This window comes from Patella vulgata, chromosome 2 (genome assembly GCF_932274485.2).
Source record: "Patella vulgata chromosome 2, xgPatVulg1.2, whole genome shotgun sequence".
Taxonomy (NCBI): domain Eukaryota; kingdom Metazoa; phylum Mollusca; class Gastropoda; family Patellidae; genus Patella; species Patella vulgata.
Genome location: NC_065880.2, coordinates 86,130,450 through 86,418,807, shown reverse-complemented (window position 1 = coordinate 86,418,807; position 288,358 = coordinate 86,130,450). Strand labels below are relative to the sequence as shown.

The window sequence follows — 288,358 nt, the reverse complement described above, 5'->3', positions numbered from 1 at the left end:
TTTTAAATTATAATCATAAATTATATACAGAGATTTAAGACCATATCAAATCAGACAGCTTGTATAAAATGAAATGGGGTACAACGTGCTACTATTTTGCTCAGACTCGACCACACAGTTTGTGCGCCAGAAGACATCTTTAATTTTTACAAAAACGACATATCATGAAATGTTTTAGACTGTATAATTTATTTGTTATCATATAATACCGACAAGGCCGCTTCATTTAATTGAAATATCTATGAATTATTAACCTCGCCTTACAAATAAACAACGTCTTGGGTAGTTAGGAACTGTCTCTGGGCGGACGATGTCCACTGACAGTTCCTGTCGAAACCTTATATAGCTGCAATATGAAAATACGGTAAAATACCGCTCTTCCCCACCTGTGTTCTCAGGCTGTTTTAGAACACTAACCTTCCGTTTTTCACCGTGATTCTTTATTTTCCACCAAAAGGAATCATTTATCAATATATTTGACACACATTTTTAATTATTCAACACAGTTTTCAAGTAGAATTTAGCGATGAAATAAACATGCGGTTTGCGCATGTCCGGGTCTCGTAATGGCCGTCAGATCAAACGTCTTTTGTGTATGTTTTTAATCGCAGAATTCTACTTGAAAATAGTGTTGAATCATTATAAATGTGTGTCGGCTGTGGCAAGAAATGATTCCTTTGGCGAATAAAGGTGAAAAATAGTAGGTAAGGATTCCAAAATAGCTTTAGAACAGAGGAGGGGAAGAGCGGTATTTTCATTTTGCGGCTATATAGGGCCCGATAGGAACTGTCAGTGGACATCGTCCGCTTATAGACAGTTCCTAAAGGAACTAGTCCCAAGAGGACAAGCCGGCCGTCTTAACTAAACGGGGATGTAGTTCCAATAGCAAAACAATATCGTATTAACTGAACGGCGTCGTAGTGCCGATAGGCATAGTTTAGTACAACATACTGAATGATATAGTCAGATTGGGGAGAACAGATAAACTGACCATATGAACTGTTTTATGTTCATGTGTAGGCAATTGGCCTGTTATTATCATACACTGGTTACCTATAATAAAAACAGCAGTGCATTGCCGCAGTTTTGTATTGTTTCTGAATATCCCCTACTTTTTTTGAAAAGTATATTAAATAGTAGTAACTGGATGATTTTGCCCGCTATTGTGCTTTCTGGTAAAACAAAACAAAAATGACATCAAGAATACTTGTTTCGGGTTGGGTCATCCGTAGAAGAGCTAGTGGACTGCGCACTTAATGACTCGGGATGTAATTATGGTTGGAACACATGCACCCTGATCTCCGAATAAAATCGTCTGGATTGGGAACGAAAGCAGGAATATTAATGGGCGGAACACAAACACTTCGAAATTGAAAAAAAAAATTCCTGGTACAGCTGTATACGTGCACACCATCCCTTTTAACTATTCACAACCCTCCTCTGAATACATGTACACTGCACCTTTTAGCTATTCACAACCGTTCAAAACAATTGGTTTATAATTAATCTCACCGATCGACACACGCTCCTGGTCCAAGCTGGTTAATTAATCTCAAAGTGCATTTGGTATGGGAACACCAAAAAAGCTAAACTGTTCTTACGGGACACGGGTCAGCTGATTTAAAAAACTAAACAGCCATTACCAATCTATTAAACTCAGGTGGTTCTTATCCAAAATGTGAAATGAAAATATTTTCCCTCGGACATCCTGGATATATTAATGTCCGACAGTAGAAATCAGCATTTTACACCGCAGCAACAGGTTTCATTTAACTTGGTGATCTTAGAAACAACCTAGCTAGTTAATTACAAAACTGTACACTGGAAATATGACTAGCTATTTAATTACGATTAACCCAGTTGGAACAGAACAGTAGGACGTTAAACCCCATTTCATTTTAGCTCATTTCAAGCAAATGTCTGTTTTCGACCTAAAATGTCCTCGAGACTGCCTTTATCTTTCATTATCTTGTACACATTTATAACTCTGTGGTCTGATCTTTCAAACTTGTATACGTGTTGTTGTCCACATTCGGTGGCCTCATCTGTAGTCGGTCATAGTTATTTCTGCAGGAAGCACATTCTTCACCATGTTCATTGCTAGCATGAGCACTAGATACAGTGCGGGCTGCACTACGGGTATTACCGGTTAGTAGTATTTCCAGGGCCGATGTCAAATGATCTGGGCCAGTCATCACTGTTGATATATCATTCAGTTCATTGACCCCATCGCTGTCATGAGATATCGGGGTGGCGACTTGATCATCAGGAAGAGACAAATTACTGGTCAGTACGTCTGTGTTTATAATGACATTACTATTTAGACTTAATTCCTGACCCATCACAACTGTTGAAGTGTCATCTGCATTATGTGTTGCACTGTTCTCTACTCTACCATGTACAGATGAATTTATACTTACATAGCTATGAGCAACCATTCCTAAAACAAACCCAATTACTTACAAAACAATACATAAAATGTGTTGTTTTTTTGGATTGATTTGTCAACACGGTCTTTATGTAGCCGCGGTCACATCTTACGGTCACGCACGTAGATGACATCAGTAGACCTTAGTTAAACGTAGTTAAAAACGTAATTAACGAAATCCATGATTTGACCGTGGTTAGCCCAAAATTTGTCAACATGTTCAAAATATCCGTATGGTGATCTTGGATGCGAAGACTGTACTGTGACCGTCGGTTGAACATAGTTGACCATAATAACAACCTAGTTTCACTACGGGGAACTACGTGCGTGACCGTAAGATATGACCGCAGCTTGAAGTAAAATATTGACACCTATGCTATGACTCAATATCTAGCCTAAAAAGTAAAGATGGGCTGGAGTTTTTTTTATTTCATAGGTCTAAATTACTATACAAAGAAACAATTTCCGCTGAAACTCCGATGAAAAGAAAACTAATGAGGTTTGTCTATGATATTTTAAATGTTTTCTGGATTTATCTAATAGACTCACGTATTTGTGATCAAAATAAAGTATTGATCTTGTGTATTGTTCCATTTAAGAAAACGCATTTGTTTCGAAAAATGCGAGAGAGAGAGAGAGAGAGAGGGGGGGAGGGTTTAACGTCCTCTCGACATAAACTAGGTCATTTCGGGACTAACATATGGTTCAATTTTATTTTCATAATTCGCTTGCGCGTAGGGTCTTTGGCAGTGGGAGGAAACCGAAGGACCCGGAGAAAACCCACACGGTTGGACAGGCGATCCTACTCCGGGGAATTTCGAAAAATGCAATTCAGAATATTTGTTTATGTTAGTTTCGATCTTGGCATACACACAATGGTGGGTCCGATAGCTTAAATGTAGACAAATACTCATTTCGCTAAATCAGCACATCAACTTTAATTAATTCGACAATGCAAGTGTATTTGTGTTACTCAAATCAAATGTATTGAATCCTTTCAATTATCTAAGCCTGGCTGAAGTAATACTTACCGATACTGTCCACTCGTTCTCCACGAATGAGCTTTCTTCTAAAATACAACGTATTTGCTGCGAGGAGGATAAAAAATAGTACCATCAATCCGATCACTACCATAACGATTAATTCGACACGACCAGAACCTACTAACAGAATTAAGGTATTATTTGAGCAGAAAGTTGATTCATTTTGTAACTAACATCTTGTACTTATATATCTATTCTTGTACGTAAAATTCCAGATGACGAGACACAATTTCCATAGCTAAGCCTTTTCTTGGACAGTACCTCGATGCGAACCAGGAACATTTTGGTGGCGAGTCACAACCGCACAATGCCGGTATCAGGCAAGAGGGTTTATACACGTATATTAATAGCAGGTCAAGGTGCGTATAGCTACGGTCATTAGGGAGCATTGGACTAGTCGCTTAAATGGAATAATTAATTGGCTGTACCTTCATCACCTGGCCACAGGGTATCAGTTTTATCGTCCAGCGGTATGGAGGAAGATGGAACAGTTCCAGTGATATCAACAGTGCTACCCTTCTCCAACGCTAGAAACAATAAACAATTACGGTAGAAAACAGGCGCCAAAATTTCAAAAATTAAAGGTATGGTGTATGGTCAAAGTTCTTCAAGGTTTTATCACAGATAGAACAACTAAAACATTAGCTAGTCGATATGCCACATATGATTCTAGAAATTAATGAAACAGTCTCAAAGGTCAATTTTACTTAAATTGCAATTTTACTTGCACAGGTATCGCCATTAGGAAATATTTAATTAGTCTTATATATGGAATATTTAAATGGTTATACCTTCATCACCTGGCCACGGGGTATAAGTTTTATCGTTCATTCGTATGGAGGTAGATGGAACAGTTCCCGGGACATCAACAGCGCTACCCTTCTCCAACGCTAGAAACAATTAACAATTACTATTATACTAGGTTATGCCACAGATAAAATAACAAAAACATCAGCTAGTAGTTATGCCATATATAATACTAGAAATTACTCATATTGTACATTTGACATCTTAAAACAAAATAAATAAAATTTCGTTTTAATTTGGTTGTCTAATATATATTAGTGCCCACCTAAGACCTAAGCCTATCGAAATACTCCTCCCCAAATCAACTTTTATACTGACAACTATTTGTGATAATATAATGAGCCATACATGTAACTTGTTTAAATGTATAGCAATATCTACACCATTTGTTAATAGTAGTGGAGCACGAATAACTCACCAGAAACAATGAGCTGTACATCTTTAGTTTCTTGTGCTATGTTTATTAAACACGTGTAAATTCCAGCATCGTCATAGCGTACTTTGGTTATAGTTAAAGTTATTTTTGAATCTCTGATTATTATGGATAGTCGATCATCCGGGATTATTAGTTTATCTGGCCTACCGTCGGCAATGTTAACCTGTAAAATAACAAAACGAATCAAACTAAATGTAATCATTACTAAAGTAGTGCAATTGTTAATTTGCAAGGGTGGTTGGGCGACCAAATGGTTTAATGCATGCGCGTTAGATCATAAGGGTTGTCACTAAATCAAGTGGGTTCGATTCCCCGTTTATATATGGCAAGGGTCGGGGTTGCCTGTCCGACATCGTGGGTTTTCTCCAAGTACTGGACGTTACCCCCCCCCCCCCTCCTCTCTCAAATTGCCAGTTATGTTGCCGAGATAACATACAGTTCGTCTGTTTAGAGATCCCCATGCCCTTATTGACCGTGAATCGATGAAAAATGTTTGAATTGACATTTTCTGACAATGGACCAAGCTAAGGGGAGGAAAGTACATAACTGATGGACTAAGGCTATTAATTATCTCCTCATTAACGTAGACCCCATGGCATTTTTGGGCCTATTTCTTTTTCTGAACTTTCCGATGATCTTAATTTTTATAACACGTCACACGTGTAATAGGATATTCACCTACTAAATCACCCACTTATAATTCCTATGGCCGACCTAGAAAAAGAATCGTTATTGTCAACTTCTGTTATCAGATTATTTTGACATGTTATAAAAATTAAGATCATCGGAATTAACAAAAAAAGGAATAGGCCCCAAAATGTCATGGATTTAATATAGACGTTAATGAGGAGATAACTAATAGCCTTAGTCCATCAGGTATGTACTTTCCTCACCTTAGCTTGGTCCATTATACAAATCTTAAAAACACATCTTTTATTATAAACAATACTAGGTTAACTGTCTTAACTACTGCACTATCATCTTCTTCAAAAACATTACATAACATACGATTACATTTAATCAAGCAAAGAAAGCAAAGGACATCAACGTATGCCCTATGGCAGATCACAGTAAAGATCACAGACAAAAACGTCACCAAACCCTCCGTCGTGACCAGAGAGGAGACCACGATGAACAATCTCGAGTTACTTTCTCGGCCAACTCATGGATTGAACCAGTGACCTAGCGGTTTGTGAACCACCCTCTGACTCAGACAGTCGATAATCAGTTATAAATTAGCTAAACTCATTTGTAGGAACCCTAAATTAGCCCTTACCTTGTAAACGCGTTTTATTGCCTTCCGCTGTTCGGAGATTACATTCCAGCACTATTAGAATGTGTTTTATAAAATAATTCATCTGTCCGTCACATCTCAGTCAATATAAATGCTCGGGTCAAATAATTTCGCAGTTTTACAAAGGGCATGCCATTCTGAGGGAGTGTACCCGACATGAAACGATCTTATAGTAATCCTTCTTCTAATTAAAGTAGGATGTTCAATCTCAGGGAGCAAAGCTACACTTCACATCGTTTTGATTGTCAAGACGTCCTGGTGCCGAGACAACTTCTGGTTAGTTTATATGGGAGTAGGTAACGTGTGTATGTGGGAGTGGGCTTTGTCTTAGTTAAACACAACCTAACAAAGTGGTCAAAGGTCTCACAATGAGATAAGATAATAAAAAAAACTAACAACTCACCAAATTTACATTGTAACTTCAAAATGGAAATCGTCTTTATTGTCATGGCCCATTCTTTTTAAAAATCTTCAAACGTTAAAAAATGTTTGAGAAGCATATCTAATTGAGATAACGTTCGGTCAACAACTATATAGGCGATCTATGTTCTCCCGCTCACTGTTATTGTATGCGTTGTATTATCTATTTTATTGTGGTCCTACCCCCATTGATTCAAAAGCTTCTAAATCCCCTACTGATTGTACATAATGGATAAAGCTAATGTTAAGATACGTCGATTTTCTCTTCATGTTTCGACAAAGTATTCCAAAAGGGAAGTTAAAATATTTATTAAATAACCCGATGTAAGTGTCGCTGCTATTGTACGATAATCTCGTGTAAACCGTGCAAGATTCTGAGTAGCAGTATTTGCATGTCCCTTTTTTCCAGACTAAAATTCAGATAATCGATATAATTCTAAATGAAATAAATAAATTACCGTGTTATTGTTATGTTTTATTACTATGAAGTGTATATTGGTTGACTTCATTGACCAGTGAATATGGGCTGTTCCATTTACACTAACGGTTTGAATTGGAATTGTTCGGGAACCTAAAATGTATTTATTTACAAATTCAGAAAATTAATATCTAATTAATCAGGACTGTTTAACTCTTATTTCAGTGGGAACAAAATAATTGTCAGTTAGTTTATGAAAGTCAATCGTTATGGTACGAAAAGACATATCGTGGCTTTTAATGCCCCTTGTCGTCATTTGCATTTTGTAGACATTATCGAAAGTTTGATGGTTAATCCAAGCTAAGATGTAGCCATGTAATTAGAAAGAAAATGTAGGTAATCCCTCGGCTTGGTTTCAGTCGGAATAAGAAAAGATTTTTGCGAAGATTATCGTAGGTTCAAGCTTCTTTTGACCATATCCCGTCTATATCTTCTGCCTGATGTTGACAAATTTTCAGTTCATCATATCTTTGAAAAATTGAAAGCAAGGTGCATGCATTTAAAACAATAATTATAATACTATTTGAAACTATAAGACATTAAACTCGGTGATAACGATTAAGATAGCTCGAAGCAATTTAAAGGTGTTTTCATCTGAGGTTTTCCCCTTTAAACCCGTCCATTTCAGTAATGTTTTGATATCCATGATTCATGTACATTTATGTTCAACATAATACTGTGATTTTTTTTATTTAGTTGCTGAATGTATCAAAATAGAATACACATATATTAGTTTTTAAAAATCCCTAATATATTTTAATCAGTTTAATCATATAGTAAAATGAATGACTTTAATCATACCTGAACAGCTTGTATCAACAAGAAGGCCTATTATAAAAAAAAATAAATGTATGGATCATTTTATTTGTAAATACTTTGGGCACTGAATATCTTTGGAATGTAACAAGTTGCCACTTGGGCGTATACAATTGAACAAGCCCCTGGCGAGGCTGGTGTCCCTAGCCCCAATCCCAAAATAAAGAAATGAAATGAAATGGTGTTTAACGTCCTACTTCTCCGAACTGGGCGAATGAAGACGGTCGTAAGCTATACAGTGTGCTATGAGGGAAATCTTACCCAGACAGCGCCACTACGTCCTACTCTTATATCGAATTCCAACTGTCAAGGGATCTTTTACGTGCACGCCATTGTGTGCACGGGACCTCGGTTTTTCGTCCCATCCGAACGACTAGACAGCTGTACTTGTCAGGCCCTCCGTCATGCATCACTGACAAGGGGAACCACGCCGGAAAATCTGGATGAACTTTCTCGGCCAATGCAGGGATCGAACAATCGACCTCCAGGCTAGCTAGCCAGCGTCTTACCCACTTAGCCACCTTGACACACACCCCCCCCCCCCCCCAAAAAAAAAAAATATAAAAAATAGAGAGATGACACCTGACATATTGATTAATTGCACATTTATCTTTTTGAAAAGTATTGAGCAATCAAACTGATTATCTATTCTTTGTAAAACATAAATATTTACGATCGAACTCGGTCATGGTTTTGAAATACCTGGTAGTGAAACTATACACTAGGTTTCATCACACTCCGTCAATTAGAATCAAAGTTATCTTATCAAAAAGCACCAACTAATGAAATTGCTTATGTCTGCTTAGCTTTAGCTCGAAATGTTAATCATAGAACTCAGTCAAGACATTCACCTAATGAATATCTACATCAAGTTTAAACATTCTTCCTCAATTAAAAGCAGAGTTGTTATGTTCCAGTGTCTTGCAATTGACCAATAAATTTGCTTATCACTTCTTCGCCTGAGCAGAAAATTATCGAACTTAGTCAAGGTATTGAAATAATGAAACTATAAGTTGAGTTATATCGCTCCACCCAATATGTCCCAAAGTTATCGTGTTCCAATATCTCGATCAACCAACCAAGGCATTCACCTAATAAAGAACTAAACCAACTTTCAACATTCTACCTCAATTAGAAGGAGTGTTATTGTGTTAGTAAGTCTCGACCTATCCGGTTGAAGTCTCCACCGAGTCGAAGCATAAAATGCCCATCATCCAACTTAGTGAAGGAATTGGTGTAATGAAGCAATTCCCACCCTATTAGAATCAATGTTATTGAGCTAAAAAGCCTTGACCAATCAATTTGTTTATCCTGAGCAGCAAAAACTCATTATCGAACTTAATCAAGGTATTGCTCTAATGAGACTATCCAAGTTTCATCACTTAATTAGAACTAAAGTTATCGTGTCCCAAAGCATTAACAAATCAAATTGCGTATCTCTGCTTACCCCAAGCAGAAAATGCTCAACGTCTAATACCATCAAGCCATGCACATAATAAACGCCTGTCCCAAGTTTGAAAATTATAGCTCAATTAGAAGGAGAGTTATTGTGTCCCCAAGAAAGGTGTTACGGACAGACAGACGTCTGGGCAGACAGGCCGTTTTAATAGTCTCCTGGTTTTTTTCGAAAGGCGGGTGACAAAAATTTGATTGACATCTGATTTTATTTCAGATTGATGTTATGGGTCTAATCTAAAAAAAAAACAGTCGTGTATTTTATAGCCCACCACCACCACCACCACCCCATCCGACCGAGGCATAAACACCCGCGCGGCATCCAATATTAAATTGATAATAACAGAATACAAATGATTAAAAAATATACATACTGATCATCAATAAATCTCGATATTGAATTCCAAACATGTTGATAACTATTTGTAGTTCCTTCTTTCATAATCAGTCTAGATGTCTCTTTTTAATATGGTTATCCTCTTCGATACATTGGCAATATTATATGTCTCATTTTGTGATAAAACGTTTTGTTTGATTTTGAAACGATCCATAAAATAAAGTAATTATTGTGAGGTAATTATTCCAGCATCAAATATCGTATTCAAAATGAACATAATCACATCAAATTAATCATAACATTACGCTCGTGAAGGAGCAGAAAAGTAGGACGTCATATTTAATTTAATGTTTGTGCATGCTTATAAAACACATATCAAACAAAAATTGGTTACATAAAAGTCCTTTAATGAATCATGTTAGTCGCCCGAACACCATTTGTTCAGTTTGTAAGAAAATAATAAATACAAGATCAAGATCTTTAGACTGTATTATATATTTCATGCGTCAAGATCAAAAGACCGGAAACCTAAATAAACTCTGAAGCTACAATAATAGTCACTGACAATGGATTGAGTCAAGTGGTAGGCCGGTAATGTAATATAAGAGGTATATGAAATTGTCATACAACAGGATACAATAAAAACGACTGTTGTGGTAGTTAGAGTTGCATTATAGATTTAGATAAAGAACTGCTCGCTCTTTCTATGATAGTTCAAGAATAGATAACGCAAAATGAATACATTGTACATGTCATTCAAATTACATTATTATGGGCGAAGTTATCACCGTTTGAAGTTTTGACACGATTAGTTTATTATCGTAACAACGGTACTTGTTATTCGAGACTTGGCATCACTTAACCATTTTTAAAGTAAATCATTAAATGGCGAACTATTTTAATTTTTCGATGCTCTAGAGGGTTAATTATATTGTTGTCGTGTTAATAGATGTCTTCATAATAGTTTATATAACTTGTAACTTTAAAATTATTTTATTGTATCGATATTTCATTGTACAATACAAAAGGATTAAACACAAGTTCTAATAACTTCGAGGACCCAACAAGGCACACTGTATAGTCGTTCGGATGGGACCGAAACCTGGCAAGATTTTCCTCATAGCACATATATGGAGAATGGCCGTCTTCATTAGCCCAGTCGGAGCAGAACAGTAGGACGTTAAACTCCATTTCTTTCTCAATTATTTTGTCACATTTCCTCAAACTTTCTATTGTTGATTTATCATAGGATGTGAGATGCCATCACCAACTACAGTGGCCATCACTGGAAAGTAGATGTACCTCAAACTGTTAACCAATGACGTACCTGTATGGACCACGATTGTTTTACCTGTGTTTATATATCTATTTGACAACCAAGACGTACTGTGGAATATCCTGTGGAATATACGATTTTTCAAAAATATATAGTTTTTAATTTGTGGTAATATAATTTTATTTTTAAAGTAGACCATTTCTATGCAAGGAAGTACCATAAAACAATGATAATTATAAGAATTAAAGTGTATCTATGTTATCATTTGTTATTATTTTAGTCATACTTTATTACGGAGGCGAAATGAAATGCAAGCCTAGCTAAAACCACGACGGCAGGTCTGGCACCAAACAACGTCTAGTTTTACATATGGTACGGACAGCCCTCATCAGGTGTACACATTGGCGCGTAGGTAAATAACCCTCGACTGTTGGCATTCATGTTAAAAGCAGGCAGCTGTCTGGGCCACAGTTGTCCTAAAGGGCTACTGCTCTCATTTCATAGCACTATATAGCCCGCCTGCAACTGACGTACTATAAAACAACATTGCATTCATTCATTCCATAGTATCTCCTTTCTGGGTTATTCATGACTGCGATGAAGTAGAATCAAGAGGTAAACAAATAGGGGAATCACCCTAAAGATTTATTGGATCTCAAAAAGTTTTTAATACTGGCCAAGTAGTGCCACCCTTCGTGCCTCTCTTTAGGGCATCAAGGGGGTAATATTCAATTTCCTGTCTTGGTTTTTGATTTATAATGGGCCTCTCACGTAAATTATATGTTAATATTTATTTATTTCATACAATTATTTCTACAGCACTGTCTTCGCCAGATGCACTTTATCCGCATGATACCATGGCCAAACGCATCTACTTTATAAATGGCATAGGAATTATAAGATGAACTATATAGCATAGTGTACTAGTGAATAGTAAAGTATATGAACTAGTGAACGATATTCATCTATATGATTTCTCCTCGTCACGCCTGGTTTGATCAATAGGCATACTAGGTTATTGGCCTAGCGCCCACCAGCGGAATGTTTCTATAAATCTGGGGGTCCACTGATGAATTAGGCCTCGGGCCTAAAAGTAGGAAAATCGATCGCGCTCTTTGCTGCATGCTAAACCACAGAAACCCAATATCACCACAATGCTGTTCACAGTGTCCTATTTTGTTATGCGATTCTAATCTGTTACTGAGAATTTCATTTTGCATACCAAACAAAGATACGCCAGCCTATATGCAAATATTACCAAGAGTAGCTAATTATAACTAGGCCAAGTATCTGAATATCAATAGCGTTCATCCTCTCATAATCCCGATTCGGCATAAATGAAATGTGTTTTAACGTCAAAATGTTCTGCTCCGACTTCGATTCATTTCATTTCCAAATTGATGTGAACGACCCCTATTAATTTTCAGCAATGCGTGATCTTTTATTTTGGAGTGGACCCACTTGCTTTAAAATACTATTAATACGATAGAGGCTACTGTTTCCATGTGTTACCTGTGAAGGAAATTGAGCTATAGTCGGGTGCCATCCAAAAAACAAGGTACTATGAATATGTATGTTGTAATTGTATCAATTGCACTGTAATATTTCGAAAATAGTAATAGATAATAATCGATATTAAAGTGTGTCTTGTTTTCATATACAGCAGAAATGGGCAAAATCGTTAGTAAAACGAAGTTGATACTCCAACATAGAAATCAATCAGTGTTAACCTTGTGACGTTTCTTCGTCAACTGAGATAATGAAGACTGTCGTACGAAATTTTATGAGGGAACTTATGCCGGAACAGTGGCGTTTCTGTCTACTATTTGAATTCCAAGGGTTCTTTGTGCAATCATCTCAAGAACATAAGATCGAAATATTACCGTTGCCAGTCTCTACGTCATTAGGAAACAAGAGAATAATGGATTGCAAATTATCCCCTAGCAGTAGAAAACATATTAAATGACGTATAGTCGGTAAATAAACCAGATTGTTGTTCAAGCGGTGAATAACGAATAACGAATTACGAGCAGTTTGTTATTCGTTTTTCACCTCGTTATTCGGGATTCACATATAACGTGTTCATGTATCTTTAATGACGATATTTCAGGATTTAATTCTTAAAGACCATTAGGAAAGGATAGAATAATGGATTGCAAAGTGTCCCCTAGCAGTAGAAAACATATTAAATGACGTATAGTCGGTAAATAAACCAGATTGTTATTCAAGCGGTGAATAACGAATAACGAGTTGTTTGTTATTCGTTTTTCACCTCGTTATTCGGGATTCACATATAAAGTGTTCATGTATCTTTAATGAAGATATTTCAGGATTTAATTCTAAACGATCATTAGACAAGAATTGAATAATGGATTGCAAAGTATCCCCTAGCAATAGAAAACATATTAAATGACGTATAGTCGGTAAATAAACCAGATTGTTATTCAAGCGGTGAATAACGAATAACGAACAGTTTGTTATTCGTTTTTCACCTCGTTATTCGGGATTCACATATAAAGTGTTCATGTATCTCTAATGAAGATATTTCAAGATTTAATTCTTAAAGATCATTAGGAAACAATAAAATAATGGATTGCAAAGTATCCCCTATCAGTAGAAAACATATTAAATGACGTATAGTCGGTAAATAAACCAGATTGTTATTCAAGCGGTGAATAACGAATAACGAGTTGTTTGTTATTCGTTTTTCACCTCGTTATTCGGGATTCACATATAAAGTGTTCATGTATCTTTAATGAAGATATTTTAGGATTTATTTCTAAACGATTATTAGACAACAATAGAATGGTGGATAGAAAAGTATCCCCTAGCAGTAGAAAACATATTAAATGACGTATAGTCGGTAAATAAACCAGATTGTTATTCAAGCGGTAAATAACGAATAACGAGCAGTGAATAACGAATAATTAGCTGGACTGCCTCGTTATTGGCGAATAACAAGGGACATACTGCTTCGTTATTTGTTATTCAACTTCATATTCAGGAATCAATTATGAAGTTAGCCATCACTAGGATGATGGATGTCAAGTATCCCCGTTATAATCTACTTGTATGTGTACTGTATTTTCTTTCCAAAGGATCATTACCTTCACCTTCTGTACCCTGTAAAATATGTAAATCAAACACATCCAGTCGTCTATCTTCTCAATGATCATTGGTTATGGAAGCAATTTTACATAAGCAGCAATGCTTGTTATTGTATCTATATATTGTATGTTAAATATATCTGCACTCACTAAGAAATAAAATATTTTTTAAACTAAGTATCCCCAAGTAGCATAACACTCAGCAATACGATTTCTAGACGAAGCATCGTCAAATTTGTATTCCGGATAAGCGGGATAGCTAGATTAAAAGCGAATAATATGCATCTCGTTATTCACTGCTGGAATAACAATCTGGATAGTTTTCAACCTGAAGAGATTGTTCTGTATTTAAAGTCTCTAAGGGATACTTCATATTTGATTAACTGATAGCGAGGCAGCATGATGCTCGCTATTCGCCAATAAGTGGGCTAGCCTTAGCATCTCGAATTTAACCCTAGGGCAACATGTCGGTGGTGACGCTAATAGCCTTAATAATTTATATAGTGTTAGACATGCTGCCTAGTTATTCGTTTTAACTGAAAACAGACAACACTATAAAGATGAATAACCCCCAGGAGGATACTTGAGTTTCCATTTTTCTTTTGGCTTCTTTTTAAAAGTCATCCAATCCTTACATACACCTCTGCCTTTATCCGCTGGAATTCAGAATTTTGGTAATAAAGTCCTATAAACATAGATTGCATCTACTTAACTTGTTTCCATGTCCGTACATGTAAATATTATTATCGGCTTTGCGCATTAAAATAGAATCATAGTAGCCCTTGGTCACTTAGTATCCTTAAAGATTTTTTATTTGTGGTTTTAGGTAACCGGCAATGTATTGATAATTCGTTTTTCTGTTGCAATTTAGCAATTAAATATTTTGAGCTCTTGACAACCTTTGCTTCGATATCAATATTTTGGAAGTTAGTGGTCAAACGGAAACGTAATATAATCGGACAGGTTTTATGGTCGGCTTTAGTTATTACAAAACAACACCAGAATGTGCGTGTTGATTGCGTGATATTCAATTTTTACAATTATATTATAGATTTGAAAGGAAAAAATTTGAAAGCGAGTAGCATTGAACTTGATGAGCAGCCTGAAGTTTCATTTTTAAACCAGGTATATTATTTGCATGTAACCTGTTTAGTAACTGTTTATGCATTGCCGGTTTTTGCTGACAATAGTAATGTTATGATTTTGAAAACATAACTTGATGCGAGTGCTATTTAATTCGGTGACCTGTCTGAAGTTTCAAGTCTTTAAACAAGTTAATTATGTACATAGAAATTTAACATAGAATTAAACTGTATCTTTGTTTTTTTAATAATAAACCTGAGTTATGGATTTAGATCATTTCGATGATTACTCAGATAACGAGTCTGATGTTTATGTTAAAAGCGCATCAGATGATGTAAGTGCAGCATACCATAGGGAAACAGAAAATCAACCGAACATTGATGATGCATCAAATTCGCCAACTGGATGTAATTTAGGTGGCGATCCAGAACCAGAAAATTGTGCCAATACAGAATTTTCTGATAATGAATCTTCAGAAAAACTTATTCCGAGATCATTCTGTTTTTTCATATCACCAGCCGAATGGTCTATTCTTGAAATAAGAACCAGTGAGGGAGGCGACAGAAGATTTGGGGGGGGGGGGTGGACTGAATTTTTTGCCTCCAAGATTAATGAAATAAACGAAACCTGTCCACTTACATTTACATTAAAAAGAATAAAAAAAGAAAACTCAAGAAAAAAGAAATCTAAACTTTTTATAGGAAAAGCACACTGCAGGTTTCCTAAATGTGTTCAATATACAATTACAATTAAGAGAACTCCTAAAGCAGACAAACATACAAAAGTAAAAGTGAAGGTTGCTAATAATATAGCTCCCATTTCCCACCCAAAGGATTCTCTTGAAGACCGCCCAATAAAAGGGAAGCATAGAGAAACTGTAGCATCGGAAGTCAAAACTTCCGGGGCATCTGCTGCATCCTACACTCGACTTGGTAGTGTTTCTTCTGAGGCTATTGCGGTCGGTAACAAATCCCGATTCGGGACGAAAGATGTAATGCGGAAAATCGCATCTGAAGTGAACATATCTGAGCGACTACACAGAGATGTAGTTCTGGAGATTGCTATTCAGAAGGAAGTCTTTGACCAGCTCGAAGAATCAAGCAAAATAAAAGGTCGGATTCAGAAACTATCTCTTTATCCTTTCATAACTCATATTTACTCAGAACAACAACTAGAGATATTGCACAGACTTTGCACTTGTGGTACAGGAATTTTATATTTCGACGCCACAGGACAGGCCATAAGCAAAATACCTGACCAACATAAGAAAGTGTTTTATTACCCATTACTGATTAAAGCAAATCCCGATGACCCTCCTTTTCCGGTTGCAGAAATGCTTTAGAACAGCCACACGACTGCTGACGTGGCTATTTTTTTTATGAGTATAAAAAGAGATCTGAATTATTTGCATCCTAATAGCCTAAATCCCCAGAGAATTGAAATTGATTTTAGTTGGGCTTTCATTCATGCCATTACATTGGCATTTAATCGGGAATCTTTAGCCCAGTACCTGAATCGTTCCTGGAACCATATGGTAAATGGTGCCAATTGGGGTGACAAAACCAAAATTCACATTTGTTCAGCTCACTTGTTACACAAAATTTCGGGAAATTTAGATAAATTTTGTGAAGACAAAAATCTGAAAAAATTTATTTTGTATGTAATCAGCAAAATGGTGGATTCCAAGGGCCTCGGTGATATAGATAAACTATTTGAAAGCCTTTCAGTTGTGCTTCTGACTAAGTTCGAGAACGACCACGAGAATTTTAAGATGGCAAAGTCTGTTTTAGAACAGTACATCCTAGGTCTAAAGACGTCAGAAGGCGTTGAAATGTCCACAAGAGATGGGCCATACTTAGAAGATAATACTGAGCCACAAACCGAAAAGCCATCGCGATGCCTGTTTGCCACTCATTTCAATTCTATCTTTTTCGATATAAATAGTAGTTTGCGCTCGTCATCACAAATTGTTGATAATACCTGCATATCTAACCCGTACTATTCCCCTGAAGCATTGAAATATATCCCAGTACCACTGTGGAGTGGAATGCTACTTAATAAAATCAATCACGCAACAAATTCGCCCGCTGAAGGGTGGATGAAAATCGTGAAAAAAGACATACTGCAAGGCAAACTTCGGTTAAGACCCGGCAAGTTTATCTTGGCAGTAAACCAGTCATTGAAAGGTCGCTTAAGGGAGATAACTCTTCCGACTAAAACAAAAAAACGCAAATTGAAAGAAACAAAATCTGAAGATAAAACCGATTTTACGGATGAGGAAATGTGGGGAGGTAAATCCAAAAAAAAGGGTGTTTACTTTAGGTCCCCAGAACACGTACCTGAAACAAACGTTAAGAGATCGAAACCGCGTTCCACAACCGGCGAGGATGGATTGCATTGGGCTGGACAGGTAAACTTAGACAACAAAGTCGTCCACTTGTCAAACACCTGTACGGTTAATAATTTACTTACACTGATACACGAGGTACTTTCTAACGACCCACAAATTCGGGAATGGTTTGAGAACCATACAGATATCAATGCATGTTCAACATTATTGGATATACATAATATGTTTTTAGCAAAACAATGGTCTGAGGGAAGAGCACTGTGGCTTCTCAAATTTCTAAAAAGACCTTCAAGCCGGAATTGGAATATTTGGGGAAGTGAAGCCGAAATGTTTGTAAAACACTACGAACCAGTTCAAGAAGTAATGTCTACTTATGAATGTTTCAAACGAACGTGTCTAGTGAAACTAAATACTGAAACAAGCTGTGAGATCTTACTTGGGTAGGTATATTACTTTATATATGACTATTCTCACATTTACCCATTATATAAAGATGAGATTAATTATATGCGTGTAGTTTTAATGCAGTTTTGAAGTCCACTTGATCGGTATGTAAACGAAAGCATATATACAAGGTGTTTCAAAAGTACCTCATTATTTTATTTTATGTCTTATATTAAAAGAACAATTACAAAATTTTCATTTATTTCCTCTCGTAATATTATTTTTCTTCCCTTTTTTTTAAAAAAAAAAAGACTTTTGAAAAACATCGTATATTTGTATATAATTACGTATAAAGTTAACAATTTACATGTATTTTTTTTTTACAGGAGTGAAGAATTTACAGGGCCGGAATCGTTTCAAGAATGTATAAGGAAGTGGGAAGAAGGAAAAACGTTTCCATGTCATAGAGGTAAGTAATTGTTAAATTTTATTTATTTTATGTTTGGGGCTGTGCTGGCTCAGTGAGTAAGACGTTTTCTTGCTAACCTGGATGTGGGGGGGATTTAATGGTTAACGCATGCGCGTAGAATCAGAAGATCGGCCATTGAGTTAAGTGGCGTGGTTTCGATTCCCCACTTGTACTTGGCAAGGAGTGGGGTTCCCTGTTCAACATTGGGGGTTTTCTCCGGGTCCCCCGCTTTCCTCCGACTGCTATAGACCCACACGCGCAAGCGAATTATTTAAATACAATTGAACCAATACAATTGAAGGGATCTCCCTTGCGATGCAGAACAAAGGGACAGCATATAGTCGCCCGGTTGAGACGAAATACCGAGGTCCCGTGTACACATTGCCGTACACGTAAAAGATTCTCTTTGCGGTTGAAATTCGATAGCATACTGTATAGCGTATGCCCGTCTTCATTAGCCCACCAGTCTGTTTAAACTCCATTTCACTTTATTTGTGTTTGCTTGACTCGCCGTCGGTCTATCGAACTCTGTACTTCCGACGATGATGATGAAAATGTATGTCCCTTGTCACTGCTGAAGCACCCCCTCCTTGTTGACGGTTAATTACTTACTCATTCCTTATCCCATTACAGATTTAAACTACATCGTTTTGTTTCCTTGGTAAAATGGCGAATAATGATTATGGAATAAAATACGTAAACACATTTCAAATCAATATAAATATATTATGATTCTATGAGCAATATTGGTAAATTTTGAAAAAGGAATATCAGGAATAAGTATTTAACTTAGCCCCCCCCCCCCCCCCCCACACGGTATCAATTTTTTTTTATTTTACTTTTTAGGGCCTGTAGATCGCCCCTGTAATGGGTCGCGTCATCAAACATTTTTCTGTTTTACAAATGGATCACCGCCCATATTAATAATATCTGTAACATTCCTTAGCCAAGAGCATGGTATGCGCCACGAAGACTTACCGGAAGAAGTAGACATTCTCGGAGAAAGGTTAGTACAAAATGCACCCTGAAACTGCAAATTGCTGAAACTGATAATAATGCACCTGCCGAGTAAAAGGTTTTCTCTCAAGCAATGAATGGTCTTTCTTTTATATCGCTAACTATTTTCTGAACCCAATTTCTACCAATTCTAGTTCATTAATAATAGATTAATTCAACTTTAGCGTATTGCTGAGGGCCTTGTAAAGAATAGTATTTTGTCGTTCAAACCGAGCTCCCTTGTACACTTTTGGCAGCACGTTTAAGATCCCATGAGAGTTGGAAATTGAACTAATTGTACTTTTCTGCACCAGCCGGGCATATGTAATAGCATACTGCAAGGTGTATGCCTGTTTGGTGCCAAAAAGTACTTCATGTCGTTAATACGTTTTTCACTTCTTTTAAATTTTTATGTTCTATGTTTTTCAGATATAATGTGTTTGGGTACACAGTTTGTGAGTCCAACCACTTTAAAGCTTACTTTAAAAGGGATGAACGATGGTTTTGTTATAATGGACTTTCAAAACCGGAGATCCAATTAGTAGGACAGACCATTACCATCAATGGATATATGGAACACGTAATTGTTGTCATCAAAGACGTTCATATCTAAGTTCGTCGCCATTGTGTTTGAGAGATTAAAAGGTCTTATCATTTCGGTGTTAGTTTTAGTGAGAAGTTCTCACGATGTTACTTTCTCTTTTGCCATTGCCTTAAATGATGATAGATCAGTATGCACCGTTTTTAACAAAGCAAAATCAACATAAACATGTTCATGTTTTGATAAAAAAAAAATGGAGAAAAAAAACCCTGTACTTTCCAAAAATAGAAAATATTGTTACATTAGATATTGTTCGTTAATACCTGTGATATATTATGTTTAATTACAAGAACAATTAGTTGAATATGTATACGGTAGTATTAATTTTACATAAAATTAGTTTGCTAAAGATATATACGTGTTTTTAATCTTCTTATACGCTGGTGTTTACATGCCTCGGTGAGTATTCGATCCCTGTGATCACCTAGAAGGTTCATCGAGATTTTCCGGAGTGGTTCCATTGTCAGTGATGCACAGGACGGGGTTGTCCCTCGTTATTGGCTATTCGTTATTCACCGCTTGAATAACAATCTGGTTTATTTACCGACTATACGCCATTTAATTAGTTTTCTACTGCTAGGGGATACTTTGCAATACATTATTCTATTGTTGTCTAGAGATCGTTTTGAATTAAATTATGAAATATCCCCATTAAAGATGAATGAACACCTACATATGTGAATCCGGAATAACGAGGTGAAAAACGAATAACAAACAGCTCGTTATTCGTTGCTTGAATAACAATCTCGGCTGTTGTTCGTCTAGAAGTCGTTTTGCTGTCTTTTATAGTACTGGGAGATACTTGGCATCCATCATTCTAGTCATGGCTAGCTGCATATCTCAATCCCGAATAACTAGTTGAATAACGAATAACGAGGAGGCTTGTACCTCGTTATTGACGAATAATGAGGTTGGCTACCCTCGTTATGTGAATCCGGAATAACGAAGTGAAAAACGAATAACAACCAGCTCGTTATTCGTTGCTTGAATAACAATGTCGGCTGTTGTTCGTCTAGAAGTCGTTTTGCTGTCTTTTATAGTACTGAGAGATACTTGGCATCCATCATTCTAGTCATGGCTAGCTGCATATCTCAATCCCGAATAACTAGTTGAATAACGAATAACGAGGAGGCTTGTACCTCGTTATTGACGAATAATGAGGTTGGCTACCCTCTTTATGTGAATCCGGAATAACGAAGTGAAAAACGAATAACCAACAGCTCGTTATTCGTTGCTTGAAGAACAATGTGGGCTGTTGTTCGTCTTGAAGTAGTTTTGCTGTCTTTTATAGTACTGAGAGATACTTGGCATCCATCATTCTAGTCATGGCTAGCTGCATATCTCAATCCCGAATAACTAGTTGAATAACGAATAACGAGGAGGCTTGTACCTCGTTATTGACGAATAATGAGGTTGGCTACCCTCTTTATGTGAATCCGGAATAACGAAGTGAAAAACGAATAACCAACAGCTCGTTATTCGTTGCTTGAAGAACAATGTGGGCTGTTGTTCGTCTTGAAGTAGTTTTGCTGTCTTTTATAGTACTGGGAGATACTTGGCATCCATCATTTTAGTCATGGCTAGCTGCATATCTCAATCCCGAATAACTAGTTGAATAACGAGGAGACTTGTACCTCGTTATTGACGAATAATGAGGCCGGCTACCCTCGTTATTCGTTATTCACCGCTTGAAAAACAATCTGGTTTATTTACCGACTATACGTCATTTAATATGTTTTCTACTGCCAGGGGATACTTTGCAATCCATTATTATATTGTTGTCTAGTGATCGTTTAGAATTAAATCCTGAAATATCCTCATTAAAGATACATGAACACCTTCCTATGTGAATCCCGAATAACGAGGTGAATAACGAATAACAAACAGCTCGTTATTCGTTATTCACCGCTTGAATAACAATCTGGTTTATTTACCGACTATACGTCATTTAATATGTTTTCTACTGCTAGGGGATACTTTGCAATCCATTATTCTATTGTTTCCTAATGATCTTTAAGAATTAAATCCTGAAATATCTTAATTAAAGATACATGAACACCTTATATGTGAATCCCGAATAACGAGGTGAAAAACGAATAACAAACTGCTCGTTATTCGTTATTCACCGCTTGAATAACAATCTGGTTTATTTACCGACTATACGTCATTTAATATGTTTTCTACTGCTAGGGGATACTTTGCAATCCATTATTCTATTGTTTCCTAATGATCTTTAAGAATTAAATCCTGAAATATCTTAATTAAAGATACATGAAGACATTATATGTGAATCCCGAATAACGAGGTGAACAACGGATAACAAACTGCTCGTTATTCGTTATTCACCGCTTGAATAACAATCTGGTTTATTTACCGACTATACGTCATTTAATATGTTTTCTATTGCTAGGGGATACTTTGCAATCCATTATTCTATTCTTCTCTAATGATCGTTTAGAATTAAATCCTGAAATATCTTCATTAAAGATACATGAACACTTTATATGTGAATCCCGAATAACGAGGTGAAAAACGAATAACAAACAGCTCGTTATTCGTTATTCACCGCTTGAATAACAATCTGGTTTATTTACCGACTATACGTCATTTAATATGTTTTCTATTGCTAGGGGATACTTTGCAATCCATTATTCTATTGTTTCCTAATGATCTTTAAGAATTAAATCCTGAAATATCTTCATTAATGATACATGAACACATTATATGTGAATCCCGAAAAACGAGGTGAAAAACGAATAACAAACAGCTCGTTATTCGTTATTCGCCACTTGAATAACAATCTGGTTTATTTACCGACTATACGTCATTTAATATGTTTTCTATTGCTAGGGGATACTTTGCAATCCATTATTCTATTGTTTCCTAATGATCTTTAAGAATTAAATCCTGAAATATCTTCATCAATGATACATGAACACCTTCAGATGTGAATCCCGAATAACGAGGTGAAAAACGAATAACAAACAGCTCGTTATTCGTTATTCGTTATTTACCACTTGAATAACAATCTGGTTTATTTACCGACTATACGAGGTGAAAAACGAATAACAAACAGCTCATTATTCGTTATTCACCGATTGAATAACAATCTGGTTTATATATCGACTTTACGTCATTTAATATGTTTTCTACTGCTAGGGGATACTTTGCAATCAATCATTCTATTGTTGCCTAATGATCTTTTCAAATTTAATCCTGAAATATCTTTATATCTGCTTAAATGACAATGTGGACTGTTTTTCGTCTAGGGGTCGTTTTGCTGTGTTTTATACTACTGGGGGATACTTGGCATCCATCATTCTAGCCATGGCTAGCTGCATATTGGAATCCCGAATATAAAATTGAATAACGAATGACTATTCGTCATTTAATAAGTTTTCTACTGCTAGGGGATTATAAATCCTGAAATATCTTCATTAAAGATCGATGAACACCGTCATATGTGAATCCCGAATAACGAGGTGAAAAACGAACAGCTCTTTATTTGCTGCTTAAAATAACAATATGGACTGTTTTTCGTCTAGAGTTCGTTTTGCTGTGTTTTATACTACTGGGGGATACTTGACATCCATCATTCTAGTCATGGCTAGCTGCATATTGGAATCCCGAATATAAAACTGAATAACGAATAACGAGGTAGCTTGTACCTCGTTATTCGCCAGTAACGAGGTAAGTCGCCTCGTTATTCGTTATTCGTTATTGGTGAATAACGAATAACGAATAACGAGGTAGCTTGTACCTCGTTATTCGCCAATAACGAGGTAAGTCACCTCGTTATTCGTTATTGGTGAATAACGAATAACGAAAAACGATTCAGCCTAAAAGCTTTACCTAAAACAAAAGATGCAAAAATATGGCTTACCCCAACCTAAAATTTTCAACCATGAAGAAGACAATAGTTTGTGCAGGTGATTTGTGCAGGTGAGTAAAGCTCTAGGCTTTATAGTAGTAGACGCAGGTCATATAATTTACTCACCTGCACAAACTATTGTCTTCTTCATGGTTGAAAATTTCAGGTTGGGGTAAGTCATCTTTTTGCATCTTTTGTTTTAGAGTAAAGCTTTAGTAGTAGACGCAGTTCATATAACTATTTACAGGCTTACCTGATCAGACATTTTGCAATCTTCAATAATTTGGTATACTGTTAGGAAACAATAGAGTAATCAGTGAAGTGTGTGTAGAGAATAAGGCCGGATGTGTACAGCTAGCTGACAAGAAACAAACTGGAAGTGAGATCGGCGAACCTTTCCAGGCCATAAGCCTCCATGTCCGCCATATTTATTTCACAAATTGGAAACAAGTATGGCGGCTTGGGGGTGTTAACTTTTTTTTTATTTAATTATTTCGGTATTTTTGTAACCGGAGTTTAGCTTTAAGTGATCGATACTAAAAAAAGCAAACATTTAAAAATAATTGTAAAAATAATTTATACTTTTATAAATATATCTTGAATGGCTTCTGAGATATGCCTTGGAATAATGAAAGTAAAATTATTCAACTGCCAATTTACCAATTGTCATAAAGATATATTAAACGCTTTATGAGATTTTGTCTAGAAAAGTAATAGTAAAACCAATAACATAGTAAAATTTGATTCCATATAAACTGTAAAATTATTCAACGCAGATATTTCGACTTGGCAAACGACATAATTTGACGGGCGTACAAAGTTTCATAAATATATCGGGCAGTTTTATCATATAATCTCCATAATAAAAACTGATCTAACTACAAACTAAATCAGGTGTTAGTGTCCAAGACCCTCCAATTGTGAACTAAAAACGTGGTGATTTTACAATAGAAACATCCTTTACGTTTACAGAAATAGAATATTTTATCCAACTAAAAGAGATTCTGGTTAAAACAAACATATTAATGACTCATTGTCAAAACATTACATACATCTGTACTTACTATCGTTTATTGACCTTACGCCAAAACGGAAATCTCATTGTCACATGATCGTATTATAAAATCATTCTACAACTAAAGTTAACGCACATTACAAAATTAATTCTGATACCTACATAATACATTTCAAAATATAAATTATATTACCCAGAAGGTGACAAAGATATCACTTCTCCCATATCGCAAATACCACCATCACTGATACTACTAATGGGTTTTTTCTTTCGTATTACAATTACTACTATCATGGTTACTACTACATGGTTCTTTTTCATTACATTGAAGAGGGATAGGAGCATTTTGTCTATTGCGTACTACAAGAATCGTCGTCAGTATAAAGATTATTACTAGTACTGGAATTATAACAGCCACGACAATAATTGGACTGGAGTTTGTAGATGACACGATCTTGTCACGTGGTTTGGTTACATTAGTAATAGCCGTATAGTTGTCGTGGTTTAAATCTATATAAATATAACAAATAATGTATTTTAAAAGTGACTTTCGGAATACAACATTCTGGGATTATTACCGACATATCTGAGAGGTAGGTGTGAGGAGTATTAGATCATAAGGTCTGTTATTGATTCAAGTTGTGTGATTTCGATTCCCGGCTAGTACGTGACAAGGAGTAGGATTGTCAGTCCAATCTCGTATATTTTCTCCAAGTCCTCCAGCTTCCCCAACTGCTAAAGACCCCTAGCAAAAGATAATTTAAAATTGAACCATATGTTAGTTCCAAAATGACCTAGTTTGTGTCGAGTGGGCGTTAAACTTCATGTCGCTATGAAACGTCAGCAATAACCGACGACAAACCATATGAAGCTAAAACTGTATGTGTGACACTGTATGTGTCTACACGTCATTCTGGACAGATGTTTCTACACGTCATTCTGCACAGAGATCTATTCTCAAAGTAGAACGATCGATGTGTGCAGAATGGCGACACGCCTCCAAATATATTATGCCATTTCGAGACAAAATTAATCAAATCACAAAATAAAAACAACAAGCCAACAGTGAGGCTGATGTCCCCCGCCGAAATCCGCAAATAAATAGATGCCACATATTAATTAATCGCACATCTATTTTTTTCCAGTATCGAGCAATCAAACTGTTTATCAACTATACACTAAATTTCATCACTCTCTATCAGACAGAATCAAAGTTATATTGTCCCAAAGCATCGACCAAGGAAATTGCTTATCTCTGCTTAGCTTGAGATCGATATGTTAATCATTGAACTCAGTCAAGACGAACATCTACATCAAGTTTAAACATTCTACCTCAATTAGAAGCAGTGTGAACATTTTAGCTCAATTAGAAGGAGAGTTATTGTGTTCCGAAGTCTCGGCCAATCAAATTGCTTATCGCTCTGCTTACCCTGAGCGGAAAATGCTCATCATCGAACTTAATCAAGGTACTGATGTAATAAAACTATACACCAAGTTTCATCACTCTCACTTAATTAGAACTAAAGTTATCGTGTCCCAAAGCATCAATCAATCAAATTGCTTATCTCTGCTTACACTAAGCAGAAAATGCTCATCTTCGAACTCCATCAACGCATTGACCTAATATACACCCACACCAAGTTTGAACATTCTAGGTCAATTAGAAGGAGAGTTATTGTGTCCCAAAAAGTGTGACGGACAGACAGACGGACGGACAGGCAGGCGGACAGACAGACAGACGGACGAACCCATTTTAATAGTCCCCTGCTTTCTTCAAAAGGCCGGGGACAAATATCACAAACATACAATTAACAATTGAAAGAACATTTTCTGTTCATTAAGCCAGGGACATAAATTGTGACTAAAATCAACCCAAGGCTGTAATTTGTGACGTCACTTAAAAAGTAAATATAGAAATGTTTATAATATTTACCATCGACATCGTTAAGTTGCAATCGACACTGACAAAAGTGGCCATCACCTGGTATCACTCTACATATGTATGTTAAATTAAAGTCACTTTCGGATGTATCAATTAAAACAAGAGTTATCTGCCTTCTGTCATCAGCCACCTCTGTTATATTAAATACCAGTCTGCCTTTAAATAATGGTTCGGGTACAAATTTATTCTGATACCAATACCCCAGATCGTCTTCCTATTAAAGACATAAAATACATGATGTCATCGACTGATATTTACATTTTCGAAGCAACGGTAACAATGTCTTGGTGGGCTTGCCAACTAATCAGCATAGTAGATACATCTCCTGAATTATTGACATAAAATGGAACCATTTGTTAGTCCCGAATAAAATATCCTAGAGTGTCTATTTTAGAGAAGAATATTCTCCGAAAATAGGGTTGGAACCAAAGGAAAATAGTAGCCATTGATTAAATTGTTTGGCTTAGATTTGTATTTGGCTATAAATGAATAACAGGCACTACTCACCTCTTTTCCAGTGCTATCGATCCTCGATATTATAACTGCTATAATCGGGTAACGATATTGATACATCCAGGTAAATATTGATCTGTTTATATCAACTTCTATCCCTTCACCTTTACATGCTGATCCTGGAATTTAAGAGGGTAGACCAGTGTTTTTCATCCATTCATTTGGATGCATTTTTCACCAGTAAATGTTGCAACTAGTTTAGTACAGGTGAATATTTATTATGTAGAATATGGATCCCATAAAATTATTATATCTCGATAGCCATGAAGTTGTTATGTCCCGATAGGTTTAAAGTTCATACAATGCATTACAAGACCTCATCGGCACTATGTATGCAATCTATTTTCTGCTGCGTTCTGAATTCAAGCAAGTTCGGTAAAATGATGGGTTGGTTCTGTGATAATAAAAATGTTGAAGACGTAGAAAAATATATTTGGTTTAATTTTGTAAAAGATGTCAATGTTACAATATGAAGGGGGTTGAAATATATGTAGTAACACTGGAATGTTGAACAGATACTATAACTATATTCTCAATTATAAAATTTAAATCTTACTTTCAGCCAACAGTCCAACACCTTGTTTGTAAGAGATGTGATCATCATAGAAGACATGACAGTAGTAGATTTTATCAAAATCATCATTAACTGTTTCTTGTAATTGGAGACTGATCCTTTCTCCACCCCCGTTGTTTATTGATACTGTATTTAGTATCAGTTCAGTTGAAACATCTACATTGTTTTGTTTGAAACCTTTCTCGATCGTCCATTTACCAATATCTATAGTCTGTATAACGAACATAAAACACAATCAGAAGTTAGATAAATTGGTGCTGTCTTATTTATCAGATTCAGATACAATTCAAACATAGAATATTTTGACCCAGTCGATCAATTGGAGGGTTACGGAATTAGCGCGAACATAGGGAATCAGTTATTGTTAGCGGCTGCAGTAGAGAGGGGTAACAACGCCACAGACGACCCATAGTGTTGTGAGGGTATCAGTTGAAAGTCGATTACTCATAACCAATTCTAAAACTGGTGAACGGAACTGACCTTTAATAAATAATATCTACATTTTTATATAGCATGTAATTGTTAAAATGCGGGTTGAAAATCTTTTGTATACTTCTAGCATAAAGGTTATGGCTTTTAAAATTAGATAGAACTAACTTTATTCTAATACAGTTTTCTGTAAGCTAATAAACTCGGTTGTATACCCCAACTGGGATATCTATCATACAGATCCAGGTTTAATCCCGACCGGTCATATTCTGATACACGATATGGAAACTGAGTATCGATTGACATAATAAAATTTGATCTTACATGATTGGTTATTTGATGTTTTCGACTGAGGATGATTTTGTTGATCGATTTAGTGGTTTTATATTCCCAGTATAGTTCCACATCTTGGCGAAGAGTTGAACTTACAGGTTTTCGAGTTGTTGACATCCAAGTGAAATCTGAATTTAATCGTAACGTATTACAAGGTATTGCTTTCTGGGAACATTGTTTTGATCAAGGTAATATATAAAAGATTTAAGTTTAATGGGATGAGGAGGTGAGAGTAACTTGCTACTTTTCTACACGAACCTAGGCTAATGCAGACGGGAATACGAGGTTATGTAGTGTCCTATGTTGGGACAGGGAATTTTTGGGCTAATCTTTATCGAATTCGAACCGCCTGGAAGAACGGCTTTCTGTCCCACCGAACAGCTAGACGTTGTTCTATGCCAGGCTTCTCATCCTACACCAGTGTCAAGTGGAACCACGCTAGCAAATCCCGCGAGACTAGTTAAAGAACTATACCAGATTTAAATATCGGTTTTAGAGTTGCAATTCTATTAATGTCAAATCAAGATGAAATCCCTAAAATATACCAAACCTTCTTCCTCGATCGCATCACCGAAGATATAACAATTGTAATTATGTTGGTTTAGACATTCATTTGATTATTGGAAAGCTATATTCGATTTCACACAATTTACCTGCCAAACTGATATTGATGTCTTTGTATTCTCCTGGTTGGTTGTTTAGATAACATCTATACACACCATAATCGTTATCTGATATATCATGAACAAGAAAGGTTATCTTGATCTGTCCATCTGTTCTCGCCACTTGTAGCTCATACTTTACACCATCGATCCGATGCTCTTTAAATCTACCGTCTTGATTCTATAATAAAAATAAAACTTAATATCTATTCTGTTTTCGCCTACCCTCGGTATCCACAGTGGTATCATTCCGTTTTACTCTAGTTAGTGATATAGAACGGAATTATACCACTAGAGATATCATACCAAGGATGTTTTTTGGCTCTGTGGTAAAATAATGTAAATATACTGTACCCGGAACTGAATTATTGGTTTGATCTCGGCATCGTCCGTTCTAAATAACCAGTTAAGTTGAACCGAACTACCCAGTGTTGTCACTGTTTGTTCAGAAGATGCAGCTAGAAAACAAACATAACACCAGAATAATAAAATATATATTTCTATTCAAACCCAGATATTCTGGAGATTATGATGCTTCGCAATGCCACAACGTCTTCCAGTAGGAGTGCAGATATTAATAACGGTTCTATTCGTGTATTCGGCTGGGATATATGTTATGTTTTCCATTCTTGAGTTTAACGTTTTCTATAACAAAGAACAATTACCTGTGCAATAAGAGTTATTTAAGAGCAAACCTGAAACAGAAATTGAAAGGAATGTAGTTTTGGTGCGGAAGCATTTATTTTGACAGGAGCTCAGTCCAAATTAGTACCATATCAGCGATTTTGACACCAAATACTAGCCTAATTTGATAACTGCATTTGATAACCAGGCCCGAGCGGAATTGTATTCTAGCCTCGAGATGTTTGTAGCCAAAAAGAGTTGTATTTTGTACCGTGGCCTGTGTTTTCAAGTTTTAAACCCCTACTATAACTGTTTATCTGGTTTTGCTAATACCAAATGTAATTACCCTGTCACTGATGTAATCATTTTAAATAAACATGTAATGGCAAAACATATATGGGATGTTTGCTCGGAGAAAAGTATTATATTTTTGCTTTATTTGGAGATATTTCAAGGACATAACAAAAGACAACTTTACTACATGTAGGACGGCATACAAAACTATACATGCAATAATTCCACAATGTGTTTCGAAATGAAATTGAATCCTCGAATTTTGACCTAATGAATGAAGTTTAGTTTACTTACTAATTGTAAATATTATCATTCCATTTAATTTAAATTTAAAGCCTTTTTTCAGTGGTCCAAATTTTGATATTTTGGTAGGAGGCTGAATTGCAAGATCATCTTCTGCATTAAACCTACCACCACTGACCTCTTTTACCTGGGTTGTAGTGTTCGTCTTATTTGCTAGATCTGCAAAAGTGTCTATACTTGACATTTTTGATATTCCAGATGTGGAGTTAATTCCATTTAGCCTGTATCCGCTATCGACTATTTTTCGTTCCGTTCGTATTTTGATCTTTCCATGATCATATTTCGATTTGGGTAGGTGGATATCCTCTGAATTGCTTTCCTCGACGCCTCCAGTTCCTTTTTGGTTTGGTGTTGTTTTTGTCTCTGATCTTCCACGAGTTCTGTCGTTGGGAATCGGTTGATTTAATTTTCCCGATTTACATGGTTCGTTGTTGATATGAAAGGTTGATATTGATATTTCACTTTCATATTCATTTAATAGTTCTTGAAAAATGGGTATCTTTTGTTTCTTATCTGCAAAGATTAGGATAATGTGTCCATTATTGTTCCCCGTCGTCATTAGTCCAGTCGGGGTAGATCAACAGTAAGACATGAAACCCGACTTCAATTCGATTATTGTTCAAAACAAAAGTATAACAAAACTATCTTTGTGTACAACTATAGCGATAGATTAGGTCTACATAATCAAGGGCATTATCGCGGGACCATCCGTCTTTTGGATTAAATATAAAGGTATCAACTGTAGTACTTTACACATCTTACCCGGAAAGATTATGACATTATTTAAAACAGCAACAGATATTGGCTGTTGGAACACCACAGTAATGACGAATTTTAAAATTTGATTTAAAAACAACTGAAATACATATAATATTGAATTTATAGTCGCAATTGGACAATAAAATGAGCAATAGGAAACGAGGAGTGGGTCCACAACACTCCCTGAAATGTGTACTAGAGGCTGGACAAACCGGTAGATCTGTGTAGCTGCTGGGTCAAACGATGCTGCCAGCGGAGAGAGTAGACATTAAAAGTTATTACAATTCCCGTACAACAGCAGCACAAAACAGACCTAGTTTGACATATAAGGTAGTTTATTCATCTTCATAACGATTCGATAAAGGGTTTTGAATCCAAAACGCTGTGGAGATGAATAAACCACCTCTCATGTCAACCAACGTCTGTTGTTTTACTGCAGTTGTGAGGAGAATGGGGGTAATTACCTAATAATAATTAACACATAACTTTACGTAAGTAAAAACAAATAACAAACCATTCCAACAATTAATTGTAATATAATTGGGTTCTTCAGCAGCTCCCATCGGGGCTTTCATGAAAACACCTGAACACAAAGTGTGACATGATAATTCAATTCCCAAATGTTACCAAATATTTTCTACAGGATAAGGAATTCAACTCGAGACCCATACACACGTAACTGAACTAAATCGTGTACACAGACAAACCGCGAAACGGGTACAGATCGCAAGCTTTGTTCCAAAACACAATTCAGGATTTAATTGATATTTGTGTGTTGACAACATCGACAATCCTTCGCCGATAAGATGTTATTAAGCCAAACATAACAAATGGTATCGATACTGAAAGATGTTCATTCGCTGAATACTGAGTTTGTTCCTGTTTTACATTCAGTCACCACACCAAGAATTAGTATTAATACTTGAATGCGGATATAGCTACCAAAACAGTTCCAAGTGATTCATCAGTTATTATAATGCTGCTGTTTAGGGTTTTAGTCATCCAGCTTTGTTGTCGAGGGCACGTGCACATATATCATAGTTAGTCATACATTACATGACTAACCATTTATTTAATCACTAAATATGACCAAATAATCACTGCACAGATTTTGGAAATATCTCATGGATATGTTTGTTTATACATATGGCAATACTGGACAACCAGTTATGGGTGAAATCAAATTTCTGATGTTGATATTTAATAAGGATAGTGGACAGTTTGCACGTTAAGGCGCATCAATAAGCTGGCACTGCAGTATGCTACGATAATTGCTTAACTTCCTCATAATTTTTCATATAACACGATATTAAGACCCCTTCATGAGCAGTTATATTTCCTGTTACCTAGAGGTAATCCATCGTTCGGTATTCGCATACAACCCCTTTAGCCTGGAGCTGGAATCAGCTATAACAGTATTGCGAACATCCCTTTTCTTTAGGACTCTATCCCGGGCTATATCTATCCACAAAGACCGATTGCGATCTAACTAAACGAAAAAAAAATAAATATACTAGTTCCACGGTGTTTCAATCTCTTTTTAGAGTTGATGATTGGATAGCCGCAGCTATCGCCGTCCGAGTCCCTTTCTGTTCGCCATCCATTGCTGCCTTCCAGACTAGTCATTTAATCGAGCATCATAGGATGATTGGAAAGAAAATCAATCGACTTTGAAAATATATCTCCCTATGATTTTGTGTCACAGAACATAAAATACATACATAATATAAAAACCTATTAATCAGTAAAACCAAAAGAATATCAAAGATGTATGTTATAATACTTAGATACATAGATACATACGTGATATCATTCCTTTATCCTCAGAAATGTCTTCCTCGACGCCGTCGTTTTCTTTCGGGTTAGATGTCGTTTCTGTCTCTAATCTTCGATGAATTCTGTCGCAGGGAATCGGTTGATTTACTTTTCCCCATTTACATCCTTCTTGCTTGAGATGAATGGACGACATTGATGAACTGTCGTTGTCATATTCCACAAACGTTTCTGGATGTAACGATAACATTATCTGAAAACTACTGACACGTACCAGTATTTAGATTTCAATTCATGACACCCTTCTCCTACAAAAAGAAACATCCCGTTTAATCTTGCTTGAAGAATTTGTACAATCGTCTCATGTGATAAGAAAAAGCTCATAAGATTACAGGAATTGAAACACTTCCTTCGAAATTAAAACTATCCTTCTGGTTTCATAGAAAATGGCATTAAACAAGCCTTAAAATAGATCAGGAAGTTTTATATTTCAAAACAAAAGAAAACAGAAAAACAATGTTTCCTCTCAGAAAGGACTTTCAGTTCGGATTATTATTTCAAAAGTTCAATGTCATTGTATGTCATTATAGGGCTATATGGCGTCATGCTTCTTTTAATGGGCTCATTTGACATTTTGATATCATCTTGGATTTTACAATTTTTTACCGCTTTCCGCTTTCACACACAAATCTCCACTATATGTTATATTTTTATTGGCCTGCTTATTCAATTCAACAAGGATGTTATTCAAATATCTATTATATTTTACACATGTGACGGCGTTAAGGAGCATAAAAGGTGTCTATTCATTTTATTCGTGGAAATCAGTGAGATGTTACAACAATAGTTAACGGACATAGAAGATGTTAATGCAGCCGTCTTAACGCCAGGTTCTCACTAGCTACAAATGTCGTACCGTTAAACTGTGTTTAACGCTACAATTGATACAGTCTAAAACTCCTTACGCAAGTTCAAACGCACAATTGTCAACACATATTATTAAAGTTTGTATTGAAATAAGTAATTCTATCAAAACTAGTGAAGACTGGACCACTAAAATAGTTATTGAACAGTTTTTTCTTTGTGGTAATGCGTTCTACATTTTCAAAGCGACATTTATTTTAATGTAAGCTGCCATAACACCAGCCAGGTGAAATCTCGCCAAATTTCGCGCAACAATTGGGTTTTATCAAATCATATAATTATGCGGTAAGACTTCACCTTGATTTCAATGGAAATTGGATTATTATATGTTAAGCTATGTGCAGTACAATTTGGGGTCAGTGTATGTGTAAATTAAGGGGGCTATGGGCCAGTAAACTTTTTGTAGTCAATTGACTAAAAACTTTGCGCAAAGGAACTACGTAGGACGAGCCACACTGTGGCTGGGGTAAAGCGGAAGACGTCAGTAGTGGAACCATTTCTAGGTTCTCACTATCACGATTCCCGCCAGGAAAATGCGTTTGCGACCATCAAACTTTCCAAATTCTCTTTCATTTTTTTTTTTTTTTTTTTTTTTTTTGGGGGGGGGGGGGGGTCCTATACGTCGTTTGTAACCCGAAATATTGTTCGGGCATATCAGGTTCTGCCCCTAACATTCATAGAGCCCGTACCCCTTTGATTGCCTGGGATTGGATGACTTTAAATAAAATCGGTGTCATCGCTTTCTATCCTTGGATTAATATATACGTGACATTGAAGTTATCGAGGTCAATATTAAATTATCTAAAACCATACGGAATTAAAAAAAGACACAACTTTACGATTAAAGGTTCCAAGCTTCCCAGTATAACTTAATACACTCTCTTCTCTTCTGATGGGCGATTTATCTACATAAGAGGCTTCTGGTTAAAACCATTCTGCTAGAATGTTTATGTCGAATTGACGTTAGACCGCTTCTCTCTTTATCTCTTTCTTTCAAGCAATAGAGGATGGCGGATACAGGAATTTTAAAGGGGATGGGATGCAACCGAGGTTGTTGCCAAGCGAAACTATGCTTTACCATTTTTCACAGAAAAAAAACCCACGACAAGTGACCTAAAAATGCAATTTGTTACATGTTACACGTGGAACAGTTTGTGACATTCTTTTCCCCGACATTTCCGTCAAAGAGCGGACACACTCTAGCGCCTTGGGGCTCAAAATATACAAATATACTTATTACGTTTGTTGTAATAATACTATATGGCTATACAGATAGATTCGGGCTAATAAGGCACCTTGCATAGTACTAAAAATTAGCCCAATTTTATAAAATAAGGTTGATGTAACTGGGTGCCCGATTGAAACAATTACCCAAATATGGTAATGGTCCTCCCTAATAGCTGACGTACCTAATTACAAACTTGTATATAAATTAAACCAGAGCGATTAAGGTTTTTAAGATATTATGCAGGGTGCTTAGTAGATCGTACCCACATCCCCTGAATATAGGGACCGGAATGGGTATCATCCTTTTAGGGCCCCCGGCTTAGAGGATGGCATAAACATCATGCAGTGTTCCTAGGGAGACATGATGTAGGGTTCTTAGAAGGACGTATACCCAAAGTCTCTGACTCGAGGTCGGGACCTATATTTACCTTATATTTAATGACATTGCTGTGTGTATAGTTTCCTGTATATAACCTTTGAATTATGAATGTTATAAAGATATATAAACATAGTTCTATCAACACAATGTTACAGAGTTAATTGATCATTGTGTAAAACGGTACACAAAGTGAGGTTCGAAACGAAGGGAAGCTGTGACACAGTCACAGAATAAGTGCCACATTGATATTGTGCTGTTCAAGATTTTATAACATTTTATATAAAATACTGGGGTGGGGGGGTGGATTGTCGAATGGTTAGCACGTGCGTGCTGTATCATAAGGCCTGTCATTGAGTCAACTGGCGTGGTTTCGAATCCCGGTTGTACATGACAAGGAGTAGGGTTAGGGTCGCCTGTCTATCCTCGTGGGTTTTCTCCGGGTCCTCCGGTTTCCTCCCACTGCTAAAGACCCCTACGCGCAAGCGAATTATTGAAATACAATTAAACCAGATGTTAGCCCGAAATGACCAAGTTTGTGTCGAGTGGACGTTAAACCCAATTTCTCTCTCTATATATAAAATACTACAATGAAAAATCAGTAGTAAGTTAACAGCATATTTATGTGTCCCAACAGGACAAAACAGGTTAAGCAACGTTGGTATATAAAAGCATTTTGAATGTTTATATGTATAAATAACCAGCCGAGCCGAGCGATGCGGAACAATTCATTTAAAACAGTAGTTACATTTTAATTTTCCAATGATCATTCTACTCCTCGAGCTGTTTTTAACGCGTTTTGAAACGAAACCCCACTGTTACGACAGTCCATATTAGTTGGGTATGTGTAATATGCGAGTATCCTAAATAAGGCCAAATAAATGTAGACTGTGTCATTGTAAGTTTATAGAGAATTGACAAACAAATTGAGGAGGATAACATAAACGGTGTTAAGCCTAAGAAATGTTTCTATTGTACTAATTGTAGTGAAGATATATTTTTTATATAAATACTGCCAATAAAAAAGAGGGTGCGTACCCCAGTTTCCCCTTCTTCTTATTATAATGAACATTTCCACTATGGACATTTTAAGGGCCTAAAACTTGAAATGCACCACAACTATAAAATCGATTTTGTATAAGTCTATAAAGTAATAACTAGGTCAAGGATGTTTTGTTTGCTAAAGTTCTCGGAATTTCCCATTCGTGTTTTCCCCTGTCAGTGTTGCAGAACAGGGACAGTGCATAGACGGTTATATCCTTCGAAATACGTTTTCTCCGAGAATGGTAGATTCACTTATATGCGTAGGTTTAGTCGACGCGTATTGTTAGCTGTTTTATCTGATGTATATACACATTATTCTCTCTTCAAATTACATAATAACATTCATAGTATGACTGTCTCCATTAAATAACTTACAAAGGCTGTATATATATAAATACATATTATAGTATAAAATATAAAAATAACACCGATTTGCTTATAATACTGTACATTAGAACAACCGCTTACTACTGCTAGTGAGCCGTAATCTCTCAGTGTGTAAGACGCTGGCTTGCTAGCCTGGAGGCCTCGGGTCGCTCACGATTTTGGCCGAAAAAGTTCCTTGCATGATGGGGTGCCGGACAAGGACAGCTGTCTAGTCATTGGGATATGACGTCAAACGGAGGTCCCGTATATACATTGGCGTGCTAGTAAAAGAACCCAATTTATGACTGGTCCATAGTCCGATTAACAAACAATATCATTACGCTTTACCCCTATGCGCAAGCGAATTATGAAAATAAAATTAAACCATATGTTAGTCCCGAAATGACCTAGTTTGTGTCGAGTGGACGTTAAACCCCATTTCTCTCTCTCTCTCTCCAAACTCGACCAAATATGTTTACATAATGTTCTGTTATGGCTGACGATTTTATTATGCCCAATTAACCAGTGCAAAGCAGAATAAAATGTAAACAATACTGTTTGGAGACGAACAATAATTTCACCGTTTTTATACGCCCACATTTTCATGTGGACGTATATTGTCGTCGCCCCTGTCCGTCCGTCCGTCCGGACGTCCGTCCGTCCGTCCGGACGTCCGTCCACAATTGTTTGTGAACAGTCTACAGGTCACAATTTTTATCCGATTTCAATCAAACTTGATATATAGGTTTATCACCCTAGGCATGTATCGGACTATAACTTTATGGATTATAGTCCTGATTGTACGAAAAATCACTTTTTTTAGTTTGTGAACACTGTATAGGTCCCATTTTTTATCCGATTTAGTTTAAACTTGAAATGTATGATTACAGCCCAAAGAAATCGGTTCCTTTCGATATTCATGTATATCGGAACGTAACTTTCTGAATTATGGCCCCTGATTGTACGAAAAATCGCGTTTTTAGCTTGTGGACCCTATAGAGGTCATAATTTTTATCCGGTTTAAAAAACCGTATTATTATATCACCGTTAGACCCTAAGTACAGCTGAGTTCGAAATTCGTGAAAATCGGCCCAAAACTGACAGACAAAATGGCCGCCCTTCGTTCTCAAATAGCGTAAAAATATGGTATATCAAGGTTGTGGACCCTATAGAGGTCACAATTTTTATCCGATTTTGTTGAAACTTGACATGTACGTTTATAACCCAAAGATCTCGGTTCCTTTCGATATTCGCACATATCGGACCGTAACTTCCTGAATTATGGCCCCTGATTGTACGAAAAATTGCGTTTTTAGCTTGTGGACCCTATAGAGGTCATAATTTTTATCCGATTTAAAAAAACGTATTATTATATCACCGTTACACCCTAACAACGGTGTAAAAAAACACAAAACGGCTGAGTTCGAATTTCGTGAAAATCGGCCCAAAACTGACAGACAAAATGGCCGTCCTTCGTTCTCAAATAGCGTAAAAATATGGTATATCAAGGTTGTGGACCCTATAGAGGTCACAATTTTTATCCGATTTTGCTGAAACTTGACATGTACGTTTATAACCCAAAGATCTCGGTTCCTTTCGATATTCGCGCATATCGGACCGTAACTTCCTGAAATATGGCCCCTGATTGTACGAAAAATTGCGTTTTTAGCTTGTGGACCCTATAGAGGTCATAATTTTTATCCGATTTAAAAAAACGCAAAATAAAAATATTTGTCGGCCTATTGCTATCATTCAACTTTTTTTCTTCTTTTTTTTAACGCAAAAGTAAAATAAAAATTTTGGGGCGGCCTATCGCTATCATTCATGTCACGTGATTAAACGTCCTTGACGCTAATCGGTAACCGTCGGTGGTTTCCGTGATCATCAACAACGTCTTGCTCACTGATCTATATATATATATATAGATCAGTGGTCTTGCTTGACCCATGTGTAAGACTGGATATTTAAGTCTATTATATCGCAAAGGGAGACAACTCTTGTTTGTTTATCGTCTGCTGCACTAGTAGTAATCATTTTTTTTTGTATCATCTTGATCATTAATCCGTTAATTTTTATCCTCCTATCATGTCAGATTGGCAAAAATTTAAAGACACCATGAACAAAAAAACGGGGGAACCGCGGAGAACAGAAAAAAGAGGACTCTGTTAAAACGAAAATCATAGAGAGCGAATGTATAGTTGTGCAAAGACTAAGCCAAGAAATTTCAGGGAAGGCACAAAAATACTGTCGAATAGGTGCAAGAGAATTTGTTCCTTTCAAATATGAAGAAGTTACAATTGAAAATATAAAATCTGCCTGTGTTGAGCACTTTTTAGAAGACAATATGGTGTGTGATGTGCTAGCTGGTGAACAAGGTCCATCGTGCAAGGACCTTAAGCAAATACCGGATCTGAAAGTAATCCATGTCAGATTTATTGACATTCCAAATTCTAGGATAACCTCTTCGACTTCATTAGATCTAGGCCTAGTCAATAGGGCACACAGCCCATTCTCCCAGTCTACAACTGAAGCTAAAAATCCTAGGAAGAGAAAACATCCGGAAATAATTGCATTATCAGATCAAAGCCAACCACCCAAGCGCAAAGTCATAGAAACTAAAGATTCAGATAAGACTAATAAGAGTAAATTTATACCAAAAAGTCTGTCTGTATTAGATATGTTAAAGTTAGGAAAAACTATACAAGACACAAAAACAGATGCTGGAATTATGTATTTTGATATTGATTGTATGACATGGTGTGCACCACACACAACGTAGAGTTTGTTATTGAAAAAAACATGTTTGCCTCTGCGGGGTTCAGGGAAGCTTATAAAGCTAAAAGCAAAAATACTGATTTTAAGAACAAAATATGGGTGGTAAAAAAATATTTACAAAAGTCTTTTGACATAATCAATGCTACTGAACAGTCAACTGAGCAACATACAAGGAAAATTGTACAAACACACATGTTAGTAAGAAATATGGCAGCGAAACTGGCCCAAGAAATTCAAGAAAAGTCCATTCAAGAATATGGAGAAACTTTTCACTATAAGCGAATCTATTTAGGTCATATTAAATCGACTAATGAGATGATAACGGTTGAAGAATATATATCTGGTCAGTTCAAAAAATATGTTAACAATGATGGTCAATGTCTAAATTTTAATGATGATATGCCAATTTGTCAGAAAGCAGAATCTTTCATGCATTACTCTTATGAACGATCAAACTGTGAACTCTTAGGTGTGGACATTCAAGGATGGGATTATTGTGTGTGTGACCCTGAAATTGCATCTAAGTCTTTGGTTGATAATAATGAATATTTGTTTACAACAGGAAATTTATCAAGTGCTGCCATTGAAAATTTCAGAGAAAGTCATGAATGCAATAAGTACTGTGGAATGTTAAATTTAACTGCTATTGACAAGTTACCAATAAATCTTGGTTCATCAGATGAGAACTAGAAACAGGGTTGTGAAGCAAAAATGCTACTTTGATGTCTACAGTACATACGTGTACCCGGTAATTAAAGGACAATATTGGTGTCAGTCATTTTCACATATAGAACTGGTTTAATACATTCCAAATATAGTTCTATCATATACATGTATGTGATAATGACTGACACCAATATTGTCCTTTAATTCCAATTGTACACATTAACATGTTCAGTACTTATTTTTGACGAATTTAAGTTATTTATACTTTTCATGGCCCAGAAATGTTGATGTGGCCCTCATTATGCTTTGTTCAAAACAGGAAACCAACAATTATTAATGTAAAATTATCCAAACTTTAATTATAATAATAATTTAATAACATTTCTTGAAAATATTCGGATTTGAGATAAGATGAAAGATTTATTTTTGTTGTTAGTCACTTAATTGACGATTAAGATTATAAATATCATTCACTGAAATCGGCATGTAAGCTACTAAGTTTGAAAACTTTTATGTTTTATTGTGGAAGAAAATACTTCCATTCAGTTTTTAGTAAAGTTAGTTTTAAATTATTAAAGAAGGTTATGATTTCAATTGAACTTATTATTCTACTCAAATCAATATTTGAACATGTAGTTTCAGGCCCTTCGCCCAACCCCCAAAGAGCAAAATGACGCGCTTTTTAAGTTCATCAGCAATGTTGAAAAACAAAATTTGGACTAATAATAGCACAGGAATAATTTGTAAACAGTCTGTACACGGATCATCTTCTCAAGATAAGTCAACGCCAGTCGCCCATCTATTCTTCCTGACGAAACGAAGCAGCAATATACACCCACATAGTGTTCATTTAAAAAGTACATTTATACATAAGACAAAGATAGCCACACAGCAGATCAATAAGAAGGGTATAATAATAAGAATTGTATGCTACAGACAAAGCATAATTCAAACACTAGTAGGCCTTGTTCAATATTGTCACTGTAACATTATCCTAGTAAGTTTTGTTTCAGAAACTGTTATGCAAGAGAGCAGTCACAAGGATTTATATCTTCAACATTTGGTAGAAGATTCTCACATTGATGTCTAAATTGGTGATCTATATAATCATCACCCACTTCCATGATTCCAGAATTTGTAGCAGCCTCCTCTAATTGATCATCTGTTACATACAAACCTTAAAAAAGAAAAACAACAATTTGCATGGTTTGAAAACATTTCATTTCAGACATTCCTAAATCGGTTTACAGTCGTAGTCATCTTGTCCCAGAGTCAACTTGTGCCCGATTTGGTTAGCTCGTCCCACCCAAATAGTTAAATCATCCCTGGTAAAATAAAAATAGTCAACTCATCCAAACTTTTTTCGCTTTGTTGGCAAGAAATATAACAAGAATCCTAGAGGGATTGAATCGCCCATCGGTACATGGTCATATCCTATCCTATAGGGTTTAAGGGGAGACGATTTTGTTCAAAATGTGACCTTTACAAATCTGTTTGCCAAGTTTCATAAATATAACCACACAGAGCGTGGAATATGTCCACATTAGCAGCTCATTTTGAACACAGAAAAAATGTACCTACAGAGATATATTCTCTGATCTATTGACCGAACATGTATTTTGAGTTGTGCACTACTTTCTTAAGGAACCCGAAGTATTGATTGTAAGTAAACAAAACAACCCGTGCAATCAACTAAAATTGTGTTTTACAATGAATTTATGTTGTTTGGAAGTGGAAGAGCCGGCGTTTGGAAACATCCGTTAAAATGTGGTCTGAATCATAGCCTTGATTATTTTTTACGATTTCTTCCGCTGTAAATATAGTTCCTTGTTTACGTTCTAATTGTAAGCATATTATTTAGGCCAGGAATAAAAGTCAGTTAGGAGTTTACTCTCTGTTTAACATTAATGAAATTAAAATATTTATTTAAATTATATTTATGTAATTAAAAAAAAAACGGGATCTCCGGGTGTGTTCTTTTGCAAAATGATCCCTTACTAGCTTCGTGTGGTTATCTGCACTTGACAGAGCTAGGAACCCCACGTAACTTTTGTATTATTGGCAGCTTTGATTCTCATACAAGAGCTCATTTTTAAGGTCAAAGAGGGGCGTGGCTACGAAACGAAATAGAAAATCAATAGGGTTCTTCCTCTCATGGACTGTTGAGATTAGATTAGTTTAATCAATGTTTAACTATGTGAATGTCAACGCGGATTATTTCAATAAGCATATTATGTCAATGACAATGTCAAATATAAGGTATCTTGGTACTTACCACAATTTTCCAAACAATATTCTTCAGGAAATTCAAAAATATGATTTGGAATGCCATTTGGTAAGCCATTAGCATGCTGCTCGCGTATTCTGTGATTATTCCAACCATCCAACTATGAATAAGTCTATCTCTTTTTGGATAATAGGTATCTGTAGATAAAATGCACATTTGCTTTATATACAAAGGTAGAAAAAATGTAATTGATATATGAAGTTAAACAGAATGAAATTAGAAGTTCATGTTTGCAAAGTTGAACGACCAAAAACATTTAGCTTTATACGTATTCATCAAGTTAAAGATGCATTATGTTGTAAGAGCTAAATCTGCCTATTACAGGGTTTTATTTTATTAAATTATTATTTAGACATTTATTTACATAACAAGCCCATAATCAACTCTCTAGAACATCGGATGGCTCCGATTTTAAGTAGATTAGAACACTGCTCCCATTAAAAATTTAAGTACTAAACGGTTAGTTGATGGATAATTGAAACTTTGTTTATTATCTTGGGAACATAGTGCTATGACAATCGAGACTACGTTATTTCTTGTCAAAATTTCAAATGCTCATAACTGCACCCAGAATAAAGTAATTTGACTGAAATTTTCAATCTATTCATTCATTTTACATTCTATTTTTAAACTTTTATAGCGAAAATGGCCAGCTCTTTATCTAAATCTTACATAATGCATCTTTAACTAACAAGCAGTTGCATACGTCCACACCACAGCATTTCAGACAATGTCATCTAGATATCCACTAAAATTGAATGGATTTTAGTTTCCATAATTCATAGATAATAGGGGAGTAACTCCATGCATACATTCTTAAAAGTGTCAGATTAATAATGAGAAATTGGGTTCTACTTTCTACTCAAACAACCTTTACATGAAAGTGTACAATATATGTACTAGTCTGTAAAGACTTGATCGATGATATGAATGATGTGAACATGGTACCAGTACCGTATACTATAATCTTACACATACCTATCTCTTTGATCTCCAGGATTATACAAACCCTGCTCCTTCAAATAGCTTAGATGTTCTTTGTAATATAGTTCTAATCTTTCATGTAATTCTCTCCACCAAAGCTCAATCTAAAACATAAATTAACAAGGACATACAGGACAGCACAGAATAGTATAACACCTATAAATTGAAATCATGTCCACTCCATAGGAATCATACATGTTAAAGTGAAGATAATTCCCTTACTTTACAAATACTAGGCTTCCAATTGGGTGACTATTTTTTGTGTGGATCATGCTCTGAGCTGAATTAGTCCTAGATGTGATTTCTCAACTCATCATGTCACATTGAAGATTGAAGGCAAGGTAGAAAGAATACATGTATAAATGGGACATGGACATGCCAAGAAATAGGTTTTTACATTTAAATATTACAGATAAGAAACTATAATTAACATTTGAGGTCATTATTAAAGCTGCCTAAAGGTGTACTGTACCTGATTAGATGTTGAGGGGCCGTACAAAACGGTATCCTCTGGATTTATACCATCCATATCATGATGGCGATGTAGAAATGCATGAATTGTGGACATAACACCTGTTTCTGTACCTCGATCCATTCTCAAATACATAGGCATTGTTTTAGTTTTAATCAAGTATTCCATATACCACCTTCCGATTAATTTTGGGTTATTGTTACTTGTCCACACCTTTAACCAAAGAAGTTTACGACTACATGTATCTAAACATCCATACACAGCCAATGGATATGTATTCTTCTGATATCACATCAGTTTGTCGTGACCATCAACAGAATGGACCCAGTTTGGTCCATTAGAAAAGAACATTCCTTTAGTTTTTTTCTTCTTTTCTATCACAGCCCTTCCCTTTAATCCTTCTGGGTCTAATTCTGACATTGCTGCATACACTACATCTCTGGGTACCTTTAATTTATGATGCAATCTAAGTTTCTTATGCATGGCTCTATATCCTAGTAAAGATCCAGGCCCATCTAACTCCTCTGAGACTTTATTAAGAACATTCTCCACTGTGACCTCATGATCAGTGAAATATATTTGAAAATATCTCATCCTCCTATCCAAGGTTGGTAAGCTGCAAGAATAGGTTTCATAATCCCGTCTTACGAAGCTGAGGATTTCACTTCGTTTTAAACCTTTTAAAACATGGGTCTCGAGATCTTTCTTAAGGTCAGTGTCATGTTTCCAGTTTACGTTTCTGTGGTATTTTGGCTTGGAAAACATTTAGTAAAGTTTTTGGCATCCATAAACTGTTGTTATTGTTTGTATTTCCCGGAAATAAATAAACCAGTAGACTAGATTATCAGGTCTCTGAATGAGATGGATAAATAAGAGGTAGACTTAATAACCCCGTCTACTTAACCTGCCTTCCGACCCAAAATTTTTATTTTACTTTTGTGTGAAAAAAAAAAGAAGAAAAAAAGTTGAATGATAGCAATAGGCCGACAAATATTTTTATTTTGCGTTTCACTTTTACTTTTGTTTTACATTTCAAAGTACTTTTAAAAATGATTTTAGTTTTCATATGTGTTTTAATTTACATTCTGGTTTTACTTTTGAATCAACTTTTACTTTTGATTTTGGGGATCACGTGGCTAAGTGGGTAAGACGCTAGCTCGCTAGCCTGGAGGTCGGGTGTTCGATCCCTGCATTGGCCGAGAAAGTTCATCCAGATTTTCCGGCGTGGTTCTCCCTTGTCAGTGATGCAGGACGGAGGGCTGACAAGGAAAGCTGTCTAGTCGTTCGGATGGGACGAAAAACCGAGGTCCCGTGTACACATTGGCGTGCACGTAAAAGATCCCTTGGCAGTTGGAATTCGATATAAGAGTAGGCCGTAGTGCCGCTGTCCGGGCAAAATTTCCCTCATAGCACACTGTATGGCGTATGCCCGTCTTCATTAGCCCAGGTTAGGAGCAGAACAGTAGGACGTTAAACTCCATTTCATTTCATTTACTTTTGATTTAATTTTTACTTTTGATTTAACTTTTACTTTTGATTTAATTTTTACTTTTGATTTAACTTTTACTTTAATTGTTACTTTTGATTTAACTTTTACTTTTGATTTAACTTTTACTTTAATTTTTACTTTTGATTTAACTTTTACTTTTGATTTAACTTTTACTTTTGATTTTACTTTTGATTTAACTTTTACTTTTGATTTAACTTTTACTTTAATTTTTAATTTACTTTTGCTTTTATTTTTACTTTTGTTTCTATTTTACTTTGGATTTTTACTTTGTTTTTCATTTTCATTTCGTTTTATTTGGTATTTAAAGAAATTTGTTAAATTCCTGAATGATAACGATAGGACACCGTAGTGGACCCTATAAAGGTCACAATTTTTATCCGATTTTGTTGAAACTTGAAATGCAAGTTTATAACCCAAAGATCTTGGTTCCTTTCGATGTTCACGCATATCGGACAGTAACTTCCTGAAGTATGGCCTCTGATTGTACGAAAAATCACTTTCTTTTTAGCTTGTTCTCTATCCATCTCTCGAAAATGTGGGCGTATCCTGCCTGGCAGCCGCTGGTTAATACATTAAGTCACTGTCCAAAGTTTTAGGGATGAGCCGAGATTAAACGAAGGGCTGTCGTATTGCTGTACTTAGGATAGATTTGATTGAACGGGAAGAATAGACAGAAACTCTCAAAAGCTCAAATATCAGAAGCCAATCCAGCAATGGTCAGAGAGGGATTTTTTCGAGCCATTGCTTTAGGAATATGGGTTTATGACCGCCTTCATTAGCCCAGTCAGTGCATAAATTTGGGACGTTAAACCCCATTTCATTCACAGAAATAAGAGTATCGCAACACCAGAATGTTTTTGCGCAGAAAAGAAATTTATTACCCAAATAACTATGTTATGAGAAAGCACGTAACAGACTTACAGCGTAAGGAAAGCATGAACCCCTTGCGTCATGAAAAGAATGTTTGGGAAATCAGCCATTGCATTGATAGTCCTTTAGCCCAAGGGGTAGAGTGGTTCATGCTCAAAATTTTGTACAACAAACAGACACTATTTCCGGATTATTTTAACATTATATACTATTCAAAAAAAAGTAGGAGATATTCAGAAACAATACAGAACTGCGGAAATACACTGCTGTTTTTATTAGGGGTAACCAGTGTATGTTAATAACAGGTCAATTGCCTACACCTGAACAGTTCATATGGGTGGCTTACCTGACGGCCCCATTTCACTCGCAAAGAGATACACTGTCAAAAGCGAAAATAGACGTTTTTGATTTTTGTCTTAATAATGAGTAATTGCTCCACCGATCCTCAGACGTTCAGAAATTCGTCGTGGCATGCTCCTAATCAACCGCCCAATCACGATGTGGGTCAATCTGACCCAATTCTCTTGCAGTGTCAAGGCCAATTCTTGCAGTGTTGTCCGTTGAAGTCCTAGACATGCTCTTTAGGGGAAGGTCAGTACTCATGACTGCGCAAGGCATATGGACAATATGGTGACGCTGGAGGTTGTCATTCACGACACGAGCGCGGTGGGCACTGGCACGGGATGAAACGTCGAGCTGCACGTTGAGCAAAGAGCAGAACTATCGGTGCCAGGATGTGGTCACGGTAGTACACACCAGTGACCCTTCCTAGAACAATATGCAAGTCCGTTCTGCCAGTCATGGTGATTCCTCCCCACACCCGAATCTGTCATGCTGTTTGATGTTAACGTTAGCGTGCTCATTTACACGCCTCCAAACGCGAGCACGCCTATCGGTGAAATCCAGAGGTAATCTGGACTCATCTGAGAACATTACACGCGCCCATCGACGATTACCCCAATTTCTACGCTGCCTGCACCATTGACGCCTGTTTTCCATGTGCTGGCGAGTTAATGGAGGCACAACACGAGGTCGTCGCGCATGTAAATGGGCTGCATGTAGCCCATTTCTAATCGTTTGGGGTGTAATTCGAATTCCTGTAACTTGGTACAAGTTTAAAGAAAGCTGATTGGCCGTTTGTCCTCGATTTCGCAATACCTGTGTACGAATGTATCGATTCTGGACTTGTGTAGTGGCTCTAGGACGACCTGAACGAGGTCTATCATCAACATTGTGTGTTGCAACCCTATCAAATATAACATCCAATTACAAACCTATGAAATAGAACATCACACTACAAGCCTATCAAATATATAAACTGTTATATTTATCATATAAAAAGCTCACCTATATAAAACTTTAAACTTATGAAATATATAAAGCTATTAAATGATCAAATATATAAAGCCATTAAATGATCAAATATATAAAACTTTAAACTTATCAAATATATAACACTTATCAAATATATAAAACCCAAATACAAACATATCAATTATAAAAAACTATAAACTGATCATATTGTAGCAGCCCCGACAAAGGTGGTCTCGCCCCTAAAGAAGGAAAATGCGACTTTCGGTAACAAAACAATATGAAACTTTATTCCAGGTTCACTTGGTCATCAATTATTGAACATACACTTAGAAATATAACTTAGTAGATCCTTCTTGGGCTTTCCTTCCGGTGGCTTTGAATTTAGGACTAGCGATCAGAATAGTATACAAAAATGATGGCTATTTAATCGGGGAAATTATGTAATTTATGAAAATATATTTGTGATTTACTTTACATGTAACTTGGGAAAATTTACTTTACTTGAAAAATATTCATGGAATGTGCCCTTTAAGACGAGGTTCTAAGAATTGGGGAGGGAGGAGTTAGTGCTATTGACTCTTACCAGGCAAGCGCCAATGAGTGAATGACAATGGAAAGCCTGCGGGCCTTATATACCTTCGCTTTAGGTGTCACGTGACTGTCTCGACCAATCAAATCACGTAAAAAGGGGACGTATTTTGCCTAGGAAGGATCTACTTTACAATACTGGTACCTGAAATGTAATTATTATCAATAAACAACTATTCTTTGAGGAGGCAATAAGTTGGCAATACAAATATATAGCTAATCTGACTAATAAACAACTCTAAGAATACTAATTGATGTACAGAATAATAATAAAATTAATGTAATAACAATGCGTCCTTGATTACGTCTCGATTACGTCCCACGACGTTACCATGACCGAACATTACGCCTCAAATACAAAAGACTAATTTTAACAAGGTAGAACTCAATATCGCTATATACAACCGTTACAAATTATGCGAGGAATAACATACTCCATCCAATTTCGATGAAGATGAAAAGGTAAATTAACGGATAATTATATGATTAGCCCCGAAAATATTAGCACAATCCCTGTTGCCAAGTTGATCACGGCGTATGAATTTCCTAGTTCTACACAAACAAGTCAAGCAAGGCCTTGCTTGAACCGAGCGTAATGTTTAATCTAAGCACAATAGACTTAATTGAACCTAGATACGATAATCTAACAACCCTTTATAAGTATCACTTTATTAGCGATCATCTCTTAGACATTTATTTATTATTGGTAATAACTAGAAATAAGAAGTATTTGTGTCCCCGTCATCGACCTCGCTCTAACAACCGTTTTCGAAAATGGCGGCTTCCCAGACCCTCGTAGAAATCGAGAGGAGGTTAAATGGATTTACTCTATGAATCAGGATTATAGCAGTTCATGGATATAATAGTGAACATAATATGAAGGTAAGGTAGATTACTGAGATTTAATTGACACATTTAATGTTATTGAAACGACGATACGCATCAAAATCCATGTAGTAAACGACGTGTCGTTCAGCGGACCCAAATACTAGGACCATCTTCACTCGTTATAGGTATAAACTAACTCTAAATTTAGACAACACATGATGGCATTAAACACGATTAATAGCTTACATCACTCAACAATTAATATTACTTATGCTAATCATAGTTTCTATAAAATTTATCATTACAATCACTGTAAATAATCACCGACAACATATGTTATCATAAAGAAACGAAAGACATCCCTATGTTACTATAGTTAGAATAAAGGCTCACGAACGTCAACAAGCGAACGAGTGAAACATAAACAACAAGAATGGCCCAGGCCATTTCAATATGTATAAAGCTTATCAAATATGGAAGAAAAGAGTTTTGTGGGAAGCATTAGAAATCCTAAGACAAAAACCAAAAATGAATAAAGACAATGGAAGAGCCCTTTCTAATGTATGGAATGAATTATTTTGTTAAGCAAGTTATTATCTATTATTGGAACTATTTATAAGTATTATACAATAGGATACCATAAGTATCAATTATCAGTGAAGTAAAATTAAAATAATTTTTTATCAGTGGAGTGGATCTATAAGTTATTATTCGTATCAGTGGAGTGGAAATTAAAAATTTTATTTATCAGTGGAACTATTATTTATGAGGGCTACTATAACTTATTTATTTGTTCTATTGGAACAATAATTAACAAATTTTCTATATAATAATATTGTAAATGTATGAGCAAGAGGGGGTGGGTTAAAAACCTAACTAATTATGCATAGTGTATTGAAATTAGTCAGATTAAATATTTGATGGTGTGGTTAATGGGTTTTGATTGCATTTTAGCTTAGGCGGTGGCTTCAATCCCCACTTTTAACACCTTAGATTGAAGAAAAATGGTAAAGCCATACTCAAAGGGAAATGTTTGTTGTTATAGTCTTAATTAATGTTATGTTTTTATTGTTAAATGGTTCTTACTCATGGATGTACTATAAATGTAGAGTTGTTATTCATTATTGATCATTGCTTGATAAAGATACCTGTAAGAGTATTGAAACGTTGCATGTAATAAACCAAGAAGTAGTAAATCCATAAAGTTGTGTTATTATGAATATTATCAAATATATAAAACCCAATACAAACATATCAAAAATACAAAACCAGACTACAAACTTGACAAATATATACAACTTAAATTATTAAACTATCCATATACATTTTTAATACTTTTTGTATACACAACTATAAAATTGTTTAATTTAGAAGATTACACGTCTTATGATTTAGGTGATACTAAAAAAAGGCAAACATATGGAAAAGGAATTGTAAAAATAAAAAAAACAACAATTATAATCTATAGTTTTATAAATATATATTTAATGGCATCTGCAGGCGCGGACATTTTTTTTTTTTGGGGGGGGGGGGTAGTAAAATTGCGACCGTACGCCAATAAATAAATCCATTTATATTACCCAGAAGGTGACAAAGATATCGCTTCTCCCATATCGGAAATACCACTATCACTGATACTACTAATGTTTTTTTTCTTTCATATTACAATTACTACTATCATTGTTACTACTACATGCATGGTTCGTTTTCATTACATTGAGGAGGGATAGGAGCTTTTTGTCTCTTTCGTACCACAAGAATTGTCGTCAGTATACAGATTATTACTAGTACTGGAATTATAACAGCCACGACAATAATTGGACTGGAGTTTATAGATGATACGATCTTGTCACGTGGTTTGGTTATACCAGTTGGAGCTGTATAGTTGTCGTGGTTTAAATCTATATAAATATAACAAATAATGTATTTTAAAAGTTATTTTGGGAATACAGTATTTGGGATTATTACCGACATATCTGAGAGGCAGGTGCGAGGAGTATTAGATCATAAGGTCTGTTATTGATTCAAGTGGTGTGGTTTCGATTCCCGGCTAGTACGTGACAAGGAGTAGGATTGGCAGTCCAATCTCGTGTATTTTCTCCAAGTCCTCCGGCTTCCCCAACTGCTAAAGACCCCTAGCAAAAGATAATTTAAAATTGAACCATATGTTAGTTCCAAAATGACCTAGTTTGTGTCGAGTGGGCGTTAAACTTCATGTCGCTATGAAACGTCAGCAATAACCGACGACAAACCATATGAAGCTGAAACTGTATGTGTGACACTGTATGTGTCTACACGTCATTCTGGACAGATGTTTCTACACGTCATTCTGCACAGATATCTATTCTCAAAGTAGAACGATCGATGTGTGCAGAATGGCGACACGCCTCCAAATATATTATGCCATTTCGAGACAAAATTAATCAAATCACAAAATAAAAACAACAAGCCAACAGTGAGGCTGATGTCCCCCGCCGAAATCCGCAAATAAATAGATGCCACATATTAATTAATCGCACATCTATTTTTTTTCAAAAGTATCGAGCAATCAAACTGTTTATCAACTATACACTAAATTTCATCACTCTCTATCAGACAGAATCAAAGTTATATTGTCCCAAAGCATCGACCAAGGAAATTGCTTATCTCTGCTTAGCTTGAGATCGATATGTTAATCATTGAACTCAGTCAAGACGAATATCTACATCAAGTTTAAACATTCTACCTCAATTAGAAGCAGTGTGAACATTTTAGCTCAATTAGAAGGAGAGTTATTGTGTTCCGAAGTCTCGGCCAATCAAATTGCTTATCGCTCTGCTTACCCTGAGCAGAAAATGCTCATCATCGAACTTAGTCAAGGTACTGATGTAATAAAACTATACACCAAGTTTCATCACTTTCACTTAATTAGAACTAAAGTTATCGTGTCCCAAAGCATCAACCAATCAAATTGCTTATCTCTGCTTACACTAAGCAGAAAATGCTCATCTTCGAACTCCATCAAAGCATTGACCTAATATACACCCACACTAAGTTTGAACATTCTAGGTCAATTAGAAGGAGAGTTATTGTGTCCCAAAAAGTGTGACGGACAGACAGACGGACGGACAGGCAGGCGGACGAACCCATTTTAATAGTCCCCTGCTTTCTTCAAAAGGCGGGGGACAAATATCACAAACATACAATTAACAATTGAAAGAACATTTTCTGTTCATTAAGCCAGGGACATAAATTGTGACTAAAATCAACCCAAGGCTGTAATTTGTGACGTCACTTAAAAAGTAAATATAGAAATGTTTGTAATATTTACCATCGACATCGTTAAGTTGCAATCGACACTGACAAAAGTGGCCATCACCTGGTATCACTTTACATATGTATGTTAAATTAAAGTCACTTTCGGATGTATCAATTAAAACAAGAGTTATCTGCCTTCTGTCATCAGCCACCTCTGTTATATTAAATACCAGTCTGCCTTTAAATAATGGTTCGGGTAAAAATTTATTCTGATACCAATACCCCAGATAGTCTTCCTATTAAAGACATAAAATACATGATGTCATCGACTGATATTTACATTTTCGAAGCAACGGTAACAATGTCTTGGTGGGCTTGCCAACTAATCAGCATAGTAGATACATCTCCTGAATTATTGACATAAAATGGAACCATTTGTTAGTCCCGAATAAAATATCCTAGAGTGTCTATTTTAGAGAGGAATATTCTCCGAAAATAGGGTTGGAACCAAAGGAAAATAGTAGCCATTGATTAAATTGTTTGGCTTAGATTTGTATTTGGCTATAAATGAATAACAGGCACTACTCACCTCCTTTCCAGTGCTATCGATCCTCGATATTTTAACTGCTATAATCGGGTAACGATAGTGATACATCCAGGTAAATGTTGTTCCGCTTTTATCCGATTCTATCCCTTTACCTTTACACGTTGATCCTAGAATAAAAAAGGTAATCCTAAAGTCTAGACCAGTGTTTGTCATTCATGCATACGATCAGTGGTGAACAGTCGATTAAATCACATTTGGACGTATGTTTTTTTACCAGTAACTTACTTAAAGGCTCAATACCACTCTTGTTGTAACTGAATAATATGTCCCAATCTTTATTCTGGTAAACAAATTGTACTATTTTAGAATATTTCAATTGATTGATGATACAAATTTCATATTAACACACGTTATTTAAAAATTTTGAAAAATTCAACATAATGGTTTGAAACGTCTAACGTAAACCTTTTCAAATGAAACTTCGATTTAAAAATATTTTCGAACCCTCTGGACAAGTAAAATAGGATGTAATGGATAATTTACACAACAGGTAGGACACTTAAACATCTAGTACTTCGAATAAGGCTATTTTTTATTTTCTGGAGCTTTCAAGCCAGCAAGAGTGTAATTGTCCCTTTAAATGTTGCAACTAGTTTAGTAGATGAATATAATAGAAACCCGTGAAGTTGTTATATATCGATAGCCACTTTAAAGACCAAATGAACTTGTCTACATATGTTTATAGTTCACACAATGCATGTACAAGGCCATAAGGTGGGGTCTCCAGTCCCAATTCGGTGAAAAGTATTTCCGTTTTGCTTAACATACTGTTAATTAATATCGCTGTGTAATAGTATAATTAATTAAAAAAACCAACACTCACAGCTTTGTGAAAAATTATTTTTAGTTATGATTGATTCATTCTGAAAATTCGGGTGGCAAAGAAAACTTTTCGGGCACAATATGCAATCTTTATTCTGCGGAATTCAGAATTCGTGCAATTTCGGTAAACTGATGAGTTAGTTCTGTGATAATAAATATGCTACTATTACAATATAAAAGGGAATGAAGTGTGTATAGTGGCACTGAAATGTTGAAATATACTAAATTCTCAATTATAAAATTTAAATCTTACTTTCAGCCACCAGTTCAACACCTTGACTGTAAGAGATGTGATCATCATAGACGACATGACAGTAGTAGGTTTTATCAAAATCATCAATAATTGTTTGTTGTAATTGAAGGCTGATCCTTTCTACACCCCTTTTGTGTATTTGTGTTATATTTAGTATCAGTTCAGTTGAAACATCTACTCTGTTTTGTTTGAAACCTTTCTCGATCGTCCATACACCAATATCTGTAGTCTGTAGAACGAACATAATTAGGGGTCAGATAGATTGGCGCTGTCTAACTTAACAGATTCAGATATAATTCAAATATAAAATATTTTGACCCAGTCGATCAATTGGAATCAACGTGAACAGAGGGAATCAGTTATTGTTACCGACTGCAGTAGAGAGGGGTAACAACGCCACAGAGGATGGCCAGCTCTCGGACAATCCCATCCCGAAACGACCCATAGTTTTGTGAGGGTATCAGTTGAAAGTCGATTACTCATAACCAGTTCTAAAACTGGTGAACGGAATTGACCTTTAATAAATAATATCTACATTTTTATATAGCATGTAATTGTAAAAATGCGGGTTGAAAATATTTGTATACCTCTAGTGACCTATTAGCATAAAGATCATGGCTTTTAAGCTTAGATACGAACTAAGCTTAAGCTGGATGGCCAGCTCTCGGACAATCCCATCCCGAAACGACCCATAGTTTTGTGAGGGTATCAGTTGAAAGTCGATTACTCATAACCAGTTCTAAAACTGGTGAACGGAATTGACCTTTAATAAATAATATCTACATTTTTATATAGCATGTAATTGTAAAAATGCGGGTTGAAAATCTTTTGTATACCTCTAGTGACCTATTAGCATAAAGATCATGGCTTTTAAGCTTAGATACGAACTAACTTTAGACTAATACAGTTTTCTGTAAGCTAGTAAACTCTGTTGTATACCCCAACTGGGATATCTATCATTTATGTCCAGGTTTTATCTCCACCGGTTTTATTCTGATACACGATATCGAAACTGATTGTTGATTGACATAATAAAATTTGATCTTACCTGATTGGTTATATTATTTTGTCGACTGAAGCTGATTTTGTTTATTGACTTGTGAGTTTGATATTCCCAGGATAGTTCCACATCTTGACGAAGAGTTGAATTGACAGGTTCTCGAGTTGTTGGCACCCAAGTGAAATCTGAATTTAATCGTAACGTATTACAAGGTATTCGTTTCTGCCAACATTTTTATTACCAAGGTAATATATAATAGATTAAATTTAAATGGGGTGTGGGGACGAACCTAGGCTAATGCAGACGGGAATACGTTATGTGGTGTCCTATGTAGGGACAGGGGATTTTTGTTTTGGTCTATCTTTATCGAATTCGAACCGCCTGGGAGATCGCTCCCGTCAAAAGGCAAAGCCTAGTAACTCACTTTTTTTTTTATCAAAATTGAGTAAGGATCAAATTTGTAGTTACTAGGGTATGTGCTTCCTATGTTGTACTATATATATAGTTATTCCAATCTTTTGATTTTGTAAGCACAACCTAGCAACTTCCTTCATTTGTCAAGAATACCACAGCAAAACCTAATAACTCAATAGTCAAATAAATGGATGAGCTGGGGTTTAATATTCATTCATTACGTTTCCCTTTGTTTTCTCAAACTAAGAAAAACGTGAGTTACTAGGTTTTGCCTTTTGACGGGAGATCGGCTTTCCGTCCCACCTAACACATAGATGTTGTTATATGCCAGGCTTCTCATCCTATACTAGTGTCGAGTGGAATCACGCTAGTAAATCCCGAGTAACTTAAGAACTATACCAGATTTAAATATCGGATTTAAAGTTGGAATTCTATGAATGTCAAATCAAGGAGAAATCCCACATATATACCTAATCTACTTCCCCGTATCACAGAAGATACAAAAATTGTAATGATGTTGGTTTAGACATTTATGTGATTATTGGAAAGCTATATTGGATTTCACACTTTACCTGCCAAGCTGATGTTGATGTCTTTGTATTCTCCTGGTTGGTTGTTCAGATAACATCTATACACACCATAATCCGTATCTGTTATATCATGAACAAGAAAGGTTATCTTGATCTGTCCATCTGTTCTCGTCAATTGTAGCTCATACTTTACACCATCGATCCGATGCTCTTTAAAACTACCGGCTTGATTCTATAATAAAAATAAAACTTAATATCTATTCTGTTTACGCCCATCCTCGGTATCCACCGTGGTATCATTCCGTTCTACTCTAGTTGGGTTTGTGGCCCTGTGGTAAAATAATGTAAATATACTGTACCTGGAACTGAATTATTGGTTTGATCTCGGCATCATCCGTTCTAAAAAACCAGTTAAGTTGAACCGAACTACCTAGTGTTCTCACTGTTTGTTCAGAAGATGCAGCTAGAAAACAAACATGACACCAGAATAATAAAATATATATTTCTATTCAAACCCAGATAGACAATTATTCTGGGGATTATGACGCTTTGCAATGCCACAGTGTCTTCCAGTGGGAGTGCAGATATTAATAACGGTTCTATTCGTGTATTCGGCTGGAACAGATTATTACTGTTTCCATTCTTGAATTTAACGTTTTCTATAACAAAGAACAATTACCTGTGCAGCAAGAGTTATTTAACAGCAAACCTGAAACAGAAATTAAAAGAAGTGAAGAGATGCACATTGAAGAATCTATATAATTACCACTATCCTAGTTTGGTGCGGAAGCATTTATCTTGAGAACAGCTCAGTCCAAATTAGTGCCATATCAGCGATTTTGACACCAAATACTAGTCGAATTTGATACCAAGTACTAGCTGCATTTGATACCAAGTGCTAGTGGAATTGTATTCTAGCCTCGAGATGTTTGTAGCCAAAAAGAGTTGTATTTGCCTGTGTTTTCAAGTTTTGAACTCCTACAATTTGAACACTCCTTCTTGGAGAGACATAGACGTGTGTAAATAAAAGATTTGAGTACAGGGAACATTCGCTGTATATTCGTTCGGATGAGACGAAACACCCATGTCCGTGTAAAATTTGGTGTGCACATAAAATCCCTTGGCAGTTGGAATTCGATAAAGAGAAAGCCAAGGTTTGCCTCATAGCACACTGCATGGCGTATGCCCGTCTTCATTAGCCCAGTTGGAGCAGAACAGTATGGCGTTAAACTCCATTTCATTTCCAATCTCATGTCAAACGGAATGCCCGATATCAGATGAATAACATGGCAAAAGACATATGGGATGTTTACTCGGAAAAAAGTGTGATATGTTTGCTTTATGTGGCGCTTTCTCAAGGACATAACCAAAGACAACTTTACTACATGTAGGACGGCATACAAAACTATACATGCAATAATTCCGCTAAATGTTTCGAAATGAAATTGAATCGCCTAATTTTGACCTAATGAATGAAATAAACTTACCAATTGTAAATATTATCATTCCATTCAATTTAAATTTAAAGCCTTTTTTAAATGGTCCAAATTTTGATATTTTGGTAGGAGACTGAATTACAAGTTCATCTTCTGCATTAAACCTACAACCACCACTGACCTCTTTTCCCTTGATTGTAGTGTTCGTCTTATTTGGTAGATCTGTAAATGTGTCTATACTTGACATTTTTGATATTTCAGATATGGAGTTAATTTCATTTAGCCTGTATCCGCTATCGACTATTTTTCGTTCCGTTCGTATTTTGATCTTTCCATGATCATATTTCGATTTGGGTAGGTGGATATCCTCTGAATTGTATTCCTCGACGCCTCCAGTTCCTTTTTGGTTTGGTGTTGTTTTTGGCTCTGATCTTCCATGAGTTCTGTCGTTGGGAATCAGTTGATTTAATTTGTCCGATTTACATGGTTCGCTGTTGACATGCATGGTTGATATTGATATTTCACTTTCATATTCATTTAATAGTTCTTGATAAATGGGTACCCTCTGTTTCTTATCTGCAAAGATTAGAATAATGTGTCCATTATTGTTCCCTGTCTTCATTAGCCCATCGGGGCAGATCAACAGTAAGACGTTAAACCCAATTTCATTTCGATTATTGTTCAGAACAAAAATATAACAAAGCTATCTTAACTTTGTTAGCTCCGCTAACGTGAATTAATATCAGGCGATTTAGAAAATAAACATATCCGGGTTTGAGCATAACTATAGCGATATTTTGGGTCTGCATGATCAAAAGCATTATCGCGGGACGTAGCTTCTTTTGGATTAAATATAAAGGTATCAACTGTGGTACTTTAAACATCTTATCCGGAAAGATTATGACATTTATTTAAACAGCAAAATATATTGGCTTTATGAACACCACAGTAATGCCGTCTTTTAAAATTTGACTTAAAAACCCAACTGAAATAATATCATATTGAATTTACAGTCGCAACATAGAACACATCGGCAATGAAATACATACATAATACACAATACGAACACGAGAAAGTGAAATGAGGTTTAATGTCCACTCAACACAAACTAGGTCATTTCGGGACTAACAAATGGTTTTAATTTTATTTCAATAATTCGCTTGCGCGTAGGGTTCTTTAACAGTGGGAGGAAACCGGAGGACCCGGAGAAAACCCACGAGGTTGGACAGGTGACCCTACTCCTTGCCACGTACAACCGGGGATTCGAAACCACGCCAGTTGACCCAATGACAGGCCTTATGATACAGGCCTTGAACCTAGTTTGTGTCGAGTGGACGTTAACCCCCCCCCCTCTCTCTCTCTCTCTCTCTCTCTCTCTCTCCCCTTTACGTCGTGTCTATTTGATTGTATTGGAGAACTAGTAAAATATCGAAATATATCAAACGATCCTGGAGAAAGGTCACACTTAAATGGAGTTCACATTCTGATAGAGAGGGAGATAAAAAAAACCGACCAATATGCACTCCAAATACCTACGTTGATATTATAGAGTCTGCCAGAACTACATCTCCCTACAAGGTTAAATATTTGTCTCACACCTTTTTCAAAGATTTCAAAACGTCCAGGAAGAACATCAACAGACCCCAAAATAAATGATATTCACGTTCTGAAATACTCATTATTTATTATTATTATTACAGCATATTTATAGCGCGCCCTTTCATATAACATGTTCAGGGACACTTTACAACGTGACAATGTAAATCATACATAAACAACAAGATTATGGACATGTTAACGATTGTATACAGAGTCAGCTAAAAGCCTGATTAAATAAATGTGTTTTAAGTTGTTTATTAAATCAATATAGAGATGTGCAACATCTTAAACCAAATGGTAGATTATTCCATAAAACAGGTGCTTGTTAACTAAAAGAGCACTGACCATAAGAGACTAGTTTTGGGCTTTAAAAGTAGTTTATCTGATGTACGTAATGTTCGGCCAGGTGTATAAACTTCTAAAAGATCTCAGAGGTAAACAGGAGCTAAATTATTTAAACATTTAAAAGTAAGTAATAAAATCTTAAAATCAATTCGATATTTAACAGGTAGCCAGTGTAAATTATATAAAACAGGAGTTATGTGGTCACATTTCTTAGTTAAAGTAACAAGTCTAGCCACAGTATTCTGTACTTTTTGTAATTTATCTATAAGCTTTAAAGGTAAACCACTTAAAAGTGAATTAAAGTTATCTAATCGAGAAGTGACCAGAGAATTAACAAGTGACTTAGTGGCCTCTACATTTACACATTTACGTATTTTACCTATATTTCTGATATTAAAATAGCACAATTTACAAATATTATTTACTTGAGCTCCCATAAGCATACACCTATCAAAGATTGCGCCAATATTACGAGCAGAATAAGATGAAAATATATCACAATTACCAATTACAACAGGGGGGTTATCATGTGCAGATTAACTTAATTGATGCATTGAGCCTAATAACAAACATTCGGTTTGATCATCATTCAATTTTAGAAAGTTCTTTGACACCCATTTTCTAATTTCACTAATACAGTTCTCAATTTTGATAAATTGAAACAAGATGGACAATTAGGTGTAAATGAAATATATAATTGAGTATCATCGGCATACAAATGAAAGCTGAGACCATATTTTCTGCCAATATCACCTAATGGTGACGTATAGAGGGTAAATAGAATCGTACCAAGAACAGAACCTTGGGGAACCCCAGATGAAAAAACAGATTCAGACGACGATTTCTAATTAACTAAAATACACTGTTTTCTACCCACAAGATAGCTTTCTAAAAGATTTAATGCAGAGCCACAAATACCGAACTTAAATAGAAGTCTACGTAGAAGAATGGAAGGGTCCACCGTGTCGAAAGCAGCAGATAAATCTAATAAAATTAAAAATGTACATTTTGATATTATCAATTTCCATTAAAATATCATTTGAAACCCGGGTTAAAGCTGTTTCGGTACTGTGAAATTGTTTATAGACACTTTGAAATGGTTCATACAAACAGTTATCATCTAGATTGGCCTTTATCTGAGAATCAATACGTTTCTCCAATATTTTAGAAATAAAACTTAAGTTAGAGACAGGCCTGTATGGATTTGTTTTAAAAAAAACATTAGGATCCAGTGTAGACTTTTTAATTAAAGGGGTAACATAAGCTTGTTTGAAAACGTTGGGAATAGTAGAGGATGATATACAAGAATTAATAATATTGGTAAAATCTGGAATAACTTTGTCTAGACAATCCTTAAGAACAGACGTCGGAAGAGGATCTAATGAACAAGATTTAGGAGCAGACGATTTAATTAGCTTTAAAAAAAAGATTCACTAACCAAGTTAAAATTTTCTAAGTAAACAAAATTTTCTAACTTATCAAAATCATGAGCGTTAAAGTCAATAGTTTTATTTCAATCATCAAGTTCAGTTCGTATTTTCTGTACTTTTACTTTAAAGAAATCAGAGAATAAATTTGCAAGTTCAGTGTCATTATCATCTTCCGGGAGAATAGTACGCTCAGCATTATGGTCCAAAAGGGAATTCACAACTTTTTTGTCTGTTTTCGCCATTTTCTATTTTATAAGAGTAAAATTTAATTTGAGCGTCTTCAATTAATTTATTCACATTGTTTTTTAAAGATTTATAAATCTGTTTATGGACATGTAGATTTTTTTCCGCCACAGATGTTCAGCCTTATTACGGTCCCCTTTTGGCTTCTAAAATAGAATCATTAAACCACTGCGTATTGGGAAGAATAGTAAATGTTTTCGTTTGAAGAGGAACACGCAAGTCCAAAATTTCAGCAAGCTTTGAGTGATATTGGGTTACCTTCTCTTGTATATCTTGAATACGTTGAATGCCATTGAAATTCGAGTTCACTATTTCCGCTTTAAATTTATTAATGTCAAGTGATTTAAACCTTCGATATGTTAAAGTCTTTCTTGTATAAACTAAATTTCGATGATGATTTTGGCTCAGTGAGTAAGATTTCAACTACTTACCTTACTTCCAATGTAATATGGGGGCGGGGGGGGGGGGCTCGGTGAGTAAGACTTCAACTACTTAACTTAATTCCAAGGTGGCTCAGTATAAGTAAGACATTGGCTCGCTAACCTGGAGATCCCGTTTTGGATCAGTGGGATTTCCCATGTGCCCCTTCCCCCCTTGTCCGTGATGCAAGGGACAACGTATAGCAGTTCGGGTGGGACGAAAAACTGGGATCCCGTTTACACATTAGCGTGCACGTAAAATAAACGTGGTAGCTACGATTCGATATGAGACTAAGTCGTAGCGTTCGCTGTCTGGGCAATATTTCCCTCATAGCAAACTGTATACGGTATGTCCGTCTACATTAGCCCAGTTGGAGCAAAACAGTCGGACGTTAAACCCCGTATTTTCATTTCGTGCTTTTCATTCGCCAATATGAACTACAAACTAGTTCGTTATTCCATAATATTACAAATTCCACATCAAGTGAATAACGAACTACAAACTAATTTTTTATTGCATACTATTACTAATTCCATATCTGGTGAATAACGAAGTATAAACTAGTACGTGGTTCGTTATTCGCCAAAACAGTCGGACGTTAAACCCCGTATTTTCATTTCGTGCTTTTCATTCGCCAATATGAACTACAAACTAGTTCGTTATTCCATAATATTACAAATTCCACATCAAGTGAATAACGAACTACAAACTAATTTTTTATTGCATACTATTACTAATTCCATATCTGGTGAATAACGAAGTATAAACTAGTACGTGGTTCGTTATTCGCCAAAATGAAACATCTCGTTATTCAGGTAGAAAGACAGCTTGTTAGAATCTATTTCCCAAGACTTTGAAGATTTATCAACCAATTGTTCTATATGATAAAGTAAAAATAGATACATATATACCTGATATCATTTCGACTTCTTTACCCATGGTTTGCGTGTTGAAATTGCGTAGACCGAAACCTTCTGAATTGTATTCTGTTAGGTCGTGTTTTTCTTTTGGATTTGGTGTCGTTTTTGTCTCAGATCTCCCAGGAGTTCTGTAGTAGGTATTCATTTGATTTACTTTTCTCATGATGAATGACATTAACATACTATCTCCCTCATGTTTTATAACCCGTTTTAGCAAACTGATTACACTCTGCATTTTATCTGCAAAGATTAGGACAATGTGTCATTATTATTTAAAACAAACGCACAACAAAACAATCTTAACTCTGTGAAACCCTCTAACGTGACGTAATATCAGGTGCTTCAGAAAATGAAATAATGTTATGTGTGTGACTATTTCAATAGCTTGGGTCTGCATGAACAAAGGCATTATCGCGTATATTATCAAAGACCCGTATAGTGCAGCTACTGTTTTATCGTTTGGTAGAGCTGTTGGACACTTGGCTGCACTGTCGTCATAATATTCAAGTTATATCAGGGGTGCCAAGCTCATTTTGATTCCGGGGCCACATGAACTAAAAGTTTACATCAAGTGGGCCGGAGATATACAACAATATCAAGATAAAGAAACTTTTAGTGATGAAATATACATGTAATTAAATTAAACAAAGATACAATATATTAATCTGATATGACGAATATCAGTGGCGAAATCATCGTAACATCGCCATGATAACGTCAAAAGAACACCAAATGATTGGTGGGATCGTGGCAGACACGCGATGGTCGTGGTGAAGACGCCATGAAGTCGCCCTAGCAAATGTTACAATTTTCGCAGCGTCTTTGTCACGTGAGTATTGCGCGTGTACAACGTCCATGGCGTTGTACACGCGATCTGAGACCTCTTCCGTCGCCGTAGCAGCGCAGTAAGGACGCCACACGGTCTGACGGGGGTATTACATAGGGCAGCAATCAGCAATTATACTACACGGTTTAAATCCGATTCGCATTAGATTTAAAAATCAATTCTGTTCACCCGCAACAAGAAATGAAATGAAATGGGGTTTAACGTCCTGTTCTGCTCCTATACTGGGCTAATGAAGACTGGCATACGCCATACAGTGCGCTATGAGGGAAATTTTGCTCGGGCAGCGGCACTATCGCCTACTCTTATATCGAATTCCAACTGCCAAGGGGTCTTTTACGTGCATTTAAATGTATACACGGGACCTCGGTTTTTCGTCTCATCCGAAGGACTAGACAGCTGTCCTTGTCAGGCCCTCCGTTCTGCACTCAGCCGAAACAAAATATATAACAGGTAGCATAGATCAATGAATTGTCAATTCAAAATATTTCTACAAAATGACCAACTGAATGGAATTTACAAGGGATTCTAATTGCGCCATAATGACGCATTAAGACTTTAAGGGTATATGAACTTAGTCATAAATCATGTGCCCATAAAATGAACTGTTCACCTTAAACCAACCTGATCTTTACAAATTTATTCTATATGTCCAATATAAAGAAATAAAATGAATAAGTGTGTCATATCCCGTTCGTGTGCAGCCTTTTATCATGGAAATTTCCATAGATATGCTAATTACATGTATACACACGTACGCAGAGGCGGATCCAGAGGGGGGGGGGGGGAGATCAGCTACATACATTTTTTTGTAAATCAACACTTTTTATGAGAAAGGTTTCTCGGCCGTGTGCTTTATCCTTTATCGTCAGATTTGGGACAGGATGGGCACTCAAAGCACGAGATAATGATATAGGTATTATGTGATATCACAATTAATGCTTTGCATCCATGAAATTGAATCACAAAGTCATTGTATTAATTCATAATAGAAATTGACGTCAAACGAGGTGTTGAATTTCTCTGTTTAAAAAGCTCAATGTGTATGTATATGCGCCAAAATGACGATAGAGACCAAGCGGGAGGGGGGGGTACATTGTCTCAGGAACATGACCCCCCCCCCCCTGCAAAAATTCCTGGATCCGCCCCTGATACGTGCGTCAATTTGCACTAAGTTCGAGACTACGCCCCCCCCCCCTCTTCCCTTAAACTACATCAGCGTATTAACTTGTTATGTGTATCCCGAACCTATCATACTCGCAGCCTCTGTAACGACACTGTATAATTTATGGATGCTATCAAACAACTTGGTCTTCCCGACACAAAAAGGGTTTGATACTGTTCTATATTCTGCAGGTGATGTTAAAGGCGACGTAAACTTTCTTCCGAGACTTGACTGATAAGGAACTGTCATCGTATCCCTCGACGGTATGATACTTGACTATAAATTATGAGTAGCAAAACCTGCATCATACAGTAAGTCGTGATAAAGAATTGTCGTCTTCTGCTTCGACGGCATAGAGAGAGAAACATGGGGTTTAACGTCCACTCGACACAAGCTAGGTCATTTCGGGACTAACATATGGTTTAATTTTATTTCAATAATTCGCTTGCGCGTAGGATCCTTTAGCAGTGGGAGGAAACTGGAGGACCCGGAGAAAACCCACGAGGTTGGACAGGCGACCCTACTCCTTGTCACGTACAACCGGGGATTCGAAACCACGCCAGTTGACTCAATGACAGGTCGTATGATACAGCACGCACGTGCTAACCATTCGGCCATCCACCCCACCCCCCTCGACGGTATATTAGACTATACGTTATGAAATAACAAAACCAAACAAATACCCCTTGATATTTATGCATCTTACGTAACTTTACTATCATACACATGTGCAAAAATGTATATGACAAAATTTACATGCATAAGTAAATGGTGTGCATGCGAACAGGAATTAACTTGCTTTCTATTATACCAATTGGTGATATGACCAAAAAATCATAAAATTATTGATGGAAATATTGAATCGTGTGTCGGCAATTCCCGTCAATATTATTGAGTCAATATATCGAGTCAATATATTGGGTCAATAATATTGATGGAATTATTGAACGTGTATGGGCCCATTAGGTAACGACAAATACATTCTGCAAACAGACCCTCTCTCAATCAAGTTACGGGATAAACATGGCTTCTTACATAGATTTGTTATATTTTGGGATATTTCCTCGCAAATAAAATGTTTTGAGACGGCAAATGAAACGAAATTATAAAATGGGATTTAACGTTCTATTATTCTGCTCCGACTGGACTAATGAAGATGGTCATACGCCATACAGTTACATGAGGGAAATTTTGACCGGACAGCGGCGCTACGGCCTACTTTTACGTCCGCGCCAATGTGTACACGGGGCCTTTTTTTGTACCATCCGAACGATTAATTTGAGACTGATTTGAAGCGCAGTTTTTATAATTATTAATTAGTTTGAATATGTTTTGGTCCAAATACATCATCAAATCACCCAGTTTGCACACGGGAAGGCAACTTTAATCTTTGGTGTCCACGGGAAGGAACCCTTGGCATGTGAAATTCGAAGACCATGGGTGTAAAAATATGTCTGAATTTATCTTTTATATAGATGACAAAGATTTTAAATTACAACTGCTCTGTGAAATGATATATGTTTTCAGAAAATCGTGATCGATGTGAGGTTTATTCTAAGAAAAACATCGAATCTTACATGTAATGTATTCTTGATCTGTAATAAATCAAGACAATTTTTTCTACATTTTGATGAAGAGGTTGGAAATAAACTATACATTTGTATTTCAAGTTAAAATTGTTTACGCCTTTCAAATTATTGAGAAAATATAGTTTTCTTTGTTTGAATTGTCTGTTTAGTGTTTCAGATTAAAGTTATGATAAAAATACAGATTTCAAGAATAATATAAACTTTTACGTCTTTTTTGTATTGACAATAATTTACCCCCTTACCCTCCGTCGGGACGTTCAAGTCCCACCCCCACCCGCTTCAGAAAAATTTGCAAAACTTAAAAATAATTTTGTGGATACCCTAACCAAACCCAAATCATCTATAAAATATCATAAAACAAAGGGGGTGGGGGTGGGGGTGGCGAATGGTTAGCAACTGGCGTGGTCTTGAATCCCCGCGTACGTGACAAGGAGTAGGGTCGCCTGTCCAGCCTCGTGGGTTTTCTCAGGGTCCCCTGATTTCCCCCACTGCTAAAGGCTCCTATGCGCAAGCGAATTATTGAAATAAAATTAAACCATGTTAGTCCCGAAATGACCTAGTTTGTGTCGAGTGGACGTTAATCCCATTTCTCTCTATATATATATATATATCTCTCTCTCTCTCTCTTACTCTCATAAAACAAGAAATTATGTTAAAACTTATCCACTTGGACCCGAAAGGAATATACAATTTTGCTTTTAAACAGAACAATGGGGTCTTTATGAGAAGTTTGCATTTTGAATATCTATTTTGAATAACCAAATAATGGATATGTACAGGGTTATCCTCACCGCTGAAAAGAACAACTTAAAATGAATTTACAGGGAAAACCTCACTGTCGTGTGATATGTAAAATACATAAGATTTGCACGCGGACATTAAATAGATTGATTGTTCAACTGAACAAAGAATCGTACTTCGTAGCCTTAATGAAGACATCTAAACGTTTTATCGAGATGTATTTTTTTCAACTTAAATCTATACGCCAGAAATAAAAAATACTCCTTTCATAATACTGGCAAATAGCCAAGTATAAAACCGTGATGGTTAAACTACAACCCGTCATTGCCCCGGAGAACATCACATTTCTCCACGACCATAGCAGGCTGTAGTATAATAACACGATTAGAAAGGCGATCGCGGCCTTGTCATGTTGTGGCTTTAACCAGCGCGTTTTTTCCCACGTTCATGACATGGGGCTTTAATCACACGACCATAACGATTCTCTCCACTACGATGAAAATCTCCAGAGTCACCCTCCCCACTCACACACACTCACCCACACACACACACTCACCCACACACACTATCATTTTTTGAAAACCTCATTAACACCACATGCCTATAGCAGTGATAAAAAGTGGTTCTCACCATTTTGAAAACAAACTAGATGATGGTGTCAGAGGCGTAGCCGTGAAATATATATTGGGGGAGGGGGTCCGCAACCCTAACCCCTAACCCTAACCCATTTTTTAAAATCCCTAAACAATATAAACAAACACCGTGTGGCCATGCTGTCTACCAAGACCCCGGGTGCAAAAGCATTATGGTTACGTTGCTGGCCGAGCGGGCGACAAATATTTGGTTTAGGCGGTAATGTTTTTGGGTACCTACATGTGATTCACTCTGATAAGTGGCAGAAAAAAATTAACAAAATATTACTGACAGACTAACTAGACACAATTTTATGGAACACAGGTACTTTTCACTTCACACATGTTTCCAGGATGATTATCTCTGTGTTTTATTTTAGCAATGTAAACTATATTGGATTATGTACAGGTTTTATACAGATAAAATCTTAACTCATCCTAATAATTGTTGTAAATAAATAGGAGTTTGGGCCTACTATCTAAGTATATTTAGCCCCCCCCCCCCCCCGAAAAACAATTGGGGGGGGGGTCTTTTATTTCAGAGAGACCATAACATTTTCAACCGTTTGGCCTTCTCATTGGAATTTATTTTAAGGCTAGCCAAAATGACAACAATCCTCAGTGACCCATTTTTTGTAATTTCGATTTTGAGTACTCTATCTTATTATATGCATACAGAATGCGCCATAGGTGGGTGGATTGCGGCGACGATGCGTGATGCGCGAACATACACACAGACATCCTTGATTATATTTATATAGATTAAACACAGGTCACTGGCAACCTACCAAGTATAAAACCGTGGTGGTTAAAGCCCAGCCTGTGTTGGCCGCGGAGAAACATGATGTTCGTGTGGTTATACTACAATGTGTCATAGGCACGGAAAACCCAACGTTGATATTTCGGTTTCGTTTTCTTAATTACGCAATTTGAGAAAAATTTACCGTGGATTATTAAGCTGTGGGGAATAATGTGTTTTCTCAAAAATGCAAATGACAAACAAAGACTTTAAACAGTAACATATATTTACTTGTGTAAACAGCAACATATTTGCTTGTGTATCGCAGTTGTCATAGTAATAACAGCAACATATGTACTTGTGTATCGCAGTTGTCATAGTAATAACAGCAACATATTTACTTGTGTATCGCAGTTGTCATAGTAATAACAGCAACATATTTTCTTGTGTATCGCAGTTGTCATGGTAATAACAGCAACAAATTTACTTGGATCGCAGTTGCCATTATATTGACTCTATCTGGTTGCCCATGTTATCACTAAAGTATTAAAGTGTGTGCGGTTATTTTCTATGGGGGAGGGGGTGGGGTATCTTCCCCATTACGTCTACTTCTCGGGGTTTCAATCTAAATATGTATTTGGCAGAGGGGTTCTGTACCGACTACAGCCTACTGAAACATTGCAGGAGGAACACGACCGAATCGCATACTAACTGTTTGTTCATTTTATCATCATAGACAGCTGGGTATTATTCATAATCACGAGATGGGTCTATAATTTTCAATATGGCGACTGGTATGAGTGAGGCATTCTGTTTACTCTTTCAGAACATACGCATCTGCTTCAGTAACTTACTATTAGCAGTGTTTCGTTTGATTAGACCTAATCCCACTCAAACACTGTCGTACTCAGCGCAAATTTCTGTTCTAAATTATGACTGGTTAACAGTGCATCAACGACCAGTAGATTACTACGTAACACAATCAATCCGGATTAACCAGAACTCTAAATATGTTATCTTGAAGTGTCTGGTCATAACGTGCGAAATGTGTTACGCTCAACGAAATAGTGCATAACAGAATATCGCAGAAAAACTAATTGTGTGATAAACGATCCTATCCAAAAAAAGCTACAATTGGGTAATCGCCGCGTACGTGGAATCTCTTTATCATCTCTTGGACTACACAGCAGATCAAAGAGAATGACTGTCATGTTACGTATTGTGTTTCAACAAACTGGACATACATACATGTGCTATTTTGATAATAAAATATAATAAATGAATTTTCTTCACAAAAATGGATAAATATTATCTAACATTTAAAGGTAGGCAGTAATATTTGTGCAAAGAGAAGCGTTTATAGAATTTATATCGGAGATTTGAGTCAAAGTATTTTCGTTCCAATAGCATGTTTCAGAGACGGCCAAATTTACCTATGCATCCGAGGGTATTTCTTGGTTATTACAGCAGATTTAGAAATTACGTTCGTTTCATTTTTTAAATCGCTTTATCATTAACTGTACCGTTAAGAGCGGCATCGTTTGGTTTAGTACAAATAATATCTCTGAAACACTCGGGTTAGACAGTAACATGATACTAGCAGTAGTTTCATTTTACTTTTGCAAGCTTCTTAAAACAATTGTTGAGCTAGCTAACGTGCTTATTTCTAAATTCAATTTCTTGTTCTAGCTTTCTGTTATGTTTCGTAAAAAAGTAGTTTTGATTATCCCGACATGTCAATCAGACGTAGAATGGTCGAAAGACTGGTAAAGCGAGACTAATTTCAAAACAAGGGCACGTAACCTAATCTTTTACTCAAAAGTGTCTGGATGTTATGGACGACACTTGGAACCAGTTTTTAGTCTATTATTTATAGATGAGTAATGGTCATAGCTTATTAAGTACAACATGATGGTTTATTTAGTGACTATAATTGTGTGAAACTGATTTGAGGCTTGGCATATATATAAATATTGTGGCGTAATTGTCGAGATATTTGGAGATATTTATTTATGGTGGGCCACCCTACTTAATGCTTGGTTCATAGTGGACCAATTTGACTGAAATTTTCAGCAAATTGCCTTTACATTATCTAGTTTTTAACTATTATAGTGAAAACTGTCAGCACTTTATCTATTCTCCCATAAAGTATCTCCTCAAAACATAATGAAAATAAAGGGTGACTAACAAATAATTTTTGGGGTTGAAGATTTTAAAATGGAATTAAGAAAATCATCCAATCGGTTTTTAATCTTCTCTGCTATTGTTGACATAGAGAATCTCCTGCGACTCACTACGAGTCTTTTTTGATATCAAAGTTGATAAAGTAAAAAAGAAACAAAAAAAACGAGGCTCTGCACAAATAAACAAATATAATTCTTTGTGGTAGATTTCACTTTTACTGAACCTGGTTACATTACAGCGCAGTGATACATCATTACATCATTTTTGGACAGCAATTCAACCAGTGTAATGTCCTTTATATTGACCCAGTGTTTCCATCAAGGTCAATTAAATAACAATTAGTTCATTTTTAATAAAAAAAAAGTTAATTTAATAAGAAATGAACTGTTCTGTGAAAATAAAAAAAGAGTAGTTGCTTTTCAACTGACCAATCAAATTCATGTAAAGCAGTAGATTATGAAATTTATCACACAAGCGATATCTTCTGTAGAATGTATTATTGGGTGATAAAGACATTTATTACGTGCATATTTTATTACATTATCCATGACTAAGATTATCACCGCGTTTGCGAATTGTTTTATTATTTTGCATGTCTCTTAATAAATTTAAAATACATGAAGTACACAATCAAATTTTTTTCTGAATTTATATTTTTTGTGAAAGGTCTACAAATTATACTCCTGATTGACGAAGTTAAGTATATTACACATATTTCAGAAAACAAATACCGATATACAAATTTCCCTTATTTCTAAAACTGGAGCTATTTTACATGGAATTTCGATTTACAGACGCGGGGGTCACGGTGGGTAAGACAATGGCTCGCTAGTCTGGAGGTCGGGTGTTCGATCCATGCATTGGCCGAGAAAGTTCATCCAGATTTTTCGGCGTGCCCCCCCCCCTTGTCAGTGATGCAGGACGGGAGGCCTGACAAGGACAGTTGTCTAGTCGTTCGGATTGCACGAAAAACCGAGGTCCCGTGTACTCATTGGCGTGCACATAAAAGATCCCTTGGCAGTTAGAATTCGATGTAAGAGTAGGCCGTAGTGCCGCTGTTCGGGCACAATTTCCTTCATAGCACACAGTGCCCGTCTTCATTAGCCAAGTTCTAAGCAGAACAGTAGGACGTTAAACCCCATTTCATTTCATTTCGGTTTACAGGCGACAGCATCTACAGAAACCAACCACTGTGCATTGAATAATTTTATAACAGGTCGCACGTAATATTTTTATAAGATTAACTGGATCCAGGATTATATAGGATCAATTTAATCTTGGTGACTCCAAAATCAGAACACTCGATACTAACGTAATAATTTGTTGTGTAGATACTTTAATTATTTAAACTGTTAATACCGATCGTTTTATTTAATTTTATTTTCAAATTAACTGGAATGTAAATATGTTCAGTTATCAATAAATCCGCCCACAAATAGTTCTACAGGTTTTTCACCAGGGCCTAAATCCGAAGTCGACTCCACTAAAAAGATAGTGTTTCATTTTTGTGCTTTATTAATCTGACTTCAAGATATGTTCTTATAATAAAACTCTAGAACCGAACAGCTGTAAATCTTGTTGACAGTTACGTATACACATTAAAATCATAGGAAATAGAATTAATCATTGTTCACTCCACTGCCAGCCAATGCCGCATTGCAGGACACCCCAACCTGGCTACATGAACATTGAAACACGCATAGGATGGACGACACGGTATTTTCTTGATTGGCTAGTTATTCAGCAAAACCTATACTAAATACTTAAACACTGTACTAATAAGAAAACTGTGGGTCCATATCATATAACTTGTATCGCAGTTGTCATAGTATTGTCCGGATACTTTCCATTTGGGGGGGGGGGGGGGGTCTCTTCCTCCGTTACATCTATTTCTCGGGGTATCCAGCTTAAAATGTATTACCGACTACAGCGGACAGAAACATTCAAGGAGGAACAATAACTGGTTTTCCATGTTAACATCATAGTTATTTGTCTATTATTTTAATATAGCGAATAGTGTGCGTGGGGCAGAGTGGACTTACTCTTTCAGAACTACTGCTGTTGCATCAACAACACACAATTCCACACACATTTCCATATCACACATTTAGAGATTTATGGTGTGGGTGTACATGTACATTTACATCTGATAAATAAATAACATGTACCGCTATTTCCCACAAGGTTGTATAGCCAAAAGGGGGTGGTTGTCACTATTAGATTTGGTCCCTGGTAACACCATTAGGCCCACCCGCGTTATCCCCAGTGGTATCGTTCCGTTCTACTCTACTAAGTAGAATAATACCACTAGGATTACGGAGGATGCATTAGGCCATGCCATTATACAAAATCATTGAATTTAAATAGTCCGGACAACACCATCCAAAACATGGGATCCAAGAAGCACCCTTGTTAAATTGTTTATAAATAGAATGGGGTTGGTATGTTTTGTGAAGCACACCAGTTATAAAATGCTGCCTGGAGGATTACGATCATGGAGTTAACGGGAGAGACCGAAAGTTTAAACCAAGGGAAGATACTTGGACAATGTTTGGTTTGAGAGTTAAGTATAGACTAATAATGTATATACCATTTGAGGATTTGGCACCTAGGTAATGCATCTTTAAAGATTTCAATGTGCATCGGGTTATGACCCCACCCCACTTTTCCGAAAACATTCTGAGACTATAGTTTTTAACATATTTTTCTCAAATTAGATGCGATGCATGGAGCCAATGAGATAATGAGCCCTCTGTCCATCTATCCCAATTTGTGGGCATATCATTTTTATTCAAACTATTTGTTTTGTTTGTATTAATTTTTAATAAAACATGGATGTTTTAGGTAACTGTACGCAAAACAAAAACCCCTGGTCAGCTGGCTGGAGGAATGAGGTGAATGGAGCTTATAATGTTAAAAATAAACAGTGCTCGAATATACTCTTCTATATCGTAAATCTTGTTTCCAATATTACACAGAATGTTGGACTAGATCCAAGTTTATTTTATTAGCTTATAATTCGTTGTCAAAATGTATTTAATGTCTGTATGCATTGAATAACAATCTTTTGTCACAATTGTATTATGTGTTACTGTCCTTTTAAGTGTACAGAACGTTCTATCGTTACAAGGTCAGCATATGACACCTATGGCGGTATATTAGATTCAAAATTCTAACATGCTATCGTCGAATTTCTAACCTCCGTTCATGTAATTTCTAACCTTAATTCATGTAATTTCTAACCTTAATTCATGTAATTTCTAACTTCAATTCGTGTAATTTCTAAATTAAGACAATGTATAATCCAACTTCTTTATTTGTTCAGTGTAAATTTTAATTCTATTTCATCTTATTTCTATTATTTAGACGAAAAACGTCTTCTTCATTGATGCTTTACACGTTTAGAATTTTTACACCTCTGTCTAGCAACCATCATTATGAAGTCGTTTGGTGTCGCCACTGCGTGCTCATTTGGTGATTGCGCACCTGGTAGGGACCATTATTAACAGAACACAGTTTTTATGGGATACAATCACTAGTTTATTCTAAAAGCACGACGTTTCGACAAGTATCCTCTTTATCGTTATCGTTGTGCTTGATAACGATAAGAGGATACTTGTCGAAACGTCGTGCTTTTAGAATAAACTAGTGATTGTATCCCATAAAAACTGTGTTCTGTTAATTTGTTCCCTGATCGCTAAATGACACTTAAAGAATAGGGACCATTATGTTTATTTAAAATACAGATGTGACGTCACCCTTTGATGTTGGCGTACCATTATTTCAAATAATCGTACGGGCAACTTGCCAATCGTACCTTGTCAAATATTAGACTCGAGTGACGTATTTCACTGTAAACGCACGTGCGGAGTGTCTGTATTTTAAGATGTTTAATGGTCTCGAGCTGAGACATTGCGTAATATATTGTAAAAACACTCGGACCTGACGGTCCTCTTGTTGTTACAATATATTACTTAATGTCTCGCTCTCGACCATTAAACAATACTTAAAATACAGATGTGACGTCACCCTTTGATGTTGGCGTACCATTATTTCAAATAATCGTACGGGCAACTTGCCAATCGTACCTTGTCAAATATTAGACTCGAGTGACGTATTTCACTGTAAACGCACGTGCGAAGTGTCTGTATTTTAAGATGTTTAATGGTCTCGAGCTGAGACATTGCGTAATATATTGTAAAAACACTCGGACCTGACGGTCCTCTTGTTGTTACAATATGTTACTTAATGTCTCGCTCTCGACCATTAAACAATACATAAACGACTCGCTCTTCGCCTGGTTGGTGGTTGGGCGGAGTGCTGAGAGAGAGAAAGAGAGAGAGAGGGGGGTAACGACCACTCGGCACAAACTAGGTCATTTCTGGACTAACATATGGTTCAATTTATTTCAACAATTCGCTTGCGCGTAGGGGTCTTTAGAAGTGGGAGGACCCGGCCGGAGAAAACCCACAAGGTTGGACAGGCGACCCTACTCCTTGTCATGTACAACCAGGGAATCGATGGTGAAATTGAAAACAACATCGAACGTGAAATGGTTGGTAAATATTACTACTTCAAATAAAAGCCAAACAGCATTGTTTTTCAATTTTCTTGAAGACAGTTAAGCCATCAATAATATTTATTTACTGTTAATCTGTATTCTATTACTACTCTAACAAAAATGATAAACTTGTTCTTGATATGGTTGAAAGATATAAATTTAGAAACCTCATACTGTAGGGATGAAACGGCCTTTAAAGGAGGCTGGGATAATCTGTTCATGTGGAAAGCGATGAGGTTTTTATTTCTGATTCCTTCATTACACCGACCTGACTAACTTTATGGTAGTTTTTGTTCCAAAAATATTTTATTCAAGTTGCATAAAGCAATACCGAAATTCATAGATAGCGGTTTATTGTTCTACTTTTCTTCACCATCCAGGCTAATGAAGACGAACTTACGGTGTGCCATGAGTGAAATTTAGCCCGGACAGCGGTGACACGGTCTACTTTTATTACGATTAACAGCTGCAACGGTTTTCGTCCGACCCGAACTACTAGACACTGTATATGCCTACAATAACGGCAACCTCCGCAAATCACAAGGACGGAACATAAAGCGTAGTTTTGCCAGTGTGTATAGCTGACGATGTTATATAACCCATAGACATATATTTTTTTTAATGATATAACCGATATATTCCGGCGTGGTTATCCGTCCCTTGTTATTGGTAGGCCTACAAGACGACGGTCTGGCACGGACAGTGGCTAGTCGTTCGGGTAGTATAAAGAGATATTTTTAGAGCATCAAAAGAATAATTTATAGATCAACAGTATATAAATAGTAATTGGTTTAACTGTAAAAGAAAAAGAAAATAAAATTCCTCAAATCCTGCACTTGTCTTTAAAAAAATTAACAAATGCTGTTTAGCTTATATTTAAAACAGTATTTGCAAACCATATCACGTTCGATGTTGTTTTCAATTTTCGATGTTGTTTTCAATTTTTACACTCCGCCAAACCATTCAACCTGACGAAGAGCGAGTCGTTTGTGGCAACATAATGATCCCGCTCAGTGCTCAATCGCCAAATTGAGCACACGGTGGCGACACCAAACGACGTCATAATGATGGTTGCTAGGTAGAGGTATCAAAATTCTAAATTTGCTCGACGTTCATGATTAACATGTAAAGTGACAATGAAGTAGACATTTTTCGTCTTAATAATAGAAATAAGACGAAACAGAATTAAAATGTACACTGAACAAATAAAAAAGTTGGATTATACATAGTCTTAATTTAGAAATTACATGAATTGAAGTTAGAAATTACATGAATTAAGGTTAGAAATTACATGAACGGAGGTTAAAAATTAGACGATAGCATGTTAGAATTTTGAATCTAATATACCGCCATAGACACCAGCTATTATAAATTACTCTGTTTGATGAAATTTAGCCTAGGGTAGCAAATTATAAATGTATGACACATTTATACATGTACAATCTTAAAATACGTTTACACTACAGTTCGATTTTGTTCTTTGTTCTCTGCTATACAACGAGATAGAACTTAAAATTATCATATATTTATGTTTAAAGACCGTTACACAAAACTAATTATGATGAAACTTAGTACTTCTATATCTTCAATGCCACGCCAAACACGTGTGTGTGTGTGTGTGGGGGGGGGGGGGGGGTTACTCCGCACCACAAACATTTGCCATGTATGTTGATTTGCAAGTTGATTGGGGTGGCGATTAAATTCATATTTATTACCGATAGTGGTTATTAATTACCAACAAGCTCTTTATTAGTATGCACGGCACAAAGTCATTAGAGAGCTGAAGGTGGGGGGGGGGGGGGTATCTCAGTTCATTTTCACATTTTATTGAAACCCTGTAAAGTAAAATTTATCATTCCACAGATCTGTTAGAGTAAAAATTACAACTCGTTAGGTGATATTAATATCAAACTCATCAAATGATACATTTTAACACTTCAGGCCATAATAATATCAAACTCACGAACTCTTTATTCAATAAATAAATCTTTACCAGTCATAAAGATTCGGCAATCGGTCTTACTTATTTTCAGGTGCGAGCCTGTTATTAGGTAATGTAGCGGAACAAACGCGTGATGGTGGGGGTGGCGGGGTGCAACCCTTCCATTACCCCATCGCATAACAGAGATTAAAATTTAAAACAAAAACAACAACAGAATAACCGCACAAAATAACTGATTTAGTAACAATAATCAAAAATAAGTTTTGTTGGTAAGAGTTACCTCCCATTCCCACCTGCTGACTACTGCGCAGAACAGAGATACGCGTATGTTTTTATTTCCTTAACCATTTTCGTGTGGGTCTATGAACCCTGGATGAAATTAATTGTAGCCCAAAATGGAGGAGATTTCTTGGCATCGAATGAGTGTGACAGTCCTCTAAATTTCATTGGCGACTAACTGCGAATGAATATTGTCTTGGTCTCTGGAATCATTTTGCAGCATTTATTGCAAGTGATTAACCATTAAGCAAAATAATCATGGACTTGCGGCATCATGGTATTGTGGGGAACACAGAATGTCTGCTTCATTATATATCAAATTTTAAATATTTAACTTAGAACTTAAGAACTTTCAATTAGCATATACTGTCATTTCAATGTCGGTACGAAAATAATCATTGCTATGAGATCATTCTATTATTATCAGCAAGTATATTAATTTCCTTGTTCATACGAGGCCAAAGATACACAATTTAATATTTTGTTTTTATGTTGTTTAGTCCAGTTTAGTTTTACTAGTGTAATAATTTTCTTATTCATAAGAGACCATGGATGCACAATGTTCACACTGCAACACAAAGCTGTTAAAAATTAATTTATGTGACAATGATCTTGAATAAATATTTAAATTCTATAATTTTTCGATATAAAAGATAGTATTTACATTGTGGATTCGATGTGCTTACTGTGTCGATTATTTTCATGGTTGCCTCTTAGGTGTAGGGTTATTGTTGTGGCTGAACAGAGCACCGTTGGCTATATGGGGAGTTCCCCTTTATTGTATCAAATAAGGCAGTGCATGTGTCATCTAATATGCCCGATATAGTATGCTATGGGCCAGTTTTGTCCGGACAGCTGCACTACGGTCCAGTCTAATATCGAATTCCAACTGCAAAGGTTGACACTTTCTCGGCCAACAATAATGAATAGTGGTCCAGCAAATATCCAACAAATGTATGCAATATTGAAACAGAAACTATCCCGGGGTTATCCAGAAATATGTTTTCTTTAATTGCTGGATAACGAGCAGAAGATTTAAGCACAGAAGTATAGAAGTCTTAAATCGTGTCAAAACCAATCTGATTAAAACACAGCTCCTATTTCGTTTCGTATTTTATAGTTAAAATTGCTGTTTTATTTGTCTGTACTACACTAGGATCTGGGAGAGTTGTTATACAACCTGCGTTCAGGATGGCGCGAGGGATTAGCCAATGAAACTACCTGTTTCGGTGACTTCTTGGCATGCGATGCACCGAACTGTAGGTAAACCACTAGAAACGTCAACGCTGATTAATTAATAAATATCTGACGTCATAGGGTCAAAAGCCGTTCGTACGACCTCTGACGCGGCCTTTTAATACAACCGTTTAGATCTTCATGTAGTGTAGGACATCGAAAGTATTAAAAAAAAATGAAACGAAATATAGATTTGTATTTTAATAAGATTGTTGAATGATGGCACAATTAATACACAATTTCAAGCAGGCATTATCGAATTCCAAAAGGGTGTCCTAGAATCATTGTTGACAAACGTGGATTTATGTTGACTGACATTACCGAGCAGTGTGGGCCTTGTATGATTTCTATGCTTTATTGTTTAGATGGCTAGATTCTGATTTCACACCAGGTGAAAGTATATATAGGACAATAGGGTGAATCAGGCTTGCCAGAATGTATATGCTATATCGTTTTTTAGTTTAACACAGGATTTTTTAAATCAATTTTTGATCTGCCGTACAAAAATACAAACTGCGTCCACAATTTCAACGACGCTTCTGTATATAAATTAAAGTGCGGTTCTCATGCAATACGCCTATCGGTGCATGTAGGCATTACAATTTTAGAGGGCTGATGTTATAGCGAGTATGATATAAATATGTTTTTATTCTTGAATGTCTTTGTAAATGCATTTTCAAAAAATACCAGTTACCACTGGCCAAAGATCCGAGAGTTATTGCCAATCGCTGTTGAGGTCTGTCGGAATCCAGTGTTCTGCTTCGTTATCGACGGGCCGACAAAAGCTAACAACTGGTTGAAATTATCTGGTGACACTCGTATATAGTGTTCATGACCGCCAATATATTTATCGGCCAATTCTCGAACAAGATTGTGAACCAATATGGCGTAAAGAGAGAGAGAGAGAGAGAGAGAGAAATGGGGTTTAACGTCCACTCGACACAAACTAGGTCATTTCGGGACTAACACATGGTTCAATTTTATTTCAATAATTTGCTTGCGCGTAGGGGTCTTTAGCTTTGGGGGAACAGGGGGACCCGGAGAAAACCCACGAGGCTGGACCGGCGACAAAAATAATCATCAGTGAACTTATTTTCTTGGTCGCTGCCAAGTTTAATCACGTGACTTAGCGACTGGTGAATCGGGCAGAGAATGTGCAAAGTGTGTCCACTCTGTCGGTCGAATGAATTCAGTGGCGATTGAGTCGGTTGAACGATTCGGCTAGTGTATCTCCCGCTCAAGACATTAATTATAAAAAAGAAATACATTGTTTTAAATTATAATCATAAATTATATCAAGAGATTTAAGACCATATCAAATCAGACAGCTTGTATAAAATGAAATTGGGTACAACGTGCTACTATTCTGCTCAGACTCGACCACACAGTTTGTGCGCCAGAAGACATCTTTAATTTTTACAAAAACGACATATCATGAAATGTTTTAGACTGTATAATTTATTTGTTATCATATAATACCGACAAGGCCGCTTCATTTAATTGAAATATCTATGAATTATTAACCTCACCTTACAAATAAACAACGTCTTGGGTAGTCCCAAGATAGTTCCTTTAGGAACTGTCTCTGAGCGGACGATGTCCACTGACAGTTCCTGTCGAAACCTTATATAGCTGCAATATGAAAATACGGTAAAATACCGCTCTTCCCCACCTGTGTTCTCAGGCTGTTTTAGAACACTAACCTTCTGTTTTTCACCGTGATTCTTTATTTTCCACCAAAAGGAATCATTTATCAATATATTTGACACACATTTTAAATTATTCAACACAATTTTCAAGTAGAATTTACCGATGAAATAATCATGCGGTTTGCGCATGCCCGGGTCTCGTAATGGCCGTCAGATCAAACGTCTTTTGTGTATGTTTTTAATCGCAGAATTCTACTTGAAAATAAGGTTGATTCATTATAAATGTGTGTCGGCTGTGGCAAGAAATGATTCCTTTGGCGAATAAAGGTGAAAAATAGTAGGTAAGGATTCCAAAATAGCCTTAGAACAGAGGAGGGGAAGAGCGGTATTTTCATATTGCGGCTATATAGGGCCCGATAGGAACTGTCAGTGGACATCGTCCGCTCAGAGACAGTTCCTAAAGGAACTAGTCCCAAGAGGACAAGCCGGCCGTCTTAACTAAACGGGGATGTAGTTCCGATAGCAAAACAGTATCGTATTAACTGAACGGCGTCGTAGTGCCGATAGGCATAGTTTAGTACAACATACTGAATGATGTAGTCAGATTGGGGAGAACAGATAAACTGCCCATATGAACTGTTTTATGTTCATGTGTAGGCAATTGGCCTGTTATTAACATACACTGGTTACCTCTAATAAAAACAGCAGTGCATTGCCGCAGTTTTGTATTGTTTCTGAATATCCCCTACTTTTTTGAAAAGTATATTAAATAGTAGTAACTGGATGATTTTGCCCGCTATTGTGCTTTCTGGTAAAACAAAACAAAAATGACACCAATAATACTTGTTTCGGGTTGGGTCGTCCGTAGAAGAGCTAGTAGACTGCGCACTTAATGACTCGGGATGTAATTATGGTTGGAACACATGCACCCTGGTCTCTGAATAAAATCGTCTGGATTGGGAACGAAAGCAGGAATATTAATGGGCGGAACACAAACACTTCGAAATTGAGAAAAAAAAATTCCTGGTACAGCTGTATACGTGCACACCATCCCTTTTAGCTATTCACAACCCTCCTCTGTATACATGTACACTGCACCTTTTAGCTATTCACAACCGTTCAAAACAATTGGTTTATAATTAATCTCACCAATCGACACACGCTCCTGGTCCAAGCTGGTTAATTAATCCCAAAGTGCATTTGGTATGGGAACACCAAAAAAGCTAAACTGTTCTTACGGGACACGGGTCAGCTGATTTAAAAAACTAAACAGCCATTACCAATCTATTAAACTCAGGTGGTTCTTATTCAAAATGTGAAATGAAAGTATTTTCCCTCGGACATCCTGGATATAGAAATGTCCGACAGTAGAAATCAGCATTTTACACCGCAGCAACAGGTTTCATTTAACTTGGTGATCTTAGAAACAACCTAGCTAGTTAATTACAAAACTGTACACTGGAAATATGACTAGCTATTTAATTACAAAACTGTACACTGAAAATATGACTAGCTAGTTAATTACAAAATTGTTCACTGGAAATATGAGTCCACAACTCGGAGGAAATAAACCCAAAATGCAGTTTAACAATATAATTATACTTGTCAATATTGACATTATAAATTTAAGAATAACAATATTAAATTTATAATTTATAATACTTGGCAGAAGATTTTAAATACGAAAGGCTGCTAATAATGAATCTGCAGTCCGTTTTAGCATTAACCCAGTTGGAACAGAACAGTAGGACGTTAAACCCCATTTCATTTTAGCTCATTTCAAGCAAATGTCCTCGAAACTGCCACGAATCTTTCATTATCTTGTACACATTTATAACTCTGTGGTCTGATCTTTCAAACTTGTATACGTGTTGTTGTCCACATTCGGTGGCCTCATCTGTAGTCGGTCATAGTTATTTCTGCAGGAAGCACATTCTTCACCATGTTCATTGCTAGCATGAGCACTAGATACAGTGCGGGCTGCACTACGGGTATTACCGGTTAGTAGTATTTCCAGGGCCGATGTCAAATGATCTGGGCCAGTCATCACTGTTGATATATCATTCAGTTCATTGACCCCATCGCTGTCATGAGATATCGGGGTGGCGACTTGATCATCAGGAAGAGACAAATTACTGGTCAGTACGTCTGTGTTTATAATGACATTACTATTTAGACTTAATTCCTGACCCATCACAACTGTTGAAGTGTCATCTGCATTATGTGTTGCACTGTTCTCTACTCTACCATGTACTGATGAATTTACACTTTCATAGCTATGAGCAACCATTCCTAAAACAAACCCAATTACTTACAAAACAATACATAAAATGTGTTGTTTTTTTGGATTGATTTGTCAACACAGTCTTTATGTAGCCGCGGTCACATCTTACGGTCACGCACGTAGATGACATCAGTAGACCTTAGTTAAACGTAGTTAAAAACGTAATTAACGAAATCCATGATTTGACCGTGGTTAGCCCAAAATTTGTCAACATGTTCAAAATATCCGTATGGTGATCTTGGATGCGAAGACTGTACTGTGACCGTCGGTTGAACATAGTTGACCATAATAACAACCTAGTTTCACTACGGGGAACTACGTGCGTGACCGTAAGATGTGACCGCAGCTTGAAGTAAAATATTGACACCTGTGCTATGACTCAATATCTAGCCTAAAAAGTAAAGATGGGCTGGTTTTTTTTTTATTTCATAGGTCTAAATTACTATACAAAGAAAACATTTCCGCTGAAACTCCGATGAAAAGAAAACTAATGAGGTTTGTCTATGATATTTTAAATGTTTTCTGGATTTATCTAAAAGACTCACGTATTTGTGATCAAAATAAAGTATTGATCTTGTGTATTGTTCCATTTAAGAAAACGCAATTGTTTCGAAAAATGCGAGACAGAGAGAGAGAGAGAGAGGGTTTAACGTCCTCTCGACATAAACTAGGTCATTTCGGGACTAACATATGGTTCAATTTTATTTTCATAATTCGCTTGCGCGTAGGGTCTTTGGCAGTGGGAGGAAACCGAAAGACCCGGAGAAAACCCACACGGTTGGACAGGCGATCCTACTCCGGGGAATTTCGAAAAATGCATTTCAGAATATTTGTTTATGTTAGTTTCGATGTTGGCATACACACAATGGTGGGTCCGATAGCTTAAATGTAGACAAATACTCATTTCGCTAAATCAGCACATCAACTTTAATTAATTCGACAATGCAAGTGTATTTGTGTTACTCAAATCAAATGTATTGAATCCTTTCAATTATCTAAGCGTGGCTGAAGTAATACTTACCGATACTGTCCACTCGTTCTCCACGAATGAGCTTTCTTCTAAAATACAACGTATTTGCTGCGAGGAGGATAAAAAATAGTACCATCAATCCGATCACTACCATAACGATTAATTCGACACGACCAGAACCTACTAACAGAATTAAGGTATTATTTGAGCAGAAAGTTGATTCATTTTGTAACTAACATCTTGTACTTATATATCTATTCTTGTACGTAAAATTCCAGATGACGAGACACAATTTCCATAGTTAAGCCTTTTCTTGGACAGTACCTCGATGCGAACCAGGAACATTTTGTTGGCGAGTCACAACCGCACAATGCCGGTATCAGGCAAGAGGGTTTATACACGTATATTAATAGCAGGTCAAGGTGCGTATAGCTACGGTCATTAGGGAGCATTGGACTAGTCGCTTAAAAGGAATAATTAATTGGCTGTACCTTCATCACCTGGCCACAGGGTATCAGTTTTATCGTCCAGCGGTATGGAGGAAGATGGAACAGTTCCAGTGATATCAACAGTGCTACCCTTCTCCAACGCTAGAAACAATAAACAATTACGGTAGAAAACAGGCGCCAAAATTTCAAAAATTAAAGGTATGGTGTATGGTCAAAGTTCTTCAAGGTTTTATCACAGATAGAACAACTAAAACATTAGCTAGTCGATATGCCACATATGATTCTAGAAATTAATGAAACAGTCTCAAAGGTCAATTTTACTTAAATTGCAATTTTACTTGCACAGGTATCGCCATTAGGAAATATTTAATTAGTCTTATATATGGAATATTTAAATGGTTATACCTTCATCACCTGGCCACGGGGTATAAGTTTTATCGTTCATTCGTATGGAGGTAGATGGAACAGTTCCCGGGACATCAACAGCGCTACCCTTCTCCAACGCTAGAAACAATTAACAATTACTATTATACTAGGTTATGCCACAGATAAAATAACAAAAACATCAGCTAGTAGTTATGCCATATATAATACTAGAAATTACTTATATTGTACATTTGACATCTTAAAACAAAATAAATAAAATTTCGTTTTAATTTGGTTGTCTAATATATATTAGTGCCCACCTAAGACCTAAGCCTATCGAAATACTCCTCCCCAAATCAACTTTTATACTGACAACTATTTGTGATAATATAATGAGCCATACATGTAACTTGTTTAAATGTATAGCAATATCTACACCATTTGTTAATAGTAGTGGTGCACGAATAACTCACCAGAAACAATGAGCTGTACATCTTTAGTTTCTTGTGCTATGTTTATTAAACACGTGTAAATTCCAGCATCGTCATAGCGTACTTTGGTTATAGTTAAAGTTATTTTTGAATCTCTGATAATTATGGATAGTCGATCATCCGGGATTATTAGTTTATCTGGCCTACCGTGGGCAATGTTAACCTGTAAAATAACAAAACGAATCAAACTAAATGTAATCATTACTAAAGTAGTGCAATAGTTAATTCGCAAGGGTGGTTGGGCGACCGAATGGTTTAATGCATGCGCGTTAGATCATAAGGGTTGTCACTAAATCAAGTGGGTTCGATTCCCCGTTTATATATGGCAAGGGTCGGGGTTGTATGTCCGACATCGTGGGTTTTCTCCAAATAATGGACGTTACCCCCCCCCCCTCCTCTCTCTCTCAAATTGCCAGTTATGTTGCCGAGATGACATACAGTTCGTCTGTTTAGAGATCCCCATGCCCTTATTGACCGTGAATCGATGACAAATGTTTGAATTGACATTTTCTGACAATGGACCAAGCTAAGGGGAGGAAAGTACATAACTGATGGACTAAGGCTATTAATTATCTCCTCATAAACGTAGACCCCATGGCATTTTTGGGCCTATTCCTTTTTCTGAACTTTCCGATGATCTTAATTTTTGTAACACGTCACACGTGTAATAGGATATTCACCTACTAAATAACCCACTTATAATTCCTATGGCCGACCTAGAAAAAGAATCGTTATTGTCAACTTCTGTTATCAGATTATTTTGACATGTTATAAAAATTAAGATCATCGGAATTAACAAAAAAAGGAATAGGCCCAAAAATGTCATGGATTTAATATAGACGTTAATGAGGAGATAACTAATAGCCTTAGTCCATCAGGTATGTACTTTCCTCACCTTAGCTTGGTCCATTATACAAATCTTAAAAACACATCTTTTATTATAAACAATACTAGGTTAACTGTCTTAACTACTGCACTATCATCTTCTTCAAAAACATTACATAACATACGATTACATTTAATCAAGCAAAGAAAGCAAAGGACATCAACGTATGCCCTATGGCAGATCACAGTAAAGATCACAGACAAAAACGTCACCAAACCCTCCGTCGTGACCAGAGAGGAGACCACGATGAACAATCTCGAGTTACTTTCTCGGCCAACTCATGGATTGAACCAGTGACCTAGCGGTTTGTGAACCACCCTCTGACTCAGACAGTCGATAATCAGTTATAAATTAGCTAAACTCATTTGTAGGAACCCTAAATTAGCCCTTACCTTGTAAACGCGTTTTATTGCCTTCCGCTGTTCGGAGATTACATTCCAGCACTATTAGAATGTGTTTTAAAAAATAATTCATCTGTCCGTCACATCTCAGTCAATATAAATGCTCGGGTCAAATAATTTCGCAGTTTTACAAAGGGCATGACATTCTGAGGGAGTGTACCCGACATGAAACGATCTTATAGTAATCCTTCTTCTAATTAAAGTAGGATGTTCAATCTCAGGGAGCAAAGCTACACTTCACATCGTTTTGATTGTCAAGACGTCCTGGTGCCGAGACAACTTCTGGTTAGTTTATATGGGAGTAGGTAACGTGTGTATGTGGGAGTGGGCTTTGTCTTAGTTAAACACAACCTAACAAAGTGGTCAAAGGTCTCACAATGAGATAAGATAATAAAAAAAACTAACAACTCACCAAATTTACATTGTAACTTCAAAAGCGAAATCGTCTTTATTGTCATGGCCCATTCTTTTTAAAAATCTTCAAACGTTAAAAAATGTTTGAGAAGCATATCTAATTGAGATAACGTTCGGTCAACAACTATATAGGCGATCTATGTTCTCCCGCTCACTGTTATTGTATGCGTTGTATTATCTATTTTATTGTGGTCCTACCCCCATTGATTCAAAAGCTTCTAAATCCCCTACTGATTGTGCATAATGGATAAAGCTAATGTTAAGATACGTCGATTTTCTCTTCATGTTTCGACAAAGTATTCCAAAAGGGAAGTTAAAATATTTATTAAATAACCCGATGTAAGTGTCGCTGCTATTGTACGATAATCTCGTGTAAACCGTGCAAGATTCTGAGTAGCAGTATTTGCATGTCCCTTTTTTCCAGACTAAAATTCAGATAATCGATATAATTCTAAATGAAATAAATAAATTACCGTGTTATTGTTATGTTTTATTACTATGAAGTGTATATTGGTTGACTTCATTGACCAGTGAATATGGGCTGTTCCATTTACACTAACGGTTTGAATTGGAATTGTTCGGGAACCTAAAATGTATTTATTTACAAATTCAGAAAATTAATATCTAATTAATCAGGACTGTTTAACTCTTATTTCAGTGGGAACAAAATAATTGTCAGTTAGTTTATGAAAGTCAATCGTTATGGTACGAAAAGACATATCGTGGCTTTTAATGCCCCTTGTCGTCATTTGCATTTTGTAGACATTATCGAAAGTTTGATGGTTAATCCAAGCTAAGATGTAGCCATGTAATTAGAAAGAAAATGTAGGTAATCCCTCGGCTTGGTTTCAGTCGGAATAAGAAAAGATTTTTGCGAAGATTATCGTAGGTTCAAGCTTCTTTTGACCATATCCCGTCTATATCTTCTGCCTGATGTTGACAAATGTTCAGTTCATCATATCTTTGAAAAATTGAAAGCAAGGTGCATGCATTTAAAACAATAATTATATTACTATTTGAAACTATAAGACATTAAACTCGGTGATAACGATTAAGATAGCTCGAAGCAATTTAAAGGTGTTTTCATCTGAGGTTTTCCCCTTTAAACCCGTCCATTTCAGTAATGTTTTGATATCCATGATACATGTACATTTATGTTCAACATAATACTGTGATTTTTTTTATTTAGTTGCTGAATGTATCAAATTAGAATACACAGATATTAGTTTTTAAAAATCCCTAATATATTTTAATCAGTTTAATCATATAGTAAAATGAATGACTTTAATCATACCTGAACAGCTTGTATCAACAAGAAGGCCTATTATAAAAAAAAATAAATGTATGGATCATTTTATTTGTAAATACTTTGGGCACTGAATATCTATGGAATGTAACAAGTTGCCACTTGGGCGTATACAATTGAACAAGCCCCTGGCGAGGCTGGTGTCCCCAGCCCCAATCCCAAAATAGCTTTAGCTCGAAATGTTAATCATAAGACATTCACCTAATGAATATCTACATCAAGTTTAAACATTCTTCCTCAATTAAAAGCAGAGTTGTTATGTTCCAGTGTCTTGCAATTGACCAATAAATTTGCTTATCACTTCTTTGCCTGGGCAGAAAATTATCGAACTTAGTCAAGGTATTGAAATAATGAAACTATAAGTTGAGTTACATCGCTCCACCCAATATGTCCCAAAGTTATCGTGTTCCAATATCTCGATCAACCAACCAAGGCATTCACCTAATAAAGAACTAAACCAACTTTCAACATTCTACCTCAATTAGAAGGAGTGTTATTGTGTTCGTAAGTCTCGACCTATCCGGTTGAAGTCTCCACTGAGTCGAAGCATAAAATGCCCATCATCCAACTTAGTGAAGGAATTGGTGTAATGAAGCAATTCCCACCCTATTAGAATCAATGTTATTGAGCTAAAAAGTCTTGACCAATCAATTTGTTTATCGCTTTGCTTGTCCTGAGCAGCAAAAACTCATTATCGAACTTAATGAGACTATCCAAGTTTCATCACTTAATTAGAACTAAAGTTATCGTGCCCCAAAGCATTAACAAATCAAATTGCGTATCTCTGCTTACCCCAAGCAGAAAATGCTCAACGTCTAATACCATCAAGACATGCACATAATAAACGCCTGTCCCAAGTTTGAAAATTATAGCTCAATTAGAAGGAGAGTTATTGTGTCCCCAAGAAAGGTGTTACGGACAGACAGACGTATGGGCAGACAGGCCGTTTTAATAGTCTCCTGTTTTTTTTCGAAAGGCGGGTGACAAAAATTTGATTGACATCTGATTTTATTTCAGATTGATGTTATGGGTCTAATCTAAAAAAAAAAACAGTCGTGTATTTTATAGCCCACCACCACCACCCCATCCGACCGAGGCATAAACACCCGCGCGGCATCCAATATTCACTTAATCAATATTGTGTAAATGGGAATGTACCTATTAAATTGATAATAACAGAATACAAATGATTAAAAAATATACATACTGATCATCAATAAATTTCGATATTGAATTCCAAACATGTTGATAACTATTTGTAGTTCCTTCTTTCATAATCAGTCTAGATGTCTCTTTGTAATATGGTTATCCTCTTCGATACATTGGCAATATTATATGTCTCATTTTGTGATAACACGTTTTGTTTGATTTTGAAACGATCCATAAAATAAAGTAATTATTCCAGCATCAAATATCGTAGCCAAAATGAACATAAGCACATCAAATTAATCATAACATTACGCCCGTGAAGGAGCAGAAAAGTAGGACGTCATATTTAATTTAATTTTTGTGCATGCTTATAAAACACATATCAAACAAAAATTGGTTACATAAAAGTCCTTTAATGAATCATGTTAGTCGCCCGAACACCATTTGTTCAGTTTGTAAGAAAATAATAAATACCAGATCAAGATCTTTAAACTGTATTATATGTGTTATGCGTCAAGATCAAAAGACCGGAAACCTAAATAAACTCTGTAGCTACATTAATAGTCACTGACAATGGATTGAGTCAAGTGGTAGGCCGGTAATATGAAATTTTCATACAACAGGATACAATAAATACGACTGTTGTGGTAGTTAGAGTTGCGTTATAGATTTAGATAAAGAGCTATTCTTCTTTCTATGATAGTTCAAAAATAGATAACGCAAAATGAATATATTGTACGTGTCATTCAAATTACTTTATTCTTGGCGAAGTTATCACCGTTTGAAGTTTTGACACGATTAGTTTATTATCGTAACAACGGTACTTGTTATTCGAGACTTGGCATCACTTAGCCATTTTTAAAGTAAATCATTAAATGCCGAACTATTTTAATTGTTTAAATCTATTACCCGATGCTCTAGAGGGTTAATTATATTGTTGTCTTGTTAATAGATGTCTTCATAATAGTTTATATAACTTTTGAAACCAAAATATATTTTGACTTTAAAATTATTTTATTGCATCGACATTTCATTGTACAATACAAAAGGATTAAACAAAAGTTCTAACAACTTCGAGGACCCAACAAGGCACACTGTATAGTCGTTCGGATGGGACCGAAACCAGAGGTCCCGTGTAAATATTGTGGGGGGGGGGCGTGAAAGCCCCCTTGGCAGTTGGAATACAATATAAGAGTAGGCCGTAGCGGCTCTGTCCTGGCAAGATTTTCCTCAAAGCACATATATGGAGAATGGCCTGACGTACTATAAAACAACATTGCATTCATTCATTCCATAGTATCTCCTTTCTGGGTTATTCATGACTGCGATGAAATAGAATCAAGAGGTAAACAAATAGGGGAATCACCCTAAAGATTTATTGGATCTCAAAAAGTTTTTAATACTGGCCAAGTAGTGCCACCCTTCGTGCCTCTCTTTAGGGCATCAAGGGGGTAATATTCAATTTCCTGTCTTCCTTTATAATGGGCCTCTTACATAAATTATATGTTAATATTTATTTATTTCATTCAATTATTTCTACAGCACTGTCTTCGCCAGATGCACTTTATCCGCATGATACATCTACTTTATAAATGGCATAGGAATTATAAGATGAACTATATAGCTTAGTGTACTTGTAAATAGTAAAGTATATGAACTTGTGAACGATATTCATATATAAGATTTCTCCTGATCGTCACGTCTGGATTGATCAATTGGAATACTAGGTTATTGACCTAGTGCCCACCAGCGGAATGTTTCTATAAATCTGGGGGTCCACTGATGAATTAGGCCTCGGGCCTAAAAGAAGAAAAATCGATCGCGCTCTTTGCTGCATGCTAAACCACAGAAACCCAATATCACCACAATGCTGTTCACAGTGTCCTATTTTGTTTGCATACCAAACAAAGATACGCCAGCCTATATGCAAATATTACCAAGAGTAGCTAGTTATAACTAGGCCAAGTATCTGAATATGAATAGCATTCATCCTCTCATAATCCCGATTCGGCATAAATGAAATGTGTTTTAACGTGAAAATGTTCTGCTCCGACTTCGATTCATTTCATTTCCAAATTGGTGTGAACGAACCCTATTAATTTTCAGCAATGCGTGATCTTTTATTTTGGGGTTGACCCGCTTGCCTTAAAACACTGTAAATACGATAGTGGCTATAGTTTAAAACAGTTTATTTTTCAAAATAAATGTGAAGCATTGGTGGCACGATAGCATTCCAGAGTTACCTCCCCTTTGGCTTACAGTTCTGTTGGGCGTGACTGTTAGAAGACGATGCATCTTGTTATTGTCAGCAATGTAGGACACTCATTTTGGAAAAGCTAGTGAATACGATAATGGTTCTTATTCTTAAAGGCATCAAAGTTGGTCACTATTCCCTTTTTCCTGTCCGATAAGCTGCTGTATGTGGCACTATTTTGTCGGAGATATAGCTGTTTTGTCGGAGATATAGCTGGGTTTTTTTCGCGACATGGCTGCTGAGTTGGCGTATTTCCATGTGTTACCTGTGATGGAAATTGAGCTATAGTCGGGCACCATCCAAAAAAACCCAAGATAGACCTCTTAAGTCTATGAATATTGATGTTGTAATTGTGTGAATTGCACTGTAATATTTCGAAAATAGTAATAAATAATCGATATTAAAGTGTGCCTTGGTTTCATATACAGCCGAAATGGGCAAAATCTTAAATAAAACGAAGTTGATGCACCTACATAGAAATGAATCCGTGTTAACCTTGTGACTTTTCTTCGTCAACTGAGATAATGAAGACTCTCGTATGAAATTTTATGAGGAAACTTTTGCCGGGACAGTGGCGTTTCTGTCTACTGTTTGAATTTCAAGGGTTCTTTGACATTAGCCCATGAAAACTAGACACTGGTTTTTGCATCCAAGCATCCAAGAACTTTCTTCGTCAACACTGGGATTGATTCATTCCAGGACCACCTGTTTTTTACCCAGGCCTCCAGTTAAGTTAATTGAAGTGTAAAAGAAGTTGGACCAAAGTGAATAAAGCACTCTACAAGTACCGTGTTGACGTGTGCAAGATGTTTAATTGAAGTGATAAAACACCATGTTGAATTGACGAAGAAGGATAAAACACACCCCAAGAAAATGGATACCATGCTATTGAAGTATTACAGATATCATTGACGAAGAAGAAGATTCCACACTTCATATTCACTTCCACCGAAGTGTTCATATGTATACTTCATGGAAGCCTAATTTGCATATTTGATCTGGCTTTTATCTTCACTTCCATATCATTTCTGCCTTCTTTATTTCATTGAATATTTGAAGTGTAGTTATGAAAGAGTGGTTGAAATAAATACTTCAGTATATTAACTGTATCATTTGGAAATTAAATCCGACTCTGTATTCAACTTCTTGTCAAAATTCGATGTGGTACCGCGCTTACCGCGATGTGTGTATTGGGCATGTTTTATTTGAGGAGGTTGTTTAATATGACCTTCATCTCATAATATAATTTCTGATCTAATTAAAGAAGTCAAGTGGTTTACTGTCGATCAATTCAACAGAAAACTTTCAAATGTCTTGGTGGGGAAGCATTAGATAAACTTGCCCCAGACAGTGGTTGGTCATGCTGTTCAGGATTGGGTTTTAGTCAGAATAAGACCGTCTTGTACACCGAGATTCCTGTTTTCCAGAGAATAACTTGAAACCAAAAAACATCATTATTCAGTACACTATGCTCAACTTATCTTTCACTTCGGACCACTAAATCGCTTGTGGACAACGGGGTTTGAGAGCACACACATCTACTTTACAGAATCTGCTAGACAAATAAAAACTGCTAAAATGCTTTCCATATCATTGTCGACGAGACATCAGTTGTCATACTTGGTTAATGATTGCATTAAGAACTGAGTAAAACAAATGGATTTTTGGTAATAATGCAAATATCAGAACATCGACAAATGTTATTTTCAAAAGCACAGAATTTAATCAATGTATGATACTAATTGTTTCCAGAAATGAAAAGGGTGAGCAGTGTAGAAGTAACATGATGAATATATTTAGGGAATACCTTTAAGTTGTCACTTGGAATGACGTCGGTCCAATATTTGATTTGCAGTCAAATGAAATAAATGACAGTGCTTCTATTAGTGATCTATTGGAAATATGGCCATTCCCTTTTTCCGTTGCAGTGAATTATCAATCATGTTAGACACATCACCGTTATTGACTCAAGTCGTATATACTATCATGTTTTAAAGAGAGCAAGACTGACAATTTAGATAATGTTCCAGTTAACCATAGACAATTAATGGTGTCATTTTTTAAAATATTTTAAAGAAAATGATGAATATTTGTTGGTGTAGGTGTTTAATTGGTGAATACCTTGATGGAGTTCGAAGATGAGCATTTTCTGCTCTTATCGTCGGTGTAAACCTACACTAAGACTTTCTTCTCTCGTTTCCGCATATAATATACGCGGAAACTAGAAAAGAAAGTGTGGGTTTATACCGACGATAAGAGTTGGATGTTAGCAACACTGCACTGGTTGATATTTCTGGAACATTATTCCAATTCATCCACACCGGGTAAAATGAAAGTAGTAATCAGTACAACATTTTCATGAAATAGCCGTCTTGAAATTAGTGGGACCTGATTTTGATTTTAGATGCAAAATAAACGACTTTTATTTTCAACACATTACAGTTATATAAAGACTTCCCGAGACAAGGATTACTTCTTTTTCAGTTATTGGAGACCGCGGTCCTCAATCGTTCCCGTAACTGGCCTGTTCACTAGATTATCCAAGATTCAAATCTGGGTGTGGGGAATGAATAACGTAGGAACGTCTGAAGCCCGATTCTATCTTGTCAAAGTTACGACCCATGGAACTGACCTGGCGTGCACGTAAATTAACCCCTGGCAGTTGAAATTCTGCGTACTGTTCTGCTTCAAGTGGGCCAATGGAACCACCAGAGGGCTGTCCTTGTCAGGACCTGCGTTCTGCACCACTGACAAGGAGAAACCACGCAGAAAAATCCCGATGAACTTTCTCGGCCAACACCGGGAGCGAGGCCGCGACCTCCAGGCTAGCTAGCCAGCGTCTTACTCATTTAGCCACCGTGGCATCTCTACCAAATATAACATCAAATTACAAGTTAATCAATTATAACATCAAATTACAAACAAATAAAATATAACAAGCTTATCGCATAACATCGAATTGCAACCCTATCAAATATAACATCAAATTACAAACCTATGAAATAGAACATCAAACTACAAAAAAAGTACAAGCCTATCAAATATATAAAATGTTATATGTATCATATAAAAAGCTCAACTATATAAAACCCAATACAAATTACAAACCTATGAAATAGAACATCAAATTACAAAAAAGTACAAGCCTATCAAATATATAAAATGTTATATTTATCATATAAAAAGCTCAACTATATAAAACCCAATACAAACATATCAAATATACAAAACCATACTACAAACTTGACAAATATATACAACTTAAATTATTAAACTATCCATATACATTTTGTATACACAACTATAAAATTGTTTAATTTAGAAGATTACACGTCTTATGATTTAAGTGATACTAAAAAAGGCAAACATATGGAAAAGGAATTGTAAAAATAAAAAAAAACAATTATAATCTAGTTTTATAAATATATATTTAATGGCATCTGCAGGCGCGGACATTTTTTTTTTGGGGGGGGGGGTAGTAAAATTGCGACCTTACGCCAAAAAATAAATCCATTTATATTACCCAGAAGGTGACAAAGATATCGCTTCTCCCATATCAGAAATACCACTATCACTGATACTACTAATGTTTTTTTTCTTTCATATTACAATTACTACTATCACTGTTACTACTACATGCATGGTTCGTTTTCATTACATTGAGGAGGGATAGGAGCTTTTTGTCTCTTTCGTAGTATACAGATTATTACTAGTACTGGAATTATAACAGCCACCACAATAATTGTGCATGGCAAGGATTAAGTACCACGTGTTAGTCCCAAACTTACAACCTAGTTAATCCCAACTTAATGCAATTTCCCGGGGACGGTCCGTCCACTAAGTAGATCCCTTTCAGGCCCGATGGTATTCTCATGTCCTTTGTGAATACAAGGTTGCAATGCATCTGTGTATTATGGTCCGTATTCCATTATAAGTCAGTTTTAGGTAGGTCTAAGGTCGGGATGAAGTAGTGCAGTCTTACTGCAAAAAAAGATTGTAGAGTGGCATTACAATGTCAAACACAAAATCAGGGGGATGTTTTTGTAAGAAAATATTTTTGCATCTTTGAAGACAGAGAAAGTTCAAAGTAATTAAAGTGATTGTGAATTTTTTTTTATGAAACTTTATCCAAATCAAAACCCTTTATCTCTCCATTCAACACCAGAGAAGCTGCGACTTATGACTTCCAATGACAGGCTAGGATATGCCGTTGAAGGAGCAAAGGCTCAACCAGTGTCATATGCTAGCCTGGTTGATACAGCACAGGCTACACCACCCAAAGTTCTCATCATTCATGCTATGACTGGATGTCCGAGTATGAAGAAAACATCAAACATACCGAAACTCCCCGGCCTACAAGTGGCATTCACCATGCGAATCGACTCAGAAGCTACAAAAAGTGGTACTGCGTGATATATTTCTCTAAACTGAAATTGATCCGAGTTTGACACCAGAAATTGGTATTTCCAACCGGATGTCAATAAAAATTACTTCGATTTGCTTGAAGTGTATCATACGGCATGATGAAGAAAAACACCCAGAATGAACTTCAGATCATGAAAATCCAAAGATTACTGGCTGAATTCAATCCGAGTTTGACTCCGGAAATTGGTATTTCTCACCGGAAGTTAACAGAACCAACTTCTATTCGCTTTAAGTGTATCAATTGGTATTTCTCCACCGGACGTCAATGAAAACTACTTCCAATATATTTAAGTGTATCATAGATGGGATCAGCATGATGAAAAAACAAGATAATGGACTTTAGACCATGAAAATCCAACCATTATTGGCTGAGATAGTCATGTTCTCGTTCCGAGGGGTTCCCGATTTCAAAAAGGCCCCTCCCAGAGGCTCAAGGGGTCGGAAAATTTTAACCCAACATTTTGGATAGCTTGGTCCCTAATTAACCCAAAACAACAACAAAAAAATCAATTTTAGCATACAAATCCTACGGGAGCTATTTTGATGACATGTCATACCACACTTTATTTTATGATCAGTAGTGGAATACCGCGTTTTATCAGTGAAATAAAATGATTGTAAAATCATAAAATAAATAGAAAATTTGTCGTTTTGTCGTGAATAACATATTTTATTTCATCTCTAAGCAAGAAAACGTTTATATTTTCACTCATGCTACGCATTCGTGAAAATATAAGTTTTCTTGCTTCTCGATGAAATAAAATATGTTATTCACTCTAAAACGACAAATATCCTCTATATAGTGTCGAAATATGCAGGATATTATGTAAAGATTTGATAAGATTACGTAGTTAAAGCGAGATGAAGCCTTCTATTGAAGATGTTCAAAGGGTAGCCAGGGTAGGATATAGGAATTTCTCGCAAACTTGTATTGAATAATTCAACTATTAATAAAAGGATGCATATTGTAATCGGTGCAACTATCACATTTAGAACAGATTCAATAGGCAATATGAATCAAACCGGGCATTGTGCACAATGCTTTTGTCATTCACGGGATATAAAACATATTATTTAATATTAAAATATGACCCAACAACGTCAAGTATAAATACATGTCAACAATAGTAGCCGAATAGGCGTTGGTTTCAACCTTTATGTTCATGAATTGATAAATAAATAACATCAGTATAAAACCACACAGTCTGGTAAAATGGCTGTTATCATCAAGAGATTGTTGCTGTTTGTCGTAATATCAACGCTTGTTGGATGTATTATAGGTAAGTGTCTTAGTAATAACTATCTTTATATTAACTCGTAGTGTTGTATTTTTAGTCTCAAATGTCGACTATATAGACAATTGCTTTGATATCCCCACAGTCCGTGTAAAATCAGATGTGGATTTCTTTTCGTTTTATTGTATGTTCACCTTAACGTATTGTATTTTGTTTCTTGTTGATGGTAATATCAACTGTTTATAATAATTCTGATCATTCGCCTTCCACTGAGATGTAATTATTGTTTGTCTTATTTTAGCTGACCTAAACATAGCTTTAAGAAAACCAACCGCACAAAGTTCAAATTTTAATCACCATCTTGCCCCCGTCTCCACTCGAGCTGTTGATGGTAACACAGATGGCAACTATGATCATGGAAGCTGTACACATACAAATGGAGCTGATACCTCTCAATGGTGGTGTGTGGATCTGCTCCATATCTTCAATATCACCAATATTAAAATATACAATCGGGTTGATGCTGGTGGGTATATTGTAAGTTTAATCTAAATCAGTAGTAGTGCAAAACTCCAAATGTTCAACAAACTTCGACTTTTTCATCCGGTAAATAATTCCACACTTATACGATACTGACTAATTATGCACTCAACAGCGAGGAAAGCTAAGTTACGATCCGATATTTTAATGCAAAAATGAACACTGGGAAATAAATCAAGATATCAATCAGATATGCTGTAAGGAATTGGTTACGTATATGTACATATACAAAAGGATTGAAGTCTAAGTCAATTCATTCTGCGATGATAGGCGGACAGTGGTTGTTGTACAGATTAAAGTACATTGATTAAGCGTGAAACTATACAATTTGGGGAGAATCAGTTCACATTATGATGATATTCGAATATTTAACGGTTTCTATTCGTCGGTAATTTTATTAATTATATTTGGTCGGTATTTAAATTTTTCAGTCCCGGACAGATTAAAGGGATTTGATTTGTTGTTGAGTTCTAATGGAGTTTGTAGTACAACCGGTCTGGCATCAGCTACATCATGTTATAAAGACAGAAGATCAAGAACCCAAGATCTGTATATAATAGATGGGTGTAATCATCCTTCCAGTAAACCTTTAAATAGTAGATTCGTCTATATACATGTCTATGGATCTCCGGCCATACTGTCCTTGTGTGAGGTTCAAGTGTACGGTTAGTTTTACTTTATATACCCCACGTATTACACTTAATGTGGCCACCAGTCTATATTAACACTCTATATAGATGATGATTTGAACGATTTATTTGAATAATTTACGTATATGTGTTTACATTTGTAGAGTTCATAGTGATCATATGGATTAAATTGTCTAAGCCGCATTTAGTAACTGGGTGAGAATAACATATCACTTATTTACATGGAATACAGGTTGATTGAAAATTTATTTCTGCCGACGGTTCGACGACAGTGCTCGTTTGCTAAAGTCGAGAAAACCCTCGTAGAACGTCGCCATAATTTAATTTTTCAAGTAACTTGTATTCCGTATAATTGTGTCATGTTTTATCATATAGATTGTTTGGCTGGTTGAAAGAAAGGAGGTCTTGTTGGTTTTGAAAATATTTGACAATTACTCTCATAACACACCACCCCAGATTTACGTATTTTTCAACATTCTACTGGTTACAATATTGTGCTACACTTACGTGATTTATAATATAATTATTGCCTTGCCGGGTCAAGAAAAAAGAAAAACAATAAAACGTAGATGACGGGCACTTGGAAGTCGACAGCGGTGACATATTTAACTATATTTTAAACGATTGATGCCAAACCAATCCAAATCGATTCAAATATTAAAGTCTTTATGATTCTAAAAATATGGTTACATTACAGAAGTTATGTTGATTCATTAAAATTATTATTTCCATGTAATCCTCTACTTTTTATATTACTTAATTGTTTGCACATGTTATGTAAGTTGGGAACTGTATATAGTATTTAGTATTATCCCAATATCTATGTAGTTTAGAGAATTAGGAAGCATTAACATTTTTGGAACGACTTGTATACAAACAATTGAAACAAAAACTCAAGACAGGGAAAAGATAATCGATGAAACAAGGGGAAAATCCAACGATACATATGGATAGATGGAGCATAAATGTAAACAATATCATTCCTTTACTGCATGAGTTCAATACTATTTAGGATTTGCTATGTACACTTGTCGTGTGACAATATCCTTTATACAAATTACAATTGGTACCACATGTTCGAATCATAGTAAATCTTTAATATGATACAAAGTGTTAATTCCAATAGATTATATAGCTATCATATTACATTCCAGTCGCCTGTGAAGCAGGGTACTACGGGCCAGGTTGCTACCAGAATTGTCCTAAACGATGTCTAAACAATATCTGTGATGATGTGAGTGGTAAATGTGTTGGATGTAATGAAGGAAGATATGGAGATAAATGTGAAGAGACCTGTCCCACTTGTTGTGGATCATGTAGACAGTTAGATGGTATATGTTTAACTGGTTGTAAAGATGGTTATTGGGGACCAAATGGTTTATGTCTAGACACATGTGGGTATTGTACGACAGGTGGTTGTAGAATAGAAGATGGCGTATGTTATAATGGGTGTAAAGATGGCGTCAATCACAAGAAATGTACAGATGGTAATTATTGGTTTCTTACTGTCTGTTAATAATTCTCCGTGTCCAGTTTGGGAATCGTCAATAAAATAATTTAGGATTGTTGCTTCTAGGATTGTGTGATATGTTAGGATTGTGTTGCCATGGACATACATCGACGGTGCTGGCGGAGAAATTTCAAGTTTCCCCGTGTCAGTGGTGCATGGCAGAGGGCCTTACAAGGCACAACGTATAGTTATTCAGATGGCACCGAAATCAGAGGTCCCGAGTACACATTGGAGTGCTCGTGGAAGAACCCTTGACATTTGGAATTTGATTTAAGAGTACTGGTAGGCCGTAGCGTCTATGTCCGGGTAAAATTTGCCTCATAGAACAATGTATAGAGTATGGCGTCTTCATTAGCCCAAACGGAGCAGAACATTATGACGTTTAAACCCTATTTTTTTCTCAATTATTTTGTCACTTTTCCTCAAACTCTTCTATGGTTGATTTATTGTAGGATGTGAGATTCTATCACCAACTACAATGGCCATCACTGGAAAGTAGATGTACCACAAACTGTTAACCAATGACGTACCTGTATGGACCACGATTTATTTACCTGTGCTTATATATCTATATGACAACCAAGACGTACTGTGGAATATATCCTACGATTTTTCAAAAAATGTTTAGTTTTTATTTTGTGGTAATATAATTTTATTTTTAAAGTAGACCATTTCTATGCAAGGAAGTACCATAAAACAATGATAATTATCAGAATTAAAGTGTATCTATGTTATCATTTGTTATTATTTTAGTCATACTTTATTACGTGGTCGAAATGAAATATAAGCCTAGCTAAAACCACGACGGCAGGTCTGGCACGAACAACGTCTAGTCGTACATATGGTACGGACAGCCCTCATCAGATGTACACATTGGCGTGCAGGTAAATAACCCTCGATTGTTGGAATTCATGTTAATAGCAACATATAGCCCGACTGCAGCTGACGTAGTTTAAAACAACATTGCATTCATTCATTCCATAGCATCTCCTTTCTGGGTATTCATGACTGCGAGGAAGTAGAATCAAGATGTAAACAAATCGGGGAATGGCCTACGAAAATAATTCCACTACATAAAGATTCATTGCATCTTACTTATATCGAGATGGTTAACCTCCTTTCAAATTGTTATCAGACATAAGTTTTTAATACTGGTCAAATAGCGCTACCCTTCATACAATTATTTATACAGCACTGTCTTCGTCAGGTGCACTTTATCCGCATGATACCATGGCCAAACGCATCTACTTTATAAATGGCATAGGAATGATAAGATGAACTATATAGTATAGTGTACTAGTGAATAGTAAAGTATATGAACTAGTGAACGATATTCAAATTATAAGATTTTTCCTCGTCACGTCTGGATTGATCAATATGCATACTAGGTTATTGGCCTAGCGCCCACCAGCGTATATGTTTCTATAAATCTGGGGGTCCACTGATGAATTAGGCCTAGGGCCTAAAAGTAGAAAAATCGATCGCGTTCTTTGCTGCATGCTCTACCACAGAAACCCAATATCATCACAATGCTGTTCACCGTGTCCTAATCTGTTACTGAGAATTTCAGTTTGCCTACCAAACAAACGCCAGCCTATAGCTAATTATAACTAGGCCATTTATCTGAATATCAATAGCGTTCATCCTCTCATAATCCCGATTCGGCAGAAATGAAATGTGTTTTAACGTCCTAATGTTCTGCTCCGACTTCATTTCATTTCATTTCAAAATTCGTGTGAACGAACACTATTGATTTTCAGCAATGCGTGACCTTTTGTTTAGGAGTTGACCCACTGGTCTTAAAACACTGTTAACAAGATAGAGGCTACAGTTTTAAACAGTTTATTTTTCAAATTAAATGTGAAGCATTGGTGGCACGATAGCGTTCCGGAGTTACCTCCCCTTTGGCTACAGTTAACATATTTTGTTTTCGAACTCTATCCATATTCAGCTTTCTGCGAATTTCTGTTCGGCGGTCTCCGCACCCCTTTCTGGAAACCTTGTTGATGTGATAGCGACAAGAATACAGTATAGAGTGGCATGACTGTTGAAAGATTACCCCTATTAATTTTCGTGTTCGGTGTGAAGAACTGAAATCGAAGAGGATGAATCTTGTTATTGTCAGCAATGTAGGATACTCATTTCGGAAAAGCTAGTGAATACGATAATGGTTCTTATTATTAAAGGCATCAAAGTTGGTCACTATTCCCCTTTTCCTTTGCGATAAGCTGCTGTATATGGCACTATTTTGTCGGAGATCTATTTTTAGTTCGCGACATAGCTGCTTGAGTCGGCGTATTTCCATGTGTTACCTGTGAAGGAAATTGAGCTATAGTCGGATGCCATCCAAAAAACAAGACATACCCTAAAGTCTATGAATATTGATGTTGTAATTGTATCAATTGCACTATAATATTTCGAAAATAGTAATAAATAATCGATATTAAAGTGTGTCTTTGGTTTCATGTACAGCAGAAATGGGCAAAATCTTAAGTAAAACGAAGTTGATGCTCCAACATAGAAATGAATCCGTGTTAACCTTGTGACTTTTCCTCGTCAACTGAGATAATGAAGACTGTCGTACGAAATTTTATGAGGGAACTTTTGCCGGAACAGTGGCGTTTCTGTCAACTATTTGAATTCCAAGGGTTCTTTGACATTAGCCCATGAAAACTAGACACTGGTTTTTGCTAGGCCTGCATCCAAGCATCCAAGAACTTTCTTCGTCAACACTGGGATTGATTCATTCCAGGACCACTTGTTTTTTGCATATTTGATCTGGCTTTTATCTTCACTTCCATATCATTTCTGCCTTCTTTATTTCATTGACTATTTGAAGTGTAGTTATGAAAGAGTGGTTAAAATGAATACTTCAGTATATTAATTGTATCATTTGGAAATTAAATCCGACTCTGTATTCAACTTCTTGTCAAAATTCGATGTGGTACCGCGTTTACCGCGATGTGTGTATTGGGCATGATTTATTTGAGGAGGTTGTTTCATATGACCTTCATCTCATAATAAAATTTCTAATTAAAGAAGTCAAGTGGTTTACTGTCGATCAATTCAATGAAAACTTTCAAATTTCTTGGCGGGGAAGCATTAGATAAACTTGCCTCAGAGAATGGGTGGTCATGCTGTTCAGAATTGGGTTTTAGTCAGAATAACTTCCTGTTTTATGGTCACATACATATATCTTTTAGTTCAGTTAATTTGTACATCGAAAGTCCTGTTTTCCAGAGAGTACATACATCTACCTTACAGAATCGGCTAGAAAAATAAAAACTGCTAAAATGCTTTTCATACCATTGTCGACGACACATCAGCTGTCATACTATTCAGTCGGAAACTTGTTTCCTGAAAGTTTCCTAGATGACTGGGGCATACCTCACGATGAAAGTTTGGTTAATGAAGGCATTAAGAACTGTGTAAAACAAATGGAGTTTTGGTAATAATGCAAATATCAGAACATCAACAAATGTTATTTTCAAAAGTACAGAAGGTAATCAATGTATGATACTAATTGTTTCCAGAAATTAAAAGGGTGAGCAGTGTAGAAGCGAAATGCTGAAAATCTTTAGGGAATACCTTTAGGTTTTCACATGGAATGGGGGGGTTGGTTGGCTGAATGGTTAGCGTGCGCGCGCTGTATCATAAAGTCTGTGATTGAGTCGACTGGCGTGGTTTCGAATCCACGGTTGTACGTGACAAGGAGTAGGGTCGCCTGTCCAACCTCGTGGGTTTTCTCCGGGTCCTCCGGTTTCCTCCCACTGCTAAAGACCCCTACGCGCAAGCGAATTGTTGAAATAAAATTAAACCATATGTTAGTCCCGAAATGACCTAGTTTGTGTCGAGTGGACGTTAAACCCCATTTCTCTCTCTCTCTCTTTCACATGGAATGACGTGGGTCCAACATTTGATTTGCAGTCAAATGAAATAAATGACAGTGCTTCTATTAGTGACCTATTGGAAATATGTCCATTCCTTTTTCAGTTGCAGTGAATTATCAATCATATTAGATACCTCACCGTTATTGACTCAAGTCGTATATACTATCATGTTTTAAAGAGAGCAAGACTGACAATTTAGATAATGTTCCAGTTAACCATAGACAATTAATGGTGTCATTTTTTAAAAATATTTTAAAGAAAATGATGAATATTTGTTGGTGTAGGTGTTTAATTGGTGAATACCTTGATGGAGTTCGAAGATGAGCATTTTCTGCTCTTATCGTCGGTGTAAACCTACACTAAGACTTTCTTCTCTCGTTTCCGCATATAATATACGCGGAAACTAGAAAAGAAAGTGTGGGTTTATACCGACGATAAGAGCTGGATGTTAGCAACACTGCACTGGTTGATATTTCTGGAACATTATTCCAATTCATCCACACCGGGTAAAATGAAAGTAGTAATCAGTACAACATTTTCATGAAATAGCCGTCTTGAAATTAGTGGGACCTGATTTTGATTTTAGATGCAAAATAAACGACTTTTATTTTCAACACATTACAGTTATATAAAGACCTCTCGAGACAAGGTAAGACTTCTCGAGACAAGGGGGGTGATCACGTGGCTAAGTGGGCAAGACGCTGACGCGCTAGCCTGGAGGTCGGGTGTTCGATCCCTGCATCGGCCGAGAAAGTTCATCCATATTTTCCAGCGTGGTTTCCCCTTGTCAGTGATGCAGGACGGAGGGCCTGACAATTACAGCTGTCTAGTCGTTCGGATGGGACGAAAAACCGAGGTCCCGTGTACACATTGGCGTGCACGTAAAAGATCCCTTGGCAGTTGGAATTCGATATAAGAGTAGGCCGTAGTGCCGCTGCCCGGGCAAAATTTCCCTCATAGCACACTGTATGGCGTATGCCCGTCTTCATTAGCCCAGTTTAGGAGCAGAACAGTAGGACGTTAAACCCCAGTTCATTCCATTTCATTTTATTTCTCGAGACAAGGATTACTTCTTTTTCAGTTATTTGAGACCGCGGTCCTCAATCGTTCCGGTAACTGGCCTGTTAACTAGATTATCCAAGATTCAAATCTGGGTGTGGGGAATGAATAACATAGGAACGTCTGAATCCCGATTCTATCTTTCCAAAGTTACGACCCGTAGAACTGACATGGCGTGCACGTACAATAACCCCTGGCAGTTGAAATTCTACGAATCGAGGGGCGCTACAACATTCTCCTATTGAAACTTAATATGGTCATCCTCTGGTGCCGACGCGCATTTTCCCGATCGTCTACCCGTGGTAACAATCATGCTATTATTAACGTTGTGAAGACGTTAGAAGGCCAGGGCTGGATTAAAATTATGCAGAATAAGCATATGATTAGGGTATCATCGGGGCGGGGGGGGGGGGGGCACCAGCTCTGTTTGGTAGTAAATTTAAATAAGAACTGTTAATGAGTTTTTCATGGTTGTACTCCTTCCTTACGGCTGCATACATTGTCTCAATTAATTATGACGTGTATAAAATCTCATTTTGAAAAATACAAATTTATTATATGGTTTATTATTGCTTATATTTGGAATTACATATGAGGGCACTACAATCCGTTGGTCCTAATCCGGCCCTGCATCTGGCTCGACATTTATTAGCTCCAGACCGGAAGTACTATTGCTCGGCGTTACTTCCTAAACTTCACCGAATTTTAACTATCAATGGCCGGAAGTACTAATCGTGATTGTTGGTCATGAAACTGTTAGTATTGTGTTTAGTCTTGATCATCTCAAATGGCAAAGGTAACTGACTGTAACTAGGCCACGTTTCAGTTTGAAAACGTCTATATGACGTGTCTATATCTCATCATTTTGTTTCGGGTTCTAATCCCCCCCCTCCTACAGCAGGTGATAATCCCTCCATAGACTTAAGTAACATTGTTCGGGAAGGCAGCTGTAAGCGACCCATAGTAAATCGATGAACTGAAGCCATTTGTACATAGAGTAATGTCGTGTTGCAATTTAAACTCAATTATTTAATTAACGGAGATCAAATAGACGAGGAGATTCAAGTATTTGTTATATTTCTAAAAAATTATGAACATTAAATATTACAAATATTTCAAATGTTACCTACCAATTTCATGTAAATATATAGAAAATCAATGTATATATATTAAATATATTAGCCACTCTAATATAATATTTAATTGCAATCCTATCAAGTATAACATCTAATTACAAGCCAATCAAATATAACACCTAGTTACAGGCCTATCGGACATAACATGTAAATACAAGCCAATCAAATATAACATCTAAATACAAACCAATCAAATATAACACCTAATTACAAGCATATCGGACATAACATGTAAATACCAACGAATCAAATATAACATCTAACTGCAACCCTATGGGACATAACATGTAAATACAGTCCTAAGAAATATAACAGCAAATTACAAGTAGGTCAAATATATAAAACCAGAATATAAAATCGAATTACAAACCTACTAAATATGAATTCAAATTACAAGCCTATCAAATATAGAATCAAATTACAATCTATCAAATATAGAAATGAAATGGCTTTTAACGTCCTACTGTTCTGCTTCGTGTGGGCCAATGGAACCACCAGACAGCTGTCCTGTCAGGACAAGGGAAAACCACGCAGAAAAATCCCGATGAACTTTCTCGGCCAACACCGGGAGCGCGGCCGCGACCTCCAGGCTAGCTAGCTAGCGTCTTACTCATTTGGCCACCGTGGCATCTCTACCAAATATAACATCAAATTACAAGTTAATCAATTATAACATCAAATTACAAACAAATAAAATATAACAAGCTTATCGCATAACACCGAATTGCAACCCTATTAAATAAAACATCAAATTACAAACCTATGAAATAGAACATCACACTACAAGCCTATCAAATATATAAACTGTTATATTTATCATATAAAAAGCTCACCTATATAAAACTTTAAACTTATGAAATATATAAAGCTATACAAATGATCAAATATATAAAGCTATTAAATGATCAAATATATAAAACTTTAAACTTATCAAATATATAACACTTATCAAATATATAAAACCCAAATACAAACATATCAATTATATAAAACTATAAACTGATCATATGTATAAAGCTTATCAAATATATAAAACCCAATACAAACTTATCAAATATACAAAACCAGACTACAAACTTGACAAATATATACAACTTAAATTATTAAACTATCCATATACATTTTTAATACTTTTTGTATACACAACTATAAAATTGTTTTATTTAGAAGATTAAACGTCTTATGATTTAAGTGATACTAAAAAAAGGCAAACATATGGAAAAGGAATTGTAAAAATAAAAAAAAAACAATTATAATCTATAGTTTTATAAATATATATTTAATGGCATCTGCAGGCGCGGACATTTTTTTTTTTTGGGGGGGGGGGGTAGTAAAATTGCGACCTTACGCCAAAAAATAAATCCATTTATATTACTCAGAAGGTGACAAAGATATCGTTTCTCCCATATTACTACTATCATTGTTACTACTACATGGTTCGTTTTCATTACATTGAGGAGGGATAGGAGCTTTTTGTCTCTTTCATACCACAAGAATTGTCGTCAGTATACAGATTATTACTAGTACTGGAATTATAACAGCCACGACAATAGTTGGACTGGAGTTTATAGATGATACGATCTTGTCACGTGGTTTGGTTATACCAGTTGGAGCTGTATAGTTGTGGTTTAAATCTATATAAATATAACAAATAATGTATTTTAAAAGTTATTTTGGGAATACAGTATTTGGGATTATTACCGACATATCTGAGAGGCAGGTGCGAGGAGTATTAGATCATAAGGGCTGTTATTGATTCAAGTGGTGTGATTTCGATTCCCGGCTAGTACGTGATAAGGAGTTGGATTGCCAGTCCAATCTCGTGTATTTTCTCCATGTCCCCCGTCTTGCCCCAATGCTAACGACCCCTCGCACAAGAGAATTTAAAATTGAACCATATGTTAGTCCCAAAATGACCTAGTTTGTGTGGAATGGACGTTAAACTTCATATCTCTATGAAATGACAGAAATAACCCGCAACAAACCATATGAAGTCGAAACTGTATGTGTCTACACGTCATTCAGGACAGAAATCTATTCTCAAAGTAGAATAATTGATGTGTGTAGAATGGCGACACGGCTCCAAATATATTATGCCATTTCGAGACAAAATTAATCAAATCACAAAATAAAAACAAACATAAAAATTGAAATAACAGTTTTTCTTCATTAAGCCAGAGACATAAATTGTGACTAAAATCAACCCAAGGCTGTAATTTGTGACGTCACTTAAAACATAAATATAGAAATATTTGTAATATTTACCATCGACATCGTTAAGTTTTAATCGACACTGACAAAACTGTCCATCAGCTGGTATCACTTTACATAAGTATGTTGAATTAAAGTCACTTCCGGTTGTATTAAATAGAACTAGAGTTATCTCTCTTCTGTCATCAGCCAGCTCTGTTATATTAAATACCAGCCTGTCTTTAAATAATGTTTCGGATACAAATTTATTCTGATACCAATACCCCAGATCGTCTTCCTGTTTAAGATATAAAATACATGTTGTCATCGACTGATATTTACATTTTCGAAGCAACGGTAACAATGTCTTGGTTGGCTTGCCAACTAATCATCATAGCAGATACATCTCCTGAATTATTGAAATAAAATGGAACCATTTGTTAGTCCCGAACGAAATAACCTATAGTGTCTATTTTCGAGTGGAGTATTCTTCGAAAACAGGGTTGGAACCAAAGAAAAATTGATTAAATCTGTTTGGCTTAGATTTGTATTTGGCTGTACAGGAATAACAGTCATTCTACCCACCTCCTTTCGTGAGCTATCGATCCTCGATATTATAACTGCTGTAATCGGGTAGCGATATTGATACATCCAGGTAAATATTGATCTATTTTTATCGGACTTTATATTTTTACCTTCACATTCTGATCCTAGAATAAAAGAGGTAATCATAATGTCTAGAACAGTGTTTGTCATCCATTCATACGACTAGTAGTGAATAGTCGATTAGATGAAATGGGATGTATTTCTTCACATGTAAATTAGTTAAATGTTGCAACTAGTTAGTAGGTGAATAGAATATAGTTCACATGAAGTTGTTATACATCGATAAACATCAGAGAATGGGGAACATTAAGTTGTTTTTTTGCTTAACATTAACTGAAAATTAATAACCATCACAGCATAGTGGAAAATTCGTTTTAGTTCATGACTGATTCATTCTGAAATTTCGGGTGACAAAGAAAATTTTTCGGACAGATAGCTCTCCCCCCCCCCCCCACGTAAAAATGAGATTGGCCCCCTATACCTTTGTACAAGATCCTATTGGCACTATGTACACAATTTATATTCTACGTGTAGTGAGTTCAGAATTCATGCAATTCTACTCCTGTCACGAACAACCGGGGAATCTAAATCACGCCAGTTGACTCAATGACAGACCTTATGATACAGCGCGCAATTGCTAACCATTCGGCCACCCCCTTGTTGAAGACGTAGACAAATATACTTGGTATTTTGTGAAAGGTTCCATACGTCCATGACAATATTACAACACGAAAAGGATTGAAATGCATATAGTAGCACATATTCTTAAATATAAAATTTAAAACTTACTTTCAGCCACCAGTTGAACACCTTGTTTGTAAGAGATCTGATCATCATAGAAGACATGACAGTAGTAGATTTTATCAAAATCATCATTAACTGTTTGTTGTAATTGAAGGCTGATCCTTTCTACACCCCCGTTGTTTATTGATACTTTATTTAGTATCAGTTCCGTTGAAACATCCACTCTGTCTTGTTTGAAACCTTTCTCGATCGTCCATATACCAATATCTATAGTCTGCAGAACGAACATAAAACACAATCAGAAGTCAGATAGATTAGTGCTGTCTAATTTAACAGATTCCAGATATAATTCAAACATAGAATATTTTGACCCAGTCGATCAATTGGAAGATTACGGAATTAACGTGAACAGGGGGAATCAGTCATTGTTATCGACTGTAGTAGAGGGGTAACAACGCCACAGAGGATGGTCAGCTCTCGGATAATCCCATCCCGAAACTACCCATAGTGTTGTGAGGGTATCAGTTGAAAGTCGATTACTCATAACCAATTCTAAAACATAATTAATTGACCATTAATAAATAATATCTACATTTTTATGTAGCCTATAATTGTAAAAATGCGGGTTGGAAATAACATAATGGCTTTTAAGAGCAGATAAGAACTAACTTTAGACTAATACAGTTTTCTGTAAGCTAGTAAACTAGGTTGTATACCCCAACTGACCGGTCATATTCTGATACATGATATGGAAACTGAGTATTGATTGACATAATAAAATTTGATCTTACATGATTGGTTATTTGATGTTTTCGACTAAAGATGATTTTGTTGATCGATTTAGTGGTTTTATATTCCCAGGATAGTTCCACATCTTGGCGAAGAGTTGAAATGACAGGTTCTCGAGCTGTTGGCATCCAAGTGAAACCTGAATTTAATCATAACGTATTACAAGGTATTCCTTTCTGAGAACATTTTATTTATCAAGGTAATAGATTAAAAGATTTAAGTTTAATGGTTTGAAGGTACGGGAGTAACTTGCTACTTTTCTACACGAACCGAGGCTAATGCTGACGGGAATACGTCATGCAGTGCCCTATGTGGGAACAGGGGATTTTTGTTCTAATCTTTATCGAATTCGAACCGCCTGGGAGATCGGTTTTCCGTCCCACGGAACAGCTAGATGTTGTTCTATGTCAGGCCTATCATCCTATACTAGTGTCGAGTGGAACCCCCCTGGTAAATCTAGAGAAACTAGTTTAAAAATATATCAGATTTAAATACCGGATTTAAAGTTGGAATTCATTAATGTCAAATCAAGAAGAAATCCCTAAAAGATACCAAACCTACTTCCTCGCATCACCGAAGATACAACAATTGTAATTATGTTGGTTTAGGCATTTATGTGATTATTCGAAAGCTATATTGGCTTTCACACACTTTACCTGCCAAGCTGATGTTGATGTCTTTGTATTCTCCTGGTTGGTTGTTCAGATAACATCTATACAAACTATAATCTGTATCAGTTATATTATTAACAATAAAAGTTATCTTTATCTGTCCATCTGTTTTCGTCAATAGTAGCTCATACTTCTCACCATCAATCTCGAGCTCTTTAAAACTATTAGGCTGATTCTATAATAGTAATAAACTTAATATCAATTTCTGTTTTAGTCCATTCTTGGTATAGTTCCGTTCTACTCCTGTTAGTGATATAGAACGGAATGATACCACTAGGGATACCATACCGGGGATGATTATTAGTTCTGTGGTAAAATAATGTAAATATACTGTACCTGGAACTGAATTATTGGTATGGTCTTGTAATCTTGTGTTCTATATACCCAGCTGAGTTGAACCGAACTACCCAGTGTTGTCATTGGTAGTCCAGTAGTTGCAGCTGGAAAACAATCATGACATTATAAATTAAAATAATGAAATAAATATTTCTGGATAAGACACAATATACAGAAATCACAAACAACAAACGCACATATCAGTACTATATATTTCCCATCCATGTATAACCTGTAAAGCCCTTAGAGCATCTTAAGACGCTTACGCGCCATATAATGTCTTATTATTAGATATTAATTACGGTTCTATATTCGTGGATTTGATTAATTTTTGTGGTTTCCATCTTGATTTAACCGTTTTCTACCATAAAGAAAGATTACCTGTGTATAAAAAGTTATTCAACAGCAAACCTAAAACAGAAAACGAAAGAAGATGCATATGTAGTTACAATCATCGAAGAATCTATACCATTGCCATTATCATAGGTGCGTCTGGGAGCATTTATCTTGACAACAGTTCGGTCTAAATCCATGCCATCTCAAAATACTACCAGTATTATATTCTAGACTCGGGTGTGTGTATGGTTGCTAATAAAGGTTGTAATTGTTATTGCGACCTTCTTGCTGAACTGCTACTGCTACAGTTTATCTACTTTTGCTATTACAAAATTGAATTATCTTGACATTGATGCGTAATGAAATTAAATACAATTGTACAACTACATTGCGACGCCATTCCACATTGTCAATCGTCTTTCCTCAATTTTTATAAAGGTGTACAAATGTAAACAATTAGTTGTCAGATGATTAAAACAATATTAAATGTAAACAGATGCTGCTTTCTGGAATGAGGTGTATACATCAGACCCTACAAACAGTGGTTGGCGACCCCAGTTGGATGGCGACTCTGGGGTTGGGAATCCAGGATATAGACACGAAAGAAAACACCTTGGAGGGACATAGGTGTGTGTAAATAATCATTCGCTGTCAGACCATATGTGATAATCATACTGCATTTTGTCAAATCTGGTGAAGAACTGATTGACTTTGATCTTTGAAACGGCAAAGTAGTAGTTCTTGGTGTTTAACGTCTGCTTCCACATAAGTGATATCGCAGACAAGACATAGGAGAGCTGAAGCTGATTCCTGTTTTTTAGAATATGATTATGCAATCTTTCCATTTAGCCTTAGGCCATGGATTTGGTTTAGTGGGAAGTTCTTCCCTTTATTTAATATAAAACATATCTTTTAGTAGATGGTTTCGCCTGTTTCTGGATTGGTAGATGTCATCGTTTGGGGTTAGTGTTTAGGTGCCAGGCCCGTCTTATCGTGGCCTCCCCTTACTCCACTATCCCACTCTCTGGGCTTGGTATCAGTTTTATTTGCGGAATAGTGTTTGGGTGCCGAGTTCGTCTGACCGTAACTCCCCCTTACTCCACTATCCTGCTAGTTTGGTATATGTCATCTTTGTGGGGTTTGTGTTTAGGTGCCAGGCCAAAATGCGTATGCATTTTATACTCAAGGACAGTCTATACCCGAGTCGACATTACTAAAGCCCCACATAAAGATTAACAATAAGGATGCAGTAATTGAATCTATATTCCATGTATGCTCAAATAAAATCATGTCTAAGTAATACGGCACTGGTTGTCGAATTAATACATCAGCCCAATATATTATTTTAAGACTAATCAATGAAGTTCATTACACTTACCAATTATAAACATTATCTTTCCATTCAAGTTAAACCGAATGCCTGTTTTACGTGGTCTACAGTTTGATAGATTAGTTGCTTTCTCCTTAAACTGTTTATTCGTTGTTACATCTGAAGAAGTGTCTAGAGTCTTTCTAGATATTCTGGTAGGTGACCTGACCACTTTTCGTTTGATTGTAGTGTACGTATCCCTTGACTCCCTGTTATCTGCTAGATCTGCCAAAGTGTTTAGACTTGTCATTCGTGATATTTTAGATAATGCGACAACTGCACGAATCACTAATTCATTCAACCTGCATTCTCTATCGTCTCCTTTTTCTTCGGTTCCATCATTACATTTCGAGTTGATTAGACGTTTATCATCTGAAGTGCATTCCTCGACGCCTCCATTTCCTTTTGGCTTCGGTGTCGTTTGAGTTCTGTCGTGCGTAATCAGTTGGTTAACGTTTTCTGATGTACATCTTTTGTCCTTGACACGATTGGGTAAATCTATTAGATCGTTGCAGTAATTGTCCAACAAATGTTTTTGAGAACCAAATTCACCTGTAAAGATTAGGGCAATTATTATGCAAAACGTTTTAAAATTGCATTTGATAAATAGAGCTGATGAACATTTAAAAATTAGAACTGAACATTTGATGTCTGACTAAAGCTAAATGATATATCAATGTCGGGGCTACTAGGTTGACGCTAATCTCAGATCAATCTACAGTTAAAATGGATTAAACATTTATTCGCCAATATAAGTAAGTTCGTTTTTCGGGTAGAAAGATAGCTTGTAAGAATCTATTTCCCAAGACTGTAAAGTAAACCAAATAGGCCCATAACAAACCCACATCCGGCGTAGGGGAGATGGAAGAAAGTTGTGCCGTTTGCCACGACACCGCTCTGTAGTCCAACATATCCATATTTTACTGCCAAATTCGTTTTCACTACATCGTTTAAGAAGGTGTTCATCATCATAAGCATTACCCAGCCAGCCACATTACTCTGCTGGGATGAAATGGTGCGATCCGAAAAGATTTTGCAAATGGAACAACTTATCCCGAGGGCGAAGTTATTTTTTTCCACCATATGCGATAATTAGAGCCTAGCCAATTTAATCAAGGAGCATTAGTATGTTCCACCAGAATACAAATATTTATTAATGTTGTTGTTTCAATTGGTCATGGGACATTACAATGATTATGTAACATGCAATTTACTCATGTATTAAAAGCACCAACACAAAATGGATGAGAGGCTATAGATTCAACAGCATTGAATTCTTATTAATGAGAGTATTGAAAGTATTAAAAATGAACGCATCTCTATCGGCCTAATAATGGATTAAATTATTACTAATTAATACAAGGCATCGACGAATAAACTTTGGTAAATAAACGGAGTAAGTTTTGCCATAGTTCAACTTGTCCCCGAGGTGAACTTTACTATCATGTAAGCCAACATTTTGATACATTAAAACCAAACCAAACCAACATGCTAGAATTACAACCCAACCATATATAATGGATATCATTTGGCAATTTGTCGTTCAAGGAAGTCTACACGGTTAATGAAACAGAAAATATAAGAAACCTGTTTTCAAGAAATTTACTTTTCGTTAAAAATTTGGATTTTGCACGTAGTTCTATTTTATAGAATATTTAAGAAACGAACCACAAACTAGTTCGTTCCATAATATTACTAATCTGGTGAATAACGAACTACAAACTAGTACGTGGTTCGTTATTCGCCAATATGAAACGGCCCGTTAGAATCTTTTTTCCAAGACTTTGTTATCAACCACTTGGGCTCATCAAAACCTACGTCCGACGTATTCCCATAAAAGTGCCTTTATTATATTACTAATTCCAGATCTGGTGAGTAACGAGCAAGAGGCCAGCTCTGATAATAAGTAAAACAAAACAAGAAATAGAAAATGCTGAATTTGCGTAGACTGATACTTTCTGAATTGTGTTCTGCAAAGCCGTCGTTTCCTTTTAGAGTTTGTGTCGTTTTTGTCTCAGATCTTCCAAGAGTTCTGTAGTAGGTATTCAGTTGATATACTTTTCCCAATTTACATCGTTGGCTGTTGACATCAATGTCTGACATTAACTTACTATCTCCCTCATATTTTATAATCCTTTTTAGAAAACTGGGTGTCCTCTGCATTTTATCTGCAAAAATTAGGCCAATGTGTCCATTATCATTCACAACCAAAGTACAACAAAACTATCTTCACTCCGTGAAACCGTCTAACATGACGTAATATCAGGTGCTTCAGAAAATGAAATAATGTTTTGTGTATGACTATTGCAATAGTTTGGGTCTGCATGAATAAAGGCATATCTCGTATACATGTATTATCAGAGAACCGTATAGTGCAGCTACTGTTTTATCGTTTGGTAGAGCCACTGTACAGCCCAACACTTGGTTCCACTGTCGTCATAATATTCGGGTTAGATGAATTTGAAGAAATGTTTTTTGGCAATGGTTTTGCAAGATTGGTATTTCGAGACGTGTATTTTAAAATATTTTGTTTGAGAGGTTTTTTTTCGTTGTATGTTCCTGATATAAATGATTAAAATACAATCAAATTAAACAAAGATACAATTATAAATTAAATCTGATATGACGAATATCTGATGTTAAGATACAAATGTGACACCCCATAGCATACTGAGTCACAATGAGGAAATTTTGAAAATTGAGTTATTGTTATTTTCACATTCTCCAACTTATTACCTTCAATTTGATGTATACATGTATACTGTCCATTAGAAGCTACCCAACTCACAAAAGTAAGTTTTGAGAAAAAGCAAGTCAAAGATTTGGTATGTTCCAAAACAAAATCCCATAGCAACCAGGCCATTTATCTGCTGTTTTGTCGTTGAATATATCTTTCCATGGGTTTTCAGGGGTGTTGAAGACGAAAATCGTAGTAAAAATTTGATCCGACTATTTCGGCAATTTATTTGCTATTTTGTCGTTTAATATGTTTTTTATTTAGGATTCCAAGGGTGCTGACGACGGAAATCGTAATAAATGTACTCCTTTCGTAACGAAACATCCACAACACATACGGCATAATATTCACATGATAGTGTTATACTGGAGAACAATCTAAACATTAGTATTCTGTTGTGTATATTAGAACTTTGGAGAGATTAACTGTTAATCTCATCAATTAATTAGTGCCAGCTAGTGGCCAGGAGATTACGATTGTTGATTGGATAATCATCGAAGAAGCTGCAACAGCTGTACGCGTGTTCATTTAACACGTGAATTAAAATAAATAGGTCTATTATTATTTTCAGGTACCGTGACGTTATCAAAATATGAGTCCCTATAGAAATGTCAATTTCATAGTCAAGAAATGCTTACGTCCACTTTCGTGCATTTGGCTTTGATGTAAATATCAGCATTATTCAGTGGATACTCAATGGCAGACTCGAGAATCGTCGCATTTGGGCTCGTTGGTCGTTCTCATTTTCTCGACCCATGGTGATAAGAGAATGTTAAACAATAATATCCCCGATGCATTCCTTACTTTGCATGCCGTATGAAGAAGCGACAGTAAACGGAATTCAGCTATCAATAAAATAATTCTCTTCGAAAAGAAAATTATTGGCCATTTTGTTTATTTCCATTTAAGGCCTATATATTATTTTTTTAAAGATGATATGAGATATCAAATAATCACAACTTGGATTAATTATTCGGAGTAAATAATGAGTTGTCGACGGCTTTATCATTGACCTGTGACAGTTGATTAGTAATTGTATTACTCAATGACACACACCCGCTTGTCGATTAATTTACATCGCCTGCCACGTGGTTTCGATTAACACTCAACGGCAATCTATTTTTTTTTCTGCCTCTTATCAGAGTGAATCGCATGAAGTTGCCCAAAATCATTATCGCCAAAACCAAATATTTATCGATAATGTCTTGCACGCGGTGTTTGGGCCAATCAGCAAACGAGTTGTGTAGACAGCATGGCAACAGGCGGAGTTTATTTATAACTCATTCATTCCCCAGTTTGACTCTTTTTTATTATTTACAATATTTTAAAGTATATATTATATGAAATATTTTATATGTTCATAGATAAATGTATATCATATAACATAGTTTATATCTAAAATAAAGTAAATGCGTCCATTCTAGATAGTTTTCTTTATTACTGACATTTGTCATATAATTTTCAAAGTAATGTAGGTAGGTAAGATATTTTATATTTCCACAAATAAAGTGAATATTATAGGAAATATGTTATATTTATATAAAATAATCTATATTTTCATAAATACAATCTTTTATATTCTCATAAATGAAATATTTTATATTTTCGTAAATACAATATTCTATATTTTCATAAATAAAATATTTTATATTTAAAATATGATATATTTTCATAAATAAAATATGATATATTTTCATAAATAAAAAATTCTTTTTTTTCGTAAATATGATATATTTTCATATAAAAAATATGATATATTTTCATAAATAAAATATGATATATTTTCATAAATAAAATATGATATATTTTCATAAATAAAATATGATATATTTTCATAAATAAGATATGATATATTTTCATAAATAAGATATGATATATTTTCATAAATAAAAAATTCTATATTTTCGTAAATAAAAAATCTATATTTTCGTAAATAAAAAGATTCTATATTTTCGTAAATATAATATTCTGTATTTTCATATATAAAATATTCTATATTTTCATAATTCTTATAAATAAAATATTTTATAGTTTCATACATAAAGAGCTTATTATATAAAATAGTTTTGTTTTGTTTGTTTATATATAGGTATCGTTTGTGTCCCAACTGTTTGAGGTATTACGCAACCCAATAATTACATACTAGTTTATCAGATACAGTTTCTAATGCACGTTTAAGTTTATGTGGATTCTTTGATTGTTTAATCTCGTCAACCAGTTGTGCCTTCACACCTTATACATGTCTAGAGTTTTTAATTCTGTGATGTCTAAGGGTAGGGGATTCCAGAGAAAGGATGCTGCGGAACGTTTGTTTCGTCTGTTTTCAGTTAACTAATAATAATGGCTAGTTCTGTGATTTAAAAAAAAAAATTAAATGTTGTTTAACGTCCTACCGCTCTGTTCCTATTGGACCCGCTAATGAAGAACATAATCCTCCCAGTGTATTGTTTAATTAGGCTCACCGAAAATACCAAGTAAGCGCCTCTAAGGTTCACAAACAATAATAAAATCAATAACCGTCACTTTATGACATGTCAACTGGAATAAAACCGACGAGCAACTATATAGGCAATACAATCTATATTCTATCAGTGTTATAGACAGTATTTTGTTGACAATCCGTATAGACAGTATTTTGTTGAACAATCATTGTGGGTTAGATTCGACACCGCCCACTTATTCACAGTTTCTCGACCGGCTACTGCCCAAAGCACATAAGCATGTTTATTTAAAATATACACGTATAAAGAATAATAAAGTTTACCCTCCTTGTCCGTGAAACTTTATAAAATTCGGAGTGATGAGAGAAAAATATTTAGTGAGAGGTTTAGCTAAATTATTTAACATTGTTTGCATTACTTGATGGATATTAATTATGAAAGCATAAACGTACTGGTGTCCGGGAAGGGACGTAGGCAGTCCACAATTAGAGCACTGTCGACATGCTAGAGTCGATTTAACGTATATTGGAGCAAAGACATACCCTATCTTGACACTCAGTTAATAGTCGGACTTCGTGTACACCCCATTTATATCAACTTTTATTCCATTCTAATTGCTACTGGCAAACTTCTCACACTCTGAAGTTTCAGATGTATACCAAGATGATGCCCAGAAAGTATTCAATCCCACTGTCAAGGGTTCTTTAACGCGCATAGCAACATGTACACGTGGATTCAATTTTTCATACCATCCGAAAGATTACACAGTTTCCTGCACCACCGACAAACGGGAACCACGCGGGAATGTCACCAGGACGTATTTAGAGTAATAACGGGGACCAATCCAAATCCCCAAGGTTAGCGAGCCTCCCGCTTGAAGTATAGAAAATTGCAAATTACAGTGTAACATACCAGACCGCACAAGTCTACATAGAGAAAATAGTACCGCAATATTAGAATAATTATTTGCTCAATTACCATTTATTAGATAAATGCGAAAATTAAATGAATTTTTTAAAATTGGAGATAAATTTCCTATTATTTGCCTCGACTGGGCTAATTACAACTATCAAGGGTTCTTTTACGTGAACGCCAATGTGTACCAGGGTCCTCGGTTTTTCGGCCGATCCAAACGAGGGAAATATGATAATATTGTCTATATTGACAAGGACATACTCCCAATACATGTCGGGTAAAATATCCGGCATTACCATTTGAAAACTTCTGCAGCGTTATTAAGTCCAAAGGGCTGACGCCGACATTCAAACATACCGTCCATGGTAATGAACCGTCCTATCTGTCAGAACACACTCGCACAATTAAAAACTGATAAGAGAAGAGTTTGTGCTTCAGCAATAGAATCAATGACATCTCCAAAACAAATAATTGGAGAAATGGGTACTTTACGTTACATTGTTCAACTGCCTGTAATAAACTGCGAATCTAAAATCACCGTTTGACTTTTTAACCAATACAACAGGCGATGGCCATTCCGAAGTCTAAAATGGCATTGATTTGTTTTGAATATTCTACTTTCATCTTTAAAATGGCACCATAACTGGCATCTCCTGTTTATAATATGCGTATAAACAGACGTCGTTCGCAATCTTAGCATAAATTTGTGGTTCCCCACGTGGTTCTAATGTAATAGCATTATCTCCCCTAACAAGACCTATACAAATGTTGGATACTTTAATTTCATCTCCGCCACCCATCTTTACCGATACTTTATTCATCCTCATTTGCCAAATTTACAGTTATTTGTTCTCTTTAATGAAATCAACACCTAAGATAAGAGGCTGTAAGGAATTACATAAAATTTGTGCTTATACATACTTATAGCCACCAAGAAACTTGGGTAGTCCTATCTGATAGCGAACATAATTATACCGTGGTTATTAATATCCCACTTTTTACTAAGGTTGTCATGAATAGGGACTATGTGATATGATTATTGATGTGTTAGTATGCCTGTCCAACCGAGTATTTGCAAGAGTGGCCTGATCATATTGGGATTGCTTTCTTGTATATTTTCTATCATCGTACCATTTCCTCATTAGTTCTTTATGATATAAAGCTACTTTATGTACTACGCAAGCCGAAACCACGAAATGTACGTGCACAAGCCACAGGTACATGGGGACAGGGGCGCCCTTAAGGTGCAACTATGTCATTTAAAAGAAAATTGATTTTCGAACCTTCTACATGGTTTTCTCGTTGAATGGCTCTTAATTTATTTGTAAATCTAACTTTCAACATTTCATATGTATACTACTAATTACATTACATTATTTCTTCTTTTAGTTAAAGATACATTTAAAAGTTTGTCATTTTAAGACGAGGACAACGTTATGTATTGACCACCATACTTATATCTGTGCCATGAACGGGCCCCGAAAGAATTAACAGGCACCTATCATTATATTTTTACATGGCCCCAATCATTCTCAGTTCCGACCAAATTCAATTCCCCTTTTTTGAATTGTTTATGTTTTTCAATATATCATATTATACAAAATTTCATGTGAAGTCAGATATGAATTGTAAGTCCAATTATGTGATATATCTTTTACTATGCAATGGTAGAGATCACTACAGATACAGAATGCTTATTATATAAAGTATTTTATTCATTTGTTGTTAATATATACTATTCAAAAAAAGTAGGGGATATTTGATTTTGGGGGCATAATACTAAAATATGCAAATGACTACGAAAAAAGTCACTATAGAACCTAACAGAAGAAACATTTCCAGTTACATGTGACGCCCAAACGCACCAATAGCTACCGCATGGAATGCAGGTGATGCTTGGGATCATCATGGGGGTCCAACCCAAGATTTGAACGACTCTGATTTTGAATGTTACAGTCATTGTGGCATTGAATTCCAGGGTGGAAACATCAGTTTAATTGTTTTAGTGACCAGAAAACAAATTTTGATATGCGTCGGCTTACCCAAAATGAAAGGTTACGTGCCCTTGGCATGCTACAGATCGGCACAACACAGGCGGTTGTGGCGCGGACGATGAATGTTTCTCAGTCTGTCATAAGCAGGCTATGGTCCAGATACCGTGATACACAATCTGTACAGGACAGACCACGCTCAGGTCGACCAAGGGCGACAACTCAAGCCCAGGATCAATTTATCCGTACCTTGGCCTTGAGAAATCGTGTCATCACAGCAAATCAGATCAGCGCTCGTCTTCAAACAGACACTGGTGTGAGAGTGAGTGGCCAGACGATTCGGAATCGACTGCATAGGGGTCACCTTCGCGCCCGACGTCCTCGCGTGATCCCTTGTTTGAGAGATCATCACATTCAGGCAAGACGTCGTTGGTGTAGGGATCGTCAACACTGGGATAATCGACGCTGGAGCGATGTGATGTTTTCAGATGAGTCAAGGTTCACTGTTGATTTTTTGGACAGACGTAGGAGTGTGTGGCGTCGTCGAAACGAGCGCTTCCAAGACGTTAACGTCATCAGACATGATCGATTTGGGGGTGGTTCTGTTATAGTGTGGGGAGGCATCACTGTTGCTGGAAGAACGGCTTTACATGTTGTTGCAGGGCGTGTTACAGGCCAGTACTACCGGGACAACATCTTGGCAGTCCATGTTGTGCCGTTCGCACGACGTCATGGCCGCCGTTTCATCTACCAGGATGACAACGCAAGATGTCACAGGGCCAGGATCGTTACAGGTTACCTCCAACAACAGAACATCACCACATTACCTTGGCCAGCACTGAGTCCCGACCTCTCCCCCATCGAGCATGTCTGGGACATGCTTGGACAGAGGTTACGTCAACGTCAACAACGTCCTGCCAATGTCCAAGAACTTGCTGCTGCGTTGCAACAGGAATGGGACAATCTGGACCAAAATGACCTTAGACGTCTCATTAGGAGTATGCCACGTCGGATCAATGCTTGTTTGGCAAACAGAGGAGGATTTACCCGTTACTGACTTGGTTGTGATGCTGTGGTAACTTTGCTGTTTGACCCCGGGTATCATTTTACCCTTATAATGGTCAGTCTGTGCCTTACTTAGTCTAACGATCATTTGGAATAAATCGATGAATGTGAACTTCATTTCATTTTGTCATTTGTTTCTTCGTCAGTTTCATTAGGTGACTTTAATAACACTTAAAAATCAAATATCCCCTACTTTTTTTGAATAGTATATATACATGTCTTCTGTGTCCCAACTGTTTGAAGTATTTCGCACCCGCAATATTTCATACTAGTTTATCAGACAATATCCCAATTATAAAGAAATTATATATGTATCCGGGACATTACTCTTTCTCTAAATATCAAATTAGAAGGCATGTACAGGTTATACTTATGAAAATAAGATAGATAACATGAAAAATACTCTGACGACCTTTAAGGACAAATTCAAAATATTGAGTGGTCGAATTGTAATTTTAATATCAACTATCATTAATTAATAGTCTTACCTGCAGTATTACTCATCCATCCTTATAGAAAGAGCGCATCTACTACATGTTATCTTGTGTGTGTAAAAGTTTGCGTCTCCCGTACTGTATTCGTTCGTTCGTTTCTGGTGTTTTACGTCCACTTCCACGTAAGGTGATATCGTACTGTATTTGTGTGTGTGTGTGTTAGTTGTATTTTACGTCTGCTTCCACCGAGGTGATATGGTTTATATAGTGTGGTGTATTGTCACGGGTTTACACACAAATATATATCAAATATCGGCTGTTCAAGGCAGTTGGTTATTTGAAATTATGGGTCAGCCTAGGGGTGGGCGATATCTGCTATTTTCAACATTGCGATATTTCAGTATTCATATTGTGATATCGCTATATATTGTGGCGATATCCAGTATGCTGTTTGTTTGTAAAATAATCATGATATAGACCATAATTATAGCGTATCGCATTTTTTAATATTTTGTTTTTTTTTTCAGGATGACAGATCGATATATCAATGTAAACAGGGTTACGGGAGGGGGGGGGGATTTTGCCTGCACATATATGAGAAACAAGTAACACCCATATTAGCAAGTCATAATATTTTAATCTAAGAAATAAAACAAAAGTAAAAACAAAACGAAAACACAACAAAAAACAAACCCACTTTATGCGGATAAAAAAGGGACAGAATTACGAAATTAGTTTTCATTTCCCATTCTTTGGGAATTTGTTTAAGTCACTATATAACTCCCTTTTTAAAACACCATATAGCTGTCTAAAATTCAAAAACAATTTACAACACTACTTCTATGCCGACATTATTACTGCGTACCTGGACTGATGCTAAATCATAAGACTATGATATTTTGCTATAGCATATTTCCAAAACAAAAAAAAACTTTCTGGAAAATTTAAAGTCTTTTCAAATAATATTAACAGATTATTTTTTGTTTGGTTGTTCTTCTTTTTGGATTTGTTAAATTATTAAAAGGAATTTCTAATTCACATAGTAGAAATTTACATTTCTAATTATAATCACCAGACTGACACCAAAGCACGAACTATACGCTTCGCTGATGACCAACTTGTAACAACGTTGACCTAGATGTTATATAACTGCTGCCAGACTTTATATGGGGCAATAAATGGACACACAATTCCATTGTAACTGTATAATGTGTATTATAAACCAAAGGTAAATTTATAGATTTCAGAACAGAACAATACTATTCCAAATACATTCACTGTCTTGTTATATGACGACTTTGGTTAATAAAATTTAAAATTCGTCATGACTCTGTAAGTTAATAACGATGTGTTGTGTATCCTATTTAAAAACTATTTAAGCTATAGATATTTTAATTACATCAAATGTGGTTTAGAAATTACTGTTGATCTGAAATAGTTTCTTTTTAAAAAAATCATAACGTGGCCGGAACTCAATATAGAATAATAAATAACCAGAAATATTGAAAATGAAGCTATATAGGTTTAAAACTATGACTTTAAAATATAGTGAATATGTTGAAATGGGTAACTGCAGCAATAAATTATTATTGCCTAATTATATAAATATATTCCTATAAAGGTAGTGGCCTAATTCTTTCACGCAATTTTACATGTGGATGTGAACAGAATACATAACAAATATAGTGAAATTTACTGAAATATACATGACAAACCAACTCTTTATGCAAAAACTTTGGTGTGCATCATTACTTTTTTTTATGAGTTATCACATTGTTAATGCCCCACGCCCCTTTTTATGTTTATAATATTTTCTCTGACTGTAACAGCTGTAAGTGATTTCTCGGTATCATTCAAAATAACAAGTCTTTGCTCTGAAAAAGGAGATCAAACGGTTATAAATGGGATTTAGACAAAAGGGAAACATATTTACGCATATACTTGAAGACTTTCTGTTTCAAATCTACGTTGTATTATTCATCTGTTTTATGTGATTTATGTTTGGTATACACGGACACATATTTAATATTTCATATTGTTGATACTGTATTAACAGGCCTTTAACAAATAGATCATGCTATAACCCTATTCTAAACCCGTATCAATGATTTGTTTTACGTCAAGTTTTTAGATTTCGAAGCTCACACAATTAAGCAGAATTGGCAGTAAAAAAATATAAAAAATTACTACGGCTTATTATGAAAATCGTTTCCAATAAAGCGACCGAAATAAAAATAAAAAAAGACACCAAAGTGATCTTCAAAGGCGATTGCATGCTTTTAGAATAGAAAAGCTAGGCGACACATGGAGCCGTGCCTAGTCCGATTTATTCATGCAACGCATGCGGGGCCGAGAGTTAGATTTCTTTACGTTTGACTAATTGTCCAAGAAGGGTCATCTAAGCTGTTGAAAGAAGGGAACCAAACATACCTTACTGCGAATATATCGGGAAGACGTCATGTAAATCGGCGAAAAGCTGTTTTGTATGAAAATATGATTACATTATAATGGCTGCTTCGAAAACAGATACATTAATCTGATAACAATGGCGATTAGAATATATCAGATATTAAAATTGGGGTTGGTTATGATATCGGGAAATATACACCATAAACGTACAAATCTCACTATTACTACTTCTCAGTGTAACTAGACTAAATTGTTTGGGAATCAGGATGTGAAAATGATTGCAGGTGTAAATTATCACAATCCAGGTATTTTGTAATTTATGAAGGTAGGCAAGCATACCGATTACACTGAAAAAAAACTTGTGTTGGATCTCAACACAAGTACTTGTGTGAAAATTATTCGACACAAGTTATGTGTTGTTTTGCATTGCATTAACACAAACTTGTGTTCTTTTTAATGCATTAACACAAATCTTGTGTTTTTTCCATATAATTAACACAAGTAATGTGTACCGTCAACAAATTTTTTTTTTTTTAAAATTTGAACTCCATACAAAGTCTTAATCCGGGGGTCCACAAGTAAGAGAAAGGTATTTTTTACTCAGACAATATAGCCAGACAGACTTGAATGCTAATTGGTGTTAAGATGTCTGTAGTTAAAATAAAGTTGGGCCCAATAAACTGGTAGATCAAAGGCCTGTTGAGCGCTCATGCCCGGTGTGATTTTAACAATTGACTCCAAATGCGTTGACAAGAAAATAAGTAAAACTGTTATTGAATGTGATTGGTTGATAAAATCAACGTACTATAGGCTACATTTTGTCTGCGATATCATCTCGGTGGAAGCGGACATTAAATGAAGTGATTTCACACAATTAATTTAACATTTAACAACGTGCTGAAATGATTTTGGAGCAGTGATATGTTTGACAAATGTAAGCTAATGGTCACATAGAATACAAGAACGCAGGTTTGTGAATATTTATATAAAAAAAATAATACCATGTATGTAATTTAGCATCGATATTGTTTCTCTGTATAATATTAGTATTTCGTTTCCTTAAAAAAAACTCCAACAATTTAAACCGGAAGTTCATGTTTATAATATGGCGCGGTCAGGAAAAAAATTTCGGCATGTTATTATCAAATCTGTTCAATTTTTCTGAAATCATGCTTAATTAACATTAGTTGTTCGGCGCTACGATGTTGTTCAAATACTTACATTACAGAATCACATTATGATTAAAGCAGAAACGGCTCGACTTGAACCAGCAGGTAAGAATCTGTTTTGAAATTATATCTTGGGAGGTTGGATTGGCGTTGGAGACCCGATTGGCAGCCATTTTGATTCTTGTTTCATGATTTTTTTATATTGTAACGATTTTGCCAAGAGTAGACATAAACGCGGGCACAGACTAGAAAAAAAACTTTTTACACTTTTGTGTTAGTTGAATTGTAATCTAATTTATGTTTAAAAAAACAACCTTAAATCTAATAAGCAGACGGAAGATATGGACGAACAACAAGAAGAAGTTATGGGGGTCCCAACAACTGAACCTATGGAAGTAGAAGAATCGTTTACAGCCGAAACCCGATACGATGTGCCAGTTCCGGTCATGGAGTCCTCCATCTCAGACGATGCCGACGTTAGTGTCTTCTGCGACGAAGAACCCGTAGTGGTGTATACGCAGGTAGAAGCTGGTACCTCCCGTGGCAAGTCCAAGTTGTTTGACAACCAAGTTATACAATTAAGGTAGGGTGATTTATTTTACCTAGTTAACTACCTTGTATAGAAATGTATTTCAGCTACAAAATGTAAAGATAATTAACGCTAGTTAACCTAGTTAACTCTATAATAATAAATGAATTTAATATATTTTAGACAGAGAAGAAAACTACGATTTGGAGGTGTTCCAAAAGAAGCGGACCAACACGATGTCCGGCAACAGTAATCCAAGATGGTGATACATACCAACCAGGCTTAAAGAACCATCTTCACCCAGCATAACCCGGTATACACACGGCTACCAAGATAAAAGTTACAGTAGGTTTAAAAATTATATATCAATTAAATTAAAAATTTATATATGTGTGTAAATAAATAAAATATAAATAAACCAATAATATATTTGTAGTTTAATATGTTTTATCTTATCATTACAGGCAAAGCATAAAGCCAAAGGAAATGTTTTTACCAAGTCATGTTCCTCAATAGCGGAGAGAGTTTTATCCAGTGTCGGTTCTGCAGAAGAACCCATTCATAGCAGACCACCCATGGCAGCACTTGTAAGGTCGCTACGAAGAACCCGACAGACTCTGCAACCAAAAGATCCCACTGACGTGTCGTCAAGCGTAAGTACTCATGCAATTAAATACCCATGTATATAAGAATTTATTAACATGTAATTAAATGTACAATTTTATTTATTTATTAACATGTAATTAAATGTACTTTTTTATTTATTTTTTGTTTTAGCTTGACGAAGATTTCATCGATCATAGTGCACCGGGATTTTATCAAAAAAGAGTAAAAGTTGGGGAAAGGCGCCATCACATTTTTTGTACTGATAGACAGATGTAACTACTCGCACGCGCAAAAACTTGGTATATGGATGCAACTTTTCGGGTGGTGAACAAGCCATGGTCTCAGCTGTTTTCCATCCACGCCTTCATTAAGACTGGAGAGACCACCCGACAGTTACCATTGGTGTTTTGTGTAATGTCTGGTAAAAGCCAAGACGACTATTATAAGGTAAGTAGCACTTACTGATTTAGCACCTTGAAATTGTCACAAATGGGTCGCACTAACAGCGACATTTGTTTCAGGCATATTTGTTTCATCGGTGACACGTCTGGTGTCATGTGAATGCAACGACAACAGCCTGGTTGATTGATTTGTTGATTGGAGTTCAGATGTCTACATTAAAATCGACCACTTTCAGGTTGCCGTATTCACGGCCAGGCAAGACCGACTTGAAATTTCTAGAAATTTTTCTGGAGGAGACAGGCCCCAACAAATCCCCCGACGGTGCGTTTCACGACTTTGGCGCAAGACGGTGACCTTGAAGAGACGTCGAAAACCATTTAATAGACATAGTAAAAGTCATATCTTACGAGATTATCGCTGGTCTTGTCAGAAAATACTATTTTATATATGACCAGTTTGTGTTTGAAAGATTTAAAAAGAAATTATTTATTCTCCCACCATTAAAGCATACTTATTACGAAATATCGCTCTCAGAAACTTCATGGTTTCTTTTGCAATTTGTTTGGGGTAAGACGTTATATAAATAATATCAATCTGTCTACCACACAAATTTAACAGATACAAATGCATGTTATTCCACAGGTAGACAGACAGGGCCTCCTTTGAAGGGACTCAGTGAAGGGAACGCCGTTGGTTTAGAGTTTGTCTGACCCCTTTGAATATTTGCGTCTCATCTCCAATGAAAACAATCATGTTGCTCTCATGCTGTTCTCAACCAGAATCAAACACATATCGTACCCGAGATTTGTTAGCATGTTCCACACAACCCAACATTTATCGGCACCGGGATTAAGGGTGTATATCTTTGTTTCTAACGCTTATTGGGAATACGCCACGGAAACTACAATAAAAATTTATTTACAAAAACATTCTAAAGAGTGAAAACTGACATATTTCAAGCTTTACTGTATTTAAAGAAATAATTTAAATCAGCCGGCTGAAACCCCGTCTCCGCTATTTGTTCAGTCATTCTTTAGGTATAGTGCCAGTTTCCACCGACAATGATATTGCAAACAAGTGTCCAATCTATAAAAGCATACATTCCTACAAAATGTTTCTTTAGTCAAGTGAAACAATAAATTCATAACTATGCGAGGGTGTGGTGAGTAAATTCGTGGTAACAATTCTGAAAAGGCTAATGTGACATAGAACAAGGTCACATTGATGTTGACAACAAGGTCACATTGATGTTGACAAAAACGTAAGAACATCAACTAAAAAGATATGTAATGTGATTCAGCAGCATCGATAATTAAAACTTCTATTCAAGTTAAACCAACTGTATCTATTTATTTAAGTCTTACGTCGAGCTGAATACATTCTATGATTTATTGTCATCTATTGGTGGTTAACAGTGTGTAACTAAAAACTAAAATTGGATCTTACCCATTTACCATTGATGGTTAGATTTACGTAAAGTTTACGTCATTATGGTTAGATTTTGGTTAGCGTCCAATAATGCTAAAATTCTTTGGTTAAATTTACGTTACTTTTACGTCATAATGGTTATGGTTACTTTTACGTCAGAAAATGACGTAAATGTAACGTAAACTTTATGACGGATTACTAACCAATTTTTTTCCCTTTGAATACTTCTTGATTAAATAACATTACAAGTGTGTGCACATTCTAACAATTGATATATAGTCGGAATTCAGACATAATAATTATATATGTATTATTGGTTATAATTCTAAAGTTAATCTAACGTAAATTTTACATCAGGTTTCTAACCGTTAGTTTATGGTTAGTTTTCTGACGTAAATCTAACGTTAGTTTTCTGACGTAAATCTAACGTTAGTGTTAGTTTTATGTCATAATTTTAACCGTTAATTTAACGTTAGTTTTCTAACGTAAATCTAATGTTAATTTTATAACATAAATCTAACTTTAGTTTTCTAACATAAATCTAACGTTAGTTTTCTAACATAAACCTGATATTAGTTGTAAAACGTAAAACAAATGTCAGTTTAATGTCATGATACTAACAATTAAAGGCCTGACAAGACAGCTGTCTAGTCATTAAAATGGGTAAGACCCTGGATTGCTAGCCTGGAGGTCGGGTGTTCGATCCCTGCATTGGCCGAGAAAGTTCATCCATATTTCCGGCGTGGTTTCCCCTTGTCAGGGATGCAGGACGGAGAGCCTGACAAGGACAGCTGTCTAGTTGTTCAGATGGGATAAAAAAAACTGAGGTCCCGTGTACACATTGGCATGCATGTAAAAGATCCCTTGACAGTTCGAATTCGATATAAGAGTAGGCCGTAGTGCCACTGTCAGGGCAAAATTTCCCTCATAACACACTGTATGGTGTATTGCCATCTTCATTAGCCCAGTTCGGAGCAGAACAGTTGGACGTTAAACCCCATTTCATTTCATTACATTTTGTATCCATTTCTAAGTGCCCAAGAGTAGAGATCTAGCTCCTTTAATAGTTGCGGTCTGTAGGTGACACACAAAGAGAAACTGAATGAATGAATGATCTACTCTCATTTCAAATTCCAAATGTCAAGGGTTCTTTTACGTGCACACCCACGTGATGGACTAGACACTGTTTTTTTGAGGTCCTCTGTCCTACACCACTACTAACAAAGGGAACTTTCTCGACCAACATGGGGATCACGTTGGCTAAGTGGGTAAGACGCTGACTCGCTAGCCTGGAGGTCGGGTATTCGATCCCTGCATTGGCTGAGAAAGTTCATCCAGATTTTCCTGCGTGTTTTCCCCTTGTCAGTGATACAGGACCGTGGGCCTGACAAGAACAGCTGTCTAGTCAGGGATGAACAAGCCAACAGTGAGGCTGATGTCCCCCGCCGAAATAGGAAAATAATTAGAGAGTTATTGTGTTCCAAAGTCTCAGCAAATCAAATTGCTTATCGCTCTGCTTAATCTGAGCAGAAAATGCTCATTATCGATCTTAGTCAAGGTATTACTGTAATGAAACTATACACCAAGTTTCATCACTCTCACTTAATTAGAACTAAAGTTATAGTGTCCCAAAGCATCAACCAATCAAATTGTTTATCTCTGCTTACCCTAAGCGGAACGGACAGACAAACAGACAGACGGACGAACCCATTTTAATAGTTCCCTGCTTTCTTCGAAAGGCGGGGGACAATAAGCATGAACATTTACTCAATTCGAAGATCAACCAATTAAATTGTTTATCTCTGCTTACCATAAGCGGAACGGACAGACAGACAAACAGACAGACGGACGAACCCATTTTAATAGTTCCCTGCTTTCTTCGAAAGGCGGGGGACAATCAAAGTAAGAGAGTTATTGTTTTCCAAAGTCTCGACCAATCAAATTGCGTATCGCTCTGCTTACCCTGAGCAGAAAATGCTCATTATCAAACTTAGTCAAGGTATTACTGTAATGAAACTATACACCAAGTTTCATCAATCTCACTTAATTAGAACTAAAGTTATCGTGTCCCAAAGCATCAACCAATCAAATTGCTTATCTCTGCTTACCCTAAGCTGAAAATGCTCATCTTCGAACTCCATCAAGGCATTGACCTAATCAACACATACACCAAGTTTGAACATTCTAGCTCAATTAGGAAGAGAGTTATCGTGCCCCAAAGTATCAGCCAATCAAATTGCTTATCTCTGCTTACCCTAAGCGGAAAATGCTCATCTTCGAACTCCATCAAGGCATTGACCTAATAAACACATACACCAAGTTTGAACATTCTAGCTCAATTAAAAGTTATCGTGTCCCAAAGCATCAACCAATCAAATTGCTTATCTCTGCTTACCCTAAGCGGAAAATGCTCATCTTCGAACTCCATCAAGGCATTGACCTAATCAACACATACACCAAGTTTGAACATTCTAGCCCAATTAGGAAGAGAGTTATCGTGTCCCAAAGCATCAACCAATCAAATTGCTTATCTCTGCTTACCCTAAGCGGAAAATGCTCATCTTCGAACTCCATCAAGGCATTGACCTAATAAACACATACACCAAGTTTGAACATTCTAGCTCAATTAGGAAGAGAGTTATTGTGTCCCAAAAAGTGTGACGGACAGACAGACGGACAGACAGACAGACAGACAGACGGACGAACCCATTTTAATAGTCCCCTGCTTTCTTCGAAAGGCGGGGGACAAAAACTGAGGTCACGTGTACACACAGGAGTGCACATGAAAGATCCCTTGGTAGTTGGAACTTGATATAAGAGTAAGCCATAGAGCGCTGCCTGGGCAAAATTTCCTTCATAGCATACTGTATGGCGTATGCTCGTCTTCATTAGCTCAGTTTAGGAGCAGAACAGTAGGACGTTAAACCCGATTTCATTTCATTTTTCTCGACCAACACGGAAATTGAACCCCTCATTTGCTAGCCAGTGTGTTACTAATTACTAGAGAGAGAGAGAGAGAGAGAAATGGGGTTTAACGTCTACTCGACACAAACTAGGTCATTTCGGGACTAACATATGGTTTAATTTTTATTTACATAATTCGCTTGCGCGTAGGGGTCTTTAGCAGTGGGAGAAAACCGGAGGTTGGACAGGCGACCCTACTTCTTGTCACGTACAACCGGGGATTCGAAACCACGCCAGTCAACTCAATGACAGACTTTATGATACAGCGCCCGCACGCTTACCATTCAGCCATCCAACCCCCCCCCCCCCGTTAATAATTACTAAGTTTGTGAAATGTAGGTTTTTCCTCATGTAGGTTTGTCCTGATGAAATCGGTTTATTGTCCTACTGTTCTGCTCCGACTGGGCTAATGAAGACAGGTACATACCATACAATGTGCTATGAGGGAAATTTTGCCCCAGCAGCGGCACTATGGCCTACTAATATCGAATCCAACTGCTAAGGGATCTTTTCGTGCAAGCCAATGTATACATGGTACCTCGTTTTTTTGTCCCATCTGAGTGACTAGACTACTGTCCTTGTTCCTGCAACTTTGACAAGGGGAAACCATGTCGGAAAATCCTGATGAACTTTCTCCACCAATGCAGGGATCGAACACGTGCCCTCCGGATTACCGAGCCAGCATCTTACGCACCTAGCCACCGTGGCTTTATCAAAATTAGTAATGAAGATGTGCTATGACAGAAATTTTGCCTGGACAGCAGCATTACCGCACTTACTAATGAAGATGTGCTAGGAAAGACATTTTGCCTGGAGAGCAGCATTTCCGCATATAGTCATTACAAATAGTTCTAAGTGCACGCCAACCTGTAAAACAGGTCTTTACACACTTTTCCATCATTACCAATTACTAGTCTGTGGGTTCACTAGTCCGTGGGTGCACTAATCCGTGCATTCACTAGTCCACTAGTCTGACTCTATAAAATACTATAAATATGAGTATTAAAGAAACCCAGTAGATATGGTGACTGATATCACCCTTCGTAAGGCGATAACCCAACATCACGGCATTTTAACCCGAAATCACAACATTTTAACCATTATAGCATGTGCCCTTCTTCATTAGCCCACTTGGAACAAAATAGTAGGATGTTCAAACCCCATTTAAAATTCATTTTCATACTTTTCTGCACCAATCGGACTATTGAAGATAGTCATACGCAATGCAGAATGCTATAACGGAAATTTCTATGGACTGTGGCAGGGCGGAGGATCTGGCAAGGGATAAGGTATAGTTGTTCGGGTCATACAAAAAATCAAGTCCTCGTGTACATATAGGCATGCACGTAAAAGACACTCCGACAGTTGTAATTCAATATCAGAGTAGGCCATAGTGCCGCTATCCGTGCAAAGTTTCCGTCATAGTACACTGTATATAGTGTATGCCTGTCTTCATTAGCTCACTCAGAGCAAAACAGTAGGATGTTTAATCTCATTTAATTTTATTTAATTTTCCTACTTTTCTGCACCAATGTGACTATAAAAGATAGGCTGGCAAGCGGACGTGTGCACCCGTTGACTATTGAGCATCATTTACTTGAAAACGTTGAGAGAACCCTCAACGAAATGTCGCTTTAATTAAAATAGTAATTGTGTTTTTTGTTGTATCATCGAGTCAAGTGAACGTTAAACCCCATTTCTCTCTCTCTCAATTTTGATACCCAAAAATTTGACAAAAAAAATAATGATTGATTGTCGGAAACTGTTTCATAAAGCAAAGTTGTTCTCTACTAAAAGGTTATCACTGTCCAAATGTTCGGAGTAGTCCACACCTAGGCCGACTATGCATGAAGTGTTTTTATAATTAAATTTATTAAATATAGTACCTTGCACCAGTAAATATAAAATTAATGATCCTTTCACCAGTAAATATAAAATTCATAGGCCGACAATGCATTAAGTGTTTTTATAATTAAAGTTATTAAATGTAGTACCTTGCACCAGTAAATATAAACTTAATGATCCTTGGACCAGTAAATATAATATTCATGATCATTATTTATATAAGGCCTTCATCAACCTTGCACCAGTAAATATAAAATTAATGATCCTTGCCCCAGTAAATATAAAATTCATGATCATTATTTATATAAGGCCTTCATGTATGTTTGTACAAGTGTACATTCTTGGAATTGTATTACCATTAACAATATGGAGATCAATTATAATAACCTTTGGCCTTGTTCATGAATCCTTAAATTTTTGAAAATTTAGTTCTTAATATACTATTCAAAAAAAGTAGGGGATATTTGATTTTTAAGTGTTATTAAAGTCACCTAATGAAACTGACGAAGAAACAAATGACAAAATGAAATGAAGTTCACATTCATCGATTTATTCCAAATGATCGTTAGACTAAGTAAGGCACAGACTGACCATTATAAGGGTAAAATGATACCCGGGGTCAAACAGCAAAGTTACCACAGCATCACAACCAAGTCAGTAACGGGTAAATCCTCCTCTGTTTGCCAAACAAGCATTGATCCGACGTGGCATACTCCTAATGAGACGTCTAAGGTCATTTTGGTCCAGATTGTCCCATTCCTGTTGCAACGCAGCAGCAAGTTCTTGGACATCGGCAGGACGTTGTTGACGTTGACGTAACCTCTGTCCAAGCATGTCCCAGACATGCTCGATGGGGGAGAGGTCGGGACTCAGTGCTGGCCAAGGTAATGTGGTTATGTTCTGTTGTTAGAGGTAACCTGTAACGATCCTGGCCCTGTGACATCTTGCGTTGTCATCCTGGAAGATGAAACGGCGGCCATGGCGTCGTGCGAACGGCACAACATGGACTGCCAAGATGTTGTCCCGGTAGTACTGGCCTGTAACACGCCCTGCAACAACATGTAAAGCCGTTCTTCCAGCAACAGTGATGCCTCCCCACACCATAACAGAACCACCCCCAAATCGATCATGTCTGATGACGTTAACGTCTTGGAAGCGCTCGTTTCGACGACGCCACACCCTCCTACGTCTGTCCAAAAAATCAACAGTGAACCTTGACTCATCTGAAAACATCACATTGCTCCAGCGTCGATTATCCCAGTGTTGACGATCCCTACACCAATGACGTCTTGCCTGAATGTGATGATCTCTCAAACAAGGGATCACGCGAGGACGTCGGGCGCGAAGGTGACCCCTATGCAGTCGATCCGAATCGTCTGGCCACTCACTCTCACACCAGTGTCTGTTTGAAGACGAGCGCTGATCTGATTTGCTGTGATGACACGATTTCTCAAGGCCAAGGTACGGATAAATCGATCCTGGGCTTGAGTTGTCGCCCTTGGTCGACCTGAGCGTGGTCTGTCCTGTACAGATTGTGTATCACGGTATCTGGACCATAGCCTGCTTATGACAGACTGAGAAACATTCATCGTCCGCGCCACAACCGCCTGTGTTGTGCCGATCTGTAGCATGCCAAGGGCACGTAACCTTTCATTTTGGGTAAGCCGACGCATATCAAAATTTGTTTTCTGGTCACTAAAACAATTAAACTGATGTTTCCACCCTGGAATTCAATGCCACAATGACTGTAACATTCAGAGTCAGAGTCGTGCAAATCTTGGGTTGGACCCCCATGATGATCCCAAGCATCACCTGCATTCCATGCGGTAGCTATTGGTGCGTTTGGGCGTCACATGTAACTGGAAATGTTTCTTCTGTTAGGTTCTATAGTGACTTTTTTCGTAGTCATTTGCATATTTTAGTATTATGCCCCCAAAATCAAATATCCCCTACTTTTTTTGAATAGTATATATGAAACTATCTAAATAAAATATTGCTTAAATCAATGTGTGTTAATGTCATTCAAAATGGCGGCTGTCTACATATACAATATATAAAATAGGTCATGAGTAGATTGTTGCCGTTTTTTTTATTTCGAATTTAAAAGTTCAACACTTAATTATATAAGTTGTAAAACCATATAAAAATAAAGGTTGGACCAAGACTAGTTCCATTTTTTTAAGTTATGAATCTGAAAAATAGATAATAATGACCCAGTCAATTAACATATAGATCTACTCTAGCTATATGAGTCCATATATTTATCGTCTCTCGATAAAAGACCTATCTCTGAAAATTAAAATTCCCCGATTTGATTATTCTTTTAATATGACGTTATTATGTAACCTCATATAAAATATGGTAGAGCGTATACAAACAAATTATATGAATAGATTCATTATCAGAAATATTACAGGCCTTTCAAACGAACAGTCGCCATTTTTAGACCTACATAGATGTACAAATATATTTTTATCGTCTCGGGCAAGGTCATGGTAACGATCTGTTCACGGTTCATGATTGTGTTTAAATCGGTTTATATCATATTATTTCTATTCACATTACAATATTTTTTTATAGGTTACGGTTATTGTTGTTATTTATCTAAATTGCTTTTATTATTTATTAAATATTTTTTGTTTGTTCGTTTGACCGGAACGTACGGAATTCTGGGATTTAAAATGGCGGCATAGGTTATTATTTTTCCCAAAGAAGAAATGATGCCGTGATTTAAAGTTAAATAAAGCTATTCCACACATACACACACGATTTTGGATTCAGCAAAGTAAAGTTGAAGGTAAGTGCACTTTTTATGCGAACTTCCGTTGACAGTATACCGATAGATCTAATGGATCCGTGGAAAAAGTTTGCACGCAACTTTGTATATCAGACAGTCAGTATTTGTTTTTAACACGATGCAGTTACATTGTCCGTAAACCATACTATTCATAAACAAAATCAACATTGCTTTAAGTTATCGAAAGTAATACTGGTTCCAAAATTGTTTTTAAAAAATCTGGATCAAAAAATTATCAAACACATAACGAATTTATTAATGATGTAGACTGTTAAAATTCAGGCTGTGCTAATTATAATATAAGTACATGTAGTATTTTCTAAACATTTTTATGGGTTTTTCAGGTTGGGTTTTTTTGTTGTTATTGTACTGATATTTTTGCAAATTTAATAATGCATAATGCAAGAGCTAAATCTATATATTGTACGTAGGTTAAGTAGGTATTTCTTGAGACTGTAAATGTTAAATTTTTTTATAAGACATTTTAATGTATTAACTTGCTAAGTCTATAATCAAGTCTCAATGCCATCGGGTGCTCGAGATGTTCACAGATTCAAACACTGGCGGTTAATGTTAATGATTTAATTTAATTGAAAAATGGATAATCAAGACTTTAAGCTTATATACATAGGCCTATTTAAATGATATAACATTAAATAACAAGTTTGCCCGTACATACTTGTACATAAAGGTTTCAGTCCTACTCCCCTGCTTATTTTTTCTTGTGGTGGCCAAGAAAGTTCATCAGGATTTTCTGGCATGGTTCCTCTTTTAACTGGTGCAAGACAGAGGGGCTGGTAAGGGCTAATGTACAGTTGTTCGGATAGGACAAAAAACCATCACAGCACACTTTCAAGCATTTGTCCAACTTCTTTAGCCCAGTTTGAGCAGCACAGTATGATGTTGAACCCATTTCATTACAGATCCACAGTAGGTTGGCTGTCAGTCCAGTTGGAGCTGAACAATAGGCCGTTTAATCCAATTACGGTTTTTTTGGGAGTATAAAGTTGCTTTTTATTTATTTTATTTTTTTTACAGATCCTACATGTATATTTGAGCACCCTTGGTGGCAGTAATGACAAAGAAGTTCTAAAAAGATTTATATGGGCTTTATAATGAAAGTTAGACAACACTACTACTTGCCAAACACTACTACTTGTCACATAATGTAATGATATAAATATATATGTATCTATGGTAGCACAAATATCATCAGAATGTAGGCCAAAGCTTTACAAGCATTGTAGGCCTAAAATACTTCCTGTCTGAACTTTTGACAGTCAATTCTTTGATGACTAGTTAGTTTAGAGCAGATATTCTGTCACAGTATTATATAACAGCTCTTTAGCTTAAAGTTTAAACTGAGTTGTATCAGTGAGTTGAAAATCATCTGTGTTCCTGTTATTGCTCCCTGCTGCAGCCAGTAAACAATAACCTTTTGCGTTCCTTACAAATCTTCCAATTTTTACTGATAGATCAACCATAGCAAAGATCTCTATTAAGATTATATTTGTAATGTGTGTAACAAATTCTATGACATATGTATAATATTGGTGTAGTTAAGTATATACCAAATTTATGCACACATTTCAATGTTGGCATATTATTAGTCTCTATCATCTAGAAAAAAAATATTCTATATTCTACGAATATTAGTGTGGTTGCGTTGTCAACATTTGAGAATAATCGGTCATAGGCTAGATTATCCGGTCTTTTACATTATCATAAACAAAGTCTAAGGGCGGTAACTAGTCCTAAAACAAGATGTTGACGCCCATGAAATTTATATAAGAATGCCATTTCCGAAAATCCATTTGATTGCATTGTCAGTTCAATATCCAACACTCTTAATTTTTTTTATTGTAAAATTTCTCTCTTCATGGGCTATATCTATGTTGTTTTTTTTATTGAATCCTAATTCGTCATCACGATTCATGTTTGTTTATAAATGCAAGTGTTATTGACAACTGTCCCAGACCCTCATTATTTATATGGCCCAACTTTTCTTCGGCGTACACCGGCACGGTATTAGACTAGGATAACAGTCCCGAAACTCATGGAGTTGAAAAACATTAGTCTTATATACCGCCTCTACTTAATTATGGAAGTAGGTCGGAAAAATGTAAAATTTGGCAATTTGACTTATACTCAACATAGACTTATACCCTGTATGGTAATGTGATGATGCCCCCTCTTCCAGACAAGACATAGGCTATAACTGTTTCAAATGACAAGTGCTAAATGAAGTATTTATGTGGTCTTTGGTGAAAGAAATGAAATGAAATGAAATGGGGTTTAACGTCCTACTGTTCTGCTCCTAACCTGGGCTAATGAAGATGAGAATATGCCATACAGTGTGCTATGAGGGAAATTTTGCCTGGGCAGCGGGGCTACGGCCTACTCTTATATCGAATTCCAACTGCCAAGGGATCTTTTACGTGCACGCCAATGTCTACACGGGACCTCGGTTTTTCGTCCCATAACGACTAGACAGCTGTCCCTCTGTCAGTCCCTCCGTCCTGCATCACTGACAAGGGAAACCACGCCGGAAAATCAGGATGAACTTTCTCGGCCAATACAGGGATCGAACACCCGATCTCCAGGCTAGCGAGCCAGCGTCTTACCCACTTAGCCACTTGATCCCCCCCTTTGGTGAAAGAGAGAGAGAGAGAAATGGGGTTTACCGTCCACTCGACACAAACTAGGTCATTTCGGGACTAACATATGGTTTAATTTTTTATTTACATAATTCGCTTGCGCGTAGGGGTCTTTAGCAGTGGGAGGAAACTGGAGGACCCGGAGAAAACCCACGAGGTTGGACAGGCGACCCTACTCCTTGCCACGTACAACCGGGGTTTCGAAATCACGCCATCCGACTCAATGACAGACTTTATGATACAGCGCGCGCACGCTAACCATTCAGCCATCCACCCCCACCCCCTTTGGTGAAAGAAAACAGAGCTGTGGCTAGTGAAATGAAAGTTTAACGTCCTACTGTTTTGCTCTGAACTGGGCTAATGAAGATGGGCATACGCCATACAGTGTGCTATGTGGGAAATTTTGCCCGGACAGTTGCACTACGGCCTTCTCTTATATCGAATTCTAACTTCAAGGGCTCTTGTACGTGCACGCCAATGTGTACATGGGACCTCATTTTTTGTCCCATTTTAATGACTAGACAGCTGTCTTGTCTAGCCCTCTGTCCTGCATCACTGACAAGGGAGAACCACGCCGGAAAATCTGGAGTAACTTTCTCGGCCAATGCAGGGATCGAACACCCGACCTCCAGACTAGATAGCCAGTGTCTTACCGACTTAACCAACGTGATCCCCGTTGTGGCTACAATTCCTGGATTTGAAGGTCAGGTATGATATGAAACGAATATTTTGAACCGGTTCACCAATGCAACCAATCCGTGATGGGTTAACTGATAGAGGGTTACATCCCTGGTATAAATATACTTGTCGCGGGTTTTAAAAATAGAAATATATATATAAAGGTAGCTCAAAATCCATCTCTACATGTACAGAGGCCAAGGGGGGATCATGTGGCTAAGTGGGTAAGACGCTGACTCGCTAGCCTTGAGGTCGGGTGTTCGATCCCTGCATTGGCCAAGAAAGTTCATCCTGATTTTCCGGTGTGGTTTCCCATTGTCAGTGATGCAGGTCGGAGGGCCTGACGAGGACAGCTGTCTAGTCGTTTGGATGGGACAAAAAAAACAAGGTCCAGTGTACACATTGGCGTGCACATAAAAGATCCCTAGGCAGTTGGAATTCGATACAAGAGTAGGCCATAGCGCTGCTGCCCGGGCAAAATTTCCCTCATAGCACACTGTATGGCGTAACCTTTTGCGTCTCTTCAAAATATTTCAAATCTTTTGTCATGGATCAACCATTGCAAATATCCGTGTTACAATTATATTTGAAATGTGTTAAACCAATTCTGCAACACATGTAATATTGGTGTAGTATATATCTTTGTTTATACACCCACATATCAATTTTGGCCCTGTTTGTCCGTACACTGGGTGTGAAATGTGAATCATTCCGATTGTGAGAGGACAAGCATTATCAATATACAGCTTTTCAGGACTTTGCCTTCCTTGGTTAATTCTCCCTAGTCTAGTCGTTTGGATGGTACGAATGACCGAGGTCCTGTGCACACATTGGTGTGCACGTGAAAGATCCCTTGGCAGTTTGAATTCGATATAAGAGTAGGCTTTAGCGCCGCTGTCTGGATAAAATTCCATAATAGAACACTGTATAGCATATTTCCATGTCATTAGCCCTGTCGGAATAGGACATTAAACCCCATTTCATTTCACTCATTCCAAAGTTAACTCCTATTCCATCAATACCTTGAGCAAATAAGATAGAGGCTATAGGTTTTGGCCCAATTTGGTCAATATCCCAGTTTTTTCTTTCTTATATGCATATCAACACTTTCATAGCGCTAATGTAGACCTTTTTCTTGAACATTTTCCCGTGTCAGTGATGCCGGACAGAGGACCTGACATGGATGGCTGACTAGTCATACGGAAGGGACAAAAAAACCAAGGTACAGTGTAAACTCAAGTGTGTGTGTGTGTGTGTGTGAAAGATCCCTTGGCAGTTGGAATTTTATATAAGAGTACGCCATAGCTCTGCACACTGTGTGGCATATGCCCGTCTTCATTTCTCAAACAGCTGTGGATAAAAACTGTTAATATTTAAATGTGTATTTTATAACATTATATTTTTGTCTTTTAAATAAAGTATATGTATACATACTTGTAGTATATTTTGTCATATAATTCTGCTAGATTTTTAACTTTTCTGTGCAATACATTTAGAATTCTGACTGGTTATGGGTAGATAGAGAGCAATGGGGTAAAACATCCAATAGACATAAACTCTCCTTTGGGACTAAGTGATTCAATTCAAGTTGAATAATTCATCCGCACCAGGAATCTTTAGTAGTAGGAGGACCCAGAGAAAACCCATGTTCAAGTTGGGTGTGGAAACAAACCACTTGACTCAATGACAGACCTTATGATATAAAGCGCACACGTTGGACCACTCAACTTTTAGCCTCACCCACGGGTCAGGAAAATTTGATTATTGGTTGAATGTACTTCCCATTTACTGCCGCAAATAATGAATAATTTTGAAAGTTTTAATGCTCATCAAAATTTGACTTTAGAATTGCATCCGTAAATGATGTTAATTTAATGTTAGATTTACGTTATAATGATCGGTTAGATATCCATCATTTTGCTCATCCTTTTAACGACAATTTAACGTCAGGAAATGACGTTAATCTAGCGTAAAGTTTACGTCATTTTTACGTTATATTTACATCATTTTCTGACGTAAATCTAACGTAAAGTTTACGTCATTTTCTGACGTAAATCTAACGAAAATGACGTAAACTTTACGCAAATTTTACGTTAGATTTACGTCAGAAAATGACGTAAAGTTTACGTTAGAAAATGACGTAAATATAACGTAAAAATGACGTAAAGTTTACGTTAGATTAACGTCATTTCCTGACGTAAAATTATCGTTAAAAAGATGAGCAAAATGATGGTAAACTGACTGACCATTTTTACGTAAATGTAACGTAAAATTAACATCATATTGTTATGTGGGTATTATTGCCAATGATATAATGTACATGTAATAGCAAGTGTATATATATTTTTCGTTCAGTCTGTACACAGTAACATATCTGAGAACCATATTATTATCATTTCTGCCCAAGGCTCCCTGTGCCTTATAGTTAGCAGTGATACAAGGCAATTACCAATTTTCCATGTTCTTGGCCTGAAGAAATAAAATAATAAAAGTCAAGTTTTTATTATTATGCAAGTGGAAAAATACAATTATTCATAGTATGATTTGAATAAATACAACTGATTTGAAGTTGGAATTATTATTTGTCTAAGATGACTGGGCATTTACAAATTGAAATAGCTACTCTTCATCAAGAAAATACATGAATATTTTTCCCAATTCACCTGGATTTTATTGTATGTCTTTATACGTGAAATAGCTTTATTTAACGTCCGCTACCACCGAAGTGATATTGCAGAAAATTAACAAATTCGGATTCCCTTTTAAAGGAAATTGACTGCACTATCGCTGGATTGTATTATATAGGTCATGTCAGTTTTTTTTTCAAAATGGCGCCCAGAACACAAAACAAACATTGCAATTCAAGGCGGACTGGTGTCGAGGCTGTATCCTAAGAATGATTTTTTGAATATTTAATCACACAGAAACACAAGTATGCACATGCAGTTATGATATAATATTAAATTAGCTTACCTCAAATACCTCGAAATATACTGTTTGGTCAGTTTGTCCGCCCGCCATATTTCTATTAGTCACACATCCTTCGGCCAATTAAAATGGACGTATATTTTGTTTTAACCGAAACGAAAAATTTGCGTTATAAATAGTAAACGAGCTTGATTGACCGACCACTGCTAATGTTTTTTCGTGAAACGGTATAACTGCAATCAACACACGGCCGCCATTCTCGATGATTGACAACTCACGTTTTTCCTCATCCACCAAAGAACCGTTAGGTTTCTTTGAACATACTGTAATAAAATTGGGATTATCAGCTTTAATTATCCCGCTTTGTTCGTTGCCATTTCTTATATTTTCCACAAAAAAACTTTGCCTTGTACGCACTAATTTATCAATTGGTATTGCCATCTACGACAAGCATGTCAACGTGCAGCTCACGGATTATCGTTAACAATTTCTAGGGGCTTGTAAAAAAAGATTGCATGTCGTGTAAATATTTATTTTGTTTTTTGTGTAGGCCATTTTCAAATAAATTCATCAGCATATTATTCGTTTTAAATAAATATAAAACTTTTATGAGAAACGATGATTATCAAAGAACCGTAAGTGCAACTAATGTTTTATCGTTTGGTTGAGCCTTTTACTAACCACGTGTTTCATGTTAATAAATATTTTCTTTCGTGTTTTGAATTGGCCTATTTCTAATAAATTATCCCGAGTCCCTAACGTCGTTAACCCGAGTCCCAAACGACGTATACCAAAGTCCCAAACGTCGTATACCCGAGTCCCAAATGTCGTGGTCATATTTTTTTGAGTCCCAAATGACGCGAGTCCCAAATGACATGTAATCCGTTGTTCAACCTCTGTGAGTCTGTGTAATATTTAATATTAGGCCCCATTTTGCCTGATTCAGTCACAGTTAATAAATAATGGAACTAGAATCAGCCTGTGGAAGTTTCTCTATAGTTTTATTATTTGACTCTTTCCACCTTACAGCAATAATTATTGAGAATTTACCAAGGACTCCATTGGCATTGAATCGAAGAAAAACAGGTAAAAATTTCAATTAATTTTTATATTTTCTATTTTTTTTTTTTTTTACCAATGTCCTACAATGATTAGTGTATGTGAACATACAATCCAAAATAAAGTATTTATATGGCACTTACATGCAACAGAGAGAGAGAGAAATGACATAAACAAGGCCTTACATGTACTTGTATTTGAAGAATCAAGTAGTCCATGCTGTGCCTATATGCATACCGGTAATCAACTACGACGAGGATTAGCCTACTTCCGTTTCCACCCTTTCCCTGCACACTGTCTCATTCTACATGTATTAAAAATTGGTATGTTACTGTAATATTAATTATGCACGAACCTACATGTAGAGTTGTTGCAAGATGGGTCCTTATATCTACTTAGCCTACAGGTCGTTTCGGGAAAAAATGACAGGTAAGGTTAAATTTAATATGAATAATTCGCTTGCGGGTATTGGTATTTAGCAAAAGGAGGAAACAAAAAGACCCAGAGATTAGAGAAGGTATGCTTCAATTTAATATGAATAATTCGCTTGGCGTAGGGGTACATGTATTTATAAAACGGAGGAAACCGAATGACCCAGCGAAAAAACTCAAGAGATTGGACAGGCGACTCTACTCCTTGAACTTGAAACCATGCCACTTAACACAATGACAGACCCTGTGATTTCATGCGCATGCATTACCTACTTGACCATTCCCCCCAGCCCCACCCCATATCGAATAAAAGTATGACTTATTTCAAATATGATATTTACATATAAAGAAAGTAGAGAGACTTCAATCTTACTAGAAAAATACTAGATTACCTGAAATGAAATGGGGTTTAAAGACAACGTCCTACTGGTCAGCTCCGACTGGTCTAATGCATTGTGCTAAGTGAAAATGTTTGTCTGGGCAGCGACACTATGGCCTACTCTCATACCGAATTCAAACTGCCAAGAGAATTTTATGTGTATGCCAATGTGTACATTGGATCTCAGGGGAAACCACTCTGCAAAATCAAGATGAGCTTTCTCGGTCAAGCCCAAGAGATAACCTGTGGCCTTCATGCTAGTGTGCCAGCACCTAATTTACTCAGTCACCATGGCCGTCTTCTAATTACTGCGACAGTGAAACCATGTGACAAACAAGGATTATTAAGATAGACTTTTACGGCTTAGGTAGTTCCTTGGGATTAAAACTTTTGATACATATAGATACACTAGTTTCAATTTCATATCACACAGTTTGTATATATGGTAAGGTAGCTTTAATCGTAAATTACATATCATGTATTTATTTTTTCAGTTTCAATATTGGATGTATATGCAAATCACCCAGAAAAGGATCATGCAATAACAAAAGAAATTATAAAAGAAAAAAATGGAAGAAGAAATGGCTGGAAAAAATGATGATAGAGCAGCTTTTTCTTGGTGGGTAACTATTCAATTCTAATAGAAAAGATTGTTATGCTATTTTGAAATCTAAAATTCAGTTTATTATAGTAAAACTGTACACGTCATGTATGAGCAGAGACAGAATCTTAGTTATATGTAGATATCACTGTCTCATCTGTGGCAAAGCAAACCAACACATGAAACAAAACAAATGTAATTAAATTAACATTTTTTTAATTAATCAAAACTGTCTAGTCAATTTAAGCCAACTAATACATTGCCATTTTTTTTTCAGTTACCCACCTCGGAAGATCAAGTTGGAAAGGGCTATTGATATTGTGGAGACGTTTTCTCACAGATCTTGATTATCAGACAAAGACTATGTAAGTACCATGCATATTTGCTTTTTAAATCAGGAACTGGTTCTATACACTTAGTGGGGGGGGGGGTTGGATGGACGTTAAACCCCATTTCTCTCTCTCTCTCCTAAATATTGAGATTTTTGTTTACTTTTAAACTGCATATATTCAAGGTATCAGGAGCTTTTTATGGCTCCCGTACAATTTTATAAACATGGAGGACTGTACCTTTTGAATATTAAGCCATCAAATTATTTTATAATTTTGAAAATGAAATGAAATGGGGTTTAACATCCTACTGTTTTGCTCATAAATTGGGCTAATGAAGACGGGCATACGCCATACAGTGTGCTATGAAGGGAATTTTGCCCGGGCAGCGGCGCTACAGCCTACTCTTACAGGCGATACGTTTCAAGTCAGTAGCTTGAAGCGTATATATGGTATTAGTGTCAGTGGCCTGTGGCACGAAGTAACAGTATATTGTCGCATACATAATATATTATGTCAACGCTTGGGCGATATAATATATTATGTCAACGCTTGGAACTAGGATGGAGGTGACTAGGCATGAACTTGCAACGATAGATTTAATTGGCGCTTTGATAACCAATGAATGCTTTGGAGACATATTTTGGCGGTATTTTCCATCATGGAATCGGTAAGTTTCGATTGTTTTTTTCTTTTCTGTTTTTTCTCTCTTTTCTGTGTTCTAACCCTAACCCTAATCCGAAAGAAAAGTGCCCTTTTTTGAAATTCTGACATCACAGGTGCCCTTTTTCTGATAAGGATGCCCTCTTTTATTTACAGGGACACTTTCTATTGTTAAGGGGGTGGACCGGTCCCCATGGTCCAACACCTGGATCCGCTCTGATGACGCGTACATTCCACTGAGTCTACAGGTCTAATATGCTAACACGCTTGGAGCGTCAACACACTATATTATGTCGCCCAAGCGTTGACATAATATATTATGTATGCGACAATATACTGTTACTTCGTGCCACAAGCCACTGACACTAATACCATATATACGCTTCAAGCTACTGACTTGAAACGTGCAGGGTGACTCTTATATCGAATTCCAATTGCCAAGGAATCTTTTACGTGCACGCCAATGTGTACACGGGACCTCGGTTTTTCGTCCCATCCGAACGACTAGACAGCTGTCCTTGTCAGGTCCTCCGTCCTGTATCACTGACAAGGGGAAAACACGCAAAATGTAAGTAACATATATATTTGTATTTTTAATCAGGAAGTACTTCTATACACTTGCTTGGTAATCTAGTTATTCTTCTTGGGGCAATGCCTAGGACTCTGCTGTTTCAAGTACTTGGCATGCTTGATTTTTGCCAATCACATCCATTGATTTCCTTCAAGTTGCGATAGGCCCTACATGTATGTGTATTTTTACAGTAAATAGCAGTAAAATAATGATGGACAGTATTTTACTTTCAAATAGATTTCAATAGATTTTAAAGGGTAATATCCAATTTGTTGTCAATGGAAATAAAATAAGAATGAGTCCAAAAATAATTAGACATTGCCAAGTAAATAGGTGCTGCCATGATGTAGTAGGGAATCTGGATTTGCAGACAATACATGTATGAAAGGGTGAATAGTTGACCTATTATGAGACTTCAGTCCCAAATCTCAAGACTTTTTTCTGACTTCTAACTCATTTGATTTGAGCATAATAATCTGCCTGGGTCTGTAACTGGACAATACACAATAAGCGTTACGCAAAGTTGAAACAAAATAGAGACTCGGTCTCGATGTGGCAAAATAAATTGTTTATTTAAACGTTGTGAACCATAGAAAGTATTCTTATTGCCTACTTTTTATTTTTTAGGCTGGAACACCATTGAAAGAGTATTTGCTGTATGATAACAACAAGAAAACCCAAGCATCAATTTATTTTATACTTCTGGGAAAGAATGCATTTGACTTAATTTTTAAATATTTATTTTTTGTTATTAATGTTAAATTTTCTTCCAAAACACAATTAGATTTTAATTCTCTTCAGAAGTAAAGTGACATATAAATCACTTAGAATTTGGTCAGAAATCATAAAGTATTTAATAGGCATTTCTAGAAACCAAATGTAGATCAAATACACCCAGAATTACAAAAAACCTTGACCTACATAAAGGTGACTTTCCCTTGCTTATGAAATGAAATACGGTTTAGTATCCTACTTTTCTGTGTTCTTAGAATGATTCTGCCCTACACCCTACTCTTATATCAAATATTTCAACTGTCAAGGGTTCTTTAACGGGAACCCGGGGGGGGGGGGCAATGATTAACACGCACACATTTGATCAGGAAGTCTGTCATTGAGTCAAATAATTCAATTGTCAAGGGTTCTTCTAAGTGAACGCAGTGGGGATGGTTTCGATTCCGGGGAGGGGGTGGTGGATGGCCGAATGGTAAGCACGTGCGTGCGGTATCATACGGCCTGTCATTGAGTCAACTGGCGTGGTTTCGAATCCCCGGTTGTACGTGACAAGGAGTAGGGTCGCCTGTCCAATCTTGTGGGTTTTCTCCGGGACCTCCGGTTTCCTCCCACTGCTAAAGACCCCTATGCGCAACGAATTATTGAAATAAAATTAAACCATATGTTAATCCCGAAATGACCTAGTTTGTGTCAAGTGGACGTTAAACCCCATTTCTCTCTCTCTCTCTCTCTTTCGATTCCGGGCTTGTACCCAATTATCCCTTGCCATATCCAACACTACTGACAAGTGGGAACTATGCCGGAAAATCCAGTTGAAATTTCTCGGCCAACACCTTATACTCACTGAACCACTGTGGCTTATGACTTGTGATTGTATATAAATTTTTTGTACATATGATATTTTTTTATTTCAATCCTGTAATCTTGATGCTTTGCTTCTTTTATTTACAAAATATTCATTTTGTTTGGGTTTTTTTTAATGAGGAAAAGGTTTTACATCATTTTATTACTCCTGCAAAATAGTGCATTTTTCTTTTGTTAGTTTTCTGTGTATATTAGTTATTTCTATATGTCTCACAAATCACTTGAAGTGTGATTTTGTAGCACTTTTCAGTTTTTGAAATTGTTTCAATTTAGAGCATAATTAATCTTAGTGCTTGATTTGGATGTTATTAAATTTAGATATTATTTGAATTATATATTTTGGAGTATGGGGTAGGGATACTGTGTACATATCTTTATATTCTCAGTTCTTGTTTTGGGGTAAAGAACAATTTATATAGCTATTTTATATTTTGTGATAGGTAAAGTGTGTGGGGTTAAGAACAATTTAAATAGCTATGTTATATTTTGTGATGGGTTAAGTGGGGTGTGTGTGTGTGTGGGGGGGGGGTGGGGTCATTATATATAACACAATATAATTAGTATTAGAATTCTCTGTTTTTCTGTTAACATTTCAAATATCTATTTAGTTTTGATGTATTAATTTACTTTTTCCTATGATTTTATGAATAAATAATAATCTTACAAAAACAAAAAAAAATTTTGTTTCCTTCTTTTATCAAACTTTACAGGTCTAACAGAGCAAAGAGATGGGTCCTGCATAAAAAAATAAACTATACATTTGTATTTCAAGTTAAAATTGTTTACGCCTTTAGTTGAAGGAATTTAAAGTAGCTAAGTCTCTAACTCAATATCATCAAAAATCTTCGACGTTGAAAACACAAATTATTTGTCAATTTAAACCAATATTGATATTGTGATCTTACCTGGAAAAGATGGGCTTCTGATATCCAATATTTAAGACAAAATAAGCAGCTTACCATTGGTATACGAATCGTGTATCATACTGCGTTTCATCGCCACTTGTAACATCGGACTCGAAGAATGAGGCTAGGCATATTCCAAAGAGGACGCCATGTTCTTATCTGGAAAGCATGCGCAATAAATACTTTCTGTGTAGGCTGGAATAACCAGACGCTAGAGATTGTAATTTGATTGAGACTTCTGGTGTATTTCGCCGAATATAGCTGATTTAGAATTAAGAGTAAAAACGGAAACGATTGAATGTAAATCAGTTTATATACATTCGTATTATATTATTATATGTGTTGCAACCCATTTGTGTCAATGTATAGGCCCCAAATATTAGCGATTTAGTTCCTTTAACTATTGATTATGGTTTCAAATTGTTGAAAAAAATATAGTTTTCTTTGTTTGAATTGTCTGTTTAGTGTTGCGGATTAAAGTTATGCCAAAAATACAGATTTCAAGAATAATTTCAACTTTTTTTGTCTTTTTCGTATTGAAAAAAATTTACCCCCTTACCCTCCGTCGGGAAGTTCAAGTCCCAACCCCACCCGCTTCAGCAAAATTTGTAAAACTTAAAAATAATTTTGTGGATACCCTGACCAAACTCAAATCATCTATAAAATATCATGAAACAAGAGGGGGGTTGTATGGCCGAATTGGTTAGCACGTGCGCGCTGTATCTTAAGGCCTGTCATTGAGTCAACGGGCGTGGTTTCAAATCCCCGGTTGTACGTGACAAGGAGTAGGGTCGCCTGTCCAACCTCGTTGGTTTTCTCTGGGTCCTCCGGTTTCCCCCCCACTGCTATAGACCCCTATGCACAAGCGAACATGTTAGTCCTGAAATGACCTAGTTTGTGTCGAGTTAACGTTAAACACATCTCTCTCTCTCTCGCCTCTCATAAAACAAGGAATTATTTTAAAACTTATCCACTTGAGTCCGAAAGGAATATACAATTTTGCTTTAAGGACCTTTAAACAGATCAATGGGGTGTTTATGAAAAGTTTGCATTTTGAATAGCTTATTTTGAAAAATCAAATAATGGGTAATACCCACCGCTGAAAAGAATAATTTTAAAATGAATTTTAAAATTTGTTGTATACGTGAGATTTGCACGTGCTTTAAGGACCTTTAAACAGATCAATGGGGTGTTTATGAAAAGTTTGCATTTTGAATAGCTTATTTTGAAAAATCAAATAATGGGTAATACCCACCGCTGAAAAGAATAATTTTAAAATGAATTTTAAAATTTGTTGTATACGTGAGATTTGCACGTGGACGTTAAATAGATTGATTAATGTCCCTTAATGAAGACATCTAAACGTTTTATCGAGATGTATTTTTATCAACTTAAATCTATATGCCAGAAATAAAAATACTCCTTTCATAATACTTTATATTAAACCGGGGTAGCTGGCAACTTGCCAAGTATAAAACCGTGATGGTTAAAATACAACCCGTCATGGCCCCGGGGAATACCACGTTTCTCTATGGCCATAGCAGGTTGTAGTATAACAACACGATAACGTTCATGACATGGGGCTTTAATCACACGACCATCACGATTCTCTCCACAACCATGAAAATCTCCGCCCATGCCCCTCACACACACTCACCCACACACAGATTTTCGAAAATCTCATTAACGTACATGCCTATAGGAGTGATAAAAAGTGGTTCTCGCCATTTTGAAAACAGACTACCAAGACCCCGGGTGCAAAAGCATTATGGTTACGTTGCTGGCCGAGCGGGCGACAAATATTTGGTTTAGGCGGTAATGTTTTTGGGTACCTACATGCGATTCACTCTGATAAGTGGCAGAAAAAAATTAACAAATTATTACTGACAGACTAACTAGACACAATTTTATGGAACACAGGTACTTTTCACTTCACACTTTCACTTCATGTTTCCAGGATGATTATCTCTGTGTTTTATTTCAGCAATGTAAACCATATTGGGATATGTACAGGTTTTATACAGCTAGAATCTTAACTAATCCTAATAATTGTTGTAAATGAATAGTAGTTTGGGCCTGTCATATAGGATGGTGTCATATAGTCACATAAATATTGGTTATTATCTTTTATTTCAGAGAGATCATAACATTTTTAACCCCAAGTTAAAAATATGCGGAGCGTCCATGTTGGACTAAACGTGGGTCCAATTTACCTTTTGCCTTTATACAAAATAAATGGACATATCTGCATATTTGGGATAACATTTTAAAGTAGCTCTAGCTATTCACACATATTACTTTAAACTCATGCAAATGCACAGTAAATTAACTGAAAACATTTGCATACAAAAGTAAATGCTATGCACGCGAACATGACTTTTTATTACACCATATTGTGAAATGTTATAGGTTTTTAGCCACACAGGAAAAATAAACCTTTGTCATGTGTAATTCGATAAAGTGTATACACAAATTATCATACCGGCTATCTTTTCTGCACCGAAATAAAGTTGTGTCGACCTTGCTTTCTGTTATACCATACTTATTTATAGCAAGTCGTGACACGCTTATATTATTAACCACAAAAGGAAAGATTCGAATGTCATGTTTCGGGTTTGAATCACAGTGATTATAATATCACGGTTCCCAGAGGTAAACAATATTCACGTATTTCACAATATATTATTTAGGGAAAGAGCTGGTTTATATAATCGTTAAAGATGCATTATGCAACTGCTAAATCTGCCTATTACAGGTATTTCTTTGAGATCCGGGGTTAAACTAGTAAATTAGTGTTATTTAATCGTTGGTGTCCGATCACAATCCTAAATTTATCAGATTTACATTCCGTTTTGTATGTCAGCAAAAATAAATGTCTTATTAGTGTTAATATTACCATAGAGTTAAAACATTTGAGCATATACCCGTATTTTGTTTTAATTTTCCTCAATCCAATATAGAGTTCGTGTGTCTTTCATTCTTTTCTGTTCAGTTTTCGATGAGTCTAGAAGGAACACCTACTTCTAAAACGGCACATCGAAGTCCGGGTTGGGCCGAAGTGCCAGGGCGGTCAGGGGCTAACCGGCCAAGATTGGCGAAATAAACTGACATATATTCAAACAGCAAAAAATAGCTCTAGCTTTGTTTTGTTTATTTTAAATATAATTTAATATATACAATCGGAAATATACAAAATCAAAAGTTTATATACATATATCAATTAAATATATAGAAAAAATATTGTTCTATCTTTACATAATAGTATCAGATTTGTATCTAAAACGGTAAATTAGTGGTGAGCGTCGATAGTTGTCATCAGCAATATGCGTTTGGTTGATTGTGAAACCGAGCATAATTTGGTAACCTATTCCACTAGCTGCAGATTCTACCGATCAAGCAAGCAACCTTTTCGTTGGCAACCTATTCCCCATAACTCATCTATATTTTTCAAGCAATACAATCAAACGTTACATTGTACTAAAAGTAGAATATATTCTACCATGCACTATTACCATATTAAACTGTTTTTTTTTTAGCTCAGAATTAACGTATAATTTCGGATTATCGTACAAACGTCTAAGCAACTAAATATATTCTAAAGGGTATTTAAATAAGACTTTCAATTAAAACCATTAACAGTTGGCACACTCATATTAAATGGGTGCGCTCTCATACTAAACAATTTTTAAATATTCTTTCCAGAAAGACTGTTAATATTCCGAGTCAAAATTCGGATCATCGTACAAAATTCTGAGCGTCCAACTAAATATATTCTGATGGTAAGGTAATTAAATAAACTTTCTAAAGTTGGCACAATCATATTAAAGAGGTGCACCCTCATCCTACAGGGAAAGGCCGTTAATATGCCGAGTCAAAATTCGGACCATGTGCAAAACTCTGAGCATCTAACTGAATATATTCTGAAAGGTAATTCAATATGTTTTCCCAAAATTACAAGTTGGCACAATCATATTAAAGGGGTGCACTCTCAACTTGGACATAGCCAATATCTCAATATTCTAAATGTAAACATAGAAGCTTCAAACAAAGGTTTCATTAGGTTTTTTTTACAGTACTGACATTTATTGTGTATATATTCCGTGAGTGGAGAATATCTTGGTGAGAACTACATTGTGTGTTATTTTGTACATAAATTCTTTATCTATTTTAGATAGTATATGACATTGATGTAAACTATGCCAAACTTTTTCAAAGTTTATATGAGGTAGGTGTTTGTTTATTTTTGGTTGTACATTCTTACTATGAGTGACCATTAGAAGTATTTCAGGTTTTATTCGGACTGATATGTTTTTTTTTCTGTTTCCACCTTGCTTATTTGTCACAAAAATGCTTATTGGATAATTTTGAGTGACGTAAACATTAAAGCTATTTTTTTATGTCGGCACATGTCAGAATCCATGCGAACTGTCCGAAATAAGTAATTTGGTGTAAAAGGTCAGGTCTTATTTAAATTTGAATAAATGTATCGGGTAAAATGATTCTGAGGCTTATAACTCTGTTTGAGAGCAAAATCTAGGAATGTGACATTTTTAGAAAATGTTTTTGTTTTGAAAATTGTTTCTTGAAACTTCGTGATAACATATATGTTCAGGTCAGTTGACATTACATATCAAACCTAAATTTACTTAAATTATCTTTCGTACCAGATCTAGCTTTTAGCGTATAAACTAGGTATTTCGTTTTCCTGCAATTTGGATCTTAAGGCTGAAACATAACATAACTGTTTTCAAAGGCACAATAAGTCATATATAAGATTTCTATTTTCGAAAAATTGATGATACAATTAATGATCGATGACCGAAAACTGACACACAATCCGGAATGGCTCCAGACCAAAAAATCATGGAATTTCAGACATTTATTTTGCCATTTTGCCGACTAGAAGGCAAAAAGGTTTTATCTCTCAAATTACTATTTAAATTTTCATTTTTCAATTTAACCGTCCGCACAAAAAAATCTGATTTTTAAAGTTAAATATAATTAATAGCGCTTTTATCTGGTGTATCTTTTATTTCATTTTCTTATGAATTAGACTATTTTATTATAACCAAATGTGCGCCTTTTGTTGCATAATAACAATAATAATCATAGTTTGTTCAGCTATACATTTTTTTTGTACCAAGCCAAGATTATTTCTAATTTGTAACTTGCGCGCTCACCTGTATTTATTTAGAGAATTTAAGAATTGGAAATCCCTGTAATTACTAATAATGGTGTACTTGTTTGTGTCTTTTTTAAAAAAAGTTAAGGTGCCCTTGCGATGTCTTTGCAACGCGAGCGTCGTCAAAATCGCACTGTATAATCTGCATGGTTGACTACCTTTATAGCTTGAAAAACAAGCCAACAGTGACTATGTCTTTTATCGTACCGACTTTAGTAATGATAATCGAAGCTAGGCCTAAAATTCAAACGCTAATTTATCGGTCCAGGGTGGATCAATTTGAGTGAAATGTTCAACAAATTCCCTTTACATTATCTAGTTTTTAACTACTATAGTGAGAACTGCCAGCTCTCTATCTAATCTTCCATAATGTATCTTTAAAGGACAATATTGGTGTCAGTCATTATCACATATGTGATAGAAATGGTTAAACACGTTCCAAATATAATTTTAACGAAATGAAATGAAATGGGGTTTAACGTGTCTGACAGTGTGGTAGTGACAACACCCTCAAATTCAACCAGAAGATTGTCAACTTTATTTTCAAGACTACGAATATTCAGGCGAATAATTATAATGTTTCTTGTTCCTGCATTCTGGTGGACGTCACCGCATAATATAAGCAGAAGTTGGATCAGACGAGAAGTGTCGAAAGAGGGAGTACCACAACGCGGAGTTCGTATACTCCAGGTGATCAAGTCACCTCTGAATGAGAAGATTTTGGTAAAAGTAATAAACGTAACCACATGATCTTATTCTTTTTTCTTACGTTTTTACTGAACCTGGAAATTGTGAGAATAGTAGGATTTGATGAAATTAAGTACTTATCATTTATATGTAAACAGTGTTTTAAATGCAGACGGTAAATACAAATACATTGAACAAGTAAATTGAAAGGTATGATGGATTCAAGTAGTTGTATATGTAAACACTGTATAATACAAGATGAGCATAATTCAGACAACAAACATAAAACGTCGAAAACAACATATATACATTAGAGGTAGAGAATAATATCTCGAGTGTATCTTGCTTGTGCATCGGATCGTAAACAATAGGGTAGTTTCAGTTTTAGTCTAGTGTGTTTTTGAGCCAGTATTATTTAAGCGACTAATTTCTTTTATCTATGTTGCCTTTATGTCACCAAACATGTACTATTACAAAGGTAGGTATGTGAGTATTATAACCAGGGATACACACCTTTAATTCAAGATACAGTCGTAAGTAGGGGCATATTATGCATTATGGTATACATTATTATATCTGGGGATGTACATCTTTAGATCAGGACGTATACACGTTAGTTATGTGGGTATATACTACCATATAGATTTTTTATAATTGTAGGTTGGGTGTCCTTAAATCACGATATGTGCACAATGATGACGAATATATAGGTAAGGATATTTAAATTACAATAAATGGGTGTATTCATCTTTACAACAACTTACTTGCACAGTGATAGAGCTAGCTAGGTATATAGTGATACAACTTATTTTATATAAAACTTTTGAAGCAAGATTCATGGACCATGATAATGATAGGTATAAAGTATATATTATAGCTAAGAATATATTATAATATATGTTTGCTAAAGCGGATCATGTAACATCATGATGTATAGCGGCTATTCCGTTCTGTTATGATTTCTATCAATTGTTGATGCCATTTACCGTTAGTCTAAGGCGGTAACAATCACGGTGTAAAGTTTCAGCCAATCAGGCATTCTCGTTTGCTATTTTAACTAATCACGTATGTACGTGTGGCAGCATGGGCGAATGTGGACATACCGTTAATTTATATTTGCTTCTTAAGTTTGTAAACAGAAACAAGTTACAGTGCTTGGGTAGGCTCTCCGTCCAATGGAATATTAACAAAAGAATCAACCACTTCTGAACGACGATAAGTCAATTTTGTTTTTGTTTCGGATATGCTCCGAACTTTGGCTAATGAAGACGGGCATACGCCATACAGTGTGCTATGAGGGGACTTTTGCGCAACTCTCAAGGGATCTTTTACGTGCACGCCAAAGAATCAACCACTTCTGAACGACGATAAGTCAATTTTGTTTTTGTTTCGGATATGCTCCGAACTTTGGCTAATGAAGACGGGCATACGCTATACAGTGTGCTATGAGGGGACTTTTGCGCAACTCTCAAAAGATCTTTTACGTGCACGCCAATGTGTACACGGGACCTCTGTTTTTCGTCCCATCCGAACGACTAGACAGTTTTCCCTGTCAGGCACTCCGTCCTGCCCCACTGACAAGGGGAAACCACGGATAGGCTTGGGTAGGCTCTCCGTCCAATGGAATATTAACAAAAGAATCAACCACTTCTGAACGACGATAAGTCAATTTTGTTTTTGTTTCGGATATGCTCCGAACTTTGGCTAATGAAGACGGGCATACGCTATACAGTGTGCTATGAGGGGACTTTTGCGCAACTCTCAAGAGATCTTTTACGTGTACGCCAATGTGTACACGGGACCTCTGTTTTTCGTCCAATCTGAACGACTAGACAGTTTTCCCTGTCAGGCACTCCGTCCTGCCCCACTGACAAGGGGAAACCACTGATATGATCTGATTTAGTTGTCATCGCGTTTCTTTACAAAGATTATGCCGTCGATTGTCCAGGTTGACTGAATGTTCTTTTCCTTTTGGGGTTGACGCGCTTGGAAAGCGAAATTTTGTAAGGTCTTCGTGAATGAAAATATTTTCTTAGAAAATATTCGACAAAATTTTATTTTTAAGAAAGACTAACCTCGGCCAAGAGGTTTGCTAGTTTAAAGGCAACCCTGTCGTCCTGTAAGCACGCTAAGACTTGGTTTGATACAGCAGTGCTAACCCGATCATCTAGAAAAAAAACATTATCTTTGTTTAAAGACTAGTTGTTGAACTCGGAACCTAGAGACGTTTTCTCAAATTGTCGAATGATATTATAGTACTTCTAGTAGAACTTATAATTAAGGATCTCTTGACACAATGCAAGCAGAAGACAAGTAAACAAAGATAGCGACTTCACAGTCACTGTAAACCCACAGTAAGCGTACCTGGTTTAACATAGTCGTACGAGCCCGGGGGGGGGGGGGGGTCTGGCTTTTCTGGTAGACGTGTAAAGTGAAAACAAAACATATTTCATCTACTTGTCAAAATAAAGTGCCCGAAATCAAATAAAACACTAAGTTTACTTTTCTTATAGTTTGTACTGAATTGACTAATGATTAAAACATTATTTTTGTCTGGAGCCACTCTACTTGGTGCGACATTTTTCGGGCATCGATTATTATTTGCGCATGCAGCTGCAACATTCTGATTGGATGGTTTGAATTCCGGTCGGCATAGAGTGGGATTTGGTATTTGGAGTTGCTTAACTAGCGGGATAGAATAGCAGAAAAACGCATTTGCGGCGGTTAAATTTTCAAAACTTTCTCCTGGGGGGCATATCCCGTGACGATTGTTTGGTTGTTTGGGATTTAGGTGAGCCAGGTAGGCTATATTGGACCACATTGAAGTTGCTGTATTCAGGGGCTGGAATACCAGGAAAACGCGTTTGCGGCAGTTAAATTTTCAAAATTTTCTCCCAATGGTCACGTCTTCGTGGACTGTAAACGATTGATTGGTTGATTTGGAATTCGCGTCAGTCAGTTTAATTAAGCTGTATTAGACCACTTTGAAGTTGCTTTGTTCATGGGCTGGAATAGCAGAAAAACGGGTTTGCGGCCGTCAGATATTCCAAAATTGTCTTGGCGGTTCCATACAGGGTAAGCTCCACTCCTTGCCTCTTGCAGAAGACCGGCGCCGCTGTCTGTAAACCCGAATATTTTTCGAGCATTTCGGGTTCTGCACCCCTAACTGTCATCGAGCCCTTACGCCTATGCGGTACATGAATTTGTACACATAAGTAAAGTATAATTTGTTTTGATTAAAATATATTTATTTTTAATTATAATTACTCGATAACCATTTCCATGTATTGTTGAACAATAATCTATTTATAATGTCCACGTTCAAGTCTCCACATGACAGACTATAAAAAATAGTTTTTTCGGGGAATTCCTTTTTCAGTTTACACCTTTCAACTTGATCCTATAATGTTTGCTTTCTGAAGATAGTGATATATACGTTATGTTATGACATGACTAATGCGGATATTCCCAGTACATAACCTTATTTGGTAATAAATAAGTTATAATATTACCTTTGAGCTACCCCCCCCCCCCTGGGGTGTAGGGTGCGTTAAGAATATACCCTTCGTATGTCCTGCGTGTCGTAAAAGGCGACTAAAAGGATCCATGTAAAAGGGCAACGTGTTTGCCGTGCGTTGCGACCCGTGCCGGTGGAGAGTGGAATCCTGGTAATTGAGTGGGGACTTGGCTTGCGAGCCCTTTCTCTGCAACACATTACTTTGGCCCATGGTTCACCTAGACGGGGGGTCAGAGATCAATCGTTTTTTAGCTCTGTAGAATGTAGCCTTTTCCAATTCAATGTTCTGTTGTTTATTCACTCAGCAATTGCCTACCTTTGTGTCCTTAGTGCATTCTACAGAGCGGCGGCTTGGGTCAATCAGGTTGGAGTAGTATTTTTACTTTCTGGCTTGAGTATACCCCTCGTTGAGCCCTGAGGCCATGCGCTGGTTATCCTTGCTAGACACCCCCCCCCCCCGGTAGGCAGGGTAGTAATCTGGGGGGGGGACAATGAGGGGTGAAATTTAAAAAAATAATTCCATGGATTCCCCAGTCCCACCCACCCCAATCAATAAACAGAAACGTCCTAATTCAGAGGACGTTTCAATCTTATTTAATACAAATAAAAAAGTTCTAAAGACTTGGCCGAGGTTTCTCTTGATTAAGAGTCCCTCTACCGACCTATCTAAAGTTTCGCCAATTTTGATAGCTAAAGGAATTGCCGGCTTAGCCGGTGAACCCAAAAATATCAAAAAACTAAAAAAAATGGAACACTTTTGATAGAATGCTAGCATGCTACTCCAGTCAACGTCCTTGGCAGACACTGCTATCAAAGTGTCCCCACATAGGTCACTTAATTCAAGTAGAGGTGTAATTAGATGTCGAGATCTTGAAGGCAGCAGTGAGGATGAAATGGTAGAATACCTTTCATCTCATGGCGTCTCGCATGCAAAAAGAATTAGTGTACGCCGAGGAGATAAGGTGATTCCAACAAGCACCTATATCCTTACTTTCAAACGTCCCGAAATTCCAAAGACTCTCAAGGCAGGTTATTTAAACATACCTGTTAAATCGTATATTTCAAATCCTCTTCGCTGCTCCAAATGCCAAAGGTTTGGTCACAGCAAAACCGTCTGCAGAGGTAAACACACCTGCGCTCGATGTGGTCCGAACCCCATTGACTATATCTCGTTTATTTGTCAACGGATCTTCTTCGGGTGTTCATTTTTGGATTCTTTGGACGAATCCCATATGGGATCTGACTGACGGTTTTTCAAACTTCGGAAGTTCGCTCGATTAGATTTATACTTTTACCTGAGCGTAGAATCTGTTATTACGTGTTTCTGTAAGTGTTTTTATTACATGTTTGGAACCTTCGGCCAAAACACGTATTGTTTATGTAAGTGTTTGTATTATTTTTTTTTTTTTATTTGGGGGGGGGTGTTAGTTTGTGAAGCCAAAACTGTACATGGTGCAAACCAAACATTCTGCCAACGTAGATGTAATTGACCTCCGTAATATATTTATTAAATATAGATTTGGTCATTTTTGACAAACAGGAAGTGTTTTACGGATGGGACAAAAAATAATCCCATTTTGCCCATATCTCGGTTATTTCTCAACGGATCGTCTTCGCCCAATTAGATTTAGCATCAAAGATTTGCAAAAGTTTTCTTCGTCATTTTAGCGACATTCAAGATGGGGTATCTGGCCGTCATTTAAAGTATCAAGTTAAAACTTGGTAGGAATCGATGCGTTCCAAGTGGCATCTGATTTTCCCGAACATGAATAGTTCTCTACATTTTAAAAACAGACCAAAAATGACATGGTGGTGTTAACCCCAGATATTACCTTTCATTTACAGAGACCTTGTACGATTACATTTTCAACCGATTGGCCGCCATATTGGATTTTACAAAAAATCTTCAATTCGATATTCAGCCGCCATTTTGATTCCGATTTACGAAACCATTTTTTTTTGTGTTGAACTTAATCCAAACGGCAACATTTTTTTTAATTTTGTTTACTTCTGGTTTCTCTTTGAATTTTTTTCGACTTCTATTAAGAGTTCAAAATGATGGGTTTTTCCACGTTAATAGGTATTGGATCTAACTATATTCATTAATGCGTGGTGTAACTATTGATTGTTGAAGTGACAAGACGTGACCTGACATTCCGAAACATGTCAGTACTCTTTGGAGTTCTATGTAAACTATCTAACAGGATATTTATTTATTTGACGTAGGCCGGCAGTAACGACTTTGTATCTCCTATCCCTTATGTTCTTAGCAAACATAGACCGTAAAGATCCCTACCTATAAATGGTATATTGCTACTTTAAGAACACAGCAAATGTATTGTTTTCTCCATAAAATGTATGCGTAATATGATACTAAGACAGATCTTATATAAAATTATTATCATATAATCCGTTTTGGGGCCTTTGACGGCATCGCAGTTTACACCTGGCCGTGATACCAGTATTTAGGAAAGAACAAAATAATGCCAATCGGGATACGAAGTTTGATAACACGCTAATAAAATAAAACAAACTCTTTTTCGAAGAACACTGAAATGTTTTATATGTTTATGATGTATTTCATGTCAATATATCGAGTTAAGCAAAAACGTGATTTTCGTGTGACTAAAAAAAAATAAATAGAGCAAAAAAAAAAAGAAGATATAAAAAAGCCTTCTGTGTATCATGATGACGAGAATATCTGAAACGTGACAGTGGTGAGTAAAATGCACTTGATATTTAATATCTTAAATAAATGTATTCAGGATGTTGTGAAAAAAGCGTCGGTGGGTCGTAATTTAAGCCGTGATTCAAATAAACAGGACACAGATTAGAAACCGAAACCACAAACTACCAAACAAAACACATCAAAAAACACCACGACCAGGAAGATACGGATTAACCGGCGGGGGTCTTCCCCCAGACAATTTGCTACAAATGGGGCCCTATCAAATGGGGTCCCTTTTTATTGACTGAATGAGGACACAGGAGGTTATTTCCTGTTTTACATTCAGTCACCACACCAACAGAATCGAAAAACGGATTAGAAGAATTAACCTGCTTCTGGATTTTGAATTCATCACCGTTGCTGTTGTTGTCCATGAGTTAATCCTTAAAGTCACAGATATATCCGCAATGAAATATATTTTAACAAGTTTACATTTTGTGCTCAGATAAAGATTGTAAACTTTATACACAACAGATGTTCAATAAAAAGAAACACCAACGGTTGCCGGGCAAGATACGCCCACATATTGCAAGAGATGGATTGAGAACAAGCGATGATTTTTCGTACAATCAGGGACTATAACCCAGGAAGTTATGGTCTGATATATTTGGGATATAAAGATATATTTTAAGTTTCATCAAAATCAGATTAAAATTGTGACTTCTAGAGGGTCCATAACCTTGTAGTCCAGTCAATTTATCATAGAATGCAAATTAAGATTCCACGTAATTGAACAATACCTTTAAGTGCATACATCGAAACGTGTGGAGTTGGACATTTCAACGCATTTACCTTATACAAATTGAATTTTTTAAATAATGATTTACTTGAATGCAAAGACAATTATTTCATCAAAAAGTACAAACCAAAATTAAATAAGCGGATATTATATAGTAAGAGATGAAATAATTCTCTTTTTAGAGAGATATTTAACGTCATTTCGGGACTAACATATTATGGTTCAATTTATTTTAATAATAATTCGCTTTTTGTCCTTCACTTTCGGGGGAAACCGGTAGACCAGGAGAAAACCTTTGAGGTTGGACAGGCGACACCACTCCAGTGAAGCCATGTTACTTAACTGAATGACAGATCTTATGATCTTCGACCATATAAGCCCCTGACAGAAAACAGAATTTGAAGTAATATTAGACAGTAAAATATATCAAAAGAGATACATGCATCAATGCGTTTCAGGTTTAGTTCTTTGTTGTATATTTCAAAAAAAGAAAACAGAAAGGACTTTCAGTTCGGTTTGTTATTTCAAAAGTTCAAGCTATATATAGATTTCGTTTGACGTGCTAATTATTCAACAATTTAATTCCAAACTGTTCTTTTTTCCTAGGGTTTTCTACTAAATACAACACGGACTTACCTTGATACAGATCGATATCTCATCCTATTCAGTGTCTGTGGGTGTGTTAACTCGTGAGACTATATTCGTTCAACCAGCTTATTTATAATCGAAACTAAGGAAATATTGTGAAGAAAACCATTGCAATTATCATTAGGGGTTTTATCGGAAATTTATTTTCAATTTATTCCCCGCAAATGTATCCTACATTTATGGAGATTTTCTGATTACAGTGTCATTCAATCTAATATCAACAGATTATAATCGTCAATGTTTATAATAGCCTAACGTTTCATATCTAAATTTATTAGTTTAAACAATATTTTATTCAACAAGCTGAATTGGATTGAACAACAGGCAAAGGCCTATATAAGTTCTCTCCAGTCATATAAAATAGTTAAATCTTATGTTTAGAATACAATGGTGGACATATGTACAGACAGTGGTTTACAACCATATATACATTACCTGGAGTGTAATTTTAAGTTTTAAATATTTAAGTGTTAAAATCTCATGCTGTCTTTTATGTATTTTTGCACTATTTCAAATATGTTAGAATTGGTATTGTCTGGAAGAGGAGGGTTGCCATATAGGATCAGGTCAATTGTAACATTCATTTTGTTTAAGGCGGTGTAGATTATTTTTGAGAATTGTTCTTGGGGCAGAGTATGCTGGACATATGAAAAAATAATGGTTATTATCTTCGTCTGGAGAATTACACTTAGGGCACACTTTTGACTGCTGGGTGCATAGTGTGTAGAACCTATCTCTAAGTATTGACTAACTGGCCTATGTGTTAGAATATCTATTTATGAAATAGAAAGGGTTCATTGTGGTTACTATTCATGGAAATTCGTGAGAAATATACGTGTTGTCAGTAGTCGCTTAAACCCGTCAGTAAGTGTACCGTACGTCAGTATTCTTCTAAATGGTCAGTAATAATCATAAGATGAGTATTTAAGTCAATTGGTTAGTATTCCTTACTTGCGTCAGTATGTAAAAATAACGTGAGTAATTAAACAAACGTGAGTTAAGCCGATCATATGACTAGTCAGGCGCGTGCGGGAGAAATTGACGAAAGCGTGACTTATTAAGAATCCGTCACTATTTGAGGTCTACGTCACTATCAGAGTGAACCGCCAGTTATCTTTGATGTGCGTCAGTAACTGGATCCGACGCCAGTAGAGCGTGAAATCGTTAACTATATAAGTTTCTGGCGAGTATTGTTAGTGAGTATCGTCGCTACATTCTGAATAAATTATTAATTAATTATTTACTAATATTTTCGAATCGGGAAATGTTTTTAAACAATAATGGATGGCAGCCAACACTAGGAGTCTTTGTCGGCGATTTCGATTACCGCCGTAGTCTGCAGAATACGGAACAATGTGAAGTGTTATTTAATTTACAATTTATATTTATTCTCGTTATATAACATGCGGATTGGCACATGTTCTGGGACTTGCGGCACTTTGATATCTGTATGGATTAAATTTGGAATCTCTGTATGGATTAAATTTAGAATCTCTGTATGGATTAAATTTGGAATCACAACTAATGGTTAAAAAAAAGATCAACACAAATCTGTTTTCACTAATTTTATTGAAACAGATAATATAATAGCAGATAACAGAAATAATGAATTTCATATACATACATACAAGCTGAAATTCTGAGCACCGAAGAATCGTGTGAATATCTATTTACATTTGAGAAATAATTTGATAGTAAATATTTTGGTGTCAAGGCAACTGGAGTTCGGTTGCTTTATTTAAAAAGATAACTAATATTAAACTATAAAATTGGCTGAGCTATATCCGTTTGAGGTTGTTTGAGGAAAAGCAAGTTAAAGATATCGTTATGTTCTCAAAGAAAATCACATAACAACCACGCCATATATTTGTTAATTTTTGTTTGATATTTCTCTCGGTGTTATAATTTAGAACGAAAGAGAATAGTCCATACATTAGTAATGTAGGTCTTGTATATTGAACTTTTATGGGAATAAATTCTGTTAATCTCACCACTTAATTAGCACCTTGGTGTTATATCAGGAGATTAAGAATGTTGATTGGGTAATCGAGGAGTTTAGCCTCTTGATTATTATGTTTTGATATCTGTATGGATTCAATTTGGGATGACACCTAATGGTTAAGAAAGAACAAAGTAAATATATTTTCACTGCTTTTACTGAAACAAATATGTAAGCTGAAATTATGAGAACAGAATAGTCATGTGAATATCTTTTTACCTTTGAGAAATTAGCTTTTATAACAATTTTTAAAAAATATTTATAACGATGAAAATAGTAATAACATATTATATGGTATAATATACAATGCAAAACGTTCTACGCATGAATGCGCTACCCGACGGGGTAACAAATCGTTCGTTTGGCACTTTATTTTATTTACTTTAAAAGAATAATGATTAAAGATTGAAATACAAAAAATCATAAATTGAACTGCCAAACGTTCTACGCACAAACATCTGCTACCTGACGGGATGGCAGTAAATTTTATTACCCTTTGAAAACATCATTCATTCAATAAAAACAATTCATAAAATCAAATGAAGACCACCACAGCATACCCATCCACGTTATGGCTATCCAGACAGGGAGAGAGAGTTTCCACAATTTATCATCTTGGTACGCGTGCAAGAAAGGCGCGGATAAAAAACGAAAGTTGATATAGTTCTTTGAATTCATATTTTCTTTTCTTACATAATAGTAAAACGATTCCACATAACCAAATTTTAGTTTCCTGTGAGCTGTAATCAATTTTGCAACTCTTCCACAAAATAAATCACCGTTTTACTTCTACGTACACTTGTTCGTAAATTCGCTCCTGTATGTTTCAGAGAGCCATGGTGGCTAAGTGGGTATGATAAAAGTAAAGACGCTGGCTCGCTAGACAGGGAGGACGTCGCGTGTTCGATCCATGCATAGGTCGTGAAAGTTCATCTGGATTTTCGGGCGTGATTCCCCCTTGTCTGTGGTGAAGGACGGCTGTCTTGTCGTTCGGGGCGACAAAAATCCAAGATCCTGTGCATACATTGGCGTGCACGTAAAAGGTCAATTGGCAGTTGGAATTCAATATAAGAGTAGGCCATAGTACCGCCACACTGTATGGCATATGGCAGTCTTCATAAGCGCAGGACATTAAGCCTCATTTCCTTTCTTGCGTTTTCATTGTTCTGACAATCTTTTCCTCGTAAAGATTACCATCGTCGGAGCAATGGCCGCGCTCTATCTCATCTCTATTCCTGTTAACTAAACCACAAAATTATAAGATAGCCGTCAACCAGTGGGTTTGGAATATTGAAACGTAAGCATGTTCAATACTAAGATTAAGATAAAGAGCTGGCCATTCTTACTATATTTCTAAAATAGATAATGCAGAGGGCCGACCGTTCAGTCTCCTTAAGTAATACTTGGCATCGTTGTGAAGCCGTGAATCTCTAGTTTATGAATTACCGATAATCCCAATTTTAACGAATACAAACGAGTTTTAAAACCCATACAGTACATGTACTTTAAAATGTTCGGTCCAGACACTCAGCGCGGCCCATTGTGGTATCATGGCTACGTTCATTACCCTATCTGGGGTTCGGATTCTGATACCATTCCGGTACCTGAAAATAAAAGTAGACCTATCGTACACGCAAAACCTTATTTTAATTGAGTCATGTTACGAAGGTCACAGAAGATACGTTTTGCTCGATTACCCAATCAACATTCTTAATCTCCTGAGATTAAAAAAAATTTATTCCCATAAAAGTTTAATATACAAGACCTACATTACTAATGTATGGACTGTTCTCTTTCGTTCTAAATTTTAACACCGAGAGAAATGTTAAACAAAAATTAACAAATATATGGCGTGGTTGCTATGTGATTTTTTTTAGAACATGCTTTTCCTCAAACGGATATAGCTCAGTCAATTTTATAGTTTAATATTAGTTATCTTTTTAAATAAAGCAACCGAACTCCAGTTGCCTGGACACCAAAATATTTGCAATATGAACCCTATCAGTTATCTTTGTAAATAAAGCAATCGAACTGCAGTCGCCTTGACACGGACAATTATTTTTGAAATGGTCGGGTTGACGTTTGAATTATATTGGTTGTTTTTTTTTTAAAAAAATAGGAATCGGTTTGTAATATGTTTCAAATCTGAAGATACCAATAATAATGTACATGTATATAGATATTCACACGATTGTTCAGTGATCAGAATTTCAGCTTGTATGTACGGTATGAAATTCATTATATCTGTTATCTGCTATCATATTATCTGTTTCAATAAAATTAGAGAAAACAGATTGGTGTTGATCTTTTTTTAACCATGATTCTAAATTTAATCCATACAATGATTCCAAATTTAATCCATACAGAAATCAAAGTGCCGCAAGTCGCAAAACATGTGCCAATCCGCATGTTACATAACGAGAATAAATATATATTGTAAATTAAATAACACTACCCATTGCGCCGTATTCTGCAGACTACGGCGGTAATCGAAATAGCCGACAAATATTCCTATTGTTGAATGCCATCTATTATTGTTTAAAAACATTTCCCGATTCGAAAATATTAGTAAATAATTAATTAATAATTTATAAGCGACGATACTCACTAACAATACTCGCCAGAAATTTATATAGTTAACGATTTCACGCTCTACTGGCGTCGGGTCCAGTTACTGACGCACATCAAAGATAACTGGCGGTTTCACTCTGATAGTGACGTAGACCTCAAATAGTGACGGTTTCTTAATTAGTCACGCTTTTGTCAATGTCTCCCGCATGCGCCTGACTAGTGATATGATCGGCTTAACTCACGTTTGTTTAATTACTCACGTTATTTTTACATACTGGCACAAGTAAGGAATACTAACCAATTGACTTAAATACTCACCTTATGATTATTACTGACCATTTATAGGAATACTGACGTACGGTACAAATACTGACGGGTTTTAGCGACTACTGACAACACGTATATTTCTCACGAATTCCCATGAATAGTAACCACAATGAACCCTTTCTACTTCATATATAGATATTCTAACACATATGCCAGTTAATCAATACTTAGAGATAGATTCTACACACTATGCATGTTACCGTGTTTGTTTCACTAACAAAATGGTAGAATAAGTGATTATTTAAGTTACTAGCTTTATTTCTTAATTGGCAATGGATAATATATTCTTTCCTATTTCCAGTATTAGAATATAGTGGTGGTGTAATTACAGGATACACACGCGAAAGGCCTAATTTAAATGTACTTAACGTTTGTGAGGTTTTAATATTTTCAGGTAAGTTGTTCCAAAGTTTAATTGTGCAAGGAAAGAAACTATTAGAATATGAACTGGTTTTACAAAATGGTAGATTGAGGTTCAGATTTTTATTACGAAGGTTATAATTTGATATTGACGGTTCAAATGTTTTAAAGGCTTCAGATAGATAAGTGGGACTTATCTATTTTATATAAATAAATTAATTTGTGTTTTATTCTGCGATTAGACAATGATTCCCAACCAAGCTCTTTGTATAAATTGTTTTTAGATGAATTTCTTCTAAGGCCAGTTATTATTCTACCTGTTTCAGTTTGAACACTTTCTAATAGATCAGAATCCTTCTTTGAACAGTTATCCCATACAATATCGGCATATTCTAAAATAGGGCGAATAAAAGCAAGATATATTTTATTAAATGGAATCCTATTAATTTTATATTTCAGTATACGCCAAATATTTAGTCGACCACAGGCTTTCTGGTATATATTTGAAATGTGTTGTGACCATAATGCATTAGACTGAAATGTTAATCCCAAATTACACTGACTAGTTACGTTTTTTTTTTCAAAAATAATGTCTGGATGGATTGTAGATTTCCTAGTAAAAATAGTATTTTTAGTTTTATTGGGGTTAAAAGTTACACACCATTGTTTCGCCCACGATGAGATAATATTCAGATCTTCAGTTATAGAGTTCGCGCCACTTAGAGGATCATTATGAATAATTGTAAAAAGTGAAGTATCATCGGCGAATAGTCATATGTTGTTAATAATATTATCGGAGATATTATTTAAATAAATTAAAAATAGACAAGGACCCAGTACACTTCCTTGGGGGACGCCAGAATCGGTATGCAAATAGTTTGATTTGAAACCTTCTAAAACTACACATTGTTGTCTATTACTTAAATAGTGTTCAATCCATATTGTTTTAATTTAGACAATAAACCTATATGCCAAACTTTATCAAACGCTTTTGATATATCACAAATTTGCTTTCATTTATCAAGATTACTTATTATAACATCATAAATTTCTAAAAGTTGATTTACTGTAGAATCGTTCGGTTGAAGACCAGACTGATACTTATATAACGGGTTATTTTCTTTTATAAAATTATAAAGATATTTGAATAAGATTTTCTCTAGTATTTTACATAATAAGCATGTTAATGAAATTGGTATATAGTTGTCAGGGAACTGCAGATCACCCTTTCCTTTATACGCTGCAATGATATGTGAATTCTTCCAAATATCAGGTAATAATTGGGGTTCTAGTTAAAGATTAAAAAGTTTAGTGAGAGGAATTGTGATTGATTTTTCAATTTCAATACAGCTGGACTAATATTATCGGGGCCAGAAGGCTTTGAACAGTTAACTGGTCTTTCACTTCTTGCTCGATTACAATAAAATTATGTAGTTCGTTGTTACAGCGAGAAGCAAAGTATGGAAGGTCAGGTACATCATTTAATTTTGAAATCAAGGCAAAATGAGAGTTTAGGATATTTGCCTTATCAAGTGGGTGTGTGTAAACGCAGTTTTCAAATAATAATGGGGAAGTGGGTATCTTTTCATTATCAAAATTTGAAATAGATTTAGCTATTTTCCACCATTTATTTGGAGGCAAGGTTTTATTATTTATTTGTTGTTCTAATTTGTCTTTAAAACTATTTTTTAGCTTCCCTAATTAATGTTATTACTTTATTTCTTATTTTTCTAAATAATAGCCAATGGTTAGGACTATTTGGTTTCTTGGCACGTTTGTGTGCTCTATTTCGTTTTCGAATTTTTATACGTATGGCGTTATTCATAAATGGCTTATCATTAGGTCTGATAGTTACGTCTTTTTTGGGGGATATACTGTATTAATGCTTGATTTAAAACATCTAAAAAACTTTCATAAATTTTGTTAATATTATCATTTTTTAAAAACATCTTTGGACCAATCAACAGTTAATAATTCATTATTTAAACCTTCATAATCAGCAAGTTTATAATTTCTAATAGTTCTTTTGTATGTTAATTGTTTGTAAGTTTTTATATTTAAAGATAAGGTTATTGGTGAATGTGTACTACATATAGGGGCATTAACATTAGTATCCGATATTAGTGATTTCCTATTAGTAATAAAAATATCAACACATAAACCTGGTAGCGCTGTGAAATTAGTTGGTTCTTTTATCAGATTTTCAAGATTTAATCTTTGTAATAGTTTTTTTTTTAATTTAGCACAATTAATTACTTGAATTACTTAAAATGTTGATATTAAAATCCCCTGTTAGGATAAAAAAAAAGGAACCACTATCTAAATTTATTAATAACAGATGTGAGGCCACGCATGGGCCCCAGTCCAAAAATAGATTATATTTATACTGAAATATAATTATATCAAAATCTTAAATGACTGATTGGTAAGCAAATCCAATACACAATATAAAACAGGAATGTGTTTAATAGCATCAACATACATTATGCAAAAGCTAAAACTGCCTATTGCAGGCCTTTCTTTAGGCCTGAAATGTTATCTTAATTATTAATTAGACATATATAACATGAACAGAACATTATCAACTCTAGATGGCATTTTATGTGTCCGATATTCATTGGATTTGAATATATGCTGTTCAACATCAGTTGATGATTAAATGGATAATTGAGACTTTTTAAATTATTGTGACAGCGGTAACAATGACAATCGAAGCTACAGTCGTTTTTAAAATATGGTTTTCTCGGCTTAGAGTGGAGCAATGTGACTGAAATCTTCAGCATATTCCATTTACATCATTAGTGTTTACCTATCATAGTGAGAACTGCCAGCTCTATACCTAATCTCCCATAATATATCTTTAACTAATAGAAGAACAGAATGTTTTGTTTGATAATTTGAGTAGGTCTTTTATACAGTGCTCCTTCATTCATGGTTATGCCAATGTGTCAGCCTTGACACCTGTATAATGGCCATCCGGGTCAGGATACCGTATCCTTACTTTGCAGACTATGCGGCTTGGTATTACTTGTCTGTTATCTCTTCCAAGTCGACCGTGCCTCCGGTAAATAAACTGACGGTAGGCAGATGGCGAAACCTTTTCTGTTCGTCGTCATCCTGTGTGTAATGCGATCTGCAACACCCCGTCATCTAAACAATACTGATTAATTTCCTGAAAAGTAAAATGTTAAAATATACAAAACTGTATTATAGTTTTATATAACTATTAGTTGTTTATTGTCAAATGTTTTTTGTGTATTTTGTAAACAGAGTTTGTTTTGAATGTAAATTTTAAGATTCTCTGAGTATACCAGCATGGACCTTATGTATTATAAGATCCATGATACCAGTTATTGATGTAATAATTATTTGGTTGTCATAAAATCACAAGTTACCATATAGAAATAGTTAATTAATCGATATTACAACTATAAAATTTAACACTGCATGAAATGTGAGACTTAAGAGATAAGCAAAAGTCTACCTATGTTGACACTTTTTACACGTACACCAGTCAGAAGTTCTTGTCGGTGGTGGTGGTGTGACTGGTGTGTCTCTAGCGGGAATAGTTAATATGTCGCAAATATCAAGCCTGGTTGTCTTTCTGTTATGCCAATCAGCAATTCCATTCTGTTTTCATCACCCAGCTGTGATATTAACATGTGTAAATATTAAATGTAATCGTGATGTAATGAAATATTTAATAGCTGTGACATTAACATCTGTAAATATTAAATGTAATCGTGATGTAATAGAATATTTTATTTTTTTGTCATTTTTTGGTTATTATAGCAAACTGATCGACGTTTGTATCGACCCCAAAGGAAAAATGAAACATTTCTAGTTTCGAAAGACATGAAACCCGATCTTTTATAATTAAACGCCAGATTCAAATGGTATTTAGTTTTGGCTATGTCTGTAATACCCATATTTAGCCCCAAAATATCGAATACAGTAAAAAAAACAATCAAACGTAATCAACACAGAGCCATGAACGGCTAAGAGTTATTTGTCACCGGACTAAAACAAAACAAACCGAAAGTAACCCGGAAATGTCACTGCACACGTTTTATTCACGCACTTTACATCATGTAACATAGAGCAATACCGACGACTGGAAGTTGTTTGGAAACGTATCACATGACATGAGGTTAAGTTAGATGTCATTCGGGGCTTTTCTCACAAAATTAAGCAGTGCTATTCTCCAAAATCTATCTGGGAATATCCCTTTAAGAAAATTTGGTGGTCAGATTCTGAAATCTTACCCCCAAAAAATGGTTTCCATCAAAATTTGATTTTCGGTGTAGACAATACGAAATAAAACATACCTAACCTGCCATTGTTCGCGTGTTGTTTATTATGTGGGTTGCGTGGGTTTTCTTCTGTATTTAGAGTTAATTTCCTGTCTTGTTATACACTGAAAAAAATCTTGTGTTGAAGGTCAACGTTATCTATTTTTTAACTATTATAGCGAGAACTATCGACTCTTTATCTAATCTCCCATAATTCCCCTTTAATTAGCGCTAAAAGATTACCCCGGTTATACCCTGTGTTTTTTCACATCTTGTCTCAGACAATACATAGATACAGTTAGGTATTTTTATTATGGGCGTCATCTTAGTTTTTAAGAAAAGACATGACCTAGTTGTCCTTCTCTGTGTTACTCTTTTCAAGAAAGACCATGTATGAGCAGGGCAATGTCGTAATTTCTAGCAAACTAAATTACTCTAATCTAAATGTAAACACTGTATAGCGTAATATTCGGAACACATGTTTAATTTTATTATTTTTTTAAAAAAAAATTATTTAGGATTAATGCATAATCAATCGTTTAAATTTTGTAAATACTTTTGTTTGTATGTACAAGTTTGTATTGATTTGACATTCAACACAAGTTTGTGTTGACTTGATATTCAAAACAAGTTTATTTTGTTTTAACACAAATGTGTGTTGCTAAACAAGTCCGCGTTGTTTCAACACAAGTTTTTATACAGTGTATTCTCTGAAAATGATTCATTTTTTAAAAAATGATAATGAATAGGCGTTTTTGGAGAACCCAGTGTATATTATATAGTTGTGTTAGAGGAAAAGTAGGACGTCAAACCCCATTTCTTTTCATTTCATTTGTTAGAGGAAAACGATCATTTACAGGTGCACTGGTTTTACAAGGCTAATCAAAATGGGGAATTATTCATCAAGGTATTATTACATTTTGTATACACATACATTTTGTCCGACAAGTAATTGTTCGGCATCAATTAATTGTTATAAAATCTTATGTACTGGTAATATATTTGATATGCATACACAAAATGGTGTTAAACGTCCTACCTTTCCAAACTAAACGTGCTGATGAAGGCGGGGTATAGGAGCAATAGCGACAGCTCATGTAGTACGTGTGCTTGTAGCTGCACTAGGGAGGGTTTGGAATATGCAATATTTTGTTCCTGTGCTGTCACAGGTTGCAGCCAGAAACACGACTAAAGTATTAAACTGGCTATTATCTAGTTTTGTGGAAGTTGTGTTCCTGTTTTGCGGGTAGAATTTTTTTTTTTTTAAATTTTCAACAATCCATGTGGCCCTGATAGGGATGTATGTGGTGTTATGCTTTCACTCATACGCTCCTATGTCCAGAAATATATAGTTTGTCTCTAGATATAGTTTGGTTCGGTGAAATAATCGCCCCCAACCGCCGCTAACTAGTTAAAGGGCCATATTTTCTGGCATGTTTGATTTTAATATCATCTAATCACCCCACATACTTCAGTGTATTCCTTGACCCATAAAACATACGGTTAGACACCAAAATTATCATCCTAGGATAAATACTATGGGAGCTATAGGAGATTATTTGATGTGGCGGCCGTCTTGGACGCCATCTTGAATTTCTCAAAACGCTCAAGGGTGACCGAGGTTCACCGGGCAGATTCTGAACGTGGACACCATAGGCTACTAAAATCAATCATAAAAAAACATTGTATATATATTTTCCAAGTTCACTCGAAAAATTGGGTTTGGCGACCAGACTATTCATACGCTTATGCTTGACCCCATAAAGTAACGTGCAAAGGTTATATACACAAAGAAAAACAAAACAGAGAAAAAACTATTCCATCACCCGAACGCTTATTACGAGAAATGTATTACGAAAAGAAAATTTTGACATAATTATGTCCCCCATAAACACGAATCAAAGCTGGCACTGCAGCACGTAACACACCCACAACGCAAGGAAAGCTGAACCCCTTGCGTCATCAACAGCATGTTTGCAAAATCAGTCATTGCATTGAGGAAAATCGGAGGACGAGAAAGTCCCGAACTTGGAGATTAATTGTGGAACCAACCCCAAAACAACTGCAAAAAATATAGAGTTGGGTGTGCTGAATGACATCCTAAACGTTTACCGAAATAGGAGTACCGGAAAGCCCCAAATTTCGAGGGTGAATGCTAAGTTTTTAAAGTTAATTACCTTTAAAAGGTAAATTTTCAGACAAGCATAAATTGTTAAGCGATACAAATGAAACTGACAATTGTTGTTATGTTGTTGGGGCCTTACACCATTTTCAGGTGTACCCCTACACCACAACTTGCGATGGAAAACCTAAATTTACGAATAAGCATAACTCGGCAATGCTTCGTCATAATATATTAAATTTGTTTTCTGAACTGATGTTTTTTGGGATTAGTATTTCATTGGAATATATGCTCAGATATATCAGCAGGTCCCTAATACCATTTTCGGGGTACTTTCATCGCGTACTGGCATATCTGAAATGTTCATGTATGTCATTATAGGGCTATATGGCGTCATGCTTCTTTTAATGGGCTCATTTGACATTTTGGTATCATTTTGGAGTTTACAATTTTTTACCGCTTACCGGTGTGCCAAATTTGGTAAACGGTTTGGATGTTATAAAGTACATCTAAATAAATACAGTAAATACAAAAATGGATTAATTTATCGTATACAATTTCACACACTAATCTCCACTATATGTTATTTTTTTATTGGCCTGCTTATTCAACAAGGATGTTACTCAAATATCTTTTTTATTTTACACATGTGACGGCGTTAAGGAGCATAAAAGGTGTCTATTCATTTTATTCGTGGAAATCAGTGAGGTGTTACAACAGATTCTCACTAGCTACAAATGTCGTACCGTTAAACTGTGTTTAACGCTACAATTGATACAGTCTAAAACTCCTTACACAAGTTCAAATAGGTTCAAACGCATAATTGTCAACACTTATCATTACAGTTTGTATTGAAATAAGTAATTATATCACAAATAGTGAAGACTGGACCACTAAAATAGTTATTGAACCGTTTTTCTTTGTGGTAATGCGTTCTACATTTTCAAAGTGACATTTCTTTTAATGTAAGCCGCCAGGTGAAATCTCGCCAAATTTCTCTTAATAGTTGGGTTTCATCAAATCATAAAATTATGCGGTTGACTTCACCTTTATTTCAATGGAAATTCGTTGATTATATGTTAAGCTATGTGCACCAAAGTTTGGGGTCAGTGTATGCGTAAATTAAGGGGGCTATAGGCCAGTACACTTGTTGTGGTCATTTGACTAAATAACTACCTCAAAGGACGATCCACTACTATGGTTGGAGTAAAGCGGAAGACATCAGTAGTGGATTGGAACCATTGATAGGTTCTCACTATCACGATTCCTGCCAGGAAAATGCGTTTGCGACCATCAAACTTTCCAAATTTTCTTCCTTTTTTTGGGGGGGGGGGGGGGGTGTTCCTATACGTCGTTTGTAACCAGAAATATTGTTCGGGCATATCAGGTTCTGTCCGCTAACATTCATAGAGCCCGTACGCCATTGATTGCCCGGGATTGGATGACTTTAAATAAAATCGATGTCATCCCTTTCTGTCCTTGGATTAATATATTCGTGACATTGAAGTTATCGAGGTCAATACTAAATTATCTAAAACCATACGGAATTAAAAAAAAAGACACAACTTTACGATAAACGGTTCCAAACTTCCCAGTATAACTTAATACACTCTCTTCTGATGGGCGATTTATCTACATAAGAGGCTTCTGGTTAAAACCATTCTGCTAGTTAATGTTTATGTCGAATTGACGTTAAACCGCGTCTCTCTTTATCTCGCTCTTTCAAGCAATATAGGATGGCGGATACAGGAATTTTAAAGGGGATGGGATGCAAAGCTATGCTTTACCATTTTTCACATAAAAAAACAACCCACGACAAGTGACCTAAAAATGCAATTTTTTACATGTTACACTTGGAACAGTTTGTGAAATTCTTTTCCCCGACATTTCCGTCAAAGAGCAGACCCATTCTAGCCCCTTGGAGCTCAAAATATACAAATATATTTATTACGTTTGTTGTAATAATACTTTATAACTGTACAGATAGATTCGGGCTAATAAGGCACCTTGCACAGTACAAATTAGCCCAATTTTATAAAATAAGGTTGACGTAACTGGGTGCCCGAATGAAACACTTACCCAAATATGGTAATGGTCCTCCCTAATAGCTGACGTACCTAAACTTGTATATAAATTAAACCAGAGCGATTAAGGTTTTTTAAGACATTATGCGGGGTGCTTCGTAGATCGTAGAGAGAGAGAGAGAGAAATGGGGTTTAACGTCCACTCGACACAAACTAGATCATTTCGGGACTAACATATGGTTTAATTTTATTTCAATAATTCGCTTGCGCGTAGGGGTCTTTAGCATTGGAATGAAACCGGAGGACCCGGAGAAAACCCACGAGGTTGGACAGGCGACCCTACTCCTTGCCACGTACAACCGGGGATTCGAAACCACGCCAGTCGACTCAATGACAGACTTTATGATACAGCGCGCGCACGTCGTAGATCGTACCCGCATCCCCTAACTCTAGGGATCGGAATGGGGATCATCCTTTTAGGTGCCCCGGCTTAGAGGATGGCATAAACACCATGCAGTGTTCCTAGGGAGACATGATGTAGGGTTCTTAGAAGGACGTATACCTAAAGTCTCTGACTCGAGGTCGGGACCTATATTTACCTTATATTTAATGACATTGCTGTGTGTATAGTTTCCTGTATATAACCTTTGAATTATGAATGTTATAAAGATATATAAACATAGTTCTATCAACACAATGTTTCAGAGTTAATTGATTGATCATTGTGTAAAACAGTACACAACGTGAGGTTCGAAACTAAGGGAAGCTGTGACACAGTTACAGAATAAGTGTCACATTGATATTGTGCTTTTCAAGATTTTATAACATTTTATATACAATACTGGGGGGTTGGATGGTCGAATGGTTAGCACGTGCGTGCTGCATCATAAGCCTGTCATTGAGTCAACTGGCGTGGTTTCGAATCCCCGGTTGTACGTGACAAGGAGTGGGGTCGCCTGTCCATCCTCTTGGGGTTTCTCCGGGTCCTCCGGTTTCCTCCCACTGCTAAAGACCCCTACGCGGAAGAGAATTATTGAGATAAAATTAAACCAAATGTTAGTCCCGAAATGACCTAGTTTGTGTCGAGTGGACGTTAAACCCAATTTCTCTCTCTATATATATAAAATACTACAATGAAAAATCAGTAGTAAGTAAACAGCATATTTATGTGTCCCAACAGGACAAAACAGGTTAAGCAACGTTGGTATATAAAAGCATTTTGAATGTTTATATGTATAAATAACCAGCCGAGCCGAGCGATGCGGAACAATGCATTTAAAACAGTAGTTAAATTTTAATTTTCCAATGATCATTCCACTCCCCGAGCTGTTTTTCAATCGTATCTGAAACAAAACCCCACTGTTACGACAGTCCATATTAGTTGGGTATGCGTAATATGAGAGTATTCTAAATAAGGCTAAATAAATGTAGACTGTGTCATTGTAAGTTTATAGATAACTGACAAATAAATTGAGGATGATAACATAAACGGTGTTTAGCCCGAGAAATGTTTCTATTGTAGTGAAGATATATTTTTTTATATAAATACTGCCAATAAAAAGAGGGTGTACACCCCTGTTTTCTCCTTCTTCCTATTATAATGCACATTTCCACTATGGACGTTTTAAGGGCCTAAAACTTGAAATGCACCACAACTATAAAATCGCCTGTGTATAAGTCTATAATGTAATAACTAGTAGAGCGGGAGCCCAGGGGGTTAACCTAGCTGAAAAAAGTAACAATTTTCTCCTATATGGTATGTATATCTGGTATCATCAGAATGTAAGTCTGCCGGGTTTCTGGTGGTGGGTGTGGGATTCTCGCCCAAAATGCCATGCCCCCCCCCCCAACTAGTCAAGATTAGCTCAAAAGTGTACCACATAAAAATCGCACAGCAATGTACCTTACATCTTCAGGTATTACAAAAACACTCTGACAGACATTTCTAGTGGTGGGGTACCCCTGACAGAGCTATGAAATTGCCAGACATTTGTAGTGATGGAGTATCCCTGACAAGAGTTATCTAATTTCCAGACCAAAGCTAGGCTAGATTAGCTCAAATCTGTACCACCTAAAACAGCTTTGGAGTTGTTCAGTACCACGAGAGGAATCATGAATGACCACTGCCAGACAGTTTGTGCGGTGGGTTACCCCTAATAGACACGCCCAAAATGCCACACCCTCCAACTAGGATAGATTAGCCGGCACTGTTCCCGTGGTTCAAAAATTTAAAAATTGTGCCAGGATGGGTAGATTACTAATACCTAGCACCTATTGAAGAGGCGATAAACTGCGGTATACTCCACCACTACAAATGTCTGGCAATTACATAGCTCTGTCAGGGGTACCCCACCACTAGAAATGTCTGTCAGAGTTTTTTGTAATACCTGAAGATGTACGGTACACTGCTGTACGATTTTCATTTAGTACACTTTAGAGCTAATCTAGCCTAGTTGGTGGTCATGGCATTTAGGGCGTGGAATACCACACCCACCACCAGAAACCCGGCAGACTTACATTCTGATGATACCAAATATATATACATTGATACCATATAGGAGAAAATTGGTACACTTTTCAGCTAGGTTGACCCCCTGGGCTCCCGGTCTATAGGTCAAGCTTGTTTTGTTTTGCTAAAGTTCTTCGGAATTTCCCATTCGGATTTTCCCCTGTCAGTGTTGCAGAACAGCGACAGTGCATAAGTGTATTTTTAGACGGTTATATCCTTCGAAATACGTTTTCTCCGAGAATGGTAGATTCCCGTGTATGCGTAGGTTTAGTCCACGCGTATTGTTAGCTGTTTTATCTAATGTATATACACTTTATTCTCTCTTCAAATTACATAAATACAATCATTGTATGGCTGTCTCCATTAAATAACGTACAAAGGCTGTATATATATTAATACATATTATAGTATAAAATATAAAAATAACACCGATTTGCTTATAATACTGTACATTAGAACAACCACTTACTACTGCTAGGGAGCCGCAATCTCTCAGTGTGTAAGACGCTGGCTTGCTAGCCTGGAGGCCTCGGGTCGCTCACAATGTTGGCCGAAAAGGTTCCTTGCATGATGGGGTGCCGGACAAGGACAGCTGTCTAGTCATTGGGATAGGACGCCAAAGTGAGGTCCCGTATATACATTGGCGTGTTAGTAAAAGAACCCAATTTATGACTGGTCAATAGTTCGATTAAAAACCAATAGCTAAGTGCGTAACAATATCATTACGCTTTATAATCAGAGCTCCAAACTCGACCAAATATGTTTCCATAACGTTCTGTTATGACTCACGATTTTATTATGCCCAATTAACCAGTGCAAAGCAGAATAAAATGTAAACAATACTGTTTGGAGACAAACAATAATTTCACCGTTTTTAATCTTAGGATAGATTTGATTGAACGGGAAGACTAGACAGAAACCCTCAAAAGCTCAAATATCAGAAGCCAATCCAGCAATGGTCAGAGAGGGATTTTCGGGCCATTGCTTCAGGAATATGGGTTTATGACCGTCTTCATTAGCCCAGTCAGTGCAGAAATTTGGGACGTTCAACCCCATTTCATTCCAGCAATGGTCAGAGAGGGATTTTTCGGGCCATTGCTTCAGGAATATGGGTTTATGACTGTCTTCATTAGCCCAGTCAGTGCAGAAATTTGGGACGTTAAACCCCATTTCATTCACAGAAATAAGAGTATCGCAACACCAGAACGTTTTTGGGCAGAAAAGAAATTTATTACCCAAATAACTATGTTATGAGAAAGCACGTAACAGACCTACAGCGTAAGGAAAGCATGAACCCCTTGCGTCATGAAAAGAATGTTTGGGAAATCAGCCATTGCATAGATAGTGCGTTAGCCCAAGGGGTAGAGTGGTTCATGCTCAAAATTTTGTACAACAAACAAACACTATTTCGGGATTATTTTAACATGATATACTATTCAAAAAAAGTAGGAGATATTCAGAAACTGCGGAAATGCACCGCGGAAATGCACTGCTGTTTTTATTAGAGGTAGCCAGTGTATGTTAATAACAGGTCAATTGCCTACACCTGGACATAAACGTTCGCTATTAAATAAACACGAAAGTCGAAGTGCGTAATGAGTGCATTTTTTACTCGGCTTTATATACCAATACATGTTTGTAAAATACCTCGTGTGACGTATAATTGCTGCGACCTCCGAACCCACCTGCGCGGGACTAAACTTTGCTCACTTCAGTAAATTTCTCGAAGATGCAATCAGACAGATATGTCGGTCAGTTCGGAAAAATAATTGAGTCTCTGAACAACTCTACAAAAGGGGGGTTGGGGGTATCGCCAACTGAAAAGAAATAAAAGGATTTAAGACCCACGTTTTTCCAGAGCAATTAGGGTATGCGGTCCGATACTTAAAAATGGCTGGGAATATGTTAAAGTTGACATAAATGATGATCATCTTATATATTAGTAAAACATTAATTTTTAGCACCGCACGCCAAGAACTCGCCGCAACAGGCCGTTTCATTTGCTAATCCCTCACACCAACCAGAACGCCGGTTATATAACAATGTTTCCAAATCCTTGTTTACTAAAGACAAGTAAAACGAAATTTTGAACTATGCAAAACGAAACGAAACCGGATCCGTGTTTTAATCAGATTGAGAAAACACAGTTTTAGCTATTTTGTATAGCCCAGCATTATAATATTAGTGTTGGCAATAACACCAACATACTCAAACTCGGTCTGAATATATGGATGTTCGCCCCCATAGCAGCATGTAGCCATAGGCGTATGTCGTGTTAGCGTTTAAAACTTGTTAGGAGAACCCGGCTATAATATTGATACCATATTGATAACTTAATTTTGCTTTACAGACCTGGAGGTTACAAAATAGGTCGTAAACTTGGCGCAGGGGCATTTGGTGAAGTTTTCAGAGGATACAAAAATGGTAACACCTACGCTATCAAAAAGATACCCATTGACAACAGGGAAGAACAAACCAAGGTAGAAAAGGAAGTGGCGTCGCTGAAACGTCTTGATCACCAAAATGTCGTTGAATTTATCGATAGTTTCGTTAAATACGAATCTGTTTATATAGTTTTGGAGTTTTGTGACGGTGGCGATTTAAATAGTTATATTCTGCAAAACAAACCAGTGGGATATCCACGTAAATTAAATTTCGCCAAACAGTTGGCTAGAGGGGTATCATATCTTCATGATAATAGTATCATACATCGTGATATAAAACCTGATAATATAATGATACACGGCAGCGATCGTGTGATCAAAATAGCTGATTTCGGTCTCTCTAGGGTATGGGAAGCTTTCAATTATGAATCGCCCTACTACAACTTTCAATATAGTCCGAAAGGACCGCCTTACTATACAGCACCAGAGGTTTTTGACGACAATGTCACTATGAAAAGCGACATTTTTAGCATGGGTTGTTTAATAATGGCCATGTTCTCCGAGACCACTATAGACTGGATTGGAGGAAAGGAGCTTTTGGCTCCGTACATTGGAAGGAGTCAGAAGCAAATAGCACATTCCAGTGATCGTGAGAAGCTCGACTATATCAGAGAATTTATAAAAATTCCATGTGGGAACCAAGTAGAATTTCAAAATCTTATACGTGATATGGTTCAGGAGAATTGGCGTGATCGGCCTAATGCTAACAGCACCTCCCGCAGGGCACGTGATATTGAAATTATATGTGTTATTTTGTAATAATGACAAATTGATGAATTTCAAGTATAAAACTATTTTGTAATATGACAAATTAATTATTTTCAGCGTAAAACTGTTTTGTAATATGTACAATTGATGTATTTCCATTGTAAAAACTGTTTTGTAATATGAAAAATTGATGTATTTCTATTGTAAAAACGGTGTTCTAATATGAACAAATGACAAATTGATGAATTTCAAGTATAAAACTATTTTGTAATATGACAAATTAATTATTTTCAGCGTAGAACTGTTTTGTAATATGAACAATTGATTTATTTCCATTGTAAAACTGTTTTGTAATATGAACAATTGATGTATTTCCATTGTACCAGTGAAAAGCTATTCTGTAAAGCATTGGGTATAATATATCACGACTGTTATTTGCATAGAAATAGCTTGCCATAAATAAAATGATTACGGAAATTTACCGTTCATGGTCAGGGCTATTCTGTCTATACCCTTCTCAAGACTATCATTCCACCTAACTTGCTCTCGGAGCATTTTATCCACCAGTCGTTTGGTATGTCATGAATTATCTATCCATGGCTTTCTCTGTCTTGGTCTGTAAACCTCTGTAACGTTTTCATACCATTAAAATCGTACTGTCATCTTTCGCTAAAAAGGCGGGATACAAAAAGGTTACATGCCACGTGATTTCCATGATTAAAAGGGAATCAAATTTTACTAAGATCCGGAATCAGTAAAATGAACACTTATTAAGAGTTAACCACTGCACGACGTACCTTGTAATAGTAACAATGGACGTGAATCACATCCATGTCCACGAATCATGAACAGAAACAACGATGATCATATAAACTGTTGACTTCAGATAAAATCGCTGTTATTCTTTGTGTTTCTGTCCTTGAATTAATATTGAAGTTATCAAGGTCACTATTGAATTAGCCAAAATGGTAATTTTCATGAAAAGTTTCGAAAATTCCCAATATAAATTGGTACACTCTCTTCTGATGGGCGATGTATCTACATAAACCATTAAATAGTTTGGAAACAAAACGAAAGATAAATAAAATGATGGTAAAATTTATCAGTAATCCTTTAATCAATGATATTAAATTTATTGTGTACAATCAGTTGCATTATAAACAATCTGATTAAAACATAGATTCCATTTCATTTACGTTTTTTATAGTAAAAAAGTTCCGTTTTGCTTGTCTTCACTAATGAAGTGGTATAAAATAAATATGAAATGAAACGTAGATCAGTATTTGAATCAGTTTGCATTATAAATTGACAAAATTCTTTATGATATTTCATTAAAATTTTAGATTTCATTTACTTAAAAACAAAACAAACAATTTTAGATTTTATTTACGTAAAAACAAAACACACAAAAAGACTTCATTATTTTGGGACTATAGGATTGATTTTCTTGTAAATAAAGTGACATATAACAACTGCATGTATATTACTGGAACAAGGATAAACGCTTATGGCTAAAAACATTCTTTTAAAACAAAAGTCGTTCAAATATTGTATAAAATTAACATAATAATGAACACAATTTGATCTATTATCTATATGGAACACAGATTAATAAAGGAACACAAATTCTAATATGAGGACCTGGAACATATATACAAAATGACCAATTGACCAGGGGCGTACATAATACTTTTGTTTGGGCGGTGTTTAGCAAAAATGCGACCGACTGATGTACATGCCTCAAATACGAGTAACGCAGTCTGAAAACGTTTGAATCTTGAAATGCCATTTCCTGGAATTGGGAATATTATGCAGAATTCTGGTTGTCAGAAAACACTTATAACACGAGTAAAATACGTTTTAATTTCTACTGGGATTGAATATTGACGGAAAGCTACGACTACTCACGGAGAACGGCGGAAGCTACTAACGTTGAAATTTACCTGTTGCAGGTAACATTGACATTCGGGTTTGTGTTATACTTATGGAAACGATATGGTGACACAATTACTTATTTAAAAAAAAATATGAAGCTTTTCCGGTGACCTTTAACATTTCATAATTTATTTTTTTTTACGTATTTCTGAAACAGTCTTATGCTTACGAGAACTTTTTACAAATTGTTCGATTTACATTATTCGTATGACAATCAAGAATATATTTTGAAATATCCCAGTGTTGTGAACCGTAAACAAATATATTTAAGTTTATAATTACTACAATAAGGAATACAAACTGATAAATGAAGACAAAATCAGAAGAAACAATATTTAACAGAACAAAAAACAATGGATTTCATTCACAATTTCTGAACTGTTGATTTGAAAATTTTGATATATATTATATATTTTGTTTTCTGCTGTTCTTTTTTACCACCCATTGTATTCTTCATGAAAGTTTTTTTACACTCTAATGTGTTTAACTACATGATAACAACGGGCTTTACATTAAAGTTGTGCATAATTTTTTTTCTTTTCTATTTTGTTTTCTGCTGTTCTTTTTTACCACCCATTGTATTCTTCATGAAAGTGTTTTTTACACTCTAATGTGTTTAACAACATGATAACAACGGGCTTTACATTAAAGTTGTGCATAATTTTTTTTCTTTTCTATTTTGTATTTTGATACTGTGTTATTGAAAGTTACCCAGGTTGCTTTGATATAGATGTGTATAATATAGTAATATTCAAATAATTTGTACAAAATGCTCAATTTACTCTTAATATATTTGCTTTCCACAACTGTATATATACGCATAAGATGAATAAAATCCTAAGTGAAAATAGTCAAATTATGTTATAGATGAACGCCACTTTGGATTCTGTTGAGTTGGTAAAGTTCAATAGAGTTGTAAAGTGAAGTATATGATTTGCATGTACCGAAGTTTCAAAAGTGCTTTATGAAATGGCACCACAGTCATTTGAGTTATTGCAATGAACGGATCAATAATTTTTTCAATAAAAGAACAAACTTGTTATATTTACCACGAGATCATGCCATGAAACACAGGTTCACCATGAAAATTATTTTGAACAGGGAATCCACCATTACTCGAGTGTAGAAGAAGATCAGAAAGTACCGATATAGGTACACACATATTTATAGTTCTGACGGGTGATGTCATCACAACTTGAGTCTGATATAATTCAAACTGTAGGCTATTAAAGATAAAAAGCACACGATAATTGGCTTCAATGTCAGTTTTTGGAACAGTAAAAGGTAACTGGAGAGAACCCTAACAGTCAGACAGGCAAGCCTACTATTTGGATCTACCACAGGATGGAACCATAAGGTTACTAAATCCCATAACTAAAACAAATTAAAAATCCCGGCTTTTTAAAAATATCGGCTTTTCCAAAAAGGCACCAGAGTGGATTTATGACTCATTACATCATCACTCGACGGCGTGAAACCACCTACTGTTATTGCCCCTTCCTCTGGAGACTTATAATAGCCTTTCAGAATTGCGACTTGGGCGGTTTGAGCTTCCCTAGGGACTAGGAGTTTTGGGCAGTTTGAAGGTGTTTATGGAGCCGCGCTTTGAGGTGGTCCAGCTAGGGAGCAGAAGTTTCGACTGGTTTCAAAAATCAACAACAAAACTTAATGTGAAGATCAACAGTGAGGGTTGTCAATATTAATAGATTTTTAAATGAAGCCCAGCAACATCTTTTTCCCAACAAATAAGTTAAAAGAGTTTTGTTTACGTCTTTCCCTCTGCTGCTAGTCTAGGTTCAGGATCAAGGAATGGTATACAATTCGATTCTAAATGACCATGAAATATAGGATGGGTAAAAAAAATAAAATCACCACTACATTTTCCGACTATTACAGCTACCATAACTGGTAATAATACTTGTACACCATTCGTTAGTTCCATCTTAAAGTTGGAAAAATATAGTCATTCTAAAATAAATCAAGCTAAAATAATAATATCAAAATGAGCATATGATACAATATAACACCCCAGGTAATTTTAATATCAAATTGAACATATTATAAACCTTTATTCAATAATTCAGGTGTCTGTGACGGGGAACTGCGACAAAACGACACGATACAGGGAATCGGCCTTAGGGACGTGCAAGGCAGTTCTTAAGAACGGTAGCGGATCCGATGCGGGGGGGGGGGGGCATTTCCGCCAATCCCATCGCACAGCAGAGATTACAATATAAAACCAGAAAAACCGCATGCAATAATTAACTGATTTGATAGTAATAATCAAAAAATACTATTTGTTGATAAGAGTTACCTCCCATTCCCACCTGCTGACTACTGGGCAGATATGCGTATGTTTTTATATCATTAACCATTTTCGTGTGGGTATCAACGTTGCTCTATGAACCCTGGGTAAAATAAATTGTAGCCCAAAATGGAGGAGATTTCTTGGCATCGAATGAGTGTAACAGTCCTCTAAATTTCATTAGCGACTAACTGCGAATGAATATTGCCTTGGTCTCTGGAATAATTTGCAGCATGTATTGCAAGTAGTGCTGGATTAAGCAAAATAATCACGGGCTTAGAGCATCGTGGTAATAGGGGCTATACAGAATGTCTGCTTTATTATATATCAAATTTAAATTAATTAAGAACTTTCAATTAGCAAATAAAGTCATTTCAATGCTGGTATGAAAATAATCATTGCTATGTGATGACCATTCTGTTATTATCATACTGGTCAAAGATTTTCTACAGCTGACTAAAAATACTACAATTCAATATTTTGTTTTCATGTTGTTTATTTTTTGTTAGTCCAGTTTAGTTTTACTACTACTAGTATAATAATTTTCTTATTCATAAGAGAACAAGGATACACAATGTTCACACTGCAGCACAAAACTGTTGAGAATTAATTTATGTGGCAATCATCTTGAATAAATATTTAAATTCTATAATTTTTCGATATAAAAGATAGTGTTTACATGTGGATTCGATGTGTCGATTATTTTCATGGTTGCCTCTTAGGTGTGGGGTTATTGTTGTGGCTGAATAGAGCACCGTTGACTATATGGGGAGTTCCCCTTTATTGTATCAAAAAAGGCAGTGCATGTGTCATTTTTTATGCCCGATATAGCACATCAGTGTGTTATGGGCCAGTTTTGTCCGGACAGCTGCACTACGGCCCAGTCTAATATCGAATTCCAACTGCCAAGGTTGACACTTTTTCGGCCAACAATAATGAATAGTGGTCCAGCAAATATCCCAAACACATGTATGCAATATTGAAACAGAAACTATCCCGGGGTTATCCAGAAATATGTTTTCTTTAATTGCTGGATAACGAGCAGACGATTTAAGCACAGAAGTATAGAAGTCTTAAATCGTGTCAAAACCAATCTGATTAAAACACAGATCCTATTTCGTTTCGTATTTTATAGTTAAAATTTCTGTTTTATTTGTCTGTACTACACTAGGATCTGGGAGGGTTGTTATACAACATGCGTTCAGGATGGCGCGAGGGATTAGCCAATGAAACTACCTGTTTCGGCGACTTCTTGTCATGCGATGCACCGAACTGTAGGTAAACCACTAGAAACGTCAACGCTGATTAATTAATACATATCTGACGTCATAGGGTCAAAAGCCGTTCGTACAACCTCTGACGCGGCCTTTTAATACAACCGGTTAGATCTTCATGTAGTGTAGGACATCGAAAGTATTAAAAAAAATGAAACGAAATATAGATTTGTATTTTAATCAGATTGTGGAATGATGGTACAATTAATACACAATTTCAAGCAGGCATTATCGAATTCCAAAAGGGTGTCCTTGAATCATTGTTGACAAACTTGGATTTATGTTGACTGGCATTACCGAGCAGTGTGGACCTTGTATGATTTCTTTGCTTTAATGTTTAGATGGCTAGATTCTGATTTCACACCAGGTGAAAGGATATATAGGACAATAGGGTGAATCAGGCTTGCCAGAATGTATATGCTATATCGTTTTTTAGTTTAACACAGGATTTTTTAAATCAATTTTTGATCTGCCGTACAAAAATACAAACCGCGTCCACAATTTCAACGACGCTTCTGTATATAAATTAAAGTGCGGTTCTCATGCAATACGCCTATCGGTGCATGTAGGCATTAAAAGTTTAGAGGGCTGGTGTTATAGCGAGTATGATATAAATATTTTTTTATTCTTGAATGTCTTTGTAAATGCATTTTCAAAAAATACCAGTTACCACTGGCCAAAGATCCGAGAGTTATTGCCAATCGTTGTTGAGGTCTGTCGGAATCCAGTGTTCTGCTTCGTTATCGACGGGCCGACAAAAGCTAACAACTGGTTGAAATTATCTGGTGACACTCGTATATAGTGTTCATGACCGCCAATATATTTATCGGCCAATTCTCGAACAAGATTGTGAACCAATATGGCGTAAAGAGAGAGAGAGAGATGGGGTTTAACGTCCACTCGACACAAACTAGGTCATTTCGGGACTAACACATGGTTCAATTTTTTTTATTTCAATAATTTGCTTGCGCGTAGGGGTCTTTAGCTTTGGGGGAACAGGGGGACCCGGAGAAAACCCACGAGGCTGGACCGGCGACAAAAAAATCACCAGTGAACTTATTTTCTTGGTCGCTGCCAAGTTTAATCACGTGACTTATCGACTGGTGAATCGGGCAGAGAATGTGCAAAGTGTGTCCACTCTGTCGGTCGAATGAATTCAGTGGCGATTGATTCGGTGGAACGATTCGGCTAGTGTATCTCCCGCTCAAGACATTAATTATAAAAAAGAAATACATTGTTTTAAATTATAATCATAAATTATATAAAGAGATTTAAGACCATATCAAATCAGACAGCTTGTATAAAATGAAATGGGGTACAACGTCCTACTATTCTGCTCAGACTCGACCACACAGTTTGTGTGCCAGAAGACATCTTTAATTTTTACAAAAACGACATATCATGAAATGTTTTAGACTGTATAATGTATTTGTTATCATATAATACCGACAAGGCCGCTTCATTTAATTGAAATATCTATGAATTATTAACCTCACCTTACAAATAAACAACGTCTTGGGTAGTCCCAAGATAGTTCCTTTAGGAACTGTCTCTGAGCGGACGATGTCCACTGACAGTTCCTGTCGAAACCTTATATAGCTGCAATATGAAAATACGGTAAAATAACGCTCTTCCCCACCTGTGTTCTCAGGCTGTTTTAGAACACTAACCTTCCGTTTTTTCACCGTGATTCTTTATTTTCCACCAAAAGGAATCTTTTATCAATATATTTGACACACATTTTTAATTATTCAACACAATTTTCAAGTAGAATTTAGCGATGAAATAAACATGCGGTTTGCGCATGTCCGGGTCTCGTAATGGCCGTCAGATCAAACGTCTTTTGTGTATGTTTTTAATCGCAGAATTCTTCTTGCTGTGGCAAGAAATGATTCCTTTGGCGAATAAAGGTGAAAAATAGTAGCTAAGGATTCCAAAATAGCCTTAGAACAGAGGAGGGGAAGAGCGGTATTTTCCTATTGCGGCTATATAGGGCCCGATAGGAACTGTCAGTGGACATCGTCCGCTCAGAGACAGTTCTTAAAGGAACTAGTCCCAAGAGGACAAGCCGGCCGTCTTAACTAAACGGGGATGTAGTTCCGATAGCAAAACAGTATCGTATTAACTGAACGGCGTCGTAGTGCCGATAGGCATAGTTTAGTACAACATACTGAATGGTGTAGTCAGATTGGGGAGAACAGATAAACTGCCCATATGAACTGTTTTATGTTCATGTGTAGGCAATTGGCCTGTTATTAACATACACTGGTTACCTCTAATAAAAACAGCAGTGCATTGCCGCAGTTTTGTATTGTTTCTGAATATCCCCTACTTTTTTTGAAAAGTATATTAAATAGTAGTAACTGGATGATTTTGCCCGCTATTGTGCTTTCTGGTAAAACAAAACAAAAATGACATCACGAATACTTGTTTCGGGTTGGGTCGTCCGTAGAAGAGCTAGTGGACTGCGCACTTAATGACTCGGGATGTAATTATGGTTGGAACACATGCACCCTGGTCTCCGAATAAAATCGTCTGGATTGGGAACGAAAGCAGGAATATTAATGGGCGGAACACAAACACTTCGAAATTGAAAAAAAAAAATTCCTGGTACAGCTGTATACGTGCACACCATCCCTTTTAGCTATTCACAACCCTCCTCTGTATACATGTACACTGCACCTTTTAGCTATTCACAACCGTTCAAAACAATTGGTTTATAATTAATCTCACCAATCGACACACGCTCCTGGTCCAAGCTGGTTAATTAATCTCAAAGTGCATTTGGTATGGAAACACCAAAAAAGCTAAACTGTTCTTACGGGACACGGGTCAGCTGATTTAAAAAACTAAACAGCCATTACCAATCTATTAAACTCAGGTGGTTCTTATTCAAAATGTAAAATGAAAGTATTTTCCCTCGGACATCCTGGATATAGAAATGTCCGACAGTAGAAATCAGCATTTTACACCGCAGCAACAGGTTTCATTTAACTTGGTGATCTTAGAAACAACCTAGCTAGTTAATTACAAAACTGTACACTGGAAATATGACTAGCTATTTAATTACAAAACTGTACACTGAAAATATGACTAGCTAGTTAATTACAAAATTGTTCACTGTAAATATGAGTCCACAACTCGGAGGAAATAGACCCAAAATGCAGTTTAACAATATAATTATACTTGTCAATGTTTCTAACATTGAAATTATAAATTTAAGAATAACAATATTAAATTTATAATTTATAATACTTGGCAGAAGATTTTAAATACGAAAGGCTGCTAATAATGAATCTGCAGTCCGTTTTAGCATTAACCCAGTTGGAACAGAACAGTAGGACGTTAAACCCCATTTCATTTTAGCTCATTTCAAGCAAATGTCTGTTTTCAACCTAAAATGTCCTCGAAACTGCCACGAATCTTTCATTATCTTGTACACATTTATAACTCTGTGGTCTGGTCTTTCAAACTTGTATACGTGTTGTTGTCCACATTCGGTGGCCTCATCTGTAGTCGGTCATAGTTATTTCTGCAGGAAGCACATTCTTCACCATGTTCATTGCTAGCATGAGCACTAGATACAGTGCGGGCTGCACTACGGGTATTACCGGTTAGTAGTATTTCCAGGGCCGATGTCAAATGATCTGGGCCAGTCATCACTGTTGATATATCATTCAGTTCATTGACCCCATCGCTGTCATGAGATATCGGGGTGGCGACTTGATCATCAGGAAGAGACAAATTACTGGTCAGTACGTCTGTGTTTATAATGACATTACTATTTAGACTTAATTCCTGACCCATCACAACTGTTGAAGTGTCATCTGCATTATGTGTTGCACTGTTCTCTACTCTACCATGTACAGATGAATTTATACTTTCATAGCTATGAGCAACCATTCCTAAAACAAACCCAATTACTTACAAAACAATACATAAAATGTGTTGTTTTTTTGGATTGATTTGTCAACACAGTCTTTATGTAGCCGCGGTCACATCTTACGGTCACGCACGTAGATGACATCAGTAGACCTTAGTTAAACGTAGTTAAAAACGTAATTAACGAAATCCATGATTTGACCGTGGTTAGCCCAAAATTTGTCAACATGTTCAAAATATCCGTATGGTGATCTTGGATGCGAAGACTGTACTGTGACCGTCGGTTGAACATAGTTGACCATAATAACAACCTAGTTTCACTACGGGGAACTACGTGCGTGACCGTAAGATGTGACCGCAGCTTGAAGTAAAATATTGACACCTGTGCTATGACTCAATATCTAGCCTAAAAAGTAAAGATGGGCTGGTTTTTTTTTATTTCATAGGTCTAAATTACTATACAAAGAAAACATTTCCGCTGAAACTCCGATGAAAAGAAAACTAATGAGGTTTGTCTATGATATTTTAAATGTTTTCTGGATTTATCTAAAAGACTCACGTATTTGTGATCAAAATAAAGTATTGATCTTGTGTATTGTTCCATTTAAGAAAACGCAATTGTTTCGAAAAATGCGAGACAGAGAGAGAGAGAGAGAGAGGGTTTAACGTCCTCTCGACATAAACTAGGTCATTTCGGGACTAACATATGGTTCAATTTTATTTTCATAATTCGCTTGCGCGTAGGGTCTTTGGCAGTGGGAGGAAACCGAAAGACCCGGAGAAAACCCACACGGTTGGACAGGCGATCCTACTCCGGGGAATTTCGAAAAATGCATTTCAGAATATTTGTTTATGTTAGTTTCGATCTTGGCATACACACAATGGTGGGTCCGATAGCTTAAATGTAGACAAATACTCATTTCGCTAAATCAGCACATCAACTTTAATTAATTCGACAATGCAAGTGTATTTGTGTTACTCAAATCAAATGTATTGAATCCTTTCAATTATCTAAGCGTGGCTGAAGTAATACTTACCGATACTGTCCACTCGTTCTCCACGAATGAGCTTTCTTCTAAAATACAACGTATTTGCTGCGAGGAGGATAAAAAATAGTACCATCAATCCGATCACTACCATAACGATTAATTCGACACGACCAGAACCTACTAACAGAATTAAGGTATTATTTGAGCAGAAAGTTGATTCATTTTGTAACTAACATCTTGTACTTATATATCTATTCTTGTACGTAAAATTCCAGATGACGAGACACAATTTCCATAGTTAAGCCTTTTCTTGGACAGTACCTCGATGCGAACCAGGAACATTTTGTTGGCGAGTCACAACCGCACAATGCCGGTATCAGGCAAGAGGGTTTATACACGTATATTAATAGCAGGTCAAGGTGCGTATAGCTACGGTCATTAGGGAGCATTGGACTAGTCGCTTAAAAGGAATAATTAATTGGCTGTACCTTCATCACCTGGCCACAGGGTATCAGTTTTATCGTCCAGCGGTATGGAGGAAGATGGAACAGTTCCAGTGATATCAACAGTGCTACCCTTCTCCAACGCTAGAAACAATAAACAATTACGGTAGAAAACAGGCGCCAAAATTTCAAAAATTAAAGGTATGGTGTATGGTCAAAGTTCTTCAAGGTTTTATCACAGATAGAACAACTAAAACATTAGCTAGTCGATATGCCACATATGATTCTAGAAATTAATGAAACAGTCTCAAAGGTCAATTTTACTTAAATTGCAATTTTACTTGCACAGGTATCGCCATTAGGAAATATTTAATTAGTCTTATATATGGAATATTTAAATGGTTATACCTTCATCACCTGGCCACGGGGTATAAGTTTTATCGTTCATTCGTATGGAGGTAGATGGAACAGTTCCCGGGACATCAACAGCGCTACCCTTCTCCAACGCTAGAAACAATTAACAATTACTATTATACTAGGTTATGCCACAGATAAAATAACAAAAACATCAGCTAGTAGTTATGCCATATATAATACTAGAAATTACTTATATTGTACATTTGACATCTTAAAACAAAATAAATAAAATTTCGTTTTAATTTGGTTGTCTAATATATATTAGTGCCCACCTAAGACCTAAGCCTATCGAAATACTCCTCCCCAAATCAACTTTTATACTGACAACTATTTGTGATAATATAATGAGCCATACATGTAACTTGTTTAAATGTATAGCAATATCTACACCATTTGTTAATAGTAGTGGTGCACGAATAACTCACCAGAAACAATGAGCTGTACATCTTTAGTTTCTTGTGCTATGTTTATTAAACACGTGTAAATTCCAGCATCGTCATAGCGTACTTTGGTTATAGTTAAAGTTATTTTTGAATCTCTGATAATTATGGATAGTCGATCATCCGGGATTATTAGTTTATCTGGCCTACCGTGGGCAATGTTAACCTGTAAAATAACAAAACGAATCAAACTAAATGTAATCATTACTAAAGTAGTGCAATAGTTAATTCGCAAGGTTGGTTGGGCGACCGAATGGTTTAATGCATGCGCGTTAGATCATAAGGGTTGTCACTAAATCAAGTGGGTTCGATTCCCCGTTTATATATGGCAAGGTTCGGGGTTGTCTGTCCGACATCGTGGGTTTTCTCCAAGTCCTGGAAGTTACCCCCCCCCTCCTCTCTCTCTCAAATTGCCAGTTATGTTGCCGAGATGACATACAGTTCGTCTGTTTAGAGATCCCCATGCCCTTATTGACCGTGAATCGATGACAAATGTTTGAATTGATATTTTCTGACAATGGACCAAGCTAAGGGGAGGAAAGTACATAACTGATGGACTAAGGCTATTAATTATCTCCTCATAAACGTAGACCCCATGGCATTTTTGGGCCTATTCCTTTTTCTGAACTTTCCGATGATCTTAATTTTTGTAACACGCCACACGTGTAATAGGATATTCACCTACTAAATCACCCACTTATAATTCCTATGGCCGACCTAGAAAAAGAATCGTTATTGTCAACTTCTGTTATCAGATTATTTTGACATGTTATAAAAATTAAGATCATCGGAATTAACAAAAAAAGGAATAGGCCCAAAAATGTCATGGATTTAATATAGACGTTAATGAGGAGATAACTAATAGCCTTAGTCCATCAGGTATGTACTTTCCTCACCTTAGCTTGGTCCATTATACAAATCTTAAAAACACATCTTTTATTATAAACAATACTAGGTTAACTGTCTTAACTACTGCACTATCATCTTCTTCAAAAACATTACATAACATACGATTACATTTAATCAAGCAAAGAAAGCAAAGGACATCAACGTATGCCCTATGGCAGATCACAGTAAAGATCACAGACAAAAACGTCACCAAACCCTCCGTCGTGACCAGAGAGGAGACCACGATGAACAATCTCGAGTTACTTTCTCGGCCAACTCATGGATTGAACCAGTGACCTAGCGGTTTGTGAACCATCCCCTGACTCAGACAGTCGATAATCAGTTATAAATTAGCTAAACTCATTTGTAGGAACCCTAAATTAGCCCTTACCTTGTAAACGCGTTTTATTGCCTTCCGCTGTTCGGAGATTACATTCCAGCACTATTAGAATGTGTTTTAAAAAATAATTCATCTGTCCGTCACATCTCAGTCAATATAAATGCTCGGGTCAAATAATTTCGCCGTTTTACAAAGGGCATGACATTCTGAGGGAGTGTACCCGACATGAAACGATCTTATAGTAATCCTTCTTCTAATTAAAGTAGGATGTTCAATCTCAGGGAGCAAAGCTACACTTCACATCGTTTTGATTGTCAAGACGTCCTGGTGCCGAGACAACTTCTGGTTAGTTTATATGGGAGTAGGTAACGTGTGTATGTGGGAGTGGGCTTTGTCTTAGTTAAACACAACCTAACAAAGTGGTCAAAGGTCTCACAATGAGATAAGATAATAAAAAAAACTAACAACTCACCAAATTTACATTGTAACTTCAAAAGCGAAATCGTCTTTATTGTCATGGCCCATTCTTTTTAAAAATCTTCAAACGTTAAAAAATGTTTGAGAAGCATATCTAATTGAGATAACGTTCGGTCAACAACTATATAGGCGATCTTTGTTCTCCCGCTCACTGTTATTGTATGCGTTGTATTATCTATTTTATTGTGGTCCTACCCCCATTGATTCAAAAGCTTCTAAATCCCCTACTGATTGTACATAATGGATAAAGCTAATGTTAAGATACGTCGATTTTCTCTTCATGTTTCGACAAAGTATTCCAAAAGGGAAGTTAAAATATTTATTAAATAACCCGATGTAAGTGTCGCTGCTATTGTACGATAATCTCGTGTAAACCGTGCAAGATTCTGAGTAGCAGTATTTGCATGTCCCTTTTTTCCAGACTAAAATTCAGATAATCGATATAATTCTAAATGAAATAAATAAATTACCGTGTTATTGTTATGTTTTATTACTATGAAGTGTATATTGGTTGACTTCATTGACCAGTGAATATGGGCTGTTCCATTTACACTAACGGTTTGAATTGGAATTGTTCGGGAACCTAAAATGTATTTATTTACAAATTCAGAAAATTAATATCTAATTAATCAGGACTGTTTAACTCTTATTTCAGTGGGAACAAAATAATTGTCAGTTAGTTTATGAAAGTCAATCGTTATGGTACGAAAAGACATATCGTGGCTTTTAATGCCCCTTGTCGTCATTTGCATTTTGTAGACATTATCGAAAGTTTGATGGTTAATCCAAGCTAAGATGTAGCCATGTAATTAGAAAGAAAATGTAGGTAATCCCTCGGCTTGGTTTCAGTCGGAATAAGAAAAGATTTTTGCGAAGATTATCGTAGGTTCAAGCTTCTTTTGACCATATCCCGTCTATATCTTCTGCCTGATGTTGACAAATTTTCAGTTCATCATATCTTTGAAAAATTGAAAGCAAGGTGCATGCATTTAAAACAATAATTATAATACTATTTGAAACTATAAGACATTAAACTCGGTGATAACGATTAAGATAGCTCGAAGCAATTTAAAGGTGTTTTCATCTGAGGTTTTCCCCTTTAAACCCGTCCATTTCAGTAATGTTTTGATATCCATGATACATGTACATTTATGTTCAACATCATACTGTGATTTTTTTTATTTAGTTGCTGAATGTATCAAAATAGAATACACAGATATTAGTTTTTAAAAATCCCTAATATATTTTAATCAGTTTAATCATATAGTAAAATGAATGAATTTAATCATACCTGAACAGCTTGTATCAACAAGAAGGCCTATTATAAAAAAAAATAAATGTATGGATCATTTTATTTGTAAATACTTTGGGCACTGAATATCTTTGGAATGTAACAAGTTGCCACTTGGGCGTATACAATTGAACAAGCCCCTGGCGAGGCTGGTGTCCCCAGCCCCAATCCCAAAATAAAGAAATGAAATGAAATGGTGTTTAACGTCCTACTTCTCCGAACTGGGCTAATGAAGACGGTCGTACGCTATACAGTGTACTATGAGGGAAATCTTACCCAGACAGCGCCACTACGGCCTACTCTTATATCGAATTCCAACTGTCAAGGGATCTTTTACGTGCACGCCATTGTGTGCACGGGACCTCGGTTTTTCGTCCCATCCGAACGACTCGACAGCTGTACTTGTCAGGCCCTCCGTCATGCATCACTGACAAGGGGGAACCACGCCGCAAAATCTGGATGAACTTTCTCGGCCAATGCAGGGATCGAACAATCGACCTCCAGGCTAGCTAGCCAGCGTTTTACCCACTTAGCCACCTTGACCCCCCCCCCCCCCCCCCAAAAAAAAAAACAAAAAAAAAATATAAAAAATAGAGAGATGACACCTGACATATTGATTAATTGCACATTTATCTTTTTGAAAAGTATTGAGCAATCAAACTGATTATCTATTCTTTGTAAAACATAAATATTTACGATCGAACTCGGTCATGGTTTTGAAATACCTGGTAGTGAAACTATACACTAGGTTTCATCACTCTCCGTCAATTAGAATCAAAGTTATCTTATCAAAAAGCACCAACTAATGAAATTGCTTACGTCTGCTTAGCTTTAGCTCGAAATGTTAATCATAGAACTCAGTCAAGACATTCACCTAATGAATATCTACATCAAGTTTAAACATTCTTCCTCAATTAAAAGCAGAGTTGTTATGTTCCAGTGTCTTGCAATTGACCAATAAATTTGCTTATCACTTCTTCGCCTGAGCAGAAAATTATCGAACTTAGTCAAGGTATTGAAATAATGAAACTATAAGTTGAGTTACATCGCTGCACCCAATATGTCCCAAAGTTATCGTGTTCCAATATCTCGATCAACCAACCAAGGCATTCACCTAATAAAGAACTAAACCAACTTTCAACATTCTACCTCAATTAGAAGGAGTGTTATTGTGTTCGTAAGTCTCGACCTATCCGGTTGAAGTCTCCACTGAGTCGAAGCATAAAATGCCCATCATCCAACTTAGTGAAGGAATTGGTGTAATGAAGCAATTCCCACCCTATTAGAATCAATGTTATTGAGCTAAAAAGTCTTGACCAATTAATTTCTTTATCGCTTTGCTTGTCCTGAGCAGCAAAAACTCATTATCGAACTTAATCAAGGTATTGCTATAATGAGACTATCCAAGTTCCATCACTTAATTAGAACTAAAGTTATCGTGCCCCAAAGCATTAACAAATCAAATTGCGTATCTCTGCTTACCCCAAGCAGAAAATGCTCAACGTCTAATACCATCAAGACATGCACATAATAAACGCATGTCCCAAGTTTGAAAATTATAGCTCAATTAGAAGGAGAGTTATTGTGTCCCCAAGAAAGGTGTTACGGACAGACAGACGTATGGGCAGGCAGGCCGTTTTAATAGTCTCCTGGTTTTTTTCGAAAGGCGGGTGACAAAAATTTGATTGACATCTGATTTTATTTCAGATTGATGTTATGGGTCTAATCTAAAAAAAAACAGTCGTGTATTGTATAGCCCACCACCACCACCACCACCCCATCCGACCGAGGCATAAACACCCGCGCGGCATCCAATATTCACTTAATCAATATTGTGTAAATGGGAATGTACCTATTAAATTGATAATAACAGAATACAATGATTAAAAAATATACATACTGATCATCAATAAATTTCGATATTGAATTCCAAACATGTTGATAACTATTTGTAGTTCCTTCTTTCATAATCAGTCTAGATGTCTCTTTGTAATATGGTTATCCTCTTCGATACATTGGCAATATTATATGTCTCATTTTGTGATAACACGTTTTGTTTGATTTTGAAACGATCCATAAAATAAAGTAATTATTGTGAGGTAATTATTCCAGCATCAAATATCGTAGCCAAAGTGAACATAATCACATCAAATTAATCATAACATTACGCCCGTGAAGGAGCAGAAAAGTAGGGCGTCATATTTAATTTAATTTTTGTGCATGCTTATAAAACACATATCAAACAAAAATTGGTTACATAAAAGTCCTTTAATGAATCATGTTAGTCGCCCGAACACCATTTGTTCAGTTTGTAAGAAAATAATAAATACAAGATCAAGATCTTTAAACTGTATTATATGTGTTATGCGTCAAGATCAAAAGACCGGAAACCTAAATAAACTCTGTAGCTACATTAATAGTCACTGACAATGGATTGAGTCAAGTGGTAGGCCGGTAATATGAAATTTTCATACAACAGGATACAATAAATACGACTGTTGTGGTAGTTAAAGATGCGTTATAGATTTAGATAAAGAGCTATTCTTCTTTCTATGATAGTTCAAAAATAGATAACGCAAAATGAATATATTGTACGTGTCATTCAAATTACTTTATTCTTGGCGAAGTTATCACCGTTTGAAGTTTTGACACGATTAGTTTATTATCGTAACAACGGTACTTGTTATTCGAGACTTGGCATCACTTAGCCATTTTTAAAGTAAATCATTAAATGCCGAACTATTTTAATTGTTTAAATCTATTACCCGATGCTCTAGAGGGTTAATTATATTGTTGTCGTGTTAATAGATGTCTTCATAATAGTTTATATAACTTTTGAAACCAAAATATATTTTGACTTTAAAATTATTTTATTGCATCGACATTTCATTGTACAATACAAAAGGATTAAACAAAAGTTCTAACAACTTCGAGGACCCAACAAGGCACACTGTATAGTCGTTCGGATGGGACCGAAACCAGAGGTCCCGTGTAAATATTGTGGGGGGGGGGGCGTGAAAGCCCCCTTGGCAGTTGGAATACAATATAAGAGTAGGCCGTAGCGTCTCTGTCCTGGCAAGATTTTCCTCAAAGCACATATATGGAGAATGGCCTGACGTACTATAAAACAACATTGCATTCATTCATTCCATAGTATCTCCTTTCTGGGTTATTCATGACTGCGATGAAGTAGAATCAAGAGGTAAACAAATAGGGGAATCACCCTAAAGATTTATTGGATCTCAAAAAGTTTTTAATACTGTCTTGGTTTTTGATTTATAATGGGCCTCTTACATAAATTATATGTTAATATTTATTTATTTCATTCAATTATTTCTATAGCACTGTATTCGCCAGATGCACTTTATCCGCATGATACCATGGCCAAACACATCTACTTTATAAATGGCATAGGAATTATAAGATGAACTATATAGCATAGTGTACTAGTAAATAGTAAAGTATATGAACTAGTGAACGATATTCATGTATAAGATTTCTCCTCGTCACGTCTGGATTGATCAATAGGAATACTAGGTTATTGACCTGGCGCCCACCAGCGGAATGTTTCTATAAATCTGGGGGTCCACTGATGAATTAGGCCTCGGGCCTAAAAGTAGGAAAATCGATCGCGCTCTTTGCTGCATGCTAAACCACAGAAACCCAATATCACCACAATGCTGTTCACAGTGTCCTATTTTGTTATGCGATTCTAATCTGTTACTGAGAATTTCATTTTGCATACCAAACAAAGATACGCCAGCCTATATGCAAATATTACCAAGAGTAGCTAGTTATAACTAGGCCAAGTATCTGAATATGAATAGCATTCATCCTCTCATAATCCCGATTCGGCATAAATGAAATGTGTTTTAACGTGAAAATGTTCTGCTCCGACTTCGATTCATTTCATTTCCAAATTGGTGTGAACGAACCCTATTAATTTTCAGCAATGCGTGATCTTTTATTTTGGGGTTGACCCGCTTGCCTTAAAACACTGTTAATACGATAGTGGCTATAGTTTAAAACAGTTTATTTTTCAAAATAAATGTGAAGCATTGGTGGCACGATAGCATTCAAGAGTTACCTCCCCTTTGGCTTACAGTTCTGTTCGGCGTGACTGTTAGAAGACGATGCATCTTGTTATTGTCAGCAATGTAGGACACTCATTTTGGAAAAGCTAGTGAATACGATAATGGTTCTTATTCTTAAAGGCATCAAAGTTGGTCACTATTCCCTTTTTCCTGTCCGATAAGCTGCTGTATGTGGCACTATTTTGTCGGAGATATAGCTGTTTTGTCGGAGATATAGCTGGGTTTTTTTCGCGACATAGCTGCTGAGTTGGCGTATTTCCATGTGTTACCTGTGAAGGAAATTGAGCTATAGTCGGGCGCCATCCAAAAAAAACAAGATAGACCTCTTAAGTCTATGAATATTGATGTTGTAATTGTGTGAATTGCACTGTAATATTTCTAAAATAGTAATAAATAATCGATATTAAAGTGTGCCTTGGTTTCACATACAGCCGAAATGGGCAAAATCTTAAATAAAACGAAGTTGATGCTCCTACATAGAAATGAATCCGTGTTAACCTTGTGACTTTTCTTCGTCAACTGAGATAATGAAGACTCTCGTACGAAATTTTATGAGGAAACTTTTGCCGGGACAGTGGCGTTTCTGTCTACTGTTTGAATTCCAAGTGTTCTTTGACATTAGCCCATGAAAACTAGACACTGGTTTTTGCATCCAAGAACTTTCTTCGTCAACACTGGGATTGATTCATTCCAGGACCACCTGTTTTTTTTACCCAGGCCTCCAGTTAAGTTAATTGAAGTTTAAAAGAAGTTGGACCAAAGTGAATAAAGCACTCTACAAGTACCGTGTTGACGTGTGCAAGATGTTTAATTGAAGTGATAAAACACCATGTTGAATTGACGAAGAAGGATAAAACACACTCCAAGAAAATGGATACCATGCTATTGAAGTATTACAGATATCAATGACGAAGAAGAAGATTCCACACTTCATATTCACTTCCACCGAAGTGTTCATATGTATACTTCATGGAAGCCTAATTTGCATATTTGATCTGGCTTTTATCTTCACTTCCATATCATTTCTGCCTTCTTTATTTCATTGAATATTTGAAGTGTAGTTATGAAAGAGTGGTTGAAATAAATACTTCAGTATATTAACTTTATCATTTGGAAATTAAATCCGACTCTGTATTCAACTTCTTGTCAAAATTCGATGTGGTACCGCGCTTACCGCGATGTGTGTATTGGGCATGTTTTATTTGAGGAGGTTGTTTAATATGACCTTCATCTCATAATATAATTTCTGATCTAATTAAAGAAGTCAAGTGGTTTACTGTCGATCAATTCAACAGAAAACTTTCAAATGTCTTGGTGGGGAAGCATTAGATAAACTTGCCCCAGACAGTGGTTGGTCATGCTGTTCAGGATTGGGTTTTAGTCAGAATAAGACCGTCTTGTACACCGAGATTCCTGTTTTCCAGAGAATAACTTGAAACCAAAAAAAATCATTATTCAGTACACTATGCTCAACTTATCTTTCACTTCGGACCACTAAATCGCTTGTGGACAACGGGGTTTGAGAGCACACACATCTACTTTACAGAATCTGCTAGACAAATAAAAACTGCTAAAATGCTTTCCATATCATTGTCGACGAGACATCAGTTGTCATACTTGGTTAATGATTGCATTAAGAACTGTGCAAAACAAATGGATTTTTGGTAATAATGCAAATATCAGAACATCGACAAATGTTATTTTCAAAAGCACAGAAGTTAATCAATGTATGATACTAATTGTTTCCAGAAATGAAAAGGGTGAGCAGTGTAGAAGTAACATGATGAATATATTTAGGGAATACCTTTAAGTTGTCACTTGGAATGACGTCGGTCTAATATTTGATTTGCAGTCAAATGAAATAAATGACAGTGCTTCTATTAGTGATCTATTGGAAATATGGCCATTCACTTTTTCAGTTGCAGTGAATTATCAATCATTTTAGACACATCACCGTTATTGACTCAAGTCGTATATACTATCATGTTTTAAAGAGAGCAAGACTGACAATTAAGATAATGTTCCAGTTAACCATAGACAATTAATGGTGTCATTTTTTAAAAATATTTTAAAGAAAATGATGAATATTTGTTGGTGTAGGTGTTTAATTGGTGAATACCTTGATGGAGTTCGAAGATGAGCATTTTCTGCTCTTATCGTCGGTGTAAACTAGAAACTAGAAAAGAAAGTGTGGGTTTATACCGACGATAAGAGCTGGATGTTAGCAACACTGCACTGGTTGATATTTCTGGAACATTATTCCAATTCATCCACACCGGGTAAAATGAAAGTAGTAATCAGTACAACATTTTCATGAAATAGCCGTCTTGAAATTAGTGGGACCTGATTTTGATTTTAGATGCAAAATAAACGACTTTTATTTTCAACACATTACAGTTATATAAAGACTTCTCGAGACAAGGATTACTTCTTTTTCAGTTATTGGAGACCGCGGTCCTCAATCGTTCCCGTAACTGGCCTGTTAACTAGATTATCCAAGATTCAAATCTGGGTGTGGGGAATGAATAACGTAGGAACGTCTGAAGCCCGATTCTATCTTGTCAAAGTTACGACCCATGGAACTGACCTGGCGTGCACGTAAATTAACCCCTGGCAGTTGAAATTCTGCGCATCGAGGTGCGCTACAAAATTATCCTATTGAAACTTTAATATGGTCATCCTCTGGTGCCGAGGCGCATTTTCCCGATCGTCTACCCGTGGTAACAATCATGCTATTATTAACGTATTGAAAACGTTAGAAGGCCAGGGCTGGATTAACAATTATGCAGAATAAACATATGATTAGGGTATCACCGGGAGGGGGGGTGGGGGCATCAGCTCTGTTTGGTAGCAAATTTAAATAAGAACTGTTAATGAGTTTTTCATGGTTGTTCTCCTTCCTTACGGCTGCATGCTTTGTCTCAATTAATTATGACGTATATAAAATCTCGTTTTGAAAAATACAAATTTATTATATGGTTTATTATTGCTTATATTTGGAATTACATATGAGGGCACTACAATCCGTTGGGTCTCTGTTCGTCCTAATCCGGCCCTGCATCTGGCTCGACATTTATTAGCTCCAGACCGGACGTACTATTGCTCGGCGTTACTTCCTAAACTTCGTCGAATTTTAACTATCAATGGCCGGAAGTACTAATCGTGATTGTTGGTCATGAAACTGTTAGTATTGTGTTTAGTCTTGATCATCTCAAATGGCAAAGGTAACTGACTGTAACTAGGCCACGTTTCAGTTTGAAAACGTCTATATTACGTGTCTACATCTCATCATTCTGTTTTAGGTTCTAATTCCCCCCCCCCCCTTCAGCACGTACTAATCCCTAGGTAGACTTTAGTAATATTGTTCGGGAAGGCAGTTGTAAGCGACCAATTGTACATCGATGAACTGAGCCATCTGTACATAGAGTAAAGTCGTGTTGCAATTTAAACTCAATTATTTAATTAACTGAGATCAAATAGACGAGGAGACTCAAGTATTTGTTATATTTCTAAAAAATTATGAACATTAAATATTACAAATATTTCAAATGTTACCTACCAATTTCATGTAAATATATAGAAAATCAATGTATATATTAAACATAATATAATATTTAATTGCAATCCTATCTATACAAAAGTTCAAACCTATCAACTATAACAAACTACAAGCCAATCAAGTATAACATCTAATTACAAGCCAATCAAATATAACACCTGATTGCAAGCCTATCGGACATAACATCTAAATACAGCCCTAAGAAACATAACAGCAAATTACAAGTCGGTCAAATATATAAAACCAGAATATAAAATCGAATTACAAACCTACTAAATATGAATTCAAATTACAAGCCTATCAAATATAGAATCAAATTACAAACTATCAAATATAGAAATGAAATGGCTTTTAACGTCCTACTGTTCTGCTTCAAGTGGGCCAATGGAACCACCAGAGGGCTGTCCTTGTCAGGACCTGCGTTCTGCACCACTGACAAGGAGAAACCACGCAGAAAAATCCCGATGAACTTTCTCGGCCAACACCGGGAGCGAGGCCGCGACCTCCAGGCTAGCTAGCCAGCGTCTTACTCATTTAGCCACCGTGGCATCTCTACCAAATATAACATCAAATTACAAGTTAATCAATTATAACATCAAATTACAAACAATTGAAATATAACAAGCTTATCGCATAACACCGAATTGCAACCCTATCAAATATAACATCAAATTACAAACCTATGAAATAGAACATCACACTACAAGCCTAGCCTATCAAATATATAAACTGTTATATTTATCATATAAAAAGCTCACCTATATAAAACTTTAAACTTATGAAATATATAAAGCTATTAAATGATCAAATATATAAAGCTATTAAATGATCAAATATATAAAACTTTAAACTTATCAAATATATAACACTTATCAAACATATAAAACCCAAATACAAACATATCAATTATAAAAAACTATAAACTGATCATATGTATAAAGCTTATCAAATATATAAAACCCAATACAAACATATCAAATATACAAAACCAGACTACAAACTTGACAAATATATACAACTTAAATTATTAAACTATCCATATACATTTTTAATACTTTTTGTATACACAACTATAAAATTGTTTAATTTAGAAGATTACACGTCTTATGATTTAGGTGATACTAAAAAAAGGCAAACATATGGAAAAGGAATTGTAAAAATAAAAAAAACAACAATTATAATCTATAGTTTTATAAATATACTTAATGGCATCTGCAGGCGCGGACATTTTTTTTTTTTGAGGGGGGGGGGGGGGGTAGTAAGATTGCGACCTTACGCCAAAAAATAAATCCATTTATATTACCCAGAAGGTGACAAAGATATCGCTTCTCCCATATCGGAAATACCACTATCACTGATACTACTAATGTTTTTTTTCTTTCATATTACAATTACTACTATCATTGTTACTACTACATGCATGGTTCGTTTTCATTACATTGAGGAGGGATAGGAGCTTTTTATCTCTTTCGTACCACAAGAATTGTCGTCAGTATACAGATTATTACTAGTACTGGAATTATAACAGCCACGACAATAATTGGACTGGAGTTTATAGATGATACGATCTTGTCACGTGGTTTGGTTATACCAGTTGGAGCTGTATAGTTGTCGTGGTTTAAATCTATATAAATATAACAAATAATGTATTTAAAAAATTATCTTGGGAATACAGAATTTTGGTACTATTACCGATATATCTGAGAGGTATGTGTGAGGAGTCCAATCTCGTGTATTTTCTCAATTTCCTCCAGCTGCCCCCACTGCTAAAGACGCCTAGCACAAGAGAATTTAAAATTGAACCATATGTTAGTCCCAAAATGACCTAGTTTGTGTCGAGTGGACGTTAAACTTCATATCTCTATGAAACGTCAGCAATAACCGGCGACAAACCATATGAAGCTGACACTGTATACAAGTATTTGTAATATTTACCATTTTCAAGTTTTAATCGACACTGACAAATCTGGCCATCAGCGGATATCACTTTACATATGTATGTTGAATTGAAGTCACTTCCGGTTGTATTAATCAAAACTATAGTTATCTCCCTTCTGTCATCAGCCAGCTCTGTTATATTAAATTCCCCCCTGCCTTTAAATAATGCGTCAGGTACAAATTTATTCTGATACCAATACCCCAGTTCGTCTTCCTGTTTAAGATATAAAATACATGTTGTCATCGACTGATATTTACATTTTCGAAGCAACGGTAACAATGTCTTGGTTGGCTTGCCAACTAATCAGCATAGCAGATACATCTCCTGAATTATTGAAATAAAATGGAACCAATTGTTAGTCCCGAACGAAATAACCTATAGTGTCTATTTTCGAGTGGAGTATTCTTCGAAAACAGGGTTGGAACCAAAGAAAAATTGATTAAATCTGTTTGGCTTAGATTTGTATTTGGCTGTACAGGAATAACAGTCATTCTACCCACCTCCTTTCGTGAGCTATCGATCCTCGATATCATAACTGCTCCAATCGGGTAGCGATATTGATACATCCAGGTAAATATTGATCTATTTTTATAGGACTTTATATTTGTACCTTCACATTCTGATCCTAGAATAAAAGAGGTAATCATAATGTCTAGAACAGTGTTTGTCATCCATTCATACGACTAGTAGTGAATAGTCGATTAGATGAAATGGGATGTATTTCTTCACCCGTAACGTAGTTAAATGTTGCAACTAGTTAGTAGGTGAATAGAATATAGTTCACATGAAGTTGTTATACATCGATAGCCACTACAGACCAAAGGAAATTGTCTACACATGTTTAGAATTCACACAATATATGTACAAGGCCATGAGCGTAAGGGTGGGGGTAAGGGGGGGGGGGGGATCTGCAGGCGCAGATTCCGTTTTTCGGGCATAAACATCAGAGAATGGGGAACATTAAGTTGTTTTTTTGCTTAACATATTGTAAATTTATATTTTTATGTAATTGTATAATTAACTGAAAATTAATAACCATCACAGCATAGTGGAAAATTCGTTTTAGTTCATGACTGATTCATTCTGAAATTTCGGGTGACAAAGAAAATTTTTCGGACAGATAGCTCCCCCCCCCCCACGTAAAAATGAGATTGGCCCCCTATACCTTTGTACAAGATCCTATTGGCACTATGTATACAATTTATATTCTACGTGTAGTGAGTTCAGAATTCATGCAATTCTACTCCTGTCACGTACAACCGGGGAATCGAAACCACGCCAGTTGACTCAATGACAGACCTTATGATACAGCGCGCAATTGCTAACCATTCGGCCACCCCCTTGTTGAAGACGTAGACAAATATACTTGGTATTTTGTGAAAGGTTCCATACGTCCATGACAATATTACAACACGAAAAGGATTGAAATGCATATAGTAGCACATATTCTTAAATATAAAATTTAAAACTTACTTTCAGCCACCAGTTGAACACCTTGTTTGTAAGAGATCTGATCATCATAGAAGACATGACAGTAGTAGATTTTATCAAAATCATCATTAACTGTTTGTTGTAATTGAAGGCTGATCCTTTCTACACCCCCGTTGTTTATTGATACTTTATTTAGTATCAGTTCAGTTGAAACATCTACTCTGTTTTGTTTGAAACCTTTCTCGATCGTCCATATACCAATATCTATAGTCTGTAGAACGAACATAAAACACAATCAGAAGTCAGATAGATTAGTGCTGTCTAATTTAACAGATTCCAGATATAATTCAAACAAAGAATATTTTGACCCAGTCGATCAATTGGAAGATTACGGAATTAACGTGAACAGGGGGAATCAGTCATTGTTATCGACTGTAGTAGAGGGGTAACAACGCCACAGAGGATGGTCAGCTCTCGGATAATCCCATCCCGAAACTACCCATAGTGTTGTGAGGGTATCAGTTTAAAGTCGATTACTCATAACCAATTCTAAAACATAATTAATTGACCATTAATAAATAATATCTACATTTTTATGTAGCCTATAATTGTAAAAATGCGGGTTGGAAATAACATAATGGCTGATAAGAACTAACTTTATACTAATACAGTTTTCTGTAAGCTAGTAAACTAGGTTGTATACCCCAACTGACCGGTCATTTTCTGATACATGATATGGAAACTGAGTATTGATTGACATAATAAAATTTGATCTTACATGATTGGTTATTTGATGTTTTCGACTGAAGATGATTTTGTTGATCGATTTAGTGGTTTTATATTCCCAGGATAGTTCCACATCTTGGCGAAGAGTTGAAATGACAGGTTCTAGAGCTGTTGGCATCCAAGTGAAACCTGAATTTAATCATAACGTATTACAAGGTATTCCTTTCTGAGAACATTTTATTTATCAAGGTAATAGATTAAAAGATTTAAGTTTAATGGTGTGAAGGTACGGGAGTAACTTGCTACTTTTCTACACGAACCTAGGCTAATGCTGACGGGAATACGTCATGCAGTGCCCTATGTGGGAACAGGGGATTTTTGTTCTAATCTTTATCGAATTCGAACCGCCTGGGAGATCGGTTTTCCGTCCCACGGAACAGCTAGATGTTGTTCTATGTCAGGCCTATCATCCTATACTAGTGTCGAGTGGAACCCCCCTGGTAAATCTAGAGAAACTAGTTTAAAAATATATCAGATTTAAATACCGGATTTAAAGTTGGAATTCATTAATGTCAAATCAAGAAGAAATCCCTAAAAGATACCAAACCTACTTACTCGCATCACCGAAGATACAACAATTGTAATTATGTTGGTTTAGGCATTTATGTGATTATTCGAAAGCTATATTGGCTTTCACACACTTTACCTGCCAAGCTGATGTTGATGTCTTTGTATTCTCCTGGTTGGTTGTTCAGATAACATCTATACACACCATAATCGGTATCTGTTATATCATGAACAATTAAAGTTATCTTTATCTGTCCATCTGTTCTCGTCAATAGTAGCTCATACTTCTCACCATCAATCTCGAGCTCTTTAAAACTATTAGGCTGATTCTATAATAGTAATAAACTTAATATCAATTTCTGTTTTAGTCCATTCTTGGTATAGTTCCGTTCTACTCCTGTTAGTGATATAGAACGGAATGATACCACTAGGGATACCATACCGGGGATGATTATAAGTTCTGTGGTAAAATAATGTAAATATACTGTACCTGGAACTGAATTATTGGTATGGTCTTGTAATCTTGTGTTCTATATACCCAGCTGAGTTGAACCGAACTACCGAGTGTTGTCATTGGTAGTCCAGTAGTTGCAGCTGGAAAACAATCATGACATTATAAATTAAAATAATGAAATAAATATTTCTGGATAAGACACAATATACAGAAATCACAAACAACAAACGCACATGTCAGTACTATACTTTCCCATCCATGTATAACCTGTAAAGCCCTTAGAGCATCTTAAGACGCTTACGCGCCATATAATGTCTTATTATTAGATATTAATTACGGTTCTATATTCGTGGATTTGATTAATTTTTGATTTAACCGTTTTCTACCATAAAGAAAGATTACCTGTGTATAAAAAGTTATTCAACAGCAAACCTAAAACAGAAAACGAAAGAAGATGCATATGTAGTTACAATCATCGAAGAATCTATACTATACCATTGCCATTATCATAGGTGCGTCTGGGAGCATTTATCTTGACAACAGTTCTGTCTAAATCCATGCCATCTCAAAATACTACCAGTATTATATTCTAGACTCGGGTGTGTGTATGGTTGCTAATAAAGGTTGTAATTGTTATTGCGACCTTCTTGCTGAACTGCTACTGCTACAGTTTATCTACTTTTGCTATTACAAAATTGAATTATCTTGACATTGATGCGTAATGAAATTAAATACAATTGTACAACTACATTGCAAAGCCATTCCACATTGTCAATCGTCTTTCCTCAATTTTTATAAAGGTGTACAAATGTAAACAATTAGTTGTCAGATGATTAAAACAATATTAAATGTAAACAGATGCTGCTTTCTGGAATGAGGTGTATACATCAGACCCTACAAACAGTGGTTGGCGACCCCAGTTGGATGGCGACTCTGGGGTTGGGAATCCAGGATATAGACACGAAAGAAAACACCTTGGAGGGACATAGGTGTGTGTAAATAATCATTCGCTGTCAGACCATATGTTATAATCATACTGCATTTTGTCAAATCTGGTGAGGAACTGATTGACTTTGATCTTTGAAACGGCAAAGTAGTAGTTCTTGGTGTTTAACGTCTGCTTCCACATAAGTGATATCGCAGACAAGACATAGGAGAGCTGAAGCTGATTCCTGTTTTTTAGAATATGATTATGCAATCTTTCCATTTAGCCTTAGGCCATGGATTTGGTTTAGTGGGAAGTTCTTCCCTTTATTTAATATAAAACATATCTTTTGGTAGATGGTTTCGTCTGTTTCTGGATTGGTAGATGTCATCGTTTGGGGTTAGTGTTTAGGTGCCAGGCCCGTCTTATCGTGGCCTCCCCTTACTCCACTATCCCACTCTCTGGGCTTGGTATCAGTTTTATTTAATATAAAACATATCTTTTGGTAGATGGTTTCGTCTGTTTCTGGATTGGTAGATGTCATCGTTTGGGGTTAGTGTTTAGGTGCCAGGCCCGTCTTATCGTGGCCTCCCCTTACTCCACTATCCCACTCTCTGGGCTTGGTATCAGTTTTATTTGCGGAATAGTGTTTAGGTGCCGAGTTCGTCTGACCGTAACTCCCTCTTACTCCACTATCCTGCTAGTTTGGTATATGTCATCTTTGTGGGGTTTGTGTTTAGGTGCCAGGCCAAAATGCGTATGCATTTTATACTCAAGGACAGTCTATACCCGAGTCGACATTACTAAAGCCCCACATAAAGTTTAACAATAGGGATGCAGTAATTGAATCTATATTCCATGTATGCTCAAATAAAATCATGTCTAAGTAATACGGCACTGGTTGTCGAATTAATATATCAGCCCAATATATTATTTTAAGACTAATCAATGAAGTTCATTACACTTACCAATTATAAACATTATCTTTTTTCTATTCAAGTTAAACCGAATGCCTGTTTTACGTGGTCTACAGTTTGATAGATTAGTTGCTTTCTCCTTAAACTGTTTATTCGTTGTTACATCTGAAGAAGTGTCTAGAGTCTTTCTAGATATTCTGGTAGGTGACCTGACCACTTTTCGTTTGATTGTAGTGTACGTACCCCTTGACTCCCTGTTATCTGCTAGATCTGCCAAAGTATAAGAAACCTGTTTTCAAGAAATTTACTTTTGGTTAAAAATTTGGATTTTGCACGTAGTTCTATTTTATAGAATATTTAAGAAACGAACCACAAACTAGTTCGTTCCATAATATTACTAATCTGGTGAATAACGAACTACAAACTAGTACGTGGTTCGTTATTCGCCAATATGAAACAGCTCGTTAGAATCTATTTTCCAAGACTTTGTTATCAACCACTTGGGCTCATCAAAACCTACGTCCCGCGTATTCCCATAAAAGTGCCTTTATTATATTACTAATTCCAGTTCTGGTGAGTAACGAGCAAGATGCCAGCTCTGATAATAAGTAAAACAAAACAAGAAATAGAAAATGCTGAATTTGCGTAGACCGATACCTTCTGAATTGTATTCTGCAAAGCCGTCGTTTCCTTTTAGAGTTTGTGTCGTTTTTGTTTCAGATCTTGCAGGAGTTATTTATTAGATATTCAGTTGATTTTCTCTTTACCATTTACATCGTTGGCTGTTGACATCAATTTCTGACATTTTATAACCCTTTTTAGAAAACTGAGTGTTTTTTCCATTTTTTCTGCAAAAATTAGGACAATGTGTACATTATCATTCACAACCAAAGTACAACAAAACTATCTAACTTGACGTTATATCAGGTGCTTCAGAAAATGAAATAATGTTTTGTGTATGACTATTCAATAGTTTGGGTCTGCATGAACAAAGGCATTATCTCGTATATTATCAAAGAACCGTATAGTGCAGCTACTGTTTTGTCGTTTGTTAGAGCCATTGTAAAGCCCAACACTTGGTTCCACCGTTTTCATAATATTCCAGTTTGAAGAAATGTTTTTTTGGCAATGGTTTTGCAAGATTGGTATTTCGAGATGTATATTTTTAAAATTTTTGTTCGAGATAGTTTTTCGTTGTATGTTCCTGATATGAATGTAATAATTTGATTTCTTTTATATTAAAATACAATCAAATTAAACATAGATACAATTATAAATCTGATATGACGAATATCTGATGTTAAGATACAAATATTAATGCATACAAACGAAGAAATACGAAGTATTGAGTATGAATAAATAATTAAGAACACTGAATAAAAAGCTGTTTGATCTTCCATAGCCACGAGGCTACGGAAACAGATTTAGCTATCGAAACCCGTCTTCATTAACAAAATTTAATTCATTCATCCAATCGGCTACTGAAATAGTTCCTAGTGATCATATATATTTAAGGTTTCTCTGTTCTCTGACCAGTCTATCAATTCTCTACGTTATCAAATTTAAAGCTGCGTTATTAAAGAACTAAATCTGCTTACCGCGTATCTTTTTTATAGTCTCAAATTTTATATATATATTATTAATTAGACGTGTATTCACATGACAAGCCCATAATCCACTATCTAGATCATCAGATAGTTGCTATTAGAAACGGATTGACACAATCGCCATTTAATGATTTATTTTAATAAACGGTTGCCATGTAAGTCACGCCCACATTTTGCAAGAGATAGACGGGGAAGAGGAAAATTTACGCATTCAAAGTCGTTTGATCCTTAACATATTTTATAAGTTTTATTAGGATCAGAACCAAATTGTAGCTTATGGCGGGTCTACACACGTCATATATATTTCACAGAGGCTATAATTCAAAAACACCAACACATGTTGATGTATAACACGTTTTATGTCGGTATTTAAAGCTTTTCGGTGTTTAAATAAGACCTGTAAAAATCGGAATGCGACTATTTTAAAATTTCAAGCCCATACACAAAAGACCAACAGTAAGATATAGAGCAACTCTGCGGTTGTTAACATCGACAAGTATAAGTTCAGCTACAACATTCGTGAATTGTTGGTATTTCAGGTTAAATAACATCCCATTCCAATTATTTTCAGCTTTAATCATAGAATAAGAAGTCGGGATTGATCTTTGTAAGTCGGAAAAAATAGTCTTGAGTAGCAAATACTGTCTGTACATGGTACGCAGTGCAATATGACGTCACACATTGTTGCCATTTGGAGTAGGTTCAAAACAAAAAAAAGGTTTTGGATAATCTGAATCAAAATGGCGGCTGAATATCGATTAGAATATTTTTTTGTAAAATCCAATGTGGCGGCCAAACGGTTGAAAATGTTATGGAACAAGGTCTCTGAAAATGAAAGATAATATCTGGGTCTAACACTACCATATGTCATTTGTGGTATATTTTTATACTATTCAGGTTAGGGAAAAATCGGAAGGTCTCGGTAATTTCCGGAAGCGGTCACAAACTTTTGAATATGCCATTTTGAAGGCATCAATGCGTTCCTTATTCCTACCAAGTGTCAACTTGATACCTCAAATAGTGACGGAAACACGCCATCTTGAATATTGAAAAAAAAGTGAAGAAAACTTTCGCAAATCTTTGATGCTAAATTTAATCGAGCGAACTTCCGAATTTCGAAAAACAATCAGTCAGAGCCCAAATGCGATTCGTCCAAAGAATTCACAAATGAAAATCCGACGAAGACCCGTTGATAACAAAACGAGATATTGGGAATCTGAGATTATTTTTGTCCCACCTGTTTGTCAAAAATGACCCAATTTATATTTAATAAATAGATCCACGAAAGTCAACCACATCTGCGTTGTCAGAATGTTTGTACCATTTACAGTTGTGGCTGCACAAACTGACTAAATCCCCCCCCCCCCCCAATAACAGACCTTATGATATAAAGCGCACGTGTAAATCATTCGCACCTCCCCCCGCCCAATAAATAATGAGGAACGAGTAAGTTACAAAATTCAGTCACATTACTTTATTCTGAGTTTTGAAAGTCTAAGTTATGACAAATATTGGTTCTATTGTCAAGTACCATAGCTGCCTTAATAAATGTAGCCTTGATTGTCCACTTTGACACTAATCGATTAAATAATGCTGGTGTTCTAAGTTGATTATGGACTGGTCATGTGAATAAATCCTAACTAGAACTCCAAAGACTACTGACGTGTTTCGGTATGTCAGGTCACATCTTGTCACGCCTTGCCACGTCAACAATGATTAAGTTACATCATGCATTAATGGGTATAGTAAGTTCCAATACCTATTAAAGTGGAAACAAAATGTCATTTTAAACACTTAATAAAACCGGAAGTTATACTTCAAGACCTAACTTTTTGATATTAATTGTAAGTAGACATGAGGATCATCATATATGAAAAGATAAAGGGTCACTAAAAAGTTAGGTCACCAGATAGAAGTTGAAAAGTCGAAGAAAATAATTCAAAGTGAAACCGGAAGTAAACAAAATCAAAATTCAAAAATCGGCTACCTAAGGATTGATGCCACTTGGAGTAGGTTCAAAACAAAAAAAAGTTTTCGATAATCGGAATCAAAATGGCGACTGAATATCGATTAGAAGATTTTTTGTAAAGTCCAATATAGCGGCCAAACGGTTAAAAATGTTATGGAACAGGGCTCTGAAAATGAAAGATAATATCTGGTGCTAACACCACCATATCAGTCTATATCTTTTCTACGTATTATATTTTCTATGAAGGGCAGGATGTTAGAAAGGCTATTATAGTCTGATCTTAAACCCTTCTTAAATAAAGTCATTATCTTGATTGTATAAAAAAAATGACGAAAAAGACTTTCGCAAATCTTTGATGCTAATATTAATCGAGCGAACTTCCGAATTCGAAAAGCCGTCAGTCGGTGCCCATATGGAATTCGTCCCACAAATCCAAAAATGAAAACCCGAAGAAGATCCGTTGAGAAATAACCGAGATATGGGCAACCTGGGATTATGTTTTGTCCTATCCGTAAAACACTTCCCGTTTGTCAAAAATGACCTAATTTATATTTAATAAATAGATCCATGGAGGTCAACCACATCTACGTTGGCAGAATGTTTGCACCACATACTGTTATGGCTGCACAGACCGACTAAATACCCCCCCCCCCCCGAAAAAAAAAAACCACTTACGAAACACATAATAATAAAAACAATACACCCCCACGGTTTGGATTCATTCAAAATTTAATAAATAGAAAAGTCAAAACAATTTTGATCGCCCACAACAAATTAGCACAGGCTTATTACATAGCGAGTAGTAGCGTAGATCGATTGGATTTCATTTCAACATTTCTTTGTAAATTTGAAAATACTGAACGGATTTGGACTATTGTTGGTCCGATATTTAGAGCTTCATCGTTCAAAATACTGTAGTTTATAAGGCAATCTATCGACTTTAATATGTGACGGAATGCGTCTCCAAGCTTATTTTAACTTAGTCATTCATCACACGCATACTCTAACAAAGCTCTGCCTGAAACGTATGTTTCACTTATTCTACATTGTCTGTTGTTATTGGTGGCAATAATCTACCCAGAGCTACCATAAACAGATCCTTCAAAGTGAATTGTGATTGTCCCTAAAATAAGCTATCACCAATCCTTGACTCATTGGCTGTATAAATACTGAAAGTGATCTATTCAGCGTTGTTCAGTAATAGAATTCATTCAATTTTGAATACGCCTTTTATTACACAATGAAATACCTTCTTTATAGGGCGATTATAATGTCACAGTTCTCAGGCAAAACCGTTACGGGTTAACAATTAGAGTGTTGCTTAAAGGAGCCAAGTCTCTAATATTCGAAATCAAAAACCCGAATTAGAATTCAATATTCACCAATTTCAATCAATATTCTTGTTGTCTGGCCTTCAATATATTTAAGACACAAACATTTTATAATCAGTACACGATTCGTGTACCCTATGGTTTCGGGTACCATATTGTAATGAACAGATAAAAACATATTCTGCAACACAATGTGGAAGTAATTATTCAAAGCTGATTCACAAACGACAAAATAATAATTTAAAAAACGTGTAGAATGCACTAAGCAGGCGTAAACTCTCACTGCCGTTCAATTTGAACTGTTCACGTATTTCATCGAACACAATTGATTAGAAATTACAATTTTTTTTCCAAACATGGTATAAAAATCACTTTACATACATTCGTATTACATTAATATGTGCTTTTAGACCCAATTTGTCATGGTTCCAAAAATAGAGTCATACCCTCTTTAATCGTTGGTGTCCGAGTAAAAGAAAACTATCCTACCTCGTATTTCAAAAACATACACAAATTATTAATCTGATTTTGGCAAAAGCACTAGTTACCCTCGTTTTATTACAATACAAGTTTGCAGAAAGTGTCAGAAAAATCTGATAAAAACTCTAGCCTGAAAAACATTACACGCGGTGTAGACAGGTTTCGGCAGAAAAGCGTATATCTGTAAAAAATAAATACCTGGAAAAATTGTTAATCTGATTTTGACAATAAGGCATAAGTGACCATCGTTTTGTCATAATACACGTTTCCTGGAAGTTTCAGAAAAATCAGATGAAATTGTATATCCTTTAGTGGGATGACAAGAAAGTGTTGTAGTATACTGGCGGTTGAAAAGGGTGATTACAATATAAGTCCAAATTAATGTGTGGGTGTATAAAAATCATCAATATGTGTGCGTAACAGAAACTTTGGCAGGTGGAATTCGAAAAATTGTTTCGCACCTAGTATTTCACACACGTGACCGCAGAAACAATAACCATGTAATAAATGAACCCAGAATACCAGTCACCATAATGGAATATAATTTACACAATTTTCGCAATCAATACAGCTATTTTGTATTATGAAATTTGAGCGACTTAAACAATATACTGTACTTTCCCCATGTCAGTGATGCAGGATGGAGGGCCTGACAATGACAGCTGTCTAGTCGTTCGGATGGGACGAAAAACCGAAGTCCCGTGTACACATTGGCGTGCACGTAAAAGATCCCTTGGCAGTTGGAATTCCATATAAGAGTAGCACACTGTATGGCGTATGCCCGTCTTCATTAGCCCAGGTTAGGAACATAACAGTTAGAAGTTAAACCCCATTTCATTTCATTTCATTTCATTAAACAATATACTATACCGCAGTTCAATGTAATTCATAATAATATTATACTTGAAATGACCCCAAATGAAACAGAAACAACTCTTAAAGATACTTTCCCACAAAAGTATTTTTCGGGTGGTTATTTCCAACAAAAGTATGACAATTTTGGTATATACATCCAATCTTAATAGAAAAATACTGGATTCCATGAAAATTGTTCATTGAGCGTACACAGGACAAAAATGTAAGGGTTGCACGCGAAGATTGTCTGATTAGTGAGTGCTTGATGTATATGTTGATAATCTTGATGTACAACAGTTTTCTGAGGTAAAAACCTCGGGAAAAGACGTGAGCAGTGGATAATCCGAGAAATTAATTAAGCCCTCGATATTTATGATAAATAAATAGCGATTAAAGACAACATCATCTTGCAATGAATTCTCCTCCGGCTTCGCACCCGTTACTAGGAATCTCGTCAGCCAAATCATGTGACACAAGCATGGCCTCTTTTAATAGATTTGTTATACCAGAGGTATTCCCTCGCGAATATACTGTTTTGAGAAGGATTTGAAGCAAAACTTTGATAGATTAATTAGTTTGAATTAAGCTTTTAATCCAAATATATCATCAAATCACTCAGTTTGTACGATTTGTACGAAGGTATTTTTAATGACGTATTTAATTCTTTATTATTATGTATCAATGTGAGTAAGAGCATTTCGTTGTTAGGGTGACCCGTGCAGTGAAAATTTTCCATACAGAAAGTTGGTCTCGACACAGCGAATGTGCTCGCTTCAGTGGCTTGTCTCGAAGAGATTTCTGGCTAACCACGCAGTATGATAATACTCAGCGCTCGATTCTATGAGACTATAAAGAGCCATCACACGTGCAATTCTCTACACATCTATCAACTATTACAGCCGTAAAAAAATATATTGTTGACGATTCTGAATGGCTGGTTATTACAGCAGCTTTAGAAATTACATTCGTTTTATTTTTTAAATTACTTTATAATTAACTGTATCGTTAGGAGCGGTATCTTTTGGCTTAGTTCAAATAATATGTCTGAAACACTCGGGTTACTCAAGAACATGATACTAGCAGTAGTTTCATTTTACTTTTACAAGGTTCTTAAAACAATTGTTGAGTTGTCCAACGTGCGTGTTTCTAGATTCAATTTCTTGTTTCAGCTGTATGTTATGTTTCGTAAAAAGGTGGTCTTGATTACCCCGGCCTGTCAATCACACTGGTTAATTTTAAAACAAGGGCACGTAACCTATTTTTGTATTCACAAGTGCCCGGATGTTATGACCGACACACGTAACAATCTTTCAGTGTATAATTTATGGATGGTTCAAGTACAACATGACCGTTTATTTAGTGACTATAAATGTGCGAAACTGATTTAAGGCCTGGTGTATATATATAGATATTGTGGTGGAATTCGATATAAGAGTAAGCGATAGTGCCGCTGCCCAGGCGATAGTGCCGCTGCCCAGGCAAAATTGCCCTCATTGCAGACTGTATGGCGTATGCCCGTCTTCATTAGCCCAGTATAGGAGCAGAACAGTATGATTTTACTAATTTTACTAAAGCAAAAGATGCCGCTCCAACGGTATAGTTCATATTATAGCAAATTAAAAAATAAAACGAACGTTATTTGCAAAAGCTGCTGTAAGTTCATCAGGATTTTCTGTCGTGACTACACCGGCCAGTATTCTCGCACTATGTGACTAGTTAACAGTCATTTCGGGACTAGTCGACGATGGTGCACATTCACTGTGGCGTGTACAACTTTTAATAGAGAAATTTTTGGCTGTGTGGGGTGTAGTAATATGGGACATCCTTTCTGTGTTTGTTTTCTTCGTGATCGTAATAGAAAACTACAGGTTAAATGATTTCTACAGCTTTATTATTAAACTGCTTTCTATGTTCCACGTTCTCAATAAAGCATCGATGATAGCTGCTAGGAATATGAGCTAGGACGAGTTCTGAAGAGACTCGCTAAAAACTCCTAATTTCTGCACGTCCTAGACTTACCTTGAAGTTAATTTCCCAAATATGCAATCCCCCCCCCCCCTCATTACCCAAAAACTGGGGGGAGTGGGGGGGGACACTACCATATTTGGTCTATCAACCACATGACATAAAACAGACAATATTTGATGGATATTTTGACAATGGTAAGAATTTTACCAAAATATCACTGGTTTTTTTTTACATACACATGTCATTTAGTTTTATTAGTACGTGGGATTTCACTCTACAATTAGTCAAAGGTACAATATGGTCTTAAGGGCAAGGTAAAGTGACAAAAATTGTCACAACACCTGAAATAGGGGGTCCTCAAAAAATCATTCACAACACCTTTAGTGCCTTTATTTTGGTGTCTAGACGTGCTTGAGATGATACTGAACAATAAAAAATGGATGAAAATCAAAAATAATGAAGTCTTGATGGTTGTAGTGTATATATTCAGGTATCTCTGTGAGACTTTGTGATTTCCCATGTTGAGTTGATTACCCTGTAGCTGCGCAGTGCTGAATGGTATATTTGCTCCATATTTTCCAAAGTTACAAATTCCAAAATCTCACAGAGATACCTGAATATATACACTACAACCATCAAGACTTCAAATTTTGAAAACTATCTTTGTTTTAGCACACCATGTCCATATAATTAAACTTTTATTTTTCAAATATCCTCCATTTTTTTCAAGGGACTACTTTCAGACTTTTTGTATGGAGTTCCATCATAATCATCATTTGGATTAGATGTTTCGGGTCTGTATGGAAAATTGTAAATACTGCTCCACAATTTCCTTGGTTTTTAGCAATTTTTTAAAATGAATACACATTGTTATCATTTGTATTACTTCTTAATTCACCCCTTTAAACTTTGTGCCAGGAAGCATAAAAATGTACTGACAATTAAAGATTTTTACTAAGTTTTACAGTAAAATAATTTGTTATAAATTTTATTAAATATTTATTCACACTCAACACATTGTTCAATCGTAGATTGTACACTAATAGTCCACTATTGAATGTGGAACGGTCCGGCTGAATGATTGATTAGAAAATATGATGTGTTTCAAATGGTACTCCATAGAAATGAATTTGCCCCACAAAAATTATATCTCAGGTAACAAATTCTATATCCGACCCTCAAAATGATTATTATTCTAACATAAATGAATAATAATCGATCCAAAATTTAGAAACAAACCTTTTTGCTAACATTTACCAACACTTGACAACGGCAGCTATGATAGCTTTGATTTTGACAGTTCTGTTGTCATCGATTTACAGAACGGTCCATATGAATAATTTTGATATTAAAAGATGTGACAGTTCTTGCAAATGAAGCGCAATAGTCTATAATATTACGATTTACCACCTAATGTAAGGATAATTGTGATAGTATTAGTCAAAAAGTATTTACTGCATTTTTATTTACCTTTCTGTGTCGAATTACCGCTCAAAGGAAGTGTTGCTCGCATCAATGAGTTCATGCATGACTTATTTTTTTAATATTATTAAATCCCGTAAATGACAACTCATTTGTGTTTTGATATGAATTAATCATATTCCGCAGTTGTTTAAATTAAAAAATGAAAAAATGAAAATTTAGTTTTTAAAATTAACACTTTGCTCATTGATATTAGCATAAGGTCAAGGACATACCAGATATTTGGACACGAAGTCTACCTACGAAACATTGTTTACATTTATACAACGGCGAAATGTGTTATTAATAAAGGGAATACGACATAATTGTATGTATGGTGATGTAAATGAAACCTTTGCATATCTATACAATGTTCCGTAAGCGTTGTCAGTTTAACGATTATTCGCACCACTCGTCTAAAGATATGAAGGGTCATTTTCAAGATTGAAAAAGAAAATGGCGGATCCAAACCCCGTGGTAGCAAGACGTGGAAATCTCACACTACAAGGAAATAGGAAAGCAACTCGAAAATCTAAGACTCGACTACTGTACTGCATAGATCAGAGTATAAATAGAGCGATAGTAGCTGTCCCCAAGTTTTATTGTTTTGTCTGTAGGTGTAACCGCGATTGGACAAGAAAGTGATAAAACTGAAATTTTCGTTTACGTGATAACACGCGAATGTACGAATTAAAGGGGTATTGACAGTTAAATAGTGTATTGTGAGTAATAGAGTTTATTTTGGACGTTTGTATCCAAGGGCCACTATTCTGTGTTGGGAAATAATATCTTCAGCCTTGTTTGTGTTGAGACTACTATGCATCAAGATGGTGTCACTTTATCTTGCCCTTAAGGACCAAAGTACTACAGGGGTACCCTACATAATTGTGGTCAACGGTTGTGCTAGCTATCGCTATTGCGCCCAGTCCTAGCCACACGGGGGGGGGGGGCACAGTGGCTCGGTGTGTAAGACATTGGATCGCTAACGTTCGATCCCTGTTTTGACCGAGAAAGTTCATCAGGATTTTCTGTGGTGGCTCCACTTTGTCAGTGGTGTAGTACGGAGGGTCTGACAAGGGACAACGTATCGTCGTTCGGATGTGAAAGAACCTTTGACACCAAGTGTCTTGTCTGCGCTATCACCCTAGATGGAAGCGGTCGTTGGGAGCGAGGGCTACAGTTAATAAATGTACACTTACCTTTAATTCTCATATAATTAACTTCAACAATCAGGGGGGTACGTGTCTGGGTAATTAGTAGATAAAGATATACGAAAAATACTTATTATTATTTGTACCAAACCAAGATTAATTCTAATTTGAAGTTAGCTTTATCACCCCTATATACCATGGCTATACATTATTTAATCATAATGTTTGTCTGGGCGCACTTTTATTATAGCTTTTTGTGTGCCTCAGGCCGCGTGATCTAATCCCCTGAAGTTGCATCATGATTATCCAGGCGGTTACAAACACTTGGCATTTTGCCAGTGACCCTTGTTTGGTAACCCTTTGAGACCCAAGCACAATATATCAATGATATTTGAAGAATAGTTAGATTCTAGCCCCTTATATAGGCTACCTAACCTATAAGAAAGTAATATTTTTATTTCTGGCACATAGATTGAAATATATCGAATTAATGATAACGCAATAGAACCTTTTGGTGTATTTATTAATGCTACGATTCTTATTCAGCTGAAAAACCTATTGAATGTCCACGTGCAAATCTCACGTATACAGCAAATGACAAAGGGTGTTTTTCCAGTTTACTCTTTTTAGGATGTTCCTATATTTACTGGAATTTAGTTTTCCCCAATGACAATAACAAATGTTTCATAATATTAATTTTGGGGAAATACTCGGTAAACAACCCTAGTTGGTTATCAGCATGTTTTTATTATATTTGGTTATAAATTTCTTCAGTTCAATATATTAGCACGTGTTTGTATTACTGATTTCTTTATTGTCCATATTTGGTGGTCCATTGTAGATTATACATTTTCTCCTAATTTCAAACAAATTTGGGAGATACATGTATTTTACTTGGGTGTCAGTATTCATGTTTGTTCAAATGAGGACATTCTGAAGTCATTTTTATCCTAATAGCCTTTCTTTCCATTGGTCGTTTGTTTTTATCTAATGTACTTTTGCCTATTTTACATTTTATAAAAATGAAATGAAATCATATGAGGTTTAACGTCCTACTGTTTTGCTCTGACTGTGCTAATGTAGATGAGCATACGCCATACAGTGTGCTATGAGGGACATATTGCCCGGACAGCTGCGGTACGACCTACTCTTTTATTGAATTCCAACTGCCAAGGGATCTTTAACGTGTACGCCAATGTGTATTCAAGACCCCGGCTTTCGTCCCACCCAGACGACTATACGCTGTCCCTTGCCAAGCCCTCGGTCCTGCACCACTGTGGCGCTGACAAGGATCCGATGAACAAAGTCGGAAATTGGGATCAACTTTCTCGGCCAAAGCAGGGATTGAACACGGGACTTCCAGGTTAGCGAACCAACGTCTTACTCACTGAACTACCGTGGCTCCCATTTTATAAAAAAGAGACATTCAAAACAGAGACTATTCATAAACACCCCGTTTTTCGGTGTCAGGGTCGTAAAGCAAAGCTTTGTGTGAATGACCTTCCCCAGGAAACTGCATTAAGAGAAGATTAACTAGCTCACTTTAGGACTAACGTATGGTACAATTTTACATCAATAAACAGCTTGAGTGTGAAAGACCACCTTACTCCTTGCCACGTACATACCGGGGATCGAAACCACCTGCCACGTGAGGCACTGACTGATCTAAACTGTACGCGTTAGATCATTTGCACCCCCTCTAAATGGTGGTTTGGAAATATGTTTGATTGTGTGTGTGTGGGGGGGGGGGGGGTCAATACCGTTACTGAAGCAGTATCATAGGCGGAAGCGGCCAATCTCGGCTAAGGCTATTTGCCCGAAACTATTGATTGTCACCCGACTTTCGACGTAGTCATATTTGTGTTTTTATTGATGTCCGTAAGAAGGCGACAACACGCATACGCAACCCAAAAAGTAGAATAGGAAACAAACACAACCGCGCTATTAGCGACCTATCATTTTGGCTTGTTGTCGTACTGTCTACTTACTAGAGAGGTTCCGCAACCAGTACGAAGCACGCACTACGAACACGGCTTCGCACTGTAAAAGCGCATTTTGAAGAAATATGCACAACTATTTTATTTTAGATATTTAATTTTTATGTAATTTAAAGAATGTATAGTTTATAGATTATGTATAGAATAAAAGTATTTGTATGTACTTATATTATTTAACAACTCATTGTAAATATCTGTAAATAAGGTCGCCATTATTATCCCTATTCATATCTCGATTATCCATTTATGGATTAGAGCGTTGAGCTGCAGATCGGATTCAAATCCAGTGGTATCGAGAGTTGATTAAGGTCTTTTCATGTTAATATATGTTTAATTAATAATTTAGATAACATTTCAGGCCTAAAGAAAGGGGGGTTGGATGGCTGAATGGTTAGCGTGAGCGCGCTGTATCATAAAGTCTGTCATTGAGTCGACTGGCGTGGATTTCGAATCCCCGGTTGTACGTGACAAGGAGTAGGGCCGCCTGTCCAACCTCGTGGGTTTTCTCCGGGTTCTCCGGTTTCCTCCCACTGCTAAAGACCCCTACGCGCAAGCGAATTATTGAAATAAAATTAAACCATATGTTAGTCCCGAAATGACCTAGTTTGTGTCGAGTGGACGTTAAACCCCATTTCTCTCTCTCTCTCTCTCTCCCTAAAGAAAGACCTGCAATAGGCAAATTTAGCTCATGCATAATGTATGTTTAATAGAGATCATAATAGAATAGAAACTCTGTCATAGATCCTTATACCCACGTGACAAGTAGAGCTAACGTAGTTAGATTGAACCTTTTCATGTGAGGTATTATTATGAATCATTGAAAAGAAACATTTTCTTTTATATTTTACTCGTTTCTATAGGGTTGTTTAGCAAACGTAACATGTGACAATTCAATGTTTAATAACACAATGATAATTTTAATTTTATTACCAACACTTTCACAACATCTGAAAGAAATATCCCACACGGAGTGTTAATCTGTTTTTGGTTTATTTTCCAATTCAATATAATAAGACATGTCTTGGCTGTATTCATGAGTTACAATTGTTTACGTTGTTTATTTATGTATAAGTGAAATGAAATGTCGTTTAACGTCCTACTGTTCTGCTTCAACTAGGGGTGTCACAATCGGAAAAAAAATTGGGGTCAACTTGTTCTAATGAAGACAGGCAAATACAAATACCTTAGACAGTTTTAAGCAACACACAGACACACATAGAAAAAATGGGTGTGGCTTTGCCCCTGGGTGATTGGTCATTCACTCAAAACAATAGGGACCATCCTTAGGGTATAAGGAATAGGTATGCAAAGTCTCAAAAGGATCTGTTAAGAATTGTGGCCTGTAGGCGACACACAGACACAAACAAAAATTGTGCGTGGCTCTGCCCCAGGGGATCGGAATAGGTATAAAAAGTTTTCAAGACGATGTGTTAGGCAACACACAGACAAACGAAGAGAAATGGGCGTGCCTCTGCCCCTGGGGATCGGAACATGTACCAAAATCAACAATTGCCGCCCTTAGGCTATAAGGATGATCCATTTAGAATTGCGGCCTGTATACAATAAACACAACAATTAGGCGTGACTCTGCCCCTGGGGGTGGAGAGACAGAGAGAGAAATGGGGTTTAACGTCCACTCGACACAGACTAGGTCATTTCGGGACTAACATATGGTTTTAATTTATTTCAATAATTCGCTTGCGCGTAGGGGTCTTTAGCAGTACGAGGAAACCTGAGGACCCGGAGAAAACCCACGAAGTTGGACAGGTAACCTTACTCCTTGTCACGTACAACCGGGGATTCGAAACCACGCCAGTTGACTCAATGACAGGACTTTTGATACAGCACGCACGTGCTAACCATTCGACCATCCACCCCCCCCCCCCCTTGGGTTGGGCACGTGCACCAAGATCAATAGTTGCCGTCCTTAAGGCCCGGTCCCACTGCACTTACGGATGCAAAGAGGATGTAAAACGGGAAAATAACGTGCCCACCGTTTGAAAACGCCATGCATACGTTGTGTACTCATTGCATACGTGTTTCATACGCTCTAACGGATGAACTTTCTGCCGTGTACGATGTAAATGCGCGACACATACGAGCACAAAACGTTCCATGTCCGTTATCATCTGTTAAACGTCCACGGTATCCTCTCTGCATCCTCTGGGCATCCTCGCAACTCACATCCGCTCCAGCTGAAAATGGAAAGAGGGAGGAAAGATAAGGTACATGGAACGACTATACATCGTTATTAGCACGGAAATAGAAAGGATGTAAGCGTATGCATCTCGTATATAAAGTTTTCAAAACAGACAAAGAGTTTGTATCTGGTATATTGAAGGATGTCTGAAGTTTGCCGGAGCTGTCATCTACTTCCATCCGCTTTCATCCGCTAGGCTTCCGATGAACATCCATTTAACATCCCCGCCACATACTTCCCACGTTCGTTCTTTTCCGTTCTGTTTTCGCAAATTTTCGTCAATTTTGTCCATTTCTGGAGCGGATGAAAACGGATGGAGCCACCCCGCGAAAGTTTGCTCGTCCGCTGTGTCCTTTTTGCATACGTTTTGTGTCCATCGGCCACTGGAACCGGGCCTTTAGCCTATAAGGAACATGGGGTGGGTGGGTGGGGTGGATGGCTGAATAGTTAGCACGTGCGCGCTGTATCATAAAGTCTGTCATTGAGTCAACAGGCGTGGTTTCGATTCCACGGTTGTACGTGACAAGGAGTAGGGTCGCCTATCCAACCTCGTGGGTTTTCTCCGGGTCCTCCGGTTTCCTCCCACTGCTCCGCGCAAGCGAATTATTGAAAAAATAAAATTAAAGCATATGTTCGTCCCGAAATGACGAGTGGACGTTAAACCTCATTTATCTCTCTCTTTATCATGCAGAAAGAATAACAGATAAACTAGTAGACTGGGCAAATCAGGATTAAACGCCACTCAAGTTGGACTGCTCACGTATTTCAAAGACCATAACTGATTACAATGTAAACAGAACTGAGTGTGGGCCGTAATTAGTTTATATACATTCACATTACAATTATATAAGCTAGTTCCGAGTGCTCACGTATTCCAGAGGCCATAATTGATTATAATGTAAACAATATTAAATGTAGGCCTAATTCAGTTTAAATATATTCATTTTATATTTATATATGCTCTTTGGTCCCGTTGCGACTAATCTCGGGGTTTAATAACCTAGAAATAAAATGAAATGAAATGTGATTCAACGTCCTACTGTTCTGCTCCGACTGGGCTAATGAAGACGGGCATACGCCATACTGTGTGCTATGAGGGAACTTTTGCACGGGCAGCGGCACTATGGCCTACTCTTATATCGAATTCCAACTGTCGAGGGATCTTTTACGTGCATGCCAATGTGTACACGGGACCTCGGTTTTTCGTGCCATCCCAACGGCTAGACAGCTGTCCTTGTCACGCCCTTCATCCTATTAATAACATAGATACGCCCTTTAACATAATTTATTTAAAGCTATGCTGCCCTTACAGTTTAAAGTATAAGGGCTAACTCTACATATTGCATTTCATTATTTTGTCGACAAACGTTATATATAAAAATAAAATAAAACAAAACCAAGTACGAACAATCCAAACCATTAGACAAAATTCGAAGTCCTAAAAAAACGGTATAGGCAAAATAGTGTAATAAGGCAAAATAGTGTAATCAGCATATGGACTGTTCACCGTGTACAAAATACACGACAAACAGTGGTAACAGGTGTCCGGAAGAGTAAGCTCACCCTGCCTGGCGCCACACCGCCATAGCTGCATCCAAACTATTAGGCGAAATCTCGGTAAAATAGCGTGATTGGCCAATGAACTATCTGTATGCAAAATGCACGTGATGAACAGTGTTAACGATGTAGTAGAGAGACATTATCAGGGAGATTGTATACGCGTCAATTAAATATATCTAGAATAATAGCCGAGAGAGACATGTTATATTTACCAATCAAGTCAATATGACGCCCATAAAACGTTTTAAAGGTTTTAATAAGTTTAGTTCGCAAGTATCCCTGTAGTTGAAGCTTAGATGACAAATGCCTCGATCTACTTAAAAAATCAGAAGTTGAGACACAAACACTGCATAAGCTGGTGATATTGGAATGTTACTACTAATAAATGGAAAGTTAGCAATCGGAAAGTCAAAGTCATCACGTTTATCGTACAATTTCACACTAAGTTTATGGCAATTGTCAAAATCGAGACGCAGATCCAAGTAGGAAGCGTAATTGTCACTGTCAGTAGTGTTTTTAATTTCGAGCTCATCAGGATACTATTATTTAGACATATATCAATCTGATTACAATACAGATCTATATTTCGTTTGTTTTTTATACTTTCGATGCGCTACACTACATGAAGATCTGACCGGTAGTTACGATAGGTCACGTCAAAGGTCATACGAGCAACCTTTAACCCTATGACGTCAGATATTTGATTAACCAATCAGCATTGATGTTACTAGCGAATTACTCACAGTTCCGTGCAAAACACGCCTAAAGCTCCCCGTAACAGACCGTATCATTGGCTAATACCTCACACTATTCAGAACACGTCAATGATAACATCTCTTCCAGATCCTAGTGTAGTAAACACAAGTAAAACAAAATTTGAACTATAAAAACGAAATGAAATCTAGGGTCTGTGTTTTTAATCAGATTGGAACTATATGCACGCTACAAGCCTATAATCAGCTGTATAGAGCATCGGATGGGCGTAATACACATGGATTAGAACTGCCGCAAGATTTAACTTTAAAATGAATAATTGTGACTGAGACAACGATAATGAACAATCTACGCTACACCTTTAAACAGACATAACTTCGCCCAGAATGAAGTAATGTGAATGATATTTTCAATTTATCACCCAATAATACATTCTACAGTAGATATCGCTTGTGTGATATATTTCATAATCTACTGCGATATCTCCTTAGGTGATATCGCTTTACATGAATTGGATTGGTCAGTTGAAAAGGAACTCCTTTTTTTATTTTCAAAGAACAGTTCATTTCTTATTAAAAATAACTTTTTTTAAATTAAGAATGAACTACATTTATTGTTATTCAATTGACCTTGATGGAAACACTGGGTCAATATAAAGGACTTTGCAATGGTTGAATTGCTGTCAAAAAATAATGTATCACTCCGCCGTAATGTTCAGTAAAAGTGAAATCTACAGTAAAGAATTATATTTATCTATTTGTGCATGTAAGAAGGGATTGGGTGATAAATAAAATCTCCTACTCGTCTTTTTTGATATCAAAAAATATCAACACTCGTTGATAAAGTAAAAAAAAAACTGGGCAGAGCATCGTTTTTTGTTACTTTATCAACTTGTGTTGATATTTTTAGATATAAAAATAGACTGGTAGGAGATTCTCTATACATTCATTTTTCATTATCTATTTTGGAACTATTATAGCAATAAAGATCTGGGCCCTGTTTCTCGAAATCTTAACTAAAGATAAAATCTAAATTTTAGTAAATACTTTAATTTTGATTGACTAAGCACTAAAATCAATCTAATATTATCCAATCAAATTATTAAACGTGAAACAGGCCCCAGCTTTTTATCTAAATGTTACATAATATACAAACAACAAGGTATAAAATTGTCACGACACTGTTGTTCCCAAATTTCAAATCACCTGATTCGTTTTACACCGGAATCACGATGGTATATATTTATATTTCACAATTGTACTTTGTTCATATAAAGTTGTATTGAAATCTAAATTTCCTGTCATTTCTGACTTCACTTGTTCCATGTACCATTCCTCTAAACAATCAAATGTCAACGGTTCAAAGTAATAATGTAGTTTATTGACGAATAATTGCGGTGCCTTGGTCAAAGCAGGTAAATCCGCCACTCCCATAATACACACCTCTCGAACAAAGTAACCGCTGCCACATAACGGATTACCGTACCAGATTTTATAGCGGGAAAAAAAATCCCTGTCTCCCCTCTCGCGATCTCCTATATTAAATATATTTAAAAACCAATGAGAACCATCACACAATAATTGTTGTTAATTTGATTCAAAGCTGCTACCCAGTTTTAATTTCCGTGCACTTAAACCCAATATCGAACGTTATCGTACTATCGAACGAAACAACATAGCGTACTCCTGACAATGTTTCGTTTGATTATATAGACCCAATCCCGCTCAAACACTGCTGGTAACGAAAGCAGATTTCTGTTCCAAATTATGACTGGTAAATAGTCCGATTAATAACCAATACCTAACTGCGTAACAATACCAATTGGCTTTAAACAGAGCTCCAGATATGTTTACATAAAGGGGTCACGTTGGCTTAGGGGGTAAGACGCCGGCTCGCTGGCCTGGAGGTCGCGTGTTCGATCATTGCATTGGCCGTGAAAGTTCAACTAGATTTTCCGGCGTTGTTCCCCCTTATTAGTGACGCAGGACGGGGGGCCTGACAAGGACAGCGGTTTCGTCGTTCGGATGGGACGAAAAAACCCGAGGTCCTGTACACATTGACGTGCATGTAAAAAATCCCTTGACAACTGGAATTCAATATAAGACTAGGCCGTAGTGCAACCGCCCTCCTGGCAAAATTTCACTCATGGCACACTGTATAGCGTATGTCTGTCTTCATTAGCCCAGTTCGGAGCAGGAAAGTAGGACGTTAAACCCTATTTCATTTTATGTTTACATAACGTTACGTCATGGCTCCCAATTTTTTACTCCCAGTTAACCAGTGCATAGCAGAATATTGCAAAAAAAAAACTAACTACGTGACAAACGAGGCTATCAAAACGACAAACAATGTATGTAAACAACACTACTTGGAGACGAACAATACTTTTGCCGTTATTAATACCTTAAATCACTGTCCAAAGTGTTAGGGAAGACCCCAGATTAAACGTAGGGCTGTCATGCTGCTGTACTTAGGAGCGGTTTGATTGAATGGGAAGAATAGACACACTCCCTCAAAAGCTCAAGTATCAGAAACCAATCCAGCAATAGACAGAGATGGATTTCTCGGGCCATTGCTTCAGGAATATGACAACATTGCATAGTAGCATAGATCTTAAAGAGGTATTCAACTTCAAAACACACGGTGACAAATTAGTGTAATAGTAGAAACTGGACTTATTTCAATAATTTGCTTGCGCGTATGGGTCTTTAGCAGTGGGGGGAAACCAGAGGACCTAAAGAAAACCCACGAGGTAGGACAGGCGACCCTACTCTTTGTCACGTACAACCGGGGAATCGAAACCACGCCAGTTGACCAAATGACAGACCTTATTATACAACGCGCACGCGCAAACCATTCGGCCATCCCAACTCCTCTAGACCACACGGAACCCAGCTCGTATCTCCCTGCACCGCTACACTCATAAACGCAACTTTCTATACGTACCTATGTATGATCCTGGTATTTGTAGATGTTTATTGTTGTTTAAAGAAGTGAAATAAGTTTCATCAGGTATACCAATTAGCTTACACCACTCCAGAAAATCTTGAGCTGTTTTATTGTGTAGAACATAGTCTATAAACTGTCGAGAGGCTGTATAATGCAATGATCCTTTACACGGTGAAATACCACCTGGCGCCGGTGGTCGACCAGCAACACGATCTCTGTTCAAGCTGAAAAACCAATACCTCACCATATTAGCACTGCTAATGTAAAAATTGATATACTAAACAGCACAAAAAAACGTCAGTACGATTTAAAAATCAGACAGGCACTTTAATCAAATCATTCTAGAAAACGACTTACTAAATGGATCAAAGCAATTTTTTGTGAACAGTATGTTGACACAATACTGATTAATTCATCGCAATTCCAAGACATTCCGAGGAGGTTTAGAGTCTGTACCAAGTCTATACATCAGTATCTCGTGTGTCCGACGCGAGTGTCCATAACAGCAGCGCAGCGTATGTTCATGGAGTGGACCAGACGATTGATGAACGCGATTGGCACCTGGAACCACTCTCAGAAAAGCGTGGCGCAATCCATCGGCTGTTTGGTCGCGGTACGACGTTATTAAGTCTCGTCTGAATTTCATCCCAAAGATGTTTAATCAGGTTTAAGTCCGGACTAAGGGCTGGCCAGTGCATAACGTTGACACTGTTCTGCTGTACGATGTCCCGAGTAACTTTGGGCGTTCTCATCTTGGAAAACGTTATTTGTTTCGATGACGTGCGGAATGTGGTATGACGTGGGGTCTTAGAGAGCACTGCTGTGATGCCGCCTCCTCTCCTTGGACCAAGATTTTGGAACACCGCGGGACCCACTCTCTGGTTCAAGCCGATTCCACCCAAAATCATTATGTTTGGACCCCCGCCCCCATGACTGAGTCTCGTTCAATGACACTTTGGTCAAAATAACGCTGGCCATGTCGATGCCATATTCTGGTCCTGCCATCTGCAGTTGATAACACAATACCGACTCTCCATTGCCTGTGTCGCCAGTTCTGGTGTTGGTGCGGATCGGTCCACGGTAAGGTACTGATGGGGCTTCGCCCTTATCGCTTTGTGGTGAACCTTGGTGTACCAGTTAGGGCCGATCATCCGTGGTGTTGGTGGCCCGAAAGCGTTGCTGAAGCCTATAGATGGTCCGAACATTGACCTGGAAGTGATTGGCAACGGCTTGGGCAGTGTGGCCAGCGTCGAATCTTCCAAGCGCCTGGTTCCTCTGAGCTGTCGTGAGTCCTGGTATGCTGCTGACGTTGTAGTGTGAATGGTTCAACCAGGTATGGGGGTGCATTTTATATGGCTGGTCCCGGTGAACAGCACGTGCAGCATGAATTACATGAAAATCATGAAGAACACATTACCATCTCAAAAGTCAGGTAGCGTTTTTGAGAACATTTCCTGGCTTCAATTCCGTGTTTGGGAAAGAGCCTCATTGCTCAGGTAAAGTTGGAGAAGTGGTCACAAATATACAATAAAAAGTTTTGGCAAGTTTTATGCAATGCGTCTATTCAGAGTAACATACCAACCTGACGTTACTTTTGCTGCTGAGAGAGAGAGAGAGGGGGGGCATGGGGTTTAACGTCCACTCGACACAAACTAGGTCATTTCGGGACTAACATATGGTTTATTTTATTTCAATAATTCGCTTGCGCGTAGAGGTCTTTAGCAGTGGGAGAAAACCGGATTGCTGCTTAGTATATTAGCTCAAGGAATCATCTGTTACCATTTGTATTCGCACTGTGATTCTTACCATATTAGGACTGCTAATGTTGTTATTTGTATAAGCACTGCTAATGTTACTACATGTATTTGTATTAGCAATGCTAATTGTACCATCTGTATTAGCACTGTCAATGTTAACACTTGCACCAGCACTGCTTATGTTGGCATTTGTATTAGCATTTCAACTATTGTATTAGCACTGATCATCTTACAATTCGTATTAGCACTGCAAATGTCACACCGATAATGTTGCCATTTATATTAGCAATGATCATATGATAGCATTTGTATAAGCACTGCTCATGTTACCATTTGTATTAACACTCGAAATGCATGAAGACAACTCTGCCTGGGAACATTTATGAAAACGTGGAGGTAAATTCAATATGTAACATTATAAACAAAAGATAATTTAACTTACATCTTGGTAGAACCCTGTATATCATTAGCACCTTTATAAGCTTGTAGTATTTTAACAAGTTGATAATTTGTTTTCAATGGATATTCTTGGCCAGTTAAATTGATCACATATCGCCATTTTACTTTATGTTCATACAGATCTCTTAGACATACGATCTCTTGTTCCAGAACACTGAATTGTCCCCATATGACATCTACTCGTCTTGAAGCCATGAATACATTGGGAAGACATGACACAATCGACGTCAATGCGTTATATATAACACTGGAGGATGTTTTATCCATGTGTATGCAGTAGACATTATGTGGTCTATAAATAGCTCTTAGTAATCGTTCTATTTGGTTCACGTGTTTATAAACCATTAAAGTAAACGCAATGGGGAAATTTTTCTCTTCATCTGTTATTTTATCCACAATAAAGCCTCGATCAGACACGAATCTCGAACAATTGGACGTGTATTTTTTATATGATTCTGGTAGAATGGCCATTCTCGGATGCGAGGCCATGTACCGTTTTGCTTCCATGATGTATGTAGTATTCTTTTCGGGAATCAGTCTTTGACACATTTCTTCAACACTAGTCACAGCTTGTAGCAGTTGTTTCTCGACACAGAGTGACTTATTCCCTAATTCGGTGTAAACTGTATGTTTTTCAAAAGTATTGTACAATTTAAAGTGATTTAGCATCTTATAATAACTTGTGAAAAATAATATCGCAATAAACATCAGGACAATCATCCATAACTTGCCCATTAAGCGACCGCTGACCATATTCCTGAACAAGCCCATTTGCTGCAAAAACCAAATTATGATAAGTAAAATTTTTATTACCATTATTATTTCCAGAAAGTGTCCAAAGACGGTTTACATTAAACCCTAAATAGATGCCAGTGATAAGCGTAAGTAAAACGATCACAAATATTGAAAGATAAATTTTAATTAACTTTGAAACGGTGCGTGTTGTTAACAATGGGTAAAAAACAGTTTATCAGTGGCTTTACCTATAGGCTGGTCAAACTAACATTTGACGTAGAACAAATTGCAACAAAAGGTTTTTTTGATTTCTATTGACTCATTATGATGTCCGAAGTAAGGAAAAGAAAGTTTACCAAAATCGGAGTCCAAATAAGGACTAGGGGCGTGGCCAAATCCATGATGGCGGCTGTCGATCAAAAATTGCAATTATCTCTAAAACTATTGGATTTAGACACCATAAATGTATTGCGGACAGATAGGAAGTCAGTATCAGCGAGTCCAAAATTGCGACGTTATGTCTCTATGACGTCGCTGCGACGTCACAACGGCATATCAGACGTCGCATTTCTTCCAAAATTAGTCCATTTACACATCTTAACAGCAAAAACGGATGCAGAAAAGAGTACATGCCCATTATGTTTGGTTGATAAAGAAGAACAATGTGTTACAATTACGGAGAGGGGGGGGGGGCTAAAAGTATAACTAATGCTGCATTGCCGATAGGTTATACTGTCAGAGTAGCTGCAGGAACACAGATTCATTTCAATGTTGAAGAAATGAAATAAAATGAGGTTATACATCCTAATGTTCTGCTCCGATTTGGCTCCCTTATATAGTGTGCTATGAGGGACAATTTGCCCTGCATTGGCGCAACAGCCTACTCATATATCGAATTTCATCCGCCAAGAGGTCTTTTACTGGAGAAGTAGTGCATGAAAAGGTGAATGGGTGGGGCTGATCAATTTTGACATTTGGCCCAAAAATCATCAGAAAGATGTACCCGAGATGTGTTACAATAACAACTTTCGCGGTAATATGAACAGCACCCCCCTTGTGGTGTCCACAAAAGCATTACTTTATAGTGGCGTTTTGTGGGTCCAGATCATATGTCGACAGGAACTGAATACCAGAGAGTCCAAAAAGGTGAAAATCGGTCGACCCTATTCATGCAACATTCAATGCACTTCCACGTACAAGCACAAAATGGGTGTCAAACATTGAGTCGCTGGGCTCCTTAATGTCGCTTTTTTTATATATTTGGCCACTACATCGTCTCTCTCATTCGGCTTCATCCTTAAAATTGATTATATCGTCTTTATACTAGTTATGTATGTTAGGCCACATTTTGAAGAAGTTCTAATATTTGTCCCCATACATCTTCTTGTTATTTATCTCAGACGTCGGTTTGAAGGTTGTTTTTTTATAAGAATACGACTCACTAAATCCAAAGAGCTTGGGCACCCCGCGCCCCCAAAAGTGACGGCAAATTCCGCTACTAAGCCAAATTCAAAATGGGACCCATTTTTGAGAGAAAATCATAAAGTCCCCTGTATAGTTTTTCGTGGTCTCCTAATTCAGGTATTAACATAAAATATGTTCCACCCAAATGTATTCCAATATGACCACTATATTCGCATTGGCGGGACATTTCGAAATGAAATGGGGTTTAACATCCTACAGTTCTGCCCCAACTGGGATAATGAAGACGGAGGGACATTTCAATGTTAAGTGTAGTAATGTGGTGGTGTAATACGTTAAACTGGAGGTTTTCGAGGTCGCCGAATTCATATACTATTCAAAAAAAGTAGGGGATATTTGATTTTGGGGGCATAATACTAAAATATGCAAATGACTACGAAAAAAGTCACTATAGAACCTAACAGAAGAAACATTTCCAGTTACATGTGACGCCCAAACGCACCAATAGCTACCGCATGGAATGCAGGTGATGCTTGGGATCATCATGGGGGTCCAACCCAAGATTTGCACGACTCTGACTTTGAATGTTACAGTCATTGTGGCATTGAATTCCAGGGTGGAAACATCAGTTTAATTGTTTTAGTGACCAGAAAACAAATTTTGATCGATTTGGGGGTGGTTCTGTTATGGTGTGGGGAGGCATCACTGTTGCTGGAAGAACGGCTTTACATGTTGTTGCAGGGCGTGTTACAGGCCAGTACTACCGGGACAACATCTTGGCAGTCCATGTTGTGCCGTTCGCACGACGTCATGGCCGCCGTTTCATCTTCCAGGATGACAACGCAAGATGTCACAGGGCCAGGATCGTTACAGGTTACCTCCAACAACAGAACATCACCACATTACCCTGGCCAGCACTGAGTCCCGACCTCTCCCCCATCGAGCATGTCTGGGACATGCTTGGACAGAGGTTACGTCAACGTCAACAACGTCCTGCCAATGTCCAAGAACTTGCTGCTGCGTTGCAACAGGAATGGGACAATCTGGACCAAAATGACCTTAGACGTCTCATTAGGAGTATGCCACGTCGGATCAATGCTTGTTTGGCAAACAGAGGAGGATTTACCCGTTACTGACTTGGTTGTGATGCTGTGGTAACTTTGCTGTTTGACCCCGGGTATCATTTTACCCTTATAATGGTCAGTCTGTGCCTTACTTAGTCTAACGATCATTTGGAATAAATCGATGAATGTGAACTTCATTTCATTTTGTCATTTGTTTTCTTCGTGACTTAGGTGACTTTAATAACACTTAAAAATCAAATATCCCCTACTTTTTTTGAATAGTATATATGAACTGCGAAATGTAATATTTTCCTTCAATGGTCTACTGAACATAGATATTTTGTCAAATTTGAGTACCAGGTTGGTGTTTTGTTCGGTCATGGCACATTTTGCGGTTCAGATGTTAATTTGCCTACCCCGAAAACCTATTTGGTGTATTATGCAACCACATTGCTAACGTCGAAATTTCCCGTCAAGTGTGGCCATATTTTGAATAAAGTCGTCATATTGGAATATTTAAACGGTCGTTACGGCGAGTTCCTGGGCTTTTGATGTACGGAACTGTGGGTAAACCACTAGAAACGATAACACTGATTGATTAATCAATGTCTGATGTCATAAGATCAAAAATCGCGCTGCAGAGGCGGACCCAAGGGGTTGGCCCCTCGCCCCCCCCCCCTAATTTTCGACAGTGCCCTTTTTTACTGCTGAAAGTGCCTTTTCTCAGACCCAAATATGTCCGTTCCCAACCCGTTGCAGGGATCCCAAATGACTCAAACCATCGACTCAAACACATCAGTCTGGTCTAATTAATGCTTTCACTTTCAAACGAATTCTTGGTGTTTAGCTGACGGTGTCCTAATCCTATAGAGTGACTATAGACAGACATCAATGATAGCATCTTGTGGAATCGCCGGCGTATACACTCATGCCTATCACCGACGCGCATGAGTTCAACTTGATGTAGTTTACTTAGACAAAAATATCAGCCAAATAGCCCTTGGAGTGGCTACAGATACAAGGAAATGACGGATAATTTTCTTGGGGGACCCCCCCCCCCAAAAAAAAAAAAAACCCCTCTCAGCGGCGTGTCCCGTCTCCTCGGTCAGTGCCCTCATTTTGCGGGCCCCCCCCCCCCTTATTAAAATTCCTAGATCCGCCCATGCACTGTTTACCCCCGATGTGAACTTCCACTATGACTTGTCAGATCTTCAAGTAATGTAGGCCATCGAAAGTATAAAAAACGAAACGAAATATAGATCTGTATTTTAATCGGATTGGAATAGTAACCTTTGGGATAAAGTGTAAAATATTTCTAAGATATCTTAAATTTTGATTTACAATAGTTTCACATACCGGCATTCCTTTAAATATAGACCTTTAGATTTAGGCACAACAGATTTGTTTCTGATGTTGTAGTCGAAAAGAAAAGAAAAACAAACGAATGTTAGATAGCCCCTTAAATAATGGAATATTGTTATGCACAATTTCAAGATAAAAATTACGCGATATGTCAAGGAATGTGTCAAACAATTATATTACTGTAGTTATTTGAGAAACATAATACAGCGAATTATAAACCAATGAAAAGTTTTTTTAAAAATATTGCCTACGTTCTAAATATACACGTAAATTCTGTGTACGGGGCTCTACAAAGTCGGATCGCAAATTAAGGACGGTTAAAAACAGTTTACCAAAATTAGATACATTTGACCTGACCAATTAGCGACCATCCACAATCTACACAGTAATGGCCCGTGTGTAAGTGAATTTCTTTTAAAGATGCATTATGTAAGAGCCATGTTTGCCTATTGCATGTCTTTCTTTAGGCCTTAAATGTTATTAAAATTATTAATTAGACATTTATTCTCATGACCAGTAGGCCTACATAATCAACCCTCTAAAGTATCGGATGGTCGTGAATTTTAATGGAGTGAAATGGATAATCGAGAATATTGTTATTATCGTAAAAATCTTACCAATGGAAATCGAGACTGCGCTTTTCTTATCAAAACTCCCAACATTTATAGCTTCGCTCAGAATTATGTAATTTGACTGAAGTGTCAATATATACATATATCAATATCTGTTTTTAAACTATAATATTTAAACTATCAGCTGTTTATCTTAATCTTTAGATAACGGTCACAGATGTCATGTTATTGATTTAATAACTGTCTAAATGATCTTTTATAATAGTAGTATTATTTTTGTTGTAAGTTTCATTAGGATTGCGCTACATAGAAAATTAGTTGATCACCATGCCAGTCTTAGCTCAAGTTTAAAATTTCCAACAGTTCTCAAGGCAAATTTTAAGCCACTGAATAATGCAAACCGCCATTACCAATGGACATTGTGGACCGAGTTAAGTTTGATTATGTCTTGCAGCCTCTTTCCACAAGTCTATTACATGTCAGCACGATAGCGGGTTAAAATTTGCATGTAGCTTATATCGATATCAAAAAATTACAACCTTCGGACGGAGGGCAATTAAATATTCAAGTTAGTGGGACAAACACCCGTGGTCTGGGATTCAGTAAATAACTCTTTGAAAAGAGTTATATTCTACTGGACCGAAACAACCACCAATACATCCAAGTAGGGTGAAACGACTTAAAGCAAACCCAGCACTCCTTGTCCATTTAGGCTCGCCCAGATAACTAGGCCAAACATGGCTGTTTCCAGTAGTGAGATGTCAACAAACTTCGATTTTACAAAGGAGAAAGGCTATAAAACTTGACCTGAACTTAGTTCTGACAAGAACGAAAGCAATGGGGTGACCTTTCGAGGTATTTCATGAAGTTTTAGCCATTTTAATTAAAATTTGAAAAAATGACAAGCTTCTAATATAAAGGTAACAATTATTATCGTGACACATATAAATATATATATATATATATATATATATATATAGGTTTTATTGACGGTAGGTATATGTTTGCTAATTATCCCGCGCCGAACGAAGTTAGGGAGGGACATTGAAATGGGGTTCGTCCGTCCGTCCGATTTCGTTTCCGGAGCATATCTCATAAACCGTTCAAGATATCTTTCTGAAACTTTGCACACATATCAACCTATTACAGTAGTTGTGCCTTTTGCTGTTTAGGAATTTCTGGGATTTATATTTTTTGTGGTTCCATGGAAACAAATTTGACTTTGTTTTTGGTGTATAATTTTGTTTCCGGAGCATATCTCATAAACCATTCAAGATATCTTTTTGAAACTTTGTACAGACATCTACCCATTACAGTAGTTGTCTCTTTTGCTATTTAGGAATTTCTGGAATTGATATTTTGTGTGTTTCCATGGAAACAAATTTGACTTAGTTTTTGGTGTACAATTTTGTTTCCGGAGCATATCTCATAAATTGTTCAAGATATCTTCTTGGCACTTATTTTGAATTTCTCAGATTTGATAATTTTATGTGTTTCCATGGAAACACATTTGGCTGTTCAAAAAACCTTTAAAATAATTTTACCCATTATTTTATTTTCTGAAATCCAGCCTTCCATCCTGATTTTGTTTCTGGAACATATTTTATAATGTGTTCAAGAAATCTTTTTGAAACTTTGTACAAACATTAACCTATTATAGTATTTTATTTTCTGATGTATAAGTTTATTGTTTAACATACAGCAGCTGATTGAGGTAGGCAAAGGTTGTTGTGCAAACCTTACAGGGAGTAGCGACCCTGCCTTGTCGAACTACTGTGATCAGAGTATGAATTTCTGTGAATTGATATTCCATGCGTCAGAATATGAGATTTGTCTAAAGCTCCAGTTCCCTCCACTTGCAAAATATCTCTATTTTCTATGTAGTCATGTCTAATTTTTAAAACCAGAGCTTAATGTCATAAATTATCTCAAATCTTCTAGTAAATAGCAATCAGTCATTAGTTTTCAGAAATAGAGAGCAATATCTACTAAACAGGGCCACAATATTAGGACCAGTGACACTGTTTGCGAAATCTGATACATTTTTATATATTTATTACCAAAAGCATAAACAAGTTACTTTTCCTTATTTCTTCCAAACAAGTGCAAGGGCGCGGGATGTTGATGACTAGTCATCTTGTTTCATTTTGAATTCGTGTGGGAGATTCCGCTCGATGTATTTCTTCACAGAAGATACTACATCTTGTGGAAACTATGTATTGTGACATCACATCTTGCGGTAAATATGCTTGACATCATTAATTAGTATGCACAAATAGTTCTTTATATAAAAAGACAGAACTTCCTTTTTGTCAGTGTTATTAAAGTATTCTTATTGTTGTAGCATTGTAAATGTGCTAATTTTCTTATATTTTCTTAAACTTTTTCCACGTTTTCGCTTAATAAAAAAAATTACCAAAAATATGTTCTTCAAATCCGTTCAAATAAATAGCTTCATTCTGGCCTTTATTTCATAGCAATTGACGAAAAACTAGAGCGGGTAGGATACAATTGATATAATGTCGGCGGCCATATTGGTGAGTGTCCACCCAAGTTCAAAATACTTCGGCACCCACTAAACATTTCTTCAAAAAAATTCTCCCTACTCAAACTTTCCTACAGAACCATAGTCAGATGCTGGATTAGATACCCTGACGTTAACGATAGCATCAAACGGAATGAGAACGGGTAGGGGCTCCACGGCACTAAGGCCTTGGCAGGTGACTTATAGTTTTAAATTTACCAATTTTTCCAAAAAAGGTGAACTGACAGAATCCGATTCTAATCTTACCAATGGAACTAGATACCCACATTCAGCAAAGTTACCTGTTTTCTTCTGCTTTACGATCAAGTAACAGTGTATTTTTTTAATTACTTTATACCAACAAATGTTTTTTTAAAACATTACCATTACGCGGCATACCTCCGGGACCCTTTAGACTCCGGGCCCCTGGACAAGTGTCCCAGTTGCCCCCCCCCCTCTTACGGGCCCTGCTTTATTTCCATTGCACGGCTTAACCTGGTGTTTGACTACCGGAGTAGTACCATTAGCCATGCTCATCAGGAAAAATACATCCCAACAGACTTTCAGCTAAAACGTAAAAAAATCGGATAGACCAGTTTTCATCTTTTTGAACTCTGTGGTATTGACTACCAGGGGGCGCTTTTCGCATTACAGCCCAAATTGTTTTTTGGTTTTTTGTAACACGTCTCGAGTACACCTGTGTCAAAATATGAATGCTTCTGATGATGTTGGGATTAACCTACTTCTGAGTGGCCCAAATGTGAAAATTGGTCAGCCCCGCCCATTCAACCTTTAATGTACTTCTCCAGTAAAAGAACCCTTTGCAGTTGGAATACGATATAAGAGTGCTTTGTGCCACTGCAGGGCAAAATTCCCCTCCTAGCATACTGATGAAGCCCAGTTGGAGCAGAACAGTAGAACGTATGTATCACCCCATTTCATTTCATTTCTTTTTATTGACGTAGGCTATTTTTGTCAACAATTGAAATGAATGTGTTCCTACGGCTACTGTAATAGTATCACCTTTCGACAATGCAGCAATATTTATATACTTTTAGCTTCCTTCTACGTTATTGTAACACATTGTTATTGTTTATCAACCCATAATTGGCAAATCCTCTTCTCTGAATCAGCATTCGTTTCTACTGCTAACATGCATAAATGGACTAATTTTGGAAGAAATGCGACGTCTGATATGCCGTTGTGACGTCACAGTAACGTCATGACGTCGTAGAGACATAACGTCGCCATCATGGATTTCGCCACGCCCCCTGTCCTTATTTGGACTCCGATTTTGGTAAACTTTCTTTTCCTTCATTAGGACATTATAATGAGTCAATAGAAAACCAAAAACCTTTTGTTGCAATTTGTTCTACGTACGACATCATTTAGCCGTCGTTTGACCCGCCTATAGAGTCCACACGAAAAGGGAATAGCGAACAAATCTTGCTGATTTTTCTGACAGGATCATGTAATTATTGTTCATGTATGTTGAATAAAAAAAACTTTAGTAAGTTTAGTCTGTTAATTGCGGTACAGCACGAATTTCGTTTACGGTAAAAATTCCATTCCTAAATTTGGAATATTGGCTAAGCGCAGTTATGAACCGGTGTGCGCAGGCGTCTGTTTACAATGGCCGCCGCATTCAAATGAACGTTGTTTGTGGTTTTGTATCGTACAATTCTACATGAAAATAGTGTTTGATTATTATAAATTTGTGTCGGATGTGTCAGGAAATGATTCCTGTTGGTGATCAAAGAAGAATCACGGTGAAAAATAGACGGTAAGGATTCCAAAATAGCCTTAGAACCGAGATGAGGAAAAGTCTTATTTTCATACTGGTTGTCATTAAAGCTCACCTGTAACGAAGAGAGGCAGCAGGTACTAGGACTCTCATATTTTCGTTACTAGAGTAACTATTTTTTGGGGAGCGGGGACTGGCCACGGGGGTCTTTATCCTTAATACATGTTTTATTTTGAGTTTGGAGAGATCAAAATCACAATGAGAAGGTTTAAATAAAATGTGTGAGAGAGAGAGAAATGGGGTTTAACGTCCACCCGACACAAACTAGGTCATTTCGGGACTAACATGGTTCAATTTTATTTCCATAATTCGCCTGCGCGTAGGGGTCTTTAACAGTGGGGGGAAAGCGGACAGGCGACCCTACTCCTTGTCACGTACAACCGGGGATTCGAAACCACGCCAGTTGACTCAATGACAGACTTTATGATACAGCGCGCACGTGCTAACCATTCAGCCATCCAACCCCCCTAAATGAAATGTATAGCTAGGTCTATATAGTCAGAATATAAGTGAAAGGATAATCCATGTTTTCTGGGTATATAACAGAAGCGATTGGTATAAAGACTAAACACAAATGATGTCAAGAACGGGACCTTGGGGGACACCTGAAGCTTAAAGCGCTGATACACTATTGGTGATAACACTAGCTCCTCTCCTCATGCTGACCTAAAATGTTTGCACGGTTCTCGTTATGCGTCTGATAATTTATCTACACGCGAAGTTTTCTAAACCCACCAATTAAAACGAGTGTTACGAATCGATGCATTTTAGAGCTATTTCCCCGACTGTCTTACTGTCTTGATAGCACTGCGAAGGAGGGCCACATTAAACACAAAACAAGACAAACTATCTAGACACTGCAAGAAAAACAAATCAGTAAATTGAACCGTCGGCCAGTCGTAAAGCAGTGGACACATTAGCCGAATCATTCGGCCGAATGGGTGGACATACTTAGCCGAATGCTTCGCCCGATTCAACCTGTCGATTGCATTACCTTTCACGTCACATGATTAAACATGGCGGCGTCTATGTCTTCAATCTATCACGTGACTTCTCGATATGAGTGGTGATTGGCTAATGAATTCTATATTCGGCCGAATGCTTCGGCGATGCGGACACACCAGGCGAATATAATTCGGCCGAATATATCAAACCTGTTTGATTCGGGCGAATAATTCGGCCGAATGACAGTGGACACACTAGGCGAATTTCGACGCCGATTGATTCGGCCGAATCATTCGGCTAGTGTGTCTACCGCTTAAGCGTTCACTGCGTTGTACAGTCCCGTGTCTGAAATGATAAATGGTCCACTCGACTTAAGTTTCACGCGTGCGCTTAAAGGGACTATCCCTTATTTGAACAGTCTCAAAAATAAAAGTCTGAGTATGTATGAAATTTAAGCGCCAAAATATAGAGGAATGGTGTATTGACCTTATCTCAAAATTTCAAATCAAAATTTTGAGTCGTTTGGACGTGACCCTTTTAAGTTTTCGGGATTATTCTTTCGTTGGGAGACCTAATAATTGATTCCCGTTCATTGAAAGGTCTATACAGCGAATGACCCAAATGCTGTACTACTTGATAATGAAAGGTAAATTCCACCTACACATTATTTTTATACAAAAAATGTCTGGTTTTATCTAGACACCGCATAATATATACTGAGCGCCATGGAAAACGCATCACTTAGTTTTTCGTATAACAAAATGATCCTGTAAACATATCTTATTTATTCTGCTTCTTATTGTGAACAATATTCAAATGGGAACACATCAATAACAACACATTTCTACACTTATGGATGTTCAATCTGTAATCAACGGTACAAAGTCAGAGGGGTCAAAACCAAAAGTACACAACTGATAACGCAATAATTTCAACTTTTTTTTTTTTTAAAAAGGAGATAACCATATAAATCACATTTTCCGTGTGAACGGGCCCAGTTAACATTGATGGTTAGATTTACGTAAAGTTTACGTCATTATGGTTAGATTTTGGTTAGCGTCCAATAATGGTAAAATTCTTTGGTTAAATTTACGTTACTTTTACGTCATAATGGTTATGGTTACTTTTACGTCAGAAAATGACGTAAATGTAACGTAAACTTTATGACGGATTACTAACCAATTTTTTTCCCTTTGAATACTTCTTGATTAAATAACATTACAAGTGTGTGCACATTCTCACAATTGATATATAGTCGGAATTCAGACATAATAATTATATATGTATTATTGGTTATAATTTTAACGTTAATCTAACGTAAATTTTACATCAGGTTTCTAACCGTTAGTTTATGGTTAGTTTTCTGACGTAAATCTAACGTTAGTTTTCTGACGTAAATCTAACGTTAGTTTTCTAACGTTATAATAATGTTAGTTTTCTAACGTTAAAGTAATGTTAGTTTTATGTCATAATTTTAACCGTTAATTTAGGGTTAGTTTTCTAACGTAAATCTAATGTTAATTTTATAACATAAATCTAACTTTAGTTTTCTAACATAAATCTAACGTTAGTTTTCTAACATAAATCTAACGTTAGTTTTCTAACATAAAACAAATGTCAGTTTAATGTCATGATACTAACAATTAAGGGCCTGACAAGACAGCTGTCTAGTCATTAAAATGGGACAAAAATGGGTAAGACCCTGGCTCGCTAGCCTGGAGGTCGGGTGCATTGGCCGAGAAAGTTCATCCAGATTTCCGGCGTTTTTTCCCCTTGTCAGTGATGCAGGCCGGAGAGCCTGACAAGGACAGCTGTCTAGTTGTTCAGATGGGATAAAAAAACCGAGGTCCCGTGTACACATTGGCATGCATGTAAAAGATCCCTTGACAGTTGGAATTCGATATAAGAGTAGGCCGTAGTGCCACTGTCGGGGCAAACTTTCCCTCATAACACACTGATCCTGTAACAAAATGATCCTGTAAACATATCTTATTTATTCTGCTTCTTATTGTGAACAATATTCAAATGGGAACACATCAATAACAACACATTTGTACACTTATGGATGTTCAATCTGTAATCAACGGTACAAAGTCAGAGGGGTCAAAACCAAAAGTACGACACAGATGTCAGTAGCGCGTGTGTCCTCCACGGGTTCTTACGCACGCTGTGTAGCGACGTCGCATGGAATTAACCAATGTTTGAAAGAAGGCCTGGGGCAAATTGTTCCATTCTTGGACAAAAGCAGCTTCTAAAGCAGCAATGGTGTGCATCTGTGATCTCCGATACAGACGGCGCCCAATCTCATCCCAGACATGTTCTATCGGCGATAAAGAAGAAAGCGACTCTCATCACTGAAGAGCACACTTTGCCAATCTACTCTTCTCCATGTCTGGTATCCTTGAGCCCATATCAAACGCCGCTGACGGTGATGATTCCTGAGGATAGCTCCAACATAAGGTCGTCGTGCACGGAGTCCCACTTCTCTCAGACGACGTCTTACGGTGTTGGCACTTACTGGTCCTTGTCTTCCGACGACTGCTGCACCTGTTCGAGTCGCTGGGCGGAATCTGTCACGCAGATGAGTGACCCGGATGTAGTGGTCTTGAGCCTGAGATGTAACGCGTTGTTGACCAGGACGTTGACGGTCACGTGTTGATCCAGTAACTCGAACACGTTCCACCAACCTTACAATAGTGGACTGATGACAATTGAAGTGTCTGGCAATAGCACGTGTAGATATGCCAGCCCTGGACATTCCCATGGCTTCATTCCGTTGATTTTCAGTAAGTCTCGGCATCTCTAGCTCGATTGCTTCACACGTCGGACAACAAATTACGAGGTTGACGTTTCACAGTTCATGTACTGCACATTAAGTTGAAAACATGCCTTTATAGGGCTCACACACAATGCTGCACGTGAATATTGGGTTTTTCATGTGCATCTCGTGCAATTTTTTTTTTTTGCACACGGGCCGATATTTTTTGCGTTTGGGAGCATTGTGTGAAACAATAGTTCATAGTATTGCATAATATTTTACATACAAAACCACCTAGTAATAAAATATTTTGGAAAAAAAAGTGATGCGTTTTCCATGGCGCTCAGTATAGCTTGGGACACTGGTCTCCATTTCCAGATGAAGACTGACGGGTTTCATTTGTTTGAAAACTTATCACAAATATTGAGTTAGTTGCTCGGCCCTTAGGTAGAGGATTTTAACGGATTTTAAAACAAAATTAAACAGTTTTATTCTTCAAATAATTATCTGGATTAGCCCTTTAAGATCATAAAGTCTGCCAAGTTGTGTGGTGTCGAATACTAAACTTGTACATACCAAGGAGTAGAGTCTTCCGCCCAATCTTGTGGGTTTTTCTCCGGTTCTCCCGGCACGCCTCTGCCCACTCTCCAGATATAAACACCTAATGCAGTCAAAGTATCATAATATGTACATCGAACTACCTCTGCATTGGGAGTATGCAGAGCTATATGAAGATAAATTGCCCCTCTGAGCAAATCTATAATGATATATATTTGTGTCCTTCTCAGAAAGCCCACACCCAGTGTGAATGTCCAATTCCATTTTGTCAGTCCTGTGGAGAATTTGCCTATTACTGCCTGTCCTTGCTATAAAGTAAATTAAATGGTTACCTCCCTGACCAGAATAGTTTTACTTGAAACTTACAGAGCACATAAAACGAAAATATAAAATGTGTATGTACTTAAAGCTAGTGTTTATTATATACAATTACAGCAATTTATAAACGACATTGCCAATAATCGAAAAAATCTATCAATCCCTTCAAACGCCAGTTACATCATCGTTACAGGATGTATATTACAAATGGTTATTTCTTAATTACCACTTTGCTAGTATAGAGTGATTCGGAATACTAAAACGCTACTGCTTAGTTCAAATTCGCTTGGCTATATGTCACACACAGCCGGCGAACCAGGATCAAAACGCTTTTGTAAAGTTTAAGGCAGCTAAGTCTCTTAAAGAAGGGTTCCCGCGTACAAACTGGGTGATTTAATGGTATATATGGACTAAAAACATATTCAAACTAATTAATTTGTCATAATTATGCTTCAAATCCTTCTCAAACATTGTAATTGCGAAGGAATGCCCTGCTATTAAAATTCGATCAAACCAGGTCATGTTTACGTCACGTCTTAGATGTCAGAGGAGAATTCATTGCATACATTAGACGATGTTGTCTTTAATCGCTTACTATTTATTACAAATATCGAATCCTAATTAAATTCTCGGACTATCCACTACCCGCGTCTTTTTCCGTCATTTTTATCTCAGAAAGTGTTGTACGTCTAGCTCTTCATAGCGTTTATCAACTTGTACATCAAGCGCTCAATGTTCGCGTGTGACCTTTGACATCACGCGTGCAGAAATTCTAAATCGTCTTGCTGTTTATTAGGGGAACCTTTACATTGTTGTCCTGTATACGCTCCATGAGTGTTTTTCGGGGAATCCAGTATTTTTCTAGTAAGATTGGGTATCTCTAATTTCCATATATACCAAAATTGCCATACTTTTATTGGAAATAACCACCCGATAAATACTTTTCTGGGAACCCATCTTTAACTCAATATCATCCAAAACCTTACACGTTGAAAACACGAATTATTGGTCAATTCAAATCAACATTGACGTTGTGATCTTACCGGGAAAAGATGGGCTTCTGATATCCAATATTTAAGACAATATAAACATTTTACCATTGGTATACAAATCGTGTATCATAGTGCGTTTCAGCGTAATTTGTAACAAGTGGCCAGAAAGAACGAGGCTAGACATATTCCACAACTCATGTCAAACGGTGACGCCATATCTTATCTGGAGGGCATGCGCAATAGACTGGAATAAGCAGACGCTAGAAATTGCTATTCGGTTGAGACTCATGTCGTACTTCGCTAGACATAACTGATTTGAAATTAAGACTCAAAACGGAAACAATTGAATGTAAATCAGTTTATATACAATCAGATGACATTATTATATGCGTTGCGACCCATTTGGGTCAATAATTTCTAGGTCCCAAATATTAGCGATTTAGCTCCTTTAAATAAAGTTTTAACACACGTCTAATACTTACGTGTGTATATGTGATCTTTTTGTCGGCAACTTCCAATGAATGTCAGTAGTTAAGAATAAATGTTGACCGCACTGTGGTTTTACCAGACCGTTTGGTGTTTGTTTTAATCGTTTCTAAGGTCTCAAATACACAACTGATAACGCAATAATTTCAACCTATTTTTTTTTTAAAAAGGAGATAACCATATATTGAGGTCAGTCGCAGCAATCGTGTTGATCTTATCGAGACATATCCGAACGTATATTCCTTTTCCTTTAACAGTATTAATTATGCAGACACAAAATGATTTGTTCAGACAGTGACATAATTAGTTGGTGGGCATACAATGTAGCACTGTCCGTCTATATATTCTAGTTTTGTGATCGTCTAGGTTTGACTCTGGCTTGGATATTATTGTAATCCTCTACGGTTAGGACTCCACTCGTTGTGTACGTATATTTTACAGGCACCAAATCGTATGTTTATCAGGAACAACAATACAACAGTTTATTATATATATTTGGTGTCAAAGCAGGATACATGGTTACAAACATATAGACTGCATAACAATAACACGTCTCCTGTCCAAGTTGTCTGATGGAAACCTCACATCATGACTCTCTAAGGTATCAATGAAATGAAATGAAATGGGGTTTAACGTCCTACTGTTCTGCTCCTATACTGGGCTAATGAAGACGGGCATACGCCATACAGTGTGCTATGAGGGAAATTTTGCCCGGACAGCGGCACTACGGCCTACTCTTATATCGAATTCCAACTGCCAAGGGATCTTTTACGTGCACGCCAATGTGTACACGGGACCTCGGTTTTTCGTCCCATCCGAACGACTAGACAGCTTTCCTTGTCAGCCCCTCCGTCCTGCATCACTGACAAGGGAGAACCACCTCTATAGAATCAAGCGGTGTCTGATGGGGTCTAAAGAATCCAAACGGTGTCTGATCTTTTGCTCCCAGATCTTGCTTTTTATATGCCTAGATTTCAGCAAATAATCACGTGATTGGTTAATGACATCAAGAATTTTTTTCTTAACCCTAACATTTAATTTTATAAACTACCAGTATATAAGTTCCTTGAATGACATTTAGAAGTAGAGGTATAATATTCATAATAACACAACTTTATGGATTTACTACTTCTTGGTTTATTACATGCAACGTTTCAATACTCTTACAGGTATCTTTATCAAGCAATGATCAATAATGAATAACAACTCTACATTTATAGTACATCCATGAGTAAGAACCATTTAACAATAAAAACATAACATTAATTAAGACTATAACAACAAACATTTCCCTTTGAGTATGGCTTTACCATTTTTCTTAATCTAAGGTGTTAAAAGTGGGGATTGAAGCCACCGCCTAAGCTAAAATGCAATCAAAACCCATTAACCACACCATCAAATATTTATATGACTAATTTCAATACATTATGCATAATTAGTTAGGTTGAACCCACCCCCTCTTGCTCATACATTTACCATATTATTATATAGAAAATTTTTTAATTATTGTGCCAATAGAACAAATAAATACGTTATAGTAGCCCTTATAAATCATAGTTCCACTGATAAATAAAATTTTTAATTTCCACTCCACTGATACGAATAATAACTTATAGATCCACTCCACTGATAAAAAATTATTTTAATTTTACTTCACTGATAATTGATACTTATGGTATCCTATTGTATAATACTTATAAATAGTTCCAATAATAGATAATAACTTGCTTAAAATAATAATTCATTCCATACATTAGAAATGGCTCTTCCATTGTCTTTATTCATTTTTGGTTTTTGTCTTCGGATTTCTAATGCTTCCCACAAAACTCTTTTCTTCCATACTTTAATATTTTTGGTAAGCACATTGGTGTTGTCCCATTCTATGTTATGGGTAGGATTGTTTATAATATGTTCGGCTACTGCAGATTTGTTTGGTTCCATACGTCTAGTTGCTGCTTTGTGTTCTTTGAGTCTCACTGATAATGGTCGGCATGTTTCGCCTATGTAAATGGATTTGCAATCGCATTGGATCTGGTAAACTATACCCTTTGGGTCCACTGTTGGTATTTTTGTTCTCCCATGGGCGTTGATAAGTGATTTTAATGATATCCCCCCACTAAATGTTACATCTATTTGCAATCTAGTTAGTAATCTTTTAATTTTATAACTTGTTGGGCCTATAAATGGAATGTTGATATGAATTGGAGCCTTTTCTTTACCTGTCACGTTTGGGGCTTTGTTCAGTTTTTCTGTGGTACTATGAATAACTTTTTTGACAAATTCTAATGGGTAGTTGTTGTTTTTGGTTAGAGATTCAGTAATATGTTCAATTTCTTCTTCAATTTTGTCATCAGTGCAAATATTGTGAGCTCTTCTGGTAAGTATCGAAACTATTCCTGCCTTGGTTGTTGTTGGGTGGGCTGAAGTGAAATTAATGTATTGATCTGTGTGAGTCGGTTTTCTATACACTTTTGTAGTTAATTTATCATCATTTCTATCAATTAGGATGTCCAAAAAGGGTAGTTGTTTATTATTTTCTTCTTCAACTGTAAATTGTATTCGGGGATGGATTGAGTTGAGGTGGTGGAGTAGTAGTTGGTGATCTTCCTCTTCCTTCATAACAACAAACACATCGTCCACTTTCCTAAGCCAAATACTAGGTTGGAATGGGGATACTATCAGGGCATTTTGCTCAAAGGCTGTCATATATATTTCGGTGATAACTGGACTTATTGGTGATCCCATTGGTAAACCATGGATTTGTTCAAACACTTCATCTTTCCAAGTAAAATATGTAGATGTAATACATAATTGTAATAATTTCATTATACTATCCGGACTTATGCTGGTATTGAGGTTTGTTGTTTGACTTTGGATTTTCGATCTCACACAGTTTAAGGCTTCATCGATTGGTATGCTGGTAAATAGGTCCACTACATCATAACTGATCAGTTTTCCTAGTTGTGATTGTCTCTCTATTTTACCTCGAAGTTCTTTGCTGTCTTTAATGTATGATTCTGCTGACTTTCCTAATTCTGATAGAGCGTTTGACAGGTATCTGGCTGTGTTGTAGAATACAGTTCCTCTAGAGCAAATCAGTAATCTAACTTTGACCGGGTTCTTATGTATTTTGACCTGAGCTTTGGCATATGGCGTTGATGGGTACGGATTATACAGTCCTAAAGGCTGCAAGAAGGCTATTGTTTACAATGTAACATTGTGTCTTGTAATCTTGATAATGATCATAATGATGGTGTTTAGATTTGTTTGTTGATGTGACCTCATGACCTGTGACATTTAGATAACGTCATATGGATATCATGGCTATTCACTGCGTCAGAGTCACTTCTCTGCATTTAGGGTGAGTCTGTCGTTCAGATTGCTAAATCACGGGACTTGCACACATGTCGAATTTAAGGATATATTACAATTTGAACATAGTGACGTTTCAATAAAAAAAAAGGGCACCTAGGGTGCATCGTGACATAATATCAACTTACATATTTTAATCACATATATAAAGCGTGGGATGATTAAGCAGATATATATACATGTAGTCGGGTCAAAATACCAAGATCCGTGACCATTTCCCCGCGAACAAGGTTTGACGATGGTTTCTGATAGACAGGACCCTAGTAAAGATATTTGTAGTTTGTTACCTCTGAAATCTAAGGACCAACTCAAAGAAGCCGTAAATCCAAGGTGGCAGCCAAAAGTGATCAGAAATTGATATTGACAAATATTTTGGCCAAACTTCCCGTGTAATCGTTTATAGGCTTTGTTGATCACCGGGCCCATTTTGGACTGTTTCCGATTCATTAAATAAAGGGTAAATCCAATATGGGCGCCAAAATGGCGATAGCAATTGGCTCAAAAAGTATTCCGTCAATACCAATGTCTGGATGGAGTTCGAAGATAAGCATTTTCTGCTTAGGGTAAGCAGATAAGCAATTTGATTGGTCGAGAATTTGGAACCCAATAGCTCTCTTTCTAAATGAGTTAGCATGTTCAAACTTGATGAAGGCGTTCATTAGATGAACGTCTTGACTGAGTTCAATCATTAAAGGGGAAGACCAACGATTTTCAATAAGGTTTCCATAAATAATAAATATATATTTAGAAATAATCCCTCCTATAACATATGCAAAAAATAATTTGCAAGCGAGAAATTAATTTTTATTAATACCAGAAGTGACGTAGTTGGTTCGACACGCTCACTGGTCACTATAGTAAACATACAAATTTGGAGCAAGTTTAGCGCTGTATTTTGTGATCGTTTCGCCGTTTGGCAGAAAATCTGATGAAAGGTAATCTTTATTAGGATATTAAGAACAAGAACTTACGGTGTTTTGAAGGTATAATATACAACGCGTTTGTGTAAATTAAGTTTCTAAACTGGACACTGTGACACAATTTAAGCCACATGGCTAATTGTTTACATCACGTGATAGCTGGCACGTGACAGATATTAACCGAACACAAATTGGCGACCTATTCGGCTAGCGACCTATTCGACCGATCCAGCTGGCAACCCGTTCGTTGGCATTGGTCATACTTTTTTAACTCATATTTTCATTTTGAAGCGAGAGCCTCAACCAGAATGTGTTCGCTGTCATGTTCCTTTGACAGTAAAACACATCTTGATTGAGCGCAAACATCTCAAGTATATTAAATCTAAATACTACTGTTGCCAGTCATTACGTCAGCTATTTGCTCAACCGGAGCTATATGATAAAGTGTTAAGATTTTTAAAAGAGACAAACTTTTATTCTCAATTTTGGTTGTATATATTTAATCATGTATATCGTTTTAAATATTTATATATGTAAAAGATTTGTTATATTTATTTTTAATTAATATATTTTCTGTGATATTTGTTTTTATTTACATATATAAATTCAATTATGTGAAATTGTTTTAATTTGCCTAGTTAGATTCACCATATGTTTGGCGCAATATAGCCCGGTTGGAGCTGACGTGCCATTAAACAACATTTCATTTCATTAAACAACATTTCATTTGATACTTTTGAAAAATATAAATGTGTAATTAATTAATATGTGGCATCCGTTTATTTTGGGATTTTGGCTGCGGACATCCGCCTGGCTGTTGGCTTGTTATTAAATATTTGGTATCGTCTGTGAAGTCTAGTTGTCTTCTTCTTCAATTAGTGTTTACCACTCGCTCCCCTCGATGGTGATATCGCAGACAACATCTCGTATTTCTCCTGTGGGAGGAAACTGAAGTAAACCTGCGAGGCCGAGAAGTCGATTCTATCTACACGGCACATTCGCTCACACCAGGGATCGAAACAACAACCATAACTCAAGGTAACCGGTCAGCTGTAGCTCGAAGCGCGACACACTAGACCACTAAGACTCTAGGTTTTAGAGTCCTACTGTTGTGAAACCAGTATGGCGTGTGCTGCTCATCATCGAATTCCATTAGGTTCTTCGACGCGGAAGGCAAAGTGTACCTGGAACCTTAGTTTGTATGGGGGATCACGTGACTAAGTGGGTAAGACGCTGGCTCGCTAGCCTGGAGGTCGGGTGTTCGATCCCTGCATTGGCCGAGAAAGTTCATTCAGATTTTCCGGCGTGGTTTCCCCTTGTCAGTGATGCAGGATGTAGGGCCTGAAAAGGGCAGCTGTCTAGTCGTTCGGTTGGGACGAAAAACCGAGGTCCCGTGTACACATTAACGTGCACGTAAAAGATCCCTTGGCAGTTGAAATTCGATAAAAGAGTAGGTCGTAGCGCCGCTGCCCGGGCACAATTTCCTTCATAGCACACTGTATGGCGTATGCCCGTCTTCATTAGTCCAGGTTAGGAGCAGAACAGTAGGACTTTAAACCCCATTTCATTTCTTAGTTTGTTTCCTATCCGAGCGAATAGACACCGTTCCGTCCTGCGCCACTGGAAATTTAACACCGGGGTTGAACGATAGAGCTACTGGTCAGTGCCACATTGCCTCGTAACCTAGACGCAATTTCACTCCTTTCTTCCACAGTCAAAGAAGGTCCTTCATCATTTGTCCCGGATGCTGAAAATTTACAAATATTATTTATAAAAATGCATTTAAGGGTATTACGGATGTAGAAACTTGATTCGTCTGGTTAGTCAAAAACACGGCGAGGAATCAATACACACTGCCTTATCCGTACAGTCCACCTCGGTCATAACTTCTTTGAGTGGCATTTAGTAATTGACCAGTAACACACTATTTATGGAATAACAATTACTAGTTTATTAAGATGCAATGTTTGGGCGATTATACTCTCGTCTTTGTCAAGCAAAACTTAATGATTTATCTTGCCACCATGGTCATTTTTGCACGGATACAGATGTAAAGGCACGATATGCTACGCCGTAGGGGGATCACGGTGGGTAAGACGCTGGCTCACTAGCCTGGAGGTCGGGTGTTCGATCCCTGCATTGGTCGAGTAAGTTCATCCAGATTTTCCAGCGTGGCTTCCCCTTGTCAGTGATGCAGGACGGAGGGCCTAGTCGTTCTGATGGGACGGAAAACATTGGCGTGCACGTAAAAGATCCCTTGGCAGTTGGAATTCGATATAAAAGAAGGCCGTAGTGCCGCTGCCCGGGCAAAATTTCCCTCATAGCACACTGCATGGCGTATGCCCGTCTTCATTAGCCCAGTTTAGGAGCAAAACAGTAGGACGTTAAACCCCATTTCATTTCATTTGCTACGCGGTAGATATATAGTGCATGCAATGAAATACATATGCATATACATGTTAGATAACCAATTGTGCAAAATGTGTGTGTTTAAGTGCCGATCAACGGACATGATATCGCAGACAAGTCAGTTGCCTCTGGTCCACCAGGCCACGACTTAACCAAATATTAAGTTGTGGCCTGGTTAAGTTAAGAATTTACCCGAAATTTGTTCGCCTTACTTGAAGTCAAATATAGCCCTTTATAACACGTTTGTTGTTTCAAGGTATCGTATACATCTATGAGAAACTATGTGCAAAGTTGTATGTTTCTGGATCAAAGATATTTCTAATAAAGTGATTGAAAGTTGAGTAAATTTTTAACTTAAAGATACATTATGGGAGATTCGATAACGAGTTGGCAGTTTTCACTATAGTAGTTAAAAACTAGATACTGTAAAGGCAATTTGCTGAAAATTTCATTCAAATTGATCCACTATGAACCGAGAACTAAGCGATTGAAATTTCCGCTTAGCCTCGATCATCATTACTAAAGTCAGTACGATAAACAGCATAGTCTCGATTATCCATTTAATCGTTAAAACGTGAAGGAAAGTTATGCAGTAAATCGCCTGATAATCCACTAAAGATCGCAGGCTAGCGATGCCATCTAGAGTTGATTATGGTCTGGATAGGTTAATGTCTAATTAATAATTTAGATAACATTTCAGGCCTAAAGAAAGACCTGCAATAGATAGATTTAGCTCTTGCATAATGTATGTTTAAGTCTGTGAATGCAAATCAAATATCAAAATCATGATATGCAACATGTAAAGAAGTTTTGACCATTACTACTATGAGGTCTCTAATTTTACAGAAATATATTTATCATAAAATCCAAGGAGTAGACGCAATTTCAGCTGTAAGCTGGGGAATGATTTTGGATGTACATGTATCAGATTTTATGTCAGTTGTGCAGGAGTGAGGGTCCGTCGAAGGATGGGACGAAAACCCGAGGTCCTGTGTACACATTTGCGTGCACGTAAAAGAACGCCTGGCAGGCTTGGCGCCGCTGTCCGGACGAAATTTCCCTCATAGTACACTACTGCATGGCGTGTACTCGTCTTCATATAGCCCAATCGGAGCAGAACAGTTGGACGTTAAACCCCATTTCATTTCATTAGATTTGCGTGTGAGACGGCTTTAGCTCCTACTTCTGTTTGCTGGTATTTTATGTCGATATTGAGTTACCCAAAATAAGGCGTGTCAACTATAAAAAAAACTCCTAAAATCTGTGAACATACTCTCAAAGCATATCAAGTGTCCATGACTATTTATCATATCACAACCTGCATAGGTATTTGCATTTCAATATCCTCTACTTTTTTTTGAAGAGTATATATCACTTTGTGTCACATGACACTGATAACAATATCTTTTACATAGGTTTATGTCAATAATTCTCAAGCATGATACTATATTATCTACTAATATGTTGAGAGAGAGAGAGAGAAATGGGGTTTAACGTCCACTCGACACAAACTAGGTTTTGTGTTGTTTCAACATTTAACACAAGTTTTGTGTTGTTTCAACACAAGTTTGTGTTGTTAAATAGAGACACCTTACTTGTGTTGAAAACAACACAAGTTTGTGTTGTTTCAACACAAGTTTTTTTTCAGTGTACACAATGTTCACACTGCAACACAAAACTGTTCAAAACCAATTTATTTGATAATTTTCTTGAATAAATATTCAAATTTTATAATTTTGGGAAAGGGGCAGGTAGAGGCGGACGGGGAGAGCGGCGAGGGGACGGTCGCGGGCTTGTACACCATCGGTGCACGAGCATATATCACATGTGCCAACTCCACAGCTCGTACCCGGTGGTGTTGTTCCCTCAACCGAAGATGAAGAGTGCAGTCAGCCCAGCTCCCCTCCGATCCCGATTAAGGGAAAATAATGACGAAGATTATGATGAGGATACTTCCCCAGGAGACGTTTTGAGACGAATACTGAACATCAGCTCCACGTCCTACCACACTCGTTTCAGACGACCTCATTTTAGTAGAATACATTGCCAGAATGGTCCAGTGCATTAGACAAGCTAAAATGAGAAGTACCATTAATCCATGTAGTGTGAAATTCCGTCTTGAATTTGATCACACTTTAGTGCAGTCACAAAACCGTTGTCGTCTTCGTATGTTAGCCACACGCCAGCTTTGCGAAATGGTCCAGTGGATTAGAGAATCTAAGATTAGAAGTGCCATTAATTCATGCAGTGGACAATTCCGTCATGAATTGGATCACACTTTTGTGCAGTCACAAAACCGTCGTTTTCTTCGTATGTTAACCACACGTCAGCTTTGCATTTCTCGAAATCATTTTTGATCCACTTTTCTACGACCCTTGTATGTACTTTTCGAAATGGTGACGGCAAAGGTCCCAGTTTAGAAGTGAATTAGAGACAGTACCAGTGTTTGGATGTTCTGGAACTGTCCCACTAGCTAGGATATCCATATCGGAGTTTTGGGAAAAATAAGAAGTTAATTATTGGACATGATTTCTGGGCTCTTCTATCTGCATTCTATTTTTTCAACAAAGTGTGTTATTTTCGTGTAAAAATTCACAGTCCATTAAATTCTTCTCACGAAGAAGTCGACTTGCTCGAGGACAAGGAGCTCTTGTATGACGGCATTGTCCTTCTCTCAATATATTTCCCCCTTCTCCATCAGCCCACCCCTTCCCGGAACCCTCGATCTCCAGTGTCGTACCAGTCAATGGCCGCCGAGCTTTTTCGGCACTTCACCTCAAGGCCATGGGGCGTGTATTTGCACGTATCATCTCAGGAGATCTGTAGCTCCGTTGGGCCGTCATAAAAATGCAGTTGCCCCAGGAGTAGGAAGGGGACCTCAAAATGCAGCAACCTTTCACTGTAAAGCAGCTTTATGATAGGTTGCGTATTTTGAGGCGGCCAAGGGTTAAGCCCTTACAGCAAATCTTCATCGGGGACCTTGTTTTGACACTCAGAGGTCAAGATCAGGTCAACTGACACTTTACGGGTCGGTTTCCCCCACTTTCGATCACCGGAAGTCCATTTTGGTGGTACCGGTGTTTATTTAGCTCGTTACGTTTGGTGTACCATTTTTATTATTTTACAAATTCATTTTTTTGGTTTTTTTAAGGAAAAAAAAACGTTTGATTACAACATTTTTATTATTAAAATAAGATAATAATAATGACCTTATTTACAAAGGGTTGCTAATATCCTGACCTTCAAAGAAAATATAATACAAAAGATATAGTGATATTATAGACTTTTCATTTTCATTCAATAATAAAATTGTTTTTAATATTTGAAAAGAGAGTCAAGTTTCTGTTAATATTTCTAAGGAAATTTCCAACAACAAATTCTATTTTATTAAATAGTCTGGCTGTTTGCCAATTTATAAAAAATATGCATTAAAAACTGAATAAAATCGATAATATTATTATATTTGTCCAGAAAGGGGTTTTGAGATAAAATTGAATTGGCTATCTTCTAAATGTAGGTACAATCAAGCTAGATGGGGGGGGGGGGGCTTTTTAAAACATTTACGTGAAGATGTACTTACATATTTAGGCTTTTTAGACCCAATTGCTCCCAACTGCACAAACTGTTGACTCAGTTACAAATCAAAACACTTTTTTCTGACTTCTATCTCATTTGATTTGAGCATAATAATCTGCCTGGGTCTGTAACTGGACAAGACACAATAAGCGTTACGCAAAGTTGAAACCAAATAGAGACTCGGTCTCGATGTGGCAAAATAAATTGTTTATTTAAACGTTGTGAACCATAGAAAGTATTCTTATCTCCTACTTTTTATTTTTTAGGCTGGAACACCATTGAAAGAGTATTTGCTGTATGATAACAACAAGAAAACCCAAGCATCAATTTATTTTATACTTCTGGGAAAGAATGCATTTGACCCAATTTTTAAATATTTATTTTTTGTTATTAATGTTAAATTTTCTTCCAAAACACAATTAGATTTTAATTCTCTTCAGAAATGTATGTATAATATAGCAAGTAAAGTGGCATATAAATCACTTAGAATTTGGTCAGAAATCATAAAGTATTTAATAGGCATTACTAGAAACCAAATGTAGATCAAATACACGCAGAATTACAAAAAAACCTTGACCTACATAAAGGTGACTTTCCCTTGCTTATGAAATGAAATACGGTTTAGTATCCTACTTTTCTGTGTCCTTAGAGTGATTCTGCCCTACACCCTACTCTTATATCAAATATTTCAATTGTCAAGGGTTCTTTAACGGGAACCCGGGGGGGGGGGGCAATGATTAACACGCACACATTTGATCAGGAAGTCTGTCATTGAGTCAAATAATTCAATTGTCAAGGCTTCTTCTAAGTGAACGCAGTGGGGATGGTTTCGATTCCGGGAATGGGGGAGGGGGTGGTGGATGGCCGAATGGTAAGCACGTGCGTGCGGTATCATACGGCCTGTCATTGAGTCAACTGGCGTGGTTTCGAATCCCCGGTTGTACGTGACAAGAAGTAGGGTCGCCTGTCCAATCTTGTGGGTTTTCTCCGGGACCTCCGGTTTCCTCCCACTGCTAAAGACCCCTATGCGCAACGAATTATTGAAATAAAATTAAACCATATGTTAATCCCGAAATGACCTAGTTTGTGTCAAGTGGACGTTAAACCCCATTTCTCTCTCTCTCTTTCGATTCCGGGCTTGTACCCAATTATCCCTTGCCATATCCAAGACTACTGACAAGTGGGAACTATGCCGGAAAATCCAGTTGAAATTCCTCGGCCAACACCTTATACTCACTGAACCACTGTGGCTTATGACTTGTGATTGTATATAAATTTTTTGTACATATGATATTTTTTTATTTCAATCCTGTAATCTTGATGCTTTGCTTCTTTTATTTACAAAATATTCATTTTGTTTGGGGTTTTTTTAATGAGGAAAAGGTTTTACATCATTTTATTACTCCTGCAAAATAGTGCATTTTTCTTTTGTTAGTTTTCTGTGTATATTAGTTATTTCTATATGTCTCACAAATCACTTGTAGTGTGATTTTGTAGCACTTTTCAGTTTTTGAAATTGTTTCAATTTAGTGCATAATTAATCTTAGTGCTTGGTTTGGATGTTATTAAATTTAGATATTGTTTGAATTATATATTTTGGAGTATGGGGTAGGGATACTGTGTACATATCTTTATATTCTCAGTTCTTGTTTTGGGGTAAAGAACAATTTATATAGCTATTTTATATTTTGTGATAGGTAAAGTGTGTGGGGTTAAGAACAATTTAAATAGCTATGTTATATTTTGTGATGGGTAAAGTGGGGTGTGTGTGTGTGTGGGGGGGGGGGGGGGTGTCATTATATATAACACAATATAATTAGTATTAGAATTCTCTGTTTTTCTGTTAACATTTCAAATATCTATTTAGTTTTGATGTATTAATTTACTTTTTCTTATGATTTTATGAATAAATAATAATCTTACAAAAACAAAAACAAATTTTGTTTCCTTCTTTTATCAAACTTTACAGGTCTAACAGAGCAAAGAGATGGGTCCTGCATAAAAAGGTTGCTATACTGTATATAAATTGGGGAAAAACACAACACAAGTTTTTGTGGATGGTTATACACAAGTTTGTATGAAACCACACAAGTTTCAGAAATTTCAACACAAGTTTCAGAAATTTTAACACAAGTTTCAGAAATTTCAACACAAGTTTCAAAAATTTCAACACAAGTTTCAAAAATTTCAACACAAGTATTGTGTAGATTTTCACACAAGTTTGTGTTGTTTGATAAATTTTAACACAAGTTTTGTGTTGTTTCAACATTTAACACAAGTTTTGTGTTGTTTCAACACAAGTTTGTGTTGTTAAATAGAGACACCTTACTTGTGTTGAAAACAACACAAGTTTTAGTTGTTTCAACACAAGTTTTTTTTCAGTGTACACAATGTTCACACTGCAACACAAAACTGTTCAAAACCAATTTATTTGATAATTTTCTTGAATAAATATTCAAATTTTATAATTTAGCGATTTTGGGAAAGGGGCAGGTAGAGGCGGACGAGGAGAGCGGCGAGGGGACGGTCGCGGGCTTGTACACCATCGGTGCACGAGCATATATCACATGTGCCAACTCCACAGCTCGTACCCGGTGGTGTTGTTCCCTCAACCGAAGATGAAGAGTGCAGTCAGCCCAGCTCCCCTCCGATCCCGATTAAGGGAAAATAATGACGAAGATTATGATGAGGATACTTCCCCAGGAGACGTTTTGAGACGAATACTGAACATCAGCTCCACGTCCTACCACACTCGTTTCAGACGACCTCATTTTAGTAGAATACATTGCCAGAATGGTCCAGTGCATTAGACAAGCTAAAATGAGAAGTACCATTAATCCATGTAGTGTGAAATTCCGTCTTGAATTTGATCACACTTTAGTGCAGTCACAAAACCGTTGTCGTCTTCGTATGTTAGCCACACGCCAGCTTTGCGAAATGGTCCAGTGGATTAGAGAATCTAAGATTAGAAGTGCCATTAATTCAGGCAGTGGACAATTCCGTCATGAATTGGATCACACTTTAGTGCAGTCACAAAACCGTCGTTGTCTTCGTATGTTAACCACACGTCAGCTTTGCATTTCTCGAAATCATTTTTGATCCACTTTTCTACGACCCTTGTATGTACTTTTCGAAATGGTGACGGCAAAGGTCCCAGTTTAGAAGTGAATTAGAGACAGTACCAGTGTTTGGATGTTCTGGAACTGTCCCACTAGCTAGGATATCCATATCGGAGTTTTGGGAAAAATAAGAAGTTAATTATTGGACATGATTTCTGGGCTCTTCTATCTGCATTCTATTTTTTCAACAAAGTGTGTTATTTTCGTGTAAAAATTCACAGTCCATTAAATTCTTCTCACGAAGAAGTCGACTTGCTCGAGGACAAGGAGCTCTTGTATGACGGCATTGTCCTTCTCTCAATATATTTCCCCCTTCTCCATCAGCCCACCCCTTCCCGGAACCCTCGATCTCCAGTGTCGTACCAGTCAATGGCCGCCGAGCTTTTTCGGCACTTCACCTCAAGGCCATGGGGCGTGTATTTGCACGTATCATCTCAGGAGATCTGTAGCTCCGTTGGGCCGTCATAAAAATGCAGTTGCCCCAGGAGTAGGAAGGGGACCTCAAAATGCTGCAACCTTTCACTGTAAAGCAGCTTTATGATAGGTTGCGTATTTTGAGGCGGCCAAGGGTTAAGCCCTTACAGCAAATCTTCATCGGGGACCTTGTTTTGACACTCAGAGGTCAAGATCAGGTCAACTGACACTTTACGGGTCGGTTTCCCCCACTTCCGATCACCGGAAGTCCATTTTGGTGGTACCGGTGTTTATTTAGCTCGTTACGTTTGGTGTACCATTTTTATTATTTTACAAATTCATTTTTTTGGTTTTTTTAAGGAAAAAAAACCGTTTGATTACAACATTTTTATTATTAAAATAAGATAATAATAATGACCTTATTTACAAAGGGTTGCTAATATCCTGACCTTCAAAGAAAATATAATACAAAAGATATAGTGATATTATAGACTTTTCATTTTCATTCAATAATAAAATTGTTTTTAATATTTGAAAAGAGAGTCAAGTTTCTGTTAATATTTCTAAGAAAATTTCCAACAACAAATTCTATTTTATTAAATAGTCTGGCTGTTTGCCAATTTATAAAAAATATGCATTAAAAACTGAATAAAATCGATAATATTATTATATTTGTCCAGAAAGGGGTTTTGAGATAAAATTGAATTGGCTATCTTCTAAATGTAAGTACAATCAAGCTAGATGGGGGGTGGGCTTTTTAAAACATTTACGTGAAGATGTACTTACATGTTTAGGCTTTTTAAACCCAATTGCTCCCAACTGCACAAACTGTTGACTCAGTTACACTCAGAAATTCAAGAAATGTGGTGTGATTTATTAAAATAGATAAAACAAAATCATGAAAATTTGATTAAGCAAATAGAAAAAGTAATTAATTGACACACATTTTTTAATTCCAAATTTACCTTTTATATGGATCGATCATTTTCGCCAAGTTTCAAAATTCTCACATAGATTGAGTCAAAGTTGTCGAGCTCAAACAATCAAATTTTTCATGGTCCAACTTAGTCAAGTTTTCTAAACACAGGCGTCCTAGACGTTGCTAATGCAAGACACATTGGTTGCCAGATTGTCATCCAGAACAACGTCCGGGTCAATCTGTAAACTGAGATCGGTCTGTGGTTTGCATCCGCCACAATATCCCCCGCACACCACTTCAAGTACCGAATTCGCACTGCTTCTATTGAAATATATCAGCTGTGAAGCCCATCCAAACGGTAACCATTCTATAGTTGGGTCAATGACAAGACCGGTCTCTGTTGTGTTCATCTTGAAGTAACCCACAGTTGTATTATCACATGCAGTATTATACAGAGAACAATCTCTAGCATCGCCATATGGACTGTTGATCCCCCAATCTACTCGAGCAAATTGATAATCAGTTTGTCTAATCACCATGGTTTCCACGTCCACTCCTACTTTATTAAAAACTGAACTTCCAGCCATTGGTCTTGATCGTGTCAACGTCGTGCATGTAATCAGGTCGTCATTCAATCGATTTTCGGACGCTGGATAAAAATGTTCGTTTCCCTGGGGTAATGTCACGTATGCGGAAGGTGCTGCACTGGTCAGATTATGACAGTAAATTTTAACCCTCTTGGTATTACCATAAACCATTGGATATAACCAATATTCACCATCAACATGCCCAGAGCTACACGCTTTGACGTCTTCACATGAGGCCACTCTTCGACAACGCCCCCCTTCCCACACCCCAGTGAGATTGGAACACTGTAAATTTATTACTTTACTAAATACTTCAACTCCGGAGCACGTATACCTCGCGATATCACCAAACGTTGTGCCGTTAAAACGTCCATTGTTACCGAACATAATAACGGGTGGCACGCCACAATCGACCAGCACGCATTTGGTTCCGTTTAATTCCGCAATACATTTGTATTTCGGCGGACAATTCACGTGTTGACATAATTCCATGATTTCGTTCATCCAGTCTACTTTCAAAGCATACACTACTCCAATCGCGGAAACCAACGGACTATTGGATATACTGGATTCTATTCTGTTTAATTCACATTCCCCCGAATTCAGATCAAAATTGAAAGATAAACAGTTTGTTTGAACTAAGCATTCTCTAGCACAAATCATTAAACCTTGAGCCGTAAACCTTCTGATTGTGTAACCATCTAGCTTCTGGTTGATAGAAACTGGGCTGATGTTTGATAACTCAGTACAGGTCAGTTGTTGAAGATAAACGGTACAAGGACACAACACAGCGAATAAAACATATACCACGTACATTGTCAATGGGATTATTCTAGTTACATCCTTGAGATAAATGCCATTTTCGTTGAAGCTTGATGAATTGCACGTTTGTTTGTAATTTCTTTCATATACAATAACGGCTATTTTGTGAACATGTTTTCACGAGTTGTCGGACTTTCCTTTGTCAATATTTAACAAATTGTGATCAGTTATCAATTTGCTGCGAAAGCGATGAATGTGCACTGTTTTGTTCGAACATAAACTCGATCCATCCGAACTATTCTTACAAGTGTTACGTGATGTTTGTTCTATGCGAACACGAAAATTACACACTTATTTTTGTCCGAACCAACCGTGCGCTTTTGCTGATCACCAATTGAGATCCGTGAAATTATCAGTTCAACAAGCCACTGAATCATGCAAAGATTAAAGTAATATTCGCATCAACATATTGAATATAATAAGTGTTCACTGGTTCTTCGATTTTCGATATAAATATTTTATTAACTAATTCTGCAAGAGCATACACCGTAAACGACGGCCATGAACTTCTATCCAGAGAATGAACAGCTAAATATTCATTCGCATTGATTGAAAAACACATAGCACCACACACAATCAAATTGAAATAATGTCATTTTCTACCAAGGGAATAAACATAATTATAGTACAATATGTGTCAAGAACCGAGAATGACGCCATCGCCGCCATTTTAGAATTGTGACGTAGCACCACACACAAACAAACTGAAATAATGACATTTTCTACCAAGGGAATAAACATAATTATAGTACAATATGGGCCAGGAACGGAGAATGGCGTCATCGCCGCCATTTTAGAACTGTGACGTCATATCCAACATTTAAGTACACCAATCAATGCACAATTGACCTTACGTCGACTCCGCCCACATTAAGGTCTTAACAAACCAGCCTTTGCAATTCCCCGCGAAATGAAGTCAATGTACCACGCTTCTTCACCTTAGACATTGTTGACATTTTATTTGTTTTGAAACATTACCAGTCATGGTAAAGCATTGTTCACATGGACTTTGTGAAAGCGAAAGCAGGTATCCAGAAAGAAGTTAGGAAGCGGTGTCGTGTTGATTTCATTGCCGAAACCGACAACAACCCAGAAGTGTTTTGCGGTGGATTAAATTTGGTGGTCGGTCTCACTCACAGTTCAAAAACATCAGTTTTAACCGATATGTGTGTTCCAAGGCAATTAATTTCGTTTTCATTAGACATATAACCTTTAAATAGAATGTAGCAACACGTCGTCTGCCAAGAGCCGCCATTTTGAATTTGCTGTCAATAAGGGGAAAGGGGTCCGTCTGGCTGAATATGGACAAACCTTGTTCCATCTTTTGGATGATATATACGATTTACGTCACATTATTCCATAGCATTTCATTCGGGCTTCTCGGTTCGAATTCCGTACTGCATAATTAATTCGCCAAATGATCAGAGGTTTCTTGGCCCTTAGAACTACCCACACCAACTTCAAATTCATGGCCTTACAATAGGCCTATTTTCACAGCCAAATAAAGTGGGGTACACTGGGATAGAGGTCTAGACAGTTTGTCGGTATACGCGCTACAAAGGCCTACTAGTAACTAGGCATTGTTTGGTTTGTTAGCCTGGTCTTGAATGTATAAATGTAATGCTTGCTAGAACACTTTGTCTTGTCTACGATATCACCCACGGTGGAAGTGGATGTAAAACTATAGGAACGAAATGAAATGAAATGAAATGGGGTTTAACGTCCTACTGTTCTGCTCCGAACTGGGCTAATGAAGACGGGCATATGCCATACAGTGTGCTATAAGGGAAATTTTGCGCGGACAGCGGCAATACCGCCTACTTTTATATCGAATTCCAACTGTCAAAGGATCTTTTACGTGCACGCCAATGTGTACACGGGACCTCGGTTTTTCGTCCCATCCGAACGACTAGACAGCTGTCCTTGTCGGGCCCTAGCTGCATCACTGACAAGGGGGAACCACGCCGGAAAATCTGAATGAAATTTCTCGGCCAATGCAGGGATCGAACACCCGACCTCCAGGCTAGCGAGCCAGCGTCTTACCCACTTCGCCACGTGATCCGACGAACACTTTGTATTTCAAATGTAAAATCAACTGATTTTCAGCATTTTGTGAAGCAATCGGGACCGAAAGGTAATAACCGAGACCCATGTCCAGCTGATAAAAATTGAACTATGATTATGATCGGTAAACCAATCAGATTAAAATACAGATCTATATTTCGTTTCGTTTTTTATACTTTCGATGGCCTACACTACATGAAGATCTGACAAGTTATAGCGATAGGTCACGTCAGGGGTCAAAAGACCGACTTATGACCCTTTTGACGTCAGACATTTGATTAACCAATCAGCATTGATGTTACTAGTGGATTACCCACGGTTCCTCGAAAAACACGCCTAAAGCTCGCCGTAACAGACCGTTTCATTGGCTTATTCCTGACACCATTCAGAACACGAGTTAATAATAACTCTTCCAGATCCAAGTGTACTAAAGACAAGTAAAACGAAATTTTAACTATAAAAACGAAACGAAATAGGATCTGTTTTAACCAGATTGATCGGTAAACCAACAGGAGTTGCACCAACAAAAAGACACGGGCAAATTATTGTCTGGTACATAAATATATGTCAAACGCCACTGAAAGTTAAATTTGTTTTGCTTATTTAGTAATCTTACGGTGAAATTGCATGGTACGAATTTGTTGCGTTGCTTTGAAAAACTGATATAACATAGCATGTGAATTAAATCTCACTGCAAAGGTATCTGTACCAGTATTTCAATAGACAATATTATTTTTAAAATATGACAAAATTGCCTTTAAAGACGCAGCACATTACATATTTGTAGATTCTGAATGAAAAAAAGACTATAACAAATGTCTCTCTTTTACAGTAACATTGCCGAAGTGAAACAAATTTTTAAAATATGTCAATTTCCCTTTAAAGACGTAGCGGATTATTTATTTGTAGATTCTGAATGAAAAAAAAAAACTATAATTTTTTTTTCTTCTACAGTAACATTGCTGAAGTGAAAATAATGAAACCAGTACAATTTGATGCTGCTACTAATAAAATTCAGGGAGATCATCAGGAGTCTACCAGTCAAACAATCGGTTCATGTCAGTACATAAGGTTAATATTATCATACAGTGTGATGACTTAACCACGTGGGCGGCTTTGATCGCCACTTACAGTTTCCTTACAAACTCCATGCAACATAATGTAGGACTCAGATTTTGGCTTTATGTGTTGAATAAAGTGCATACTACATTGGAATGTGTTTTGGCCATAAATTAAAGAGTGAATGTCAAAGATTAAGAAAAGAGTATAACAAATCCATATCAAAATCAAATTGACTTAGTAGAACAAAGAGTGGCCAAGTTACCTTCCCTTACCTTATTGTGCCCAATAATGGGAAAGTTTTAGGTTACAAATGATACAATAGTATGTTGACAGTGCAGTCGCCATATAACTGGTAATTGACCTACTTCAATTCGGCTTTTACATGATTTTCATAAAAGATAAATAATTTCTTAACTATATTCAACATAAATAAATTATCAGGCTGAAATCTCTGTATGAATAAATCCTTCCTTGTACTAACAGCTGTCCTTGAATTTGGTAAAAGTAAGTATGGTTGGTTTTAAGTTGATTAACACCATCTTTATTTTCTAAATAAAAGTCGTGCAGACAAGCGTCTTAAATGTTCATGTCCCGTTTCTTAAAGGACATTTTACTTGAAGTAACCCAAATGTACCACCCTTATCACATATGTTTCCATCTGGGTTACCGCCTAAAAATAGCACCTTTGGATTTACAATGGGTTCACAATCATAAACTTTCAGTATATAATTTGATGGCCTTTTTCTCGTAAAACATTTAGGATTGATTATTGAATAAATAAATTTGTGTGACACAACTCTTCGTTTTAAAATGGATCCATACTCAGAAGCTGTTAATCTGCAATTTCTCTTCTCAATCCACAGATGACTATTAGATTGACTCCGTGTTCTTTCTTCTATTAAAATACACTGTTGTAACTGTATAGATGGTGATGTTCTGACTATTTCTTCACTAAAAATGTATTATCATATCTCTTGAAAGCTGTAAATTACCACAGTTTGTACTGACAGGTGTTTCACTCTTTGGTTTGAAGAAATTTACCTGAAAAATAGAAAATAAACACTTAAAGATATATTATGGGAGATGAGAAAACTAGATAATGTAAAGGGAATTTGCTGAAAATTTCAATCAAATTGATCCACTCTGAACAGAGAATTTAGCGATTAAATTCTCGTCCGATTAAATTCTCGTCCAAGCCCCGATCATCATTACTAAAGTCGGCACGATAAAAAAAACATAGTCTCGATTATCCATTTCATGATTTAATTATAAATAAAAGTTGAGCAGAAAATCGCGTTCTAATGCAGTCAATATCGCAAGCTAGCGATGACATCGAGAATTGATTATGGTCTGGATAAGTTAATTAATGTCTTATTAATTATTTAGATAACATTCCAGGCCTAAAGAAAGACCCCCAATAGTCAGATTTACCTCTTTCATAATGTATCTTTAATCAATTATTGTCCCCCGCCTTTCGAAGAAAGCAGGGGACTATTAAAATGGGTTAGTCTGTCTGTCCGTCACACTTTTTGGGACACAATAACTCTCTTTCTAATTGAGCTAGAATGTTCAAACTCGGTGTAGGTGTTTATTAGGTGAATGCCTTGATGTAGTTCGAAGATGGGCATTTACTGCTTAGGGTAAGCAGAGATAAGCGATTTGATTGGTTGACGCTAAGGGACACGATAACATTAGTTCTAATTAAGTGAGAGTGAGGACACTTGGTGTAGAGTTTCATTACATCAATACCTTGACTAAGTTCGATAATGAGCATTTACTGCTAAGAGTAAGCATACCGATACGCAATTTGATTGGCCGAGACGTTGAATACAATAACTCTCCTTCTAATTGTGGTAGAATGTTCAAACTTGGTGTAGGTGCGTATTAGGGCAATGCCTTGATGGCGTTCGAAGATGAGCATTTTCCGCTTAGGGTAAACAGAGATAAGCAGTTTGATTGGTTGATGCTTTGGGACACAATAACTTTAGTTCTAATTAAGTGAGAGTGATGAAATTTGGTGTATAGTTTCATTACATCAATACCTTGACTAAGTTCGATAATGAGCATATGGTGCTATGGGTAAGCAGAGCGATAAGCAATTTGATTGGTCGAGACTTTGGAACAGAATAACTCTTATTCTAATTGAGGTAGAATGTTTAAACTTAGTGTAGGTGTTTATTAGGTCAATGCCTTGATGGAGTTGGAAGATGAGCTTTTTTTGCGTAGGGTAAGCAGAGATAAGCAATTTGATTGGTTGATGCTTTGGGACACCATAACATTAGTTCTAATTAAGAGAGAGTGAGGACACTTGGTGTATAGTTTTATCACATTAATAACTTGACTAGATTCGATAATGAGCATTTTATGCCCTGGGTAAGCAGAGCGATAAGCAATTTGATTGGTCGAGACTTTGGAACACAATAACTATCCTTATAAATGAGGTTGAATGTTCTAACTTGGCGTAGGCGTTTATTAGGCGAATGCCTCGATGGGAGTTTGAAGATGGGCTTTTTCTGCTTAGGGTAAGCAGAGATAAGCAATCCGATTGGTTGATGCTTTGGGGCCAATAACGTTAGTTTTAATTAAGTGAGAGTAATGAAACTCCCGAGTATAGATTCATTATATCATTACCTTGACTAAGTTTGATGATGAGAATTTTCTGCTTAGGCTAAGGATCGATAAGAAATTTGATTGTTCAAGGCTTTGGAACATAACAACTCTGCTTTTAATTGAGATAGAATGTTTAAACTTGATGTTGATGTTCATTAGGTGAATGTCTTGACTGAGTTCAATGATTAATATTTGGAGCTAAAGCTATAATAAACAGAGCTACGCAACTTCATTGGTCGATGCTTTGGGACAAGATAACTTTGATTCTATCTGATAGAGAGTGGTGTAACTTAGTGTATAGTTGATAATCACTTTGGTTGCTTGATACGTTTGAAAAAAATAAATGTGCGATTAATTAATATGTGTCATCTATTTATTTTGGGATTTCGGCAGGGGACATCAGCCTCATTGTTGGCTTGTTTTTCTTTATTTCAAGCAATTTCACAGTAAAAGCGTGTAACGTGATGCACCCATATTGTTGGGCTAGGACATGATACTGTATCATATCTTAGAAAAGCGTATCGTTTCAGCCCTAATAACCACTTATATGTTTTAAGGACAAAAACTGACGTTACTAAAAGTTATAAGTTCATAAATCAACGGTATTAGCCTACCATTGTCGGTAACTGTACACCAACACATTGTTTGGGCGTATAATGCAGTTGCCCTGTCCGTCGGTCCATCTGTCCGCTGTCTAGAGACCATAAACAACGCAAAACCGATTATTGGCGTATGATGCAGTTAACACTTGATTGTCCACTCTATTACGGCCACAATTGTTGACGAAGTATTCGTCTTCATTAGCCATGTTGGAGCAGAAGAGTTGGGCGTTAAACTCCATTTCATTTCATTTCAAACTTTGGGATAATTATTCTGATAAGTAGCTGACGTATAGAAATGACTTTTGAGTCCAGTCGTTAAATCTTTTTGAAAAGCTTAATATTGCGTGCCCACTCTCTCTAAAGACTACAATGTTTGGTGAATTTTTGTCAAACCTTAGGATAATGATTCGTATGAGTAGACACCAATTGGGGTTGAATTTTAACGCATCCCTAATTTTGTTTCGAAGATATGGCCCTTTTATTAGTGTAATGTGTTTTTCCGCTGTCTATGGTCATGTATTTTTTCGAGACAAATAGGCTTTGAACGGCTCTCTTAAAACAGGGTGCATATCTTTACGGTACTTTCACAACATCAATAAGGACACTATTAAATATTGCGTTAGGACAAGACGCCATTTAAACAAAGTCTCGGCTATTCTCGATAGACCTGCTATTTAGTATACAGATATCGCAAGACTGTTGTATCGTCATAACTGGAGTCCATAGGGACGTACATCTAGTACGAAAGGCTAAATGATGTCGTCACGGTGTGTATTACAGAGCCCAGGGGCTACGAGCATGAATATTTATGACATTGTACTCTAGTATGTGGAAGATATTCCAGCTCGTTGGCAAGCTTGTTGTGGAGCTTGTTGGTAAACCAAACCAAAAATAAGCCATGTGTGAGGTTGTCAAATATATGGGTAATATGTTTCATCTGATACACACAAACATGTGGGTAATCAATTTAAGTCCGGCAGCAGGTTGACAACCCTGGAAATGTAGTCCATTATTGATGGATTACATATCTTCAATGTGTAGTTCTTTGGTTTATATGTAAAGTAAATGACACCGAATTTAAGGAACTTTAAGAGTTCCCCGCAAAATGATGATCCAATGGCCTGGCAAAGACATTGTCAAGTGTTCGAATGGTACGAAAAGCCAAGGCCCCGTGTACACATTGCCGTGCACGTAAAAGAATCCTTGGCAGTTGGAATTCTAAATAAGAATAGGCTATAGAGATGCTCTCCGGGCAAAATTTCCCTCGTGACACACTGTAAGCCTATGGCGTGTGCCCATCTTCATTAGCCTAACCGGTGCGGAAAAGTAGGACGTTTACGATAAAGTGTGACTTACCAAACCGATGCTAACATTAAAACTGAACCAAGTGGTACAATGCAACAACAGTGTTTTAGTAACGAGTATACATTGGGGACAAATTTTAGATCATTATACAAGTTTTTCATATTGAGATAACTCCATATGGAATTCTTTCTTGCATGAGATATTTTTAGATGTTATTTGGTATCATTGTTGCAAAATTGCTTAAAACAAAGATCATATTTCGTTTCGTTTATTAAAGTTCAAAATTTCGTTTTAATTGTCTTTACTGCATTAGGATCTGAAGAGTTGGTATAGAACATGCGTTCTGGATAATGTGAGGGATTAGCAAGTGAAACGGTCTTCTAAGCAAGGTTCTAGAGGTGCGGTACACGGAAGTATGGGGTCTGATTGGTTAATCAAATGTCTGACCTCATATCGTCAAAAGAATGTTACATCTTTATTCTTAGGGTCAACTTCAACTTTAGTCAAAGGTCATGAGATGTAAACAGCGCTAGCGCTAATCCCAACCCTAGCCCTGGACCTAGCCTTAACGCTTACCCTAACCCACAATATCGCCAACAATTACGTGTCCTAACCTTATTTAAGTCAGTAACCTTGACGAAATCTTGAGTTGGCCTTAAGAATTAGATCTTGCCCGCATGGACCCTGACGCGACCTTCCACTAGAATCATTTAGATCTTCATGTAGTGTAGGCAATCGAAAGTATAAAAACGAAACGAAATACAGATCTGTATTTTAAGCAGATTGGGGAATAGAAGTCAACTTTAATTATTTGTTAAGTCACTTTATTCATTTGTAACTTCAGAGATAAACTGAATAAATAAATAAATAAATGTATAAATAAATAAATAAATATTAACATTAAATACAATATTTAGCACTAATTGTAAATTATAAATACTCATGTTAACAAATTTAATAATTCGTCTGTAACATATTGTTCAGATTATTCAATAAGATTGGTCTTCTTTGCTTCTTTATACAATTAATTCCGAATACGGTTTCATTATGCTCTATTTCTAAATGTCCAATTTTGAAGACAACCTTCTCAATGTTAGTGCTGATAACCGATTCTTCTTTCTGTGCGGTTTAAATAAAGGACTCCTTCGAGCTGTAGTTGATAAACAAGGTTCCTTCCCTTTAACTGTATTTTGAAATATGTTTCGTGGTGATTTGATCTCTGGAAATGAACTTAAACTGTGTCTACGTTTGTGTGTTATTTTGGGTTTAATGTCAATTTCTTCGTAATCATTTTCATCATCATCATCTTTAGTTAAACCATCATATTTATGAACATTCAGTTCGTTATGGTCATAATCGTAGTCTTGATTATCACTACTACTATCAGAATCAGAACCAACACTTTCATAAAACCCACTACTATCATCACCTGACATTGTGTCGGATTTTATCGGAGATTCCCGAGGAAGATTCGGAAGCGGTCGGTTTGCTGTATAATATGCGTGTGAATGCCTTCTTTCAGGTATTGTAGCAGCTTTATCAGAGTCAACGCAAACACAGAACTGTTCAAGTTTACGTCTACACAAAGGACAAATTTTTTCTTTGCAGCCGAATTCGTCCTCCATTCTTTTTGTCAGACTCGTTATATCTCTTATTATTTCATATGATGCGTCGTTTTTATTGTCGTCAATTTCTTCGTAGACGTGATCATCAATATCAATATTTCTAGGGCAGGTAATGGCTGTTTCTATTGTAAAATAAACTGGACAATCAGATACTTTCTGTTTATCCTGAGTTATCTCCTCGTCGTATTTCAGTCTCTCATCAACCGGGTCTGATCTTCTTCGACAGCGTTTTTTAATCCAGCTCAACATCTTTGAATTCATCTAAAAACAAAACAGAAAACCAATGACACATGAAAAACACATTCTCAGTAAAAACAGACTTTAATTTGAGCGTTTGAATGTATTTAAATGCAAAATGATACATCATGTTTAAATTCAAAATGTTACATCCTGAAAATATACCTCTTATATGATATTCTAAATGGTTTTGTTTAATTGACTATAGTTGACCTAAGTATGTCATTACTTACCATGTACACAGAATATGTTATATAGTTGAGTTAGATCTATGAATTTAAAGTACCGATTCCTGTTATATATATTTATTTTTTTGTTATCAGTTTCTATTATTCTTCCTGGTATCTTGTTGAATTCAGAAGCAGACCGAGTAAGATAATGAACAGATCAACCCGCGACTTCTTTTTATATCTGTTGTACTTGATTACTAACACGCGCAGATTTAATCCGACCGTGTGAACGGCCATTTTCGTTAATCAATGATACGGGTATATTTACAAAAAAATATATTTTCTAGGTTGATAAAATCACACCGTCTGCAAGTCTAAATATCTTTTATAAGATTTAATTATTTTATAAAAACACACTTTATGGACCAATCAATTCCCTCAATTATCTGCACACCGCCATAATCTTATCGTCTACCAGTCTTTAAAACCCACATCATAGTAATGACGGATTAGTGAACACGTTTCACCCCAATAATATCAACTGGGATTAATCCAGCTATTAACAGACGTTTTACTGATTGACTGAACTGCAGTTACCAAAATCAGACGTACCCGTAATTGTCGTATAGTTGGGTAATGATTAGGGTATAATATTCGCCTAATATCTTTACCGCCATTAGAATTTAACATCAGACGTAGTTGTGATTGGTGTATAGTAATGATTAATGTATAATATACAGCTAATATATTTACCGCCATTATATTTTAACACCAGACGTGATTAAGATGGTTGAATAGTATATTAGTACATCTAATTATAGTTCAACACCAGACGTTTCAAATGATGGATGTTTACAAAACCTAATCCACCGTAAAGATTTTAACTATTAAACCGCTGTCTATGGTCGTGTATATTTTCGAGACAAATAGGCTTTGAACGGCTCTCTTAAAACAGGGTCCATATCTTTACGGTACTTTCAAAACATCAATAAGCACACTATTGAATACTGCGTTAGGACTATACGCCCTTTAAACAAAGTCTCGACTATTCTCGATAGACCTGCTATTTAGTATACAGATACTGTGATTTCTTCCCAAGCGATATCGCAAAGACTGTTGTATCGTCATAACTGAAGTCCATAGGGACGAACTACAGGACAAAAGGCATACGTGTCTGTCTTCATTAGGCCAGTCGGTGCAGAAAAGTAGGACGTTTACGATAAAGTGTGACTTACCAATTGTATCGTCATAACTGAAGTCCATGGTGTCATTGTTCAAAAATTACACAGATGATATACACAATCTACATAAAACAGACCTTATTGCGTTTCGTTTTAAATAGTTCAAAATTTTGTTTTACTTGTCTTTACTGCATTAGGATCTGAAGAGTTGTTATATAACCCGCTTTCTGGTTGATGTGAGGGATTAGCCAATGAAACGATCTATTACGGCGAGTTGAACGCTTACCCTAACTCACAATCTCGCCAACAATATTACATGCCCTAACCTTATATTACATTTCAGCGACCATGACGGAATCTTGAATTGGCCTTAATAATAATATACTGAGCGCCATGGAAAACGCATCACTTAGTTTTTCGCAGGGACGTCGCATGGAATTTACCAATGTTTGAAAGAAGGCCTGGGGCAAATTGTTCCATTCTTGGACAAGAGCAGCTTCTAAAGCAGCAATGATGTGCATCTGTGGTCTCCGATACAGACGGCGTCCAATCTCATCCCAGACATGTTCTATCGGTGCCATGTCTGGCCAGTCCAAGATATTGATGTTGTTAACAGCCAGCTAGTCCATACTAAAACGGGCGGTATGTGGACGTGCATTATCCTGTTGGAAGTGCTGAAGTTGTGGGTGCGCTCGAAACATCGGAACAACAATTGGTTGCAAGACATCATCACGGTAGGCTACAGCATTAATGCGACCCCTGCAAATGTGTAGGGCGGACCGGTGATGAAATGTGAAGCCTCCCCACACCATTACACTTCCCCCACCCCATCGATTCGTTTCGAAGACGCAGCAGTCTGCAAGACGTTCCCCAAGACGTCTCCACAGACGTTGACGACCATCAGCGTGATGAAGATGAAAGAGACTCTCATCAGCGAAGAGCACACTTTGCCAGTCTGCTCTTCTCCATGTCTGGTGTCCTTGAGCCAATATCAAACGCCACTGACGGTGATAATCCCTGAGGATAGCTCCAACATAAGGTCGTCGTGCACAGAGTCCTACTTCTCTTAGACGACGTCTTGCGTTGTTGGTCCTTGTCTTCCGACGACTGCTGCACCTGTTCGAGTCGCTGGGCGGAATCTGTCACGCAGATGAGTGACCCGGATGTAGCGGTCTTGAGCCTGGGTTGTAACGCGTTGTGGACCAGGACTTTGACGGTCACGTGTTGATCCAGTAACTCGAACACGTTCCACTAACCTTACAATAGTGGACTGATAACAATTGGAGTGTCTGGCAATAGCACGTGTAGACATGCCAGCCCTGGACATTCCCATGGCTTCATTCCGTTGATTTTCAGTAAGTCTCGGCATCTCTAGCTCGATTCATTCACACGTCCAACAACAAATTACGAAAGATTGACGTTTCAATCTGTGAATATTGGGTTTTTCATGTGCATCTCGTGCATTTTTTTTTTTTTTTTTTTTTGCACACGGGCCGATATTGTTTTGCGTTTGGGAGCATTGTGTGAAACAATAGTTCATAGTATTGCATAATATTATACATACAAAACCACCTAGTAATAAAATATTTGGGAAAAAAAGTGATGCGTTTTCCATGGCGCTCAGTATATTTTGGCCATATGCACCTGACGCGACCTTCCACTACTACCATTCAGATTTTCGTGTAGTATAGGTCATCGAAAGTATAAAAGACGAAACAAGATATAGATCTGTATTTTAATCAGATATAAGTCAACTTTAATTATTAGTTAAGTCACTTTATTCATTTGTACCTTCAGAGATAAACTGAATAAATAAATAAATACAAAAATAAATAAATATCTACATTAAATACAATATGTAGCACTAATTGGAAATTATAAATACGCATATTAACAAATTTAATAATTCTTATGTAACATATTGTTCAGATTATTCAATACGATTAGTCTTCTTGGCTTTTTAAAACAATTAATTCCGAATGAGTATTCATTATGCTCTATTTCTAAATGTCCAATTTTGAAGACAACCTTCTCAATGTTAGTGCTGATAACCGATTTTTCTTTCTGTGCGGTTTAAATAAAGGACTCCTTCGAGCTGTAGTTGATAAACAAGGCTCCTTCCCTTTAAATGTATTTTGAAATATATTTCGTGGTGATTTGATCACTGGAAATGAACTTAAACTGTGTCTACGTTTGTGTGGTATTTTAGGTTTAATGTCAATTTCTTCGTAATCATTTTCATCAATATCATCTTTAGTTAAAACATTCAGTCCGTTATGGTCATAATCGTAGTCTTGATTATCACTACTACCATCAAAATCAGAACCAACACTTTCATAAAACCCACTACTATCATCACCTGACATTGTGTCGGATTTTATCGGAGATTCCCGAGGAGGATTCGGAAGCGGTCGGTTTGCTGCATAATATGCGTGTGAATGCCTTCTTTCTTTTTGATAGAAGGGATTTGTGCCGAGTTCGTATATTTCAGGTATTGTAGCAGCGTTATCAGAGTCAACGCAAACACAGAACTGTTCAAGTTTACGTCTACACAAAGGACAAATTTTTTCTTTGCAGCCGAATTCGTCCTCCATTCTTTTTGTCAGGCTCGTTATTTCTCTTATTATATCATATGATGCGTCGTTTTTATTGTCGTCAATTTCTTCGTAGACGTGATCATCAATATTTATATCTCCAGGACAGGCAATGGCTGTTTCTATTGTAAAATAAACTGGACAATCAGATACTTTCTGTTTATCCTGAGTTATCTCCTCGCCGTGTTTCAGTCCATCACCAACCGGGTCTGATCGTCTTCGACAGCGTTTTTTAATCCAGCTCAACATCTTTGTTGAATTCATCTAAAAACAAAACAGAAAACCAATGACAAATGCAGGCTTCTTAAATAATTAAAAAAAAACACATTCTCAGTAAAAACAGATTTTAGATTTTAATTTCAGCGTTTGAATGTATTTAAATGCAAAATGATACATCCTGAAAATGTACCCCCTTATATTCTTAACCCTTTTTTATTAACTATCGTTGACTTAAGTATGTCATTACTTACCATGTACACAGAATATGTTATATAGTTGAGTTAGATCTATGAATTTAAAGTACCGATTCTTGTTATATATATTTATTTTTTTGTTATCAGTTTCTGTTATTCTTCCTGGTATATTGAATTCAGAAGCAGACCGAGTAATATAATGAGCAGATCAACCCGCGACTTCTTTTTATATCTGTTGTACTTGATTACTAACACGCGCTGATTTAACCCGACCGTGTGAACGGCCATTTTCGTTAATCAATGATAAGGGTATATTTACAAAAAATATATTTTCTAAGTTGATAAAATCACACCGTCTGCAAGTCTAGATATATTTTATAAGATTTAATTATTTTATAAAAACACACATTATGGACCAATCAATTCCCTCAATTATCTGCACACCGCCATAATCTTATCGTCTACCGGTCTTTAAAGCTTATATCAGAGTAATGACGGATTAGTGAACACATTTCACCCCAATAATATCAACTGAGATTAATCCAGCTATTAACAGACGTTGTACTGATTGACTGAACTGCAGTTACCCAAATCAGACGTACCCGTATTTGGCGTATAGTTGGGTAATGATTAGGGTATAATATGCACCTAATATCTTTACCGCCATTAGAGTTTAACACCAGACGTAGTTGTGATTGGTGTATAGTAGGGTAATGATTAATGTATAATATACAGCTAATATCTTTACCGCCATTATAATTTAACGCCAGACGTAGTTAAGATTGTTGAATAGTATACTAGTACATCTAATTATAGTTCAACACCAGACGTTCCTATGATGGCTGTTTACAAAACCTAATACACCGTATTTTTATTATGACAAAGAGAGAAATTGACCCGCCCTCTCATCTCACGACAGCGATTTTATGTGTGTTTTAAGGAGACCTTTTTTTTTTATGATTGGTGTATAGTAGGGTAATGATTAATGTATAATACACGGCTAATATCTTTACCGCCATTATATTTTAACACCAGACGTAGTTAAGATTGTTGAATACACTAGTACATGTACATCTAATTATAGTTCAACACCAGACGTTCCGATGATGGATTTTGGCCATCTTGGATTTTAACACTTTCAGGTGCGCAAAATTTGATAACCTTGAGATTTTATAAAGTACACCTCAATAAACGCAAAAATGCATAAAAAAAAGTTTTCTTGCAATATTTGGGGATAAATCATAAATTGTCTGGACTATTAGTATTAATATTCATTTAAAATAGTAAACTATAGTATTTAAAAATTGACATATTTATTATAAATAATAATATCGTCATTTATAAAGCCCGTTAATACTGAAGAAAACAAAAACAGTTTCTAGGACGCTGTTGGTTATATTCACTGATTATTTAGACATCAGGGTTTTGAAATAAGAATGTTTTGAGGTGAGATTTAAAATGGCCCACATACGTTAATTGTTTCATTGATTGTGGTAGTCTATTCCATAGAAAAGGACCAGCATAAGAAAAAGAACGTTTTCCAAGTTGTAAGTTTATGGCTGAAGATTTCAGATGTTTCTTTTTCTGAGAACGGAGATTTCTGCTGGTAGTATAGGGTTCTACAAAGCTTTTTATATAAGATGGAGCTTGGCCGTTTAGGGCTTTGAAGAACCTAATTGTTTGCTGAATTGGCAGCCAATGTAAAGATTGCAATACAGGGGAGATGTCTTCATGTATTCTAGTTTTAGTGAGGAGTCGAGCTGCTGAATTTTGAAAATGAAATGAAATGAAATGGAGTTTAACGTCCTACTGTTCTGCTCCTAACCTGGGCTAAAGAAGACGGGCATACGCCATACAGTGTGCTATGAGAGAAATTTTGCCCGGACAGCGGCACTACGGCCTACTCTTATATCGAATTCCAACTGCCAAGGGATCTTTTACGTGCACGCCAATGTGTACACGGGACCTCGGTTTTTCGTCCCATCCGAACGACTAGACAGCTTTCCTTGTCAGCCCCTCCGTCTGAATTTTGAACAGTTTGTAGTTTGTTAATCTGATAGTCTGGTAAGCCATATAGTGAACCATTATGGTAATCTAGTTCAGTTGAGATAAATGCGTGAATGAATTTTTCTTTATTTTCATAATTGAGATAACGTTGGCTCTTTCCAATTCGATGTATATGATAGAATGCGGTGGAACAAATACTTTGTATGTGATCTCTAAACGTTAAAAGGGGGATAACTCCGGAGCAACTGGTTGGGGAGCACTGGAAATCGATATGGCGCGTCTTCTCTCAAACTCTAGCAATGACAAGGACCGCATCTCTAAAACAGAAAATTAGTGAACGCTGCAAATCGATAGGTGTCATCTTGTCAGGGTGCCTATGCTTCATGTCAAATTTGAAAGGAAGTCTTCAAAAGCCCTAGTCCTTATCGTGTAAACACTAAATGTTCCTTTCCGAATGATAGTAGGGTGGGGGATACCTCTGCAATAAAATGTCGTATAACAGTAAAAATTGGAAAACTTTATGTCAAAAATTCGAGCCTGTATCGCGAGAGCAATTGTTGACAGAAGGACAGTTGCGACAAAATACGCCAAAACTATGTGTGGCCGTGTAAAAATCTTGTTGTTTGTTGTTGTTTATTAAAGATTTAACGTCAAATACAATAAATATGATATTATGTACCAAGTTGATGATTTAATTAAATTATTTTATTTACACTAAAAGGGTTGAAAATTGGTAAAAACACAAAAATAAAAAAAGTCCTTGTAAATCAAAAGGTCTCCTTAAAACACACTTATAAAATCGCTGTCGTGAGATGAGAGGGCGGGTCAATTTCTCTCTTTGTCATAATAAAAATACGGTGTATTAGGTTTTGTAAACAGCCATCATAGGAACGTCTGGTGTTGAACTATAATTAGATGTACTAGTATACTATTCAACAATCTTAACTACGTCTGGCGTTAAATTCTAATGGCGGTAAAGATATTAGGCGAATATTATACATTAATCATTACCCTACTATACACCAATCACAACTACGTCTGGTGTTAAACTCTAATGGCGGTAAAGATATTAGGTGAATATTATACCCTAATCATTACCCAACTATACGCCAATTACGGTACGTCTGATTTTTTTAACCGCAGTTCAGTCAATCTGTACAAGGTCTGTTAATAGCTGGATTAATCCCAGTTGATATTATTGGGGTGAAGTCTGTTCACGAATCCGTCATTACTCTGATATGGGCTTTAAAGACTGGTAGACGATAAGATTATGGCGGTGTGCAGATAATTGAGGGAACTGATTGGTCCATAATGTGTGTTTTTATAAAATAATTAAATCTTATAAAAGATATTTAGACTTGCAGACGGTGTGATTTTATCAACCTAGAAAATATATTTTTGTAAATATACACGTATCATTGATTAACGAAAATGGCCGTTCACACGGTCGGATTAAATCTGCGCGTGTTAATAATCAAGTACAACAGATATAAAATAAAGTCGCGAGTTGATCTTTTCATTATCTTACTCGGTCTGCTTCTGAATTCAACAAGATACCAGGAAGAATAACAGAAACTGGTAATTAATAAAAAATATATATATAACAGGAATCGGTACTTAAAATTCATAGATCTAACTCAACTATATAACCTGTGTACATGGTAAGTAATGACATACTTAAGTCAACTATAGTGAATTAAAAATATATATTTAGAATATCATTAGGGGGTACATTTTCAGGATGTATCATTTTGCATTTAAATACATTCAAACGCTCAAATTAAAATCTGTTTTTACTGAGAATGTGTTTTTCAATTACTTAAGAGGCCTGCATTTGTCATTGGTTTTCTGTTTTGTTTTTAGATGAATTCAAAGATGTTGTGCTGGATTAAAAAACGCTGTCGAAGACGATCAGATCCGGTTGGTGACAGACTGAAATACGATGAGGAGATAACTCAGGATAAACAGAGAGTATCTGATTGTCCAGTTTATTTTACAATAGAAACAGCCATTACCTGTCCTGAAAATATTAATATTGATGATCACGTCTACGAAGAAATTGACGACAATAAAAACGATGCATCATATGATATAATAAGAGAAATAACGAGCCTGACAAAAAGAATGGAGGACGAATTCGGCTGCAAAGAACAAATTTGTCCTTTGTGTAGACGTAAACTTGAGCAGTTCTGCGCTTGCGTTGACTCTGATAAAGCTGCTACAATACCTGAAATATACGAACTCGGCACAAATCCCTTCTATCAAAAAGAAAGAAGGCTGTCACACGCATATTATGCAGCAAACCGACCGCTTCCGAATCTTCCTCGGGAATCTCCGATAAAATCCGACACAATGTCAGGTGATGATAGTAGTGGGTTTTATGAAAGTGTTGGTTCTGATTCTGATAGTAGTAGTGACAATCAAGACTACGGTTATAACGATAACGGGCTGAATGTTCATAAAAATGATGTTTTAACCAAAGATGATTATGAAAATGATTACGAAGAAATTGACATTAAACCCAAAATAACACACAAACGTAGACACAGTTTAAGTTCATTTCCAGAGATCAAATCACCACGAAATATATTTCAAAATACAGTTACAGGGAGGGAACCCTGTTTGTCAACTACAGCTCGAAGGGGCCCTTTATTTAAAGCGAACAGAAAGAAAAATCGGCTATCAGCACTAACATTGAGAAGGTTGTCTTCAAAATAGGACATTTAGAAATGAAGCATAATGAATACTCATTCGGAATTAATTGTATTAAATAGATTAATCGCATTGAATAATCTGAACAATATGTTACATCGAGTTATTAAATTTGTTTATATACGTATTTATATTTTCCAATTTGTTTATATGCGTATTTATAATTTCCAATTAGTGCTACATATTGTATTTAAAGTGAATATTTATTTATTTATACATTTATTTATTTTTGTATGTATGTATTTATTTATTCAGTTTATCTCTGAAGGTACAAATCAATAAAGTGACTTAACAAATAATTAGTATTGGTTTATATTGTGTAAATCGTCCTGACTATTTCATCGAGATTGTTTCACTTTGTCAGTGGTGCAGGACAAGCTGTCTAGTTGTTCGGATGGTACAAAACTTTTGTGATTTAATAATGTACACCTAAATAAACGCAAATATGCATAACGCAAAAGTTTTTTTTGCAATATCTGGGGGTAAAATCATAAATTAGCTGGACTATTAATATTCATTTAAAAGAGTAAACTATAATATTTTAAAATTACCATATTCAATATAAATAATAATAATATCGTCATTTATAAAGCGTGTTAATACTAAGAAAACAGTTTCTAGGGGGCTGTTGGTTTTTATATTCACTGATTATTTACAGATCAGGGTTTTGAAACAAGAATGTTTTGAGTTGAGATTTAAAATGGCCCACATACGTTAATTGTTTCATTGATTGTGGTAGTCTATTCCATAGAAAAGGACCAGCATAAGAAAAAGAACGTTTTCCAAGTTGTAAGTTTATGGCTGAAGATTTTAGATGTTTCTTTTTCTGAGAACGGAGATTTCTGCTGGTAGTATAGGGTTCTACAAAGCTTTTTATATAAGATGGAGCTTGGCCGTTTAACACTTTGAGGACTAAATGGAGTAACTGGAACTTAATTTTGTGCTGAATTGGGAGCCAATGTAAAGATTGAAATACAGGGGATATGTGTTGATGTTTTCTAGTTTCAGTGAGGAACCGAGCTGCTGATTTTGAACCTGTAGTTTGTTAATCTGATAGTCTGGTAAGCCGTATAGTGAATCATTATGGTAATCTAGTTTAGTTTAGATGAATGCGTGAATGAATGTTTCTTTATTTTTATAATTGAGATAACGTTGGATCTTTCCAATTCGATGTATATGATAGAAGGTGGTGGAACAAATACTTTGTATGTGATCTTTAAACGTTAAAAGGGGGATAACTCCGGAACAACTGGTTGGGGAGCACTGGAAATCGATATGGCGCGTCGTCTCTCAAACTCAATGCCCCGCGTCAAAGACTCTAGCAATGACAAGGACCGCATCTCTAAAACAGAAAATTAGTGAATGCTGCAAATCGATAGGCGTCATCTTGTCAGGGTGCCTATGTTTCATGCCAAATTTGAAAGGAAGTCTTCAAAAGCCCTAGTCCTTATCGTGTTAACACGAAATGTTCCTTTCCGAATGATAGTGGGTGGGGGGTGGATACCTCTGCAACAAAATGTCGTAGAACAGTGAAAATTGGAAAACTTTTTGTCAAAAATTCTAGCCTGTATCGATAGAGCAATTATTGACAAAATACAACTAAACTATGTGTGGCCGTGTAAAAATCTTGTCGTTTGTTGTTATTTATTAAAGATTTAACGTCCAATAAAATACATATGATATTATGGACAGGTTGATTTAATTAAATTATTTACACTTAAAGTGTTGAAAAGTGGTAAAAACACAAAAATATAAAAGTCCTTGTAAATCAAAAAGTCTCCCTAAAACACACTTATAAAATCGCTGTCGTGAGAAGAGATGGCGGGCCATCGTCTCTCTTTGTCATAATAAAAACAAGTTAAAATCTTTACGGTATATTAGGTATTGTAAACAGCCATCATAGGAACGTCTGGTGTTGAACTATAATTAGATGTACTAGTATATTATTCAACAATCTGAAGTACGTCTGGTGTTAAAATATAATGGCGGTAAAGATATTAGCTGTATATTATACATTAATCATTACCCTACTATACGCCAATCACAACTACGTCTGGTGTTAAACTCTAATGGCGGTAAAGATATTAGGTGAATATTATAAGATATTAGGTGAATATTATACCCTAATCATTACCCAACTATACGCCAATTACGGTACGTCTGATTTTTTTAACCGCAGTTCAGTCAATCTGTACAAGGACTGTTAATAGCTGGATTAATCCCAGTTGATATTATTGGGGTGAAGTCTGTTCACGAATCCGTCATTACTCTGATATGGGCTTTAAAGACTGGTAGACGATAAGATTATGGCGGTGTGCAGATAATTGAGGGAACTGATTGGTCCATAAAGTGTGTTTTTATAAAATAATTAAATCTTATAAAAGATATTTAGACTTGCAGACGGTGTGATTTTATGTATAGAAAATATATTTTTTGTTAATATACACGTATCATTGATTAACGAAAATGGCCGTTCACACGGTCGGATTAAATCTGCGCGTGTTAATAATCAAGTACAACAGATATAAAATAAAGTCGCGAGTTGATCTTTTCATTATCTTACAGATAACTAATAAAAATATATATATAACAGGAATCGGTACTTAAAATTCATAGATCTAACTCAACTATATAACCTGTGTACATGGTAAGTAATGACATACTTAAGTCAACTATAGTGAATTAAAAAAATATATTTAGAATATCATTAGAGGGTACATTTTCAGGATGTATCATTTTGCATTTAAATACATTCAAACGCTCAAATTAAAATCTGTTTTTACTGAGAATGTGTTTTTCAATTACTTAAGAGGCCTGCATTTGTCATTGGTTTTCTGTTTTGTTTTTAGATGAATTCAAAGATGTTGTGCTGGATTAAAAAACGCTGTCGTCAAAGACGATCAGATCCGGTTGGTGACAGACTGAAATACGATGAGGAGATAACTCAGGATAAACAGAGAGTATCTGGTTGTCCAGTTTATTTTACAATAGAAACAGCCATTACCTGTCCTGAAAATATTAATATTGATGATCACTTCTACGAAGAAATTGACGACAGTAAAAACGACGCATCATATGAAATAATAAGAGAAATAACGAGCCTGACAAAAAGAATGGAGGACGAATTCGACTGCAAAGAACAAGTTTTTCCTTTGTGTAGATGTAAACTTGAGCAGGTCTGCGCTTGCGTTGACTCTGATAAGGCCGCTACAATGCCTGAAATATACGAACTCGGCACAAATCCCTTCTATCAAAAAGAAAGAAGGCATTCACACGCATATTATGCAGCAAACCGACCGCTTCCGAATCTTCCTCGGGAATCGCCGATAAAATCCGACACAATGTCAGATGATGATAGAAGTGGGTTTTATGAAAGCGTTGGTTCTGATTCTGATGATAGTAGTGATAATCAAGACTACGGTTATAACGATAACGGGCTGACTGTTCATAAAAATGAAGTTTTAACTAAAGATGATGATGAAAATGATTACGAAGAAGTTGACATTAAACCCAAAATAACACACAAACGTAGACACAGTTTAAGTTCATTTCCAGAGATCAAATCACCTCGAAATATATTTCAAAATACAGTTAAAGGGAAGGAACCGTGTTTGTCAACTACAGCTCGAAGGGGTCCTTTATTTAAACCACACAGAAAGAAATGAAATGAAATGAAATGGGGTTTAACGTCCTACTGTTTTGCTCCGAACTGGGCTAATGAAGACGGGCATACGCCATACAGTGTGAGGGACATTTTGCCCGGACAGCGGCACTACGGCCTACTCTTATATCGAATTCCAACTGTCAAGGGTCTTTTACGTGCACGCCAATGTATACACGGGACCTCGGTTTTTCGTCTCATCCAAATGACTAGACAGCTGTCCTTGTCAGGCCCTCCGTCCTGCATCACTGACAAGGGGAAACCACGCCGGAAAATCTGGATGAACTTTCTCGGCCAATGCAGGGATCGAACACCCGACCTCCAGGCTAGCGAGCCAGCGCCTTACCCACTTAGCCACCGTGATCCCCCACACAGAAAGAAGAATCGGTTATCAGCACTAACATTGAGAAGGTTGTCTTCAAAATTGGACATTTAGAAATAGAGCATAATGAAACCGTATTCGGAATTAATTGTATAAAGAAGCCATGAAGACTAATCGTATTGAATAATCTGAACAATATGTTACATAAGATTTATTAAATTTGTTAATATGTGTATTTATCATTTCCAATTAGTGCTATATATTGTATTTAATGTGGATATTTATTTATTGATACATTTATTCAAATTTATTTTTTTACGTATTTATTCAATTTATCTCTGAATGTACAAAAGAATAAATTGACTTAACAAATAATTAGTATTGGTTGATATTGGGTAAATCGACAGGCCAATTTCTACCGTATTGCATGTACTGTTTGTTCTATACGTCTTTTACTTTACCGTTAGCAAGCTTTGCCTGATAGCGAGATAGAGAGAGAAATGAGGTTTAATGTCCACGTACGCGCTGTATCATAAGGTCTGTCATTGAGTCAACTGGCATTTTGTCCATTCATCGGTTGTACGTGACAAGAAGTAGAATCG

The 288,358-nt window shown here is 36.5% G+C and overlaps 5 protein-coding genes and 4 long non-coding RNA genes across 25 annotated transcripts in view; 1 reads left to right on the top strand and 8 right to left on the bottom strand.

Moving 5' to 3' along the window:
• Positions 1-2,419: 2,419 nt before the first annotated feature.
• On the bottom strand, positions 2,420-4,838 carry LOC130010774 (uncharacterized). 2 transcript variants are annotated; one of them, XR_008786045.1, is made up of 5 exons: positions 4,697-4,838; positions 4,263-4,361; positions 3,900-3,998; positions 3,460-3,591; positions 2,420-2,440 (listed from the first exon to the last, which is right to left on the bottom strand). It is a non-coding gene; the product is annotated as an uncharacterized LOC130010774 (long non-coding RNA). The 2 variants fall into 2 exon arrangements; XR_008786046.1 differs by having other exon boundaries at positions 3,460-3,588.
• A 19,469-nt stretch (positions 4,839-24,307) lies between these two features.
• LOC130010895 (uncharacterized) lies at positions 24,308-27,232 on the bottom strand. Its single transcript, XR_008786185.1, has 3 exons — positions 27,116-27,232; positions 26,600-26,822; positions 24,308-25,176 (listed from the first exon to the last, which is right to left on the bottom strand). It is a non-coding gene; the product is annotated as an uncharacterized LOC130010895 (long non-coding RNA).
• A 2,244-nt stretch (positions 27,233-29,476) lies between these two features.
• LOC130010849 (uncharacterized) lies at positions 29,477-30,465 on the bottom strand. Its single transcript, XR_008786121.1, has 3 exons — positions 30,332-30,465; positions 29,785-29,814; positions 29,477-29,577 (listed from the first exon to the last, which is right to left on the bottom strand). It is a non-coding gene; the product is annotated as an uncharacterized LOC130010849 (long non-coding RNA).
• A 17,213-nt stretch (positions 30,466-47,678) lies between these two features.
• LOC126812093 (uncharacterized) lies at positions 47,679-222,114 on the bottom strand. Of its 13 annotated transcripts, none has more exons than XM_056098947.1 (11): positions 221,926-222,089; positions 211,713-211,903; positions 112,386-112,928; positions 111,053-111,082; positions 110,672-110,775; positions 110,321-110,510; positions 109,667-109,803; positions 108,921-109,149; positions 108,111-108,235; positions 107,601-107,823; positions 47,679-51,004 (listed from the first exon to the last, which is right to left on the bottom strand). In XM_056098947.1, exons 3-11 carry the CDS (start codon positions 112,624-112,626, stop codon positions 50,793-50,795), a joined length of 1,491 nt encoding a protein of 496 aa, XP_055954922.1. In that variant the 5' UTR covers positions 112,627-112,928; positions 211,713-211,903; positions 221,926-222,089; the 3' UTR covers positions 47,679-50,792. The 13 variants fall into 13 exon arrangements, 11 of the variants coding, with proteins under 11 accessions (XP_055954922.1, XP_050394263.1, XP_055954921.1 ...); XM_050538306.2 differs by lacking the exon at positions 211,713-211,903 and adding an exon at positions 114,332-114,544; XM_050538308.2 differs by lacking the exons at positions 47,679-51,004; positions 211,713-211,903 and adding exons at positions 105,385-106,969; positions 114,332-114,544 and having other exon boundaries at positions 221,926-222,097.
• Positions 81,040-88,774, bottom strand: LOC130010848 (uncharacterized). 3 transcript variants are annotated; one of them, XM_056098950.1, is made up of 8 exons: positions 88,695-88,774; positions 87,476-87,502; positions 86,655-86,767; positions 84,463-84,643; positions 84,029-84,127; positions 83,666-83,764; positions 83,226-83,357; positions 81,040-82,212 (listed from the first exon to the last, which is right to left on the bottom strand). In XM_056098950.1, exons 1-8 carry the CDS (start codon positions 88,729-88,731, stop codon positions 81,752-81,754), a joined length of 1,149 nt encoding a protein of 382 aa, XP_055954925.1. In that variant the 5' UTR covers positions 88,732-88,774; the 3' UTR covers positions 81,040-81,751. The 3 variants fall into 3 exon arrangements, with proteins under 3 accessions (XP_055954925.1, XP_055954926.1, XP_055954927.1); XM_056098951.1 differs by having other exon boundaries at positions 83,226-83,354; XM_056098952.1 differs by lacking the exons at positions 86,655-86,767; positions 87,476-87,502; positions 88,695-88,774 and having other exon boundaries at positions 84,463-84,760.
• On the top strand, positions 96,451-99,957 carry LOC126812143 (fucolectin-6). The gene is made up of 5 exons (XM_050538410.2): positions 96,451-96,595; positions 96,852-97,076; positions 97,522-97,755; positions 98,895-99,227; positions 99,703-99,957. The coding sequence occupies exons 1-5, from the start codon at positions 96,529-96,531 to the stop codon at positions 99,747-99,749; spliced, it is 906 nt and encodes a 301-aa protein (XP_050394367.1). The 5' UTR covers positions 96,451-96,528; the 3' UTR covers positions 99,750-99,957.
• On the bottom strand, positions 190,255-198,669 carry LOC126812122 (uncharacterized). Of its 2 annotated transcripts, none has more exons than XM_050538375.2 (8): positions 198,344-198,669; positions 196,444-196,470; positions 195,623-195,735; positions 193,433-193,613; positions 192,999-193,097; positions 192,636-192,734; positions 192,196-192,327; positions 190,255-191,181 (listed from the first exon to the last, which is right to left on the bottom strand). In XM_050538375.2, the coding sequence occupies exons 1-8, from the start codon at positions 198,378-198,380 to the stop codon at positions 190,721-190,723; spliced, it is 1,149 nt and encodes a 382-aa protein (XP_050394332.1). In that variant the 5' UTR covers positions 198,381-198,669; the 3' UTR covers positions 190,255-190,720. The 2 variants fall into 2 exon arrangements, with proteins under 2 accessions (XP_050394332.1, XP_050394333.1); XM_050538376.2 differs by having other exon boundaries at positions 192,196-192,324.
• Positions 222,115-226,823: 4,709 nt separating the features above from the next.
• Positions 226,824-233,809, bottom strand: LOC126812173 (uncharacterized). The gene is made up of 3 exons (XR_007675839.2): positions 233,497-233,809; positions 231,295-231,521; positions 226,824-229,882 (listed from the first exon to the last, which is right to left on the bottom strand). It is a non-coding gene; the product is annotated as an uncharacterized LOC126812173 (long non-coding RNA).
• Positions 233,810-277,840: 44,031 nt separating this feature from the next.
• Positions 277,841-288,358, bottom strand: part of LOC130010648 (uncharacterized) — a gene marked incomplete at its 5' end in the record, with an annotated part of 21,569 nt that continues 11,051 nt past the window's right edge. The window contains one exon of the mRNA XM_056098406.1: positions 277,841-277,851. Coding sequence (XP_055954381.1) covers positions 277,841-277,851 — 11 coding nt within the window. The remainder of the gene's footprint in view (positions 277,852-288,358) is intronic.

Excerpts from the sequence above, each read along its gene's own strand:
- LOC126812143 (XM_050538410.2), top strand. The coding sequence starts at position 96,529 with ATGGCTGTTATCATCAAGAGATTGTTGCTGTTTGTCGTAATATCAACG. Across the intron at positions 96,596-96,851 it reads GCTTGTTGGATGTATTATAG|CTGACCTAAACATAGCTTTA; the intron begins GTAAGTGTCTTA and ends GTCTTATTTTAG. Across the intron at positions 99,228-99,702 it reads TCACAAGAAATGTACAGATG|GATGTGAGATTCTATCACCA; the intron begins GTAATTATTGGT and ends GATTTATTGTAG.
- LOC126812093 (XM_050538306.2), bottom strand. Across the intron at positions 110,776-111,052 it reads GAATAACTTTTTATACACAG|CTGCAACTACTGGACTACCA; the intron begins GTAATCTTTCTT and ends ATTGTTTTCCAG. Across the intron at positions 109,150-109,666 it reads AACATCAAATAACCAATCAT|ACTATAGATATTGGTATATG; the intron begins GTAAGATCAAAT and ends TTCGTTCTGCAG.
- LOC126812122 (XM_050538375.2), bottom strand. The coding sequence starts at position 198,380 with ATGTTTGGAATTCAATATCGAAATTTATTGATGATCA. Across the intron at positions 193,614-195,622 it reads TAAAACATAACAATAACACG|GTTAACATTGCCCACGGTAG; the intron begins GTAATTTATTTA and ends GTTATTTTACAG. Across the intron at positions 191,182-192,195 it reads AGAACGAGTGGACAGTATCG|GAATGGTTGCTCATAGCTAT; the intron begins GTAAGTATTACT and ends GGTTTGTTTTAG.
- LOC130010848 (XM_056098950.1), bottom strand. The coding sequence starts at position 88,731 with ATGTTTGGAATTCAATATCGAAATTTATTGATGATCA. Across the intron at positions 84,128-84,462 it reads TGTACAGCTCATTGTTTCTG|CGTTGGAGAAGGGTAGCGCT; the intron begins GTGAGTTATTCG and ends AATTGTTTCTAG. Across the intron at positions 83,765-84,028 it reads CCCGTGGCCAGGTGATGAAG|CGTTGGAGAAGGGTAGCACT; the intron begins GTATAACCATTT and ends TATTGTTTCTAG.